This window comes from Cervus canadensis, chromosome X (genome assembly GCF_019320065.1).
Source record: "Cervus canadensis isolate Bull #8, Minnesota chromosome X, ASM1932006v1, whole genome shotgun sequence".
Lineage (NCBI taxonomy): Eukaryota > Metazoa > Chordata > Mammalia > Artiodactyla > Cervidae > Cervus > Cervus canadensis.
The window spans coordinates 77,602,600-77,858,138 of NC_057419.1; the positions used below are offsets into that span (position 1 = coordinate 77,602,600).

At 36.7% G+C, this 255,539-nt stretch overlaps 2 protein-coding genes and 1 pseudogene across 10 annotated transcripts; 2 read left to right on the plus strand and 1 right to left on the minus strand.

Moving 5' to 3' along the window:
- The first annotated feature begins 25,341 nt into the window (after positions 1-25,341).
- POF1B (POF1B actin binding protein) lies at positions 25,342-109,394 on the plus strand. 2 transcript variants are annotated; one of them, XM_043458941.1, is made up of 17 exons: positions 25,342-25,434; positions 25,558-25,878; positions 48,603-48,677; positions 50,998-51,078; positions 59,793-59,894; positions 64,885-65,067; positions 81,293-81,423; positions 86,610-86,637; positions 87,827-87,901; positions 95,470-95,562; positions 96,395-96,508; positions 97,322-97,474; positions 98,014-98,133; positions 99,513-99,641; positions 100,449-100,531; positions 107,461-107,575; positions 108,940-109,394. In XM_043458941.1, the coding sequence occupies exons 2-17, from the start codon at positions 25,597-25,599 to the stop codon at positions 108,943-108,945; spliced, it is 1,770 nt and encodes a 589-aa protein (XP_043314876.1). In that variant the 5' UTR covers positions 25,342-25,434; positions 25,558-25,596; the 3' UTR covers positions 108,946-109,394. The 2 variants fall into 2 exon arrangements, with proteins under 2 accessions (XP_043314876.1, XP_043314877.1); XM_043458942.1 differs by lacking the exon at positions 59,793-59,894.
- A 5,452-nt stretch (positions 109,395-114,846) lies between these two features.
- ZNF711 (zinc finger protein 711) lies at positions 114,847-143,424 on the minus strand. Of its 8 annotated transcripts, none has more exons than XM_043458935.1 (10): positions 143,213-143,384; positions 141,395-141,522; positions 140,295-140,551; positions 139,818-139,922; positions 133,609-134,151; positions 126,573-126,728; positions 125,588-125,725; positions 119,571-119,618; positions 118,113-118,256; positions 114,847-117,518 (listed from the first exon to the last, which is right to left on the minus strand). In XM_043458935.1, exons 4-10 carry the CDS (start codon positions 139,894-139,896, stop codon positions 116,341-116,343), a joined length of 2,286 nt encoding a protein of 761 aa, XP_043314870.1. In that variant the 5' UTR covers positions 139,897-139,922; positions 140,295-140,551; positions 141,395-141,522; positions 143,213-143,384; the 3' UTR covers positions 114,847-116,340. The 8 variants fall into 8 exon arrangements, with proteins under 8 accessions (XP_043314870.1, XP_043314872.1, XP_043314869.1 ...); XM_043458937.1 differs by having other exon boundaries at positions 140,290-140,551; XM_043458934.1 differs by lacking the exon at positions 140,295-140,551 and having other exon boundaries at positions 143,275-143,424.
- Positions 143,425-246,086: 102,662 nt separating this feature from the next.
- Positions 246,087-246,167, plus strand: LOC122436248 (annotated as a pseudogene).
- The last annotated feature ends 9,372 nt before the right edge of the window (positions 246,168-255,539 follow it).

The following is a 255,539-nucleotide window of genomic DNA, read 5'->3' on the forward strand; positions in this document are numbered from 1 at the left end:
CTGCAGTCCATGGGGTCACAAAGAGTTGGGCACGACTGAGTGACTGAACTGAACTGAACTGATATAGAAGTATATTTAAAACCACAAAGAAACAGCCTTTATATTGGATCTTCTGGTTTAGAGCAGGGACTTCCAGCAGAAGTCCCTAGATGAGAACAATGAAGCCTGACACCCCGGTTGCTACTGGCAAGTATCATATAAACATAGGAGGAAATTGCTCTAGGATGCTGTGAACAGATTCGAGAACCCCCGGCCCCTGCAAAATTAACAACATAAAGGACTGATGCTGAAGCTGAAACTCCAATACTTTGGCCACCTCACGCGAAGAGTTGACTCATTGGAAAAGACCCTGATACTGGGAGGGATTGGGGGCAGGAGGAGAAGGGGACAACAGAGAATGAGATGGCTGGATGGCATCATCGAGTCGATGGACATGAGTTTGAGTAAACTCCGGGAGTTGGTGATGGACAGGGAGGCCTGGCGTGCTGTGATTCATGGGGTCGCAAAGAGTCGGACACGACTGAGTGACTGAACTGAACTGAATGATATCTTAGAGCTGCTGAATCAACCATCTCTGAATCTCTTCCTATCTCTGAGATCTTTATTAAGATAAAAAAAATCTTTATTGTTTATGCCTCTTTGAGTCAAGTTTTCTACTACTTGTGGGTAAAATCATTTTGATATATTAATATCAGAGCAGTCTCTTGGTAGTGGTGGTGTTATAGAGGCTTTATTTCTTTTTTATAACTTGCTAGCTTTTCCAAATGTTTTACAGCAGAGATGAATTGCTGCCAGAATTAGGAAAGAAAAATAAAGGTTGCTTTAAAATAGTATTTCATGTTATAAAATAAGCACATAGGCATTGTACAAAATATGGGAAACAGTAAAACACAAAACAAATAAAAATTTTTATAAATACATTATTTCAAAATGTCATTTTGTTGTGTCCTTCTAGTCTTTTTTCTATTATGCATATTTTTTTACAAAAATGAAATCACCTCTTTCCTGACCTGCTTTTCCACTTGTTAATTTATTATTTATGAACATTATAAAAGTGAAGTCGCTCAATTGTGTCCAACTCTTTGCAACCCCATGGACTGCAGCCCACCAGGCTCCTGCATCCATGGGATTTTTCCAGGCAAGAATACTGGAGTGAGTTGCCATTTCCTTCTCCAGGAGATCTTCCTAACCCAGGGATTGAACCCAGGTCTCCTGCATTGTAGGCAGACGCTTTACCATCTGAGCCACCAGGAAGTCACATGAATACATGAAATTAAACCTATGTTGTAATATTAATGGCTGCATAATTAGTTCATATTATGGATAAAGCAATACATTCTTGGATATTTGGGTTAATCTTTACCCAAAAGTGGAATTGCTAGATCATATGGTAGATGAATTTTTAAAATTTTGAGGACTCTCTCTCTCTTTTTTTTTTTTTTTTTTTGGCTGTGCCACACAGCTTTCAGGTCCCCAACCAGGGATCAACATGCACCCCCTGCAGTAGAAGAGGGGAGTCTAACCCTCTTGGTCTAACTGGACCATCAGGGAAGTCCCTCTCTTGTCTTCTTTTTTTTAAAAAATGATTTTATTTATTTATTTTTGGCTATGCTAGGTATTCGCTGTGCAGGTTTTCTCTAGTTGTGGATAGCGGGGGCTATTCTCCAGTTGTGGTGCACAGGCTTCTCATTGCAGTGGTTTCTCTTGTTGCAAAGCACGGGTTCTAGGCTGCATGGGCTTCAGTCGTTGTGGTGTGTGGGCTCAGTAACTCCAGGGCTTTAGCGCACAAGCTCAATAATTGTGGTGCACAGGTTTAGTTGCTCCATGACATGTGTGATCTTCCTGGACCAGGGATCAAACGTATGTCCCCTGCATTTGCATGCAGATTCTTTAACACTGAGCAACCAGGGAAGCCCCCTTGTCTTATTGATGATAACCATTCTAACAGGTAAGAGGTGATATCTCATTGTGGTTTTGATTTGCATTACTCTGATGATTAGTGATGTTGAGAATCTTTTCATTCATTTGTTAGCCTTTTGAATATCATATTTGGAAAGATATCTATTTAGTTCATCTGTCAATTTTTAATTAGACTGTTAGTCGTTGTTGTTATTGAGTGTTATGAGTTCTTTTTTGAATATTAACCCCTTATTTGATATATGGTTTAGCAAATTTTTCTTCCATTCTGCAAATTGCCTTTTTATTTCATTGGCTGTTTCTTTTGCTATGCAGAAGCTTTTATGTTTGATGCAGTGCCACTGGTTGATTTTTCATGTTTGTGTTTTTGGTGTCGTATTCAAGAAATCATTGCCATGACCAATGTTGAGAAGGTTCCTTAGGTTTTCTTCTAGGAGTTTTATGGCATCATGTCTAATGTTCAAGTGTTTGACCCATTTCAAGTTTATTTTTCTGAGTGGTGTGAAATAAGACTCATTTTCATTGTTCAACATTTCTATCCATTGTAGCTGTGGAAATGAATAGAAATGAATCAGAGAAAACTAATAATCACCTATACTGCAGGAGTTGGCAATCTATAGTCAACACATTTTTTGTAAACAAAATCTTATTTTAACACAGCCACTTTCATTTTTTGTACATTATCTATGGCTGCTTTTGCAGTACAAAACAATTATGAGTAGTTGAGTAAGAAAGTCTATGGCCTGTAAATCCCAAATTATTTACTATCTGGATTTTCAGAGAAAATATCTCTTTTAGAAAAGAAAGCCATTTCTAAGGGAGTCACTTCAAATTTTATCTAATTTAAATGCAAATAAAACTGATAGAAGATTTTGGTGTTGCAAATGCCATGCTTAAAAAGAAAAGTGTTAGCCCACTTGGAATGTCTATTTGACTTTGATTTACAATAAAATAAACCTGTTTATTTTAGATTCTAACTAGTCTGCTTTATTTAACATTGCCAGAAATAGAAAGTGACTAATTACCATACTTACTGTTTAAATCATAAAAATTAGCAGGGCATACTACGGATGAACTGGAACACCTCTGATTCATATGTGTATTTATATTCTTTTTTAATCTTTTGCAGAATTACCTATACAGAAGCATATGAAAATTTTAATATTTTGGTTTTGTTTTTAAAAAGGAGAGGGAGAAGAAACTAGAAAGGTAGTCATGGTTAGTCTACTCACAAGTAATTAATTTCTACTAAAGAATAACATTGACAAATATCAACCTTTTTATATAGCTACACAAATGCACATTTGGTGGGTCTTGAACAAAGATCTGATAGGATAGAAAACCAGGGGAAATGCTCTCCCAGTGATTTCTCCCTATCATCAGAGTAAGAATGACTATTTGATAATAGATAACTATTTTCTTTGGATAAAACCTGTTAGTAGTTCATGGCATGACAGTTAATTCTAACCATCTCCTTCAAGAATGCCCCAAGAGTGTATTCACCAAGGAGACTGAAGGCTTCCTTTGGGATGCATATGACTGACCTGCCCATCAGGAATTCATAATACCAGTGCTAATGGTTATCTGGATTTTTTAAAAAAATTGTTCATCACTATTAATTTTAGTTCACATACATTAAAATTAAGTTTTCTATTGGTGAACTGGTCTATGAATTTTAATGATTGAATGAATTCTTGAAATCACCACCACTATAGGATAAAGGACAATTTCAACACCCTGAAGAATTCCCTCATGCTACCCACTTTGTATTCAGACCTTCTTCACAGTACTAGCCCCTGATACTCATTGTCTGTATAGACTTATCTTTTCCATAAATTCATAAACAGAATAATATATAATGTATCCTTTTGGGTCTGCATTATTTAACTTAGTAAAATGCACTGAAGCTTCATTCATATATATATATATACATATACACACACACACACACACATACACACACACATACACAATCCATTCCTTTTCACTGCTGAGTAGAATTTCATTGTATGGATGTACAATTGTTGAAAAACGTCTGGGATGTTTTCTGTTTGGGGCACTCATGAATAAAACTGTAATAAATATTTGTGTGTACTCTTCTCTGTAAACATAAGTTTTAATTCTCCAGGATAAATACCTCGAAATGAGATTGATGGATGTCATGGTAACTCTATATTCACTTTTGTAAGAAACTGCCAAACTGTTTGTTGAAGTGGCTGCACCTACTCTATTCTTCCACCAGCTGTGGTACAGTGTTTCAATTGTTCCTCATCCTTGTCAGCACTTGCTCTTGCTGCTCAGTCACTAAGTTGTGTCCAATTCTTTGTGATCACATTGACTGCAGCACTCCAGACTCCTCTGTCCTCCACTATCTCCCAGAGTTCGCTCAAATTCATGTCCATTGAGTTGGTGATGATATCTAATCATCTCATCTTCTGCCTCTTTTCCTTTTGCCTTCAATCTTTCCAAGCATCATGGTCTTTTCCAGTAAGTCAACTCTTTGCACGAGATAGCCAGTATTGGGGCTTCAGCATCAGTCATTCCAATGAATATTCAGGGTAGATTTCTTTTAGGATTGACTGGTTTCATCTCCTTGCAGTCCAAGGGATTCCCAAGAGTCTTCTCCAACACAACAGTTCAAAAGCATCAGCTCTTTGGTGTACAGCCTTTTTTATGGTCCAACTCTCACATCCATTCATGACTACTAGAAAAACCATTGCTTTGACTATATGGACTTTCATTGGCAGAGTAATGTCTCTGCTTTTTAATACACTCTCTAGGTTTGTCATAGCTTTTCTTCCAAGGAGAAAGCATCTTTTAATTTCATGGCTGCAGTCACCATCTGCAGTGAATTTTTAAACCAAGAAATTAAAATTTATTACTGTTTTCATTTTTTCCCCATCTATTTGCCATGAAGTGACGGGACTGGATGCTATGATCTTAGTTTCCTGAATGTTGAGTTTTAAGTCAGTTTTTTTCCCTCTCCTCTTTCACCTTCATCAAAAGGTTCTTTAGTTCCTCTTTGCTTTCTGCTATAAGGGTGGTGTTATCTGCATATATGAGGTTATTGCTATTTCTCCTAGCAGTCTTGATTCTGGCTTGTGCTTCATCCAGCCCGGCATTTTGCATGATGTACTTAACCTCGGACTGCAACCAGTCCATCCTAAAGGAAATCAGTCCTGAATATTCATTGGAAGGACTGATGCTGAAGCTGAAACTCCAATATTTCGGCCACCTGCTGTGAAGAATCCACTCATTGGAAAAGACCGTGACGCTGAGAAAGACTGAAGGTGGGAGGAGAAGGGGATGACAGAGGATGAGGTGGTTGGATGGCATCACCGTCTCGATGGACATGAATTTGAGTAGGCTCTGGGAGTTGGTGATGGACAGGAAGCCTGGTGTGCTGCAGTCCATGGGGCTGCAAAGAGTCGGACACGACTGAGCAACTGAACTGAACTGAATTGACTCCACCTGCATATTTGAGGTTGTTGGTATTTTCCTTAGCAATCTTGATTCCAGCTTGGGATTCATCCAGCCTGGCATTTTGTATGATGTACTCTGCATATAAGTTAAATAAGCAGGGTGAAAATAAACAGTCTTGACACTCCTTTCCCAATTTTGAACCAGTCGGTTTTTCCATGCAAGTTTCTAACTGTTGCTCCTTTTTTTTTTCCTTTTATTTATTTATTTATTTATTATTAGTTGGAGGCTAACTACTTCACAACATTTCAGTGGGTTTTGTCATACATTGACATGAATCAGCCATAACTGTTGCTCCTTGACATGCATACAGGTATCTCAGGAGACAGGTAGGGTGGTCTGGTATTCCTACCTTTTTAAGAATTTTTCACAATTTGTTGTGATCCACACATTCAAAGGCTTTTCATAGTCAATGAAGCAGAAGTTTGTGTTTTTTTGGAATTCCCTTGCTTTCTCTATGATCCAGCGGATGTTGACAACTTGATCTCTAGTTCCTCTGCCTTTTCTAAACCCAGCTTGTACATATGGAAGTTCATCACTGGTTCACACACTGCTGTAGCCTAGCTTGAAGGATTTTGAGTATAACCTTATTAGCGTGCAAAATGAGTGCAATTGTGTCATAGTTTAAACATTCTTTGGTGCTGCCCTTCTTTGGGATTGGAATGAAAACTGACTTTTTCTAGTCCTGTGGCCACTGCTGAGTTTTCCAAAATTGCTGTCATATTGATTGCAGCACCTTAACACTATCCAGTATTGTCTTTCAGAATTTTAAATAGCTCAGCTTGAATTCTATCACTTCCACTAGCTTTGTTTGTAGTAATGCTTCCTAAGGCCTACTTGACTTCACATTCCAGGATGTCTGGCTCTAGGTGATCAACCATATCATCATGATTATCCTGCTCATTAAGATCTTTTTTGTATAGTTCTTCTGTGTATTCTTACCACCCCTTCTTAATCTCTTCTGCTTCTTTTAGGTCCTTACCAGTTCTGTCCTTTTTTGTACCCATCCTTGCATGAAACGATCCCTTGATACTTCCATTTTACTTAAGAAGACCTCTAGTCTTTCCCATTGTATTGTTTTCCAGCACTTTCTAGTGTCAGTTTTTTATAACTGTTTATTTCCTATCTAATAAGTATTTAATGGTATCACATGGCTTTAATTTAAATTACCCTGATGACTTAAGATGCTGAGTGTATTTCAGTTCAGTTCAGTCACTCAGTCATGTCTGACTATTTGCAACCCCATGGACTGCAGCACACCAGGCTTCCCTGTCCATCACCAACTCCCGGAGCTTGCACGAACTCATGTCCATTGAGTAGGTGATGCCATCCAACCATCTCATCCTCTGCCATCCCCTTCTCCTGCTGCCCTCAATCTTTCCCATATCAGGGTCTTTTCCAATGAGTCAGTTCTTCACATCAGGTGGCCAAAGTATTGGAGCTTCAGTTTCAGCATCAGTCCTTGCATGAATATTCAGGACTGATTTCCTTTAGGATTGACTAGTTTCATTCATCTCCTTGCAGTCCAAAGAACTTGCAAGAGTCTTTACAACACCACAATTCAAAATCAACAATTCTTCGGCATTCAGCTTTCTTTATGGTCCAACTCTCACATCCATACATGAATCCTGGAAAAACGATAGCTTTGACTAGATGGACCTTTGTTGGCAATGTAATGTTTCTGCTTACTTATGGGAGAAATACCAATAACCTCAGATATGCAGATGACACCACCCTTATGGCAGAAAGCAAAGAGGAACTAAAGAGCCTCTTGATGAAAATGAGAGAGGAGAGTGAAAAAGGTGGCTTAAAACTCAACATTCCAAAAACTAAGATCATGGCATCTGGCCCCATCACTTCATGTAAAATAGATGGGGAAAAAATGGAAACAGTGAGAGACTTTCTTTTCTTTTTTGTTTTAAATTTATTTTAATTGGAGGGCAATTACTTTACAGTATTGTGGTGGTTTTGCCATACATTCACATGAATCAGTCATGGGTATACATGTGTTCCCCATCCTGACCCTCCTGCCAACCTCCCTCCCCATCCCATCTCTCAGGGTCATCCCAGTGCACGAGCCCTGAGCACCCTGCCTCATGCATCTAACCTGGACTGGCGATTTATTTCACATATATTACTATATATGTTTCAATGCTATTGCCTCAAATCATCCCATCCTCGCCTTCCCCCACAGATTCCAAAAGTCTGTTCCTTACATCTGTGCCTCTTTCGCTGTCTTGCATATAAGGTCATCATTAACATCTTTCTAAATTCCATATATATGCGTTAGTGTATTGTATTGGTGTTTTTCTTTCTGACTTACTTCACTCTGTATAATAAGCTCCAGTTTCATCCACCTCATTAGAACTGATTCAAATGCATTCTTTTAACAGCTGAGTAATATTCCATGTGTATATGGACCACACCTTTCTTATCCATTCGTCTGCTGATGGACATCTAGGTTGCTTCCATATCCTGGCTATTATAAACAGTGCTGCGATGAACATTGTGGTACACGTGTCTCTTTCAATTCCAATTTCCTCAGTGTGTATGCCCAGCAGTGGGATTTCTGGGTTGTATGGCAGTTCCATTTCTAGCTTTTTAAGAAACCTCCACACTGTTCTCCATAGTGGCTGTACTAGTTGCATTCCCACCAACAGTGTAAGAGGGTTCCCTTTTCTCCACACCCTCTCCAGCATTTATTGCTTATAGACTTTTGGATAGCAGCCACTCTGACTGGCATGAGATGGTACTTCAGTGTGGTTTTGATTTGCATTTCTCTGATAATGAGTGATGTTGAGCATCTTTTCATGTGTTTGTTAGCCATTTGTATGTCTTCTGTAAGAAATGTCTGTTTAGTTCTTTGGTCCATTTTTTGGATTGGATCTTATTTTTCTGTAATTTAGCTGGAAGAACTGCTTGTATATTTTTGAGATTAATTCTTTGTCAGTTGCTTCACTTGCTATTATTTTCTCCCATTCTGAAGGCTGTCTTTTCACCTTGCTTATAGTGTCCTTCGTTGTGCAAAAGCTTAAGTTTAATTAGGCCCCATTTGTTTATTTTTGCTTTTGTTTGCATTACTCTGGGAGGTGGGTCATAGAGGATCCTGCTGTGATTTATGTCAGAGAGTATTTTGCCTGTGTTTTCCTCTAGGAGTTTTATAGTTTCTGGTCTTACATTTAGATCTTTAACCCATTTTGAGTTTATTTTTGTGTATGGAGTTAGAAAGTGTCCTAGTTTCATTCTTTTAAAAGTGGTTGACCAGTTTCCAAGCACTTGTTAAAGAAATTATCTTTTCTCCATGGTATATTCTTGTCTCCTTTGTCAAAGATAAGGTGTCCATAGGTGTGTGGATTTATCTCTGGGCTTTCTATTTTGTTCCATTGATCTATGTTTATGTCTTTGTGCCAGTATCACACTGTCTTGATGACTGTTGCTATGTAGTATAGCCTGAAGTCAAGCAGCTGATTCCTCCAGTTCCATTCTTCTTTCTCAATATTACTTTGGCTATTCGAAGTTTTTTGTAACTCCATACAAATTGTGAAATTATTTGTTCTAGTTCTCTGAAAAATACCATTGGTAGCTTGATAGGGATTGTGTTGAATCTATAGATTGCTCTGGGTAGTATACTCATTTTCACTATATTGATTCTTCTGATCCATGAACATAGTATATTTCTCCATCTATGTGTGTCCCCTTTGATTTCTTTCATCAGTGTTTTATAGTTTTCCATATATAGGTTTTTTATTTCTTTAGGTAGATATATTCCTAAGTATTTTATTCTTTTCATTGCAATGGTGTATGGAATTGTTTCCTTAATTTCTCTTTCTGTTTTCTCATTGTTAGTGTATAGGAATGCAACGATTTCTGTGTGTTAATTTTATATCCTGCAACTTTACTGTATTCATTAATTAGCTCTAGTAATTTTTTGGTAGAGTATTTAGGGTTTTCTATGTAGAGGATCATGTCATCTGCAAACAGTGAGAGTTTTAATTCTTCTTTTCCAATCTGGATTCCTTTTATTTCCTTTTCTGCTTTGATTTCTGTGGCCAAAACTTCCAAAACTATGTTGAATAGTAGTGGTGATAGTGGGCACCCTTGTCTTGTTCCCGACTTTAGGGGAAATCCTTTCAGTGTTTCACCATTGAGGATAATGTTTGCTGGGGGTTTGTCATATATGGCTTTTATTATGTTGAGGTATGTTCCTTCTCTGCCTGCTTTCTGGAGGGTTTTTAATATAAATGGATGTTGAATATTGTCAAAGGGTTTCTCTGCATCTATTGAGATAATCATATGATTTTTATCTTTTAATTTGTTGCTGTGGTGTATCACATTGATTGATTTGCAAATATTGAAAAGTCCTTGCATCTCTGGAATAAAACCCACTTGGTCATGATGTATGATCTTTTTAAAATGTTGTTGGATTCTGTTTGCTAGAACTTTGTTAAGGATTTTTGCATCTATGTTCATCAGTGATATTGGCCTGGAGTTTTCTTTTTCTGTGGTATCTTTGTTTGGTTTTGTTATTAGGGTGATGGTGGCCTCATAGAATGAGTTTGGAAGTTTATCTTCTTCTGCAATTTTCTGGATGAGTTTGAGTAGGATAGGTGTTAGCTCTTCTCTAAATTTTTGGTAGAATTCAGCTCTGAAGCCATCTGGTCCTGGGCTTTTGTTTGCTGGAAGATTTCTGATTACAGTTTCTATTTCCGTACTTGTAATGGGTCTGTTAAGATTTTATATTTCTTCCTGGTTCAGTTCTGGAAGGTTATACTTTTCTAAGAATTCGGGCATTTCTTCCAAGTTGTCCATTTTATTGGCATATAATTTTTGATAGTAGTCTCTTATGGTCCTTTGTATTTCTGGGTTGTCTGTTTTGATGTCTCCATTTTCATTTCTAATTGTGTTGATTTGGTTCTTCTCCCTTTTTTCTTGATGAGTCTGGCTAATGATTTGTCTATTTTATTTATCCTCCTGAAGAACCAGCTTTTAGCTTTGTTGATTTTTTTTTATGATCTCTTTTGTTTCTTTTGCATTTATTTCTGCCCTAATTTTTGAGATTTCTCTCCTTCTACTAACCCTGAAATTCTTCACTTCTTCCTTTTCTAGTTGTTTTAGGTGTAGAGTTAGGTTATTTATTTGATTTCTCTCCTGTTTTTTGAGGTAAGCTTGTATTGCTATGAACCTTCCCCTTAGCACTGCTTTTACAAATCCCATAGGTTTTGGGTTGTTGTGTTTTCATTTTCATTCGTTTCTATGCATATTTTGATCTCTTCTTTGATTTCTTCTGTGATTTGTTGGTCATTCAGAAGTGTGTTGTTTAGCCTCCATATGTTTATATATTTCAGTTTTTTTTTTTTTTTTCCCTGTTGTTGTCATCTAATCTTACCGCATTGTGATCAGAAAAGATGCTTGAGAAGATTTCAATTTTTTTGAATTTACCAAGGCTAGATTTATGGCCCAGGATGTGATCTGTCCTGGAGAAGGTTCCGTGTGCACTTGATAAAAAGGTGAAAATCATTGTTTTAGGGTGAAATGTCCTATAGATACCAATTAGGTCTAACTTGTCCATTGTATCATTTAAAGTTTGTGTTTCCTTGCTAATTTTCTGTTTAGTTGACCTATCCATAGTTGTGAGTGGGGTATTAAAGTCTCCCACTCTTATTGTGTTACTGTTAAATTCCCATTTTATATTTGTTAGCATTTGCCTTACATATTGTGGTGCTCTTATGTTGGATGCATGTATATTTATAATTGTTATATCTTCTTTTTGGATTGATCCTTTGATCATTATATAATGTCCTCTTAGTCTCTTTTCATGGTCTTTTTTTCAAAGTCTATTTTATCTGATATGAGTATTGCTACTCCTGCTTTTTTTTTGGTCTCCACTTGCATGAAATATCTTTTTCCAGCCCTTCACTTTCAGTCTGTATATGTCCTAGGTTTGAGGTGGGTCTTTTGCAGACAGCATATATAAGGGTCTTGTTTTTGTATCCATTCACCCAGTCTTTGTCTTTTGGTTGGGGCATTCAACCCATTTACATTTGAGATAATTATTGATAAGTGTGATCCCATTGCCATTTACTTTGTTGCTTTGGGTTTGAGTTTATAAACTTTTTCTGTGTTTCCTGTCTAGAGAAGATCCTTTAGCACTTGTTGAAGAGCTGGTTTGGTGGTGCTGAATTCTCTCAGCTTCTGCTTGTCTGTAAAGCTTTTGATTTCTCCTTCATATTTGAATGAGATCCTTGTTGGGTACAACAATCTGGGTTGTAGGTTTTTCTCTCTCATCCCTTTAATTATGTCCTGCCATTCCCTTCTGGCTTAAGAATTTCTATTGAAAGATCAGCTGTTATCCTTATGGAGATCCCCTTGAGGGTTAATTTTTGTTTTTCCCTTGCTGCTTTTAATATTTGTTCTTTTTGTTTGATCTTCGTTCATTTGATTGATATGTGTTTTGGGGTGTTTCACCTTGGGTTTATCCTGTTTGGAACTCTCTGGGTTTCTTGGACTTGGGTGGCTATTTCCTTTCCATTTAAGGGACGTTTTCAACTATTATCTCCTCAAGTATTTTTTCATGGCCTTTCTTTTGTCTTCTTCTTCTGGGACTTCTATGATTCAAATGTTGGGGCGTTTGACATTGTCCCAGAGGTCTCTGAGGTTTCCTCATTTCTTTTAATTCTTTTTTTATTTTTTCCTCTTTGCTTCATTTATTTCCACTATTCTGTCTTTCACCTCACTTATCCTCTCTTCTGCCTCAGTTATTCTACTATTGTTTCCCTCCACAGTGTTTTTGATCTTAGCTATGACATTATTCATTATTGATTGATTCTTTTTATTTCTTCTAGGTCCTTGTTAAACTTTTCTTGCAGCTTCTCAATCCTTGTCTCCAGACTATTTATCTGTAACTCCATTTTGTTTTCAAGATTTTGAATCATTTTTACTCTCATTATTTTGAATTATTTTTCAGTTAGACTCCCTATCTCCTCCTCTGTTCTTTGGTTTGGTGGGCTTTTATCATGTTCCTTTACCTGCTGAATATTTCTCTGCCTTCTCATCTTGTTTAGTTGCTGTGTTTGGCGTGGCCTTTCTGTGTCCTGTAAGTTTGTGGTTCCTCTTTATTGTGGAGGTTCCTCCCTGTGGGTGGGGTTGGATGAGTGGCTTGTCAAGGTTTCCTTGTTAGGGAAGCTTGCATCGGTGTTCTGGTGGGTGGAGCTGGATCTCTTCTCTCTGGAGTGCAATGAAGGGTCCAGTAGTGAGTTTTGAGGTGTCTGTGAGTTTGGTGTGACTCTTGGCCGCCTGCAATTTTGTGCCCAGGGTTATGTTCCTGCTTTGTTGGGGAATTAGCTTGGTATGCCTTTCTCTGAAACTTGTTGGCTCTTGGGTGGAGTTTGGTTTCAGTGTAGGTATGGAGGCTTCTGGATGAGCTTTTGTCAATTAATGGTCCCTGGAGTCAGGAGATTTCTGGTTATCTCAAATTTTGGATTTAGGCCTCTTGCCTCTGGCTTTCAGTCTTATTCTTGTAGTAGCCTCAAGGCTTCTCCATCCATACAGCACCAATGATAAAACGTTTAGTTTAATGGTCAAAAGATTCTCCACAGTGAGGGACACCCAGAGAGGTTCACAGAATTGCATGAAGAAGAGAAGAGGGAGGAAGGATATAGAGGTGACCAGGAGGAGAAGAGGGGGAATCAAAAGGGGCAAGAGCAGTCTAGCCAGTAATCAATTCCCTATTTGCTCTCCACAGTCTTGAACACTCAGAGAGGTTCATGGAGTTCCATAGAGAAGAGAAAAGGGAGGAAGGAGATAGAGGTGACCAGGAGGAGGGGAGGGGGAGTCAAAAGGAGAGAGACCAATCTAGCCTGTGATCAGTTCCCTAAGTGTTCTCCACAGCCCAGAACATCCAAAGAGATTCACAAAGTAGAGAAGAGAAGGGGGAGGGAGGAGATAGAGGTGACCTGAAGAAGGAAAAAGAGAGTCAAAAGGGGAGAGAGCAGTCAAGCCAGTAATCACACTCCTAAGTAAAAATGGGTACTGAAGATTGGATTCTTAAAGGTACAAAATTGATAACAATTACCAAAAAGCAAAGATTACATTGATTGATTTGCAGATATTAAAGAATCCTTGCATTCCTTGGATAAAGCCCACTTGGTCATGATGTATGATTTTTTTAATATGTTGTTGGATTCTGTTGCTAGAATTTTGTTAAGGATTTTTGCATCTATGTTCATCAGTGATATTGGCCTGTAGTTTTCTTTCTTTCTTTCTTTTTATTTTTGTGACATCTTTGTCTGGTTTTGGAATTAGGGTGATGACAAAAGCCCAGGAAAAGCAAAGATTAAAAATCTAGAGTTGAGGTTAGACTCTCAGAACTCCAGTATTAAAAAAAAAAAAAGACAAAACTGCAAAAAAATATAATAAAAAATATGAAATTTGCTTTTAAAATAGGGTCTTTTTTTCCAAGGTAATAGGTTTTAAAAATGAAAATTAAAGGATTAATGAAAAAACTCAAAAATATAAAAAATAAAAAGAAATTTAAAATGATAATAGTAAAATATATCTAGGAAATTTTCTGGAGCTGTTGAGGGCAGTGTGTGGTCAGTTCAGTTTCAGATAGTTCCTTGTTCCACATTATACTTCTCAAAGTCTATAGGTTCCTTTAGATGCAGTCAGTGTTAACTACACGGTTTTTTGGGTTTTTGGTGTTTTTTTTTTTCTCAAAACCACAATGAGGTACCATTACACGCCAGTCAGGATGGCTGCTATCCAACAGTCTACAAGCAATAAATGCTGGAGAGGGTGTGGAGAATAGAGAACTACACGGTTTTAACCTGTTGCACCTGTCACTTCCAGAGCTGTTCCCTCTTCTTGGTTTATTTTGGCTTCCTCTGTTTTCAAGTCTCTTCAGTATCTAACTTCCGCTCTGACACAAGGGGGCAAAGGTGGTCATTTATTTAGGCTCACTTGTTCAATTGTGCTGCAGGGAGGGAGGAACATTGCAAATAAATATCACTGGTGGGTGTGCGGAGTGCTCACAGTGTCTGGGCCACACTGGGTTTGCCCCCGCTCACAGTGTGTGTGCTTTCCTGGTCTACACTGCTTAGGCCAGGTTGCTCTGCTGGGGAACTTTCTGGGGTGGGCCCTGGGTTGCATGCACTTCCCAGATCTATGCTGCTCAGGTTCAGGTTCTTGGGTACTCCACAAAAGCACAGACTCTGTTGGGCCTGCATTTTGTGCCCTTCCCAGGTCCGAGCAGCTCAGGTGACCGTGTGCTTGGCGAGCTCACACTCCTCAGGTGTGGTGCGTCTTATCACCTCCCCAGACCCAGCCGCTTGGTTTCCTGGATGTGCAGCTGCATCTCAGGTATGCCATGTGTCTCCTCTGGGGAGCTGATCTCTGGCTGCGACCCTTCTAATGGATGTCAACCACCCAGGATCCCAGGAAGACTTGGTTAGCAACTGAGAACCTGCTCACGATTTGGCAGGGGATGCCATCTCTGGGGCCGAGTTTGCCTCTTTCCTTCTGGCTCTGGCTGGCGCCTGCCTGCTCCCCTACTTCCAGCAGGGGATGGGCTGGTCTGCAGCCTGCTAGCTCTCCTCTGGTATTCGCTCAGTCCTTTGTTCTGTGAGTGGGCGGGCAGTGCCTTAAGTTACAGCTTTTCGAGGGAAAGTTCTCTCTCTCTCTCTCCTCCTTTTTTTTTTTTTTTTCCCTCTCTGGCTATCCCATGGTTTGGGTTGCTATCTCACGTTAGCTCCCTCAGATTGTTCTCAGGGCATTCAGGCCCGGTCTTTACCCTAAGCAGTGCAGCCAGCGCCTCCCTGTTCAGCCCCTGCTTGCTGGTGACTGACCCAAGCATTTGGGCGGCTTCTCTGCTGGGAGTTGCAGTTTGGCGCCTAATCTGTGGTTTTATTTATTTATCTTTTCCTCCCGGTTATGTTGCCCTCTGAGATTCCAAAACTCCCCACAGACCTGTGAGTGAGAGGGTCTCCTGGTGCTTGGAAACTTCTCTTTTAAGACACCCTCCCTGGGATGGGTCTCCATCCCTAACTCATTTTTCTCTCTTTTTATCTTTTATATTTTGTCCTACCTCCTTTCAAAGACAATGGGCTGCCTTTCTGGGTGCCTGATGTCCTTCTCCAGTGTTCAGAAGTTGCTTTGTGCTATTTGCTTAGAGTTCAAATGATCTTTTAGTGAATTTGTGGGGGAGAAAGTGGTCTCCCCGTCCTATTCCTCCACCATCTTAGGACTGCCCCTTGAGACTTTATTTTCTTGGGCTCCAAAATCACTGCAGATGGTGACTGCAGCCACGAAATTAAAAGACGCTTGCTCCTTGGAAGAAAAGCTATGATAAACCTAGACAGCCTATTGAAAAGCAGACACATTTCATATGCTTACTTGTCATCCATTTATCTTCTTTGGTGATGTGTTTGTCAAAATCTTTTATCCGTTTTTAGAAATTGGCTTGTCTCTTATTGTTGAGGTTTGGGAGTTTTAAAAATCTATTCTGGTTATAAGTCTTTTATCAGATAAAAGTGAAAGTGAAGTTGCTCAGTTATGTCAGACTCTTTGAAATCCCATGGACTGTAGCCTACCAGGCTCCTCCATCCATGAGATTTTCCAGGCAAGAGTACTGGAGTGGGTTGCCATTTCCTTCTCCAGGGTATCTTCCCAATCCAGGGATCGAATCCGAGCCTCCCACATTGCTGGCAGATGCTTTACCATCTGAGCCACCAGGGAAGGCCCTTTATCAGATAAGCAATTTGCAAACATTGTTTGCCAGAATGTAACTTGTCTTCTAATTTTATGGTGTCCTTACCAGAACAAAGTAATTAATTTTGGTGAAATACAGCTTAGTGAGATTTTTATGAATTTTGCTTTTGATGTCATCATTAAGAGGTCTTTATTCAATCCAAGGGTATGAAAATTTGTGCCTATGGGTTCTTCTACGAGTTTTATAGTATTAAATTTAGGTCTATGATCTATGAGATGGTTGGATGGCATCATCAATGCAATGGACATAAATTTGGGCAAACTCCAGGAGATGGTGAGGGACAGGGAGCCCTGGCATGCTGCAGTCCACAGGGTAGTGAAGAGTCGGACATCACTTGGCGATTGAACAACAACATCTATGCTCTATTATGGGCTCTTTTGCATATGGTGAAATGTTTAGGATTAAGTTCATCATTTTTTTTTTGCATGTGTATATTCAGTTTTTTCAGTACCATTTGTTGGAAAGACTTGCCTTTCTCCATTGAATTGTCTTTACATCTTTGTCAAAAGTTGGTTGACCATATTTGTGTGGTCTATATCTGGCTATATCTGGACTCTCTCTTCTGATTTCACTGATCTAAGTATCTATCTTTTCTCTAATACCTCATAGACTTGATTATTGTAGCTTTACAGTAGATCTTCATATTGAGTAGTGTGTGTCCTTCAACTTTGCTTTTTTTTTTCAAAATTAATATGACTATGGCTATTCTAGTACCCTTATCCTTCAATGTAATTATTAGAAACTACTTGTTTATATATACAAAAAATCTTGTTGGGATTTTTTTTATTGGTATTGCATTATATTCACAGACAAAGGTGGAGAGAATTGGAATTATCACTATATGGAAACTTCTAATCCATGAGTATGGAGTGTTTTCTGTTTTCTTAGGCCTTATTTGAGTTTCCCTGATGGCTTAAACAGTAAAGAATCTGCCTTATTTGATTTCTTTCATCAATGTTTTATAGTTTTTATCATACAGCTCATGTATTGTTTGATATATACTTTAATATTTCCCTGGGGTATATTGTGAAAGATATTGTTCATTATTATTTCAATTTCTATTTGTTCATTGGCATGTATAGAAATATTGTTGATTTTTTATATGTCCACCTTATAACCTGCAGCCATCCCAAACTCACTTATATTAGTTCCAGAGGCTTTTTGTAAACTACTTGGGATTGTGTAAATAGACAAACATGTCATTTGCAGATAGGAGTAGTTTTATTATTGTTTTCCTTTCAAATTTGGAATCCTTTTATTATGTTTTCTTCCCTTTTTCACTGTCAAGGTCTTCAAGAAGTGGTAAGAGCAGATATCTTGGCTAGTTTTTGATTGTGTGTGTGTGTAAGTCCCCTTAGTCATGTCTGACTCTTTGTGACCCTATGGACTGCCAGACTTCTCTGTCTATGGGATTCTCCAGGCAAGAATACTGGAGTGGGTTGCCATGCCCTCCTCCAGTGGATCTTTCCAACCCAGGGATAGAGCCCTTGTCTTCAGCCTTTCCTGCATTGGTAGGCAGGTTCTTTTCCATTAGTGCCACCTGGGAAACCCTAATTTCTGATTGTAGTGGAAAACAGTCCTTCACCATTGGCTGTAGTTTTTTTTTTTTTTCAGATGTTTGTCATCAGATTTATCATCAGGCATAAAAGTAGGATTCTGTTAACTGCTTTATCTCATCTACTGAAATGATTATACATATTTTTTTTCTTTTTTGATTTGTTGATATGGTGAATTATATTGATTGATTTTCAAATGTTGAAAAGTCTTGCATTCCTGAGACAAATTCCACTTGTTGATAATATATTATTGTTTTTATATATTGTTGGATTTGAATTGTTAATATTTCATTGAGGATTTTTGAGTTTATTCTCATGTTGGTTAATATTTTATAGTTTTCTTGTATTGTCTTTGCTTTTAATGCTGGTCTTAAAACACATTAGTTAAAGTAGTTAGCCTCCAACTAATAAAAATAAATGGAAAAAAACATTTTTTTAAATAAATAAAAAATAAATAAAACATATTAGTTAAGTGTTCCTTCCTCTTCTGTTTTCTGGAAGAGATTGTATAGAAAATGTATTGATTTTTCCCCCTAAATATTTGCTGAAACTCAGTATTTTTCTTTTTGGAAGGTTTAGTATTATGAATTTTGGTTCTTTTATAGATGTAGAATTGACCTAGTGTGCATTGTGGTAGCTTATGGTTTTCAAGGAACTGGTCCGTTTTATCTAAGTTGGAGGATGTACGTGAATGTTCATAAGGTATTACCCTATCAATGGCTGTAGAGTCAGTAGTGACATCTCCTCTTTAATTCATGATTTTGGTTATTTGTGCTTTCTTCCCCCTTCATTTGTTAGAAGATTATCAATTTTTATTGATTTTTTCAAAGAGCCATCTTTTGTGTGTGTGTTTTTTTTTAATTTTCTCTATTCTTTCTCTGTTTTCAATTTCATTGATTTCACTTCTTATTCGTCCCCTTCTTATATTTGCTTTGGATACTTTTGTAACTTATTTTTAGATAATTCGATTACATTAAAATTACTCCTTAAAACTTCTCTACATTACAACACAGATACCTAGAGCAGACACCATGGGACTTTATCTTTTAATAAGCTCTTCCATCCTAGCCAAGCTTTTAAAATTATAAGCAAAAGCCTTGCAATCAAGCTTCATTCTATCTTTCCTTTTTATTAATTTGATTGAGGCTTCTCTGTAACTGTGTCATCTGGCATTTCCCCACTTCTGATGTTTTCCCTTTTCTCAAGTCAGACCTGTTTCATATGATACTTTCTACTATAGGCAGATTTATATCTGCAAAGCCACGGCAAGCCCTTTCTTTATCCCAAGCCAAATCTAGAGCATAGTGTTAAGAACTCCCATTTATTGTGTAGCTACTAGGTACCAGACAGCATACTAAACACTTTACATGCATTTTATCTAATCTACACTACAAGCCAGTTGTTAGAGGCTATTATCCATTTCATTGAGAATCATAAAAGCTAAGAAAAGTAACATAATTTTCCAGGCCATGGAGCTAAAATGTAATGGAGTAAAAATTTAAGTCCAGGTCTGTCTGACTGCTAAGCTATGCTCATTGATACTATACCACTTAGCCTTCAATATTCTATTTTTATTAAAATGAAAATATTCTTAATATCAAGACATCTTAGCTATAATTAATGTACTACACTGTAGTTCATTCTCATCCTACCTTCTTCCTATATATAGAGCAATGTGACCCTTACCCAGGGTTGTAGCTCACCTCTATGTCACTCACTCCTAAGATGTTTATAATTTCTTATCCAATACATAGGAAGTCTCATCTCTCTGGCACTACCACATTCCTCTTTTGTCCAAGCCTGTCCCCAACACACTGATATAATTCAGGGATTTTCAAACTGTATTGTGCAACAAAATCACCAGAAAAAGTGAAAAAGTGAAAGTGAAAGTCACTCAGTAGTGTCCAACTCTTTGTGACCCCATGGACTGTAGCCTGATGCCAGACTTCTCTGTCCATGGAATTCTCCAGGCAAGAATACTGGATTGGGTAGTCATTCCCTTCTCCAAGGGATTTTCCCAACCCAGGGATCACACCTGGATCTCCAGAACTGTAGGCAGATTTTTTACCATCTGAGCCACCAGGGAAGACCAGAATCACCAGAAATTCTTGTTAAAGAGATTGTTGGGCCATACTCCTAGAGTCTCTGACTCAGTAGATATGGGGTGGGGTCAGTGTATGGCAAAAACCACTACAATATTGTAAAGCAATTAGCCTCCAATTAAAATAAATAAATTAAAAAAAAAAGAATTTCCATTTCTAAAAATTCTGCCAATGAAGTTGCTGCTTCTGGTTCAAATATCACTGATGTAGTTATATGACTGATCAAATGGTCTTTGTATGTTTTCATGATATTGTAGAATTATAAGCTAGTTATGAATTCCCACTTAATGAGCTTAGCTTGAAACATATGGAAGGAAAAAGTCTGAAGAGCACTGGTCACTAAAGTTATTCCACACAAAATGTATTTCATCACCAACAAAACTTGAAAATTTCTATGCATCATTGATCTGTTAAAAAGATTACAGTGTCCACTAGCTCATGAAAGGCTATAAGAATTATGTCAGTAAAGTGAAAGTGAAAGTCACTCAGTCATGTCAGACTCTTTGAGTCCCCTGTATACAATCCATGGAATTATCCAGACCAGAATACTGGAGTGGGTAGCAGTTCCCTTCTCCAGGGGATCTTCCCAACCCAGGGATTGAACCGAGGTTTCCCACACTGCAGGCGGATTCTTTACCAGCTGAGCTACAGGGAAGTCTGTGTCAGTAAAGCTACTTCTCAAATTATAGTTAACCAAGTGTATTATTGCTTTTCATCCTGTTCGTGACACTAATTGTCTCACTGTTCGCACTGTTTGCTGAACCCAGGGTAGGCAAAGCACGGGCTAAGAGGCTGGAAGGAAACTTGAGGAGCCATAGGAACTGCAGACACGTTTATTCTCTCCTGGTTGGCAGGGCAACCATTACACAGCCTCTCTTTTGGCTGACACAGCAGCCGTAGCAGCAGCCATAGGGTAACCATAATGAAGCCATAACATAACCTCATATAACATAATCATGATGTCGCTCCAATGTAGCCCCAATGGAGCAGTAGCCTGTGCTTTCATGGTGAAGATCATACAGGCATACCACACAAAACAGTTCGTGGTCAAGCGAGTACCTAGTAACATGCATGCACAGTTCTGTAAGTGATCTTAGCTGTTACATAAACATTATTTACAAAACGTGGGGCAAGAGCGGAAGGCTGTGGGGTGAGAGAGCCTGATTACGCTATCTTGGCTAATTTACTCTTTCCCTACATCAAGTATTTCTTAGACTTACTTTGTCATAAAACACTTTTTCAGATATAACACAGTAGACTAGTGTTATTTAGGACACAGTTTGAGAAATGCTGCTCTAAAGTAATCTTTTTTTACAGGAAAGGTCAGGTATCCCTGGGGATCTGCCAGAATCATAGAGGTTTGGTGCCTGTTCAGCAGCATTCAAATCATACAGAGGAGTTATTTACTCTGTCTTGAATCCAAGTCTGATTTTCTCCAGTGTGGCTCTTGGAATATTGGAATTAGTTAGTTCTGAGCAAAATTATGCACACTTAAAATTTACTTACAGACGGAGATTCAAATATCATAGTAGGAGATATTAAGGGACTTTCAAGGATTGACTATCTCTATTCTAAGTATGTACATCATCAGACACTTGATAATCTGATATAGATTTTTGAGTTGATATCAGACAAAATTGTTCAGCATTTAAACTTCACCATTCATTTTCTAAAAATCAAGAAAATTATTTTTAATATCTGATATTCTGAAATATTGCCTAAAGTTTTCCAACAGCAGTTAAGCAAGCTCTACTGTAAGTTCTGTCAAAGGGTGGAAAAGAGTTCTACTGAATCAAGTGACTTGGACCCATTTACTAAAACATAGGTGCTTTCCCACAATCATCTCACTACCTTGGCCTTTAGCTTCCTCTGACCATTGTTCATTGACCCTTTCTTTATGAACATACTTCTCCCTGATCATAGAGTAAGCAAAAGTAAAAAGACCTAAATAACTTTGCTTTTAACTCTATCTTTTGCCATTACAACATTAGCCTGAAGCAATGGGCCAGTGCCAAAAATAGATTTGAGCGCCAGCCCCATGAAACAGGAGTTTCAGGATTAGTTATACACATAAAAACTCCACTGCCGATGCTGACTAAACTCATTTGGTGTCAAATTTATAATTAATTTCATTATTTAATATTCTAAGATAGTTCTGTGCATCAATTTTGATAAATTACTGAACTATTTTACGTTAATGATTTTAGGTAGCTAAGCTTTAAAAAATCAGACCTATAACCTCTTGGGACATTCATACTTGCTTTTCCGTGACTACTATTTCACAAAAATCGCACCACATAGTCTGTGAATAATATATTTTAAAACTTTGTATCTGGGTAGCATATTACAGTTAGCAGGTATTTAAATCTAGTAACAATTTTATGCAGTAGGTAAAATCAGGAAATTTTCAAATGGTTGTCAAAACAGTTTAGTCAAGATGTAAATCACTTTCTTTATTACCGATAATACATAAGGTAGACATTCCCCATCCTTACTCTATCCCTTGCTCTTACCATCAATAAGAGAAGTTTCATTTTCTACTTTTTTACGTCTTTAGTCATTTTATTTTTTAAAGGATGAATATATTATTTTTTTATAATCAAAAAACACTAAATATTTTTAAAGGTCTGTTAGAACCAAATTAGCTTCTAAGGGGAAATCGAATCCATCATGATAAATGAAGTTTTTTCAGTACTAAATATAAAGCATCTATATTACCGAGTGAAACAAATAACTGCTAGAAATATACTTAAGTATTCTCTGAATAAGTCTGCAGCTGAGAATAAGAAATAAACTGTTACTATTTCATCCACTAATGTAAGAAGCATAGCACAATCATGAAGCTTGTTTATTTATTTCTTTTTTCATTTATTTTTATTAGTTGGAGGCTAATTACTTTACAATATTGTAGTGGGTTTTGTCATACATTGACATGAATCAGCCATGGAGTTACATGTATTCCCCATCCCGATCCCCCCTCCCACCTCCCTCTCCACCCGATTCCTCTGGGTCATGAAGCTTGTTTAAATGTCAATTCCTTGGGTTTTCCAGTAGAAAACAGAATAAGTACTGTTATTAAATGGTCAAATATATTTATATGCATTTATTAATCAAACATAGGTGAGTATTAACATTATCGTCATAAAGGAGAAATAAAACAATTGTAGAAGCAGATCAATGAAGGCACAATGACGTCTCAGAGAAGAAGCACAAACTTTGGTGAGAATGAATGACAAACCTCTCTGAGGTGAGCAAGGGTGGTCAACATTTGTTTCATACCTAGATGTGGTTTGTCTGCCAGACAGTGTCTAATATCCTTTCTTTGTATTAATACTATCCCTGAGCTTCAAGCTCTTTCTTCTTCATACACAAGCATGTAGAAAACTGATGGATGAGGCTCAGGAATTAAAAGAAGGTGTCAGTTTCACACATTAATTTTTACCAATTGCATTAAGGCGGTTGTCTCAAAATGCCATATATCCAAGAAATATGGAGGGCAGGTATGGATGAAGGAATTTTTATTTTTCATCTCAATCTCTTACTTTAGTTATTAGAATACAGATATTAGCAGCACTGGATGCAGACATTAATGGCACTGTGTATATGTGTTTGTGTGTATTTCAAATTCAGATTTCAACAATCAGAGCTGACTGGATGACCCCACGTAATATCCATTTCCCACTCACATATAAAGCTGGTTCAAAATGATATGTTAATGATATTAACAAGTTATTGATATGACATTTTGCCAGGCTGTTTGGCAAATTAAATTAAATTTTAAGCCTTGAGAAACAGCATTATAATGAACAAAGATTAGATTCGAAAGCTCTGCACACGGCATACAAATATAAATGTAAATATACAATAAATTATTTTAATTATTTTAAAGTTTTTAAGGTCCATTTTCAGCATTTTGCTTACCTCTCCCCCGTAAAAAACCAAAGATTATTTTTAAAATCACTTATGTACTAATGGTTCAAAACTATTATATTTTTCCACTTGGAAGCTGTATTGGATGTCCAGATACAGAACATAATTTAAAATTTTACTTAGCAGTATAATACAGTAGCTAAGAGCTTAAAGTTAGCTGTCTGCTCAAATCACAGACTCATTATTTACTAGTAGTTTAACTTTGGGAAGATTTTCAGCCTCTCTGTGTCTCTGCCTCAGTTCCTCCCCTCTAAGCCCTCATACATTTGAGAGGATGAAGATATTTCACGTAAAACTCCTCACATAGTCAGAGTGAATGACCAAGTAAATCACTGCCTTTTGTACACTCAGCAGATAAAAATCTGGCTAGCCAGCTTGACGATATTTTCTTCCTCTCCAGAATGGTGGTGGTGTCCTGGGTTCTATGGTATATATACACACTAGGAAGACATCATTTTCTGAAGACACCCTCAGTGAGAGTATTCTAGAATTCTGTAGTGCTGAAATATTTTGCAAGGCAAAATCTGGTGGATAAGTAGGCAATATGATTGTGATTTCAAGTAGTGATAAATATAAGTGCTGCTGCTACTAAGTCGCTTCAGTCGTGTCCAACTCTGTGTGACCCCATAGATGGTAGCCCACGAGGCTCCATCGTCCCTGGGATTCTCCAGGCAAGAACACTGGAGTGGGTTGCCATTTTCTTTTCCAATACATGAAAGTGAAAAGTGAAAGTGAAGTCGCTCAGTCTTGTCCGACTTGTAGCGACCCCATGGACTACAGCCCACCAGGCTCCTCTGTCCATGGGATTTTCCAGGCAAGAGTACTGGAGTGGGGTGCCATTGCCTTCTCCAATATAAGTGCTAAGGATATTTAAATCTCATTATATCAATTAAGGCACTTCTTAAGATTTGCAGCTCCCTTAAGAACTAGATATTTAAAAAGCATAAAGTCAGGATACAGTTCTTTGTAAAAATGCAAAACAATATATAAATGCTAAAATGCAAAGCATTTATGGACTGGTTAGATTTTTCTTGACAGATCTCATCATTTAGACAAATCTTCCTCAATTTAAATTAGAAAGTCACATGAGGCCTGGAGCAAATTAAACAGGTCCCCAAATTAGAGAGAGTTGCTAGAAGGAGACCCCGCAGCAATCCCCCTCAACTGCAATTACCAGCTGGGTTTTACAAAGAATGCAAATTTATCTGGGAAAACTAGTGTGGTCCCTATGCTAATATCCCTTATTTTGGTCTGAGACTCTGGAATGGTAATATTCATGCTTATAATTACCTTTCCTAAGGTTAAGAACCATGGGAAAGTCACCTTCATATGACTTTTGTGATTTTTTTTCTGTAGTAAATTTTGGCATGGGCATGTCTTTACCTATTTACAGTTCAAGTGAATTTCCAAGACAGTGGAATTTGGAAGCTCTGACTTTAGCCCTGAAATTCCACATTCCTGCTCTTCCTAGACTTCCTTAGCCTACTGAGCGGCCTGGTAGCTATCTCCGTAGCAAAGCAGGGCCTCTCCCGGCCGGTAAACCTGCCTGGTGATTCCGCCCCTCAGGGGCGTGGCGGTACTATTTCCTGGAGCAATCTCCCTGGGGTGGCTCCACTTTGCATTTGCACTCGACTACTTTGCTGCCTCCTCTGCAGCTGCCGGACCTGCTTCTGCTGCTGCTCAGGTAACTCTAGTCTCTTGTTGGCACCAGAATAGGCCGCGGTGGTTAATAAAAGGTTTCAACATGTGCCTGCCTGTCTGTTTTCCTGCTCTTTTCTTTCATGATCTCTCTCTGTTTGTTCCTTAGGGAGAGCATCTGGGGATTACCTTGCAGACCACTGAGAAGATGAGCTCAAGCTACTGGAGTGAGATGAGCAGCAGCAGCTGTGGGACTCAGCAGTCCCCAGAGGTGCTGCCATGCCAGCCCCAGCATTACCACTGCTACCGTCAGTCAAGCCAAGCCCAGCAGCCTCCAGAAAAAAATGTAGTGTACGAGCGAGTGAGGACTTACAGTGGGCCCATGAACAAGGTGGTTCAGGCTTTGGACCCTGTCGGCTCAGGAGAAGTGCTCTCCCCTCTCAAAACTTCCTCCTCCTACCAAAGCTTGGTTTGGAGCGACCATTCCCAGGTACCACAAAGGCAGCTATGTCAAAGAGGGGGAAATCTTGAACTCGTTTATTTTCTTCTTGCTTCTCTGGCTCTGTTCTACAGAACATTATCTCTTGGATTGCACTTTTATATGCAATATAAGGTGGCCCAAATTCCATCTCTTGGCTGTTCTTTTCTAGTGCTGTAGCCATTTGTTTATCAGTTTACTAATGCTTGTAGCCATTTGTTTATCAGTTCCAATGATTTTCACAATCTAACTAGAATATAAAATGGTTCATTTTTGTGGAATTAGATTGGAATATCTAATCTGAGGTATTCTTTTACTCCTACCATAAAGCAATCCTCAACTTTTTATAAAATAAGTTCTCACTGGTTCACTTCATATCAAAAGTATACAGCTTTTTAAAAAAATCAAATATGGTGGTGCAGGGAAAATGATATGTACGGAGTGACAAGCAGTTATTTGTGTTTGGCAAATAGTATACTGCTCCAGGATAAGTGACAGGCACAAATGTCTATTTGAATCGTTATATGTGTTTAGTCTTCTGAAAATGACACACTGGTTCTTGTATAGTCAAGGTGGATAATTTATGTCTTAGTAGAAAGAATATTGAAAGTGAATGTAGAATTGAGGAAGGCAAGATATAAGCAGTCGTTATATGAAAGTTAAAAATAATGGAAATCTAAGACACCCTTTAAAATGAAATAAATTTGTTTTTAAAGGGGTTAGTTTAGTATCTGTGCTAATAATCTTGCCAATGAATATGAAAGAACATTGCAAGACAATATAAAAATAACAGCTCTATGTTTTCATCTTTGACTGTCTTTACATTAAATTTGCATGTCTTTAAGCTTTCTGGAAACTTCTGTCTAAACTGAAATTATGCTTCAAGATACAAGCAGTACTGTGAGGAGCTCAAAAAGTAGCCATCGGAATGATATCCTATGTTGCATCGTTATGCTGATCTGGAATAATATGGACTATTTTCCCCAAAACAACAATTTTAAGTAGGATATGAAGCAACATTTATAAGGGATATGATAAAGCTGTTTTAAAAAGAATTTTTTAAAGATATCAGTAAATGAACAACTATAAGGGCCACAATTTTACTGTTTTACTTCACTCCTAGCTTAATTTGAGGGGAAAATTAAGATGAAAAACCCCAGCATTTACTGGCAGTAATTACCTATTTGAGAAAAACTCCACCTGCATTGAAGTCAAAGGGAAGAAAAATAAAAAGTCAAAACTACTAGTTTGTGATAATAATAATGCAAATGTGCATTCCAATATTAAGCATTAGGATGTTAATGAACAACATAGTAGCTGTCACCTATGTTCCTGAGTAGCCTCAAAACAATGCAAAAGTTGGAAACAGCAAGTTACCTTCATCATGGGTATGCTAAAATTACCCTCACATAATTATTAACCTCTTATCAACTTCCTAGTAAAAGAAAAATAAATAAGAAAAAAAATTAAAGCTGAAATTTGGCAAGTTATAAACATTGACCACAGAACAGCCTTTAGGGTCACACTTTATTGTATACTCCATAGTTCAACTTTCCTTTTAAATAAACCTGGACCACACTGGTTGAGCTTTTTGCAAAAATCACCTTCTTTATACCAGATATCTGCTAAGTGATCTTCACAGGACTAGCTCCATCCTGAAATGTAGTTCCCCAAAGGAATTTACAAAGAGCCTTAAGGACAGAAAGTATCACCACAGAAACTGGGAAAAGAGATTGGGATAGAGGGTGAAGTCCGAAGTTATTTATAATTGATAAGAAAGAAAAGGGCTGGGTGAGGAAGAGGAAGGTAAAATTTCAAACTGAGTTACATATCAAAGGGTATTCATAAATCTACTAAAAGATAATTTGGCAAGAAAGCTTTAAGATAGCTGTCACAAAGAATGTGACTAAGAAACTATTATTTTATTTACTTTCTCCCTGTTTAGTGGCAGGATGGCATTGTATAAGGTAAGACCTAAAATTGACCTGAAATTGCCTTCATGTTAATGAAATGCGTAAGATGTGGTAGCAGCTTTATTATATACCATACCTAGCACAAGCAAGAAATACACATTACTTAATATCTTTTTCATTTAGCTTTATTTTTTAAAATTCTCTCCTTAATATGCCATGTTTCAATGACATTTTGAGTTGGTATATAGCAATTATTCTGATGCTTGAGTTTGTGACCATGGCAGCTAGGAAAATGGGTTGGTTATCATGAATTCAATTAAACTTTTACTTTAATTGCTTTTAGCATTTTTGTGTTTGGATGATATTAAAAGAATTCATATGATTAAAAATATATATCATTGCCAGTAGTAAAATATGATCCCTTTGAGAAATTGAAATGATATTGTGCTGCTTTTCTTTTTTAGTTTGTGTAGTAGACATTTTAGATTTAAACAAATGCTTTGTGCAGCACTTTAGTATTTTCTATTTCTGGCTTTTTAGCACACGTCTTTTCCTTTATTGCTTTCTTATGAACTAAAATAGTATTTATAGATATTTTAAATTTCTCCAAATATAATGTTGCTCTGTTTCTTGTCTACAATTGATCAGATATATTTTATGATTCTCCCAGTTATTATTTTGTCTGACTGATAGAATGTTTCTCAGAGAAAATTGAATATAGAAACCAGTTGCGGGCGAAATTATCTAAATTGATGATAGAATTAAAGTTACTAAGTTTATTCATGTGAACTGGAAAAATCAGAAGCAGGTATAATCAAGGTCATAGGTGAATTTTAGAGCTGAATGTAGTCTTATAAATAAATGGAGTTCTAGAAACTACATGAAACTAAAGAGAACAAAAACCTTTTGGCTCAACATTTTAAAATGCTGGAACATTAAACATCCATCATTAATTCAAAATGAAATACTGCCTCAAATGAACAGCACTGATGTTAATACACGTTGGACATAAATATTTCTCTTCCATTAATTTTAGCTTTTTATGATGTTCAAGATATTTTCCATGCATACAGAGCAGTTCTGTTATGACAGAGAAATTGATCAAAATAAAATATTTTTAATACCCATCATTCATTGAGCACATATTTATTAAATGCCTGTTATGTAGTAAGCACCATGATTATCTAGATAAATACCCATTTGCTTATCTAGGGAGAGTCCATACTGAGGACAGAAAAACATGATCTGGGGACTTCCTAGGTGGTGCTAGTAGTAAAGAACCTGCTCCCAATGCAGGAGACATAACAGATGTGGGTTTGATCCCTGAGTCGGGAAGATCCCCTGGAAGAGGGCATGGCAACCCACTCCATTACTCTTGCCTGGAGAATCTCATCGACAAAGAAGCCTAGCCAGTTACAGTCCATAGGGTCACAAAGAGTTGAACAAGATGGAAGCAACTTAGCATGAATGCATGCATGCATACATGATCTAGTCTGTAGGTGTTCTGTATGTCTATATTTCATTTTAGAATATGATTTTGTGCTTTAGCCATCAATATTTTACTGAATAAAATGTTTTGATGCAAGAAGGGACCTCTTAGAGATTGTGTTATATGAATGACCATTCTTTTCAATTTTAAGCTTGCAACAAAATTTAACTCCAGAAAGCAACCTGGGGAAGAATATGAGTTTATGAATGATCTCTGCTCTCAAAATTATTCAGCTTGGGCTTTTCTTTGTTTACATGATTTTTTTTTCCTTTTCTTTGGTTACAAAGATTGTGGCTAGCTCCTTTACTATGCCAGGATTTCTATACACTATCAGAAAATTTTCCTGCTCTGTGGGGATGGGTGTGTTGTTTTGATAAATTGTTGTGCAAAGGCGTGGTCACTAAAGTGAATGATTGTTCAGGGAAGTAGGTTGCCTGGAAAAGGAATGAGGTCATAGGATAAAGAGCCCTGAGTGTTCAGTTTTGGTCATCCCTTTTGTGCTTATAATTAAATGAGGCTATAGAAATTGAGTGCAACTAATTGCTAGGTGAAAATGCCCTTGCCAATTGTCTCTTGTTTAAGGGAGGTCTGATAAATTGCTGGGCCTGTTTTCAGTCAATGGCTCTAACAAGCTATAATTGTGTGTGTGTGTGTGTGTGTGTGTGTGTGTGTGTGTGTGTGTGTGTGTGTGTGTGTGTGTGAAGGTGGTGGGGGAAGTGGGGAGGAAGGTGAACTTTTTTAACTGTTGTGATTCAATTTTTTTTTCTTGACAATTCTTGGTAAAATAACTGCAAGATTTGCCATACTCTTAAACCCTTTTTAAAAGTGAAAACCTTTCTAAACAAGTATATTTGAGCTAACATTTTCTTCACAACAGAAGCCATCCCAATAGCCATCCCTTTTTGACTTCCAATGGAACAGATACATTTCTAATTCTTAAAAACAAAAAACATGCACTGCAAAGTGACTGGATACCTAATTTTCTCTCCTAGTTTCTCCTTTAATAAAAGAAAAAGAATCCAAGATTGGGTTTCTTGGAGAGTTTCCTTGGAGGGAAGCGGTGAAGGGAAGGAGTTCCATTACTCTTACATTCTATAGCTTTCTTTACATGGGAACAGAATCACAAATTGTATCCTAAATTGAGGAAGTGTTTGTTTCATCTAAAGAGAGATCACTACAACTTAACCTGTTTCTTTCTGTACAAAGTTCAGAACAACATCTCAACAATAACCTAAGGCAGGTGTTTAAACTGCTTTAAAAGGTTCTAGGTAAAGCATCTCCCATACTATTCAGAAAATTTATTCAAATGACAGTTTGCCTTGGAAAATTCTGTCAGCATAAATGTCAGGTGGTTTTTAAACATACTACCTCTTTTGAAACTGTTCAGTCACCATTATTACAGTCAGTGATTCTCATAGTCATTAAAACTGACAGAAGCACCTATAAGGCTCCCATGGTTTTCTTTCTTGGAACAGTGTATTACTTATTAATTTTAAGTAAAGTTTTAAAATTTGAATTAGGCAACATGAGAGAGTTGTGTTCAACAAGTTTCCAAATATTTAGAGAACAAAGTCCTATACTATGTGTGTAATCTTTTTTATTATTTAATTCTCATCCCAACAGTCTTGCTGTCTCTCCTTTATGCATTGCACTAAAGTCTTGAACTATTTGATAGGACCTATCAATGGGAAAATGAAAGTCAGTAGTATTGACTAAAGTTGTTTATATTTTGTGGAGCCTAAAGATCAGTCACAGAGAACATTGTGTGGAGAAAATGCCTGTACAAGTGAATCTATGTGTAATGTCTCAGGGAGAGCTACAAATAGGTAGCTTCCCAACCCAGGGATCTTCCCAACTCAGGGATTGAACCCAGGTCTCCTGCATTGCAGACAGGCACTTTACCATCTGAGCCACCAGGGAATCAAGCCGAGTTGTAATGAGTATCAAATGAGATAACATGTGAAGGTGTCCAGCACAGAGTTAGCACTTTATAATTCTTTCCATTTGTATTATTGATTTATAAAAATATAGCCAACAAAAACCACTAGCTGCACAGATAAAATACAATAATAAATTAAATAATATATGAATAGTCTATCATGAATATGAGCTTCCCTGGTGGCCCAATGGTAAAGAATCTGCCTGCAATACAAGAGACCTGGGTTCGATCCCTAGGTCAGGAAGATCCTCTGGAGAAGAGAATGGCAACCCACTTCAATATTCTTGCCTGGATAATCCCATGGATGGAGGAGCCTGTTGGGCTACAGTCCATGGGATTGCAAAGAGTTGGACATGACTGAGTGACTGACATTTCATTTTCATTATATGAATAGACTATAAAGTAAGAGTTCCTCTGACACTGGAAAGATTAGGTAAACACATATGCTTGAAAGGCTTATTAGGGCTCTACCAGCTAGGAAAAACTAATGAGGAAAAGCATTAAAGTAGTTTTCTAAAACTCATGGTGTATGATCAAAAGATGAACAGCAGAAATATATTTATAATGTTTACTGACATAATTATCCTTTAGAAAGAGTAATTTGGAAGTTCCCATGCTCTTAGTATCTTTGAACATGAATCTTAATATTTGAAATGGAGTTTTTTTTGGTGCATGTTTTTTTTCTTCTTCCTTTTTAAAATGTAGTGATGCTGAATATTAAAGCTTGCTTGTAGTCTGCCTCTTACCTAATGCTTCTTCTAGAGCTATACTTCCAATAGGGCAAAGAGAAAGAAGAAAGTGTTAGTTGCTCAGTTGTGTCCCACTCTTTGTGACCTCATGAACTAGCCCGCCAGGCTCCTGTGTCCATGAAATTCTTCAGGCAAGAAGACTGGAGTGGGTTGCCATTTCCTTCTCCAGGGGAATTCCTTACCCAGGAATCGAACCAGGGTCTCCTGCATTATTGGCAGTCTATCATCTGAGCCACCTGGGATATGTGGTTATTTACATTTAAATTAATTAAAATTAAAACTAATTATTCAGTTCCTCATTCACAATAGCCATGTTTTAAGTGCTCAACAGCCACAGGTGGCTAATGACTACTATCTGTACAGCACAGATATAAGGTATTTCCACCACTGCAGAGAGTTCTACTGGACACTGCATATATATATATATATTCAAGCTACTCATTTAAATATATAAATATATCTAAGATCATCACATTCAAAGAAATTCATGGTGATGCAGATGTGCCATCAAGCTGCTGCCAATGTACCTGATCAGCTTTAATGGACACATAGGAATGAAACAGAATATGAAGCCACGAACTTTCAAAGCATATGTTTAGAAAGACTATTTCAGTAGAAGGAGAATTAAATTCATGAACCTTCTTTAAAAGGTGAAATGAAATATTTTTATTTATATATGTAGTAATCCTTTGTTATCCAAGGGGGATTGTTACCTGGATCCCTGCTCCAGATACCAAAATCCACAGATGCTCAAATATCTTATATAAAATGGCCTAGTATTTACATATAACTTATGCATAGCATTCCATGTATTTTAAGTCATCTTCAGATCTGTAAATACAATGTAAATGCTATATAAATAGTTGTCAGAACACATCAAATTCAAGTTTTGCTTTTTGAAGCTTTCCAGATTTTTATTTTTCTAATATTTTCAGTCCTCCATTGGTTGAAATTGCAGATGCAGAAGCCATGGATATGGAGGGCAGACTGTATCTATCTTTTATATAATTTCCCCAGAACCTTACTTTTTGAGAGAAAAAAATTTTTAATTATTTATTTATTCATTTTTTGGCTGTGCTGGGTCTTCACTGCTGTGCACAGGCTTTCTCTACTTGTGGTTTGTGGGATCTAGAGTGTGGGTTCAGTAGTCGTGGTGCACTGGCCTCATTGCTCCACAGCATGGCATGTGGAATCTTCCCAGACCAGGGACTGACCTGTGTCTTCTACATTGGCAGGCAGATTCCTATCCACTGAACCACCAGTGAAGTCCAGTAAATATTTAAGAAGAGGAAAAAAGATGAAAAAATAACTCCCCTCAATCAAAATGCATCTTCCTTTCTTCAGCACATGATCTGGGTTTCATAGCCTTTCTAACTTCCTATCTCCCTTAGCTTATTGAATTAATTTTAAACCTTAGTAAGTAAAGTAAACTAAGATCATGGCATCTGGTGCCATCACTTCATGCAAATAGATGGGGAAAAATAGAAACAGTGACAGACTTTATTTTCTTGGTCTCCAAAATCACTGTGGGTGGTGACTGCAGACACAAAATTAAAAGACACTTGCTCCTTGAAGAAAAGCTATGACAAACTTAGTGTAATAAAAAGCAGAGACATCATTTTGCCGACAAAGGTCCATATAGTCAAAGCGATGGTTTTTCCAGTAGTCATGTACGGATCTGAGAGTTGGACCATAAAGAAGGCTAAGCACAGAAGAATTGATACTTTCAGACTGTGGTGGAGAGGACTCTTGAGAGTCCCTTGAACTGCAAGAAGATCAAACCAGTCATTACTAAAGGAGGAATATTCATTGCAAGGACTGATCCTGAAGCTGAAGTTCCAATACTTTGGCAACCTGATGTGAAGAGCTGACTCATTGGAAAAGACTCTGATGCTGTGAAAGGTTGAAGGCAAAAGAAGGAGGCGACAAAGGATGAGATGGTTGGATGGCATCATTGACTCAATAGGCATGAGTTTGAGCAAACTCTGAGAGAAAGTGAAGGACAGAGGAGTCTGGTGTGCTGCATGCAGCTCAGTGGTTGCAGTCAGTGACTCTGCGACTTAGCAACTGAACAATAATGAGTAAAGTTCAAATATCATGTCCATTTTTACAGATGAGATAACCAAGGCACAGGGGTGCTATGTGACTTGCTCAAGTTCATACGGCTAGTATGTGGTAGAACTGGGGTTTGAATATTTTAAACAAATATTGAAGTATAATTGCTTTACAATGTTGTGTTACTTTCTACTGTACAGCACAGTGAATCAGCTATATGTATACATATATCCCCTCTTTTTTGGAATTTAAATCTAAAGAGTCTAATTTCCAGTCTATGCTTATAACCACCATGCTATACTGGATATTCCTGGTCTACACATTTGACTCTTATCTGTGTTATACTGTCTCTGATACCTGATTCCTGTATATGCTTCATGATCATTTTCCTGTACCTACTCCATTATGAACCACCCGAAATCTTTTGGGACACAATCCAGGACATAAATAAATAATGTCAATAAACATGTCAATGCTTTTAAAATATTATGTTATTTACCAAGAAAGCAGATGTATTTTGTTACTGTTCAGAATTCTTTTTTACATTTCTCTCATATAATTATATTGATTGTTTTGTATCAAAACATATAAAACTCCAGCACCAGGTAGTAAGTTGATTAATTTTTAGTTATTTACAGACTCATAAATACTTTAATAGAAGTATCAAGAACAAATAATGTTGACTTGTACCTTTTTGTGGAATGTATTAAATCAGCAATAAAATGTCATTTAATTTGCAATTAAGAATCTTTTAAAAAACTTTGATAATCGAGTTCCCAAGTTAGGTCAAACTCCTCAACTTTGATGTTATTCAAGAGCTTCCTTAGGACAGCCTCACTCTATTTTTGTAGTCTTATCTGTCACTACTAATTTCCTTATATCTTGTGTTCTAGATGCACTGCACTTCTGTCTGTTTCTTGAACGTTTTGCTTGCCTCTCACCCCTTCCTTTGTTCATTCCATTGAATGAAGCATCTACCCTTCTCTCACATTTCTGCTGGATTACTACCTATCCCTTAATATGCATCTGGAAAGTCTTCTTCCACCAAAACATCTTCAACCCTGGATCTTCTTAGTCTCTCCTCAATGTAGTACTCCACCCCAACCTCCATTCCAGGTGTGGTCTCCTTTTAAACCCAGTATCAGTTTTCATCATTTAGCTAAATTATTGTAAGATAGCATAATATTGAGTAGTATATTATTTCTGTAGTTCTTATTCCCCTCCACCATGGACTATACACTTGATGGTTGAGATTTTTTTTTTTTAATAAAAACTTAAAGTCAGTCAAAAAAAAAGTGTTTTGGGGAATAGAATGAAACTTCAAATCCTTCCTCTCCTCTCTCCCCTCTCTTTTTGTGATTATGGCTTGCAAAAATTCCTGAATGTGGCTGTCAGCAGTGGTTTTAATAAGATACATGACTGGCACTGTCTTGTAGATTTCACTCCTCTATGCCCTCTCTTTGAATTGAAACTGGAAAGTAGGACACAAATTGCCTCTTTAAAAACATGAACAACACAGAAATATAAGAAAGCTATTTAATAAGTCAATCAGTTTTCTATTTTAGTTCTTGGATCTTATTAAGCATCTGGATTTGACTTGTTTATATTTGGTTAAAACTTCTTTCCCTTTGGACAAATATTTATCATTATTTAATATGTCAAATGTTGTTGAAGGGCTTGTCATTCTGATTTGTCATGTAATTTCCCTGGAATATTGTTGTGATTCTTCCTTTAACGAAATTAACTTAGAGCTGTTAATTACACTGTTTATAGAAATATTCTTTCTACCTCTCCTGTATATTTAAGGGAAATGTTTTTATTTATTGAATCTTACTCAATGACCTTGTAATTGGTTTAGCATATCAGTTATGTGCCCTGAGATTGTTTCATAAAAACTACTACTACTGTTCAGTACTCACCCACATATGAAAATACATTTAGAACTCTCCAAGGAAATATTTTTATCTTCAAGCATAGTATTTACCCATTTCTCCTTAGCATAGATTTCAGCTTGGATGTATACATCTCTGAATAAAATTATTTTAAAATCTTCACAAACTCTATTGCACCTAAGAATATGTTAGTTACTTAAATTCTCTATGAACACCTCATATCACTCTACTGCTCAATAAAACTTCAATGACACTCAGTGTCTATGAATTTCTTAGTCTGACTTTCAAAGCCCTCCAATTATTTGGCTCCCAGGGACCTTACTTCCGGGAACTCCTCTTCTAGTGTTCTACGTTTCAGCCAAAATGTAAACTGTTGTTCTTTAAATATAGCCCCTCGTTTTCCACAACTATGTCTTTGTGCATGATACTCTTACAATTGAAATGTCCCTATTCTCTATTCTCACCAATCTAGATATGTTGAAATCATACTAATTTTTCAAGAAATTTTCCTGAAGTGTAACCTTGTGATGAAATCTTAAGTTGTTCCAGGCTGAAGTTACCTCCTAGCCCTGGAAACTCCCAGAGTAAGTTCCTTGTAGCTCTTATGATACTACACTTTATTGTTATTTACAATAATAGTTTTTACCCTTAACTGATTGTAACTTTGGTGAGGGCAGAAAGTGTTTTCTGTCTTTTCTGTCTCTTTCATTACCACTACATAACTAGTATTGAACAAATAACTTAGTTACATATGTTACCAATCTATTAAAAATAATGCCTCATATTAATAGATGCTATATTTTATTTTTCAAAAGTTTTATATACTGACTTACTATAACTCCAAAAAATAAATAGAAAAAGCTTTATTGCATCCATTGTGCAAATTGTACAGTATACATACATTGAGTATTATTTGTTGTACAAATAAAAAGATTGAAGTGCAAACAGCTCAAAATAACTTGTCCAAGTTAGAAAGGCTAGTTAATGAATGCCCTGAGTTTAAATATCTGTTCTTTATCAGCTATCTCCCTTAATTAACCTTAGTTAGATATTAAAGAATTTTTAGTTAAAACAAGTTAATATTTTTTAGTTCCAGCAGATCATTTCATAGTTACCATTACTGTATTTTTTTTCCATTCTAATGTTTTATCAGAGGGGAAGTATCAAAAATATATTAGAGGACAAAGTAGATTTTGTTCTGACTTTCAAGGCATTGCCCTGAAATAATCCTGGAATTCAGAGTATATTTTATGTTTTTAAGGTTTCCCTTATGTTGTTGTTCAGCTGTTAGGTCGTGAATGACTTTTGCCACCTCATGGACTGCATGTAGTATGCCAGGCTCCAATACTCTTAACTATGTCCCAGAGTTTGCTCAAACTCATGTCCGTTGAGTTGGTGATGCCATCCAACCATCTCATCCTCTGCCACCCCCTTCTCCTTTTGCCTTCAATCTTTCCCAGCATCAGAGTCTTTTTCAGTGAATCAGATCTTCTCATCAGGTGGCCAAAGTATTGGAGTTTCAGCTTCAGCATCAGCCTTTCCAATGAATATTCTGGGTTGATTTCCTTTAGATTGACTGGTTTCATCATCTTGCAGTCCAAGAGACTCAAGAATCTTCTTTAGCAACACAGTTCAAAAGCATCAGTTCTTCAGTGCTCAACCTTCTTTATGGTCCAACTCTCATATCCATACATGACTACTGGAGAAACCACAGTTTTCACTACATGGACCTTTGTTGGCAAGGTGATATCTCTGCTTTCTAATAAACTGTCTTGGTTTATCGTAGCTTTCCTTCCAAGGAATAAAGCTTTTTTAATTTCATGGCTGGAGTCACCGTCTGCAGTGATTTTGGAGCCCAAGAAAATAAAACATGTAAATGCTTCCACGTTTTCATTTTCTATTTGCAAGAAGTGATGGGACTAGATGCCATGATCTTAGTTTTTTTAATGTTGAGTTTTAAGCTGGCGTTTTCTGTCTCCTTCTTCACCCTCATCAAGAGGCTCTCTAGTTCCTCTTCACTTTCTGCCATTAGAGTGGTATCACCTGCATTTCTAAGGTTGTTGATATTTCTCTGGGCAATCTAAATTCCAGCTTGTGGTTCATCCAGCCTGGCATTTTGAATGATGTCTGTCAGTCAGTTAGTCAGTTCAGTCACTCAGTCGTGTCCAACTCTTTGCGACCCCCATGGACTGCAGCACACCAGGCTTCCCTGTCCATCACCGACTCCCAGAGCTTGCTCGAACTCATGTCCATCAAGTTGGTGATGCCATCCAACCATCTCATCCTCTTTCGTCCCTTTCTCCTCATGCCTTCAATCTTTCCCAGCATCAGGGTCTTTTCCAATGACTTAAGCAGGATGAAAATATACATCCTTGTCATACTCTTTTCCCAATTTGGAACCAGTCCGTTGTTCCATGTCCAGTTCTAACTGTTGCTTCATGCCCCCCATACAGGTTTCTCAGGAGACAGGTAAGATGGTCTGATGTTCCCATCTCTTTAAGAATTTTCCACAGTTTGTTGTGATCTCTACATTCAAAGGCTTCCACGTAGTTGATGAAGCCGAAGTAGATGTTTGTCTGGAATACCTTTGCTTTCTCTATGATCCAACAGATTTTGCCAATTTGATCTCTGGTTCCTCTGCCTCTTTGAGACCCAGCTTGTACATGTGGAAATTCTTGGTTCATGTACTGTTGAAGCCTAGCTTGAAGGATTTTGAGCACTATCATGCTAGTATGTGAAACGAGTCCAATTGTGCAGTAGTTTGAACATTCTTTGGCACTGCCTTTCTTTGGGATTGGAATGAAAACTAACCTTTTCCAGTCCTATGGTCACTGCTGATTTTTCCAAATTTGCAGCATCATCTTTTAGGATTTTAAATAGCTCAGCTGGGATTACATCATGTCCACTAGCGTTGCTTGTAGTAATGCTTAGGAAGCTAAGGCCCACTTGAGTTAACACTCCAGGATGTCTGGCTCTAGGTGAGTGATCACACCATTGTGATTATCTGGGTCTTTAAGACCTTTTTAATGTAGTTCTGTGTATTCTTGCCACCTCTTCTTAATCTCCTCAGCTTCTATTAGGTCTTTACTGTTTCTGTCCTTTTTTGTGCCCATTTTTGCATGATATGTTCTTTTGATATCTCTAATTTTCTTGAAGAAATATCTAGTCTTTCCCATTCTATTGTTTTCCTCTATCTCTTTGCATTGTTCATTTAAGAAGGCCTTCTTATCTCTCCTTGCTATACTATGGAACTCTGCATTCAGTTGAGTATATTTTTCCCTTTCTCCCTTGCCTTTCACTTTTCTTCTTTCCTCAGCTATTTGTAAAGCCTCTTCAGACAATCATTTTGACTTCTTGGATTTTTTTTCTTGGGGATGATTTTGGTCAATGACTCCTGTACAGTGTTAGAAACCTCTGTCTGTAGTCCTTCAGGCACTCTGCCTACCAGATCTAATCCCTTAAATCTGTTTGTCACCTCCACTCTATAATCATAAGGGATTTGATTTAGGTCATACCTGAATTACCTAGTGGTTTTCCCTGCTTTATCAATTTAAGCCTGAATTTTGCCATAAGGAACTTATGATCTGCACCACAGTGGCTCCAGGTTTTGTTTTTGCTGACTGTATAGAGCTTCTCCATCTTCGGCTGCAAAAATTATAATCGATCCGATTTCAGTATTGACCATCTGGTGATGTCCATGTGTAGAGTCATCTCTTGGGTTGTTGGAAGAGGGTGTTTGCTATGATCAGTTTTTTCTCTTGAGAAAACTCTGTTAGCCTTTGCCTTGCTTCATTTTGTACTCTAAGGCTAAACTTGCCTGTTACTCCAGGTATCTCTTGACTTCCTTCTACTTTTGCATTACAATCCCCTATGATGAAAAGGACATCTTTTTTTAATATTAGTTCTAGAAGATGTTTTGGTTCTTCACAGAACCAGTTAGCTTCAGCTTCTTTGGCTTTGGTAGTTGGAGCATAGACTTGGATTACTGTGATGTTGAATGGTTTGCCTTGGAAACAAACCAATCTCATTCTATCATTTTTGAGATTGCATCCAAGTACTACATTTCAGACTTTTGTTGACTCTGAGAGCTACTCCATTTCTTCTAATGGATTTTTGCTCACAGTAGTAGATATAATGGTCATATGAATTAAATTTGCCCATTCCCATCCATTTGGGGCTTCCCTCATAGCTCAGTTGGTAAAGAATCTGCCTGTAGTGTAGGAGACCCGGGTTCCATTCCTGGGTCAGGAAAATCCCCTGGAAAAGGAAATGGCAACCCACTCCAGTATTCTTGCCTAGAGAATCCCATGGACAGAGGAGCCTAGCAGGCTACAGTCCAGGGAGTTTGCAAGAGTCAGACATGACTTAGCAACTAAACCACCACCACCATCCATTTTAGTTTACTGACTTCTAAGATGTTGATGTTCACTCTTGCCATCTTCTGTTTGACCACTTCCAATTTATCTTGATTCATGGACCTAACATTCATCCCCAACTGATCATTGTTTCCACTTTGACTCAGATGCTTCATTCTTTCTGGAGCTGTTTGTAATTTCCCTCCACTCTTCCCCAGTAGCATTTTGAACACCTTCTGACCTTAGGTCTCATCTTCTGGTGTCCTATCTTTTTGCCTTTTCATACTGTTCATGGCGTTCTCATGGCAAGAATACTGGAGTGGTTTGCCATTCTCTCCTCCAGTGGACCACATTTTTCAGAACTCCTCACTAGGACCCATACATCTTGGATGGCCCTGCATGTCATGCCTCATAGCTTCATTGAGTTACTCAAGCCCCTTTGCCAAGACAAAGCAGTGTTGCATGAAGGGGAATTCAGAGTATGTCTTAAGATTTTATAGTTTCCCTTCTAACCTAAAGGAAAATAACACCTCTCCAGCTTCTGCTTTCCCTTTTTTCTCCACTGCATTGAACTATTCAGAAGCTATTTCACTGAGGTAAATAAGAAATTGACACTATTTGCATTTCATGTGATTTTTTAACTCTGAAGTAATAGCTATTTTAACATACAGAAATAAAATACATGTTTTGTGACTAGCAAATTCTCCCTAAGATGACTAGAGTTTCCCAGCTGTCATTAGGTATGAACAATTATCCAAGGATATAGAGAAATAATACCCCAAAAGCAGACTGATCTTTTTTTCAGATGCCAATAGCTTATTTTAACAATTTGCTGTCTTAGAGTACTACCTAAGAATATTGAATACTACATTTCTGGATGCTTTTAAATATTTCCTTTCTTATTTGAAATTTAATTTTCCTTTTAGAATTTTCTCCTGCTCTTTTTTTTGTCTTTTATTTTAAAAGTTTATTTATTTTAAATGAAACAAAGACGAATATTTTTAATGATAGAAGGTACAATTCACAAAGAAGATAGACATCATAAACCATTAAACACCTTAGCAACAAAAAACAAATATACATAGAGCAAAAATCAGAACAAGTATAAGGGAAAAGAAAAATATATAATCATAGTGAGATATATTAACATTTCTCTGAGAATATTTTATCAAATGAAGAAAAAATAAGAATAGGAGCATCTTGAATGATGTCACTAATAGTTTAAATATAATGCATTTATATTTAATTAATTTATGTTAATCATATCCTACACAAATACATTTAAAATTTTGTATCTCATACTTTGTTATTAGATGTCCATAAGGCTTATTTAACTTATATGCAGAGTACATCATGAGAAATGCTGGGCAGGATGAAGCACAAGCTGGAATCAAGATTGCCGGGAGAAATATCAATAACCTCAGATATGCAGATGACACCACCCTTATGGCAGAAAGTGAAGAGGAACAAAAAAGCCTCTTGATGAAACTGAAGGAGGAGAATGAAAAAGTTGGCTTAAAGCTCAACATTCAGAAAACTAAGATCATGGCATCTGGTCCCATCACCTCATGGGAGATAGATGGAGAGACAGTGGAAACAATGTCAGACTATTTTGGGGGGCTCCAAAATCACTGCAGATGGTGATTACAGCCATGAAATTAAAACATGCTTACTCCTTGGAAAGAAAGTTATGACCAACCTAGGCAGCATATTAAAAAGCAGAGACATTACTTTGCCAACAAAGGTCCATCTAGTTAAGGCGATGGTTTTTCCAGTAGTCATGTATGGATGTGAGAGTTGGACTATAAAGGAAGCTGAGTGCCAAAGAATTGATGCTTTTGAACTGTGGTGTTGGAGAAGGCTCTTGAGAGTCCCTTGGACTGCAAGGAGATCCAACCAGTCCATCCTAAAGGAAATCAGTCCTGGGTGTTCATTGGAAGGACTGATGTTGAAGCTGAAACTCCAATACTTTGGCCACCTGATGCAAAGAGCTGACTCATTTGAAAAGACCCTGATGCTGGGAAAGATTGTGGGCAGGAGGAGAAGGGGACGACAGAGGATGAGATGGTTGGATGGCATCACCGATTCACTGGGCATGAGTTTGGGTAGGCTCCGGCAGTTGGTGATGAACAGGGAGGCCTGGCGAGCTGCAGTTCATGTGGTCGCAAAGAGTTGGACAAGACTGAGCGACTGAACTGAATTGAACTGAAGGGCATTTAGAAAAACTAGCAAAAAGATAAACATTACTAAATTTCAAAAAGTAGAATTATTTGTGTGTGTGTGTGATTTAGTTATACATGTATACATATAATATTTTTGAAATTTTTATTATATATATATTTTTAAATTAGAAATGTAGCACTATTTTCATACTAAGTCAAACAAGTGGAATCAAATGTCACATCTTTTAGTTAGGCAAAAATTCATACTTTTTCTAAAATATATATGTTATACATATTATTTATATATTTGTACAAAAACTTTTCTACTATGGCTGATAAAGGTTTGAGAAAGAACATAAAAAAAGAGATGGAGAGATTGGAGAACATAAACTAAATGAAATGGGAGCACTGACTATGAAATAGAAAAAGTGAAACAAACTAGATGAAAGTAAAAGTTGCTCATGTAGTCCGGTTGTTTTTAAACATTGCTGCTCATTAGAAATATATCTGGAGTTCTGGCAAAGAAAAACAATACCTGGGCATTTGTATTTCTCAAAAAATTCCAAGATAATTCTGATATACCTATGAATTTTTAAAAGCTTTTTCTATTATGGATTTTTCTATTAAACGGCAGTTTTGGAGATATAGAATTCTATAATTTTTCTGTTGGCCAATCAGGATATGGTGGTATTAAGTGAGTAGCAGTTGCATATTCACAATAGTAAAAGATGTTTATCAGTTTTCACAATCAATAACTAGACAAAAAATAAAAGATAAATTACAATTGCAAGCCATAATGGGAGCACAATTAACCTAACAATATAAATTAATTACATACAATTTGAGGGGGTCAAGCAGGGTGATGTGATATGTGGAAATGCATACACGCAAATATTTTCTTCCATTCTGCTGGTCTGTGTTTTTGGTTGGTACATTTAATTATTTATATTTAAGGTAATTATCAATAAGTATGATCCTATTACCGTTTTCTCCATTGTTTAGGGTTTATTTTCTATAGGTAAGGCTTTTCCTTATTTTCTGCCTAGAAAAGTTCCTTTAGCATTTGCTGTAAAGGTGGTGTGATTGTGCTGAATTCTTTTAACCTTTGCTTGTCTGGAAAGCTCCAATAAAGCAGATTGATTTTAATCCACTCTGATCAAAAATTGGTAATGCCATGTGTACTTTATAACAGGAGGAGGAGAAGAAAGAGGGGAAGAGGCTGGAGTGAGGAAGAGAAGGGAAAGGAAAAGGGCAGGAAGGAGGAGGAAAGGGAAGAGCACTGCCACAGCTTTCCCAAAGTAGAAAATGAATTTAGACTTTGTGGGGGAAACAGTCTTGGCTTTCATATTAAGCCTGAACCTACTTACTTATAAACATAATTATTTTCCAACAAAACTCTACATAAAGGATGTTGCCAACAGGGTTATTCAGTTCAGTTCAGTTCAGTCGCTCAGTCATGTCCGACTCTTTGCGACACCAAGAATCGCAGCACGCCAGGCCTCCCTGTCCATCACAAACTCCCGGAGTTTACTCAGACTCATGCCCATCGAGTCGTTGATGCCATCCAGCCATCTCATCCTCTGTCGTCCCCTCCTCCTCTTGCCCCCAATCCCTCCAAGCATCAGTGTCTTTTCCAATGAGTCAAATCTTCCCATGAGGTGGCCAAAGTACTGGAGTTTCAGCTTCAGCATCAGTCCTTCCAATGAACACCCAGGACTGATTTCCTTTAGGATGGACTGGTTGGATCCCCTTGCAGTCCAAGGCACTCTCAAGAGTCTTCTCCAACACCACAGTTCAAAAGCATCAACTTTTCGGTGCTCAGCTTTCTTCACAGTCCAACTCTCACATCCCTACATGACCACTGGAGAAACCATAGTCTTGACCAGATGGACCTTTGGTGGCAAAGTAATGTCTCTGCTTTTTAATATGCTATTAATCAGGACTATTCTCACATGGTCGGTTGTGGGCACATTTCTTGTTTTCAGGCAACAAAAAATTGCCTTTGACAGTAAATAATAAAAAGAGACAAATATCTAACCTTCTTTTATAAAAACTAGCCAAATATAACAGTAGAATTATGTTCTACAACTTGAAAAACAAAATATAATGATGCAGGTGTGGCAAAGTATAGTAATTAAGAGCATAAGTTTTGGAGTAAGTGATTAAGTAGGATCATGCTACCTTAGTTGAAATCCCAACACATTAGTATTAGCTGTATGATGTGCAGCTAGTTACTTAAACATCTTTGTCTAACTTTCAGTTCAGTTCAGTTCAGTCACTCAGTCGAGTCCAACTGGTTGTGACCTCATGGACTGTAGCACGCCAGGTCTCCCTGTCCACCAACGCCCAGAGTTTACTCAAACTCAAGTCCATTGAGTTGGTGATACCATCCAACCATCTCATCCTCTGTTGTCCCCTTCTCCTCCCACCTTCAATCTTTCCCAGCATCAGGATCTTTTCAAATGAGTCAGTTCTTTGCATCAGGTGGCCAAAGTATTGGAGTTTCAGCTTCAGCATCAGTCCTTCCAATGAATATTCAGGACTGATTTCCTTTAGGATGGACTGGTTGGATCTCTTTGCAGTCCAAGGGACTCTCAAGAGTCTTCTCCAACACCAGTCCAAAAGCATCAATTCTTTGGCACTTAGCATTCTTTATAGTCCAACTCTCACATCTATACATGACTACTTTTTTCATATGTTAAATGGGGTTATAGTAGTAGCTTTCTGATGGCAGTTTTTCTGACTGTTAAATAAGATGATCTATGTAACATATTTGGCATAGAAAGTTCTCAAATAAGTGATGTCATTATCATTATCAAAGGAAAACAAGACAAGTTGAAAGGATTTGAAGTTGTTTTGTCTGTGTGGAAAAATAAACTGAGAGTGATCTCCTATATTCACAGAGTATCAGAAATATAAAGGAGCTTAAAGATCCTCTAATCCACACTTTCACATACACACAGCATGAGTTATTCATTATCACACAGCTAACTAGTGGTATAGTGTTATAATAGAAGTCTACTTGAGGAACAGGGTTTCTCAAGTCCAGAAAATGAAGTGAAGTTGCTCAGTCGTGTCCGACTTTTCGCGACCCTGGGACTGTAGCCTACCCGGCTCCTCCATCCATGGGATTCTCCAGGCAAGAATACTGGAGTGGGTTGCCATTTCCTTCTCCAGGGGATCTTCCCAACCCAGGGGTCGAACCTGGGTCTCCCGCATTGGAGGTAGACGCTTTAACCTCTGAGCCACCAGGGAAGCCCCAAGTCCAGGACTCTTTCAATATATTGTGATAGTCACCATCACTCCTTCCCCAGCTTTCAATTATTTTGTTATAAGGAACACGGGGCTATGGCATAGAGGGCATAAGCACTAAAGATGTAACTATTCATTGAATTTAATGATTCCAACATGAAGGGTTTATGTAAACTATATACAAATAAGTGACATTGAAAATTAAATATTAATGTAGGCTATCAAGAGAGATTTAGATTTCTATTTCTGAGATGCCTTTAAAATTGGCATCTTCATTCATTAATGTATAAACATTTTTGATCACTTCCTTTAGAATAGGCAATGACTATTTGTGGAATGACTTGCTGCAATTCTGCTTAGAGCTAGATGCCACTGAAAATACCTTTCATCATCAAGACAATGTTCATTTTGGACATTTACTCACACTACTTACCTAATTCTGTAGACTTTCAAGGGGAAAGGGTTCTCTTTAGCAAGTCTTTCTTTAATTAATAAACCTTATATTCAGATAGGCTTTTCCCCCTTATGACAATTTAATACTGCTGCAATTTAAATTCACGCTGATCACTACCATATGTCTTAATCTCTTTGACCCATACTAAGCTACCACCTTAATATTTTACTTTTTGTAGTTATTCCATTTTCCCTTTGTTTCCATAAAAGTTGTATGGAAAGCCATATTTGCCTATGTCAGTTCTAATAATGAAGGCTCAAAGCAACTAAATAAAGCATAATTTATGAAATTAATTTACCAGCCTTCCAAATATAATAAGACGGAATAATTTTTTTATGGTAGCACCAGACTAGTCTTTGTGCAAATACACCAATTTGCCTTTTGAATATCTACCATCTGGGCATCTGAATAAAGTAACTGCTTATATAACTATCAATAAGGGTCCTAAAGATGTAAGATATATGTGTGTATGTGTGTGTGTATATGTCTACTTGGGTGAATTTCAGCCAGTTTATAAAACTTCTCAGTACACTCTTTTATCTTAAAAGCTAGTCCATTTACCTAGTAAGAGTCATTCTGTTTCATCTGCTGATGTCATCAGACTTGAATAGGTAAAGGGAAGGGGAAAAAACTAGCCTATATACGGAACCAGGAACAAGACAGCGTGTGCTAAATGTATTCTCAAAATGATTCCGGTGTTAGTAGCTCCAGCCTACAAACACTAAAAGTTGGCATAAAAGCATCTTTCAGACAGTATATATTAAAATGAATAATGCACATACTCTGTGTCCTAGCAATCCCACTTTGTGGCATTCTAGAGAAATACTCACCATAGCACAAGGATGCTCTTTGAAGCACAGCGAAAACCTGGAAACAATTTTAAGAAGATGCATATGTAAACAAACTATCAAGCGAACATTATGGAACACTATAATAAATATATATATATATATTCATTAATTTAAAATAATGAATTAAGACAATCTAATTTATAAGATATATTGTTTGGCTTACATTGCAGAAAAATAAAAGCAGTAAATATTATTTATACATATGTATTTATATAAGCATACACCTGACAATAATTACATATGGGTAAGATATTTGAATGAAAGGAGGATGGTTAAGGAAAGATCTTTGACTTTATTTGTATAATTTTTACGTTGAAATGTCTTCATGTACTATTGTATAACTAAAAATCAGCTTTTTTTGTCTTTCTGAACCTGCTCCTGTTTGATCTGTGTGCCATATCCACCTGCACTTGGTTGTATTTGTAACCATTTTCCTAAAGTGAAGAACATGTACCTGTTTGGTCTACAACCTTTAATTCTCAGCATTTGTCTGAGCAATTATCCTCAGCTACCAGCAGGAAATCTGGGAACATATTCAAAGGCTGCCTTGAAGCATTAAGCTTGCAGTATTGCTGTTGATGTAACAGAGGGAGGAGGGATGAAAATGTTACAAGTTGAACCAAAAGAAAAACCATAGTGTGTAGAAAGTTTGGCTCTTTGAGTAAAGGCATCGTTTTGTTTTAAGAACAGCATGTTATGTATAACATAGTTTTGTTTTAAGAACAGCATATATTTATATATATATATTTTTTGTTTTAAGAACATTATGTTAAACATTATACATATATTATATTATATATATAATATATATATACACATTATAGCTATACTTTTGTATGAGTCTGCTAGTTTTCCCCTTGTAAGTCTGTGATTCTAATTTTTAATACCTCCTTGATCTGAAGAAAAAGTATTTTTAATCATTTTAGAAGTATATCCTGGAGTTGTATCAATTAGTTGAAATCGAGTAATGCTATCAATTCTTTGCACACTGATAAAGCTATGCAGTTTGTTGATTTGGGAAAAATGTAATGAATACCAGCATAATTGGTGGAGTGACCATTTTATCTAATCATTATTAAAAATCATACTCTCACTTTTATGGATCTTTTTTAACATCAGAACCTACTCTTTGAGATTAAACTAGAAGCAGATCACACAAAGCGTAATTTAAAATCAGCATGAAGTACTCTAACAGCAGTAGTCTTAGCTGAGTTTTCAAAGATAATTTCCTATATTGGTTTTTGGATTTTTTTACTTTTAATGTTTTTGATAAATTTTAAATGTTGTTAATTGCAGACATATAAAAACATCAATGGATGTATCAGCAGAGTTCTCAAAAAAGAAAAAAAAGGATGCAAACTGAAAGTGCAAGAAGTGTGTATTTTATGAAAGCATTCTAGAAATTATATTTCGTTAGGTTACTTGCAATGCTGAGAAAGGAATTCAGTAATGTGCTTTTGTAAAGATGGACATCATCTAAGTAAGCACTTAATAAAGTTCTTATGTCTGGCAAACTGGGTTATTGTAAAAATAAAGGAAATAATAATAATACTTTAAAAACCTAAGACATTTAAATGGCACTGCTCAGTAATGATTTTTGAACCCTCTTTTGTTTCTCTCAACAGGAACTTCATTCTCCAACTCTGAAAATATCTACTTGTGTCCCAGGCACTCTACGTATAACCCCAAATACTGAACAGGTAAAATAAATTATGGATTATGTTAGATTATTTTCTTTTTTCATAAACCCTGTTTGAATGTTTAATTGATCTTTAGGCCTCCACAAAGCTTTACACATTCACCAAAAATCAGGAGCATAAACTGGAAAGGAGAGTCACATATGAAAATCAGTTCAACCTATTTTAAAGGAATGTGAAACAAGTGCTAAAAAGTCTGTGAATTGAGATTTTTCAATTTTATTGTCTACTCAATCTGACTTCTTTTGGTTTGAGTGAAGTTTATTTTTAGCCAACAATATCCCACTGATTGAGTATATTTTAAGGATCCTTGGTTTGAGCAGAAATAAAGTACCTAGATCTTAGATTGATTGAGGGTGTGGCTTTGTGAATGATACTACTGTACTTTGACATCCAGAGAGAATAATTTACAGGATCAGAACTTGCCCTTCTCCAAGGTGCATGATTTGAAAGACACACAAGATCAAGTTCCCTTAATCTTTATGACTTAATAATCATACTTTTAAAGATTATTTTTGAATGTATATATTATATCTGCAAAAGGTATCTATAATAATAATTGAATACTGTATTAACAAATATGTGTTTAACGAGTGAGTCCCGTATATTAAAAAGTAAATTCTAAGTAAATAAACCATAAAAGATCCTAAGTTTGTTAGTGCATAGGAGGGGAATATAAAGCTTTCAGGATTTGGAGGATAGGAAGGAGAAAGATACTGTTCTAGAAAACATGCCTACCCAGCTTGAGGTATCACGATGTGAACGTGAATAGTGAAGGGACAAATGTACAAAAACTGGTCTCTAGGTCTGGGATACAGGATGGAAAAGGTGATATTATGCAGAACAAATAAGATTATTGAAGAAAAGTTTGCTTATCATGTCCCAATTTAGTCTAGCTTAGAGCTAGGTCAGTTAGAGTCATGCATTTATTCAGTGAACATTTGCTGAGTGCCAAATATGTACTAAATATTGCACAAAGATGAATTAGAACCAATCACTATTCTCAAAGAACTCACAGACTAGCATGAGTCACACACCTAACAAAACATACAGCAGTGGAATAAAGGTTACAGTTGAGTTAGAAGTTTAGCCCCACAGGACCACCAAGATAGGATTAGCTCATAAAACTAAGTCCACTTAAATCACACAGCTGTTTACTACACTCAAACCCAGTCATAAGATTGCATTTATTGTTATTTTTCATAATGAAAGACTTTAGAATTAGGTTTGCTGTTTGTTTTACTTCTGATAACAAAAATATGTTTATGGTAGAAAAATTAGGAAATACAAAAGCATATAAAGAAAAAATATAATTCACTTATGATTCTTTCCCCTACTCAGAGATACTACTCTCAGTATTTTTGCTGTGTTTCCTTCTGTTCAAATAAAAAATTAAGATCATACCTTATATGTAGTTTTATATCTTCATTCTCACTTAACTTTATATACCATGAGTTTTTAAATGTTAATTTGTATTATCAAGACAATTATTTTGATGGCTACATATTTCAGCTTGAGAATGATTATTTAATCTTTCCTGTTTCCTTAGGAAAATGCTCCTCTTACTGCACTCTCATCAGCATTATTTTTTAACATTTCCAGTTAAAATATGGTATTCTTTTGTTACGATTATTTGATTCCTAGTTTGTTTGAATATTATTTGTTATAGCTTGGAATATAGCTTGTTTTTGTTGTTTGTTAATCATTTGCTTTTTCTTCTTTTCTGTTTTCATACCATCTGCTCATTTTTCTAATAGTGTGAAGATTTTTTCCTCACCAAGATATAAAAACTTTCTTTATATGGATACCAACTCTTTTTCCTTCAAAAGCTTACAAATGACTTTGTTCTAGTGTTTTGTTTCCCTTTTAACTTTATTTGTGGCCCTCCCCTGTCACCACATTGAAGATTTACATGTTTCACAGTACACACAGTCAGGTTTTTCTTTGTGTTTCCTTTCATGCCCTTTCCAAACAGAAGATCTGATTAATAAATATTAAACTATATTTTATTTAATCATGTGGGGATATTTACAATGAAAAGAATATTTTAAGACTCTCATCAAACTATTAATAGTTTTGAAATGTGTGATGAATTACTATGCAATGAGTATAGCATAAATACCTAACATGTTGCTGAGCCCATAAACATTTGCTTTCATGTATGTTTTTGAGACCAAAATTAACCAAAATATAAATTCATATGTCATCATTCGTGTATATGATTTTAAAATTTTCACTCTGAAAATTGCTCTTTATTATTATTCATGACTCCAAGGTCACTAAATAACTCTGATTATATGCAGCTTTTATCTTTTCTTCACAGGAACTCCATTCTCCAACAGTCAAAGTTACTACATATCCTCAAACTACTATAAGACGATATATAGTGCAAAATCCTGAACAGGTAAGCTATATCATGCAAACTCTTATCCCAACCTATAATTCCTCAGAAGTTGATAACTTAAATAAGAAGGGTGAGTTAGTTACTAGATTCCTAAAATCAGATTGTTGGACTTTCTTTCAGTTATAAAGTTAATTTCTAATTATTATTATAAAAAATTCATCAATAGTTCCAGACAACCATTTGCCTCAGAGATGCAACAGTTCCAAGTAGCATGGAAATTCTTGGGTTATAAAGTTTTCTGCTTCTATATCATCATTCTTGTGCTACTAAGGGTTTTTGTGCACTTTGAACCAAAGTAAAAAGGGACGAAGTGGTTCACAGGCTTCATATAAAACTATCACCGGTTGCATCGGGGGTTGCAATATTTAGTCTAATTAGATTTGCCATTGAGATATTTGCTAGGAAGAAGAGAATGAAAATTCAAAAGTTCAAAAATACCTCCATGTGTTTGAGTTCTATGGTATATGAACTTTTGTGCCTAGCAATGAGGTTTTCTGAAAATTACACTATTATATTTTCTATAAAGATATATAACCTTATATTATACAAGCTAGGATATTATTTTCAGTCTCATTTTGAGGAGAAAATTAAGAAAAAAATTTTCCCCACAGTAATAAGCCTTGCTCAACACACACACAGACACACACACAGCCTTAATTTAGCTGCAACAGGAAACTCTACTATAGGTTTATAAGGACATAAGGTTCACATTTGAAACAGAGTGCCCTAGATAATACTGTAGGAATTTTTTGCTTTTCTCTTTATTTCCCCATTACTGCGGGAAATAATTTTTTCACAAAATAAAACTGATCATTTGCTTCAGCTGTGGAAAGCAAGAGGTTAAATCAAGGTAATATAATTGGTACTAGTCTAGTTGGGTGGGGAGGATGTACTATTCTTCTGCTTGTTTCTATGTTCTCTCTTCTTTATTCATTTAAAAATCATCTTCTCACGTCTCTTTAGCTAGAGAGGCTGTTAGTTGTACACGTGTGCTTGTGTGAGTTTACCAGCATACAGGCTTTGGAGGGGGTGACTGTTTTGGATATTTGCTTGAGTTTTCAAATATCTATGTAAATATCAAGAAAGAATGTGATTACAGTAAAGCATCTGCTTTCTCGTTCTGCAGAATCAAGTGTTTAAGCAATAAATCTGAAAACTATGTGTGGGGAAAGGGAGACATCAGGAGGGCCTGGGAGATTAGACTGTGCCTCTTTCTACAACTTGGCCAATCACTTTATGCTTTCCTCTTTTTCCTCTCACTCTATTTTCCTTTCACAAACAAACTGGGGAATATGCTTACTTGGATGCATATTACACTTGATATCCCTGGCTCTCAAAGAATTAGTTCTAGATAGCACTTTTTTTTTTCATGAAAATTGTGTTTGCCTAAAACATAGCCACAGAGTGGTTTTAAATATTGAATCGTTTGAATTCCAACCCTCTTTGCCAGCGATTCTTATGTGACTCTGAATGCATTCTTGTTCTTTAGTTAATGAATTAATATTTATTGGCTATACATTCCATGCTCTGCAATTTACATATTTTATCCCATTTGGTCATAAAAAAGTGAGAAAACAGAAGCAGAGAGGTTGACAGTTATTCAGTGAATTTTTATCAATTGCCTAGTATGTACCAACAATTGCCCCAAGCCCTGGAGATAGAGCAGTAAACAAAACAAGGTCTCGACCTTCTTGGAGCTAAAGTTCTTAACTGGCCCCAAACCATTGGTTAGAAAACAGCAGAGTTGCAACTGAAATTGAACAATGCAGATGTAGGAAAGAAACATTTGCAAATTAAAGACCATTGATGATGTAAGTGAATTGAGATTCAGAGACCCACCCATGTACCATCTCCCTCCCCCATCCTCCCCAGCTACAGTGTAATCAAAAAAGAAAAAAAAAAGCAGAGAAATTCAAAGAATATATGCAAGTGCATATTTGTAACAGGAAACCTGCCTCTCATTATAGTTGTGTTCAACTGTAAAGAAGTAAATAGTTGCTCAAGGAGAAGATACAGCAGCAGGTTAAAGAAAAATGATCATTTTAGCTTTAACATTTTAAGCTTTTAACTCTTTTCATTATTGAGAGATAAGATAAATTTTAATCCCCACACTTTGTAAACAAAAATAATCTAACTGGTTTTGCAGAGCAGCTTGAAAATCCTGTCTAGATATATTTTATTTATCTAAGTGTATGCTTTTTTGTTTGTTCTTTTAAATTCCCTCAGAAGAAGATTCTGGCTTAATTACAATATTTATAATGATCTGAGCCTCTTAAATGGCAACTTCATTCTCTTTCACCTTCCAGTTTGTCTAATCTTTACTTCTTCTCCCTGTAATTAAACTGATATCAATCGCTTGTCTCATGATTTCCTTTTAATTCTGTTCAGCCTTTTTATTCTTGATTGTACCTGATCTTTCTTATTTGCCATTTCTTGTCATTTTAGTCAAGTGATTTATCCATTCTGGTATATAACATGACTCAGAAATGGGGAAATATGTTTGTTCCATCAGTAGATAGAATCCAATTGATGTTAATCAATTTAATTAATTTTCCACTTGCAGAGCTCCTACTGTGGGAAAGGTTTATACAGACCTCAAATTGGAAAATACAAGGAAATAAAACATGGTTCCTGAAGCAAAGGAGCTTACATTTCCTCTCAGAAAGGGAATAAGATATGTCTATATACAACTTCATAAAATATATGGTGGGGTGTATGACAGATTCCATGAGAGAAATACAAATGATGTCTTACTGAAGTTCAGAGGTTGGAGGTAATATTTGGGGGGAATCAGAGAAGGATTTATTCTGGTATTTAAGGAATTATTACAATTAACATTATTATTAGTATCATTTTACTAGTATGGAAACAAAAGCTTAAGTAAATGTGACTTGCTTAGGTCTTCTGACTAAATATCTCTATCTTTTCTGATAGTTATCCTCAGGGTAGTTTTGACAAATTTTGATAACTGATATTGGATTTGGGATTAAAAGAAGAAAGTCAAATATGACAAGTTTTTCAGTTTGAGACACTGGGAACATCGTAGCCCAACTAAAAAGTAAGAAGTAGGGGAGAGGAGAAGCTGGTTTGGAAAAGGAGGAGATTGTCAGCTCTGTTTGGACCAGTAGCATTTGAGATGCATGCCAGGGAAGATGCCCACCAGGCAGTTAAAAAGTGACTTGAGAAAGGTCACATTTGTGATAGAGACATAGGAGTTAGTCCTCTTAAAGTTACCTTCATAGCCATGGGAATGAGTGAGATCGCTGAGGGGTAATAGAAAGGGTTGAGGTCAGAACCTAAAATGTCTACTCTAAAGGAATAGAAGGAAGGAGCCACTTTCACAGGCAGAGAAGCTGTCAGAGGAATGTGAACACTGAATTATTGAAGCAAATAGAGTAAAGGGGTGGTCAACCATCTCAAATGACCAAAGGACCGAGAAGGGTGAGGTTTGAAAATAGAGTTCGACCATTGAGAAAGTAATGGTGATGTTTGAGAGAGCAGTTTTGGTATATATATGGAAGCAAAGTCCAGATGCAAAACATTAATGGATTACTAAATCTGGAAATGGAGATAATAAGTGAGGTTACTTTCCTAAAAAGGATATTGGCCAAAGGAAGAGAGACAGGATGGTAGCTAAAGGAGTATATAGAATCTTGGAGACCCAAGAGATTTATAGACAGAAAGAAATAACTAATAGGAAGGAAAAGTAAAGATGCAACAGAGAAAGGGAAGAAAGGTGATATAATTCTGGAAGAGTCAAGAGTGGATAGGATTCCAGGTACAGATAGAGAAGTGACTTCCAGATAAAAGAGGCATATGTTATTACATAATGAGTGGAAGGAGCAGAAACTTAGATTTTGAAGTGGGGCAGAAAATGGAGTAATTTCACTGGATATGTTGCAGGAAGGGGGACTCCTTCCAGGGCCCAAAACTGGGCTCTTGTCTAACACTTGGAAATAAATTGTCGGAGGAGACACATGTGCTGACAAAGCAAGAGATTTTATTGGGAAAGGGCACCCAGGTGGAGAGCAGGAGAACCCAGGAGAACAGCTCTGCCATGTGACTCACAGTCTCGGGTTTTATGGTGATGAGATTAGTTTCCTGGTTGCTTTAGCCCATCATTCTAACTCAGAGTCCTTCCTGGTGGTGCAGCTAAGATGGATGCCAGTGAGAAGGATTCTGGGAGCTGGTCGGACATGTGTTGTCTCCTTTTGACCTTTCCCAAACTATTCCAGTTGGTGGTGGCTTATTAGTTACATGTTCCTTACCAGGATCTCCTGCCATAAAACAGCTCGTGCAAATGGTTACTATGGTGCCTGGCCAGGGTGGGCAGTTTCAGTCAGTGTGCTTCCCCTAACAGAGAGATTGTCTTGGTTTTCTCAGCGAGTATAAGGAGAATGAAGGAACATGAACATGGGGCACTAAGGAAAAGAAAATGATTTGCAACCATAGTTACAGAGAACTTAGTGAATAAAAGTATGACCATGAATGTTGGAGAGCCTTTTAAAATTGGGTAACTTTGTACTGAGCCACATCAGCAAATCTTTTTTTAAAATGTTCTCCAGCAAGGTTTCATGGCCTGGGAACAGTAAAGTAGATGCTGGAGATTATGTACTTTGTTAGATGTGAGAACTATTCTCAGAGGTTCTAAAAGTAACAATTAAATTATAAGATCAGCCATCTTTGAAAACACCTGTTAATTTTTCAGGTGGATTTGGCACCAATTCAAATGTACAGGTAGGAAAAAAAATAAGCTGCCAAAATAGTAAAACTATTAGCTCATCTGTTAGAAATCCAAGACTTTTGATTAATTTTGCTGACCTGTCTTATGCAAAGTGATTTATTCATATTAATATTTGGTTTTTCTGATAGATTGGGACTTCCCAGGTGGCTCAGTGGTAAAGAATCTATCTTCCTGCCAATGCAGGAGCCACAGGAGATGCAGATTAGATCCCAGGGTCAGGAAGATTCCCTGGAGGAGGAAATGGCAACCACTCCAGTATCACTGCCGGGATAAATCCCATGGTCAGAGGAGACTGGCAGGCTACAGTCCATGGGATCACAGAGTCGGAAATGACTGAGCACGCATGCACACACTCTGATTGATTTGGCGAAAATATAGTTTCGTAAATTTAGAAGTTTTTCTTTCAGTAGGTCATTTAAAATAAGTCCAACTCGCAGTTTAGGGAGACTCAACTCTGCTAGCACCCAAGTTAATAATGGCTCAGCTTTCAGAGTAAATTTTAGTTCACAGAGAAGAAAATTTATACTTTTGCTAAATATTCCCCCTTTTAGTAGATGCTTATATCCTTAAGATAGAAGTTCATATCATCCCGTTTCATCTAGTCATCTGTTCATTCACTATAGGGTATTCAAGATGGATAAAGTCCCTACCCTCAACAAGCTTACTTTTGTATATTTTTAAACTTGATATCCTAGAAAAGTTCTATCAAGATTCTCATAAATTATTTTAAAATTCAGTATTTTAAATATTACTGTATTAATCAAAACCAATGCTATTTGTACTTTGCAATGACAGATTAAAGGTAATTTAGCATACATGATTTTGTTTAGCATAAAGTACCCTGCATTACTATCCCTATGAAAAAGGGACTGAGCCTCAGAGAAGGTAACTGACTTACCTAAGTTTCCACAGCATGTAGGTAATAGAGGCAGAACTGAATACGTGTTTTATTAGTCCAGAATTTTTTCTATTATACTTTGAAAGTGAAAGTGTGAAAGTGTTAGTCACTTAGTCACGTCCAATTCTTTGCGAAAAGAGCCTGCCAGGCTTCTCTGTCCATGGAATTCTCCAGGCAAAAATACTGGAGTGGGTTGTCATTCCCTTCTCCAGGGGATCTTCCCAACCCAGGGATTGAACCCAGGTCTCCTGCATTGTAGGCAGATTCTTTACCGTCTGAGCTACCAGGGATATTTTCACTAATTTTAGTAATCAAATCCAATAGATTTGTTGTAGTTCAAATCCAAGCTACTTTGTAATTCTTACCTGTTGACCTCCCTGAAGCATTTATACTTTCACTCACCTTATTGCTTCTTGAAAATTTCTCTTGTTTTGACTATATGGCATTTTTCACTTATGATTCTCATACTCCTGAAGATTTGTCTAGTTCTGTCCTTGATATTCTTTTGCCTTCTCAGCAACTGCATGGTTTTAACCACCACTTCTATGCATATGACTCTGAAATCTAGAACAGTAGTCATGAAATCCCCACCCAGTTTCAGATGTGTGTTTTCAACTGTGTGCTGTAAAAAAGTCTTTTTACTAGTTATTTGCAGTAAGTTAACGTGTGTTTGGGCTTCCCCTGTGACTCAGAGGTAAAGAATTTGCCTACAGTGCAGGAAACACAGGTTTGATCCCTGAGTTGGGAAGATCCCCTGGAAGAGGGCATGCATGGCAACCCACTCCAGTATTCTTACCTGGAGAATTGGACACGACTGAAGTGGCTTAGCACGCACGCACGCATGAGGATACAAACGTGAATCAGACCTAGATTCTTACCTGGAGCACATAAAACTCCATGTGTCTCCACTTTTACTGGTGTTTTTTTTTGTTTTTTTGGTTTTTTTTGAGACTGTTGGCCATATAGTAGATTCCTCAGGTTCAAGATCTCGGAGTCATGGTTGAAAAGTACTGTACTTAATTATGTAGGATAATTTTTTAACTGGTTTCCTTACCTGTATTCTTTCCATTTACCAATTACTCTTTCTAAAGTGGGCTTATGTTCAAATCACAGCCCTGTTTAAAAGCATTCAAAGATATCTCACTGTTTGCAGAACCGTGATCCATCTGCCAAGTATATCCCCTACGTACAAATTTACACTTTTCAAACCTTGTTGTCTTGACTCACTTTATTGTCTTCATTTCAAATACCAATTTCTTTCATCTCCTTATATTCAAAGCTCACCTAAACCTTCTCTCAAATTCTACCTGACCCAGGTAGCCACCCTGAACACTACCAGATGCAACTTGATTTTTCTTCTCCTGAATTCCATCCCATATTATTTCTCTGTACTTTTTATTGTCACTTGTCTCTTTTTATCTTGTATTAAAAATATTTGTGTTCACATATTATCTAGACCAGGGATTAGCAAACTTTTCCTATAAAAGGCCATATAGTATGTATTCCAGGCTTTGTTGCCCATATAGAGTCTTGGTCTTCTTTCTTTTTATTCATAGTTGTTTAAAATAGAAATACCATTTTTAGCTTGCATGTATGCATTCTAAGTTGCTTCTGTTGTGTCTGACTCTTTGCACCTCCATGGACTGTAGCCTGCCAGGCTCCATGGGACTCTCTAGGCAAGAATGATGGAGTGGGTTGTCATTTTCTTCTCCAGGGGATATCCCCGACCCAGAGATCAAATCTGGGTCTCCTGCATTGCAGGCAGATTCTTTACCATCTGAGCCACCAGGGAAGCCCATTACAAATATAGGCTGCTGGCTATAGTTTGAACCCTGATCAATATTCAATGCTCCTAGTAATAATCTAACTTTGAGTCATTCCTTAGAATACTTAGCAAAGTATATTGTGCATAGTAAGCTCTGAAACATATGTTACATGAATGTAAACATGTGTTATGTGTATCACCAAAGAGGTATTTTTTTTTTTTTTTACAAAAACAAACACAAAATAGTTCCTAGGGGAATTTTAAAAAAAAATCCATTTTTAGATTTAATAATTCATTAATTAGCCAAAATGAACCACTTACATGTTTGTTTTACCAAAGTATCTCAGAAACATTTAGTTAGAGCACTCTTTATTCAAACTTGAATACAAGAAATATATATTTTGGGTTCAAGAGTACCTTGCCTTCTCAACAACCAGAACAACCAGTATTTTAGTTCAATTGTTCTAAAATTTTTTTAAATAGCCGACTAAAAAAATGCTATCATATTTTGTTGATTTTGAAATGGTCCTAAACACATTAACTGGTAATAGGTTTAGCCGATCCCCTTCTATACTGTTCCTCTGTATTACCAAAAAAAAAAAAAAATGAATGCAATTTTTGGTTTGTAACAAAATAACTCCCCCCCCCCATACAAGTGAAAAGTCATGAAAACCCAAAAGAAAAGAGAGGAGTACAGTACACATTACAATTATTTTGGACTCCTGGGCTGATTCTTATTAGCCCTTCCCTGGTTTCTTTCAGATCTTGGACATGTCACCAGCCTTTATTTCATTGCCTGACATATTGTAATCATAAGAAAGAATTGTACACTACACTTCATTTCAAAGGCACCTAGGTTGAATTCCAAAAAGAATCTTTAATATAGGCTCAGTGGTGCCAAATTATGTTTATTTTGCATTTCCCCAATGATAGTTTCACATCGAAAGAAACTTCCCAATAAACCCAGTTTAGATGTGGTTGACCTCATGCCTGTCTACCTCTATAGGAAACATTATATTTTGCCTTAGGAACAGAAAAAAATATTTCCCACCCCTTTCCAATTTCCCCCAAACACTGTTAGGCCTAGTAAAATGTAGTGGGAGATACAGATTATTCTGTTTGAGAAAATATATTATTTTTATGATTGCATCCTTATATTTCTCAGAACCTTATTGGGATGTCATTTCCTTTTCTCCTAACATCTGCCACTACCTCGGTGTTTATTGGAGAATGCATATTTGCTTAAGTTCAGTTTCTTCCAAAAAGCTAACTTGCAAAGCAAAATGCAACTTTTACTGTCTTTGTAGGAACCTCTGTCGCCATTCCTAAGAGGAGGCCATTTCTTTCCAGGAAATAATGTTATTTATGAAAAAACCATAAGAAAAGTAGAGAAGCTAAATATGGATCAGGTATGTGAAATTTGTTTTAAGGTTTATTTTATAAGTGTATACTTTTGAATTATAGATATTTTAATAGAGTTAAATGACATTCAATTTTCAAGTGCCAGGTGAGACCACTATGAGTCATAATAATACTTCTTTATATTTACAGCCCTTCCTATCATCCTTAACAATTTTATTTCCATTTCTTCATTTGAAGTATTGTTGTACCCATTTTACTGAAAGAGAAACTGAAATGAAGACATGCTCAGTCATGGAGAAAATTAATGATAGAATCTGAACTTAATATAGATAGCTCAGTGTTTTGTACATTTCTTTTAAGCTAGGCTCACAAAAATAATAATTTAAAACATTGTAATTTTTTCTTAATTAATATTAAATGAATTTCTAAATTAACACTATGAACAGATGGGCAAAATACTGTATGCTGTAAAAGATCTAGAAAATGAAAACTTGAAGTCAGGTTTTTGAAATCCCATTAAGCTTAACTGAGACCAAGTACAGAATACAAAACTACAGCAGGGTGATGGTAATTCCGTGGCATTTAGAACTCTGCCCTCCTCGTGTCCTTCCATCCTTCAAACAGAGTTGTTACTGAAACCAGTAGACGTTTCACATTGACCTGCTCAATGGGTACAAGCATGCTCAAGCCAGACAAAACCTGGGATTTATCTCTTGAACTAGGTTAGTGCAATAACTTCTTAGGCCTTCGGTAGCAAAGTACTACAATCTGAGTGACTTGAAACAACAGAAATTTATTGTCTCACAGTTCTGGAGGCCAGAACTATGAAATAACCATATTGGAAGGGCCATGCCTCCTCTAAAATCTCTATGGAAGGAACTCTTCCCTTCCTATCTCCTAGTTTCTGGTGGCCTCAGGCTTGTAAATGCATAATTTTAATTCTCCATTTTCACATAGCATCTTCCCTGTGTGTCTTCATGTGGTCTTCCCTCTGTGCATGTTTGTCTCTGTGTTCAAATTTACCCTTTTCATGAGGACACCAGTCATGCTTGGTTAGGACTTATTCTAATAATCTCATTTTAACTTGATTACCTCTGTAAAGACCCTGTTTCCAAGTAAGTTCACATTCTGAAGTACTGGGAGTACATAAACGATTAAGTTAGGACTTAAATGATTTTTTTGGGGGAGGCACAATTCAACCCATAACAGGTAGTTAAATATTATCAAACGAATTTTGATCACAAAATCATTTTTTTCTCATATACAAATGAAACATTAAAACATACTAAATTCTCCTTTTTCATTTTTCTTGGCATGAGAACATATCTTGTTTTTATTAGCATTTATGGGCAGCTGTTACCCAGTTCATTGGAACTAATATATTATTTACTCATTTGATACCCAGTAATAATGAAATAGAGTAAGCTCTCAGAATCATAAACATCCAAATCTTTAAGATCCTGGTCTGTGTCGAAAATTGGATATAGTCTGAAGGATTTAGAATAGTACATATTAAACACATATTTTCCAGTTTCTGTACATTATGATACAAAATAGAAAAATTTCATGAAATGTCAGTTTTTCAAAAGACACTTTCTTTTAAGCTACTTGGTTATAATATCTGTCCTTTATCTAACTGAACTCCCAAAACAGTAAGTCTGACAATTCTAAATTGTAAGGAATTTTTGAGATACATCATTGCACACTGCTTCCAACTTCTTGTTTCAAAGAGAATAAACAGCTTTTCTAAATCTTGGCCCTAGAAAAAATATTGAATATCCTGTACATTATTATTGCTACATATCTGGAACAACTAAAGATGTTTTCAGTGAACATTGCTGCTAATTACTATAATAGCAATAGTTAAATTACTATTAACTTGACTATTTACTTTTATATGTCCACTATTCTTATTAATGATTTAAATGATTTGGGAGTTTTGGAACTGCCATAGGAGACTGCCTAAGGTAAAATGAACCATGCATATGAAAATACAACTGCGCTGACCTAGCTTAGTTTCCTCAGTGACAGAAACATAATGGGATGAGCTGGATAAAGCTAGAGTCTGGATGAACCTGCTTAATGCCATCATGAAGTGAAGTGAAAGTCACTCAGTCATGTTCAACTCTTTGCCACCCCATGAACTATACAGTCCATGGAATTCTCCAGGCCAGAATACTGGAGTGGGTAGCCTTTCCCTTCTCCAGGAGATCTTCCCAACCCAGGGATCTAACACAGTTCTCCCACATTGCAGGCAGATTCTTTACCAGCTGAACCACAAGGGAAGCCCAAAAATACTGGAGTGGGTAGCCTATCCCTTCTCCAGCAGATCTTCCCGAGTCTTCTGCATTGCAGGCGATTCTTTACCAACTGAGCTCTCAGGGAAGCCAATGTCATCATGAGACTAATTAAAAAAAAATGTCATCATGAGACTAATTCAAATAAGACTAGCTTTTAGGAGATGGAACCTGTCCAAAAAAGAGGTCTTTATAGTAGAAGGATGGTAAAGTAATGCCAGTGGCAAGATAATTATTCAATTTATATGGCTCAAACCTGGGTCTCCTGCATTGCAGGCAGATTCTTTACCATCAGAGCCACAAGGGAAGTCTATAAATTGTCTGTGTATGTTTTTCTTAAGCAAAGATGAGAAATATATGGTAAGATATATGGTAAATCAGAAATGTTTGAACTTTTGTACATTAAAAACTTAGCATGTGGTATGTTGCAAAAGTATGAGAAATATGAATATCTTGCTTTGGAAAAATAATTTTAGCAGTCGGGTATGAGGACTGAAAACTGAAAACCTGCTAAGACTTCAGTGGTACCAGTTAGTGGTTCACAGGCCAAATAAGTTCAGGAAAACCGCAAGACATCTCCCATGGAGAGACTGTCAGCATTCCATTCAAGAGTCAACTGATAAATTAATAAGGAAAGATGGTTGAGAAATGGGTTTTGTTTTCTTTATTTTCATTTCAAAGTTTTTCCTCATCTGTTTTTTAAAGGACACATTTTTGTTTTTTTTTTCCCAGGAGGAATTTTATTTCAGTATGTACTAGCTCTTCACTAGGTGAAAGTTTTCTCCAACTATCACCCTGACTTTTCCTAATCTAGTGTATGAAGGTATTTTGTAACATAAAAGAACAAAATGTAAAAAAAAAAAAAAAAAAGAACAAAATGTTCATACCAAAAATTTGTACAAAAGCTAGATAATACAGTCAGACTTCTAAACTGTAGAGATCTTACTTAGTGCTAGTATATTTGTAAAGAAGATTCTATTTGAAAACAGCTTGGAGAAAATGATTCTATGAACTGATTCTGTGACCTTTATTTATGTTTAACAAGGCAGTTCCTACTTGTAAAATGTGTTTCTTAATACATATTTTTTTCCAAAATATTTTTATATACATGAAAAGGTATTTGTATACATGATAAAAATTTCAAAGCATAAAAATATAAAAGGTACAAAAAGAGTGCAAAAAGAGAAAATATATAAAGTGCAAAAAATCTTCTCTGCCCTGTTCCTTTTTCCCCTTAGTTCCTCTTCCCAGAAGTAGTCATTCTTAAAGTGTTTTTGTTCTATGCATGTATTTAAAAGCAGTTGTATATGTTTGTAAGTATACATGTATGTACATTAAAAATATTATACACAAGGAGTATACTATATTCATTCTTATGCATCTTGTTTCTTCAATTAATACAGTTTGAAAATTGTTTCATATAAAAATTTTAAAATTTGAAGTGCCTTGCTTCATTAACATAGGTCACCTTTCCACAGTCAAAAGGAAATAGAGCATTGAATTTATACTTTCAAAGTTAATTGTATGTGCATGAATGTAGCATTATGATTCAAGCAGAGTATTTTTTCTTTGGGTGAAAGTTTTTTGAAAACTGGATTTCAAGTATCTGTTTCCAAAATAGAATAGAACAAAATAATACAGAAAATTCAAACATATCTGAAATCTCCAAAACTGAAATAACCAGATATCTTTTCTTATTCTGTACTCAACACTTACCAGAAACAAAATCACAGTAAATAAGCAAACAGATAACAAAGATTTAACTTAAAAACAAGTTCCAAAATACTTTGAAGACAGTGCAAATTCAGTCTAATGGTCTAAACGAACTCTGAGCATGAAGTCATAAGTTCCAGACCCAATTTTGCCATTAATTATATCATCATAAGTAAATTATCCTACCTCTCTGGACCTCATGGTTATTTTTTTTTGCCTGCAAAATTAATGGGGTGGTTAATGATTAAGTTAATGATGATGATGATGAAGACAATGATAAAATTTGATAATGATAATAGTAAATGTTAATTCCCACGTACTTTATACTTGGCACTTTGCAAACATTAGTTAATTTACTCCTCACAGCAACCCAATGAGGTACATACTATCTCCCCTTTTACACATGAGGGAACTGAGGCTTATAAAATTGCATATATGGTTTCTCAAGATCACAGAGTTAATGGTAGAATCAGAGTTAGAATCTCTGTTTTCTGGATCTGAAGTTTTCAGTTACTGTTTTCCAATCTTTTTTCTTGATTTATGCTTGATTTTCATAAGCATAAGTACTTCATTTGCTCCCACTGTGATTCTATTATGCTTCTGACATTGAAAGTCACTACAATATATTATTTTCTAATTTATATCCATCAATATCTTCAATATTATAGTATTATGCAATTAGATCCTGAAGTGCCTATTGAATCATCAAAGAAATATCAATTGAAATTAATATTCATTATAGTTTTAGTGTTAAGTGTAACTGGAATATTAACTTAATCAGAACATGCAATTCCCTGACCAACTTAGGTAAGTATTTGGATTGTCACAGCCACCTGATCAAATGAAAATAGAGTTCAGTACAACTTTTTTCCAATGGAATAATTGGAAAACTAATATATCACTTATTAAAACTATAAATCCTAGGGCTTAAATGATCTTGTGAAAGAACACATTCAATTTTTTTAATGAATTTTCTTTTATTAATAATTTTTATTCTAAGTATTTTTGTCTTGTTTATGTATTTTAGGAATGCTATCCTCAGGTTCAGTGCCATCATCACATTGTTCAACAGCCCCAGATCATCCACTCTCCACACTGTGAACAATCCCATTCTAGTCAGAAAATCCAAACCATCACAGGAAGTGATTCAGTTTCTACAAACACTGGCATTGAACTGTGCCATGGTGGCTCAAACCATACACATGAGCAGGTAAGATTAATGAACTGATTCCTTGTAAAATTGAAATAATCTCTTAAACCCTTCTCACACTTCTGTATAGATACCCACATTAAATTTTCCTCAAAATACTGAGGGGTTATACCATGGGGATTTGTGTTTTATTATGGCATTTTTAAAATAAAATTTTCCGTCTCTTCTCAGAACACAAAATAATTCAGGTATATTAATACATTAAATCTATGAGGGAAGTTAGTAACTGATAAATGAATACCTAATTTCTAGCTGAATGGGCCCAACAGTTGTACAACATGAAATATTTCATTGAGATATGATATTTAAGTGAACAATGAATTAGAATTGATATTTCTAAGATGATTGTAATGGTCACATTTTACAAGTTGGTAACATGTTTTGTTTGCAAATTTGGTATATTAACTCAGGTTATAATAGGCATACATTTTATTGTGTGTTTCATCAACAAGACAGAAACTAAAACTTAGTTGCTAAGAAGAAATCTGTTGGCATGCAATCATCAGTGACTAATTTATGTTCTGAATACTTTGGAACCTTGTAAACATCTGTTATATGGGTGTTAAAGGAAAAAAAGATGGTCTTGAACCTTGGGAAAACTAGCAATAATAACTGGAACTATGGGGAATAAATCATCATTTGTATTTTTTCATATTTTTTCACAGTAAAAAATAACTTGTTCAACTGACCTCTCTCATAGGCAACTCATAGGCAACTGAAAGACAAAATAAAAAGAATAAGAAAAAATAAAGGACCCTGCCCATATAAGAATATGATTGTTTTATATTAAATATGCATGAGGTTATTTCTAAAGACTGAAACTTTGAGATATGCATTTTGGTAATATTGGTAAAAACAAAACAAAACAAAACAAAAAAACCAGGAAGGATTTAAAATATTTTTTTTCCAACTGATAAAGCCTAAAATTATCTTTTCCCTGAATATCATATCATGTATGGAAATACTGGCTTTAGAATTACTTTAACATGGTCCAGATGATGTTGAATTTCTTAAATGGGTTAGTAATGACAATTAGAAAGACTTTTTTTTAGGTTAAATTATTTGAAATTTTCATTTTTGTAGGTCAAAGTTCATTGGTTCAATATGTTACTTTGCTTTGCTTCTGTTTCCTCATCATAAATTCATCATCCATTTCTTACAGGGTTATTGTAAGAATAAATCATGTCTTATATGTTAGGCACTTAACCATTGTTGAGTGCTGACAGTAAGTACTTAAATGGTAATTACTAGTTTATAGTAATAATTATTATTTGTAAGCATTAAATCTTCACTCCAGGTACTATGAAAAATACAAACATCAGTAAGACATTGCCACATTTCTCTTAGGTGCTTATTGTCTAATAGGGGAAAGTGGCAAACACATATGATATACAAAGCAAAGTATGTCTGTTATAAAAGGAACATGCAATGAGCTTTGGGAATAGAAGAAATTAATTTCAGCTGGAAGATGTAGGAAAGCTTTGTTGAGGAGGAAGAGATTGACCTGAGTATTGAAGAGTGAATAGAATTTCCATATGTGGTATGGTGGTGTGTGGCATGGACATCCTAATAACAGGTAGTAACATGAAAAAAGTCATATATTTTGGAAAGTACATTTTGGGTTTCAGGAAGAGTTGTTTGGTTTGTATGACAGAGGAGACATGGGATGAAGAGAACTAGAGTGTAAGATTAAGATGATATATTAAGTCCAGATCATGAGGCCATTGCAGTGGCACAATCTTAGTTTCTTGACCAAGGATTGAACCTGGGCCTTCAGCTGTGAAAACATGGAATCATAATCACTGGACAACCAGAGAATTTCTGAAGGTTAAGTTTAAAATTTTGAACTTTATTTGGCAGGCAATGGAGAATGATTGAAGTTTATTAAGTAGGAAAATATTGATAGATATGATTAGATTAATTCTAGAAGCTTTGTGCAAGATAGATTGAAATATTGATTAGTTTTCTTTTCACAGTGATCAGAATGAAGAAGATATCATTATTGTCTTTATTGTTAAGAGAAGAAAACTGAGGTTCACAGAAGTTGTTACTTACAAAGGCTTTGCATAGCTAGCATGTGGTAGAGCCAGGATTCATACATAGTCAGCCTGACTCCAGAGCTTGCTGAGAATTCCTTCTGGAAGTTGAGTCAGCAGTGTGGAGAGTCTTTGGTCAATAATGTAAACATGAGTAGGCCAATGGATTAAGAGTCCGCCACTGGAGAGGCTTTGGTGTTATAACAGAAAGTGGACTAGCTTCAGGGTAGGAAGATCTGAGTTCAAGTCCCAGCTATGTCCTTTTCAAGCTGTGTGTTCTTAATAAATATTAAATCTCTCAGAAATATCCTCATCCATAAAATTCTGTTAGTAATGTCTACCTCACAGAGTTGATGTAAAGACTAAATGAAAATATGTTTGATGTGCTTCATAAACTATAAAGTCTACAACATGAAAAATACCACAGAGAAGGATTTGCAGAAGGATTATTAAAAGATATTTCAGCAAAGTGTAAAACTTGTTTTTGTTTTTAATTAACTTATTTATTTTAATTGAAGGATAATTGCTTTATGAATTATGATCTTTTGCCATACAAAGTGTAAAACTTAAGCTAAGATAACGACAGTAGGAATGAAGTGAGGGACAATTATCAGAGATGGGAACAATATCACAGGATTAAGCATCTTATCCAAAGGCAATGGTAATGCTATGATATACTTTTATTAGCTTAGTGCAAGTAATGATATATTTGACCAGAGCAGATATTGTCTGGTTAGAAAATGGGCAGAATTAGGTAACTAATATATTACTTTCTATTTTATTATTCATCCTTCAGTTTGAGATTTGGATTTAGCTCTGGTAAAGGCTGGAGGCTTTTTGTATACTATTTTTTTTTCTGGTTTTTCAGTATTTTATGTGGATAAAGTTGAAGTGCCACTGAAAACAGAATAGCCCTGGGAAGCTTAGAGCTGGTAATTTTCACCTATGTGGATTATATAGAATTGGCTCCATTTCTGGTCAAAGTGAGGATGGGGTAACCTGATTGTGCAGATCCCATGGGCAAAGCAGGGCAGAAAATGAGTTGTCTCACCTAGGCTCTTTGGTGTTTACACGTTAGTCTTTCACATGAGTGGAAGTCTTTGAAGAGTAATACAGCAGATGTCAGTTAGGCTTTTTTTTTATACTAAAGGTTGACCCATTTTTAGTTTGTGTTTAAATTGCAATTCAGAGGTCAAGGAACACAGACTTTAAGTACAATTATTTGAGTTTATAAAACCGGATTCTGCTGAGCTGCGTGATCTTAGGTAATTGACTTTAACTGGACTGAACATCAGTTTCCATATCTATAAACAGGGAGAATCACACTTAACGTGCAGTGTATCTACAATAGAATTAAATGAGATAAAATATGTAAAGTATCCAGCTTAGTGCCAAGCACATAGTAGATGCTCAAATGAATGTTTGAATCTTTACCCTTCCCTCCTCAAACTCAGGCCTCAAATCCTTCAAAGCATCAAAATAGGAAATTGGTTCCCATTGTAATAGTTTTCAGTACAGTTGTGTCTGACTCTTTGCAACCCCATGGACTGCAGCACGCCAGGCCTCCCTGTCCATCACCAACTCCCAGAGTTTACTCAAACTCATGTCCATTGAGTCGGTGATGCCATCCAACCATCTCATCTTCTGTCATTCCCTTCTCCTCCCATCTTCAGTCTTTCCCAGCATCAGGGTCTTTTCAAGTGAGTCAGCTCTTTGCATCAGGTGGCCATAATACTGGAGCTTCAGCTTCAGCATCAGCCCTTCCAATGAATGGATATTCAGGACTGATTTCCTTTAGGATGGATTGGCTGGATCTCTGGCTGGCTGTCCAAGGGACTCTCAAGAGTCTTCTCCAACATCACAGTTCAAAAGCATCAATTTTTGGCGCTCAGCTTTCTTTATAGTCCAACTCTCTCATCCATACATGACTACTGGAAAAGCCATAGTTTTAACTAAACGGACCTTTGTTGGCAAAGTAATGTTTCTGCTTTTTATTATACTGTCTAGGTTGGTCATACCTTTTCTTCCAAGGAGCAAGTGTCTTTTAATTTCATGGCTGCAGTCACTATCTGCAGTGATTTTGGAGCCCAAAAATATAAAGTCTGTCACTGTTTCCATTGTTTCTCCATCTATTTGCCATGACTAAATCCCCTTTAAAGTGTCTCCCAAGAAGCATTAAAATACTTATAAAAATCAGGTGTCCAAAAACATGGCTTCAAAATATTTCAAATAAAACTAATTTTTGTATGTTTTCCATGGTTCTCCTTAGAAACATCATATTTTGGTTTCAAATTCAGGACATCACTGATCACATTTCCTTTCTTGAGGACATTAAGAATAAGGTGCTGAGATAATTTTCCTGCCATTAGCAAGGAACAGATAATTCCACATATGTTAGCGACAGGATAAAGCTCAGCTGAACTCATTTTAGAAGTTGTCATACAGGTGATGTTTAAGGAAAGACTCAAATAATTATATATATATCGCACACACAACTCTTTTGCACTTGGCTTGGGACTTCCAAGGAAACTTTTAGAGTCATGGGAAGATGTAAAGGGAAGAGTCCTGCTCACTTAGATAGTGCTATTGCCAAAGGAAAATTCTCCAACCTCTGATGTCTTTCTTCCATCATTTAAAAATTTAATTTTTGTCAACATCAGGACTGCACAGATTTTGGCGTCAGGTACTTTCTTTTTAATTTATTTTTTAATTGGAGGAAAATTACTTAACAATGTTATGTTGGTTTCTGCCATAATTATATCCTCCCCCCTTGAGCCTCCCTCCCCTACCCCCATCCCACCCTTCTAGGTCATCACAGAGACGCCTGGCTGGGCTTCCTGTGTGAAACAGTAACTTCTTACCAGCTATCTGTTTTACACATGGTAGTGTATATATGTTTATGCTACTTTCTCAATTCATCCCACTCTCTCTCCTGGTTCTGACAAGTGTCCAGGAAGCTTGTTACAATATTTATTTAACATAAGTCATTCACTAATGATGGAAATTTAGGGCTGCTTAGCTCAATAACGGAGAAGGCAATGGCAACCCACTCCAGTACTCTTGCCTGGAAAATCCCATGGACGGAGGACCCTGGTAGGCTGCATTCCAAGGGGTTGCTAAGAGTCGGACACGACTGAGCGACTTCACTTTCACTTTTCACTTTCATGTATTGGAGAAGGCAATGGCAACCCACTCCAGTGTTCTTGCCTGGAGAATCCCAGGGATGGGGGAGCCTGGTGAGCTACCGTCTATAGGGTCGCGCAGAGTCAGACACGACTGAAGCGACTTAGCAGCAGCAACAGCAGCAGCTCAATAAACTCAGCAGTTCTACCTGTTCCCTCACTCAGTCACATGTGGTTCCAGTCCTTCTCCACCTTTATTGCCTTCTTCATCTCATTATTGAAAATGAGTGTCTTTTGTGCAAAATTCTCTTCACTGCTATCCTTTCCCCAAATCTAACTGGTGTCTGTTTTGGACTCATTTTTTTCTCCAACACCACCCTTGTCTGTCTCCTGTTACCTCTTGCTTTTGGGCCCTTTTGAACTCTTTGTTCTGTGACAAACAAAAAATGTTACTTTTTTACTCTTAAAAATGTTATTTTACTCTTAAAAATAGTTTTTTTTAAATTTTTATCAAAGCAATGCATATAGATAGCTTAAAAGTTCAAATAGTATTAAATGGCATAAAACAAACAGCAAATTTCCTGTCCCAACTCTTTCCATGCCTGCCTGATCCCCAGAGAACTATTTTCAACTCTTAGCTTTTTTTCTTCTGGTGTTTACCTTCGTATAGCTAAGTAGTATGAATATACCTATGCTGTTATTTTTTAATTTATCAGTATTGTATATTATCTGTTGGTAATTCTGATACATAAGGATTTAGTTCTATAAATCCCTCCTCTACCTGTTTATATCCCTTTCATCATCTCAATATAGTTAAATCCCCATTTGGGGGACTAAATCGTTATTCAATGTTTATATTATTCTATTATTGCTTATGAAAAAAATCACTTACTGCTGAGCCAATTTGTGTACTATTTTGCTGTTTTTATTAGTACAATTATTATTTGTTGGTGTTAATAATTCCCTAAGTTTTTTCATTTGTTTGGTTTTCTATGTATCTATTGCTAATTCTTTTCTCAGTACAATTCTATACAGCTAAGTGATTGACAGTTTCCTCTCTTTAAAACCCTGCAATTCATATACACCACTCCTCTTTGCTCATATTATCACTACTATTGATCTTCTAGTCACTCTTTCCATCCTTCAACAGTTTCACTGGCAGGCTTACAGGCTTCTTCCCACTTTTGCCTAACCTCTGCCTTGGAATCATCTGTGAGAACTTCACCACCATGAAAGATCACCATATGATCTTTCCCATGCTCTGCCTTCATGGTTCTTCATCACTGTTAATTTCTTCATTTCTACTACATCTTCAACTCTCATAGACTTTGGCCACTCCTTGAACCTCCTCATCACTTGAAACTGTTTCATCTGGAATTCTGAATGTCTCATCACTTTCTTGCATCTCCTACTCCCCAATTCTCATTGAACCTTACCCTTAGCACCCTGAGTTCCAAACCAGGCTGGTGTCCCTTGTCAGCTGATTCAACAATGCTCTTGCTAAAAAACCTTAAAATTGTTGTTGCCTTCTCTGATTAATCCTCACTTCACTGATCACTTACTTTGGATAAACTGCCATCCACTTTCTTTGCCCCTAGATTTTGACTGCTTCATTAGTTAAAGTTCACAAACTAAGACAATTTAATCTCATATATATTGTCTCTATCTTGCTGGACTCCTTCTGTTGCTAGGCAGTCCTTTTAGTTAATTCTAATTGTTTTGCCACCATGGTCCTCAATATCTAATCCTTACTTTTCCCACCCTCTTCATACTCCAGGTCCCACTGTTATTCTCTTACTCTCTGCAGGTGGCCTTGCTTTCTACTGAGAATGGGCAGTGGAAGTAAGATTTTATTGTGTACCAGAATCAGTTGGCAGGCCTGTTTAAATAAAGATTTGTGAGACCTGATAATTTGCATTTCCAAGTTCAATAGTTATCCAAAGTTTACTTGGTCCAGGTACCACGATTTGAGTTCACTATGTGAACTCCTTCAACACTCTACTTCATCGAAAAATTTCTCTTTACTTGGAGCAAACTTTTGATTCTTTGGATCTTTAAGAATTAAGAGTCTAACTTCGTCTTCAAGGTGACTCCCTTAGCAATCCTACCAATCTATTGATTTATGATCTCACTCTTTGTTCCCTTCATCTACAAAAACCCTGAAGCTGGAAGGCATACTCACTGCTGCCATTTCCTCATTACTCACACATTCCTTAACACTTTGCAAACCAGATTTTAGTTTCAGCATTCTCCTGAAACTGCTTTTATTGACCTCTAAGTTGCAAATTTCACTTTCTTTTTTGGTTTCATTTTCATCTTACTCCAATTTGATTATAAGTGATTCTGTTGATCCATTGTATTCTTGATATTCTTTCTTCTCATTATACTATACTGCTGCTTCTAATTCTCAGACTCTTCTTCCTTCTTTCATCAGATCTTCCCCAGAAACCCATCCTTGGCCTTCTTCTCCTTCCTCTACCTCCTCTCCCTTGACTATATGGTATAAAATCTTGACTTCTATGACTTCATGATCACCTTTACATGGACAACTCTCAAAATTTCCCTCCTAAGCTCTAATCCATAATTTCTTTATTTATTTGTTTTTGGCTGTGCTGGATCTTCATTGCTGTGCTTGGGCTTCCTCTAGTTGTGGCAAGAGAGGGCTACTCTAGTTGTGGTGTGCAGGCTTCTCATTGCAGCGGTTTCTTTTGTTGGGGAGCACAGGCTCTAGAGTATGTGAGCTTCAGTAGTTGTGCCACATGGACTCAGTAGTTGTAGCTTGTGGGCTTAGTTGCCCCAAAGCATATAGGATCTTCTCTGATTAGGGATCAGACTGGTGTCCCCTGCATTGCAAGGCAGATTCTTAATCACTGGACCACCAGGGAAGTTACTCTAATCCATTATTTTTACTAATTGATCTCTCTAATTGGCTGTCCCACAGTCATCTCCAATTAACCACATATAGCTTTTCATTTTACTCCCTCTATTAATGATATCTTCAGTGCTCTAATTACAAGACTTAAAATTTACTTTCCCTCTCCTTTGCCACCTCACACCTAATCAGTTGTCAAGATTCTTCCTACTTAAAATCACTCTTACATAGCTGAAGTTGTGTTTCCTTTGTATAACTCTTTTACCATTTGATCTGTTTTATAGCTCTTATCAACTGGTCAATCTATTATATACATTAAAGCTATTTCGATACATATCTTAGCTCTTCTAAAAGACCATAAGGACCTTGAGAGAGGAGGAGACAGTATCTTATGTCTTTTTTACAGTAGCACTTAAAACTGTACCCTAAAACAGTACTTAGTAAGTTCTCAATAAATGTGCACTGAATGAATGAAAGCATCATGCCACTGAGATCTTTTAAGTACTTCCTGTGTCTTGTGGGTATAGCTTTTAGCCTTTGGGTTAAGGAAGAAGTTTAGAATGTAAGATAAATTACATTGAAACAGTTACTTCATATGCGTAGTGAGTTCCTCCTCTGACTCTGCTTACAAAATAAAGAAGTGGTTCTATTCCTTGAATAAATTACATACTAAGGAATGGCAGAATAGAGAAATGACAGAGAGGTGGAGAAGAGAAAAAGTAGCAACAAAGATGGTTCCAGGAAGTTATGCATTAAAAATACATATTCATTTAAAATTAATTTCTTTGGAATATGTATCTCCCATTTCATTGCAAGAAGTATTTAGAGTGACTTAAAAGAACAAATAAGCTGTAATAGATCAGAAAAAGAAATATCAGGAACAGTATAAATATAATGAAACAATAACTCCAGAAAGAAAAGAGCACACAGACATGCAGGCCACAGAGTTCCATGCCATTAGTAAAAGTGGGCTAAAAACTTGGCTCTGAGATTTCTGGAAACTACAGGGAGGGAAAAAAAGAAAAACATGATTAGTGACAAAATCCCCATTGTTTACAAGAAAAAGTTTAATAAATTTTCAGTAGTCACTTATATCATAGGAAAATATATTTTATTTTACACTCAAAATAATTTAAGCTGTTACAAATGTTACAAATTCAATCACTGGTATTCATTATAAAATGACAATCCAAACCACCTACTTTATTTTAGTTGGTTAGGAGTAAAAGAATTATCTTATTTCATTAAAAAAAAAATGCCCAACCTATACATATACACTAAAAGGGGGGCAAGGACAACATTGACTTGATTTCAATAAAGTTATTTCCAGTTGCTTTGTTAAAGCACCTCTTTCAACTAGTGTTTTTCCATCTATTATAGTTAATATTTAGCCCCAATGGCATCTTTTATGACAACTTCCTCATGCAACAAATGTTTACTGAGCCTCTACTATGCTCAGTTGCTATGATAGGAGCTGGAATTAAAGATATTAAAACTGAGTCTCTACTCTCTGGTAGCTGAGAGTTTGTAGATAATTTATAACCATCTCCTGCTCCTTTTTTATAATCATTATTCAAATAGCCAATTGTCCATATGTGTTAGGTTAAATAAAGACATTATCTTTATGATGATTTTTATATGAGAGTTTAATAATTTACTCATCCCCCCTAAAGCAATACTTCCAGCAGTTTCACAAAATAGGTAGTAAATTGCCTGCATTTTACAGTTGAGGAAACTGAGGTTTAGAGACATTAAGCAATACACACACTTAACCTACAACTAAGAAATGGGAGCTCCACTTTTGGCTCAAATTTCCATTCTTTTTTCATTGCAGCACTTTGTTGCCTAGGGTTACTCGATAGAAAATTAAGTCTTTATTTCAAGTACAGGATTGTTGTTATGAGTCAAGACTTCATTTTAGAGTTGTGATTGTTGTACAGGACATTCAATTCAGTGACAGCATTTATTGAAAATCTTCTGTGTACCAGGTACTATAAATGCAACCATTCTTTACTAAAATATCTATGGAGATTAAAATAGCACTAAGGATTTTCAAGACCTAAAATCCTGACACTTTTTTCCTGCTAGGATTTCTTCTTGTGGTACAAAATAGGAAGACACCAATTACTGTTTTCTTTTTTGCCTTGTTAGCCATATGGCATTGTACATAAAATGAATTTCACTTCACAGTTTCAGTCTGACAACTATTAAATGTCTCAAATCAAAGCAAAATTAATGAAGTGGTAACGTTATTTATCTACAAGTGCCACCATATCATCATAAGGTTTGCAGGATAGTAATGTATACATTGTAAGCTTTTCTTAATAGTGATGTTTTCTGTTGTCACATAGCAAAAAGTTACTACAAAAGAGGGTCTAAGCACAGAAGACCTTGTTAACATATCAATGACCTTTTAGAGGGTTAGGCAATCATGTATAATTGTTTTTATATAATATGGCATTTTAAGAGCTTTTGAATCTGCTAAGCAACCATTCTAAATACCTGAATGATCTAGTGGTTTCCCCTACTTTCTTCAATTTAAGTCTGAATTGGGCAATAAGGAGTTCATGGTCTGTGCCACAGTCAGCTCCTGGTCTTGTTTTTGCTGACTATATAGAGCTTCTTCATCTTTGGCTGAAAAAATATAATCGATCTGATTTCAGTATTGACCATCTGGTCCATGTGTAGAGTCTTCTCTTGTGTTGTTGGAAGAGGGTGTTTGCTATGACTAGTGTGTTCTCTTGGCAAAACTGCTAGCCTTTGCCCTGCTTCATTCTGTACTCCAAGGCCAAATTTGCCTGTTACTCCAGGTATTTCTTGACTTCCTACTTTTGCATTCCAATTGACATTTTTTTGGGTGTTAGTTCTAGGTCTTGTAGGTCTTCATAGAACCGTTCAACTTCAGCTTCTTCAGCATTAGCGGTTGGGGCATAAACTTGAATTACTGTGACATTGAATGGTTTGCCTTGGAAATGAACAGAGATCATTCTGTCATTTTTGAGATAGCATCCAAGTACTGCATTTCGGACTCTTTTGTTGATTATGATGGCTACTGCATTTCTTCTAAAGGATTCTTGCCCACAGTAGTAGATATAATGGTCATCTGAGTTAAATTAATCCATTCTAGTCCATTTTAGTTCGCTGACTCTTAAAGTGTTGATGTTCACTCTTGCCATCTCCTGTTTGACCACTTCCAATTTGCCTTGATTCATGGACCTAACGTTCCAGGTTGTTATGCAGTATTGCTCTTTACAGCATTGGACTTTACTTCCAACATCAGTCACATCCATAGCTGGGTGTCATTTTTGCTTTGGTTCCATCTCTTCATTCTTTCTGGAATTATTTCTCCACTGATCTCCAGTAGCATACTGGGCACCTACCGACCTGGGGAGTTCATCTTTCAGTGTCCTATCTTTTTGCCTTTTCATACTATTCATGGGATTCTCAAGGCAAGAATGCTGAAGTGGTTTGCCATTCCCTTCTCCAGTGAACCACGTTTTGTCAGAACTCTCCACCATGACCCGTCCATCTTGGGTGGCCCTACATGGCATGGAAAGGCTGGCACTTGTGCTGTCTGGTCTGTACCGTTTCCTCTGGCAAATTATGGGGATTCTTCTCAGAACGCCAACATTTCCTGTCTTCCCTGCACTTAAAAACAAAGTGCGGGATGCTGCCTCTGAAGTTCGACCCATCTGGGCCATTAGTAGGGAGAGGTGTCTACTTTTCCTCATCACACCACTTCAAGGTTGGAATGGTATCCATTCCTTCCCTGCCTGAGGATGCCCTTTATGGGGGCCACTTCTGGTATAGTTCTGCCCTCTGCATGGTGTGGGAGTGACTGTGAGGAGATACCCCACATCCAAGGGCAGAGAAGCCCCAACAAGATGGTAGGTGCTAGAGCAGTGCCTCTTGTTGAAAGTGAAAGAGAAGAGTGAAAAAGTTGGCTTAAAACTCAAGATTAAGAAAACTAAGACCGTGGCATCTGGTCTCATTACTTCATGGCAAATAGATGGGGAAACAGTGGAAACAGTGACAGACTAGTTTTGGGGGCTCCAAAATCACTGCAGATGGTGACTGCAGCCATGAAGTTAAAAGATGCTTGGTACTTGGAAGAAAAGTTCTGAGCAACCTAGACAGCATATAAAAAGCAGAGACATTACTTTGCCAACAAAGGTCCATCTAGTCAAATCTATGATTTTTCCAGTGGTCATGTATGCATGTGAGTGTTGAACTATAAAGAAAGCTGAGTGCTGAAGAATTGATGCTTTTGAACTGTGGTGTTGGAGAAGACTCTTGAGAGTCCCTTGGACTGCAAGGAGATCCAACCAGTCCATCCTAAAGGAAACCAGTCCTGAATAGTTATTGGAAGTACTGATGCTGAAGCAGAAACTCCAATACTTTGGCCACCTGATGCAAAGTACTGACTCATTTGAAAAGACCCTGATGCTGGGAAAGATTGAAGGCAGGAGAAGAGGACGACAGAGGATGAGATGGTTGGATGGCATCACCGACTCAATGGACATGAGTTTGAGTAAACTCTGGGAGTTGGTGATGGACAGGGAGGCCTGGCATCCTGCAGTCCATGGGGTCCCAGAGAGTTGGACACAACTGAGGGACTGAACTGAATTGAACTGAACCATTCTTAATAGGTGAAAAATGCATACATTTAAGCCAGCTACTTAGTGGGGATAAATTTAATTAAGCCAATACCCTCTGCTACTAGATTACTACTGCACTATGATTTGTGCGTTGATCACAAACTCTCTCTAGTCCTGAACAGCATTCTCAAATATGTGTGCCACTAAGCTTGAAGGGGGCCAGGAAAGAAAATATAGATAGTTCAGCTGAAATTTGCAACTATTGTGTGTCTACTATCTGTAGGACTCTATAATTACTACCACTGAATATTGTAAATATGGTTGATCAAAAGAATCATCTTTGAATATCAAAGTTTATATAATGTAGATGCTAGCAGAAGAATTCCATTCCTGGAATCTCATAGACAACAAATAAAAGATAAAACCCCAGATTGGAAATAGGACAAGAATTTCCAAGGCAGTAGTGGGATGAAGCCTATGGTTTTCCTTTACAAGGTACTTCCTTTCTACATTTTTCCGAAAAATGACTACTAATTTGCCACTGGTTTCACACTTAAACATTATTGCCTTGCCTTGGGTTTGCAGCAGTAATTCTAATCAGAGGCTTTTACTAGCAATCAGAAACAAGGAGTTGGATGGCTTGTTCATTATTATGGCCAAATTGTGATCTGATTAAAGGTATTTGATGGATGCATGCTAAAGAATCTTTAATAATTTTTGTTTTTTGTGTGTGAAATATCACATTTTGTGTATCTGGGAATAACTATTCTTCAGCACAGTTTCTATTCCTCCCTTGTTTATATATGAAAATCTAAAGCTATTTTCTTAGATTGACATTCAAGATAGCTCTAATTCTTTAGGTAGAAGAGTTGATGTGAGGTACTTTTATCTCAAGTATCTTATCAACTCAGTATTGTCCCAGAGAGAAAACCTCCATCCATTAGAGTTACCATTATTCTGACTGAAAACATTCCTGTTTCATTGGGAGGCTCTCCATCGTGGCTTTTTCAAGCCAACAAAAACATAGTTATAAGCCAACTCTAAAAGAAATGGCAAAACAAGCAGTTCCAATAAAACTAACATCTACCAACCTGTGATTTAGTAATGAAAATATTGCTACCTGGTACATCATAGTTTTTGGTTGGGAAATTTCATTTTATTAAGCATAGTCCCATCAAAAACTTAACAGCAGATGAGAATATGCCTTCTGTCTATCCTCTCCTCCATACTTTTGAACCCAACTGGGTTTTGGTTTTTACTGTGTTACTTAAAAGTTATCATAATTTGTGTACTGTATAAAACTAAGGAAGAATATATACACAAAGGAGTAAAATTTTGATTCCTGCTTTTCTACCCTGACAAAAGAACCATTTTTGTTTTGTCAAAAGAACCATTCTACAATTTTAATGCTCTCACTTTTTCTCAAGCTGATTAAAATTTATTACCTGAACTTGAGTCATATTTTTTCATAGTTTCACAATAAGAAAATCATACTCTTGACTGTTTCAATAATTAGCCAAACTAACCTCCAGAATAATGCAATTAGGGACAGTGTAATTCCCAAGTTGCTGAGAACACAAGCACAAGAGGTCTTCTGGAGAGGCAATACTGTGTGGTGGTTACAAGAGAACATTACCTCATTTAATTTTATGTCAAGTTCATAGCACAATGCCTGGCACATAGTAAGACCTAAATAAATATTAGTTATTATTATCATTTCTGAAGATAAAATCACCTACTTTTGGCAACTTTTAACACTGCTTTTTAATCTATGAACACAGACATGATGTAAATCATTCTGTGTCCTGGACTCTGTGATTCTTTATTTGGGTGTCATACTGAAATCATATGAGCAAAAGTTTTAGTAATGGTACTAATTACTAATATGGGCAAAGAATTCCATACCAAACATGTTTACTAGTATACAAGGTAATGATAAGAGAATATTTGAGTAAAAATAAAAAGGAAATAAATACTTTAAGATAATTTGAAATATAAAATCACTGTTAAAATGGAAAGGAAAAAAAGCTCCAAGGTTTTCACAGCATTGTGAGGTCGTTATAGTTGGCTAAGAGAGAAAAAATAGGTAAAATACTAGGTGTATCAAATTAATTTGCAGATTTTAGCAAGGAGCTTAGTACTTGAATATTCTTGGCTAAAGAAATACCCTTTTCTACTTGGGAATGTTAACGGGTTTGGGAGGGACACAGAGAGGTAAGGCAGGAAGGTGTTATCTCACTAGCTAGTTATAGCAATGAAATAACCTGAGGATTAGTGGAATGACATTGACATGACAGCTAGATTTTCCTTTTATCCAGTTAACTTTGATCTTTAAAATCATATTTGAAATTGTGTTTTTAGGCCACTCCCAGTTTGATGAATATATAGATGATCCATAAGGGAGAAATGCATGAATAAAACATGAAATCAAAAGTTAACAATTATTCTCAATAAAAACTTGCCATAACTTTGACCCTTACTTCCTGAGAGGGGTCTGTCACTGAAGAGCTCACTGCCAAGATTTGGAAATCTAGGTAGACCTCAAAAGTCTGTCTCCAACTCTTACTACAAGTTCAATTTGGTTGCTGCGATTAGACTTACCTGAATTTAGGAAGAGGTTGTAAGGGATCACCATTATGTTCTTGAGGAAGTGCTACTTATGCTCTTTTAAGCTTTTTTAGCCATTCTTAGTTAGCTACTTTAAGATAGAAACCTGTAAAGAAAATTATTTTGAGGATCATTTGGCATTTGGGTCTCTTGTAACCAAGTGGATAACTTCTTTCATCTCAAAGATACTTACTGAACAACTATAGGATGTTCAATCAGCAATGTGCTAGATACTGTGGAATAACCAGAAAGTTTGATTCATTCTTTACTCTTAAGTTTATTTCTTTGGGTAGGAGAGGTTGCTGAGAAAACCAAACAATCTTATCTATGACCCTGTTGATAATAATTTGTGTTTAGGATTTCAAATCTCTCTGAGGTCTATGAATTTTCTACATTTGGCTGTGAGCTAGTTTTTCCCATGTCTGGTTGACTAGATATTCAGCTCAAATAATAAATGCAGTGAATCCAATAAGAAATAATAAAAACACATTGAATTGAGAAAGTTTATTTACTCTTTTAGCTGTGCTAGTAATCAAATAGATTTTTATTGACATATGCAAATTTGAATGAAATTAATTCATCAGTATAATTCAAATAAGTCACATTTTCTTTTCCAACAAGGGACAGATGAATAAGCCATGTGATAATAATGAGCCTTTCAGGGATTTTGATTTACTTGTTTTGCTTTTTATTTAAGCATCTATATTCAAGAATTTTCATGTAAACTATTCATACTGCATTCATTAGATCACTTAGACTTGACTGAAAAACTGAAAATGCCATTACGATGTTGTTTTTTCTTTAAATTCCTCCCATATTGAAAAATGTATATGATAGCTGCAAAGAAATTTTAGTGGCTTCATTTATGTGATGATTTTGTGATGTTACTTGTGTTAACAGGCTATTTCACTTTTTTCATTTCACATCAAAATATCTGTGAACTTAGAAACATTTAATATTGTTTATAATAGTAACTGATGTTTTCTTTAGGTGATAATTCAGGAAGACAGCCCTGAAAAATTGGATCCCAAATATTTTGGAGAATTGCTTGCTGATCTAAGCCGCAAAAATATGGATCTATATCACTGTTTATTAGAACATTTGCAGAGAATTGGAGGAAGGTACTATAAGCATATCATTTGCCTTTACGTTGTAGCTTTCAAAAACTTTACAATACCCTGGTATTTTTTAATAGATTTTATTTTTTAGAGCAACTTTACGTTCACAGCAAAACTTGAGTACTTTTAATGGTGAAACAAGATAATTATATGAGCAGTTCAGTCACTCAGTCGTGTCCGACTCTTTGAGACTCCATGGACTGCAGGGCGCCAGGCCACTCTGTCCATTACCAGCTCCCGGAGCTTGCTCAAACTCATGTCCATTGAGTCGGTGATGCCATCTAACCATCTCATCCTCTGTCGTCCCCTTCTCCTCCTGCCTTCAGTCTTTCCCAGCATCAGGGTCTTTTCTAATGAGTCAGTTCTTCACATTATGTGGCCAAAGTATTGGAGTTTCAGCTTCAGCATCAGTCCTTCCAATGAACATTCAGGACTGATTTCCTTTAAGATTGACTGGTTTGATCTCCTTGCAGTCTAAAGGACTCTCAAGAGTCTTCTCCACCATCACGGTTCAAAAGCGTCGATTCTTTGGCGCTCAGCTTTCTTTATATGAGCAGATATCAGGAAATACCTCATTTTAAGAGTTAATGGACTTTATGAAAATCATCGAAGAGATCATATCAGCTCTTTTAGGGTCAAAAGATAATTAAATGGACCTTCTTTTCTAATGTACTTTGATGTCAAATGCAATCACTTGGGCAAGGAGCTCAAAAAATGCATGGCATAGTATGATATTTTAAAATATTACACTGATGATATAAGATACAATCCAATTGTTAACACACTACTGTTTATCTTCCATTGATGTGTGCTCAACATATGAAGACCAGAGTTTAATATACATTTAGGATTATACATTCTTATACATATTACATATTATTTTAAAATTGTATATAAATATACAAATATTTATTTATAAATTTATATTATAACATGATATTATACAATAATACATATTTAGGTATATAAACATGAACAATTTATCAACTGTTCATGTGTAGATGAGAGCATATTATGTCATGAAATGAATTTCATGAACTATACTCCAAAAGTTGCCTTTACTACATAATCACATCGTATATGTGGTCATCTGTCAGGCAAAACTTAGGAAAGCTTCATAAATTCCAAAAAAACCTGGAGGATAAAATAAAGTCAGTAGAATTTTCTTCTAGTTCAGACTTCACCAACTTTAGATTCTTCTACTTCTTAGAAATCTTTAATCTCTTCTTTATCTCATTTCTTTCTACTTATTACAACTGTTTTATTAGCTTTCTCCTCCCCAACTTTTCTTGCTTTTGTATTCATGATTGCAACCATTCTCTTAACCCTCACCCTCAACTGCCTTGCCTCTTTATTGTATTGTCCCCCCCTCCCCACCCCCCACCTAGCAAAATTCCAACTCTGGATAGTCTAGTTCTCTGCCTTATCTATTGTTTTCTTTTTTCCTCCATTCAGTACTCATTGCCCACTACTCCTAGAATTCAGACACTACCTCATGAGGGGTGTTTTATTTACCCTTGTTTCCTTGGTGCTTAGTGTGATGACTGGTTTACTGTGGCACTTAATAAATATTTGTTGAATGAATAAATGAATGAATGCTTTCTTTATGCTACATCCATGTAGTTGAGCACAGTTAGAGACAAGAACAGCTATTTATTTAAATTGGGGTCATTATTGGTTTCCATCTTTAGCTAAGTTCAACAAGGTTTTATGCTAATAAATATCCTCTCCCTTTATCCAAACAATTATTTCACACATTCATTCATTTGCATAAGGCCACTACCTTAAAAACTTCCTCCTCATTCTGAATAGTCTATTGAGTGTTCACTGTTGTGCCAGACACTGTGCTAAGTGCTTTTTAAATATTATCTAGTTTGCACAGTAAGCACAGAAAGTTTAAAATTGAACTCCCAAAGAGAATAAGTTATTAAAATCACATGGCTACTAAGTGCCTGAGATGGATTCCAACATTTTTGAGTACTCTTATACCTATAAGCCATGACTTGCTTTTCTGCAAAGCCTTCCCTAGATACTGTTAGGTCTAGGTGTTCCTCTTCTGTGTATTAATCATGCCCTGTGAATATTTCTGTTAAAGTATCACATTGTGAAATCAACAGCAGATAGAGACATTCTTAAGTACCCTGATTGTAGATCTAGGGTTCGTATCCTGGTTTCATGTCCCAGCTTTTGTTACATACTAGATGTGTAGTATCAGGCAACTTGTTTAACCTCTCTGTACTTCAGTTTCTTCATATGTAAAATAGGGATTATAATAATAATAATACTCATTTCATAGATTTGTTATAAGCCATAAATGATTTATATAAGACATGTGCTTAGAAGCAACAAGAGCATCATGTGAGAACTTGGAAATTGACCTAACAGAATCAAAAACTCTGGGGTAAGGCCAAGTAACAAGCCCTCCAGAGGCTTCTGATACATACTCAGGTTTGAGAATCACTGATCTAAGGCTACAAAAGTGACAAAATCTGGGACAGACTAGAACATATGGGAGAACCTTTTTACCTTAGGCAAATCACTTTTATACTAGATATGTGTCTCTAAATTGTTAAATATATTGCAGACAGTTTAAAGAAATTATCAACTGTTTGAATCATCAAATTTGAAAAGATTCCAGGATTTAGACCAATTTTACACTGCTCAAATTTTGCATTAGATCAGTTTTGCTTTTTGTGAAGGATAGGACAAGTTAATATTTGTGTTTAGATTGTCCAAAACCCATTCAGGGGTCATGGCCTTGACAAAGTTGCTACTCAATAAAGGCTTATAGAATGAGAGATAAATAAATTCCAAATTTATTAGCCTCATACTAATTAGAAGTAGACAAAATAACTAAGCAAGCAAGTTAAATATTTTATAATGATCATCCAGCTAAAAGTATAATCTGGGGTTTTGAAACAACTTCCTCTCATTGAGGGTCTTGATAAATATACATGGGTGACCTAAATTCAAAACACTGAATTTAATTTCTAGAGTAGTTAAAATATCAAAAAGAAAATAGAAAGTTAGTGTCTCCACATTAGTAAACACCCCAGAGTAGAGAGGATTTCATAAAATTTGGGGGCTTAAGAGTGTCTGCTTGTCAGAAGGTTGTCAGTTTCTTTCTCTTCATTCCTTCCCCTCCTTTCATCCTCTTCTCTCCTTTGTTTTTTCTTTATTAGATTCCTTCCATCCTAGGAGATGAGATGACATACAATGAGCGCCACTTTTTTTTTTTTTTCTGCCCACTATAATTCTAGCCACTATTATCTTGTACTGAATGGAAATGTAATACACATTTGACCTTTCCACCTCCCAGCTCTGTTTGTTTCCACTCTCTCTCTCTCTCTCACCCCTTTGGTCTCCAATTTTCTTCTCTTTCTAAATTGCAATTCAGCAATGAATAAGCTGGAGGGTCAGGATAAAGAAAGGTTATCTTATGAAACCATTTTGGTTGCATTTGTAAATTTCAGTATTAATTGCTGTTGATTGTTCCTTGTTTTGTTTCTTTGTTTTGTTTCCTTATTTGTAGTAAGAAGTGACTAGAGACATGTATACTAAGTTGGCATTGGAATTATAGTTTTAAACGTAAAAGGTCTGTGATAATTCCAGTTAGCATTGTGATTCATATTTTAACTTGTTTAATCTTCCATATGCACGCAGCTGCTTTAGTAACACATTAAAAAAGTAGAAGGGCTTCCCTGAGAGCTCAGATGGTAAAGAATCTGTCTATAATACAGGAGACCTGGGTTCGATTCCTGGCTTGGGAAGACCCCCTGGAGAAGGGAATGGCTACTCACTCTAGTATTCTTGCCTCGAGAATCCCATGAACAGAGGAGCCTGACAGGCTACAGCCCATGGGGTCACAAAGATTCGGACACGACTGAGAGATTAACACAACACAACAACAACAAAAAAGTAGAAGATATTTCATTTTTTTCACTAGGGCCTCCCTACAATTTCTATTTTGGCCACCCAGGAAATACCACATACATATACATAGACAATTTTGTACATGTACAATCCATACATAGGCAGTCATGCCTTGGGAAATTAATCTTCAGTTCTCATTCTCCACATTAGCTTATGTATTTTTATAAATGCATGCAAGAGGCTTTGCACAGTGAATGATCCACTTAGCTTTGTAAGGAATACTCATAAACACTTACATAGAAGGTAAGGGTAGGAGCTAACATACTAGCTTATATCTCTAGAATACTTTTCTATTGTACTTGACAATATGGCAGTTGTATATCTATGATTTCCTAAGATTGCCTTATTTTAAAATGTTTTGTTTTGCTGTCAGAACGTGTATACTTGTCTGTTTGTTTGAGATGTATATTCACCATATGTATTTTGGGTCCAACTTTTCCACTAAGGGGAGAAGGAACAAGTAGGCAAGAATAAGGTCTTGTCTGTTGCCACTGACAATGCTAGAACTATATCCTTCCCAGCTTTCACCATTTCCCCAAGAAGCCAGTGTTAGACTGCTATAACCACTAATAATCATCTTATAGCATTTGTCTACCTCACATGGTTCCACAAAGGGCCTTCCAATACTCATGGACAAACCCTCATTTTGATAATGAAAATTCTATTATCTCACTAAAATTTTGGTCATGTTGCTTAAGGCTATGTCCCTATACAAGCATTTGAATATCCTTTAAGCTTTGTCACTGATATATATATATACACACTGTAGTATAGATTGAATGAGTTAGTCTTGCAAGTTTTGGTTTTGCTTAAAATGGTATGAATAGCTTAAAGACACTGTAGGGAAAAGCTGAAATCAGCATTGAAAGGGAGAAATACAAGGAGAAAAAGAGTTGGAAATAGAGAATGACTATTATTGTTATTGTTCACTCAGATGTTACTTGTTGCCAAACACTGAAGACTTCTACATCTAGTCACAAATAGACTTGTTTAATGGATGGTACTAATTAATTCTGCATATTCTATTGGGTTGTTATTGTTTATATTTAATAGATTAGCTAATTCCATGAAAGTTATCTTTATTTTTGTCAAGTACCATTTTAGTTAGTTTTAAATTTTTCATTTGGATTATAAATTTCATTTGGATATATTATGACATATCAAAAAGTAAGATAAAATATTTAGAACACTAACATTTATATATGATCAATGTATATATTTTCCTAAGATTGTCTGTTTTTTATTAATTCTTGCAGCAAACAGGACTTTGAGTCTATAGATGAGGTAAGTGCTAAAAGAGTTGAAAATCAAATACAGTTGATAACAAAGCAGATTCTGATATTTGCACTAAAAATATTGTTTTAATTTGGTATCTTTGTTAGACTGGACACACAGGTTAGTGAAAGATACAACGATCCTTTTGCCTTTGAAATGATACAAACATTTATATCTTTGTCATGGCTGTAAAGATGATAATTGTTAAAAATAATAATCATTCACACACAAAAAATGTTTTATCAGCTGTCACCTTATGATTTAATTTGTCTTTCCTTATGAAAACATTTAAAAATTCATTGACTACATACTCCCTGTTTTAGAAAATTGAAATCTACATTAACTAAATTTTAATTTTAGTAAAAAACTAAACTTTTTTAACGAAAAATTTACTTCAAGTCACTGACTACTCTTGCCAAATAGCCAGCGACTTGAAGTAATTTTTTCAAGTATCAATTCTATTATATACATACATCTAGTTAATAATTACTTTTAATGAAATAAGTCATCAAATAAAGAACTAATTTCAATGTAATGAAAAGCACAATGGCTACTTTTGTGTTAATTTTCATCCTTATTTCCAGTGTATTGATAAACTGCACTTGTTATAATAATTCAGTAGCCCTAAATTGCTTTTATGAAGTACTGACTTCAATTTAGCCTCTCACTTAAAATTTGTTGAAGCTTCTTAATGTTGTTATGTTGTTATCATAACTTTTCAAAAAATTATGCAAAATTCATGTAATTTGCAAATTCTCAATAAACCTTTGATTTTATTTCCCAAATTTTTATTATTTAAAAAAATCCACCTCTAAAATGTTATACCACCCAAAAAAACTTCTAGTTGTTGAAACATACACTGGAATAAAGTGTTAATGGTATTTAAGTGACCACACTTTTGTTTTTAAGTTACTCTTTTAAAATATAGAAATGGAACATCTGATTGATTGCCCCAAACTTTCCTCTAAAATCCCTGAAATGCAGAGTTCTTTCCATGGTGTATGTAGTACCATCAATTTTTTATAAGTAAGAACTGATAAGGCTACTAAAGTTTGTAGGAACTATTGCCTAAAAAGTGAAAGAATCTTTTCATGTCTCTAAAAATAGGTCCCTCTCAATGAAAGTCTGTGGATTGCTGATCCTATAATTAAAACACTAATGTGTATCTGTTAAAGGATAAGTCTCTCTTTTCTTACAGTCAGAAGACATTGAATCATTGATTCCAAAAGGATTGTCAGAATTTACAAAACAGCAAATTCGCTATATTCTGCAGGTGAGATGGGATGAAGAGTGGCTGTGAATTCACAACTAAAACACCCCTAGCCTAGGATGTTTCCTTTAATTAGTAACAGAAATATTTAAATAAAAATCCTGTTTCATAAGAGTTGATTACATTTTGATTAAACAGGGGCTGAATTATAGTTTGATCAAACTATCAAAGACTAGTATTGAGTGACTAACATTCAGGAAATTGTTATCGAAATATTATTCCCATGGAATGCCCTTATTCTTTCCTCGCTGCTGTAGCACAACCTGACTCTAATTTACAGACTTTGCCCTCCTCTTCTCCATTCTACTTTCTATACCTCCCTACCCTACCCCTGGCAGGTGGAAAGGTCATTGCATTGATTTTCCTGAATTGTGGAAAGTTAGAGACCACTGCAGCAATAAATTCCCCTACACTAAAAGGGAGAGACAGATCAAGATAAATCAAAATAGGTGCTAAAGAAATACAGCTAAAAAGAAGAGTGCATGTGTTTGCAAGAAAGGATTCTAAAGATAATTTAGTTTTGTCCAGTGAGGCAAATTTCTAAGTTTGATATTTGATCTCAAGCCTTTATTGATCATTTAGATATTGGACCTGGCATCTTATCTGTGCAACTTAAGTGAAATACAAGTGTGTATTATAAACAGACAGTGGTATAGGGAATGCATATGCTAAGCAGAATCTGAATCTTAGCTATATCCTTGATATTATTTCTGGTGGCACGAGGTCCATCTAAAGTGTAATGAAGACCTGTTTCCTTGAAAAACTGAGAATGTTCGCATCTAAGTTCCTCAGAGACATTAGTCTGTAGTGTTTTTTTTTTTTTTTTTTTTTTTTTGTATTCTCTTTGATTTTGCTGTCAGGATAATCTAGCTTCATGAAATGAATTGGGAAATATCTCTTCCTTTTCTATTTTCTGGAAGAAACTGTATAAGGAGTGGTTTTAATTATTCTTGAAATATTTGGCATAATCCTTCAGTGAAAATATCTGGGCATGGATGACATGGATGTATGTTTTTTTAGTTTAAAAAATTCTAAATTCAATTCCTTAGTAGTTATAGGTCTATTCAAATGATCTGTTTCATATTGGGTGAGTTGTGACAGCCCGTGTTTCTCAAGGAGGTAGTCCATTTCATTTAAATTGTCAAATTTTTATGTGTATAATTATTCATAGTATTTCCTGACTATCCTTTTGACATCTGCAGGGTCTGTTTTACTCTCCCCTATTTAATTTCTGATACTAGTGATTTGTGTCTTCTGTTTTTGTTGTCAGTTTTGTTGGAGGTTTATCAATTTCATTGATTTTTTTCAAAGAACTATATTTTAGTTTTATTGATCTCTATTTTTTCTGTTTACATTTCCATTGATTTTTTTTTTGCTCTTATCTGTATTATTTCCTTCCTTTGCTTGCTTTTGTTTATTTTGCTTTTCTTTGTCTAGTGTCTTGATATTGGAATTTAAATGATTGATTTCACACCTTTTCTATTTTCTAATGCAAGCATTTAGTGCTATAAATATCCTCTCAGCATGGCTTTAGTGTGTCTCACAAGTTATGATATGTATTTTCATTTTCATTCAGTTGTATATATTTTTTAACTCCCTTTGACATCTGTGTTGAATGGTGGATTATTAATGTTTAGAAGCATATTGTTTTAGTTTCCAACTGTGTAGAGATTTTCTTATTGTCATTCTGTTATTCATTTCTAATTTGATTCCACAATGGTCAGAAAATATACTTGATATGAGATCAATTTTCCTGAAATGGTTAAGTTTAGTTTTATAGTCAAGAATACAGTCTATTTTGGTACATGTTCCATGAGAACATGAAAGGAACATGTATCTGTTGTTGGATAAAGTATTCTGTAAATGCTGATTACATCCTTTGGTTGATGATATTGTTGAATTATTATATACTCTTGCTCATTTTCTGCTAAGTAGTTCTATCAGACTGAGAAAGGAGTGTAAAAGTGTTTAGTTATAGCTGTGGATTTGTCTGTTTCTCCTTTCAGTTCTATCAGTTTTCGTTTGATACGTTTTGTAGCTCTGTTGCCTGGTGCATAGACATTTAGGATTGCTATGTCTTCTTGGTGGATTGACTCTTATTCTGTAATGTCCCTCTGTATACCTGGTGATTTTCTTTGCTCTAAAAGCATTTTTATCTAATGTCAATATAGCCCTCCTGCTTTCTTTTAAGGCTTGCATGGTATATCTTTTACTTTCATTATATATATTTTAATTTTCATTATCTTTGAAATGAGTTTCTTGTAGAAAACACATAGTTAGGTTATGTTTTTTCTTATCACTCTGTCAAGTCAATATCTGTCTTGTAACTGGTATATTTAGATCAAGTTGTAATTATTGGTATGTTAGGGCTAGACCTGCCATTGTGTTTTCGGTTCATTCTGTCTTTTGTTTCTTTGTTTTCTTTGTCTTGCTTTCATGTGGATTACTTAAATGTATTTTAGAATTCCATTTTGATTGATCTCTAGTGCTTTGAGTGTGTCATTTTGTATAACTTTTTTAGTGGTCACTATAACAACACAAGAGGAAACTACACATGGACATCACCAGATGGTCAAAACTGAAATCAGACTGATTATATTCTTTGCAGCCAAAGATGGAGAAGCTCTATACAGTCAGCAAAAATAAGACCAGGAGCTGACTGTGGCTCAGATCATGAACTCCTTATTGGCAAATTCAGATTTAAATTGAAGAAAGTAGGGAAAACCACTAGGCCATTCAGGTATGACCTAAATCAAATCCCTTATGACTATACAGTGGAAGTGAGAAATAGATTTAAGGGACTAGATCTGATAGACAGAGTGCCTGATGAACTATGGACGGAGGTTCATGACATTGTACAGGAGACAGGGATCAAGACCATCACCATGGAAAAGGAATGCAAAAAGGCAAAATGGTTGTCTGAGGAGGCCTTACAAATAGCTGTGAAAAGAAGAGAAGTGAAAAGCAAAGGAGAAAGGGAAAGGTATTCCCATTTGAATGCAGAGTTCCAAAGAATAGCAAGGAGAGATAAGAAAGCCTTCCTCAACAATCAATGCAAAGAAATAGAGGAAAGCAACAGAGTGGGAAAGACGAGAGATCTCTTCAAGAAATTAGAGATACAAAGGGAACATTTCATGCAAAGATGAGTTCGATAAAGGATGGAAATGGTACGGACCTAACAGAAGCAGAAGATATTAAGAAGAGGTGGCAAGAATACACAGAAGAACTGTACAAAAAAGATCTTCACAACCCAAATAATCATGACGGTGTGATCACTCACCTAGAGCCAGACATCCTGGAATGTGAAGGCAAGTGGACCTTAGAAAGCATCACAATGAACAAAGCTAGTGGATGTGATGGAATTCCAGTTGAGCTATTTCAAATCCTGAAAGATGATGCTGTGAAAGTGCTACACTCAATATGCCAGCAAATTTGGAAAACTCAGCAGTGGCCACAGGACTGGAAAAGGTCAGTTTTCTTTCCAATCCAAAAGAAAGGCAGTGCCAAAGAATGCTTAAACTACTGCACAATTGCACTCATCTCACACGCTAGTAAAGTAATGCTCAAAATTCTCCAAGCCAGGCTTCAGCAATACGTGAACCGTGAACTTCCAGATGTTCAAGCTGGTTTTTAGAAAAGGCAGAGGAACCAGAGATCAAATTGCCAACATCCACTGGATAATCAAAAAAGCAAGAGAGTTCCAGAAAAACATCTATTTCTGCTTTACTGACTATGCCAAAGCCTTTGACTGTGTGGATCACAATAAACTGTGGAAAATTCTGAAAGAGATGGGAATACCAGACCACCTGACCTGCCTCTTGAGAAACCTGTATGCAGGTCAGGAAGCAACAGTTAGAACTGGACATGGAACAACAGACTGGTTCCAAATAGGAAAAGGAGTACGTCAAGGCTGTATATTGTCACCCTGCTTATTCAACTTATATGCAGAGTACATCATGAGAAACACTGGGCTGGAGAAAACACAAGCTGGAATCAAGATTGCCGGGAGAAATATCAATAACCTCAGATATGCAGATGACACCACCCTTATGGCTGAGAGTGAAGAGGAACTAAAAAGCCTCTTGATGAAAGTGAAAGAGGAGAGTGAAAAAGTTGGCTTAAAGCTCAACATTCATCATGGCATCTGGTCCCATCACTTCATGGGAAATAGATGGGGAAACAGTGGGAACAGTGGCTGACTTTATTTTTTTGGGGCTCCAAAATCACTGCAGATGGTGATTGCAGCCATGAAATTAAAAGACGCTTACTCCTTGGAAGGAAAGTTATGACCAACCTAGACAGCATATTAAAAAGCAGACATTACTTTGCCAACAAAGGTCCATCTAGTCAAGGCTATGGTTTTTCCAGTGGTCATGTATGGATGTGAGAGTTGGACTGTGAAGAAAGCTGAGTGCCAAAAAATTGATGCTTTTGAACTGTGGTGTTGGAGAAGACTCTTGAGAGTCCCTTGGACTGCAAGGAGATCCAACCAGTCCATCCCAAAGGAGATCAATCCTGGGTGTTCATTGGAAGGACTGATGCTGAAACTGAAACTCCAATACTTTGGTCACCTGATGCGAAGAGTTGACTCATTGGAAAAGACCCTGATGCTGGGAGGGATTGGGGGCAGGAGGAGAAGGGGACAACAGAAGATGAGATGGCTGGATGGCTTCACTGACTCGATGGACATGAGTTTGAGTGGACTCGGGAGTTGGTGATGGACAGGGAGGCCTGGCGTGCTGTGATTCATGGGGTCGCAAATAGTCGGACATGACTGAGCGTCTGAACTGAACTGATACTGTATATCCATAACTTATTCCCATGTATTATTGTCAACATTTTATTGGTATCAGTTAACTACAGAAAATTTTTCTTCTTTCATCCCTCTTTTAGCCTCCATGTTTATGACCTTTTAAATATTTCCTCTAAGTACATTGAAATGTTGTACTTAGAAATGTCTGACGTCAGACAACATTATAATTTTTATGGCTTGAATCATCAAATTTAATTTAGAAAATGCAAAAAGAGAAGGAAAACCTACTGTATTTACCTATATTTTTGATTACTGTGTTACTTCTTCCTTCTTCATAGTCCAAGTGAATGAAAGTTACTCAGTCGCGTCTGACTCTTTGCAACCCCATGGACTGTAGCCTGCCAGGTTCCTCAGTCCATGGAATTCTCCAGGCCAGAATACTCGAGTGCGTAGCTGTTCCCTTCTCCAGGGGATCTTTCCAACCCAGGGATTGAACCCAGGTCTCCTGCATTGCAGGTGGATTCTTTGCCTTCTGAGCCACCAGGTTTCAAATTCCTTCTATCTTTTCCTTTCTCTTCAGAAAACTTCCTTCAGTCATTCTTTTAGTGTAGGTCTGCTAGTGGAAAATTCTTTTTCTTTTCATCTAAAACTGTGATTTCCCCCTCATTCCTAAAGGTTTTTTTTTTTTTTTTTTTCAATTGGATACAGAATTTGTAGTTGACAATTCTCTTGTTTCATCACTTAAAATATATTCTGGCTTCTATGGTTTCTCTTGAGAAATCGACTGTCATTGGAATTGCTGTTCCCAATAGTTAAGGTTTCTTTTGCTGCTTTTAAGATTTTAAATTTATCTTCAGTTTTAAAAAGTTTGACTGATATGTCCAGGCATGGATTTCTTTGGATTTATCCTGCTTGAGGTTTTCTCAACTTCTTGAATGTGTATGTTTGTTTTTCTGCTAATTTGGAGGCGTTTTCAGCCATTATTTTTTCATATACTTTTTCAGCTCCACCTTCTTTCTTTTACGATTCTGATGACATGAATGTCAGATATATGTTACATTCCCAATGGACACTGAGGCTCTGCCAATCTTCTTCTAATCTATTCTCTCTCTGATGTTCAGAATTATGTATCTTTTTGTTGTTCTATCTTCAAGTTCACTTATTCTTTGCTCTATCCTTTCCATTCTGCTTTTTAGTCCATCCATTGAGCTTTCTTTCTTTTTTTTTAAGTTATTGCCCTTTTAGGTTCTAAAATTTCCATTTAGTTATTCTTTGTTTTCTCAAATTTTCATTTCTGTTGCTGAGAATTTCTATTTTTTGCTATAAATATTTGCAATTTCTTATTGAAACATTTTTAAAGTGGCTATTTTAAAATCCTTGTCGGATAATTCAAACATTTTTGGTATCTTGATGTTGGCATGTATTAACTCTTTTTTATCAAGTTGAGATTTTCCTGTTCTAAGAATAAGTGGTTTTTTATTGAAACCTGGACATTTTGAGTATTATGTTATGACTTTTTATTTTGCTCAAATCTTCTTTTGTAGCAGGCCTCCTCTGATACTGAGCAACAGAGGAAGTGGGGCGACTGCTTATTACTGCCAGGTGGGGATGAAAGTCCAGGTTCCCTACTCTGCTTTTGTTGACAGTGCTTGGGGGAGTATCTCATTGCTCTTCCTGGGCGGGGGTAAGGAATTGTAGATCCCTACTGATAACATCCTGGTTTGGATGGGAAAGAGTGTTGTGGTAATGTTCCCCTCTTGGCTTCTACAGAAGCTTCACTTTGTTGGACAATGATGAAAGTCTTGACTCTTCACTAAGAATTCACTAATTCCAATTAGGTGACTAAGCAGAGAGACTGAAGGAGAGAGTCTAATTTCCCTTCTTGGCTTTTGATGGTTTGGGTAGAGTAGAATATAGCTGCATTTTTTTCTATGATGTTTGGCTGGAGTAGAGTGGTTATTATCTAAATGCTATCTGCCTTGCTAGGCTGCCCTTTTTATGGCCCTTTGGCTAGAGAGAGCAGGCTTTCCTAGGGACTTTTGTTGTCCATATCTTTGGTGTTTCTGGGTTACTGATTTCCCCAACATCACTCTGATAAGCAAAAAAAAAAAAAAGCCTAGGAAATCACTTCTGTATTTTTCCTTAGCTCCCAATGTTCTAAACCAGACTTCATTATTTTTTTCACCTTTCAGAGTCTTTTTATGTATGGTTTATACATAAATTCCAGGGCTTTCAGTTATACTTAGCAAGAAGAATAGAAAAGTATTTCTGCTCCATCTATTCAGAAACAGAAGTTGCCTGTTGTAAAATCATTTTTTCTTTGAAGAAATGAGTTTAACCTAGTGAAAGGATTTTTCTCCCTCTTTAAAATTTGAGATATTTTTATACTTCAAGCTTAAACTTAATTTGTATTATATTGTTCTCAACTCAGCCAAAACCCATACATTTGTCAGCACACTTAGGGAGATGCAATTTATTATTTGAAGATTGATTGTCTCATCTTTTCTAATCTTTAGAGAAAAAAAGTAAATTTGAGAATTTGCTGATATATTTCTATCATGAAAAAGGTGATACTTTATCATGGGAAAAAAGAGGCCCTTTTTCAAATAACATAGCTATGATCTCTTCAGGAATATTCCTTGGATTACTTATGCATGTTATTGACCAAATGTCCAGCATCACTATTCTAATATTGCCATATTAAAAATGAAGTTGTGAATAAGTTTGATTGTAGAGCAGAAAAATTAGATCACTATTACTTACATTGCCTGTTTTAAATGCTAGTAAAAATAAACCATCAATCGTTTTCTTCCCCCAGATGAGGAATATGTCTGATAAATCTCTCCGACTAGTGCTCTCCACATTCAGCAACATACGGGAAGAGCTTGGACATCTTCAGAATGACTTGACAGTAACATTTATTTTGATTTTTCTTTCCAAAGATTTTCTAGTTCTTAGCTTCCTAACATACAAATCAAAGCACTCAGTCTGCCTTTTAAAAATTTAATACAATAATATTGTGCTCACCCAGATATAGTTATTTTCTTGCAACAGTTAATTGGGGTTGGAGGAGAGAAGTAAAGAGCTGTCCAGTGTGAAAATGAAAGAAACTTGGGTGCACACTTATTATTTAGTTTACCACTAAGGTAATTTAACACTTAAAGCCAGGGAGTAGTTTGTAAAATTAGAATAATCTGACTCATTGATTAGGAACTTCCCCTTTTCTGTACTAATAAAGCATACTTTGAATTTTTTTGAATGCTTGAAAACTTCTATCTCTAAGAACTAACAGTTTCTGATTTCTATTTTAATTGGTGTTCTTCATGACATTAGCTAGATACATTCAGAAGACTTTCCATACAGTGAACTACTCCTTGAGAACTTTGGAGTGGGTTTTTTTATTTCTGGGTTCTGATGAATTCATTCAGACTCTTAATTTGAAAATTCACATCCTGCTGGGATTAACAAGGAGTCTTTGTGGATGTAAGAAAAAATGTTAAATAATTCAGAAGGTTCTGCTTTATTGCACTTAGACTTCATCAAAATGTCTATCATGCAGGTTTTTAAAGTTTCAATCATTTTGTATCCCATATTTTGATCAACTTTTAGGATTCTGTTTTATTAAACAATTGCAAATGAAATAAGTGCTTATTTAAACATTTCAATGTAAATAGACCTTTGTATTATGTAACTGTTGACAAGTTTCTATAATTCTGAGTCATAACAAATAATTTTGGTTCTAGTCACTGGAAAATGATAAGATAAGACTTGAGAAAGACTTGGCATTCAAAGAAACTCAAATTAAAGAGTATGAAGAACTCTTGGCATCAGTGAGAGCTGATAATCGCCAACAGCAGGTAAATTGATATTTTCATTGATAATAAATTAAATTGATAGTTTTTCATATGCACAGTTAGAACATTGGAGTTATGAGATACAATCCAGACAATTAAAATATGATGGACTAATTTGTTCATATGGGAATTGAGAGGCCTTGGGTATCTCCAGTTACTGAAGCCCTCTCAAAAAAATATATGGATTTATATATATATATATCTTAAGTATTTTAGATATGAAGTATAAACAATTCATAATTTTCTATTTTGTTGGGTGACAAAAATTATATAAATATTGAATATTTAAGTTCACTCACTCATTTGGTCTACTAGTGTGTTGCTAAAAAGGTTTTTGTAGATCTTAACACATGTTTGTGCAATGAGTAATTGAATGAATGAACTCTAAAAGTTTTCTACAGACATCTGAGCGGAGATGATTCTTAGGAAATCATAATAAATCTCTGAGGTTGATCCATTCCTAAAATTTGCTCCTGTGACAATCCCAAATTTTGGTTGAGTTTCCAGTTGTTACATAATCAGGCATAGGGTTATTTTGGTGCCTACCAGAAGGTAGGTTATCATATTGCCAAGGAGTAGCAAGAGTTTGCTAAATTGGTACGCTGAAAACTCATTTAGTCTTGATTCCTTCTCACTCAAGAAGGTAAGTGAGAGTACTATCTTTCATAGCTGACTTAATTTACCATTTAAGGATAAATATATAAGCAAACTGGGCATGGACAAATATTTCTTTTGTTTCATTGAATTAATCAACTAAAAGTACTCTCTCCTAAAAAGTAGAATCCATTTGTCTTATTTACTATGCATTCTTTACAGCAAGGACGTCAAGACTCAACCTCAAAATGCCAAGCATTGGAAGAAGACAATCTCTCTCTTCGGCATACGCTATCAGACTTAGAATATAGACTAAAAGAACTGGAATACTGTAAGCGTAATTTAGAGCAAGAGAATAAAAATCTTAGAATGCAGGTACTCAAATTTTGTTTTAAGCATGTGCTATTGCCTTAATTATATCATTGGTTATATATACATCTATGTGCTCTGTTAAGTTGCTACAGTCGTGTCTGACTCTTTGCGACCCTATAGACCATAGCCCCCCAGGCTCTTCTGTCCATGGGATTCTCCAGGCAAGAATACTGGAGTGGATTGCCATGCCCTCCTCCAGGGGATCCTCCTGACCCAGGGATCGAAACTGTGTCTTTTAGTCTGCACTGGCAGGCAGGTTCTTTACTACTAGTGCCACCTGGGAAGCCCATATGTGTGTGTGTGTGTCTGTGTGTGTATCCAATTCAATGCGAGAAAATACATAGACTGCTTTCCCATGATTTTACATGAAGTTAAGTCTTAACTCACTGCCATTTCAGTTGTATAATGAACTTCCAAAAAATCCCTCTGATTATTTCAGTGTTTTGTTTAATTATGTGTTTTTCATCTATTAATGTTTTGTAATATAATATGTATTTCCTTCATAACAGTCTAATTACAGAAAATGATTTTGCCTTGTGTAGGTTTCTGAGACTTGCACAGGTCCGATGCTGCAGGCTAAAATGGATGAGATTGGCAACCATTACACGGAGATGGTAAAAAACTTAAGAATGGAGAAAGATAGAGAGATCTGCAAACTAAGGGTATGTAGATCCTACACTGCATAAATATACAGGTCTGCAAACTAAATTAAGGGAATGTAGATCCTACATTGCATAAATGTACAGGTCAGCACAGACTTTCTAATAAGATAATGTTATTTTCAAGTTTAACACTAAAGAAAAATCAACTGAAGGTAGAGTAATAGGAGTCTGTTGTAGAACTTTTTGTTAAATACATATCATTGTGTAAAGAATATTGTTAAATTGTTTTGTAATTTAGCTTCATCTTTTCTAGGAAAGAAAAAAAAAAGAAATTAAGTTGGGGTTGTTGGTTTTTTAATTTTTATTTATTTATTTGGTGATGGGGGAGGGGGAACACTTTATGATCCCACCTGAAGCTTGCTCTATGCAGGCAAGAACAACTTTCAAGATTGTCCAGTGAAGCCACATTTGAATTCACAAAAATCTTTTTTTGACTTTGAGGGGTGATACATAGCAAGAGCTTTGTCAAGTGCAAGGATAAAACTGTTGAATTATGTACCTGTAATTGGCATCAAAATCCATCAAGGTGATATTTGTGAGAATAATTGTACATTGCCATATTTTGTCATTCTAGGTCAAATTGACTAACCTTTAAATTACTGATACTTAATTGTAGTTATATAACTCAAATATTTTAATATAAAAACTGACCACAGAGTTTTTTTTCCAAATATAATGTACAGTCTTTACCAAAAATCAAAATGAAACAAAATAGAATTTGCTCAAAGGGAAATCAACTTGCAGATTTCCTCCACTGGTTTCTTTTCCATCAGAATGTTACTAATAACACTTTAACCTAACAGTCATCTGTGCATACATAATGCAGTAAAGAAGGAAATGAACAGGATTTGGAGTCAGAAGACCTGTCATGGAGTTGCAGCTGTGTTGCTTATTAGCTGTTGCTCCTTTGTATCATTTAACATCTCTGGATCTCATTTACCTGTTTTGTTAATAGGTTTATAATAACACTTATCTCAGAGGGTTGCTGTGAGGATTGAGAGAAGTTATGCAGGAGGAATATGTTGTTAAGTGCAAATCATGATATAATATTAGTTACTGAGTTTTCCTTAATTAGTATTTGAAAGAATATAAACTGCCTGTTTTCTTAGCTTTATTTTAATTCTGTTGCCTAGGATTTTTACTTACATAATGCCTAAGCCTAAATTCTAAAGTCACCTTTAAAAAGTGAGAAATTCCTAATTGGTATTTCAATTCATATTCAACATTCATAAAACTCCAAATGCTTATAACTATTGGTATTTTACTCTTAATTTCATAACAAGCTGTATAACTTTATGTCACTTAACCTCTTTGGAACTCAGTTATCCATTTTGTTAAATGAGAATTATAATAGTTCTAACTTCTTTTTAAATCCTTAGACTCAATTAAATCAGTACCAAAAAGATGTTTCAAGAAGAGAAGGAAGCTGCAGTGACTTCCAATTCAAGATTCATGAACTGACAAGTTTGCTGGAAGAGAAGGATTCCCTTATAAAGCGTCAGTCAGAGGTAACAGAGAAGGGGTCAAGGTGGAGAGGAACCATACAACTCAGCCATGTGGGACAAACACTTCCCACAAACTGAGAAAAGACATATTTCCAAGACTTAACTTTATTTATAAAGAAGAATGCGAATGACTATAAGAAGTAGAAGGCTCCATTTCAGGAGAAATTATTCAAAGGACAGACAGAATTAAAGCAAAAAAGTTATGCCTTTAATATTTTTAAAATGTTGATTTTCTACCTCATTAGCAATGAAACTTCCAAAAAGACTGAGTTGCTTCAGTAAGGGACTGTGTTATATTCCTTTCTATGACTATAGCATATGGCCCAAGATCTGTTATAATATAGGTACTGAAGGAAGAAAGTATCCAAAATTGTGGTTAATATCGTATTGCTGTTATTGAACAAATGGAACTTGTAGTTATGTTCAGTAATAGATTATCTTTTAGGAAACAATATCTGTTTCCATATTGCAGTTTCAATACTTTTCTGCTATAGTTATACTTTTTAATCTTTTTCAACAGAAATTTTCACATATTCACCTTGAGAATCATGCCCATTCTATCTCATGTTATCCCTTAAGTATAGAAATCCTATACCAGTTAGTGGATTCTTGCAGAGACTTATAATATAACTTATTAGGTATCATGAAGCAAGACTATATGGAATTCAACAAGTAGGATTGGAATATTCTTACCTCAAGGCTTAAAAGGCAGGGAAAAATTATTCTTAGAATCTTGTAAAATGATCAGAAATACCTCTTACCTCATGTTTGTACTGTTTTCAAATGGTTATATTGTCTTTTATTTGTAAGGAACTCTCGAAGTTGAGACAAGAAATATATTCATCTCATAACCAACCCTCCAGCAGTGGAAGGACAACTATTACAACTAGAAAGTAATGTATTTTTAATGAAATTTGGACATGATTTTGGTTATGATATAATCCAAGTTATAGCATGTTTACTTGATATATACACCCCTAGACAGAGTTTGGTGTTTTCTGCTGGCCAGTAATTCTACTGAGGAATGAATGTTCACAAAAAGACGATAAAATTCAATAGCACACTTTCACTGTATTTATAATACATTAAATACAATGAAAGTAAAAAGCAAATAATTCATTGTTTAACCAACCATATTAGTCAGGACTCTTTCAGTTGCACATGCCAGAAACCCAGCTTAAACTGGGAATCAGTTAATCCACTTAACTGGGATTGCTTGTTGTCCAAATGAATTTGTGTGATCAAAATATGTCTACAGAAATCTGTCTTTATCTTTGGGCTCTGTTCTTTCCTGCATAGACATCATTCTTAGGCAGCATCTCTTCTTATGTAATCAATATAACCATAACTTACATCACAGCAATTTAGCAAAATCAAATAGAAAGTGACTCTTTATGAATGCATTCAGCAAAAATCAAGTTTGGCTATTTCATATAAATGGAATAATGCAAAATGTAATCTTTGGAAACCAAAATCTTTCACTTCACATGTTTTCAAGATTCATCTGTGGTTTAGCATATGTCAGTACTTCATTGATTTTTGTTACTAAATCGTATTCCATTTTATGGATGTATATAACATTTTATTTATACATTCATCAATTGATGGAAATTTGGGCTGTTTTCAGTTTTGAACAATGCTACTGTAAATAGCTGTGTACAAATTTGTGTATAAATATGTTCATTTCTTTTAAGTATATACCAAGGAGTAGAGTTGCTGAGCACATAGTAACTCTGTTTAACTTTTTGGAGAACTAAACTTTTCCAAAGCAGCTGCACCATTTTATAGCTGTTAGCATTTGCCTTATATATTGTATTGCTTCTATATTGCATGCATAAATATATACAATTGTTATGTCTTCTTGGATTGATCCCTTGATCACTTTGTAGTGTCCTTCCTTTGTAGTGTCCTTCCTTGTCTCTTGTGACAGTCTTTATTTTAAAGTCTATTGTCTGATATGAGTGTTGCTACTCCAGCTTTCTTTTGATTTCCATTTACATGGACCATCTTTTTCTACTCCCTCACTTTCAGTCTGTATGTGTCCCTAGGTATGAGGTGAGTCTCTTATAGATCGTATATATATGGGTCTTGTTTTTGTATCCATTCAGTCAGTCTATGTCTTTTGGTTGGAGCATTTAATCCATTTACATCTAAGGTGATTATCAACTTTTATGTTCCTATTGACATTTTATAAATCATTTTGGGTTTGTTTTGTAGGTATTTTCCCCCTTCCTTTCCTTTTTTGTTCTCTTCTCTTGTGTTTCTTGCCTAGAAAGTTTCCTTTAGCATTTATTGCAAAGTTGGTTTGGTGGTGCTGAATTCTTTTAGCTTTTGTTTGTCTGTGAAGCTTTTGATTTCTCTGTTGAGTCTGAATCAGAGCCTTTCTGGGTAGAGTATTCTTGGTTGTAGGTTTTTTTCCCCCTTTCATTACTTTAAATATATCCTGCCACTCCCTTCTGGCCTGCAGAGTTTCTGCTGAAATATCTGCTGATAACCTTATGGGGATTCCCTTGTATGTCATTTGTTACTTTCACCTTGTTTATTTGAATATTTTTTCTTTGTATTTAATTTGTGTTTCTTTGATTAATATGTGTCTCGGTTTGTTCTTCCTTGGGTTCATCCCATATGTGACTCTGCACTTCCTGGGCTTGGGTGACTATGTCCTTTCCCATGTTAGGGAAGTTTTCAACTATAATCTCTTCAAATATTTTCTCAGGCCCTTTCTCTTTTTCTTCCAGGACCCTTTTAATTCAAATGTCAGTGCATTTAATGTTGTCCCAAAAGTCTCTGAGACTGTCCTAATTTCTTTTAATTCTTTTTTCTTTCCTTTGTGGCAGAGATTTCCACCATTCTGTCTTCCAGGTCACTTATCTGCTTTTATTCCTCAGTTACTCTGCTATTTTTTTCCTTCTAGTGTATTTATTTCAGTTCTTGTCTTGTTCATCTCTGTTTATTTGTTCTTTAGTTCTTCTAGGTCTTTGGTAAACATTTTTTACATCTTCTTGATCTCTGCCCCACCCATTCTTTTTCCAAGATCTTGGAACATCTTTACCATCATTATTACTCCAAATTCTATTTTAGATAGATTGCTTGTCTCCTCTTCATTTAGTTGTTTTTGTAGAAGTTTATCTTGCTTCTTCATCTGTAACATATTTCTTTGTCATCTCATTTTGTCACTTACTATGTTTATGGTCTCCTTCCCACAGTCTGCATGATCATGGTTCCTCTTGCTTCTGGTGTCTGCCTCCTTGTGGGTGAGGTTGGTCCAGAGGCTTGTTCCATTATCCCCTTGATAGGGTGATCAGAGCTTGCCCTACATGTTGCGTGCCCTAGATATTGCTATTTGGTTGTCACTGCCCTGTCAGGGGTGGGGTCTGTTCCCTAGCTGTCAGAGTGGAGACCCTCAGATTTGTTTCTTAGCTGTGTTTCTGATCTGTGGTATGAGATAGGTAAGATTGAAGCACTCCCACTGGGAGAGAAGCCACTGAGTATTCCTCCTCTGGAGGTGTTTACCTGTCAATGTGCTCTGTTGTGTCCCCCTTTGCCTGTTAATGAACTTACAAAGTACAATGTTGTTGGTGCTGTTCTTGGTCCCACCTTAACTGTGGGTATGCCAGCAATTGGCCCTGGTGACTCCCAAGCATTGTTTTCATCAGGCCATTGGCTCAGATCCACTGAAGTCAGGTCCTAGGACTGCATCAGCTATGCACCTGGACCTGCTTATATTCTGGTCTGCCCCAACCTTCACATGTACATGCCCACAAAGCCCACAGCTGCTAAAGTTAGACCACTCCCAGCTACAAGAACACTTGTGTCCTTTCAGATGTTTCACATGTACTGAATTTAGGAAGCCATCAGTGGAGGTGTAAGTGAAGTTTTCACAGCTGAGAAGAGAGATTTCACCACTTCTTCCTTAGTCACACATCCCCTAGTTTCAGCCCATTTGGACAGATTTCCTAGTAGGGAGAGCTATCCTTGTCCTCCTAGGACAGCATGGGCAGGTCCTGACTCCCACTGATGGATTTTCTAGACGAGCAAGTTTACCTACATGCTCCCAGGACAATGGGACAGCTCCTGGAACTCACTGGTGGATTTCCTAGTAGCTAGAGCTATCCGTGCTCTCCTGGGACAGCAGGGCAGTTCCAGCATCTGCCTGCAGGTCTGGAAGAGGTGGCCAGTGTCTGCCTCTGGAGCCCAAGATGGCGATGGTGACCCATGCCAGTCCCCAGGCCTCCAGTAGGCAGTGTCCTGTGCCTAGGAGCACTCACAGGGAAAGAAGCTCTTATGGTGGTCCCACCCCTCTCCTCATGTGGCTCCCAATAATGGTGCCTTCTTTCTCTGGTGGGCTCAGGCTTCTTCCTGGTACACCTAGACCTAGTTAGGTATAGTTTCCACACCTAACCCTGGTCCTCTCCCTGGGATTGAGCTCTGGAATCTGAACTTCAGCACCCAAGCCCCACTCTCACTGACAGAAGAATGTCTCAGGTTGGGGGAACACAGATTGGCAGTGCCGACCCTCTGTGCAGGTTACTGTCTGTTTTGCCTTCCACAAGCCTGTTGCTGCTCTCTCCCTCTTAGACTCCAAAAGTCTCCCTCTGTCCAGTATGATCTCTCCACTGGTGAGGAGACTTCTCAAGGTGTGGGAAACTTTCTTCCTTCACAGCTCCTTCCCAAGGGTGCAGGCCTCTTCTTTTTCTTTTTCCTTTAGTCTTACCCAATTATGCAGAGGGGTTTTTTAAAGTCTTTTTTGGGGATGTCTGAGGTCTTCTGTGACTGCTCTTTTGTCATCATACTCCTTTTTATGTTTTCAAGTCAAAAGATTTATCTTTAAATTTTTAAAAATTGTGATATAATTAACATATAACATTATTTTAGTTTTGGATATACAACACAGTGGTTCACTATGTGCATATTTCTAAGTGATCACCACAATAAGTCTAGTTAATCCTCATTACCATCCATAGTTACAATTTTTTTGTGATAAGAACTTTTAAAGATTTAATCTTTTAGCAACTTTCAAATATACAATACAGTATTATTAACTATAATTACCATACTGCTCATTACATCCCAATGTATTTATTTTGTAACTGGAAGTTTGTACCTTTTGACCACTTTCACCCATTTGGCCCACTCCCAACTCCTCCACCTCTGGCAACCAGCAATATGTTCTCTTTTCCTATGAGTTTGGCTTTTTTTAGATCCCATGTACAAGTGAGATAATATGGTATCTGTCTGTCTCTGTCTGGTTTATTTCATTTTGCATAATGTCCTCAAGGTAAATCCATTCTGTTGTAAATGGTAGGATTTCCTTTATTTTTTGGCTGAATAATATTCCAGTGTGTGTGTATGTGTGTGTACTGAATATATAATACATAATATTTTATTTATCCATTCCAACATTGATGGACACTTACACTGATTTTATGTCTTGACTGTTGGTAAATAATGTCACAATCAACATTAGAGTGAAGATACCTCTTAGTGTTTTCATTTCCTTCTGTTAAATACCCAGAAGTTAAATTGCTAGATCATATGATAGTTCTATTATTAATTTTTTGAGGCACCTCTATACTGTTTTCTATAGTAGCTGCACCAGTTTGCATTCCTACCAACAGTGCAAAAGTTTCCTTTTTTTCCACACCCTTGCCAACACCTGCTATTTCTTATCTTTTTGATAATAGCCATTCTAAGACAGGTATGAGGTGATATCTTTCTTGATATCTTTAAATTGTGTGCTTTCTTTCTTTGCTAACCGATCTAGTTAGAACTATATCAATTTTAGTGATATTCTTGAAGTTATTTTCATTATTGTATTTTATCTGTTTTATTGGTTTATTAGATATATTTCTTTTTTTATGATTGATGTAAGTTTTAAAGTATTCCTTTTTATATTATCACAGTCTGTCCTCAAATAATGTATCTCATCACATGTAGCATAGAAATTTTATGGTAGTATACTTCTATTTTCCCTTCGTGATCTTTTTGCTATTTCTGTTATCTATATTTACTGTTACATATATTATAAACCCTCAAATACAGTATTTTATTGCTCTCAATAGTAAAATTATTTTTAAAATATTAAAACAAGAAAAACAATGTTTTATATTTACTCACATATTTATCATTTCTAGTGCTATTCATTCTTTTGCTTAGATCCAAAATTACTATCTGATAATCATTTTTCTTCTGTCTTAGATACTTCCTTTAATATTTCTTGCCATACTGCTCTGCTGGTGAAGACTTTTCTTGGCTTTTTATGTCTGAAAACAGTTGTGATTTTGCCTTTATTATCCAGTTATTTTTTCTGTGTGTAGAATAGTAACTGGAGAGATTTTTTCTTCCAGTACTTTAAAGCTGTCATTCCACTGTCTTCTGACTTTCATTATGTCTAATATGAAGTTTGATGTTAATTTTATGATTATTTCTCTGAGTAATGCACTTTTTTCTGTTTATGAGATTCTTTATCACTGGTTTTCAGCAATTTGATAATGATGTGCCTCTGTGTTTTTCTTCATCGTTATTTTTCTTGTTGTTCATTGAGCTTCTTGGATCTCTGTGTTTAGTTTCTATCAAATTTGGAAAGAATTAGGTTGTCATTTCTTCAATTATTTTTTTGTCTCCTGCTAATCCTATAATCCAGGATATATAATCCTATATCCTGTAATCCTTCGATTAGCATATATGAGGGCACCTGATATTTTACATGGCTAACTCATACTCTGTATATCTTTTTCAGTCTTTTTTTCTCTTGTGTTTGAGTTTGTATAATTTATCCTGATGTCTTCAAATTTAGTAGTATTTTCCTCTGCAGTGCCTAATCTGTTGTTAATCCCACACAACATTAATTTCATCTTTATAAATCTGATGTATATCATGTCTATCTTGTATATCACAGATTCTCACTGTGTTCATGCTTTCCTCCAACTTACTGATTATATACATTATATATTTATTTATACTTCTAGTAGATGAAACCTTGTTTATTTGTCATTTCTTGGTTTGTTTCTACTAATTCACTTTTTTCTTTACCATGACTCATATATTCCTGCTTCATTCCATGCCTACTAATTTCTTATTGAATGCCATATGTTATGATTTTACATACTTGAGTTCTGGATATTTTTTATCACACTAAGAATTTAGGAGGTTAGGTTATTTGGAAACAGTGTAATAATTTCAAGTTTTGTTTTTAAACTCTCAGAACAACTTGCAGTCTAGGACCAAGTCATCCCACTACTAAGGCAGTAGTAGTGTTTTGTTATATTTGCCTGATGCCTTCTAGTATTAGGAAGTCTTTTCACTCTGGTTAGTGGAACACAGACTGGAGTTCCCTTCACCAAGCGAATTCCAGGAATTTTAAGACTATTCCTTTTCAGTGGTTCTTACCCCAGCCTCAGTAGCTGTTTCACATGCCTATACTGATCAGTACTCACCCAAAGACTTGTAGGGGAATTCTCTACAGATCCCTTCACCTCTCTCCAACTGTATAGCTCTCTCCTGTCTGGTATTCTGTTCTACAAATTCTGACTCCAGGCAGTGTGCTAGGCACTTGTAGGGCTCATGTCATCTGCTTCCCTTCTTTGGGATCACTGTCTTGTGCTGCCAGTGGTCCATCATTGCCATGAGCAGAAATACTTCCCTCTTATTCTCTTGAAAATAATAGTTTTAAATCTGTGTACACTAAGAGATTTTCTTTTTAGAAAAAGTTAAAAGGCATTCAGAGACAAATTAAATAAGGAAAGTCAAAGTAGGAGTGACTAAAAAGTAATGAAATTATTTTCTTGTCCAGCCTGTAAACTAACTTTTTTTTCCTATATAGGTACAGGACACAGTATCCAATCCTAGGCCTCTTGTATGATGACTATGAATATATACCACCAGGTAGTGATACACAAACTATTGTTATTGAGAAAACAGAAGACAAATGGACTTGTGTAAGTTCATGGGATATTTCTAGAGTATATAATTAGGGAGAAAAAATCCTAAGGCCATTGCGTTTTGTTAGCAGAGTTTCTCAGCCTCAGCACTATTAATATTTGGGGCTGGATAATTTGATGTGAGGGACTGCTCTGCACATTGTAGGACATTGTAAAACTATATAGAATCTGATTTTTAACACTATGATAATGACAGCCTTTTTCTTATGTTAAAGTCTTCCTGAGTACTGAAAGCAGGTAAGACTAATCTATGGTTTTTAAAGTCAGGAAGTGGTTGGTTATGTTTGAGGGCTGGCACCCGATTGGAAGGAAACATAAGGAAGACTACTGGGGTACTAATAATATGCTCTTTCTTGATCTGAGTAATGGTTGCATATATGTGTTGAGTTTAGGAAAATTCATTTAGTTGTACACCTATGTGTATACTACTTCTAAGTTTATTATATTTCAATAAAAGTCTTAAAATGCCTAAGTATATCATGATAAGCAACAGATAAATATATGTCAATCAACTATTCTGTAGAACCCTTTGAGGAAATTTTAAATGTAGATTTATAGTTAATAAAATACTGCAGGTGTATAATTAATAAATTACTGCAGATATAATTAATAAAATTAAATATCTGTTAACTCACTTTAAACAATTATCTTTTGGTTGAACAAGCTCAAATATTTGAATAAATTAAAAAAAATTCAGAAAGCTGTTAGCTCTGAAGCCCTTCTCTAACTGTGGTCAAATCATTAATCTTGTATATATGGTTATCTATCATCAGTGGAAGCAACCAACATTCAATAGCCCTAAAATAAAAATAATTTGAACTTTGAAATATATTTTAATATATTGCATTTCTTAGGTCACTAATTAGTTGAGAATTACTTATTACTATTATTCCCCAGAGGTGGCATAAATGTGAGGACCTGACAAATAAAGGGTCTATAGAATAATAGTCGTTACTTTTACCTTCATTAATAGCATACAGCAATGAACAGCAAACTTGATATCTGAAGGTACTAGATACTATTAGCAAGTTCAAAATGTATTTAAGTTCACAGATGATAAATGTGTATTTATCAGCAGAGACTTTTGGATATATTTAATCTCTAAATATGACACCAAGGAGTAAATCTACTTAAATCTTCCTCCCCTGTGCTTCAAGTCATTTGAAAATTATACCTTGACTAAAGTCAGATAAACCATTGTGTCATTGACTATACATATAAAAAAGTGCCAAAACAGCACCATGCATTTCCTTTGGTATTATTCGTATCAATGTACGTAGTGTTTATAACTTTGGCCATATAATTATAATGTCTTAAATTAATTATAAGCCAGTTCTAAACTATTTTTTTTTCTTTTCTAGCCATGAATGAATCCCCAGCTCAAAGGAATTTTTTGTGTCTTCATTAGTACTTTATTTTTTCATAACTAAAGCCAATCAATATTTTAAACCATGCTACAACCCTGCAAGTCTAATGGAATTAATTATACAGATGACAGTTTCTCCAGCCATTTATAAGGCCTGAATCCTATCACATTCTTTTATTCAATATAGCAACATACTAATTTTTAAAACTCAATTACAAACTGTAGGACTTAATCCACTCTTTTTCAATAGGGTGCTTCCTAGACAGAGTTAATTTTGTTGGGGTAGACATTTTACAAGTTATCTCACTAGAAGTTTTCCTATGATATAGAGACTTCCCTGGTGGTTCAGACGGTAAAGCGTCTGTCTACAATGCAGGAGACCTGGGTTCAATCCCTGGGTTGGGAAGATCTCCTGGAGAAGGAAATGGCAACCCACTCCAGTATTCTTGCCTGGAAAATCCCATGGACGGAGGAGCTTGGTAGGCTACAGTCCATGGGGTCGCAAAGAGTCAGACACGACTGAGCGACTTCACTTTCACTTTAGCTGCAGGAGTAAATACTATTTTTTAATGACAACAACAAAAAGCGATATTATTGAATTAAAAAAAAAGTTTAGTGCATGGTATATACAGAATATATTTGCTTTTCTCATATTAAATCTTGTGATTAAAATAGATGATTTATTACATGTACAAAGGAGTTACATTTATACTTCTTTGAGATAAAACTAAATCAAAGGTGATGGTTAATTTCATTTATTAGGGAAATGGGATAATATTTTTTAAAATACTTAAATCTACCAGATTGTACATTATGGTATTATGGTTCTAAGTACTTGTCAGTGGCTTAGCAAATCTGTTCTTTTGAAGCATATCATGCCCAAATGAGTACACCCACTTTCTTAAAAACAAATAACACTTTATTGCAGTAGAGAGTGGAAGGAAGGTGGGCTTTTTTTTAAACTAGTGGTAGACAAAACAACATTGAAATACTGTGTAAAAGTGAAACACTTGATATCTGTATTCTACTTGGGAGAAAGAGATCTTATCATAAAATATTTAATGTATTTTGAAGTTGGTTGATTAACTGGGTTCTAATGACCTTATAAAGTGAACTAAAGTATTTTCTAAATATATTAGTAGATATGAATGAACTTTTAAAATTTCAACCCCTTTGTTTAAAGTTAAGAATTAGCAAAAATTAAAATGTTTAGCATTGAAACAAGTATACTATCAAGGGTGAAACAGACCACCAGCCCAGGTTGGATGCATGAGATGGGTGCTCAGGGCTGGTGCACTGGGAAGACCCAGAGGGATGGGATGGGGAGGGAGGCGGGAGGGGGGATCCGGATGGGGAACACATGTAAATCCATGGCTGATTCATGTCAATGTATGGCAAAAACCACTACAATATTGTAAAGTAATTAGCCTCCAACTAATAAAAATAAATGAAGAAAAATTAAAATGTTTGTATTTGACAAAGTATAGATTAAGGTAACAAATAAATTTGGATTTATATGTGAATGAGGTTTTGCACTGAAATGTCTTTGCAAATATCTATATATAATTCTGTCATTCTTTATATTCTAATAATTATCCATTATACTAAGAAACTGTTAAGATAGGAACATATGAGGCACTATACTGAATCAAACCACAAATGAAAAGAAAAATGTTTTTAATATTTATACAAATATTCAAGTTAGTCTTGATATGAAGCAAAAAGTCTTATTTTCTTAATACTCTGACTAAAATGTTAAGCTCTGTAATGTGGGTTGGTACAATTCTAATCTTATTAGTGTTCTGTAACAGAATGAGCTATATAGTCCTTACCTTTTTTCCCTTAGTATAGGAACAACAGGGAAATTTCTCCTCTGCTAACTACTCATATATGTAACTGTAACAAAATTGTTATCTCCCCATTATACATTATGTAAGTGGAGGTTTTTAGTAGCCTGATAGAAAAGTGCTACCATAGCTGTTTTAAAATTAGAATGTGATTTTCCTAAAATATTCATATTAAAATAACAGTGCCCAAAATTTGGGCTCACTTGATCCATGCATAGCAAGAGAATGGGGGTTATAACAAGGTAATTATTATACTTAACAAAGTTATATGTATATATTTCTTTTCAAATTTTTTATTAAGTTCAATAGAAACATGTGATTGTTTTCCTCTCCTAAGTTTCACACAGCTTATCTCTGAAAACTGCAGATATTGTCAGGTGAGGAATGCCTGTTTATCTAATTTCTGTTCCAGCATATTTTACTTTAGATGTTGAATAAAATGGAGACTGTGCAATGACATGCAAAGTTAATTTAAGTGTATAAATAAAATATGTATCTATGTGGTTTTTGTGGAAGTCCTAGTAGGAAAAATGCAGTATGGATGTTTAGCTTAGCTGTACATTTTGGTCAGAAAGTTACTATTCACATGAATACTTATGTTAGAGCTAACAAGCACCATAATAGAAAACTCTGATGTGGATTACTAGAGACAACACTTTAACATAGCTGGACCTCTCATTGATGCAGGTTTCTGCTTAAAATGAGAATTTCCTCACTTACAAACCTAGTCCTCTAAATTCCATAATTCAGTAAGTTCATAACTAGATGCCATAAAACATTCTTCCCATTTTTGTAATGTTTTAACTGTAATACTTTGTCTTTACAGAAACAGTACAAAAGGAACAAAATAAAGCTCAAAAAATTGCATGCTACCACTCAATTTAGATCACTTTAACAAAAAGCCATTCTCACTTCTCATTATTATAATCCACAAAGATAACATCGTGTAGGCATAATACCCATGAAAGTAAATAATAAGCTGTGAAAAGACTTACCTGCAAGGTCTCTCTCCCCCACCAGACACCATTACTAAATTTATTGGATTTCCATGGTACTTGTCCAGTAAAAAATGCAAAAGTACTTTTTTATCCATCTTAGGATAAATAAAATATATTTAAAAAATAACAGAATAAACCACATTTGTCTTATAAAACCATTAATCTTTAGTGACAAAACAAGACATACCACCTTTGAGCCTACAGAGGAACACTGGAATAGTAATATGACATAATTACATGATAGCCAGGCAGTCTTGGTAGTCTTGGATCAGTCTCTTGTATATGAAATATTAAGTCCAGAGTCTTTATGTTTGGCTTCCTTCCCATTTTTTTACTATTAAAGTTTATGTTCCAGACATTTTTTATGTCAAGGGATAGACTTTATGACACATTAATAGCTGGTTTGCTAACACAATCAGTATTGAATACTCCTTCCCCAAGTGTGCCAAAATATAATAAATCAGACCAATTTCTTAAAATGGGAGAATATATAAGCTTTTTGAAGTAGTTTCCTAAAGGGGTCTGATGTGCCAGTTATGTTATGATGGGGAGGCTGGGATCTAGACGGGTAGCTGGGAGTTACATTATGGGTTAAATAGTTCCAATACTGCCAATTGGTCCAAATTTTAAAATGGAGATTTCCCTTTGGAATAGTTACTTGGGTAATGCTCAAAGAGAGAGTCCTAGCAACTGGAACAAGTCAGGTGAGAACATTTTTGAGACACCTAGTGCTAGAGCCTTGACCCTACAAAATCTAGAAGTTCTTTTATAGGGCCTCTAGATTGCCAATAACAATAGGCAGTTCCTATCTAAGAGGTTCTAAGGTTCTAAGACAACTTTGTTAACCAGTATCATATTTACAGGCCAATTCTTTTAGTAAGACAGGGTGGAATTATCTTGTGATATTATAGGGTTCTAATCTAGCTCTGCGTTTTCTCTAAATGAAATCTTATGAGTCCTTAGTTTTGATAGAATTCCAGTTCTAGCCAATTCTCATAATAAAGGGAACTAGAAAGAACTGACCAAGAGGATTGTTTAGTTCCCCTGCCTTCATGTGAGATGTCTTTTTTTTCTGGAAGTAAGCATATTTGGAACTGTGTGATATCTTCCTTTAAAACTATGCCTGGTATGACAAAACCCACTGCAATGCTGTGAAGTAATTAGCCTCCAACTAATAAAAATAATTGAAAAACAAACAAACAAACAAACAAAAAAGTATGCCTGGGATTTACCTCAAAATAAGCCAGTGAGACAATAGGGAATAAAAGTAAACCAATGAGGTGTAGGTGGGTTAAAGCAGGAGTAAGGAAAAGTAGAAATGAATCAAAATTGACCATGTAAGTAATGATTGCTGCAGTTGGGTAATGGCTATATAGGGGTTCATTATATTGTATATGGTTGAAAGTTTTTTTGCAATAAAAGTTGTCATAGGTTTCTTTAAGGGAAGGTCAAGGTTCAAACTGGTGGTTTTCCTGTATGAGACATGAATTGAATTTGAGAGCTCTACCTGAATAATTCTTAATATTTTCCTATCATGGTATAGGCCACTTGGAAGTAACAATCAGACAAATCCATTTCCACATAATGACCCTGAACTGTTCTAGAAAAGTGCCTATTCTTTTAGTAATTCCAAAATGATTCCTCCTTCTTGTGAAGGTACTTTGACTTCATTTTTTTGTCATATAAAATAGGCCTGTCCGGGTAAAATCTGCATTTTTAAAGGCAATCTCTTGTTTGTAACATGGGCTGAATTCTTACCTGTTCTATCTTGGCTGAGGTTTTCTAGATCCAATTAATAAGTGAATCCATTTGCTTTTCTTCAGCCCCACTGTAGCCATGAATGAATGGAATAACCTCTTCACATGGCTCCCTGCTTCCCTTGGCTTCTCTACAATACATTCTTCGCACAGCTTCCAAAATGATCTTCAAAATGTAAATCACATCACTCCTTTCCTTAAAACCCTCTGACTTATTTCAAATTCTCACAGGTCTCATCCATTATCAGTTCCTTTCACCATGATGCAGCCAAAGCTTGTACCATCTCAGGTTGTCTGTATTTGCATGTTTCTCTGCCTTGAATGCACTTGCACAAGATCTTCACATGACTGGTTTCTTCTTGGCACTCAAGTCTCAGCTCAAATGCCAAGTCCTCAGTATGGATTTCCTCATTATACTCACTTGAAATTGTTTAAGCAAAGCTGCCAAAGTGTACCAGAATTACATGGAGGGCTTTGTCTAACACCTCACTATTTCTATTGGTGGTTAACACATTGGCAGCTTGATAGAAATGCAGAATAGTAGACCCCAGCTCACACCTATTGAGTTAGAATATGTATTTTAACACTATCCCTAGACAAACTATAGACATTAAAGCTTAAAACACTGGTCTAACATGTAATGGCTTTTTCTCTTAGTGATCATTAAAGAATAATTAACCCAACTGACAGAGTCTTAAGCAACAGTGCTATATATCTAGGTACATGAATTCTACTGAACACTGACTACTATGCTCATTTGCAGAATCTTTCTCAAAGCCTTGACTTAATGAATGTATATTCGTCTATGGGAACATAATTAGATTCATTTTTTAGGATCATGTTACTTAAGCAGGCTAAGAATTTTTAGTTTTCCCTATAATACTAAGTCTCAAGTCTTAAGATGAGCAACTTTAAAGCATTCCATCATGGTTTTAACAAAAAATTTTGAGGAATAATCATGCTATAGCCATCATAACTGTTTAAATTCCTAGCTCATGTTGTTAATGCACAAAATTCTATAAAACATTAAACTGCAGACAAAAAATGCCTAAGAGTAATTTTAAGTAAAAAGTCTTTTTACTTAAGTAAAAAGTCTTGAAAGCAAGAATAGACATTATAACACAACTTTAAATAAACTCATAAAGCCTTTATGCACAAAATTCTATAAAACATTAAACTGCAGACAAAAAATGCCTAAGAGCAATTTTAAGTAAAAAGTAAAAAGTCTTTTTACTCAAGTAAAAAGTCTTGAAAGCAAGAATGGACATTATAACACAACTTTAAATAAACTCATAAAGCCTTTAAGTGCAATAAATGCTTTTTATTGTATGCTCATTTCAATGAGTAACATTTAGAAATAATAATCCCACATTAACAGTGACAATCTTATCTTACAGCGTGTACATCATTTACAACCACATGACACACAACTTTAGATTTTCCAAATTTAATATTCTGAATTAAGAAAGATAAAAAATTTATTCTCAAGGAACTGATTCTTACCTGGTGCAAAAACAGAAAGGTGAACATTATTTAAAACACAAAGCCACAATATAGCATGGAGTAAAATTACATTTTAATTATACTGAACAGCTGAGTGTAAACATGAAGCAACTAAAACTTAAAAGTACACATCATATGCATTACATTTATGAACAGGATTTTCATTAAATTTCCCTAAACCAGCTTTTTATATTAAGCGCCATGTTGATTTGCAGCATGCTAACATAAAGTGTTGTTAAAAGGATGCATATTTTATACAATGTAAACTGAATATCCACCTTCAAGCTCTATTGGCAGCATAGTGTTTTGTTAAATACTGCATAAATACTGCCTCACATTGAAAATGTATGTTAATAATATGGTATATAGATTTTAAAAATCAAAATTTTCAATAATGGCATAAAATTGCACCTTTAAACATTAGAGCAAGTAAGACTGGAACAATCATACTTGCTATGACTGTCCTAAAAAAACTAAATATTTAAGAAAACTGTGTTCTCTCAATTTAATCTTAATATCATTAAGAAATATAGTGCTAGCTTTGTTTGCAACATTACTGTTGCGTCCATTTTAGAAAGCCACATTTGACTCAAATATACTTTTGTCATATATGCCATACTGAACATCAATCAACTTGAACATCAGAAAAAAGGGGAATTTTAATCTTTAGACTTCAGTACAGAATGCTGTATTTTAAACATCCTATCCTGTAATAAAACCTTAGTAGCTTTGAAATCCTTCTAAATAGTATTGAATTAATCTAACCTGTTTTTCAGTGAAATTTCTTTTAATGAATACACAAAACTTTTGCCATTTCTGGAATTCAATTTCCAGGTACCATATAAAGATGCAGTGACTAAGTGACTGATGGATGACTGCATTTTATTTTTCCATCCCATTTCTAAAACTGCATAAAAGTGAGACTTGTTTGCCAAAGCAAAGCATCACTCCTTAATTAGATATGATCTTTTCAGAAAGATTTGTCTCTAGTATGATCAGCCAAATAAAGTGGTTGTCTTTGCTCTTCCCCTCTGTAGTTGAATTATGTTTATACCATTAAATAGACAATAAGGTTTTCTGCAACCATTCTATGGTGCTCCTTAAATTCTTTAAGTAATTTCAAAGGGCTATGAGATCCCCTCTCAATTCAAATACATTAAGATCTTTAATAAAAAGAATGTAAATTTATAATTTAATATCAAGCTATGTAACCAGGTGAAACAGTTTGTGAAATTATCTTCCCATGTAGCATGTCATATTTTCTAAATAGCTTTTCTTTATATTGATCTTATTATATAAGAGCCTCCTTGTGGTGCCTCATAATATGCTGATTTTTTTCTGATGGTCGTCGGAATCCCTTCTTGCAGAATTCACACCTGTGTGGATAGTCTTTTGTATGTATTGATATCACATGTCGTTTAAAGCCAGATGCATCTGTAGTGCTGTATTCACAATACTCACATTGGTAAATCTTCCTTCCAGTGTGAGTCTTCATATGCTTTTTGAGCTCATTTTGTTGTCTGAACCCTCTTTTGCATCTTTTACACTTCAATGACTGATCCTTAGTATGAACTGAAAGGATATGACCACTAAGAATAAATGGATCTGATGTTTTAAAGTCACAGTGCCTACACTGATGAATCTTCCTACCCTTATGGATATCACTATGCTTTTTGAGCTCAGAAGGGCGATGGAAACCTTTATCACAGACCTCACATTTGTGAGGAAAATCCTTAGTGTGGACAGATATGATGTGCCGCTTAAGGTCACTTGAGTTGGTGCTCTTATGGTCACAATGAGGACACTGGTGTGTCTTATGTCCTTGAAACAAATCCAGATGGCGTTGAAGTTCTCTCTCATCACCAAATGCTTGGGGACAATGCTCACATTTATATGGTAAATTGTTACCATGTTTAGACTTAATATGAGTTTTCAAATTTGATTGATCTGCACACCTGAAAACACAATACTGACACTGATATGGCTTCTCACCAGTATGGGTTCTCATATGTTTCTTGAGTTCAGAAGGATGTCGAAAGCCCTTCCCACACTCAACACAAACATGAGGAAAATTCTTGCTGTGAACAGCCAGTAAATGTCGGTTTAACAGTCCTTGTTCTGCAGTTTCATAGTCACAGTATTTGCACTTGTGCATCTTCGGCTCCTTGTCTCTTAATATAAGTTTATTTGAACTCAATGGACTAGCTTCTCTGTATCTTCGTGTGTATTCTGTAAATTCATGGGTTTTGTCAACTTTGTTTATAAGCTTATGGCTTTCTAAATGGTTATGGAAACTCACTTTCTTGTTAGTTGTAAAGTCACAATCTGTACACTGATACTTTTTTCTCATCAAATGATCAGGATGATTCTTCATGTGTCTTTTCAAGAATCCTCTGGATTTAAACTTTTTTGTGCAAATATGGCAAGGATACACTGTCAGGGGTTGTCCATCAGGGCCTATTATAACAGCTAGATTAAAACAAACAAACAAACAAACAAAAAAAACAAAAACGGAAGTTGGAACATTTGGCCAGACTGTTTTAAAAGGGTTTTACAACAAAGATAGCAAAATTAGCTGACATTCACAATGTGAGAACTATACTAGTAGAATAAAACCCTGTAAGACAAGATGTAGATTAAACGCAACTTATAATAAAGTAAAGCTCCAGGAGTTAGTGATGGACAGAGAAGCCTGGTGTGCTGAAGTCCATGGTGTCGCAAAGTCAGACATGACTAAGAGAATGAACTGAGCACGCTAAAACATAATGAGCAGCACTCTACTATAGACCATTTATCTGCCAAAATGCTGTATCACATGCATTTTGTAACAACCTGAAAATTCTCTTTTAAAAAACATCACCTGGATAAAAAGCAAACAAGCACAGATTTGCTAAGTAACAGTAAAACATTTTTTAAAAAAAACAACTATTTAGATAAAACACAAGTATATGAGAGTAGGACTAACTACACTACAAACAACTGACTTATATTCTCAGGTTACAAAAAATACTACTGCATTTCAAGTAATTATAATATTCATAAAGCAATGTATTAGTATTTTACCTGTTTGCCACTGCCTTGTTTCTCCCCTTCTCCTCTTCTTGGTTTTTTGTTTAAGTACTTTATTTGTATTAATACTATCACAGATTTGAAGGTATTGTGCTGCTGTACTACTTCTGTTTTCTAATGTTGAGTCTAAAGTATTTCCTGAAAAAAATCAATACACCATTAAACTATATATATTTATACTCTTTTCATTTTGATTAGATGAATTACTAGAGAAAACTTGGCATTCAATTGCCATTGAAGTGCTAAATTTCACAAAGTACACTCATCTCTCAAGTGAATATGCAAAAATATGATACCATGTGAAATTAACTTTAAAATATCCCAGTTTATTCATCCTAAAGGAACAAACTGATCAGGTAAATGAAACGTAAGAAACTGAATTTTATGACCATGAACAAAATCTTTACATCAGCTCAATTTTCTCACTAATGAAGGCTGATGAAATTAAAGAGATTTAGCAAAGAATTAATTTATACATGTCAGACAACCAATACAATCATGGTAACTGTATAATACATGACAAACAACAACTTCTTGTATTTATGCTTCAAAATGGTTTACTTAATGTTTAAAAGTAGTAAGATTGATTTTTTAAGAGTTAAGATAAATGTGACAGGCAATTTACCAAAATTTCAATGGAATCAGTGTATACAAAATACTTAATAAAATATCAGTTCTCACAATCTCTTGTGTTATGCAATTTAGTTTAAAAATGTAGCCCAAGATACTGTTTAGCTTAAATGCTATGATATGTATGTCTCTCATTAATTCACCTGAAATCTATATTTAAATTTAGAGAGTGAAAAACCTCCTAAGGTTAGAAACAAGATAGTCAGATACTTTATTCCCCCTGTGTAAGAAAATAAAAATAACTATCAAGCATGGAATAAAAAACACTATATGAAGTACATTAAAACTAAAAAATACTTAAGCTGACACATGAGTTTTATGTAACATCTATATAAATCTACTGGCTGCACAGAAATTAAGAAAATAGTTCCATCCTAAGGAGAACATTAACAAATGGCTGATATCATGGGCAATTTTTATTTTCAAGTCAGAAAAATTTCTATAATTTTTTTCATAGTAACCTTTTATGGCCCATGCAGTAAGTGGCCTGACATTTGTACCTTGAAAAAGAAATTTTTTATTTTTACTTTCTGGCAACATCGTGTGGCATGTGAGATCTCAGTTCCCCAATCAGGAATCAAATCTGCACCTCCTGCAGTGGGCACATGGAGTCTTAACCAGTGGACCTCAAGGGAAATCCTGAGGTAAATCTAAAATGAACTGCGTTCACAGAATTACATACATTACGTCTCTAAATAAAATTCCTTGACTAGGCAAATAAGAGTCTAATGGGTCTGTACACACAAACTAGTAACTCTTTATCTACCAAGAATATACAAAACCAGCTACTTAACTTACATCTCACATATAATGCTCTCTCACCTGATGACTGACAATCTTCATACCTTCGAGAAACTCTTCTTTCATCTCCTTAAAAAAAAAGACAAATTAAAAACTGATAGACTGAGTATAACAATTATCAATGGATCACATCTACAAAATCTTACATCAATCACCATTCCTTGGATTAAACTTTTTGTTGTTGAGTTCTTCCACTCCCATAGATTAGATAATTTCACACACTGAAAGTAAGGGCTGCTGTGAACATCCTTGGAACTACTAATTTATAGGAAAACCTTACTTTCTATATCAAACCTGAGTAGATATTCTATGAGGCCATCATCACCCTGACACCAAAACCAGACAAAGATACCACAAAAAAAGAAAATCATAGGCCAGTATCACTGATGATGGGCTTCCCTGGTAGCTCAGCTGGTAAAAAATCCACCTGCAATGCAGGAGACCCCAGTTTGATTCCTGGGCTGGGAAGATCCCCTGGAGAAGGGATAGGCTACCCACTCCAGTGTTCTTGGGCTTCCCTGGTGGCTTAGATAGTAAAGAATCTGCCTGCAATGTGGGAGACTTCAGTTCAATCCCTGGGTAGGGAAGATCCCCTGGAAGAGGGCATGGCAACCCACTCCAGTATTCTTGCCTGGAGAATCCCCATGGCAGAGGAGCCTGGCGGGTACAGTCCAAGGGTTTGCAAGGAGTTGGACACAACTGAGTGACTAAGCACGTCACTGATGAACATAGATACAAAAATCCTCAACAAAATTCTAGCAAACAGAATCCAGCAACATTTTAAAAGGATCGTGCATCACGATCAAGTGGGCTTGATCCCAGGGATGCAAGGATTCTTCAATATACCCAAATCAATGTGATATATATTATTAATAAATTGAAAGATAAAATCATATAATCATCTCAATATATGCAGAGAAAGCTTTTCACAAAGCTTTTCACAAAAATCATTACCCATTTATGATAAAAACTCTCTAGAAAGTAGGCAAAGATGGATCAATACCTCAACATAATAAAGGCCATACATGACAAACCCACAGCAAACATTAATCTCAGTGGTGAAAAACTGAAAGCACTTCCTCTAAGACCAGGAACAAGACAAGGGTGCCCACTCTCACCACTACAATTCAACATCGTTTTGGACGACCTAGCCACAGCAATCAGAGAAGAAAAAGAAATAAAAGGAATACAGATTGGAAAAGAAGCAAAACTCTCACTGCTTGCTGATGACATGATATTATACATAGAAAACCCTAAAGATGTCACCAGAAAATTACTAGAGCTAAGCAATGAATGTAATAAAGTTGCAGGATATAAAATTAGTACACAAAAATTGCTTGTATTCCTATGTACTAACAATGAAAAATCAGGAGAAATTAATCAAAGAAGCCCATTCACCACTACAACAAAAAGAATAAAATACCTAGGAATAGACCTGCCTAAAGAGACAAAAGACCTATATGCAGAAAACTATGAATCAAAGATGACATAAACAGATGGAGAGATACAATATGAAAATGATTATATTACCCAAAGTAATCTACAGATTCAATGTAATCCCTATCAAACTACAAATATATTTTTCACAAAACCAGAACAAACAATTTCACAATTTGTGCAGAAGCACAAAAGACCCTGTGGAAGCACAAAAGATCCCAAATAGCCAAAGCAATCTTGAAAAAGAAAAACAGAGCTGGAGGAATCAACCTTCCTGACTTCAGACTATACTACAAACCTACAGTCATGAAGACAGTATGGTACTGGCACAAAAACAGAAATATAGACCAATGGAACAAGATAGAAAGTCCAGAGATAAACCCATGCACCTATAGGCACTTTGTCTTTGACAAAGAAGGCAAGCATATTCAATGGAGAAAGGATAGTTTCTTTAATAAGTGGTGCTGGGAAAACTGGACAGCTACTTGGAAAGAAACTACAATATTTCCTAACACCACAAACAAAAATAAACTCAAAATGGATTAAAGACTTAATAGGTAAAGCCAGAAACTATAAAGCTCTTAGAGGAAAACATAGGAAGTACACTCTTGAATAAAAATCACAGCAAGATCCTCTTTGATCTACCTCTGAGAATAATGGAAATAAAAACAAAAGTAAACAAATGGGACCTAATTAAACTGAAAAGCTCTTGCACTACAAATGAAACAATAAACAAGATGAAAAGACAACCCTCAGAATAAGAGAAAATAATTTTAAATGAAACAACTGACAAAGGATTAATCTCTAAAGTTTACACACTTTAGCAGCACATACAGCTCAATACTAGATCAATCAAAAAATGGGCAACAGATCACTTCTCCAAAGAAGACATATAGATGGCCAACAAATGGATGAAAAGATGTTCAACATCACTATTAGAGAAATTCAAATCAAAATTACAGTAAGTGTATCACCGCATACCAGTCAGAGTGGGAATCATCAAAAAATCCACAAACAAATGCTGGAGAGAATGTGGGGAAAAGGGAACCCTCTTGCACTGTTGGTGGGAATGTAAGTTGATACAGCCACTATGGAGAACAGTATGGAGATTCCTTAAAAAACTAGGAATAAAACTACCATATGACCCAGCAATCCCACAGTTCAGAAAGACACATGTACCCTCAATGTTTACAACAGCACTATGTACAATCGCTAGGACATGGAAGCAACCTAGATGCCCATTGACAAATGAATTGATAAAGAAGATGTGGTACATATATACAATGGAATATCACTCAGCCTTAAAAAGAAATGATCTGAGTCAGTTCTAGTGTGATGGATGAACCTAGAGCCTGTTACACAAAGTGAAGTAAGTCAGAAAGAGAAAAATAAACACAGTATATTCAGGCATATATATGGAATCTAGAAAAATGGTATTGATGAACCTATTAACAGGGAAGGAATGGAAACACGGACATAGAAAATGGACTTGTGGACACAGTGGGAGAAGAGAAGAGTGGGATGAACAGAGAAAGTAGCCTCGACAAATATACACTGCCATGTGTAAAAGAGACAGCTGGTGAGAAGTTGCTGTATAACACAGGGAACCCAGCCTGGTACTCTGTGATGACCTAGAGGAGTGGGGCTGGGGGACAGGAGGGAGAAGAGGGAGGCAATATACGTATAATTATGACTGATTCGCTTTGTTGTATGGCAGAAACCAACACAATATTGTATAGCAATTTTCTTCCAAATAAAAAGTAAATTAAAAGATTGGAAATGGGAGCTGTTCTTACTATGCAAATGAAAACAAGACTCCTTGATTTACAATTAAATTATAGTTTTTAATTTAAAAAAAAGAGTAGATATTTCTGCAGAATACCCTCAAAATTGAAAATGCTCAACAAATGACTGCTGAATGAATGAAACTTTGAAAAATAAAGATAAATTAATGCATTTGAACAACAAAATTTTTCAAAATAAAGAATATACCTGGACCATCCTGAAAATTAAGTAGGAATGAGATCAAATAGAAAGGGAAAAAATAACTAGATTAATTTACCTTTCATTATATACTTCCTAGAAGAGCACACCTAGATTTCTGTTCCTTTTCAAAGCCCAATATCTTATTGTTTATGGTGTTAGTACAAAAGAGGAAGGACCAATTTTCAAAGCACATTCCTATTTAAGAAAAATTAAACTTTCATGCTGCTCACTTATACAGGTAGGATATAAAATAAACCCTACTGAAAAAAAATGCATTAAGCAAAGTTCATTTTAAATAACAGATATGTGGTATAAAAATCATGTAAGTAACTTGAGATGAATCAGTCCACAGCAAAACATTTTATAGTATTAGCCAACTCATGGGGGTGATTAGCATAGCATATTTAATGACCTAAAGGCTGATCAAATGTTATGTACTTGTCAGGTTAAAAAATAACAGTTAAAAATATACCACAGCCCAGACAATAGGGACAATTGTTTTATTAACATCAAAGTGCTCAAGTTGAGTCTCAGGGAAAGTTCCTTCCTCTTCCCCTACAATGACTTCCATGTATACTTCATCTGCTATTTCAGCACAACCTAAATTTTAGAAATAATTGTTTGTTTATAACCCCAAATATTTACTAAATGGGTAAAAATTTCCAAATAATTATCTTTCAAGATTTCAATTTGGTAAATTTAAAAATTATATTAGGCATTTGGGAGGCTAGTGCCACTAGGAGACAATAATTTATCAAAATTCTTACCCTCCTCTTAGAACCTAATCCTATGAAAATGACTTTCAATTTATATAAAACATGTATGCTTAAAATATACTGACTGATTTTATAGTCCATTGGGCATTACATATTTATAAGAAGAATTGTATTCCATAATTCTGGTTGATAATTCTTTGGAACTCAGAAGCATTTCCCATAGAATCAATTATTAGAAAGTGGTCCATGCTATCCTACTTAATGTAGTAACTTAAATGCAGTACTGTACATGCAATTAAAAAATTGTCAAAAATACTAGTAACTGAAGAAGAATTAAAAATTAAAGCAAGAAAACCATATATATACATGGTTATAATATAAAATGCTGGTGCTCAAGGCTATGTGGACACCTGTTAAGAGGCAGGATTTTCAGAGACCTTACTGAAGACAAAAACATTAAGCTAGATATTTTAAAAAATACAGTGTTAGTATAAAAAAATTTAAACCTAGAGGGTCAATAAGTTTATTTTATGTGAAATAATCCACTTAGATTTAATCTGTTAAACAGAAAACTGGCTTGAATCCATGCTTTTCCTTTAATTCACACAGTGGTATTTTCTACTCACTTGAAAAATGTGGAAAAAATATGGGAGAAAAGTATCCCTCTCCTAGGTTCCTTTCTTTCAATTAACCAGAAGGAGACACTGGTCTAAATTTTGTACATCCCCATGGAATTCTGGCATCAGCTAACCTAAGCTTAAGTCTCCCATCTTCCATTGTTCCCCTTCTTACTGACCAATGAATAAAAAAGAAGTAAAGAATTTAGAGATCAAGTAGAAATTCTTTTTCTAATAAAGTCCCCTAGACTCATTTGTTTTTGACATTTTCAGCTGTGGTATATTATTCATGTTTGGGATTGGAATTCAGCTCCCTATGAATGCTAGGGAAGGAAATCTGAGGAGTGGGGATCATAGTGTAGTACAGGTAAAGTTAAGTATTGTCAAGGTAATGCACTCAAGGGGAGGCTCTTGCTCTTCCAGGGCAAATCAAAGTAGTTTTTGTTTCAGCATGACAAGAAGACAGAAAAAGCCTTAGGGAAGGGCTGCATTCCTATACTGAGGTGAGGAGAAAGTAGGAAGAAAGCAAAATGTCTTTATAAGGAAATGTGTACTATGGCAGGAAAGGAAATGTCAGGAGCTTTTTTCACCCTGTGTGGTACTCAGTTCCAAGAAACCTTAAGCAGCAACTACTTAGAGATCATCAACAGCATAATAAGTAAAAATCCTGGTGGCTTGACTTGGAAGAATACTTACTCAGCCAATGCCTCAGCAGCAGAAGGAAACAACCAGTTAGCCCTTCCACTGCTAAACTCAGAGAGAGGTCAACAGTGCTCACTGCCATGTGCAAAGAACCCTGGCAGCAGTTAGGCAGTCATGAATTTAAATCCTATCTTCCTCATTTAATATTAGATGACCATGGGCAACTGCTTAACTTCTTTGAGCATTTTCTGCTTCCATTAAACAGGGATAATACCACCTACCTCAGAAATGAGTTATAAGAATTAAATGAGATAATATATGCAACACATGCAACACACACACAAAGTAGATTCTCAGTAATTACCTACGTATTTGTGAGCTCTAGTAAAGTCAGGAACCGTATGTTGCTGATCTCTGTATCCCAAGTATCTGAGATACAATATCTTTATGTTTGCTCACTTGAACAATACACATATGCATGAATAGTCAAAAGGACCCTTCCCTTTTAATTATAGCAAAGGGTCAGACTTATTTTATTGATATTTTCTACTATGTAGTGCTTAAATCTGAGATTGCTTTTTTCAGAAAAGAATGCATGATGGCTATGGATGAGTCACTACAGTGCCATTTTTTTTCTTACTGATATCATCTTCTTCTTGAGAAGAATCTTTAACTGCCATGTAAACCATCTTCTCCCGCTGCATTCGGCTCTGGTCAAGCACTCCAGCTACAGAATGTCCATTGGTGTACTCACTCTCTGTGACAATCTCTGTTCCACCTTAAAAGTTAAAACATGTATCAAAATCAGTAAGCATCATGGAATAATTTCCTCCCAGGTGGACCCAGGTTCGATCCCTGGATTTGGAAGATCCCCTAGAGAAGGAAATGGCAACCTACTCAAGTATTCTTGCCTGGAAAATCCCATGGACAGAGGAGCCTGGTGGGCTATAGTCCCTGGGGTCACAAAGAGTTGGACATGACTGAGCACACTTTATATTATAATAAGTAAGATATATTAAAATATTTTCCTTTAGAAAAATACTCCCCCCACATATTCTAAGTGTCAAGAGAATTAATTATCATATAAAGTTCACTTTAAATTATCAGTCATTAAAAAAAATATCAGTCATTACTAAGAAATAACAATGTATGTGCAAAGCACTTCGTCTTTTACATGTATTTATCCATTTAATCCTTGCAATAATATCATAAGGTAGTTACTACCATTATGACCATTTTATGGATGAGGAAACTGACATAGAAGGAGGTTAAGTAATTCACCAAAGGCCAGCTAAATGGTAGAACTACGATTAAAATCCAAGCAGCCTGCCTCTAGACTACCCTTAAATACTCACAATTTCCTATTCTAAACCAAACTCCCTCCACTCATGTTTTGAAATCTCAACTGGAATCTTCTACACGTTTGAAAGAACCTAAGAGTGATTTGTTCTGTACCATATTTATATATTTATATACAATTTTACATTTATATATATAATTTAAAAATATTCCATCCCCAAAGAAACCTATTAAAAAGTTGCACTTTGAAGGCAGTATAAGAATAGTTTCCAGAAAAGGTAAGTTCTAATTCCTAACCATTATAGCAATAAATTTAGTATTTATACCTATTTCAACATCATCTTCGGCCTCGGCTTTAAATATATACACTTTTATTACTTCTGAACCAAATCCATCTTCTTTAACATCTTCTTGTGAACCATCACTGCTGATTTTTAATGGTGTATTCCCCATATGCTCTAATTTTTCCCCAACATCATCTACTGTAAAATATAAAGAGGAAACTATTTCAGCCAAAAAGTACCAGTAGCATTTAGTGGGTGTTAAGCATTAATATTAGTGCAATGTGAAATAATGTGTTAACCACTTACCCACTGTATTCAATTAATAACCTATTATGCAACCATTAAAAGTGGTATAGTTCATGAAAAAAGAATTCAAGACAGATACACTACATGATCATAATTATATAAAAATCTAGTCACAGATTTCAATTTATATATATGTAAAACTCATATTTCAGGTTTAAAGTGATTTGTGAAAAAAATTAAATAATCTTCCATCATGTTCAAGATTTTAAGCTAACTCCTAACAGCAAAATTAATAACAAAAATTAGAACATAAAATATATAGTATTCATAAAATAAATTGCCATAAACAACAGTTTCCAAATTAAGTGTCAGCCTATCTAAACCAATTAGTATACGAAATCTAGTATCTAAAAAAGAGAAAACACCTGAATTATCTTATAAAAAGGGCATTTTAGAAATCATAAAAATAAAACCTTAGTAAATACTTTTAACTCCTGTTGAGTCAATGGAAGACAACATCAAATCATAAACTGTATCTTCTTCTAGACTTAACCATTGTATGCTTTGCTTCAAAATCATCATGAAAGTATAGCAACAATAATTACTCACACTTAAATTATACTTAAAATTTTTGATTCTTTAAGAATAGTGTTTAGTTTCAAGTGAATATTGTGCACGAACAATGCAATGAATATATTATATTCATAGAGTTTGTTCTTTGGACATAAATATTAAACAATATATTCCCCAAAATATTAACACCATATGCCTACCATTTTTTATTTCAATGCTTGTTCTGTCCTTATAAAAACTGAAATGTAATCTAAGGTGAGAATCTGCTCCTCCTTATTATATGTATCATAGTATCACATATGAAACAAAAAATCATGAAGTCTTGACTACATCTAAACAATTCCAGAACTACTGAAAACAGTTACATTTAAAAGTTTTTAACTCAATACCCTTAAAAATATGTATTTCAGTTAAGATCTATATGGGTCAAAGTCTAGCCTTTACCTCAGTTTCAAATTTGATATGCACAAATTCAAAACTATTCTTTTGGTCTTTCACAATGGTGAAAAACAACACATTTCAGAAATTCTTCCTACAATGTAAAGCTACTTTAACTTTGTGACTAAATATAAATGATTCCAAAACATTTAAGAGTTCAGATAGTTTACTGGCTATGAAAGAGAACACCTAAAAGATCAAAATAAATAGAAAAAATTTTTTTCATTTCATCATAGACCCTGATTCTATTATCACTTTTTTGGTAAACATTTTTTTTGACAATGGGGCAGATTAAGATGAAAGAAAAAAGATGAAGAATCTGATATTATTGGTTTAACAATCTCTCTTTTAAAATATGTTGGATAAAACAATGAGATCTTTAAAAAAATTACAAGAGTCAAGTAATAAGTCTTGAGAAAAAAAGTACTTTCTCATTCTTAGAAATAAAGATATAGAATATTAAAAATTTTAAAAGTGTCCAAAATATGAATTTTAGGTTGGAATAATTTACAGTAAATTAATGAAAAAAATACTCTCATATGATAAATACTATTTTATACACTTCAGTGGTTTAAAGTGACCACAGTTCCTCCTACGATCAACTGAATTAGAATTGTAATTCACAAAATTAAAGCTCATGAAATGAAATAAGACATTTGTCTGGTCACTTCTCAATAGATCTGTACCATAATTTCACTTTAAGTATTGAAATTACTGTTGCTATTCTGATTCCATTCATACCTTTTCTTAACGTCCACAGTTTAATGTGTACCTTATTTTCTACTTAGATTCCTCAGAATGAACAATTTTGAAATATACTGAATAAACTTGTTCTGTATTTTAAGTTCATAGAATATGATGAAGTTATTAGATACGCTAGTGTACAGTTTTAGAGATAAATTACCAACTTCAAGATTTATTCTATATTCTTTGTTACAGAAAGTACAAAGTTAACAAAGACTTTAAACAGGCCATCTGCACAACAAAGGAAACTGTAAGCAAGGTGAAAAGACAGCCTTCAAAATGGGAGAAAATAGCAAACGAAGCAACGGACAAAGAATTAATCTCAAAAATATACAAGCAACTCCTGCAGCTCAATTCCAGAAAAATAAAAGACCCAGTCAAAAAGTGGGCCAAAGAACTAAACAGACATTTCTCCAAAGACATACAGATGGCTAACAAACACATGAAAAGATGCTCAACATCACTCATTATCAGAGAAATGCAAATCAAAACCACAATGAGTTACCACTTCACGCCAGTCAGAATGGCTGCTATCAAAAAGTCTACAAAGAATAAATGATGGAGAGGGTGTGGAGAAAAGGGAACCCTCTTACACTGTTGGTGGGAATGCAAACTAGTACAGCCACTATGGAGAACAGTGTGGAGATTCCTTAATAAACTGGAAATAGAAATGCCATATGACCCAGCAATCCCACTGCTGGGCATACACACTGAGGAAACCAGAACTGAAAGAGACATGTGCACCCCAATGTTCATCACAGCACTATTTACAATAGCCAGGACATGGAAACAATCTAGATGTCCATCAGCAGACGAATCAATAAGAAAGCTGTGGTACATATACACCATGGAATATTACTCAGCCATTAAAAAGAAGACATTTGAATCAGTTCTAATTAGGTGGATGAAATTGGAGCCTATTATACAGAGTGAAGTAAGCCAGAAGGAAAAACACCAATACAGTATACTAACACATACATATGGAATTTAGAAAGATGGTAACGATAACCCTGCATGCAAGACAGCAAAAGAGACACAGATGTATTTAACAGTCTTTTGGACTCTGTGGGAGAGGGCGAGGGCGGGATGATATGGGAGAATGGCACTGAAACATGTAAATTATCATATGTGAAACAAATCGCCAGTCCAGGTTCGATGCATGAGACAGGGTGCTCAGGGCTGGTGCACTGGGATGACCCAGAGGGATGGGAATTGGGCGGGGGGGGAGGTGGGAGAGGGGATCAGGATGGGGAACACATGTACACCCATGGAAGATTCAAGTCAATGTATGGCAAAACCAACACAATATTGTAAAGTAAAATAATAAATAAATTACTTAAAAGAAAAAACAGGTAATCAACAGGCTTTAAAGATAGATTCTAAGTCTTTTCTTAATGCAGATGATACTCAAAATACCTAAAATTCAACCTTAACTTTTTTGTTTGTTATAAGGCTTACAACATTCAAGTTCCACAGTGTTATTTCTCAATCTACATGTCATCCCAGCTAGTAATAAGTAGGTAATATCATATACAACACAGAATTCTACTGGTGCTAAATATAACATTAAAATAGTAAGGTGCATTATTTGCCAGCCCCACAAAGTGTGGTATCATTCAACATTCTTCTATAGCCCATTGGTACAATTTGATTAAAATTTCATTTTAGTAAAATGTACGATATAATATTCCTTTAAAAAACTAAGTAGGCTTTTTACTGCACCCCTTTTTTGTTACATCTATCAAAAAATTAATATGGTGAATATGATGTTATCAGTACAGAGTACAGCTGACTCTTGAACAATGCAGGGCTTAGGGGCACTGACTCTATACACAGTCGAAATTTATGTATACCTTTAGAGTTGGCCCTCCATATCTGTAGTTCTGCATTTGCAGACTCAATCAACCTCAAATTATGTAATACTATAGTATATATTTATTGAAAAGAATCCTTGTATTAGTGGACCCACACAGTTCAAACCTGTGTTGTTCAAGGGTCAACTATATACTGATGTGCCACAGGGATGGGATAAGGCAATGTATAATGGATCCCTATTACATAATGATGAAACAAACAAAAATGAATAATATTTAAATTACAAAGGTGTTCTACTCCTAGGTGTATATATCCAAGAGATCTAAAATCTATGAGCACAAAATCTTGTACATGAATGTTCAGGGCAGCATTATTCACAAAAGCACAAAAGTGGAAACAACTCAAATGTCTATTAACCAATGAACTGATAAAATTTATATCCATATAATGAAATATATGGATATATTCATCAATATATAGGAATGAAGGACTGACACATGCTACAACATAGATGATCCTTGAAAGCATTATACTAAGTAAAAGAAGTCACACACAAAAGGCCATATATTATACCATTATATTTACATAAAATGTTGAAAACAGCAAATCTATAGAGACAGAAACTGGATTTTGCCTGACGGGTTAGTGGACTAACAGAGTGACTGCTCAAGGGCATGAGGATGTCTTTTTGGGGTAAGAAAAAATTCTAAAATTGATTATGGTGATACAATTCTGTGAATATATGAAAAATCACTGAATTGAACACCTTAAATGAGTGAATTGTATGGCATGTGACTATCTCAATAAAGTTGTTATATTAAAAAATACAAAGGTGGTTAACTTTTCCCGTTTATCCCTGAAATTGGTGAGGTTTCATGATATCTCCCATAATGACCCTACCAATATATTTTTCTTTACACAAGAATATTTTCCTGAAAGAAATAACAACTGATTTTATAGGTAAAAAAACAACTTTGAATGCACTATATTGGTTAATTATTTAAAGGACTCTCCTTTCTCCAATGAAGTTTTTCATAAAGGAAATCATCACCCACAAGTGTCTTATGGGTGTTAGGTATTTTTAAATAAAAGAACACCTGGGACAACTTTAGACAGATAGTTATCCTATATTAATTTCCAAGTTACTTAGCACAAGTGGAAAAGCCTAACTATCTGTTAAGATAAAGAAATTGTGACATTTGGACTGAAAGTGGAAAAAACTTAAGATATACCTCAGAGACTGAGAGAAGACAAACTCCCTACCAATAAAACCCAGCTGCTGAGATTTCCTTATAGGGATTCAGGAACAAGATAAAAGTCTGTTTTAAGTTCTCAATTTTATCTCTTAGAGTAGTTGAAGATATCTTGGGAAAAAACCAGAGAACTTTTAAAATTAACATTGAGGCCTCTCAAGGCAATTTATTCTTGAACTTCTGAAGATTTAATGGTCAACAAAAACCAGAGGTAAAAACATGAATTAAAGATTAAGAGATGAAGAAAAAAAAGGAAAAACTAAATCAAACTAGAGTAAAATAAAATAAATGAAAATGGTAAGATAGAGTAATTAGTCCCAATTTGAATATTCTACCATTACAAAAAGTCAAGGATCTGGGTGGTGAGAAAATAAATGATATAAAATATTTCATATTTGTATACCCTATATCCTACAATAAAAAATTATTTAAGTTTAAAAAAAGGTATTTATTTAAAAATTGTTACAGTTTCTTTACTAATGATTAAGGAGGTAATTAATCCCCAGTCTGAATTCCCCTAAAATGACCCCACAGCAGTTCCAGTATTATTTGAATAACACAATGTTCTTTATAGTTTTCAGTCTAATTCTATTAGACTAGAAGGACAGAAGTCTTTTGCACTTGACACATATGGTAACATCAAGATAAACATTTTAAATTAAAATATTCTAGAAACTTAAAAAAAACTTTTACAGAATCAAATCACAGAAGATATGTTGAGATATGACTATTCACAATACATATAATGTCTAAATTTTAGACCACTTTAATACCAGAGAGTTTAATTTGACAAGTATCCTTTTAAAGGCATACTGAATTTGTTTTGGTCCAGAAAGACCTTTGACTTTTGCCATACCATTTTAGAAAACCATAATCACAGTTTTGCTTTTTTTAAAAAAAATGTCAGATTAAGATGTAAATATGGAGCTGCTTTAGTAATCCACATCAATTTAAAAAGAATAATAACATTTGCACAGTCTTTTAGTGGCTTAAATTATTCACTTCAAAACAATGTAAATATTCACTTTGAAGTGCTTATAGAGGAAAAAAGCTAACACATCAGACTTCAGAATCATTATTTACAAATTAAATATAATTTGTTTTTAGTTTTAAATTCACTGATACACATACATAACAATCACTTTATATACACATACACATATTCTACCTGTTAATTCACTTCTCAATCAACCATTTTTTATTTTAAAAAAGAAAAGAACAAAAATCCTCCCTTGAAAAGTGAAATCTTCATTTAATCTTTACTTCTTCTAGCATGATGACTTCAAATTTTATAAGGAATAGATCCACTTCTTCCTCAAGCTCCACCAATAACTTATCATAAGATTTTTATTATTGCTGCTATTCAGGCAAACCTACCACTTGAAATGAGAACAAGATACTTCTATCTTCTTCATTCAGATAACATGTCTTAAGAACATCATAAAGTCAGTCTGATATAAATTTAAGTATTTTTGCATAGACTATACACACACTTGAACAGACAACAGAAAATAAACACAGGCAGAATTGTAGAATACAATCTGAGTTGATTATTTACTTTTCAACTATTTAATTAGAAAAACTAATCACATTTCTTAACACGTTATGCTTAAATTCCTAAGCAAAACTGAAATGACAACTCCACTATCTGTCAAATTAAAGAGAAAGTGGTGGTTGCATACAATTACCCATTTTGGAATACATATATTTGCCATTAAAATTTTGTGTCATTTAATGTTCTTTTTGAACCTTCCAAATTCATATTTTTATTCTAAGATATTAATAAATTGCATTAGTTTACTCCATTGTAGGTATGAATTTTCAGAGTAAATTAAAAACATAAGCAAATTCAAAAAGCCATCTCAACAACACAGCTTTGAAAAAAATTACTTTTCAAAAAGATTACCCACATGACCTTTATTGAACAGATCCCCCATCCCAGAAAACCTGTCCATGTTAAACATTAATCAACTTCTACCAAGTAATTATGGAACTTAAATGTCACTTACAAGATATCATTAAGTAGTCTTCAGAAGTGCTCTTGACATCATCATCATCATCATCTTCAGTTTTAATAGTAACTGTAGAACCAGGAACACCACCAGCTGCTTGAATCACAGTTTCTGTATCTGAATTAGTTACAAGAACCTCCTCTGACACCATTGTGGGAGAGTCAACTCCTGAAACACAATCTTGGACCACATGTTCCAAGTGTCCATCAGGACCAGTAACAAGATCAGCCACAAAAACCTGCTCAGGTACTCTAACGGTTTCTGTAATTAGCTCAGACGTCAAGATGTGATCACCATCATCTTCCTCTAAATCTTCTTCAATAGCAACATCAGCCTCAAGTACAGCTTCAGGAACAATTACACCTTCTGTTACTACATCAGTCTCGGTAATGATATCAGGCCCATGAACAACTTCAGCTGCAAGGCCATGATCAAGAGTTATCCCACCATCTGTGACAACATCAGAAACTAATACAGCCTCAGGAACTGAAACAACAATATGGTCTCCATCGATATGCGCAGTACCAGTCATTCCAGCAACTACAATACAAATTATCCAAAGAAAGTAATCTTATTAATTAAAAGTATTTATATATCAGATGACATAAAATAGTTTTAAAATTAGAAATAGTCCTGGGAAAATTAGGATTTTAAAGAACCACTGACAATTAAACTGCAATAAAAACCCCCACCAACCAGGAACCGAGGGGGAAGTGAAAGAGAACAATGTTAGTAAAATCTAAGTTAAAACCTTAAAAATAATATACTTTATTTTGAAGTAAAACAAAAAAGCCACAGTGAGATAATGAACAGCTTAAAAAAAAGAAATAAATACCACCACAGGTCAGTGAGGATGCAGAGAAACTGAATCTCTCATATGCAATGGTAGCAGCCACTCGAAAATCATTTGGCAGTTTCTTACAAAAAACATGTACTTACCAATACAACCTAACAATTGCACTCTGCAGCATTTCTCTGATAGTTACGAAAATATGTTTACACAACAAATTTACATGACTATCCATAACAATGCATAGTAATTATTTCTAGTAGCAAAAGAAAAATAAAACTCAAATGTTTACAGCATGCAAATGATTGGTTAAGCCATCTTTGGCACATCCTCACTATGGAATACTACTTAGCAATAAAAAAGGGACGAGCTATTGATACATTAACAACCTGAATCAATTGCCAGAAAATTGTGCTGAGTGAAAAAATTCAATTACAACATACAATATACTGCATAATGTATAAATGGAATCATTTATATAACATTCTCAAAATTCTAAAAGCATAGAGATGGAGAGCAGATAGCAGTTGCCAAGGATGGGGGTGTATATGAATATTTTGGCACAGCACATACACAGTGATGAGCACCATAAATACATGCTCACTGTGTATCTTCACTGTGGTGGTGTCTATATCTATATATGGAACAAAACTGCACAGACCTATATACACTCACATACACACAAATGGTAAAAACTGAATGAGGTCTGTAGTCTAGATAACAGTAATGCACCAATGTTAATTTCCTGTTTTTAATATTGTACTAAGATGTCACCATTGCAGAAGCATAAGTAAAGGGTTTATGGGACCCTATACACTATTTTTTCTACTTCCTGTGAATCTAGCATTTCAAAAAGTTAAAGTTAAAATAAAAAGGACACAAAAACACAAAAGGGTGCTAATATGTTAAACTGAGTTAATAAAATGACAGCTTAATACATTAGACAATATGTATTATAAACATGAAAGTCTCTGAACTTCTTTAATTTTATAAGAATTATTATATTCAAAAATGGGAAGCATCTTTTCACATCTGATTTGGGGAGAAGAAAACAACTCATTTTAGATAAAGATTTGGTTTATTTAAAAAAACACACATATAGACTCTGAATTGTATTAAATTCTAAATTAGTAAAATTGTAGGAATAAAGCTTTAAATAACATTTATCTTGAGCAGCATGGTAAACGCCAACTCCTACCCTCTTGTAAATATAATTATAAGAGTGTAAAATTCCTTCACGAGTAATTCTGTTACATTCTGCCTCTCTGAAGTGATGCAATAAACAAATTAATAGAGTTTATGGACCAAGTTAAAAGAAAATTACCTACATGAATCCAGTATAAAGCCTTTTCTACATAATGATCACTTTCTATACAGTAATAATCCAAAAGAGTGCAATTTGTTACATGGTTCACTATTATTAACCAATTCATTATGGAAGTTTGCTGGTAAATTAGGATGGAGACCAGTGAACACATTAAAAAATAAGGTGAGAAGGGAAAGTTACCTTTCAACCCTTCTGAAGCTTTCTCACTATTCTCAAATTCTCACCAAAACCACCATATTACCCAAAAGGACACAGCCTCAACCTTGAAAATCAGTAGACAAAGGGAGTGTGTATAGAATAAGAACTTTCTATTCACTTTTTACTCCACTGGTCATTTTTGTAGACAGGGAGATGGTGAGGGTTCAAATTTAGTATTCAACCAGACTGAAAATGCAGTTTTTAGCAAGGAAAAACTAAATTCTAAGCCTATAAAATTCACAGTATTGAAATTCTATGTATATGAATAATAACTAAAACTATATAAATTTTTTTCATAAATTAGACTTAAAGTGTGGGAAATTTCATTTATTTAAGAACACAGCTAGAAGATAGTTTGTTTTCTAAAGGTAGACACTAAAGAAGGATGGAAGGACAGAATAATGCTAGTGCTGGCTTGGGTTCAGATTAACCTGTTTGGGAGGATTCTAATAAGATGGAATAAGTGCTTTTCAGTTTACCTAGTTTTCACTCTAGCAGGAACATACAGGTCAAAATAAATCAGATCTAAACCAAAAAAATCCAAACATGCTTGTTTACCCTGAACTAAATAATTTAAGAATCTTAGACCAAGAATTGATGAGTTCCCACAGGGTACTGGCAGAAACTCAGACCATGATCCAAAATGCTTTTCATTAAATTCTGCTCTTTCCTCTTCTCAACTCATTTATTAAGATTCCACTGAATTTCTAGACAAAGTTATTTTAGCTACACACTAGCTATATTTATTATTGAATACTATGCACCAAGCAACCTAGTATTTTACATATAATATCTCATTTAAGCCTCAGAACTGTGAAATAAGGGGACTGTTATTATCTCCACTTTAAACACGAACAAACGACAGTTTAGAGAGATTAAATAAGCTTGCTCAAGGTTCAAGCTGGGAACTGAATGCATTTTTTTTTACTCTAGCCTGGCTTTTTTTAACTTGCCTAAATGAGGAGAACAGAATTTACTTACTCTAGAGACTGATTTTTGAGAAATTTATAGGGCTAATCAAGTGAATCACTACTAAAGGAATAGATTGAAAGAGAAAGAATAAAAAGACCTACCATAGAGTGACTTATTTAAAATTTAAGGCATTTAGTAAGCAGCATTAAAAGGCATTAAAAATTTATCTTGCTAGGTAGCAAACTATAAACAAATATGAAAAAAATTCTTTTAAAAGTGTGAAATCAATTGATGACCAGATAAGAGTAAGAAACAAGTCATTATTCCAAGCATTTCCCTTCTTACTAAAGTTGCTTAAATTAAATGTGAAAAGCTGAATTTCACCAGAAAGCATAATATTTGGTATTTGGGGGGTTTGTTTTGGGCCACCATATACTGCTATTTTGCTACTAAGTCTCAAAGCAATATGGGCATCCCAGGTGGCTCAGTGATAATGAATCCACATTTGATCCCTTGGTCGGGAAGATTACCTCAAGAAGGAAATGGCAACCTACTCCGGTATTTTTGCCTGGTAAGTCCCATGGACAGAGGAGCCTGATGGGCTACAGTCCATTAGGTCACAAAGTTGGACACAACTTAGCAACTGAATACACATGCACACGCAGGCCCAAAGCAGTATGGACTTTTTTTAGCAATAAAATCTTAAACAATTAGATTCAACAGCACAGATTCCAAGGACAACTATTATACTGAGACATGCACAAGTTATCACATAAAGCATACTATTGTAAAATTTAAAGTATCCTTGAAAAGAAACTGTTCTGATAAATTTCTGAATTAAATAGTTCAGACTCTTAATATAGTAGCCATTTCATACCAACCAAAAACGTAGAGAATTTAGAGATCCTATACCACATAGTGTGTTTACTTAGCTAGCTCTATCTATGTATGCTACACTCATGTTTCACAAATATCATTAATTTCTAGGTTTGTAGATATCTAAGTTTTTAAGCTAGCAAAAATTTAAAGAGAATGTATCTAATTTCTAATCAAATTTTAGAATCTGTAAACCTTAGTATTATATATAAGGGCTTAATTAAGCCTCAAGACAGCGAGGAGGAACAATGGAAAGAAAGGTAAGAGGAACACCAAGTAAAAATTCACCAGCACCAGACATTTTTTCAATCTTTGAAAGGTATCAAACTTTGCTTGCTAATGGGCAACTTCTTCAGGAGTGGGGATAGGAGGGGTTTCTGGCACTTTATCAGATGCCACAGGGTAAGTAATATTTTGTATAAGATGGACAAAATACTGCATTTCTTCCATAAAAAATCTTATTTTGCATCATTTATTTTCAGATTCCAGATATGAAAGATGTCATATAATATTTTTCCTTCTCTGACTTCACTCACAGAGACTTACACACTTAAGAGAATGAACTTATGGCTGCTGGGGGAGAATGATGGGGGCAAGGCATAGTTGGGGAGTTTGGAATGGACATATAAACACTGCTGCATTTAAAATGGATAACCAACAAGGACCTACTGTAAAGCACATGGAACTATGCTCATCTGGCAGCCTGGATGGGAGGGGAGTTTGGGGGAGAATGGAAACATGTATATGTATGGCTGATTCTCTTTGCTGTTCACCTGAAACTATCACAACACTGTTAATCGGCTATAACCCAAAACAGAAAGTTTAAAAAAATCTTATTTTTAAAAGGTAAAACGTTAAGCTTATTATAGTGAACATTATTATAAACTTATACTGAATTTCAAGTGTTCCATAATTCAAAAAACTTATCTCTTGCAAGGAATTCACAAAATTCTTTTTAAAATCTCTTACACGTCAGCCTTTTGCCTTCTTTTAGAGTTTATTCCCATACTTTTTCCACCTAAAATCACTTCTAGGTCATCTATAATCAAACAACTCACTTCTGACTCTTTAAGCAGAGTAAATCCATGATTCCTTTTTGTGTCATCAATTAACAACAACTCCCAACACATTAAATCTGGAGAGGACATTAAATGTTATCTAGTCCAACCCACTCATAAAAGTGAATTAAGTAATTTGCCTAAGTTTACATAGGCAATTAATAGGACTGCCAAGACTAGAATCTAGTTCTGAGTCTCATTACAGTGGGCTTTACAACATGAGACAAAATAACATATTCAACCATATTATCTAAAAATAGTGTAGCCTTTTCTTAATTGAGCAAAGTATCACTCTTTGTAGTCTCCCATTTCTAATTGTATCTTTCACGTTCCACAATATCTCATGTTTCTGTTTACTTTTTCTCCCAATTTACCATTTGTCTCTTCTACTCTCTGATCTTTTCTGTAATTCTTACCACCCTATCACTGCCACTTATACTTCAGATACCTCTCTCTTCTATCATTCAGACTGACTTTGCCCAAATTCAGATTATTTGCTGTTAAGGGAGTCTTATCATTGTCAAAATGACTGTTGTTAAGAGGCTACTGAAAAATCTGATCACAAAAATAGGGAATTTTTTTTTTCAAGAAAATAAAAAGGTAATGCTATTAGTGAGAACTTTCTAAGTATATGGATCAGAATATAACTAATCACCTAGTGCAAGATATTCCTCTATCACTATATAAGCATCTAACTTCTTTGAAATGACAAAAGTACTTCCATTTCCAGCTTTAACAATGCAACTTAAAATGTATTTTATATTTTAACATTTTCTAACATGAAAACTGCTGTAAATATTTATGTAAATTGTTTTTCATGTCCAATGACATATTACCACTATATTCCAAGTTTCCTTACTTCAATCTACCCACAAAATTATAAGAATGATTTTAACTAGATTATTGACACATAGATTTACTTAAATAAGCCCTACAAATGTATTTTCTTGGCAAAGGAACAATTTTTCATTGTAATTCTCCCCTTCCCCAATAGAGTTTTGATGTTTAGTTACAAAGAAAAAATACAACAAAGAAAATGCTTTACCAAAATCCTGCATAATCATGGTATGGGCCATTCTAGAGTCTGATGTGTGCAATCCAAGACTTCCACCACCTGGATCCATACTTAGTAAAGTTCATTCACAAATCTCTGTAAAAGAAGTGTTTTTTAAAATAGTTTAAATGCATTTAGGTCAAAGTCAATTGTTTTGAGAAAAATGCAACTGAAAATGTGCCTCTCAACCAGGTGTGCAAATCTCATTACAAAGGAAAACAAAGCAAACAAACAAAAGAAACCTTGTTTTATGCTTTATGTGACAACCATAAATAAAAGAAGGGTCAGTGGAAGTAAACCAAAGATAATGGAGAAGAAGCACAAAGGGGATGAGCCACAGGGAAGTGATAGACGCAAGCAAAAGAACAAAACTGTAGTATTGATGTTCCAGTTAAAATATAGGTTATTAAATAGGAAGAAAAAAGAACAAGATGACAACAGACAATAGTTGGGGTATTTATACATTACTAGAGGACTCAGGTGTCTAGTATTAGTGCATTTCATCCAGTGGCTCTCATCCATTTCTTCCAGACCCAGCTCAGCCCTGCAGCGTAGCTCTGCAGATAAACTTGTGTTTCACCTCTGGCTCCCGGGGTTCTACTTATAATGAAAAATGTTCTATCCCAGTTTCCCTGGAGTTCTTTGAGCCAGTAAGGACTTCTTGCCTTACTCTACTACAATCTCTTGGCTCACAGTTTTGAGGACTCATGAAACATGACTGCTTCCTAAATGTAGCAGAGATAAGATCAATCACATACAAACATTTAGCAAATTGGTTCTTTCAGAATAGCTTTTACTTGTAACTGTAACTTGTAAGTTTTTTCATTAATAATTAATAAAGCCATGCTAGCCTCATGCTAGTTTTGAAAGCAAGGGCTCAACCTATTTCATTTCAAATGACTTATACTATATTTAAGATCACCAGATAGTATGGAACCTAAAATTAGATTCTGTAACTTAATGCTATTTCTTAAAACTACATGTATACTTTACTCTCAGATACAAGCTTCTAAGCAAATCGACCAAAAAAATCTGTCAATTTTATAGAACATTTCCTTATTTTTAGTTAGAAATGTTTAATAAATTTGGCTTAATCTATTCTTAAGTACAGGAGATCACTAAGATTTTTTCTCCTTGCCTCAAAGTTCTATAGGTATACTGAAGGCAGGAAAGTCTCACAGAGTAATCTTTATCAACACTTGAGTCATATATCTCAAAATCCTACAGCAGTAGGTGACATCTCTGTATATCACAATGATTCAAACAAAATTACTTTATATGTGAGCACACTCTGAGCTGTATTTTTGTTATCTTTTTTAAACACCACATTGTTTTCTGCCTTCAAAATGAAGTCAAGAGAGTTCACAACTACCTGGGTCTTCGGAGAGATAAATTAAAATGCCATAATGACTTATTTCCAACATTTAGAACAGTGTACTATTTTAAATTTAATCAGAATAACTGCTTTATCACATGACCAAGAGAACAATTACAAATGCCTTTAAAATGTTTTAAACAGTTAATTTTGCCTAATTATTAAACAAAACATGAAGTAATTTGTTAATCACCTTAATATGAGTATCCTGAAGAAACTGTAGATTTTCTTACATATTGTAAAATAAAATCTGCAGCACTTTGTTTTTGTTATTTTTCCTTCTGAACTACGTTATTTTCTTTGGAAGAACGTTCTTTTTACCTATTGCAAAAATACATTCACAATTAGATATCTTAAAACATTTTGAACCAAATCTCTGACACAACTTAAGAATTTTCTTTACACTTTAATGTACAGGGTGAGATTGGGAAGGGTTCATATGCTCAAAACTGTTAACCTAAAAAGCAACCAAAAGGATTCCAACAGAAATACCTACCTACAACGTTACTTCACTTAGAATCCGACCATCTGATTAAACCAAAATCTTTCCTAAAGCATATTTTAAAAATCGCTAGCAACATTTTATTTTGGAAAGTAAAAGAGAACCAACCAAGGGCAAGCTTTATTCTTGCCAAATCCATAGAAAAAAAATCTGCACTAGTGCTCAATGAAGTGTAAAGATTTTAACACATAGTGCAACTCTTACAGGAATTATCACACTGTAAGAATATCAAATAAACTGGAGCACCTTTTTTCCCCATATAGAAAGTTTCAATAAGATCAATAACGAATGGGGTATGAGAACAGCAGTGTGTTAAGGATTCAGTAGCCAATATAGCTAGGCTTCTCAGTATGCTGAAGAGTATATTTCACATCCTTATTGAGTGGAGATAACCACATCAAGTACTCTTCAAGAAAACATCTTTCCCTCAGTGTATGTGGAGCAGAAATCACAAAACAAAAATCAAAGCAAGACAAAAAACAAACAAGCAACACCCCCCCCCCCCAACACACACACACATTTTACTCTCACTCGTCTCCTCTAAACAGATTACTCAGGGCCTAGCTTCCCGATGATGTAAATAGGGTGAGGGGCAGGAGAAAAATCCTAAGGCGGTAGAACAAGAGAATGTGAAAGTAGTATAAGCAGAGATAGGAGACAAAGGAGCCCTGGCAAGTAGCTGTATTGCAGCTTTGGACGCAACCCTCTTCCCGCAGAAGTCTCCCTTTCCCACGATCACGCCAAGTTTCAATCATTCTGAGCAGAACGCACACACGTGCCCTCCCATACATTACCCGTCTCCCTGGATCTTCAACCAAATGAGAACCTTCGCAGTGGAAAAGCAGAAAGCGAAGAGACAAGAATACCCTTTCCCCTCCTCCCTCACTTGGTGCAGCAGTCGCCACCGATACTACCCACGCCGTGCTGCCCAACCCCTCACCATCTTGCTCCCTCTGCCCCGCTACACGGGAGACGGCGGCAGGGAACCAAAATGGTGGTGTTTTAGCGAAGGCGACAGTTGCCGCACACGGCCCCCACCCCCACCGCAGGCTCTGAAGGCTCCCTAGCCCCTAAAATGCCCGATTCGGTGCCACCCTCTCACAAACGCCGTCATCCCTCGCGCTTTCCAAGGTTACCAACCGCGGCTGGCGGGGACGGGGGCGGGAGCGAGATGGGGGAAGTGCAGCTGAGAGGAATGGGGGGGGGGTAGTGTCGCCGAGAGAAAATGCCAGGGGGCCGCCGCATTCTTCACCGTTTTGTTTTCCGCCATTTTCCCGTCACCCTAAAGCACCGACGGCCTCCACGACGGCTCTCGCTCCCGGGAGCTGTGGCCTCGGGGAAAAACAGGGCAGCCGAAGGAGAACTAATTCTCTCAATTCCCCCAGCCACCCGCTGCTGAGGAGAAACACTGTCTGCCCGAGGGGAGGGAACGCTTAGGGACTAGACGCCACTTCCATTGTTCCCGTCGCCCTACACTACGCGCTGGGTGTGAGCCTCTCCTCTACTCACCCGAGCGACACTGAGAGCAGCGGATCCAAGTCCCTGTACTCTCTCCTTAGGAGTCTCCTTACCTGCCGCCGCCGCCGCCGCCACTAGGATTCTGACCGCGCTCCGGATTTCTGCGGGGGGCGGCAGCTGTGGATCAGCGAGCTCCTCACATTCGGGTTTCCGAGGTTCCGCAGCTCGAGCCAATCACAAGCTACTCTGCGTCTGGGAGGCGCGCCGCCTAGCCCTCTTTTATACCGCGCCTGACTTGCTGAGGTTGCATTACGTCACGCTCCCCTTGCTGCAGGGTAGGGGGCCGCGGGGGGAGCGCGCACGCGCGCGCGGTCGATCGAGAAGCCCGCGCTGGGTTTCTGCCCGGAGACCCCGCGGACTAGCGAGTCGAGGCTGCGGCGCCGGGCGAGTCTCAGTGCGCAAGCCTGGATCTTGGCGCGACCCTGAGGTGTTTCCGCGGGGAGATGTTCTGTTTTCCAGGGTTTCTAAAGGAGAGGAAGAGGGGGAGGTGGGGAAATCAATATCCGAATGGCCATCCACTGAACCTCGCGTAGATGTTGAATAACGTTTAAAAAACAAACACACAGTCCTACACTCGAGGATTTGACCAGTTAGGCTGACCTGAGTGATAAGAGGTATGCTTCCCCGAAATGAAACCCTTATGTATTTTGCAGTTTCCCTCCTTCATTCTTTTTTATATTTCCTAGTGGTAGACAATTCGATCTAGAAAGTAAAGGGAAGAAAAGCATAGAAAGGAAGGGTAGACAAGGGACCAAAAGGAAGTGAATACCAAATATCTCTTGATTGTGTCACTTTCAGCTTGTGTCTGAACAAAATGGGAGAACAGTGAGAAATTAAGTGGTAACGGGTGGGTAAAAGAGTGATGCGATGTGACTAAAAGACTGCATTTGCAAAGGGCCTTATGTTCTGAAAATTTAGCTTTGGTGCTTTGAGCATTTGGAGTGAGTAACAGTGTTTAAGGCGGGAAAGGATACGATCCTTTAAAAAGAGAGAAAGGTAGCAATACATTTGCCTAAATAATTTGAATATTTTTACAAACAAAGCATGTTCTTTTTCTCAGTCAGCTAGATAATTTCTCCAGGTTTCTATAACCTAATATACAAATACAAGTTTTGAGAAACGTAAAGGAGACACAGTATGAAAGCCCTGGCATAGTATCTGGGCTATAGAAGACGGGGAGTCTACAAACTGTATACTTGCAGAGCCAAGTAATAAGTATTTTAGACTTTGAGGATTATAAGGTCTCTGTCAACTATTCAAGTCTGCAACTGTAGCCCCAAAACAGCCATAGACAGTATGTACACAAATGAGCATGGCTGTGTTCCCATTGAACTTTATTTATGGGCACTGACATTTGAATTTGGTCATTTTAAAGTGTCTTGAAAAATTATTATTCTTTGAATTTTTAAAAACTATTTAAAAATGTAAAAAACATTCTTAATCTAAATCCACTAAAAATACAGGCAGCCATCCAGATTTGCCCTGTGCACGGTAGTTTGCTGACCCCATAGGTGTTACTTGTTTACTTTTATTTTCCCTCCTAGATAAAGAAAGTTTGGTTTTTTCTTTTTTTATGAGTATATTCCTGTAGGTGACGTGTTTCTATATTGGGTTCCCCGGTAAATACTGTTTGAAAGGTCTTCTCCCAGTGACAATTCTAATAAGACATGGAAGAATCTGAGAAAGATGTGGGGGTTTTTACATCAACCTTTGTGAACAGTAACTTGTAGTAGATAATTTTTAAAACCTGAAGATCATTCTTGCACCTTCTTCTTTCTCCAAGTATCTCTTCCATCAAAATGTCCTGCGACTTCTACTTCCTTAATATCTGTGTAGTTCATCCTGTTTTTTTTTTTTTTTTTCCATTCCTAATCTCGTTACCTTGTTCAGGTTCACATCCCTTCTTACCTGGATTACTGTAACACCTTCTTAACTTGTTCATCTTTTCCATTTGCTCATCAAATCCTGAAATCAGGAATAACCAAATAAAAAAAAAATGCTTGAGATCAAGCCTCCCAACTCCATTTTTCACTTCAGTTGAGACCCTCAACAAATAGAACTCTGCAATAGCCTCCTAACTCATTTCAGAGATCGGCTACAAGTCTTGGCTAAAAGTCATATCTTTTACTATGTAGAATCTACATCACCACAGAGGTCACTTGCATAACAAAACAAACAAAACTGATATCTCGCTCCCCTGCTTAAACATTGCTGTAAAGTTCCCACTAGAAGTCAAGGATGCCATTCAAGCAAGGAGAGAAGGAAACCTGTAGGACTGCCAGCTGGGCAACAATGTGGAAGACCATCCAAGCTACGTCTTTTAGCTTTTTGGTCAATATTTATTTGAAGGGTAAATTAAATGCTATATTACAGATGGCTGTTTGTGCTATTATTTTAAATAAGTGCTGCTTTTATATTCATGCTTCAGCTTTTTGCTTTCACATTAACCAATAATATTTGTTAGGTACTATAAACACTTTGTAGCTTACTTTGTTTTATAACTTGCTCACTTCACTCCCTCTACTTTCTTTGGTAGCCATGACCAACTAATAGTGTTTTGCCATGGTACATTTAGAAACCACGCGTTGCTGTCTCTTCTTTCTCATGTGCTTCTGGAGTCACAGTTTGTCATCAGATATATTCCCTTTAACCTCAACTTGTTCTATGAAAACTCTTAGCCTTCTTGCTTTAACTGGCACCTGACCATCTCCCAAGGAAATAATCTAAAATAAATTAACATAAGCATATTCAGGATCATCTAGAAGACCACTTTGTAAATGAGCACTGTCATGCATCATCAACACTCACACTTGTATTTACAAGCACATCAATGCCAGACAGTATCACTTTAGTTGTTTCGGGTTGATATACAATGAACAAGTCAGACCTTGTAAACTATGTGGTCAGGTCCTATACCAGGTCCTGTATTATGTGGTACATAATACAATTTCTTGGTAGTCAGAATAAAGTGCTAGGGGAAGTGAGTCATCCCATAGCATACAATAAAATAAACTATGCTCCATATGCCATTGCAGAGTCATATTCATGTTATGAAATGTAATTTAGTTTCAGCAAAACAATCTAATGCATAACATTAAATTAATGCTGTTAATTTATTAGTTTTGTTGTTTATCATTTTGGTTTTATAATTGTATCAGCACTGTTAGCTTCAGAAATTTATTTATACAGAGCTCTACTATTATTTATGTTTAAGTAACATTATAATGGGGCTTCTCTGGTGGCTCAGTGGTAAAGGATCCACCTGCAATGCAGGAAACGAAGATTCAATCCCTGGGTCAGGAAGATCCCCTGGAGAAGGGAATGATAACCCACTCCAGTATTCTTGCCTGGGAAATCCCATGGAAAGAGGAGCCTGACAGGCCACAGTCCATCAGGTCAGTCAGTCCAAAAGAGTCAAACATGGCTTAGCGACTAAACAAAAACATTATAATAAAACCAGGTTAAATCAACGTTGACTACAAATATTTTCCTTTAGTCTATGATAAAAATTGCAAAGAGTCAGACACTACTGAGCACACGTGATAAAAATATACAAAATGATGCACAAAATCTCTAAATACTATGCTACAGAAAAAGTATCAAGACTTCTTGAGGGTAATAGCTAACTCCAGATTTGAGAGGAAATAAATAAGATGAAACTGTGTTATACTGTTGTGTCAGTGAGCAAGAAAGCCATCAAATACCAATGGGATCATGTCAAAAATACATGAGCATCAAATAATGATAGTAACTACATGATTGCTAAGTGATTTAAACACGTAGAATATGTAAAAACTCATGAGTTTATTAAGGATACTGAAAGAGAAATAGAGAGATCTCCCTCCCAACCCCCATCAAAGAAAACATCTCATTCGATACCATTTGAAGTAAATAAAACATCAACCCCTTACTCTGACAGTTAACAAAAGAAAGGAACTCAGTATTTGATTCTGCTTTTCCTATACAGACTATTTCAGTACAACCAAATAAGTCTAGGTTGATGAGGGAAAGTTCTTTTTCACAAGAAATATAACAGATATAGAATAAACATAGAAATAAATGTAGAAAATCACCATTTGACAACCTTTAGTGAAGTCACAGATCCAGGCAGTAATCATCAGTGGGTGAAATATTAGATGAAAGACTGGATGAAAAACTATAAATTAGTTCAGGTTGTCATCACCTGAACCCTCTAATCAGTTTCTCCCCATCCTGTTTGGCATTTGGTATTATCACTGTTTTTTTTAAAATAATTTTTATTTATTTATTTTTGGTTGTGCTGGGTCTTTGTTGCCGCGTGGGCTTTTCTTTAGTTGCCATGTGCAGGCTTCTCATTGTGGTGGCTTCTCTTGTTGTGGAGTATGTGCTCTGGAGCATGCAGCCTTCAGTAGTTGCAGCTCCTGGGCTCTATCTAGAGCACAGGCTCAATAGTTACGGCACACGGGCTTAACTGTGGTGCACGGACTTAGTTACTCCACAGCATGTGGGATCTTCCATAATCAGGGATCGAACCCATGTCTCCTGTATTGGCAGGTGGATTCTTTATCACTGAGCCACCAGGAAAGTCCATCATTGTTTTTTATTTCAGCTAGTCTAATAGATATGTAGTGATATCTCATTGCAGTGTTAATTTGCATTTGTCTGATAGCTAACATTGCTAAATATCTTTCATATGCTCATTTGCCATAATCTCTATGGTGAAGTGTCTTTTCAAGTTCTTTACCCATCTTTTCATGTGGTTGAGTTTCATATTTTTCAAAATATATATATTTGTGGATACAAGTCCTTTAACAGATATGTGATTTGCAGATATTTTCTATCCATTGTCACCTGGTCTTTTCTTTTTCTTTCCATGTCTTTGGCAGAGCAAAAATTTTTTAATTTGATAAAGTCCAATTTATCAATATTTTCTTGTATAGATTGTGCTTTAGTTTGGATTCTAAGAATTCTTTGCCTCGTTTCAGCTCACAAACATTTTCTCCTATGTTTTTTCCCAGAAGTTTCATTGTTTTGGACTTTACATTTATATCTATGATCTATTTTGGGTTAGTCTTTGGATAAAGTTTGAGATGTAAGTTGTTCATTTTTATGCATATTGACAACCAAAGAGTCCAACAACATTTGTTAAAAAGTCTATCCTTTCTTCAAAGAGATTTTGCACATTTGTAAAAATCAAATGGCCATATTTATGTAGGTTTATATTTGTCCTATTTATTAGGTGCCATAGATCTGTATCTTTTGCTTTACCAATACCATACTGATCTGATTACTTTGGCTTTTTTTAACATTTCCTAAAATTGGGTAGTGTAATTTTCCCAACTTTGGTTTTCTTTTTCAACACGGTATTAGCTAGTCTCCTTTCTTTTATTTTTTTATTTTCCTCCATTATTTTAACATTAACTTGTCTATATCTATAAAAAATTCTTCTGGGATTTTGATTGGTATTTTGTGAATATATAGGTCTCTGAGGGAAACCAACATCTTTATTGCATCGATTCTGCTAATTCATATAACTCAGTATGTTCATTTATTTACATCTTCTTGGGTTATTTCATCAGCATTTTGTATTTTTCAGAATTCAGCTTCTGTACATGTCTTGTTAGATATATACCCTATTAGATGTATACCTAAGTCCTTTGGAGGAACTGTTGTGTCTTTTTAAATTTGATTTCCAATTGTTCTTTGTATTTAACTCTAAACACTTTGATTATAATGTGACCAGACTTGGATTTTGGGGTTTTTTCCCGTTTGGGGTCCACTCAGCTTCTTTTTATTTGTATATTTATGTCAGATAATTGGTCACATTTGGAACATTTTCAGTCATTATTTCTTTGAATACTCTTTCAGCACCATCATTTTTTGTTGTCCTTTTGAGACTTTGATTATATAAAGTTGAGACACTTTGTGCTGTCCTACAGGTCCCTAAGGCTTCATTCATTTTTTTTCAATCTTTTTTCTTTTTGTTAAAATTGGATAATTTCTATTAGTCTAACTTCAAGTTCACTAACTCCTTCCTCTGTCATCTCTATTCTACTATTAAATCCAGAAACTGAAATTTTGTGGGTTTGTAATTGTTTTGGTTATCGTATTTTTCAGTTCAGTTCAGTTTTTCCATTCAAAAATTACCATTTGGTTCTTCTTTGTATATTATATTTCTTTGAGAGTGAAAGTATTAGTTGCTCAGTCATGTTAGACTCTTTGCAATCCCATGGACTATAGCCCACCAGTCTCCTCTGTCTATGGAATTATCCAGACAAAGATACTGGATTGGGTAGCCATTCCCTTCTCCAGGAGATCTTCCTGACCCAAGGATCAAACTCAGGTCTCCTGCATTGAAGGCAGATTCTTTACAGTCTGAGCCACCAGGGAAGCCCCATTCTATTTGTTTGCTGATGCTTTGTTTTAATATTTGATTCAGGAGTGTTATGATTGCTTATTTGAAAATTTTTGTTAAAGATCCTTCAAATACTAGATGATTCCAACATCTTCTTCATCTTATCAGTAGCACATGTTGATTTCCCGTGCAAATTGAGATATTCATGGATCTTCATATCCTGAATAATTTATGTCCTGTACATTTGAGTAATACTCCATTGATATTCTGTGTCTTATTTATATCCTATAGAATATTGACATTTTTGTTTTAACAAAGACTTGACTTGCTTAGATCAATGAAGAATGAAGAAAATGAGAGAAAGAAGAAAACAAATGGTGTTTTACCTTACTCTCTTTGAGCTTTAGGAATTCTCTTTCTCTCTCTCCAGCTAGAACTGGTGGATTTCTCATGGCTCTCTATCTCTGCATCCCCAGGTCTCACTTTTGAGTTTCAGGTTATAGCAACTGCAGGCCAGGGAATATGGGAGAGGGTAAAAATGAGTAAATTAATCACTGATTCACTGGTACTTTGAATTCTGATTTTCTTCCCTGGTCCTTCTGCTGTTGTTTACTTTTCAAAGTTTTCAAACAGCTTTCTGTGCAGTGTGTCCATATTTTGTATTTTAATACAGTAGGGGGTAAATGGAAAAATGTGTTGACTCCATCTTACCTGGAAGCAGAAGTTTGAAAAAAAAAGTTTAAATTGTTTGAAATTTGTTTAAAAAATCATTTTTAAAAAATTACAAAAAATGCATGGAATGCTTAACTGTGTTAATATCAAATGCTTTTGACAGACACTTTGACTATGATAATAGCTAGTAAGTGATGATTGGATTTAGCAGTATGAAAGTTATTGGTGGTCTTGACCAATCATATTTTGTGAGAGTGGTTAGGACCAAAGCCTGGTTAGAATGGGTTCAAGACAGAATTAGATGAAAAAAAGTAAATATAATGACTAGGGACAACTATTGGATTACTAAGTTAAGGCTTTAGCAACCTAAGGCATAGAAGCTTAGTATTAGTCATTCATTCAGTCAAGCAGTTATTTACACATTCATTCACCTATTTATTCAATAAAGATTTTGTACTAGGCACCTCCAGACACTGGCAATAGAGATATGTATAAGACAGCTTCTGCCCTCATGGAGCTTCCATGTTTATAAAGAACTAATATTTAAACCTAAGGAGGACTAACTCATATGGACCACTTACCATTTTAGAGACTAAGGGCAAAATTTTTAAACTCTGTGCCCCAGATTCCTCATTTGTAAAATGTAGATTTAAATAGTATTTTACCTCACAGAGTTGTGGAAATTGATGTGAAAACTGAAAGAGAGAATCCTTATAAATTGCAGTCCAATGCTTGATACACAGTTAGAACTCAATAAATATTAGCTATTTTTATTAATCTTATTAACATCTTACTAATAGAACAATTTGAATATGCCCTTACCCTACGTTCTCTGGGAATCAGAAATGACTTATTCAAAGCTAAATATCTGTGAATGGCCATACACTTGCTTAAACTTTATGCTTTACCAACAGTGTTCTAGTAAACGGTCTGGGGGAAGATAGAAACCTTGATTTATAGTATTACCTGATTTCCATGGTGTAAATACTCCTACCATGGGTAATTTTAAACTACCAATGTGACCTTATTGAATGCAGCTTTGAAAGAAATGTACTAAAGATGGCCTTAGTGAGTCAGTACATATAGCTCTAGCACACCATTGAAATTTTCCTGTCATATCTTGAATCCCTATATAGGAATCCATTTCACTTCAGACCAGATAAAATTTAGGCAACTTGTGATCATCAGTACCTATGGCTGATTCATGTTGAGGTTTGACAGAAAACAACACAGTTCTGTATAGCAATTATCCTTAAAATAAAAAATAAATAAATTAAAAAAATAAATAAAAATAAAATACTGTTTTCCATAATGTGACAACCACTTTGGAAAATACTTTGTCACTATCTACTAAAGCTGAACATATGAATACCCTGATAACTAGCAATTCTTCTCCTATGTATATACCCATCAGAAATGCATACCTAAGCACAACAATAACAGCAACAAAAGTATATCCAAGAACATTTATAGCAGCATTATTCAAAATAGCCCCAAACTGGAAACAAACCAAATGTCATCATCATTCATTCATTCATTTATTCATTCATATTCTTTGAGTGCCTACTATGTGCTTGATATCTTTTGGAGCTTACATTCTACTTGAGAGATACAGATAATAAACAAAACAAACTAACAAGCAAATACATACAATTTGTTGAAACTGCTAGGAAGGAAAAGGAGTGAGTGTTCAGGTAAATAAAGCCTCTCCAAGAAAGTGATATTTAGGCTGAGACTTAAAATTTGAGAAAATTTTAGTCAGAAGAAGAGTTGGGGAAAGAGCATCCCAGAGAGAACAAACATATGTGAAGGCCCTGAGACCAGAAAAATCTTTATACACCTAAAAAATTGAAACAAGGCCAATGTGGCTGGATCGTTGTAGGTGAGGGGGAGAGCAGTGGAAGATGAAATTGGAAGCATGCATATCTTAGATTGTTCAGGGCCCTATAATGAGTTCATATTTTATTTTATTCATAATGAGTAGTCATTGAAAGATTCTATTGATTGAGTTTTCTAAGTAATTTTGGTATTCTCCATCCATATTCCAGGCTATCATTCATCTCTCACTTGGATTACTGCAATAATTTCCTGACAGGTCTGCCCTCTTCCTTTGGTTTATCCTTTTCATGTTCACGAAAGAGATCTTTTTAAGATGCAAATCTAAGCATTCTGCTGTCCTATTAAAATCTTTCAATGTTTCCCCTTTTTTCTACAAGATGAGGTTCAACTCCTTAACCAGGCCTATAAAACCTAGTGCAAAACAACATCATGACTTTCATGAGCCTTAGGCACTTCTTCCTTCCTCCATAAAAATGTACTAAAACTTACATTTTCTGACTGAGTTGTTAGAAAGACTAATATAATTCAGGCTGGAATCATTATCATATATTCATTATTATTTCTCTTTTCTTCTGATTTTAAAATACAGGTAAAACATTTTCATGACCATTATAGGTATCATGGGCCCTAGGCGTGGTACCTGTTTTACTTAATGAGTATGTCACCCCTTTTCATATGATATAGCTCCAGGATAACTCTATAGTCATGCGGTGATTAATTTGAAAAGTATTTATTGAGTACCTACTATATGTCGGACATTGTTCTAGAAACTGGGAGTACATCAGTGAGAAAAATAAAAAGACAAAAAGCCATGACTTCATATTGCTTTCATTCTGTTGAGGAGGGAGAGGGACAAAAGGTAAACAAATGATTAAATAAAATGAGTAGTGTGATAGGCACTGTGATAGGCAGTGATGAAACAGGGAAGAAGGATGATAGTTTCAGGGATGATTTGCAATTTAAAATAGAATATTCAAGGAAAACCTTACTGATAATATTTATGCAAACACCTGAAAGAGATGAAGGAGTGAACTAGGTGGATATCTGAGAGAAAAATATTCCAAATAGAGGGAACAGTAAATGTAAAGATCCTGAGATAGGAATTTGGCTAGTGTATCACTAAACGCCAAGCCAGTGTCCTTGGAGTAAGAGAGATAAAGTAGATCAAATCATGGGCATTTTATCATTATAATAACTTTCACTTTTTCTCTGAGGGAAATGGGAACCTTAATGGAAGGTTCCAACTATGGAAGTGACGATTTAGCATATGGTTTATTGTCCTTGCTGCTGTGTTGAGAGTAGACTATAGCAGTGCAAAGGATGAAGCAAGGAAACCTTTTAGGAAGTAATTATAACAATTCAGATGAGAGATAATGATAACTTTGACCATGGTGGTAACAGCGGCTGATGAGAAATTGTCAGATTCTAGATATATTTTTGAAGTAGACCTAATATATTTCACTGATAGATTGAGCAGGGACTAAGACAAAGAGAGAAGTTGAGAATGATTGCAAAGCTTTCAGACTGAATAACTGGAAGGATGGAGTTGCTACAACTGAAACGGAGAAATCTATAGAAGGGAAGAATGTTTTTAGTGAGTTGAGTTGTGGACCAATTAGGTTTGTGATGCTTGTTAAATATCCAAATGTAGTGTGGATTTCAAGGGAAAAGTCCAGGGTAGAAATATAAAATTTAGAGATAACCAGGGAAGAGTATAGATACAAAAGAAAAGGAGTCAAATCTAGACAAGTGAGTTGTTTAAAAACCAGAAAAGTAAACAACAACAACAAAAAAAAGAAGCAGCAGCAAAGGAGACTGAGGAGAGAATACGAAGGAAGGAAGAAAACCAGTAGAGTATGTTGTTTTGGGTGCCAGGTGAAGAAAGTGTTTTGAGAAGGGAGTGATAAACTGCACCAAATGCTACTGATAGTTCAAGTAAGGCGGGGACTGAGAACTGACCACTGCATTTAACAACATCAGGGTTTTATTGGTGACTTTAACAAAAGAAGTTCCAGTGGAGTGGTAGGAGCAAAAGCCTAGTTGGAATGGACTCTAGAGAGAATGGAATGATTCTAGAGAGAATGAAATGGGAAGAGTTGGAAACTATGAATGTGTGAAACTCTTTCAAGGGGTTTTACTCTAAATGGGGCAGAAAAGTGGCAATAGCTGGAAGGGGAACATGGAGTGTCTGAAGAGGACATTTTTCTTTAACGTGAGAAATTATACCATGCTTAAATTCTGATTGGGGCTGATTCAGTAAGGAAGTGGAAAATTAATAATGCAGGTGTGATGAAGGAGAAATACTAAAATGAATCTTTGAATAGGTGAGAGGGATGGGTCAGTTCAGTTCAGTTCAGTCCTCAGTCGTGTCTGACTCTTTGCAGCCCCATGGACTGCATCACGCCAGGCTTCTCTGTCCATCACCAACTCCCAGAGCTTACTCAAACTCATGTCCATTGAGTCCGTGATGCCATCCAACTATCTCATCCTCTGTCGTCCCCTTCCCCTTCCACCTTCACTCTTTCCCAGCATCACAGTCTTTTCTAATGAGTCAGTTCCTCCCATCAGGTGGCCAAAGTATTGGAGTTTCAGCTTCAACATTGAGTTTCAGTTTCAACATTTCAGTTTCAACATTGGAGTTTCAGCTTCAACATTGATTATTCAGGACTGATTTCCTGTAGGATGGACTGGTTGGATCTTCTTGCAGTCCAAGGGACTTTGAGGTCTTCTCCAATACCACAGTTCAAAAGCATCAATTCAGCTTTTTTTATACTCCAACTCTCACATCCATACATGACTACTGGAAAAGCCATAGCTTTGACTAGACAGAAATTTGTTGGCAGAGTGATGTCTCTGCTTTTTAATATGCTGTCTAGGTTGGTCAGAATTTTTCTTCCAAGGAGCAAGCGTCTTTTAATTTCATGGCTGCAGTCACCATCTGCAATGATTTTTGGAGCCCCCCAAAATAAAGTGTGCCAATATTTCCACTCTTTCCCCATCTATTTGCCATGAAGTGATGGGACCAGATGCCATGATCTTAGTTTTTTGAATGTTGAGTTTTGAGCCAACTTTTTCACTCTCTTTCACTTTCATCAAGAGGCACTTTAGTTCCTTTGCACTTTCTGCCGTAAGAGTGGTGTCATCTGCATATCTGAGGTTAGTGATATTCCTCCCAGAAATCTTGATTCCAGCTTGTGCTTCTTCCAGTCCAGCATTTCTCATGATGTATTCTGCATATAAGTTAAATAAGCAGGGTGACAATATACAGCCTTGACACACTCCTTTCTCACTTTGGAACCAGTCTGTTGATCCATGTCCAGTTCTAACTGTTGCTTCCTGACCTGCATACAGGTTTCTCAGGAGGCAGGTCAGGTGGTCTGGCATTCCCATCTCTTTAAGAATTTTGTATAGTTTGTTCTGATCCACACAGTCAAAGGCTTTGGCATAGTCAATAAAGCAGAAGTAGATGGTTTTCTGGAACTGTCTTGCTTTTTTGATGATCCAACAGTTGTTGGCAATTTGATCTCTGGTTCCTCTCCCTTTTCTAAAATCAGCTTGAACATCTGTAAGTTCACAGTTCATATAATGTTGAAGCCTGGCTTGGAGAATTTTGAGCATTACTTTGCTAGCATGTGAGATGAGCGCAATTGTGTGGTAGTTTGAGCATTCTTTGGCATTGCCTTTCTTTGGGATTGGAATGAAAACTGACCTTTTCCAGTCCTGTGGCCACCGCTGAGTTTTCCAAACTTGCTTGCATATTGGGTGCAGCACTTTCACAGCATCATCTTTTAGAGTTTGAAATAGTTCAAGTGGAATTTCATCCCCTCCATTAGCTTTTTTCATAGTGATTCTTCCTAAGGCCCACTTGACTTCACATTCCAGGATGTCTGGCTCTAGTTGAGTGTGAGTGATAATACCATTGTGATTATCTGGGTTGTGAAGATCTTTTTTGTGCAGTTCTTCTGTGTATTCTTTCCACCTCTTCTTAATATCTTCTGCTTCTGTTAGGTCCATACTATTTCTATCCTTTATTGAGCCCATCTTTGCATGAAACGTTCCCTTGGTATCTCTAATTTTCTTGAAGAGATCTCTAGTCTTTTCCATTCTATTGTTTTCCTCTATTTCTTTGCACTGATCACTGAGGAAGGCTTTCTTATCTCTCCTTGCTATTCTTTGGAACTTTGCATTCAGATGGGTATATCTTTCCTTTTCTCCTTTGCTTACCTACTGGAGTAGGTAGCCATTCCCTTCTCCAGGGGATCTTCCCAATCCAGGGACTGAACCTGGGTCTCCTGCATTGCAGGCAGATTCTTTATGTCTGAGCCATCAGACACAATTTGTACCATATGAACTATAAATATTTATGATTTATGAACCATAACTATTTCACTATAAGTTTCTCTACAAGATGGATCTTTTAAAAATATATCCACATTACCCTAATTAAAAGCTTAATAATAATTCCTTAGTAGCATTAAGTATGGACTTCCCCGGTGGCTCAGTGGTAACAAAAAATCCGCCTACAATGCAAGAGACGTGAGTTCAGTTCCTCGGTTTGGAAGATCCCCAGGAGGAGGGCAGAGTAACCCACTCCAGTGTTCTTGCTGGGAAAATCCCATGGACAGAGAAGCCTGGCAAACTATAGTCCATCAGGTTGCAAAGAGCACACAACTGAGCAACCGAACAAACACACACATGTGCATTAAGTATCCAGTCAGTATCCAAAATTCCCCATTTGCCCTTTAGCAGTGTTTGCTTGAAACAAGATACAAAGAAGGACCATGAAATGCAACTGATCAATGTGTCTTAAGTCCCTTTAATATATAGAATCTCTTTCCATCTGTTTTCCCTAATTTGTTGATCAACTGAATTATTTGTCTTATAGAGTCCCCCACAGTCTAGATTTTCTGTTTGTATCCTCTTAGTGACTTTTAACATGTTCCCCTGTTCTCTGTAACTTGCATTCTAGAGGCTTAATGAGATATGGTTTCAAGTTTTTGCAAGAATATTTCATAGATGGCATTGTGTACTACCATCTGGAGGCACATAATGTCTAGATGTCTCTCTTGTTAAGATGTTAGCAGCAATTGATGAATTTTGCTTAGATCTATGAATTCATTAAGGCTTTCTAGAATTAGCAATGCATCTAAAATAAAAAGCTTCCCCTCATTCCTGATAAAATTACACTAATATACAGTTGGAAGTTTTGATTGCTTTAGTTTTCTCAGGGAAATAGGAAGGAATGTTATCAGCTAGTGTGAGGAGAGAGAAGAGATATTTGGAGATTTGAGGAGGAGAAGGTATTAAGTAGACATCTAGGAAAATGTCTACTAAGGACTAATTGGACTAAGGAAATTATACTAAGAGCACAGATGAGGTTCATGATCAGGAATTTGATATAAGACTAATAGGGGTGGTTGTGTGCTTTTGCTCAAGCAACCTGAAGCTGCATGGATTCATGTATAAATAGATAAAGAACTGAATTTATCCAGGATTGAGTTTTGGAATATGAGTACTAGCAAGAAAAGGACAAGAATATTGAGGGTATATACAAGGGAATGATTATGATAATAAACAGTGGAATTTGAATTAGGTAAAGGGGAAAGTGAGGGAAGGAGAATGATGAGGATTAATGAAAAGCTGATAGGATCAAAGGACTGTACATTCTATAACAGTTGAATTTAAAGAAGTCAAGGAGCTAAAAAGAAGAGTGTGCAAGAGGGATAGGAAGTTTTGATCAGATAATGGAAAGCTAAAAATTGAGATTATGAAGAGAGTAATGAATGACCCTGGCTAGGGAAAGACTATGGGAGTAAGTGGCTGAGGTGGAGCAAGGGACACAATCCCTGGAAGAGAGGAGGTCAAGGGGAAAGAGGCCAAAGGATTGGAAAATTCATTTATATATATATATATAGGCATCATTAAGTATAGTGACAGTTAGTGGGCCAGAAGCTAAACTCCTCAAAGAAGGAGTGGTATAACTCAAATAAGGAGAGGTAGTAAAAAATAAACTCCATATGGGCAAGGATTTTTGTCTATATTTTTTACCATTGTATCCTCAGGTCTTAGGATAATACTGGGAACATAGTAGGGTGCTCAATAATTTAATATTGTATGAATTAATAAGCAAATGAATGAATGACTTGAAATTCAAAGCTGAGGAGCTTTTAGGGAAGAGAGAGTAAATGTGTTGTAAGTAGAACATCTCACCCACTTCTAGGAACAGTGATTTGGGGGATATGGAAAAGGAAACAGCTGCCACTTGATAGGACTTTAGGCAAAGCAGTGTCTTCATCAGAGAACTAGAGTTCCTAGATCAAGAAAGTGAAAGGAGTAAGGCAGATGCTAATAAGTATGAAAGGGGAAATTAACAGTAACACAATAATAGTGGGAGACGTTAATACCCCACTCATACCTATGGATAGGTCAACCAAACAGAAAATTAGCAAAGAAGCACAAACTTTAAATGATAAAATGGACAGGTTAGACCTAATTGATATCTATATGACATTTCACCCCAAAACAATGAATTTCACCTTTTTCTCAAGTGCACACGGAACATTCTCTAGGATAGATCACATCCTGGGCCATAAATCTAGCTGTGGTAAATTTTTAAAAAATTGAAATCATTTCAAGCATCTTTTCTGATCACAATGCAGTAAGATTAGATGTCAACTACAGGAAAAAAAAAAACTATTAAAAATACAAACATATGGAGGCTAAACAACACACTTCTGAATAACCAACAAATCACAGAAGAAATCAAAATATGCATAAAAACAAGTGAAAATGAAAACACAACAATCCAAAACCTATGAGATTCAGTAAAAGCAGTGCTAAGGGGAAGGTTCATAGCAATACAAGATTACCTCAAGAAACAAGAGAAAAGTCAAATAAATAATCTAACTTTACACCTAAAGGAACTAGAAAAGGAAGAAATGAAGAACCCCAGGGTTAGTGGAAGGAAAGAAATCATAAAAATTAAGGCAGAAATAAATGAAAAAGAAACATAGGCGACTATAGCAAAAATCAATAAAACTAAAAGCTGGTTCTTTGAGAAGATAAATAGACAAACCATTAGCCAGACTCATCAAGAAAAAAAGGGAGAAAAATCAAATCAACAAAATTAGAACTGAAAATGGAGAAATCACACCATACAACACAGAAATATACAGGATCAAAAGAGACTACTCTCAGCAGCTCTATGCAAATAAAATGGACAACTTGGAAGAAATGGACAAATTCTTAGAAAAGTATAACCTTCCAAACTAAAGCAGGAAGAAATAGAAAATCTTAACAGACCCATCACAAGCATGGAAATTGAAACTGTAATCAGAAATCTTCCAACAAACAAAAGCCCAAGATCAGATGGCTGAACAGCTGAATTCTACCAAAAGTTTAGAGAAGAGCTAACACTTATCCTACACAAACTCTTCCAGAAAATTGCAGAGGAAGATGAACTGCCAAACTCATTCTATGAGGCCACCATCACCCTAATACCGAAAGCAGACAAAGATGCCACACACACACACAAAAAAAACTACAGGCCAATCATCACTGATGAACATAGATGCAAAAATCCTCAACAAAATTCTAACAAACAGAATCCAAAAACATATTAAAAAGATCATAAATCATGACCAAGTGGGCTTTTCCCAAGGGATGCAAGGATTCTTTAATATTTGCAAATCAATGAATGTGATACACTACATTAACAAAATTGAAAGATAAAATCCATATGATTATCTCAGTAGGTGCAGAGAAGGCCTTTGACAAAATTCAACATTCATTTATGATAAAAAGCCCTCCAGAAAGCAGACATAGAAGGAACATACTTTAACATGATAAAAGCCATATATGATAAACCCACAGCAAACATTATCCTCAATGGTGAAACATTGAAAGCATTTCCTCTAAAGTCAGGAACAAGACAAGGATGCCCACTCTCACCACTACAATTCAACATAGTTTTGGAAATTTTAGTCACAGCAATCAAAGAAGAAAGAGAAATAAAATGAATCCAGATTGGAAAAGATGTAAAACTCTCACTGTTTGCAGATGGCATGATCCTCTACATAGAAAATCCTGAAGACACCACCAAAAAATTACTAGAGCTAATTAATGAATATAATAAATTTGCAGGCTATAAAATTAATACACAGAAATTCCTTGCATTCCTATACACTAACAATGAGAAAACAGAAAGAGAAATTAAGGAAACAATTACATTCACCATTGCAACGAAAAGAATAAAATACTTAGGAATATATCTACCTAAAGAAACAAAAGACCTATATATAGAATACTATAGAACACTGATGAAAGAAATCTAAGATAATGTAAATAGATGGAGAAGTATGCCATGTTCATGGATCAGAAGAATCAATATAGTGAAAGTGAGTATACTACCCAAAGCAATCTATAGATTCAGTGCAATCCCTATCAAGCTATCAACGGTATTTTTCACAGAACTAGAACAATTTCACAGTTTGTATGGAAATACAAAAACCCTAGAATAGCCAAAGCAATCTTGAGAAAGAAGAATGGAGGAATCAACCTGCCGGACTTCAGACTATGCTACAAAGTTACTGTCATCAAGACAGTATAGTCCTGGCACAAAGACAGAAATATAGATCAATGGAACAAAATAGAAAGCCCAGAGACAAATCCATGCACCTTATCTTTGACAAAGGAGGCAAGAATATACTATGGAGAAAAGACAATCTCTTTCACAAGTGGTTCTGGGAAAACTGGTCAACCACTTGTAAAAGGATGAAACTAGAACACTTTCTAACACCATACACAAAAGTAAACTCAAAATGGATTAAAGCTCTAAATGCAAGGCCAGAAACTATAAAACTCCTAGAGGAAAACATAGACAAAACACTGACATAAATCACAGCAGGATCCTCTATGACCCACCTCCCAGAGTAATGGAAATAAAGCAAAGATAAACAAATGGGATGTAATTAAACTTGAAAGCTTTTGCACAATGAAGGAAACTATAAGCAAAGTGAAAATACTGCCTTCAGAATAGGAGAAAATAAAGCAACTGACAAAGAGTGAATCTCAAAAATATATAAGAAACACATGCAGCTCAATTCCAGAAAAATAAACAACTCAGTCAAAAAATGGGCCAAAGAACTAAACAGACATTTCTCCAAAGAAGACATACAGATGGCTAACAAACACATGAAAAGATGCTCAACATCACTCATTATCAGAGAAATGCAAATCAAAACCACAATGAGGTACCACTACACGCCAGTCAGGACGGCTGCTATCCAAAAGTCCACAAGCAATAAATGCTGGAGATGGTGTGGAGAAAAGGGAACCCTCTTACACTGTTGGTGGGAATGCAAACTAGTACAGCCACTATGGAGAACAGTGTGGAGATTCCTTAAAAAATTGGAGATAGAACTGCCATATGACCTAGCAATCCCACTGCTGGTCATACACAGAATTGAAAGAGACACATGTACCTCAGTGTTCATCGCAGCACTGTTTACAATAGCTAGGACATGGAAGCAATTTAGATGTCCATTGGCAGACGAATGGATAAGAAAGCTGTGGTACACATACAGAATGGAATATTACTCAGCTATTAAAAGGATTGTATTTGAATCTGTTCTAAAGAGGTGGATGAAACTGGAGCCTATTATACAGAGTGAATTAAGTCAGAAAGAAAAACACCAATACAGTATATTAATGCACATATATGGAATTTTAAAAGATGGTAATGATGACCCTATATGCGAGACTGCAGAAGAGACACAGAGATAAAGAACGGTCTTTTGGACTCTGTGGGAGAAGGTGAGGGTGGAATGATTTGAGAGAATAGCATTGAAACATGTGTATTACAATTTGTGAAATAGATTGCCAGTCCAGGTTCGATGCATGAGACATGGCACTCAGGGCTAGTGCACTGGGACGACCCTGAGGGATGGGATGGGGAGGGAGGTGGGAGGGGAGTTCAGGATGGGGGGCACATGTACACCCATGACTGATTCATGTCAATGTATGGCAAAAGCCACAACAATATTGTAAAGGAATTAGCCTCCAATTAAAATATATAAATTATTTTTTAAAAGAAATCTATACAGTAAAAATACCTATAACCATATGAAGGTGAGAAAAATTAATTTACCTATGTCAAAAGGGCAAAAAAGCTTGCAGAAAATTTAATAGAATATAGAAATAAATTATTAGAATTTATAAATTCATATAAAGATTGGTGTTTAAAAATAAGTTTAAAATTCAAGTGCATCCTCTAAAAATAAATGCAGCTAATGTAATTTAAATGAATAACTTTTAGAATTAAAAAAATAATAGACCCATAGGAAGAATCTGATAAAAATTGTGTGGCTAATACTGATGATTATTTAATGAAATGTTGAACACCAGTTTCAACATTTTAAGATCTAGAGTTATATGCCTAAGGACCTGGACACATATGCTAGCTTAGAGATAGAAATATTTAATATCAAGAGTGAAAAATATCTCCAAATTTTTTGGGGCATTGAAATAAAATTTCCAACTTGGTTGTATCACCAGGCACTCTGATTATAAAATTCATTTAGAGTAGGGTGTCTCAACTTTGGTACTATTGACATTTGAAGCCAGTTTAGCCTTTATTGTGGTGTGCCATTCTGTGCATTGTTAGATATTTAGCAGCATCTCTGGTGTGTGTCCTCAAGTTGTCTTTCATGTCAATCAAACTTGTCTAGAGACATCAACAAACATACCACTGTGAGCAAAATCACCTCTAACTTAGAATCATTGACCTAGGGGGATGAAAATAGCTAAGATTGTTTTGAAAAAATATAGAGGGCTTTCTCTACCAGATTTTAGGTTATAATGTTAAACTTTAGAGGTTAAGAATGTGTATTAAAAAAAAAGAAGAAGTAAAATGAATGCTCAGAAAAGAAGTTGAGAATATAGACAATTTTTCTTGTGATGGATTGTAAGCTTCAGTAGACAATGTAGAAGAAGTTCAGGAGGTTGTAAGGGGTGGGGAAAGGGAGTCAAAAGATAATTTGCAAAGTTATATGTAGATTAGAGATGTGGGATTTCTGGATTTCTTTAGGTGACTGAAGTAAACAGAGATAAAGGGTATAAAGCGATGATCCTAATGATATAAAAGCAGATAATGATTGTGAGGTTGTGAGTGTTGGGGGTGAGGAAGAGATGGGAATCCTTCAAAGAACACAGAGAGCTATGGGGCAAATTTTTTATTTATATAGTAGAAATATGGAGACCAGGGTAGGGGGTATGGCTCCCTCCTAACTCCTGGAGAACAAGGAATGCTAGGATTCTCTTTCAGTTCTTATGTATCATAGTGTTGAATTCCAGGGATCCCTTTTGACTACTTCCAAAAGGAAAAGTGATATTTCTTGCATATGCTCTTTATGCTTCAGCCATACTTCCTTTACTTGCTGCTCCTCAGTCTGGTATGCTTTTTCAGAGTTCATTGCCTTCTACAGAAGTCTCTATTCCTGGAGTATTCTCTAAATTTTCCCCACCTAACTGGAGTGCTTCTACTCAATTTTCAAGACTCAGTTTAGACATCTATTTTAATACTAAGTCTTCCCTTATCCCTTGCAGTTAAGGCAGATTTAAGTACTTCTTCCCATTGTGTTCCTTAGCATTCTATAAATATACCATCATAACATTAAATTTTTATTTATATTTTATTAGGATGGTGTAGATTCACTAGTAGTTGTAAGACATAACACAGAAGCTTTCCCCAATGGTAACATCCTGCAAAATTATAATACAGTATAGCAACCAGGATGTTGTCATTAGTATAGATCATCTATCTTTTTCAGATTTCCCCAGTTTTATCTGTATTTGTGTGTGTGTATTTAGTTCTGTGCAATATTATCATATGTGTAGGTTCTTGTATCCACCACTACAGTCAAGATACAGAATAATTCCTTTACCACAAGGTAAAGGATCCCTCTTGTTGCTCTTTTATAGCCACAGCAAACTCTATTCTACCTTCTGCAACCCAACTCCTGACAACCACGGATATGTTATCTATTTCTAAAATGTTGTCATTTCAAAATTGTTATTAAAATGGAATCATACAGTTTGGGACATTTTGGGATTCACATTTTCAAACATAATTCTTTGGAGATCCATCCAGGTTGTTACATGTTTCAGTAGCTCATTCCTTTTTATTGTGGCACATGGGCTTCTCTCTAGTCATGGTACGGGCTCCAGAGTACATGCACTCTGTAGTTAATGGTGCCCAGCCATAGTTGCCCTGCAGCAGTTGGGATCCCTGACCAGGTATCCAACCCACTTCCCCTGCATTGGAAGGTGGATTTTTTAGCTAAGAATTGGACCTCCAGGGAAGCCCCAAGAATATATTATTTTACTCTCAGCCTGAATACATAGTTTTCCAGGGTTGACAGGGAAAATATCACAAGGTTAATGTAGTGACAGATCTGATTATCTGTTCAGTTAAGGCTCTGAGCATTGAAATACTAGTTTACAAATACTGCAGCTACCAAGGGAGCTCCTCAATATCAGTAATGAGTTCACCAATGAGAATTAGTATTGTTTCAAGGAGCCTTATGCAAGAAGGTAATTTAATATATAGTATAATTTTTGTTGTTTAGTCATTAAATTGTGTCTGACTCTTTGCGACCCCATGGACTGCAGCCCACTAGGCTCCTCTGTCTATGAGATTTCCCAGGCAAGAATACAGGAATGGGTTGTCATTTCCTTCTCCAGGGGATCTTCCCAACCCTGGGATTGAACCTGCATCTCCTGAATTGGCAGGTGAATTCTTTACCACTGAGCCACCAGGGAAGCCCCATATAGTATCATACTTCATTTTAATTATATGATTCAAAAGCAGATAATATACATGTATTATAGCTGATGTCAAATGGATGTACCTAATCAGATACTAAACTATTAAAATTTGGAGTTCCTATCAGAAATCTTAACATATTCTCCAGTCCTGTGTTTGGAAAGTAAACAAGCTATTGCCAGATGTCAGCTTTCTTAAAAGGAAAACAATTCTTCTGACTAACACAGATTTTGACTCTCATCTGAGGACTGTAATTGGACCTTTGTCTTATTTAACACAGAAGGGAAATCCTGGTAAGTTTATCTGAACTTCAGGGTTTCAGAGAACTTTTTGAAAAGACAAAATATGCTCTTATTTCTTTACTAATGTTGAAAGTTCCAGTCTTTTCAAATCCATTAATAATGGCCTACCACAAGATTGGATGCATCTTTAAAAACATGAAAATACAGAGCATCTTGTAATATATTTCAATAGAATGTTATTGCTAAATGAAAGGAAATTGTTTTCTTACTAGAAATAAGATAATTTTGCAGGATTTAATTTTTAAGTAGGAATTTTCCTTTGAACTCATCCCCAATCCCTGACAAAGATATTTGCCATGATGCCCTTTATCTGGAATTATCCTTTCCCCTGCTCCTCTAGGCCATTACTTCAGACAATCACTCCTACTTTTGTGTCTATAGATTCAAGTCTGCACATATGTTGCAAACTGTTCTGAGTGACCCTGGGCAGGAGCTATGTAGGAAATTCCTCTTGAAAATGTGTTCAGCTCAGTATCAAGTGTCCCTTTTGTTACTGACGCCCTGTGTATATCACTCAGATCCCTTAAATAGATAGCAGCTTTTTGTGGCCCTGATATTTTTGGCCTAGGATTTTTGTTCCCTAGTCAGCAAGCCTGGGTTTCTGATCTCTGCTAATTGTTCTCCTAGATCTGATCCACTTTCTGGACCTTATTTTGGTTCATCCTGCAGGATTTGGATGATGCAACTTAATGTCTGGAGGTGAACTGAGACCATCTAGTCTAACTTCATTTTATAGAGGGGTAAACTAAATACTCAACTTCTTTTATTTTATTTTTCTCTCTGCCCCTGTCATATCTGTCTTTTTCTCTTGGGTTTAGATGACCTCCTTGAAATTCTCTTCTGCCTTACTCAAAATATTATCCCTCTTAAAGTCTAATAAAATTCCCAGCCAGGCACTCTCCCAATCCTATCAAGTCTCCGAATTACAAGTATCATAACACAAACTTTGTGGGCAGGGACATGAGATAATTCTTAAGATAAAATATTTTTATTGTGATAATATCTCAACCACATGATATGAAGGTACAAACCTTGAATGTGTACTACCTAGACCAATCATAACTAATTATACAATGTATTCAAAACATCTACTAAGATAGGAGCTTAAAAGTAGAGGAAAATTTAAAAAAATTCCTCTGTTAAAAATCCCAAAGGGATGAATATTCCTTTAGAAAACAGAATGAAAAATTTTGTATACAAGGTCATAAAGTTGTAGACATTTCAAGGATAGCTAAAACAAGAGCTATTGTGTATAACTTAAAAATAATCTTTGCTAGAAACTTTTAGTTAGAAAAGTAATGTAAAATGAGCTCTTTTATTCCACAAGAATTCAGTAAAAAATATTCTGTCCTAACTGAGGAGAACCTATTCGTGGGGGTACTTAACTTTCTTACATTGCTATTTGTGTTATTTTTTTTGTCTCTTTTAGTCATGAGAAGCAAAGGATATAAGGACTTTTAATTGTTGCTTGAGTGTCAGAAAGGCAAACCAAAATCATCCTTGTGCCTAGCAGGGAGCAATTAAAGAACAAATTGTTTTTGTCACTGTGATGTAGGAGTCAAAAAACAGACCTGAATATAATTTTATAATTCAGGCAATCCCGGTGGTATATACCAAGGGACTAAACAGAATTGGAAAGAGTAAAGTTTATATATGTGTGTGTATGTTTGTATAAAAAGTTTGGAAAAGTCAGCTAAGGAAGGTATAATCTAGGACATACCGAAATTTGAAATGTGATATTTTTTCTTTAAAGTGCCAAGAGCATAAAAGACAAGTCATTAGTTCAATGTCCCATAACCAATAAGTGGAGAGTCTAAGATTTTAATGCAGAGGCTGACTGCAAAGTTGTCTAGGCTGCTAACCACTGTGCTATATTATCTCTAATATATAAACCATGCCTTTAACTATCCTGGGTCTTTTCCTGCTCTGACTCTAGCACTTGCAATAGAAGCTTCTGACAATTTGGGAATGTGTCAGTGCATACAGACAAAATCTCTAACTTCTCAGATGGCGTTTTTATGCCTGACTTTTCATGAAGTGATCAGTGCTCAACATTGAATATATATTTTTGCTGAGAACTATAGCAGTCAGCTAAAATCTACTTTTACGTGGTATTAAGCACCTACAGGGTATACTCCTACACACTTTCAGGTTGACTAAAGAAGGTTTTCAATAATCTGAAGCCTATTGCTACTCAGGACTATTTGGTATACGATACAAAACATTCAACCTCTCAGAAACTCTTTCAGGACCAGCCTCTAAACTAGGCTGTGGCCACATCTTCCACAGAAGAAGTGTCTGTGTGCCAGGGACTTACTACTGATTAGGTTATCAAGGTAGAGGAAACTACATGTTTTGTTCTGTTTCTGTTCTTAGTCACTCAGTCGTGTCTGACACTTTGAGACCCCACGGACTGTAGCCCACCAACTATATGTTTGAAGGCCCTCAAAGAGAACCCGAAAGTCAATGAGATCAAAGCAGAGAGTCTTCTGGAATGTGGTGTGGGAAGAATATAAGTCAGTTGGTACAGACTTTGGAGTCAGCTTGGTTGTGTTTGAATCCCAGCTCTGATACTAACGATGTGGTCTTGGGCAAATTACTAAACTACTTGAAAAGAGTTGGTGATGGACAGGGAAGCTTGGCATGCTACAGTCCATGGGGTTGCAAAGAGTCAGACACGACTGAGCGACTGAACTGACTGACTTGAAGCCTCAACTTCCTTATTTGTAAAATGGGAAAGATAAGATCACGTACCTCATAGGGACTTTATGAGGACTCCATAAAATAATGCATATAAAGTAGTTTTCACTTGCATAATAAGTATTCTATAAATATTAAACACTAACATGTACTTTATAGATACAGATGTAGATAGATAGATAGGTAGACAGAAAGATAGAGAGACAGAGACCCCAGATCTTAGAGTCTTGGAGGGCCTTGTAAACTAGGTAAGAATTTGAATACTCTTTGTTCTAGGGTATTTGAAAGATATTGAAGGTTTTTAAGAAGAGAAGTAACAACATTAATTTGTATTTTTTATTGGAATATAGATGAAGTAAAGTATGTTGATTTTAGGTGTATTACATAATGGCTTCATGTTTGCATACATTATGAAGTGATCACCATGATAAGTCTAATAATCATCTGTCTACATACAAAGTTTTTACAATGCTTTTGACAGTATTCCTTATGCTGCATATTATATCCTGGTGACTTATTTATTATATAACTGGAGATTTGTATCTCTTAATCCTCTTCAACTATTTCACCTACCTCCATCCCCCACCCTTCTGGCAACCACCCATTTGTTCTGTGTATCTATTAGTCTATTTTCACTTTATTTGTTTTGGTTTTTAAATTCCACATATCCATTGGATCATGGAGTATTTGTCTTTTTCTGTCTGACTTATCTCACTTAGCATAATACCCTCTAGATCCATCCATATTGTTGCAATTGGCAAGATTTCATTTTATATTTGGTTGAGTAATATTCCACTGTGTATTGCAATATGTATACACACAGACATAATCACATTTCTCTATTCATTTCTCCATCGATGAATACTTAGGTTGATTCCAACCTTTTCTATTATGAATAGTGGATAATGCTGCAATGAATATTGGGGTGCATATATCTTTGCAAAATGTTTTTTTTTGTCATGAATATCCAGAAGTGAAATTGCTTAATCATATAGCAGTTCTATTTTTATTTTTTTGAGGAATATCCATACAGTTTTCCATGATGGCTGCACTGATTTTCAATTCCACCAACAGTGTATGAATGTTCCCTTTCTTCATAGTATTGCCAACATTTGTTATTTGCTGTCTTTTGAATGACAGGCATTCTGAAAGATATGAGGTGGTATCTCATTATATGAGTTTCCATTTGCATTTCTCTAATATTAATTTTTTCTGGTAGTTCATTGTTAGTGTACAGAATTGCAACAAATTTCTCTACATTAATTTTGTGTCCTGTAACTACTGAATTCATTTATTAATTCTAGTATTTTTATGGTATTTTTAGGATTTTCTATATATGATATCATGTCATCTATAGATAGTGACAGTTTTTCTTCTTCCTTTCTGATTTGGATTCTTTTTATTTATTTATTTATTTTGTTTGGTTACTATGGCTAGGATTACCAATGCAATGTTGAGTAAAAGTGGCAAGAGTGGGCATCCTTGCTTCGTTTCTGATGTTAGAGGAAATGCTTTCACCTTTTTACCCTTGAGTATGTTAGCTGTGGGTTTTTCATATATGACATTTATTATATTGAGGTATGTGCCCTCTAGACTCACTTCGTTGAGATTTTCTTTTTCTTTTCTTTTTTTTTTTTATTAGTTGGAGGCTAATTACTTCACAACATTTCAGTGGGTTTTGTCATACATTGATATGAATCAGCCATAGGTTTACACGTATTCCCCATCCCGATCCCCCCTCCCACCTCCCTCTCCACCCGATTCCTCTGGGGCTTCCCAGTGCACCAGGCCCGAGCACTTGTCTCATGCATCCCACCTGGGCTGGTGACCTGTTTCACCATAGATAATATACATGCTGTTCTTTTGCAACATCCCACCCTAATTCTCCCCATCAGATTCAAAAGCTGTTCTGTATTTCTGTGTCCTCTTTTCTCTGTTTTTGCATATAGGGTTATCGTTCCATCTTCTAAATTCCATATATATTGTTAGTAATGCTGTAATGTTCTTTATCTTTCTGGCTTACTTCACTCTGTATAAGGGGCTCCAGTTTCATCCATCTCATTAGGACTGATTCAAATGAATTCTTTTTAACGGCTGAGTAATATTCCATGGTGTATATGTACCACAGCTTCCTTATCCATTCATCTGCTGATGGGCATCTAGGTGCTTTGTTCTGCATCTAAATATCATATGATTTTTAATCTTCAATTGTTAAAGTCGTGTATCACATTGCTTTATTTGCAGATATTGAACCATCCTTGTATTCCCGGGATAAATACCACTTGATCATAATATGTGATCTTTTTAAAGTATTGTTGAATTTGGTTTGCTAATATTTTGTTGAAGATGTTCACATCTATGTTCATAAGTGATATTGGACTATAATTTTCTTTTTTTTTTTAGTATCTTTACAATATATCTCAGATTCATGGGGGGGAGCAATTGCACCCTTATATAATATTAGTTTTGGTGGAGAAATTGATTTTAGGTACTCTAAAGAAGAACTTGCTTCACTGCAACTGCAACTGGAAGACCTTTACATTTTCTTCCTCCCCACTGCATCTACAGGACTTGAGCTGATTCTACATTCAACACTAGAAATCATGGAATTTGCTAAACTCTCCCAAATTTGGAATAATCATATGAATCTCTTCTCTCCAGTTTTTGAATAACAGTTTAGCTGGAGAAACAGTTAAGCCAATCCCTCGTCTACCCATCCAAATCTGCCTTTCTGTAAGAGAAAAAGAGCACTGTGTTAAAATTACATTTGGAAAGTCTGACAGACACTTTGGGTGCCATTCCAATACCAATTTTCTCCTTTCCATTTGCCAACAAAACCTTCATTTTTATCAAAGCAATGTGATCAAAGTCTTGAATAATGGAATAATGCCCTTCCTCCAAAGATATCCATATCATAATCCATGGAACTTGTGAATGTTACCTTAAATAGTAAATGGGAATTAAAGTTACAGATGTAATAAAGGTTGCTAATCATCTAATGTAAAGATAGGGAAGCTGCTCTGGATTTATCTGGGTAGGTCCAATTTATTTTATTTTATTTTTTTTAAAGTGGAAAAGGAGGGCAGAAAAGGTATTTGGAGTGATTCAGTGTAAGAAGGACTCAACCCACCAATGCTGGCTTTGACAGAGACCATAAGCAGAGGGATGTGAGTATCTTAGAAGCTGGAAAAGTAGAGGAAACTTATTTTCCCCTAGAGCAGGAGAAATCCAGCCATGTCCATATTTTGATTTTAGCTCAGTGAGAATAATGTTCAGACTCTGACCTACAGAATTTTAAGAGAATAAATTAGTGTTATAAACCAACTAAGTTCCTGGTGATTTGTCACAGTGGCCATAGGAAACTAAGATAGAACCTGATAGATGAGCTCACTTTTACAAATATTGAGTTTTCAATGCTTTTGCAATATCCACATGAAGATGCCCAGTAGGCAGATGACCACATGGAAAAGTCAGGAAGATGTCTCAACTACAGATGCAGAATTAGGAGTTACTACAGATGATAATTAGAACAATGGGAGCAAATAAAATTGCTTATGGAGAATGAATAAGTTTAGAAGAAGAAAGGACTTAACTCCAGTAGTTAGTGAATTGAGTAGGAGAAGAAGCCAGCAAGGAGGCTGAGAAGGAGCAGAGTTAGGCATGATAAAATGAGATCAAGCCTCACAAAACCAAAGGAAGAGAATGTTTCAAGGAGGGTCATTGGTAATCAATACTGATGATTATACTAGCAAAATACAGACTAGAAGTCATATATTAGATTTTGTGACAGAAGTAATTGATTATACTAGTAAGAGCATTTTGGGTGAAATAGTAGGTGTACTGGTATTGAAGCTAAATTGATATGAACTGAGGGATGAGCAAGGAGAGAGAAATGAAGGCAGGGAGTAATGACAACTCATTCCAGAAACTTGACAGTGAAGGAAAGAACTGAGAAGTTGCAGGGGAAAATGTTATTAAGGGAGTGTGTTTAAGTAGGCCCTCCCAGAAGCAAACATCAAGATGGGATTAGACTGTGCAAGTTTTTTTTGTTGTTTGTTTAATTAGAGGAAATACTTGAGAGAAAATGAGGAGAAATATGTAAAAGGCTGAGAAAGTATGACCCTGAGTGAAGGAGAGAGGGAAGGACAGTTGGGAGAAAATTTCTAGACTGCTGTGTAGTCTAAGGAAGGGTTCAACAAAGCCATTAGGGAGTCCTCAAGCCAAAGTCAGTCATCAGAGTAGTCCCATGACTTTCAGAAATGAACTCACATCAGCATTCTTCTTTGTCTCTGGCATAAGCTGGGGTAGTGTGGGGGAAGCATAGTCTCCAGGCAAAATGCAGGAATGGATTTCAGAACACAGTAGTATGGACCCTTGGTTAGAGGTCTATGAGACACATTTTTCATGGCTTTCACAGATGGGTTTTCATGGCTTTTTAAAAAGTTTAGTGTATATTTAAGCTCATTAGATGGAGCCATTAGAGAGAGAGAGAGAGAGACAGAGAGACAGAGAGAGAGAGAGAGAGAGAGAGAGAGAGAGAGAGAGAGAGAGAGAGAGAGAGAGAGAGGGAGGGAGAGAGAGGGAGAGAGGTTGAAGATACCCAGGATAAAAGGAAGATAATTGATGCAGCAAGGTCCAAGTAAAGGCTGGGGAGGATAGGATCTGTCAGAGAAAAAGTTACTGCCCTTAGATGAGATGTGAGATGCTTTGAAAGAAGAGGGGGGATGTAGGAGCATTTGTTGGTTTGGGAGTTCCAATCTCATGGTTTCCATTTACTCTTTAAATTACAACATTGTTTATCGGCTATACCCCAATACAAAAAAGAAAAAAAAAAGTTTAAAGTTTGGGAAAAAGATTACAAGTTAAGGTCATTTCCTGAGAATGGGAGTATGAGTGTGGGGGTGGGTCAGAGTTCAAGGAAAGGCATAAAATAATCACTGTGGGGAGTTGGAGAGTGACCTGTCTTGTGGTCAAAAGGCTGGACAGTGTTAATGTGCCCAGTTGAGTCTGGTCCTGTAAACCAGTGGCATTAACCTGCCCCTATCCTCCCAGCTCTTTCATTATCTTACCCCTCACCCATTCTGCTCATTGGTCTGTTAATCTGTTAACAACCTACCTCCGTGAATACTGCCAATATCTTTTCAAACATAATAACTTATTCCTTCCATCTGTGACATCTCATGAGCCTCCAGGTCCTGTCAGTTTACTTCTTAGAATTTGCTTCAAACTGCCTTTCCCCTCAATCTTTTTCTCTCACTGCTCGAGTGATAGGATTTCTCATCTCTACCTTCTAACTGGTTATTTTGCCTCTCATCTTGTCTCCTTTAAATCCATCTTGCACATAACCATCAGAGTGATCAATCTAAACATTAAATCTGATTTAGATTATTTAAGGGCTTCCCTTGTGGCTTAGCTAGTAAAGAATTTGCCTGCAATGCAGGAGACCTGGGTTCAATCCCTGGGTTGGGAAGATCCCCTGGAGAAAAGGAAGGCTACTCACTCCAGTATTCTGGCCTAGAGAATTTCATGAACTGTATAGTCCATGGGGTCACAAAGAGTCGGATATGACTGAGCAACTTTCACTCACGCTTATTTTAAATCCTTCAATAAAATAACCAATAAAATTTAGTCTAAACTCCTTAACAAGGCATATGAAAGCCTCTGTGACATAATTTTTGGCTACCTCCCCAGCCTCATCTCTTATCTTATGCCCTTGCTCACTTTTACACACCAGCAGTACTTGGAAGTTTCCTGCATACTCCATGTTATTTTTCATTTCTCCACTTTTTGCTTTCCCTCTGTCTCAAAAACTCTCTCCCAAGCTCACTTTATAAAGCTAACTCCCACTCACGTTTTATGAGAGCTTTGCCATCACCTTCTTTTATGGCCTTCTTCCTTCACCAGTATTATCACACTTCTCCCTAGTGGTTTATTGGTTAATTGTTCTTTGGGTTCCTACTTTCTTGTATAAATTTTTATCATTGTACTGATCACGTTGGATAAAAATAAGTGGCTTTTGTCTCTGTCTTTTGTATTAGTAGTCTGAGCTCCAGGGACTATCCCAGATTCATCTTTGTATCTTTGCAACTAATCAGTGCTTGACACACAACTGGTGTGAAATAAGTGCCTTTTAAATAAAGGAGGGTAGACATTGAGATGGCCAATAAACACATGGAAAGATGCTTGACATCATTAATTATTAGAGAAATGCAAATTAAAACTACAATGAGGTATCACCTGACACCAGTCAGAATGGCTATCATTTAAAAAAATCTACAAACATTACATGCTGGAGAAGGTGTGGAGAAAAGGGAACCCTCTTGCACTGTTGATGGGAATGTAAACTGATACAGCAACTATAGAGAACATTATAGGGGTTCCTTAGAAAACTAAAAATAGACTACTGTACGACACAGTAATCCCACTACTGGGCACATACACAGAGAAAAACATAATTCAAAAAGACACATACAGGACCTTTCTGGTGGTCCAGTGGTTAAGAATTTGCCTGCCAGTGCAGGCGACACAGGTTCTATCCCTGGTCCAGGATGGGATAACTAAGCCTCTGAATTGCAAGTACTGAAGGTCATGTGAATAGATCCCATGCTCCACAGCAAGAGCCTCTGCAATGAGAAGCCCCACACACTGCAACTAAATTGTAGCCCTGACTTGCCAAAATTAGAGAAAGCCCACATTCAGCAACAAAGATCCAACACAGTCAAAAAAGAAAATAAATAATTTAAAAAAAATAAAAAAATATACATGCACCTCTATGTTCATTGCAGCACTATTTACAATAGCCAGGACATGGAAGCAACCTAAATATCCATCAACAGAGGAATGGATAAAGAAGATGTGGTACATATATACAATGGAATATTACTCAGCCATAAAAAGGAATGAAATTGGGTCATTTGTAAAGACATAGATGGATTTACAGACGGTCATACAGAGTGAAGTAAGTCAGAAAGAGAAAAACAAATATCATACATTAAGACATATATGTGGAATCTAGAGAAAAGATTTTGATGATCTTATTTGCAAAGCAGAAATAGAGATACCGACACAGAGAACAAATGTGTGGATACCAAGCAGGGATGGGGAGAGGTGTGCTGGATTGGGAGATTGGGATTGACAGTTATACACTACTATATATAACAGATAACTAATGAGAACCTACTGTATAGCACAGGAAAATACTCAATGCTCTGCGGTGACTTAAGTGGGAAGGAAATCCAAAAAAGAGGGGCTGTATTGTATGAGTAAGGCTGATTCACTTGGCTGCACAGCAGAAGCTAACACAACATTGTAAAGCAACTATACTCTAATAAGGGCTTCCCTGGTGGCTCAGTAGTAAAGAATACCCCTGCCAATGCAGGAAACGTGGGTTGATCCCTGGGTCAGGAAGTTGCCTTGGAGAAGGAAATGACAACCACTCCCGTTTTCTTGCCTGAAAAATTCCATGGGCAGAGGAGTTCAGAGGGCTACAGTCCATGGGGTTGTAAAGAGTTGGATATGGCTGAACAGCTAAGCAAGATACTCCAATAAAAATTCTTAAAAACATAAATGAAGGAGGGATAAAGGAAGAGAAGTAGGAATAATGGAAGAAAGGAAAAGGGTAAGGAAGAACCCAGATCTTGGAATCATTCCACAACGCCACTCAGTTACAGAAATTATTTAGTAATTCTTAGTTTATTTTAAGAGACTACTTTATAATCAAGCCACATATTTCAAATAAAATTCGTTTTTATGTGTGGATGCTTTGATGAAATCCTATATGTTTATCTAGTAACTAAAATGTATTCAATGTTCTCTGTAAGCAATTTGCAACCAACTTTCTGTGCATTTCACTGAGCATGTCATAAAGATATATGCCATAGATCAATAAGCAAATGTTAATGCTAAATTTTGGAGATAACAAGTATTTGCTATCCCTGGTGAATTAATGAAGTTGGTAATTGAAAATGAAAGCTTTGCTCTGTGGTCATAGAGAGGGGCAGGGGGAAGGAAAAGTTAAAAATTTTAGAAATAAGAATTGATAGCATTAAAAGAGAAAGAAAGGTAAAGGATAATTTATAGCATAGGAAACTCATACCCATAGCTTTATAAAAATATTCCAAGTATGCTTTGAAGTTGATCAGATGATTTTATATTTTATTTTTTTCTGCAGGAAACTTAATAGTTGGGTTTCATCTACATGCGTCCTATCCTATAAGGGACTTCTGGCTCCTCAGAACTTGGATGTACAATTTGTTGTCTCTCCCTTTGAATATAGCTTGATTTTGGATCTCCTGGGGTGGACAAACTCTGCAAGGAAGTTAAAAATATCAAACATAATTAAATGATATTTAATGAAATCTCTATTCTTGTTTAGATATACTCATGTATTAGAAAATTGGACATACAATATCTGAATCATTTTAAGAATTTGTTTAATCACCATTATAAATGTTAGTTATTTAAAACAACACACACAAAATTTTTTAGCAAATGAATTGTTGGCTGCCTTTATATAATGATTAAATACTGTACTTTTAGTAGTTTTCCTAGACAAGTTTAGACACAGTGCAATCCAGAATCTCCATAGTAAAGTAAGAATTTAATATTACAGGAGCAAATTTACATAAAAAAAACAGACACTTCTTTTTTTTCCTGAAATCACAGTATCAAAGTCCACACTCTAATCTTGCAGGGATGAATGTTAGTACTATACCACTGTAAGTTAAATTTGTCACTTTTATGAAGTATCTCACTTTTCTTTTGTTGTATAATCATATTGACAAACATTAATCTACATCACTAGTGTTTCCAAATCATATGTTATTATTAATATAACAACACTGTTTATGTCATAGTAACCCAGACTTTTGTCAGTGATCCAAATTTCTTTATGATAGGGGTCATACTGAAACCTCACTTTCTTAGCGTAACACGTTACTTTTTAACAATTATAAGTCTCTACTTACAGATGCCCTTTTCTATTGCAGGGACCCTGAGAAACATGTTCATGAGCATTTAGAAATACTATTTTAAAACAGATCTGAGAAAGGAATGAATGCTGTAGGCCTTTATTTTAAGAGTTCTCTATTTTTATTGGAAAACATTATATTAATCACCTTCCCCATTTGTAAGAGAATGGTTCAAAGATAAACACACACACATGCACACATGTTGACCATCACTCTGTAGCAGGCATTCTGCTTGGCACTCAGAATACAATCATGAATAAGTGGTGATTGTTGATCTGGATGAATTAAAAATCAAGTGGAAGACACATATACTATAGACAGGCAGACAAATATGTATAACATGATACCTTAGTATAAGAATGAAGACAGTAATAGTACTGTTGGGAGGGCAGAGAATAGAACACTACCTCTGCTTAAAGATTTGGGAAAGGCTTCATGAATGTGATACCTAAAGTATATACTAGGATGAGTAGGAGTTTTGCAGACATAGAACCATAATTGCTTGGGAACCATGTACTTGGGAAGCCATACATTTGGTATGGCTGGAACATAGAGTGGAAGCCTGAGATCAGCAAGAGATGGAGGTAGAGAGTTGGAGAGATGAGGGGGGCTAAAATCCTTCATATTATGCTTACTTGAGGAACATTGACGTATTTGTATGAGGATAAGCATGCTCTTTTAAGCTAGAGTACAATCAGATCATATTTGGTTTTAAGATGATAACTTAGGCAGCAGTGTGACAGGTAAACCTGAAATAGAGACAGAGGTGGCAAAGGAATTAGTTGGCCATAATTTAGAAGAGGCGGCTCAGTGGTAAAGAATCTGCCTGCCAAGCAGGAGATGTAGGTTTGATCCCTGAGTCAGGAAGATCCCCTGGAGTATTCTGGCTTGGGAAGTCCCATGGAGAGAGGAGCCTGGTGGGCTACAGTCCATGGGGTCACAAGAGCTGGACATAGTAACTAAACCACCACCACCAATTTAGAAGAGACATGCTGAAGACCTGAAGTAAGTCAGTGACAGAGGGAATGAGTTGTCCCAGAACTGAAGGGGTTCCTGGAAATGTGGGCCTTTCACTTTTAAAACCAAGACTGTCCCAAGCAAATTGTGGTGAGTTGGTCACCCTAGATTTAAGGGAAAAAAGAACAACACACGACTTCATGCATGATTAGACTTAAAGGGAGCAGTAAAGGAGAGAAAAGAGCTTCTTTATGCTCACAGACTCCAGGCTTAGATGATTGGGTCAGTGGCACCATTCACTATAATACAAAATATAGGAGAGGAGTAGGATGGAGTGGAGATAATATCATAGGTCATTAAGGAGTCTGCTAGAAATATAAGTGTACAAATCTCCTATAGAGTATTAGAATCACTGGTCTAGATCTAGAGAGACTTTTATGAGTTGAAATTAGATTTGAAATTTACCAGCAAGATGGAACCTTGAACAAACAGTACTATTTAAGTTGTAGACAGAGTTGGAAGTTCTTGGAGTTTGCTCGACTCATGTCCATTGAGCCAGTGATGCCATCCAACCATTTCATGTTTTGCTGCCCTGTTCTCCTCTTTCCCTCAATCTTTCCCATCATCAGGGTCTTTTCCAATGAGTCAGCTCTTCGCATCAGGTGGCCAAAGTATTAAGGTCTTATAACAACTACAACACTTGGACATGTCTATACATATGCTTCGGATATATGCTATATGACATGGGCAAAGCTGCCCTGTCTTCCCCAAGATAGCCTTGCACTCACCAAAGTTAATGGTAGAAAAAAGTCAAGCAAGACTTAAGAAACCTGGAATTTTCCTCCTAGGCTAATAATTAAATACTGGAGAGCCTTATTCCTCCTAGAACTTTAGGCTTCTCACTATAAAATGAGAGAGTTAGACTAGATGACCTGCAGGGTACTTTTCAGCTCTAGCTTTCTCTGATATCTAGGTGTGCTCCTGTGGAGCAGCCTTTCCACAGAACAACACCTCCCTCTGGCTGCAGGCCTGACCTCCATCCATCCATCCATCCACAAAAGCAGTTTTCCTAATTCCATTTAGTTGTCTATATTGTGTTCTTTTATTTTGCTAGATTTCCTTAAGAGGATTGTTCTCCATTCTTTGTGTGACAATTTGCAGATTTCCATTTTGTTAGGGTCAGTTCTTGGAGCTTTTATTAGTTTCCTTTGTTGATGTTATATTTACTTGGTTTTTGTTATCCTTGATTTCTTACATTGGTATCTGCACATTTTAGTGTGCACATTTAGGCAGAGGCAGATCTTCACCAATCAACTCAGTTTGTGTTTCTAGGCATATCTGTTGGTAATGTCCTTAGGCAAGTGGGGTCTGCTATTATGATGAGGGTGAAGGGAGGCAACTACTCAAGCTCTGAGTCTGGGGATGGGGAGGTGTGCCACTGACTGAGAACATGTGGATAGCACTGCTAGCTTGGTTCTCTACACAAGTAAGCCTGTTAGATGGTGCTGTACTTTCCTGGATTCTCTGGTCAGGCTTACTAGATGATTGAGACTGGGTATTATGTTCTGTAGTAGATGGACCTATGAATTAATTTCCCTCCCTGGTAGGATATCAAGCGCCTGTATGGCTTTATTGTTTGGGACCCCAAATCAGGCAATAGTGTGCACTGAATTCTTTGGTCAGGTGAGAACATCAGTTTTTTTTTTTTTTCCTGAAAATAGGGAAAGATATGGGTTGTGCTCTCTGTTCAAGTGCAACTCTAATCAGGGGTGTCAGATGGCCTATGCAGCTTCCTGTGTGCTCTGGTTAGGTTCCCTGCTCAGGCAAGATAGAGGCTGCATTCAGCAACGAGCAGGGCCATGAATTAGTTTCCCTGCTTGGGTGCAGTGACAGATGCAGCCCTAAAGCTAGTAAAGCTCTTTGTTGTCTTAAGCCAACCCGTACTCCAAGTTCTCTGGCCAAACATGTTCATTGGCTCTGCTGTGCAAACTATCAGCTCTGCCTGCCTGCTTCTTGCCTTGAGTGTTGCTGGGCTGCACAGCTTCCAGATATTCTTGCTAGCCTTTCTGACCAGATGAGGTGGGAAATACTCTTCACAGTGGGTGGGGATATGTCTCAGTTCCCTTGACTGGGCAAGCCCACCTCTTGGTCCAAGCATTGCTGATTACACAGTTTCTAGGTGTTGCCAGCTTTTCTGGTCAGATGGAGCTCTGGATCCATAGTAGGTGGGGCTATGTTTCAGGTCACTTGCCCGAGTGGGACAGTGAAGGTTCACGGTAGGCAATGCCCATTTTTTCCAAGCAGGCTTTCTGGTCTGGAGGGGCTGGGAGTTACCCTCAGCCCTGGCTATGAGTTAATCTCCCAGCCTGGGCTTAGCAAGGGAACCCTCCAATCCCACTGGCTTTACTCTGGGAGCAATATCTCCCAGCCTGGGCTTAGCAAGGGAACCCTCCAATCCCACTGGCTTTACTCTGGGAGCAATCAGCTCTAGATGTCTCTCAGCTGGAGTGTTGCTAGGCTACACAGCTTCCAGGTGCTCGCACCAGCCTCTCTGATCACATGGTGTTGGGAGACACTCTCCCCAGTGGATGGATCCCAGTGGGCTCAGCTTCTTGCCTCAGACTCCTTGGCCCAGGCTCTATGACCAGAAAAACTCCTCATCTGAGTACCCAAATAAGTCATATCCACATCCTGATGAGAACTACTAAGCAGTTCACTTAAGTAAGCCTGGTCAAAATGCACCACTGACTCGGTTCTGCAAATAAACAAAGCCATTTAATTAGGATTACTACTTGGGCACTGCAGCTATGAATTTGGTCTGCCATGATCCTTGTTGAAAGCCCCTTCCTTCTGCTCCATAACAGTCAGATTCCCGGTGGTTGAACCCTGCAAGTTCACCTGAAATCCCCATGTGGTGAGACCAGAGTAGGGGCTCTCACAAAGCAACCCATGAAGCTTAGGAGGTTGGTTGACCCACTGGGCTCTCCTTTCCCACTGGAGGAAACAGAGACCTTTCTGAGTGGTGCTATACTGGCAATAGGAGGGACAATGCAGTCAATGTGGAGCGGCTCCTCTTATCCTTCTAATGCGGTATCTCTTGGTCTCTGTGGGGCAGGGGATGCTTTAATCTCACCCCTATTTCTAGAATTCTCTCAGTTGTGCCATGCACTTGAATAGATGTTAGCTCTTCTTCTGAGGAGGAGTGAAGTCAAGAATGACATATGTTGCCATCTTGGTGATACTCTCCCCACTGTGGGTTTTTTTGGGGAGGTCATTTTGTCGTGGCCACTCAACTAAAAATGACCCTCCCCCCACAAAATGCAACACTTCAATATGTCAACAAACATCAGATATTCATTTCTGGTGGATTAGTTTCAGTTTTATATGATTCATTACATTTGTCAAGAACATTCATAAAGATAACTTTCAGGTGTTTCACCTTTTTTGATTTCTGGTTTTAAACACATACAAAGAAACAGCTTACACCTCATATTAGTTGGTAACATGTAACCAGAGATCAGCAGTTAGCCAGTATTCAGCATTAGCTTGAGCAATGTGCTATTTAACGTATTATGTACACTAAAACACAAATAGTAGTTGTCTTGTTAAAATATGATAATTTAATAATGATCATAATATCAGTCTGACCCCTGAGTTAGTCTTATGAAATTTAACCAGTCTTCCTTTGATCTCAAATCCTCTTTCTAAATATTGCAAATTTAAGTTATATATATATAGCATATTAATTCATATGAAGTCTTACATATACTATACCTTGGACTCATATTTCCTAATCCCATTTTACAAAATGAAATAGTGGTGATAGTCTTATAAGCTAAACCTTCTGTATCTTTATCTTAACTGGTTCTGTCATATAATTTTGCTATAGCAAAGCCTTAGTATTCATTATAATACTTTTATATGAATTGTGATAATAATTATATACAGAAATTGACATACATGATACACACAAAAAGTGGCTTCATGCGCATTGCCAAAGAGTACTTGTCCCCATAGTTTGCTTCAGGTTTAGATGTTCCCAGGAAGTCATCCCAGTTAAAAGACGGGCAGATACAAGGATCGTCCTCTTTGGGTTCATGAGTCATAATGCTATTTAAATGAAAAAATAAACATGGAATATTTTAGGATATTTAAAAAAAAATCAAACACACCTAGACTGTTATCATATATTCTCTAGGAAGCAAATAAATGAAATCATCCAGAAAGCACATTAGATAGCAGATATACTACTATAATGGCATCTTTCAGAAAACAAAAAAATCATTCTTCTTTTATTCTATTCCTCACTAAAACTAAAGTTTTTGTTATGGACTATTTACTGTGTCTAAGAGTATCTAAGAAATCACTAGGCTACTTAGATAAATGAAGGAAATACAATTTTAAAAATCTTACAGATTAATTAAGGTCAATGCTTTTTTCCTCTGGAAATATATTAGAGTTGTCTTCTGGCATAAACAAAATTATGTATATATTCATAGTTAGAAACATTGTTGTCTCTGACAATGCCCCTCCCTCTCTGCAACCCCATCTCCTACTGAGAAATAAATACAAAAAACTTTCTATTAAAATTATTTCCAAGTAAGATTCTGCTTTCTTCCCCTCCCCCGCCCCCTCCCCCCCCCCCCAGTATTTACAAGCTTTAATTTTCCTTTTAAGGGACTGCTTACTTGTAATTTCTTCCAGAGAGCTGTTTTGGTAGAGATATAGGACTTCTAGGAAAGACACTTTGAAGGGATGAGCTCCAGGGATGCTGCACATAGATTTTTTTTTAAGGACAAGAGGAAAGGTTTAGTCATGATTTTAAGGAGATTGGAAATACAATGACCCGTATTGATTGTTGTTGTTTAGTCGCTAAGTTGTGTCTGACTCTTTTTTGACCCCCGTGGACGGTAGCCTGGCAGGCTCCTCTGTCCATGGAATTCTCCAGGCAAGAAGACTGGCGTGGGCTGCCATTTCCTTCTCCAGGGGATCTTCCCTACCCAGGGATCGAATCCGCGTCTCCTGCTTGGCAGGCAGATTCTTTACGGATGAGCCACCAGGGAAGGTGGCTCATATTGATACCACATGCTAAATATGTAAATATCAAGATATCTCTAGGCCTGTCCCTAAAAGATGACAAAGAAACATATATTATTGAAAGGCAAATGTTTGGGTATTATGGTAGTAACTTAGCATGTCTTTGTATCTATCTGTCATCTATTTATATTTATCTATCTTTCTATGATATAGAATGGCTTATAGAAGGGGAAATGCAAATGGAAGATTCATTTCAGCTGTTACTGTAAGAAGTGAGTGAACCTTCCAGCCAAAAGAATTAAATATAAACCCCCCTTCCCATTGTTATAGTGTGAAAAATGTTTATCCCCAGAGAAAACAATGTTGACAAAAAGTAACTTAGAGAATACTGAGGCTGAATATAGAGAGTTGCAGCATTAAACAGATACACTATACAACAGAGTTTTGGAGGGAGGCTAATACATATAAACCTTAACTGATAAAAACTTTGTTCTTAAAGACCATACTTTCAGTAAGTAAGTGCATAAGCAAAGAGTAAATTCTAGTAATAACAGACTTTGAAATTGGCCTTATAACATAGACATGAGGCATATAAGTGGGTCCAGACCAGATCTACACAGAATCTATTCTTATAGTCAGGCTAGTTATGAGTGGGTTCATAACATTGTGACATAGCCATTCTGATGAGCCATACTAAAATCAAGAATATTTTAACATAGCTACTTTGACAGAGATATTCTGATATGGGCAAATTTGATATAGACTGTAAAATAATGCACTGTACTTTCTGATTAACAAAAGATTAAGTTGGATGTGAAATATATACCAAAACTCATCCCCAAGTTTCAGTTCATGTCCATCCACAACCACCCTGGAGAAGAGGGAACCCTGGTTTGATAATAATATTAGACATGAGATAAAGGTAAGGCATCATCTGGAAAGAGAAACTGATATAAACAGGAAGAATGATACAGACCCAGTATTTTCCCTCCATTGTTTAAATATTTTTCTTCTGTCTTTGGGCTTGCCTCTTCTGCTTTTTTTTTTCAATCTTCTTTAAAATGAAATAAAAGGCCACCGCAAAACACAAAAAGAAAACCATAACTCTTGAAAATATTTCAGTGAAGCTTGGCAAGAAAGTTTCTCTTTTCTCTATAGCCAGTCCTTCTTGTCTTTGCTGCCTGATGTCATAGTAGACAGAATCACAGGCTCCTGACTATTCTGTGCATCATTTCTTAAAGGGGCTACGTTTTCCATCCATGGACTTAATTACATTGATCCAGGACTTTTTCTCGAGCAGGCAAGAGAAACTAGCATGTCTGACGCAATGGAATGAGACCTATCTAGATTTCGGATTTGGGGGCCACAAACCAGATTTTCTAGCTTTAGCAATGTAGATATATTTGGGGAAAAGAATCCCATAGGAAGCAGTAGGTGAGTCTCCACACATAGAGGGATGTTCTATACTTCTCACTTGTCCATTTTTGGCCTAATTTAAACTCATTGAGCCAGACTTGGGCCCTGGTTCAACTAGATAGATGTAGAAAAGTGCTTCAAGCAGAATCTAAGGAATAGAGAACTTTTGAAATGTGGTGTTGGAGAAGACTTTTGAAAGTCCCTTAGACTGCAAGGAGATCAAACCAGTCCATCCTAGAGGAAGTCAGTCCTGAGTGTTCATTGGAAGGACTGATGCTGAAGCTGAAACTCCAATACTTTGGCCACCTGATGTGAAGGACTGACTCATTTGAAAAGACCCTGATGCTGGTAAAGATTGCAGGCAGGAGGAGAAGGGGATGACAGAGGATGAGATGGTTGGATGGCATCACCGACTCAGTCGGCATGAGTTTGAGTAAACTCCAGGAGTTGCTGATGGGCAGGGAGGCCTGGCGTGCTGCAGTCCATGGAGTCTCAAAGAGTCAGACATGACTGAGTGACTGAACTGAACTGGACTGACTAGAAGGTGAGGTCAGATTGACATGGTGACTTTTTTTAAAGATCAGATCCTTCAGGTAGTGGTGATGGTTATGTGATTGCAGTGTGACACTCTACTCTTATGAGCCCATGGGGGTCCAGAAGGAAGAATAGCAGCTAGCTATGAAGACATTTGGGGCTTCCCTTGTGACTCAGCTGGTAAAGAATCTGCCTGCAATACAGGAGACCTGGGTTCAATCCCTGGGTTGGGAAGATCCCCTGGAGAAGGGAAAGGCTACCCACTCCAGTATTCTGGCCTGGAGAATTCCATGGACAGTCCATGGGGTCACAAAAAGTCGGACATTACTGAGCCACGTGCAGACTGTGAGGGACCGGGCAGAAGCGTGGCCAAGAGGACCCGCCCCTCCCCCAAGGTCAAGGGCGGCATCTGAGAGCCAGGCTGCGATGGCGCAGGAGTGGCCGAGAGGAGCTACCCCACGTCCGAGGTCAGGGGTGGTGGCCAAGACAAGCTATCCCATGGTCGAGGTCTGGGGTGGTGGCCGAGAGGAGCTACCACAACCTGAGGTCTGGGGCAGCGGCCGAGAGGAGCAAGCCCCGTCCAAGGAGCGGTGGCTCCACGGTTGCAGGAGGGCCGAGAGGAGCTACCTCATGTTCAAGGTCAGCAGGGGCAACTGTGAGGAGATACCCCTCGTCCAAGGTAAGGAGGAGTAGCTGCATTTTGCTGGAACAGTTGTTAAGAAATACCCCACGTCCAAGGCAAGAGAAACCCAAGTAAGAGGGCATCAGAGAGCAGACACACTGAAAGCATAATCACAGAAAACTAGCCAATTTGATCACACGGACCGTGGTCTCATCTAACTCAATGAAACTAAGCCATGCCGTGTGGGGCCACCCAAGACAGATGAGTCGTGGTGGAGAGGTCTGACAGAATGTGGTCCACTGGAGAAGGGAATGGCAAACCACTTCAGTATTCTTGCCTTGAGAACCCCATGAACAGTATGAGAAGGAAAAATGATAGGATACTGAAAGAGGAACTCCCCAGGTCGGTAGGTGCCCAATATGCTACTGGAGATCAGTGGAGAAATAACTCCAGAAAGAATGAAGGGATGGAGCCAATGCAAAAACAATACCCATTTGTAGATGTAATTGGTGATAGAAGTAAGGTCCGATGATGTAAAGAGCAATATTGCACAGGAACCTGGAAAGTTAGGTCCATGAATCAAGGCAAATTGGAAGTGGTCAAACAGGAGATGGTAAGAGTAAACATCGACATCTAGGAATCAGCAAATTAAAATCGGCAGGAATGGGTGAATTTAAATCAGATGACCATCACATCTACTACTGTGGGCAGGGATCCCTTAGAAGAAATGGAGTAGCCATCATGGTCAACAAAAGAGTCCGAAATGCAGTACTTGGATGCAATCTCAGAAACGACAGAATGATCTCTGTTCGTTTCCAAGGCAAAGCATTCAATATCAGAGTAATCCAAGCCTATGCCCCAACCAGTAACGCTGACGAAGCTGAAGTTGAACAGTTCTATGAAGACCTCCAAGACCTTTTAGAACTAACACCCATAAAGGATGTCCTTTTCATTATAGGGGACTGGAATGCAAAAGTAAGAAGTCAAGAAACACCTGGAGTAACAAGCAAATTTGGCCTTGGAGGAGGGAACGAAGCAGGGCAAATGCTAATAGAATTTTGCCAAGAAAACGCACTGGTCATAGCAAACACCCTCTTCCACCAACACAAGAGAAGACTCTACACATGGACATCAGCAGATGGTCAACACTGAAATCAGATTGATTATATTCTTTGCAGCCAAAGATCGAGAAGCTCTATACAGTCAGCAAAAACAAGACCGGGAGCTGACTGTGGCTCAGATCATGAACTCCTTATTGCTAAATTCAGACTGAAATTGAAAAAAGTAGAGAGAACCACTAGACCATTCAGGTATGACCTAAGTCAAATCCCTTATGATTATAGAGTGGAAGTGACAAATACATTTAAGGGACTAAGTCTGATAGAAAGAGTGCCTGATGAACTATGGATGGAGGTTTGTGACACTGTACAGGAGACAGGGGTTAAGACCATCTCCATGGAAAATAAATGCAAAAAAGCAAAACGGCTGTGTGAGGAGGCCTTACAAATAGCTGTGAAAAGAAGAGAAGTGGGAAAAAAAAATGAGAAAAGGAAAGATACCCCCATTTGAACGCAGAGTTCCTAAGAATAGCAAGGAGAGATAAGAAAGCTTTCCTCAGAGATCAGTGCAAAGAAATAGAGGAAAACGACAGAATGGGAAAGACTAGAGATCTCTTCAAGAAAATTAGAGATACCAAGGGAATATTTCATGCAAAGATGGGCTCGATAAAGGACAGAAATGGTATGGACCAAACAGAAGCAGAAGATATTAAGAAAAGGTGGAAAGAATACACAGAAGAACTGCACAAAAAAGATCTTCATGACCCAGATAATCACGATGGTGTGATCACTCACCTAGAGCCAGACATCCTGGAATGTGAAGTTAAGTGGGCCTTAGAAAGAATCACTACACACAAAGCTAGTGGACGTGATGGAATTCCAGTTGAGCTATTTCAAATCCTGAAAGATGATGCTGTGAAAGTGCTGCACTCAATATGCCAGCAAATTTGAACAACTCAGCAGTGGCCACAGGACTGGAAAAGGTCAGTTTTCATTCCAATCCCAAAGAAAGGCAATGCCAAAGAATGCTCAAACTACTGCACAATTGCCCTCATCTCACATGCTAGTAAAGTAATGCTCAAAATTCTCCAAGCAAGGCTTCAGCAATACATAAACAGTGAAATTGCAGATGTTCAAGCTGGTTTTAGAAAAGGCAGAGGAACCAGAGATCAATTTGCCAACATCCGCTGGATCATTGAAAAAGCAAGAGAGTTCCAGAAAAACATCTATTTCTGCTTTATTGACTGTGCCAAATCCTTTGACTTTGTGGATCACAATAAACTGTGGAAAATTCTGAAGGAGATGGGAATACCAGACCACCTGACCTGCCTCTTGAGAAACCTATAGGCACATCAGGATGCAACAGTTAGAACTGGACATGGAAAAACAGACTGGTTCCAAATAGGAAAAGGAGTACGTAAAGGCTGTATATTGTCACCCTGCTTATTCAACTTATATGCAGAGTACATCATGAGAAACACTGGGCTGGAGGAAGCACAAGCTGGAATCAAGATTGCCGGGAGAAATATCAATAACCTCACATAGGCAGATGACACCACCCTTATGGCAGAAAGTGAAGAGGAACGAAAAAGCCTCTTGATGAAAGTGAAAGAGGAGAGTGAAAATGTTGGCTTAAAGCTCAACCTTCAGAAAACTAAGATCATGGCATCCGGTCCCATCACTTCATGGGAAATAGATGGGAAACAGTGGAAACAGAGGCTGAGTTTATTTTTCTGGGCTCCAAAATCACTGCAGATGGTGATTGCAGCCATGAAATTAAAAGATGCTTACTCGTTGGAAGGAAAGTTATGACCAACCTAGAGAGCATGCTAAAAAGCAGAGACATTACTTTGCCAACAAAGGTCCATCTAGTCAAGGCTATGGTTTTTCCAGTGGTCATGTATGGATGTGAGAGTTGGACTATAAGGAAAGCTGAGCAGCAAAGAATTGATGCTTTTAAATTGTGGTGTTGAAGAAGACTCTTGAGAGTCCCTTGCACTGCAAAGAGATCCAACCAGTCCATCCTAAAGGAGATGAGTCCTGGGTATTCATTGGAAGGACTGATGCTGAAGCTGAAACTCCAATACTTAGGCCACCTGATGCAAAGAGTTGACTCATTGGAGAACAGCCTGATTCTGGGAGGGATTGGGGGCAGGAGGAGAAGGGGACGACAGAGGATGAGATGGCTGGATGGCATCACCGAGTCAATGGACATGAATTTGAGCAAACTCCGGGAGTTGGTGACGGATAGGGAGGCCTGACGTGCTGCAATTCATGGGGTCACAAAGAGTTGGACACGACTGAGTGACTGAAGTGAACTGATGAAGACATTTTTCTCTAGAATCAGTGACTGTATCAGCCTCTTGAGGTAGACTGACTAATTTATTGCCCAAACCAAAACACTTAGAAACGAGAATGACAGGGGTAACCATGTTTATATTGGAACAAGCAACAGAAAGTGAGACTAACCTCAGCACCCTACCTTGAAGTCACAAATTGTTGGAACGAGAAGCTGAGCCTCCACCTGTTTTTCAGAAATACAGTCAATACAGCTTCCATTTTATATATCAAAAGAAATTCTTCTTCCATATCTTGCTTTGGAAAACCTTGAAATACCCTGTTTGGTAGTACATAGGCACAATCATTGATTCTGTTTCTCAGCACCCACAATGAGGTTGAACTTGTGAGAGTGTGCTACTCATATATTCCAAATTAAGCCCTTGTGGAACCAAAGCATTAAGCCATGGTCCACCTTTACGACTTCAAAAGACAAAGAAAAAGCCATGTGGAGGGCTTTTTTTTTTCTACATTAGTATATGTAGAAAAGTGAGCAGATTCTCATTTTTTTCCATTTATTTTTATTAGTTGGAGGCTAATTACTGTACAATATTGTAGTGGTTTTTGTCATACATTGACATGAATCAGCCATGGATTTACATGCACTGTTTATAATAGCCAGGACATGGAAGCAACCTAGATGCCCATCAGCAGACAAATGGATAAGGAAGCTGTGGTACATATACACCATGGAATATTACTCAGCCATTAAAAAGAATTCATTTGAATCATTTCTAATGAGCTGGATGAAACTGGAGCCCATTATACAGAGTGAAGTAAGCCAGAAAGATAAACACCAATACAGTATACTAACACATATATGTGGAATTTAGAAAGATGGTAACGATAATCCTATATGCAAAAGATTCTCATTTTTCCCTTTTATTTTTATCTGTTGGAGGCTAATTACAATATTGTAGTGGTTTTTGCCATATATTGACATGAATCAGCTTTGGCTTTACATGTGTTCCCCATCCCGATCCCCCCTCCCGCCTCCCTCCCCATCCCATCCCTCTGGGTCTTCCCAGTGCACCAGCCCTGAGCACTTGTCTCATGTATCCAACCTGAGCTGGTGATCTGTTTCACCCTTGGTAGTATACTTGTTTCATTGCTATTCTCTCAGAATATCCCACCCTCGCATTCTCCCACAGAGTCCCAAAGTCTGTTCTGTACATCTGTGTCTCTTTTCTGTTTTGCACCACTTGTTAAAGAGGTTGTCTTTTTTCCATTGTATATTCTTGCCTCCTTTGTCGAAGATAAGGTGTCCATAGGTTCGTGGATTTATCTCTGGGCTTTCTATTCTGTTCCATTGATCTATATTTCTGTCTTTGTGCCAGTACCATACTGTCTTGATGACTGTGGCTTTGTAGTAGAGTCTGAAGTCAGGCAGGTTGATTCCTCCAGATCCCTTCTTCTTTCTCAAGATTGCTTTGGCTATTCGAGGTTTTTTGTATTTCCATACAAATTGTGAAATTCTTTAGTCTAGTTCTGTGAAGAATACCATTGGTAATTTGATAGGGATTGCATTGAATCTATAGATTGCTTTGGGTAGTATACTCATTTTGACAATATTGATTCTTCCAATCCATGAACACAGATTATTTCTCCATCTATTTGTGTCTTCTTTGATTTCTTTCATCAGTGTTTTATAGTTTTCTATGTATAGATCTTTTGTTTCTTTTGGTAGATATACTCTTAAGTGTTTTATTCTTCTTGTTGCAATGGTGAATGGTATTGTTTCCTTAATTTCTCTTTCTGTTTTCTCACTGTCAGTGTATAGGAATGCAAGGGATTTCTGTATGTTAGTTTTATATCCTGCTCTTTACTATAGTCATAGATTTGCTCTAGCAATTTTCTGGTAGAGTCTTTAGGGTTTTCTCTGTAGAGGATCATGTCATCTGCAAACAGTGAGAGTTTCACTTCTTCTTTTCCTATCTGGATTCCTTTTATTTCTTTTTCTGCTCTAATTTCTGTGGCCAAAACTTCCAAACCTATGTTGAATAGTAGTGGTGAGAGTAGGTACCCTTGTCTTGTTCCTGACTTTAGGGAAGATATTTTCAGTTTTTCACCGTTGAGGATAATGTTCGCTGTGGGTTTGTCATATATAGCTTTTTTTAATGTTGAGGTATGTTCCTTCTATGCCTGCTTTCTGGAGAGTTTTTATCATTTATGCATGTTGAATTTTGTCAAAGTCTTTTTCTGCATCTATTGAGATAATCATATGTTTTTTATCTTTCAATTTGTTAATGTGGTGTATTATATTGATTGATTTGCAAATATTAAAGAATCCTTGCATTCCTGGGATAAAGGCCACTTGGTCATGATGTATGATCTTTTTAACATGTTGTTGGATTCAGTTTGCTAGAATTTTGTTAAGGATTTTTGTGTCTGTGTTCCTCAGTGATATTAGCCTGTAGTTTCTTTTATTGTGGCATCTTTGTCTGGTTTTGGAATTAGGGTGATGTTGGCCTCATAGAATGAGTTTGGAAGTTTACCTTCTTCTGCAATATTCTGGAAGAGTTTGAGTAAGATAGGTGTTAGCTCTTCTCTAAATTTTTGGTAGAATTTAGCTGTGAAGCCATCTGGTCCTGGGTTTTTGTTTGCTGGAAGATTTCTGATTACAGTTTTGATTTCCTTGCTTGTGATGGGTCTGTTAAAATCTTCTATTTCTTCCTGGTTCAATTTTGGAAAGTTATGGTTTTCTAAGAATTTGTCCATTTCTTCCAAGTTGTCCATTTTATTGGCATATAGCTGATGGTAGTAGTCTCTTACAATCCTTTGTATTTCAATGTTGTCTGTTGTGATCTCTCCATTTTCATTTCTAATTTTGTTGATTTGGTTCTTCTCCCTTTGTTTCTTAATGAGTCTGTCTAACGGTTTGTCAATTTTGTTTATCTTTTTAAAAAACCAGCTTTTAGCTTTGTTGATTTTTGCTATGGTCTCTTTTCTTTCTTTTGCATTTATTTCTGCCCTAATTTTTAAGATTTCTTTCCTTCTACTAACCCTGGGGTTCTTCATTTCTTCCTTCTCTAGTTGCTTTAGATGTAGAGTTAGGTTATTTATTTGACTTTTTTTCTTGTTTCTTGAGGTAAGCCTGTATTGCTATGAACCTTCCCCTTAGCACTGCTTTTACAGTGTCCCACAGATTTTGGGTTGTTGTGTTTTCATTTTCATTCGTTTCTATGCATATTTGGTTTCTTTTTTTTTATTTCTTCTATGATTTGTTTGTTATTCAGAAGCATGTTATTTAGCCTCCATATGTTTGAATTTTTAATAGTATTTTTTTTCCTGTAATTGAGATCTAACCTTACTGCATTGTGGTCAGAAAAGATGACTGGAATGATTTCAGTTTTTTTGAATTTTCCAAGGCTAGATTTATGGCCCAGGATGTGATCTATTCTGGAGAAGGTTCCGTGTGCACTTGAGAAAAAGGTGAAATTAATTGTTTTGGGGTGACATGTCCTATAGATACCAATTAGGTCTAGCTGGTCCATTGTGTCATTTAAAGTTTGTGTTTCCCTGTTAATTTTCTGTTTAGTTGATTATCCATAGTTGTGAGTGGGGTATTAAAGTCTCCCACTATTATTGTGTTATTATTAATTTCCCCTTTCTTACTCATTAGCATTTTCCTTACATATTGTGGTGCTCCTATGTTGGGTGCATATGTATTTATAATTGTTATATCTTCTTCTTGGTTTGATCCTTTGATCATTACGTAGTGTCTTTCTTTGTCTTTTTTCACAGCGTTCATTTGAAAGTCTATTTTACCTGATATGAGTATTGCAACTCTTGCTTTCTTTTGGTCAACGTTTGCATGAAATATTTTTTTCCAGCCCTTCGCTTTCAGTCAGTATGTGTCCTTTGTTTTGAGGTGGGTCTCTTCTAGACAGCATATATAGGGGTCTTGCTTTTGTATCCATTCAGCCAGTCTTTGTCTCTGGTTTGGGGCATTAAGCTCATTTACATTTAAGGTAATTATTGATAAGTATGGTCCCGTTGCCATTTACTTTGTTGTTTTGGGTTCGCGTTTATACAACCTTTCTGTTTTTCCTGTCTAGAGAAGATCCTTTAGCATTTGTTGAAGAGCTGGTTTGGTGGTGCTGAATTCTCTCAGCTTTTGCTTGTCTGTGAAGCTTTTGAATTATCCTGCATATCTGAATGAGATCCTTACTGGGTACAGTAATCTGGGTTGTAGGTTGTTCTCTTTCATTACTTTAAATATGTCCTGCCATTCTCTTCTGGCCTGAGAAGTTTCGATTGAAAGATCAGCTGTTATCCTTATGGGAATCCCCTTGTGTGTTATTCATTGTTTCTCCCTTGCTGCTTTTAATATTTGTTATTTGTGTTTGATCTTTTTAATTTGATTTAATATGTGTCTTGGAGTGTCTCACCTGGGTTTATCCTTCTTGGGACTCTCTGGGTTTCTTGAGCATGTGTAACTATTTCCTTCCCCATTTTGGGGAATGTTTCAGCTATTATGTCCTTGAGTATTTTCTCATGGCCTTTCTTTTTGTCTTCTTCTTCTAGGACTCCTATGATTCGAATGTTGGGGCATTTCACATTGTCCCAGAGGTCCCTGAGGTTGTCCTCATTTCTTTTGATTCTTTTTTCTTTTTTCCTCTGTGCTTCATTTATTTCCATTTTATCTTCTACCTCACTTATCCTATCTTCTGCCTCCATTATTCTACTTTTGGTTCCCTCCAGAGTGTTTTTGATCTCATTTATTGCATTATTCATTATATATTGACTCTTTTTTAGTTCTTCTAGGTCCTTGTTAAACATTTCTTGCATCTTCTCAGTCCTTGTCTCCAGGCTATTTATCTGTAACTCCATTTTGTTTTCAAGATTTTGGATCATTTTTATTATCATTATTCTAAATTCTTTTCCAGGTAGATTCCCTATCTCCTCCTCTTTTGTTTGGCTTGTTGGGCATTTTTCATGTTCCTTTACCTGCTGGGTATTTTTCTGCCTTTTCATCTTGTTTATATTGCTCTGTTTGGGGTGGTCTTTCTGAATTCTGGTGGTCTGTGGTTCCTTTTTATTGTGGAGTTTTCTCCCAATGGGTGGGGTTGGATGCTTGGCTTGTCAAGGTTTCCGGGTTAGGGAAGCTTGCTTCGGTGTTCTGTTGGGTGTAGCTGGATTTCTTCTCTCTGGAGTGCAATGGAGTGTCCAGTTGTGAGTTTTGAGGTGGGTCTGTGGGTTTGGTGTGACTTTTGGTGGCCTGTATGTTGATGCTCAGGGCTATGTTCCTACATTGCTAGAGAATTTGCGTGGTATGTCTTGCTCTGGAACTTATTGACTCTTGGGTGGTGGTTTCTTTCAGTGTAGGTATGGAGGCTTTTGGATGATCTCTTATTACTTAATGTTCCTTGTAGTCAGGAGTTCTCTGGTATTCTCAGTTTATGGGCTAAGTCTCCTGCCTCTAGATTTCAGTCATATTCTTCCAGTAGGCTCAAGACTTCTCCATCCATACAGCACAGATAATAAAATTTGTAGGTTAATGGTGAAAAGATTCTCCACAGTGAGGGACACACAGAGAGATTCACAGAGTTACATGAAGAGGAGAGGGAGGAAGGAGATAGAGGTTAGCAGGAGGATAAAAGGGGGGACTCAAGAGGAGAGAGACAGATCTAGGAAATATTCTGTTCCCTAAGTGTTCTCCACAGCCCAGAATACCCACAGAGATTCACAGAATTGGATTGAGAAGAGAAGGGGGAGGGAGGAAATAGAGGTGATCTGGGGGGAAAAAAGGAGAGTCAAAAGGGGAAGAGAGTAATTATCACACTCTTGAGTAAAAAGGGTACTGAAGATTGGATTCATAGATGTCCAAAATTGATATCAAATACTGAAAAACAAAGATTAAAAATATAGTGTAGAGGTTAGACTCTTAAAAATACAATATTAAAAAAAAAACACCAAAAATTTAAGAAATAAACATGAAGTTCACTTTAAAAATACGATTTTTTTTTTTGGCAAGGTTATAGTGGGTTATGAAAATGAAAATTAAGGAGTAATAGAGGAGTAACAGTTCAGTTTATTCACTCAGTCGTGGCCAACTCTTCATGACCCCATGAATCGCAGCATGCCAGGCCTCCCTGTCCATCACAAACTCCTGGAGATTACTCAAACTCATTCCCATCAAGTCAGTGATGCCATCCAGCCATCTCATCCTCTGTCGTCCCCTTCTCCTCCTGCCCCCAATCCCTCCCAGAATCAGGAAATTTTCCAATGAGTCAATTCTTCACATGACGTGGCCGAAGTATTGGAGTTTCAGCTTCAGCATCAGTCCTTCCAACGAACACCCAAGACTTATCTCCTTCAGGTTGGACTGGTTGGATCTCCTTGCAGTCCAAGGGACTCTCAAGAGTCTTCTCCAACACCACAGTTCAAAAGCATCAATTTTTCAGCACTCAGCTTTCTTCACAGCCCAACTCTCACATCCATACATGACCACTGGAAAAACCATAGCCTTGACTAGATTGACCTTTGTTGGCAAAGTAATGTCTCTGCTTTTTAATATGCTATCTAGGTTGGTCATAACTTTCCTTCCAAGGAGTAAGTGGCTTTTAACTTTCATGGCTACAGTCACCATCTGCAGTGATTCTGGAGCCCAAAAAAATAAAGTCTGACACTGTTTCCACTGTCTCCCCATCTATTTCCCATGAAGTGATGGGATCAGATGCCATGATCTTAGTTTTCTGAATGTTAAGCTTTAAGCCAACTTTTTCACTCTCCTCTTTCACTTTCATCAAGAGGCTTTTTCGTTCCTCTTCACTTTCTGCCATAAGGGTGGTGTCATCTGCATATTTGAGGTTGATTCCAGCTTGTGCTTCTTCCAGCCCAGAGTTTCTCATGATGTACTCTGCATATAAGTTAAATAAGCAGGGTGACAATATACAGCCTTGACATACCCCTTTTCCTATTTGGAACAAGTCTGTTGCTCCTTGTCTAGTTCTAACTGTTGCTTCCTGACCTGCATAGAGGTTTTTCAAGAGGCAGGTGAGGTCCCATCTCCTTCAGAATTTTCCGCAGTTTATTGTGATCCACACAGTCAAAGGCTTTGGCATAGTCAATAAAGCAGAAATAGATATTTTTCTGGAACTCTCTTGCTTTTTTGATGATCCAGGAGATATTGACAATTTGACCTCTGGTTCCTCTGCCTTTTCTAAAACCAGCTTGAACATCTGGAAGTTTTCAGTTCACGTATTGATGAAGACTGGCTTGGAGAATTTTGAGCATTACCTTACTCGCGTGTGAGATGAGTGCAATTGTGTGGTAGTTTGAGCATTCTTTGGCATTGCCTTTCTTAGTGATTGGAATGAAAACTGACCTTTTCCAGTCCTGTGGCCACTGCTGAGTTGTCCAAATTTGCTGGCATATTGCGTGTAGCACTTTCACAGCATCATCTTTCAGGATTTGAAATAGCTCAACTGGAATTCCATCACGTCCACTAGCTTTGTGTGTAGTGATTCTTTCTAAGGCCCACTTGACTTCACATTCAAGGATGCCTGGCTCTAGGTGAGTGATCATACCATTGTAATTATCTGGGTCGTGAAAATCTTTTTTGTACTGTTATTCTGTGCATTCTTGCCACCTCTTCTTAATATCTTCTGCTTCTGTTAGGCCCATACCATTTCTGTCCTTTTTTGTACCCACTTTTCCATGAAATATTCCCTTGTTATCTCTAATTTTCTTGAAGAAATCTCTAGTCTTTCCCATTCTGTTGTTTCCCTCTATTTCTTTGCATTGATCACTGAGGAAGGCTTTCTTATCTCTCCTGGCTATTCTTTGGAACTCTGCATTCAAATGGGAATATCTTTCCTTTTCTCCTTTGCTTTTCACTTCTCTTCATTTTACAGCTATTTTGAGGCCTCCTCAGACAACCATTTTGCCATTTTGCATTTCTTTTCCATGCAGATGGTCTTGATCCCTGTCTCCTGTACAGTGTCACGAACCTCTGTCCATAGTTCCTCAGGTTCTCTGTCTATCAGATCTAGACCCTTAAATATATTTCTCACTTCCACTGTATAATCATAAGGGATTTGCTTTAGGTCATACCTGAATGGTCTAGTGGTTTTTCCTACTTTCTTCAGTTTGAGTCTGAATTTGGCAATAAGGAGTTCATGATCCGAGCCACAGTCAGCTCCTTGTCTTGTTTAAAGTTTCTCCATCTTTGACTGCAAAGAATATAATCAATCTGATGATATCCATGTGTATAGTCTTCTCTTGTGTTGTTGGAAGAGGGTGTTTGCTATGACCAGTGCGTTCTCTTGGCAAAACTCCATTAGCCTTTGCCCTGCTTCATTCTGTACTCCAAGGCCAAATTTGCCTGTTACTCCAGGTGTTTCTTGATTTCCTACTTTTGCATTCTAGTCCCCTATAATGAAAAGGACATATTTTTTGGGTGTTAGTTCTAAACGGTCTTGTAGGTCTTCATAGAACCGTTCAACTTAAGCTTCTTCAGCATTAGTGGTTGGGGCATAGGCTTGGATTACCATGACATTGAAAGGTTTGCCTTGGAAACAGAGATCATTCTGTCGTTTTTGAGACTGCATCCAAGTACTGCTTTTTGGACTCTTTTGTTGACTATGATGGCTACTCCAATTCTTCTAAGGGATTCCTGCCCACAGTAGTATTTATAATGGTTATCTGAGTTAAATTCACCCGTTCCAGTACATTTAGTTTGCTGATTCCTAGAATGTCAATGTTTACTCTTGCCATCTCCTGTTTGACCACTTCCAATGTGCCTTGATTCATGGACCTAACATCCCAGGAGCCTATGCAATATTGCTCTTTACAGCATCAGACCTTGTTTCTATCACCAGTGCCATCCACAACTGGGTATTGTTTTGACTTTGGCTCCATCCCTTCATTCTTTCTGGAGTTATTTCTCCACTGATATCCAGTAGCATATTGGGCACCTACCGACCTGGGGAGTTCCTCTTTCAGTATCCTATCATTTTGCCTCCTCATACTGTTCATGGGGGTTCTCAAGGCAAGAATACTGAAGTGGTTTGCCATTCCCTTCTCCAGTGGACCACATTCTGTCAGACCTCTTCACCATGACCCGATCATCTTGGGTGGCCCCACATGGCATGGCTTAGTTTCACTGAGTTAGACAAGACTGTGGTCCTGTGATCTGACTGGCTAGTTTTCTGTGATTATGGTTTTAATGTGTCTGCCCTCTGATGCCCTCTCGCAACACCTACCGTCTTACTTGGGTTTCTCTTACCTTGGATGTGGGGTATCTCTTCATGGAGTAACAGATAGTGAGAACTCACACAAACGAAACCAATTGAATACAAGACCCAGCATCATACCACCATAAGTAACATCTTGTGCTGGCTGCCTCATGTAAACATCAAACAAAACAAAAATATAAGTCAAATAATCAGCAGACAGGATTATCACCTCAGCCTTGCCCGTCAGAGGAAAAGCAAGCAAACAAACAAACAAAAACAACAGCAAAAATCTCAGCACAAACTCACCCAATACAAAGTTTACACAAACAACTGGATCAAACTTAGGAGGGCAGAAACCAAAAGGAAGAAATAATTCAACCTTGAAGCTGGGGGAAAAGAGACCCCAAACACAATAAGTTTAAAAAAAAGTAATGAAAATGTAGAGAAACACTACCCAAATGAAGGAACAAACTAGAAAGACAGAAGTCCAAATAAATGAAGAGGAAATAGGCAAAATACCTGAAAAGGAATTCAGAATAACGATAGTAAAATGTTGAAAACAAATTGGAGAAAATGCAAGAATCAACTAACAAAAACCTATAAGTATTAAAGAATAAACATACAGAGACAAATGACACAATTAATGAAGTTAAAAATACACTAGAAGGAATCAATAGCAGAATATCTGAAGCTGAAGAATGAATCAGTGAGCTGGAAGATAAAATGGTGGAAATAACTTCTGAAGAGTAGAATAAAGTAAAAAGAGTGAAAAGGACTGAGGAAAGTCTCAGAGACCGTTGGGACCATATCAAATTCACCAACATTTGAATTATAGGGGTCCCAGAAGATGAAGAGAAAAAGAAAGGGTATGAGAAAATTTTTGAAGAGATTATAGTTGAAAATTTCCTCAACATGGAAAAGGAAATAGTCAATCAAGTCCAAGAGGCACAAAGAGTCCCATACAAGATGAACCCAAGGAGAAACATGTCAAGACACATATCAGTCAAACTAACAAAGACTAAAAACAAAGATAGAATATTAAAAGCAGCAAAGGAAAAGCAACAAGTTACATACAAGGGAAACCCCATAGGTTTAAAGGCTGATCTTTCAGCCAAAACTTTACAGGCCAGAAGGGAATGGCAGGATATATATATATATTAAAGTGCTGAAAGGGAAAAATCTACAACCAAGATTACTGTACCCAACACGGATCTCATTCAAGATTGATGGAGAAATAAAAAGCTTTTCAGACAAGCAAAAGTTAAGAGAATTCAGTACCACGAAAGTAGCTTTACAACATATGCTAAAGGGACCTATATAGTCAAGAAATATAAGAGAATAAAAAAGATCTACAAAATCAAATCCAAACAATTAAGAAAATGGCAATAGAAACATATATATCAATAATTATTTTAAATGTAAATGGATTAAATGCTCCAACTAAAAGACAAAGACTGGCTAAATGGGGACAAAAAAAAAGACCCATATATATGTTGTCTACAAGAAACCCACTTCAGACCTAAAGACACACATAGACTGAAAGTGAGAAGATGGAAAAATACATTCATGCAAATGGGAAGCAAAAGAAAGCTGGAGTAGCAATCCTCATATCAGACAAAATAAACCTTAAAGAATATCGTAAGAGGTAAGGCATACACTACATAATGATCAAGGGATGAATCCAAGAGGAATACATCACAATTTTAAGTATCTATGCACCCAACATGGGAGCACCTCAATACACAAGACAAACACAGACATAAAAGGAGAAGTTAACACTAACACAATAGTAGTAGGACACTTTAACACCCTACTCACACCAATGGAGAGATCATTAAAATGGAAAATTAATAAGGAAACACAAGTCTTAAATGATACATTAGATGAAATGAATCTCATTGATATCTTCAGGACATTCCATCCAAATGCAAAAGAATACATCTTCTTCTCAAGTGCACATGGAACATTCTCCAGGATAGACCACATCTTGGGTCACAAAACAAACCTCAGTAAATTTAAGAAAATGGAAATCATATGAGGCATATTCTCTGACCTCAATGCTATGAGACTATTGTTTTATTTTGTTTTTTAATTTATTTTAGTTGGAGGCTAATTACTTTACAATATTTTAGTGACTTTTGCCATACATTGATATGAATCAGCCATGGGTGTACATGTGTTCCTCATCCTGAATCCCCCCTCCCCATCCCATCCCTCTGGGTCATCCCAGTGCACTAGCCCTGAGCACCCTGTTTCATGCATCCAACCTGGACTGGAGATCTATTTCACATATGATAATGTACATGTTTCAGTGCCATTCTCTCAGATCATCCCACCCTCACCTTCTCCCATAGAGTCCAAAAAACTATTCTATACATCTGTGTCTCTTTTGCTGTCTCACATATAGGGTTATCATTACCATCTTTCTAAATTCCATATATATGCGTTAGTATACTGTATTGGTGTTTTTCTTTCTGGCTTATTTCACTCTGTATAACAGGCTCCAGTTTCATCCACCTCATTAGAACTGATTCAAATGTATTCTTTTTAATGGCTGAGTAATATTCTATTATGTATATGTACCACAGCTTTCTTATCCATTCGTCTGATGATGGACATCTAGGTTGCTTCCATGTCCTGGCTATCATAAACAGTGCTGCAATGAACATTGGGGTACACGTGTATTTTTCAATTCTGGTTTCCTCAGTGTGTATGCCCAGCAGTGGGATTATATGCTGGGCCTGTAATGGGCAGTGGGATTATACTGCTGGGTCATATGGCAGTTCTATTTCCAGTTTTTTAAGGAATCTCCACACTGTTCTCCATAGTGGCTGTACTATTTTGACAACGCTATGAGACTAGATGTTAATTACAAGAAAAAAAAATGTAAGAAACACAAACACAGGGAGGTTAAACTGTATGTTTCTAAATAGCCAAGAGGTTACTGAAGTACTCTAAAGGGAAATAAAAGAAATTATGAAAACAAATGACAATGAAAACATGACAACTCAAAACCTTTGGGATGCAGCAAAAGCAGTTCTAAGAGGGAAACTTGTAGAAATGCAATCATACCTCAAGAAAAAGGAAAACATTGAATAGAAACCACAATTTAACACCTAAAACAACTGGAGAGAGAAGAACAAAACCCCAAAATTAGTAGAAGGAAAAAAATCATAAAGATCCAAGTAGAAATAAATGAAACAGAAATGAAAGAAACAATAGTAAAGATCAATAAAACTAATAGCTGGTTCTTTGAGAAGGTAAACAATATTGACAAACTTTTATCCAGACTCATTGAGAGAAAAAGAGAGAAGAATCAAATCAACACAATTAGAAATGAAAAAGGAGAGATTACAACAGACAATGCCAAAATGCAAAGGATTATAAGAGACTATTATGAACTACTATATGGCAATACAATGGATAACCTGGAAGAAATGAACAGATTCTTAGAAAAGTTCAATCTTTCAAGACTGAACCAGGAAGAAATAGAAATTATGAACAACCCAATAGCAAGCACTGAAATTGAAGCTGTGATAAAAACTCTCCCAAAAAACAAAAGCCCAGGACCAGAGGGCTTCACGGGAGTATTCTATCAAACATTTAGAGAAGAGGTAATGTCTATCCTTCTAAAATTCTTTGAAAAAATGGCAAGAGGAAGGAACCCTTCCAAACTCATTCTACAAGGTCACCACCACTCTGATACCAAAACCAGACAAAGACAACACACAAAAAAGAAAACTACAGGCCAATATCACTGAGGAACATAGATGCAAAAATATCAACAAAATTTTAGAGAACAGAATTCAGCCACACATCAAAAAGCTCACCATGATCCAGTTGGGTTTATTCCAGGAATGCAAGGATTCTTCAATATATGCAAATCAATCAATGTGATGCACCATATTAACAAGTTGCAAGATCAAAACCACATGATAATTTCAATAGATGCAGAAAAAGACTTTGACAAGATTCAGCACCCATTTATGATTAAAACTCTTCAAAACATGGGCATAGGAGGAACCTACCTCAACATAATAAAGGCCATATATGATAAGCCTTCAGCAAACAATATTCTCAATGGTGAAAAACTGAAAGCATTCCCCCTAATATCAGGAACAAGACAAGGGTTTCCATTGTCACCACTATTATTTAACATAGTTCTTGAAGTCCTTGTTACAGCAATCGGAGAAGAAAAAGAAATAAAAGGAATCTAGATAAGAAAAGAAGAAGTAAAGTTCTCACTGTTTGCAGATGACATGATACTGTACATAGAAAACCCTGAAGATATTATGAGAAAATGACTACAGCTAATCAGTGAATTTAGCAAAGTTGCAGGATACACAATCGATACACAGAAATCACTTGCATTTCTATATAGTAACAATGAAAAATCAGAAAGAGAAATGAAGGAATCAATCTCATTCACCATTGCAAGAAAAAGAATGAAATATCTAGGAATAAACTTACCTAAGGAGACAAAAGAACTGTGCACAGAAAACTATGACACTGATGAAGGAAATCAAAGAAGACATAAATAGATGGAGAGATAGTCCATGTTCCTGGATAGGAAGAATCAGTATTGTGAAAATGACTATATTATGAAACACAATCTACAGATTCAAAGCGATCCCTATCAAACTACCAATGTCATTTTTCAAAGAACTAGAGCAACAAATTTCACAGTTCAAATGGAAACACAAAAGACCCTGAATAGCCAAAGAAGTCTTGAGAAAGAAGAATGGAACTGGAGAACTTCCTGACTGCAGAATATACTTCAAAACTACATTCATCAAGACAGCATGGTACTGGCACAAAAACAAAAATATAGACCAATGGAACAAGACAGAAAGTCCAGAAATAAATCCTTTCACCTATGGGTACCTTATTTTTGACAAAGGAGGCAAAAATATACAATGGTGCAAAGACAGCCTCTTCAGTAAATGGTACTGGGTAAACTGGACAACTACATGTAAAAGCATGAAATTAGAACACTTCCTAACACCACACACAAAGAAAAACTCAAAATGTATTAAAAACATAAATGTAAGGCCAGAAACTATAAAACTCTTAGAGGAAAATATAGGCAGAACACTCTATGACATAAATCAAAGCAAAATCCTCTATGATCCATCTCCTAGAGTAATGGAAATAAAAACAGAAGTAAACAAGTGGGACCTGATTAAACTTAAAAGCTTTTGCAAAGCAAAGGAAACTATAAGCAAGGTGAAAAGACATCCCTCAGAATGGGAGAAAATAATAGCAAATGAAACAACAGGCAAAGGATTAATTTCCAAAATATACAAGCAGCTCATACCACTCAATACCAGAAAAACTAAGAGCCCAATCAAAAAGTGGGGAAAAGGCCTAAACAGACATTTCTCCAAAGAAGACAACAGATGGATCACAAACACATGAAAAGATGTTCAACACTGCTCACTATTAGAGAAACGCAAATCAAAACCACAATGAGATATCACCTCACACCAGTCAGAATGGCCATCATCAGAAAATCTACAAAGAATAAATGCTGGAGGCGGTGTGGAGAAAAGGGAACACTCTTGCACTGTTGGTGGGAATGTAAATTGATACAGCCACTATGGAAGACGGTATGGGGATTCCTTAAAAAACTAAGAATAAAACCACCATATGACCCAGCAATCCCACTCATAGGCATATACCCTGAGGAAACCAAAATTGAAGAAGACACTTGTATCCCATTGTTAATTGCAACACTATTTACAATAACTAGGACATGGAAGCAACCTAGATGCCCATCAACAGATGAATGGATCAAGAAATTGTGGTAAATATACTCAATGAAATATTACTCAGCCATATAAAAGAATGCGTTTGAGTCAGTTCTAATGAGGCGGATGAACCTAGAACCTATTTTATAGAGTGAAGTAAGTCAGAAAGAGAAAGATACATATCATATTTTAACACATATATATGGAATCTAGAAAAATGGTACTTTATTTACAGGGCAGCAATGGAGAAACAGACATAGAGAATAGAATTAAGGCCATGGGGAGAGGGGAGGAGAGGGTGATATGGATACTTATATTACCACATGTAAAATAGGTAGCCAATCAGGAAATTCAAACAGGGGCTTGTATCAATCTAGAGGGATGGGATAGGGAGGGAGATGGGAGGGTGGCTCAAGAGGGAGGGGATATATGTATACCTATGGCTGATTCATGTTGAGGTTTGACAGAAAACAACAAAGTTCTGTAAAGCAATTATCTATCTATCTATCTAAACTAGAAAAAAATGAGAATAAATCCTAAAAAAGAAAAGAAAGAAGAAGATATAAGGCTCACGAAATAAGCAGTCTAACATAACCAATAAAAGTGCGAATTTCTAGCATAATGCCAAAAAGAACTTTCAAACTGATGACTGAGCAATGAACCCAGAGAAAAGACAGTCCAGATTGAGCTGGGAAGACAGTGACCTCTAGAAGATAGCATTCCCAGGAATACTGGAAATGGTCTATTGCTCAATGTATTTTACTACTTGGAAAATACTAATGTGTAACAGACCTGACAGAACATGAAGAAATAATTAACAATAGATACACAGATCCACTCCAGTACTCTCGCCTAGAAAATCCCATGGACAGAGGAGCCTGGTAGGCTGCATGCAGTCCATGGGGTCGCTAAGTCGGACATGATTGAGCAACGTCACTTTCACTTTTCACTTCCATGCATTGGAGAAGGAAATAGAAACCCACTCCAATATTCTTGCCTGGAGAATCCCAGGAATGGCGGAGCCTGGTAGGCTGCCGTCTATGGGGTTGCACAGAGTCGGACACGACTGACGCGGCTTAGCGGCAGCAGCACACAGATCAAGAACAGTTGAAAAAATGTTTGGCAATTACTGTCTCTAGAAGGAGATTATAAAAGACAGAAAACATAATCATGGTATATTACATATCTCCACAGATAATGCTTGTATAGTCATAATAATGTAAGGACTGGTTATTGGTTTTTGAAATACAACCCAGCTATATTGGGAGGATGAGAGCAAGAGAATTATGTGTATGTGTGTTGAAAGAGAGCTAAATCTCATCAACCATATTCAGACATCAATTTAAGTGAAAGTTTAGGTAGTATATTATCTAGAAAGATGAAGTTATAACCCACAAAAACACCTAAAATAGTTGAAAATTGTTGCCTTAAGGATTAATAATTTGGGCAGTAGCCTTTTTATTATAAATAATTTAACAATTATTATGAATATATTTTAGGTTGAAATTCAAATTGACCTTAAAAGAAAAGTGACTGTTGTAGGTAGAATGATGCCTACATCCTAATCCCCCAAAGCCATGAATATATTATGCTAAGTGGTAAAGAGGAATTATGGTTGTAGATGGAATTAAGGTTGTTAATCAGCTGACCTTAAAATAAGGAGATTATTCTAGACTATCTGGGCAAACACATCATAATCACAAAGTTCCTTAAAAGTCGAACTGGAGAGCAGGAGAGAGGTCAGAGTAATGTGAGGATGTGAGAAGAACTTAATTATTATTCTTGACTTTTAAGACAGAAGAAGGGGCCACTAGTGAAGAAATGCAGTGGCCTTTGCAAGCTATAAAAGTCAAAGACATGGAGTCATTCCTAGAGCCTCCAGATGAGAACACAACCCTGACAACATCTTGATCTTAGGAGTGAGACCCATGTCAGATAGATTTATAGAACTGTAAGACAATTATTTTGTATTGGTTTAAGTCACTACGTTTGTGACAATTTTTTTGCAGGATCAATAGAAAATTAACATAGTGACTAGGTAAAATAAAAAAAAAAACCAGAACAATTATCAGCATATTTATGTGTATATTTTCTCTTTTATATTAAGTGATCTTGTTTTTTCTTGTGTGTCTAAGATTATCTCCCAAAGAGTATAATACACAAATGCCATTAATAAGAACAATGCTGACCAAAGCTATTAAGACAGTCATATCTGTTTCATAATGACAATGATATTCTACTCCATAGAAGTAATCAACTATAGCATAAAATTATTGAAAATAGATTCACAGGCAACATTATCCATAATAAATAAATAAATAAATTTACACACACATAAACTAGTATAATAATTCACTAGTGGTTAAGCCATTATACCATTATATATGGCTATAAGTGGTTATACCATTATAATGGATTTATTAATATTATGAAAGAAATTAATTCTACATAATTAGCAAATAAATGTGTTATGATCACTTTTTTGCATTAAGGTTTAGTGCAGTGTCACCAACATATTATTTAAGAAGGTAATTAAAGACTTTTCAGCACTTCAGTATCACAAATAACTAAAGGAATCATGTTTATATAAGAAACTCCATAAGGAAGCTTCCATAAGCCTCTTAACCTTTTTCATCAGAGGGTAGACAGAATGAAAACCACGATCACAGAAAACTAATCAAAGTGATCATATGGACCACAGCCTTATCTAACTCAATGAAACAATGAGCCATGCCGTGTAGGACCACCCAAGAGAGACGGGTCATGGTGGAGAGTTATGACAAAACGTGGTCCATTGGAGAAGGGAATGGCAAACCACTTCAGTATTCTTGCCTTGAGAACCCCATGAACAGTATGAGAAAGCAAAATGATATGACACTGAAAGATGAATTCCCCAGGTTGGTAGGTGCCCAATATGCTACTAGAGAAGAGTGGAGAAACAACTCCAGAAAGAATGAAGAGATGGAGCCAAAGCGAAAACAACACCCAGTTGTGGATGTGACTGGTGATGGAAGTAAAGTTTGATGCTGTAAAGAACAATATTGCATAGGAACCTGGAATGTTAGTTCCATGAATCAAGGTAAATTGGAAGTGGTCAAACAGGAGGTGGCAAGAGTGAATATAGACATTTTTGGCATCAGTGAACTAAAATGGACTGGAATGGGTGAATTTAATTCAGATGACCATTATATCTACTATTGTGGGCAAGAATCTCTTATAAGAAATGGAGTACCTCTCATAGTCAAAAAAAGAGTCTGAAATGCAGTACTTGGGTGCAGTCTCAAAAATGACAGAATGATGTTTGTTCGTTTCCATTCAATATCACAGAAATCCAAGTCTATGCCCCAACCACTAATGCCAAAGAAGCTGAATGACTCTATGAAGACTTACCAAACCTTCTAGAACTAACACCAAAAAAAAAAAAAAAAAAAAGATGTCCTTTTCATCACAGGGGACTGGAATGCAGAAGTAGGAAGTCAAGAGATACCTGGAGTAACAGACAAGTTTGGCCATGGTGTACAAAATAAAGTATCGCAAAAGCTAACAGAGTTTTGCCAGGGGAACCCACTGGTCATAGCAAACAGCCTCTTCCAACAACACAAGGGACTACGCTACACCTGGACATCACCAGATGGTCAATATCAAAATCAGATTGATTATATTCTTTGTAGCCAAAGATGGAGAAGCTCTATACAGTCAGCAAAAACAAGACCAGGAACTGACTGTGGCTCAGATCGTGAACTCCTTATTGCAAAATTCAGACTTAAATTGAAGAAAGTAGGGAAAACCATTAGACCATTCAGGTATGACCTAAATTAAATTCTTACAAATTATACAGTGGAAGTGACAAATAGAGTCAAGGGTATAGATCTGATAGACAGGGTGCTTGAAGAACTATGGATGGAGGTTCATGACATTGTACAGGAGGCAGTCATCAAGACCATACCCAAGAAAAAGAAATGCAAAAGACAAAATGGTTGTCTGAGGAGGCCTTACAAATAGCTGAAAAAACAAGAGAAGCTAAAGGCAAAGGAGAAAAGGAAAGATATACTCATCTAAATGCAGAGATCCAAAGAATAGCAAGGAGAGATAACAAAGCTTTCCTCAATGATCAATGCAAAGAAACGGGAAAACAATAGAATGGGCAAGACTAGAGATCTCTTCAAGAAAATTAGAGATACCAAGGGAACATTCCATGGAGAGATGGGCACAATAAAGGACAGAAATGGTATGGACCTCACAGAAGCAGAAGACATTAAGAAAAGGTGGCAAGAATACACAGAACTCTACAGAAAAGATCTTCATAACCCAGATAATCACGATGGTGTGATCACTCACCTAGAGCCAAATATCCTGGACTGTGAAGTCAAGTGGACCTTAGGAAGCATCACAGTGATCAAAGCTAGTGGAGGTGATGGAATTCCAGTTGAGCTATTTCAAATCCTAAAAGTTGATGCTGTAAAAGTGCTGCACTCAATATGCTAGCAAATTTGGAAAGCTTGGCAGTGGCCACAGGACTGGAAATGGTCAGTTTTCTTTCCAATCCCAAAGAAGGGCAGTGCCAAAGAATGTTCAAACTACCAGACTATTGCACTCATCTCACACGCTAGCAAAGTTATGCTCAAGATTCTCTAAGCAAGGCTTCAACAGTACGTGAACTGAGAACTTCCAGATGTTCAAGCTGGATTTAGAAAAGGCAGAGGAACTAGAGAGCAAATTGCCAACATTCGTTGCATCATGGAAAAAGCAAGAGAGTTCCAGAAACATCTACTTCTACTTCATTGACTACACCGAAGCTTTTGACTGTGTGGATCACTACAAACTGTGGAAAATTCTTCAAGAGATTGGAATACCAGACCACCTGACCTGCGTCCTGAGAAATCTGTATGCAGGTCAAGAAGCAATAGTTAGAACTGGATATGGAACAACAGACTGTTTCCAAATTGGGAAAGGAGTATGTCAAGGCTGTATATTGTCACCCTGCTTATTTAACTTACATGCAGAATACATCATTCAAAATACTGGAGTGGATGAAGCACCAGCTGGAATCAAGATTACCAGGAGAACTATCAATAACCTCAGATATGCAGATGACACCACCCTTATGGCAGAAAGTGAAGAGGAACTAAAGAGCCTCGTGATGAAAGCGAAAGAGGAGAGTGATAAAGCTTGCTTAAGATTCAACATTCAGAAAACAAAGATCATGGCATCCGGCCCCATCACTTCATGGCAAACAGATGGGGAAACAGTTGAAACAGTGACAGACTTTATTTTCTTTGGCTCCAAAATCACTGCAGATGGTGACTGCAGCCATGAATTTAAGATGCTTGCTTCTTAAAAGAATAGCTATGACCCACCTAGACAGCATATTAAAAAACAGAGACATTATTTTTTCAACAAAGGTCCATCTAGTCAAAGCTATGGTTTTCCCGTAGTCATGTATGGATGTGAGGGAAAAAAAAGAAAGCTGAGCACCAAAGAATTGATGCTTTTGAACTGTGGTGTTGGAGAAGACTCTTGAGTGTCCCTTGGTCTGCCAGGAGATCCAACCAGTCAATCGTAAAGGAAATGAGTCCTGGGTATTCATTGGAAGGACTGATGCTAAAGTTGAAGCTCCAATACTTTTGCCACCTGATGTGAAGAACTGACTCATTGGAAAACACTCATTGGGAAAGTTTGAAGGCAGGAGGAGAAAGGGACAACAGAGAATGAGATAGTTGGATGGCACCACTGACTCGATGGACCTGAGTTTGAGCAAGTTCTGGGAGTTAGTGATGGACAAGGAAGCCTGGCGTGCTGTAGTCCATGGGGTTGCAAAGAGTCAGACACGACTGAACGACTGAACTCAACTGAACTGTACTACTGAGAACATATTGTTAGATAAGAAGAGATATTCAGCTAGTTTAAAATAAAGCCACATAGCTCTAATCCTTGTCCTGTTTCCCATATCTCCTGGCCCTCTTTTAGTGGCTTCCTTTTCCCCCTTGATTTGCATTTTAAATTGCCTGAAGTCTGCCTTTCACATGTTTTAACTTGATTTTACCTGGAAAAAAATGATGAAGAAAACGTAATTTGCCCTAGGCCCGGCCTGTATTCTACCAATAAATAACTTGCCATTGAGTATCTCATATTTGTACTATTTGGTCTTTGATCACACTTCATTTTATTGTCTCTGACTATTTCTTTAGTCTTCCAAACTTCTTTTTGTTTCTCCAAGGCATTTCTTTCTTCTGTAAACTTAGTTTATCTTACCAGTGAATTTCAGTGTTTACCTGGTCTTAATCAAGTTGAAAGGTCTCATAGCAGTGTCAAAAGCCTGTGGAGAGTAATTACTTTACAATATTGTAGTGGGTTTTGTCATACAAAAAAAAAAAAAAACCTGTGGAGAATTATGCCAATGTTGAAGTCTTGATAAACTCCTCTCTTCTTTGGCATACTAAGTTTTAAAAATACATATGTATATGTATGTGTGTGTGTGTGTGTGTGTGTGTGTATAGTTAGTTAGTTAGGATAGAGATGTTGCTTAGTTATAAATTACATTTTAAAATAAACTCATTTTTTCTACTACACAGAATGAATGTTCCCATTTTATAACTCTGTTAAATGTACCCGAGGGAATGAAATAACACTGGCTATAATTGTTGAGTATTTACCATGCTCAAAGTGTTTTACTTTGCATTATCTGATTTTCCCCAACATTTTATCATGAAAATTTTCAAATGCACAGCAAAATTGAATTTTACATTGAATGCCCATGTATCAATACCACCTCATTTAATCATTAATATTTTACTATACTTGCTTTTGCATGTATCTACCATCCTTCTATCCATCTATTAATCCATTATATTTTTGATAAAATTGAAAATAAATTTCACACATCAGTTTACTTCACAAAAATTACATTATCTTATTTGAATATCTGCAAAAAGCTTGCAAGACAGGTATTAACTCCGTTTCACAGGTAACAAACCTGAGGCTGAGAAATTTTAAGGAAATTCCCCAAGCCACATGATCAGTGATTTATAAGGCAGTGACTTGAGCCCCACTCTGTCTTTCTCCTATACATGCTTTTTCCACTACAACTTAAAGAATATTCCAGAATATATATAGAATCATTTAGCCAATTCACGATTGAGGGAGTGGCGGATTGGTTAAAAAAAAGAAGCTCAAACTAAATTGCATTTTTTGGAGAAAAATAAGGCAAATTAATTCTTTACCCAAAAAACCTATAAATTGGCCTAAATGCTTATTAACACTACTGCTATTTTAATTTATAATTAAGCCTTTTGTTTAGTTTTTACTTCTCAATGCAGTTTTCCATTAATTATTTCACTTAATTCTCACAACTATGGAAGAGTATGTATTACCCAACTCTTCATTTATAAATGAAAAAACAGAAGCTAAATGATCCACTTAAAGTCATAGACAATCAGTAGAAGAGAGATGACTGAAATACAAATCCAGTGTTCTAGAAAATTTTGGAGTAGGAAAACTATGGAGAATGCTTAAAAGCATTTGCTTACAGGTATGATTTCTAATTAAAATGATTCTTTAAAATCTCAGGAGGTTTCCAACCAAGTGGTATATGAAATTCTCTACATTAATATCAATTTACAAAATTAATGCTAATTAACACTGATTTTATTCATAAATACCTGTGTACCACGTGGTACTTTGAAGTGTATAGAATGATGATGCAAACAGAGATTAGAACTTTAAAACCACTAAAAGGCTGAAGAGTTTATCTCATGATCTCAGAGACAAATATCTATGACTGTTCAAGTTGCTGATTTTATTGCAATTTGCAAGTCTGTTTTCAGAAGTGTGAGGCTGACAGTTCCAGTCACTTCCAATTTTAAAGTAGTATTTCAAACTATCCTCATACTACATAGTGAAGTCACTCAGTCGCGTCCGACTCTTTGTGACCCCGTGGACTGTAGCCCACCAGGCTCCTTGGCCCATGGGATTTTCCAGTCATGAATACTGGAGTGGGTTGCCATTTCCTTCTCCAGGGGATCTTCCCAACCCAGGGATCGAACCTGGGTCTCCCGCATTGTAGACAGATGCTTTACCATCTGAGCTACCAGGGAAGCCCATACTACATAGAAGACAACATTATCTTGTCACTGGAGAATGATACTTCAAGGTAGGTATGAATTTGAATTAACTGATAAAAATTGATGAGATTTTACCCTACTGGTATTCATATTTCTATCATTTACAGGCAGCACAAACTATGAAGGGTACTAGGCTTTTAAAATTTTTTTTAATTAAAAATACTTTATTGCTAAAAATGTTAACCATCATCTTATCTTTCAGTAAGTAATACTATTTTTGCTAGTTGAGGGCTTTGCCTCAATGTTGAAGGCTGCTGATTGATCAGAGTGATGGCTACTGAAGGTTGGGGTGGCTGTGGCCATTTATTAACATAAGGCAGCAATGAAGCTTGATTCTTCCTTTCACAAACTATTTCTCTGTAGCCTGCAATGATTTTTGATAGCATTTTACCCACAGTATCACTTTTTTCAAAATTGGAGTCAATCCTCTTAAACCCTGCTACTGCTTCATCAGTGAAGTTTATTTAGAAATCCTTTTTTGTCATTTCAACAGTCTCCACAGCATCTTCACCAGGAGTAGCTTCTGTCTCAAAAACCCACTTTCTATGCTCATCCATAAGAAGCTGGTCTTCATCCCTCAAATTTTTATCATGAGATTGCAGCAGTTATATCACATCCTCTGGAACTTGAGGATGTGACTGAACTGCCATTTGCTTTTAAACAAAGAAATTAAAAAAAAATGCAACAGAGCTTTACAGCTTTCAAAACACTGTTTTATCTCATTAGATTCCATTAGCATAGTGTGGAGATTAAGAATTTAGGCCTGGAAGTCAGGTTGCCTGGATATGGACTTAACCTGGTAACTCCAGCCAAATTATTGATCTCTCTGTGTCTCAGTAATCTCATCTGTACTTTGCAGGGTGCTTGTGAAGATTACATGAGTCAATAGGTATGAAATACTTATAATTTACCCTGATACATATAATAAACTGTGAATGGTTGTTGTTTTCAGTGTCAATCTCATCATCTCTGTGGGGTGGGTAGGTCAGATTATAGCAGTCTCTATAGTTGAGAAAATTGAAGCCCAGTGAAGTGAAGAGATTTGCCCAAGACAGAGTCAAATTACAGTTAAGCCTATTGGATCCCTCTTTCCAATTCTCTGACATTGCTGCTGGGGGTTGATGGGTTGCTGAAGCAGGACAATTTTTTTAGTGAATTGGGTCACTTGGGTTTTATCTGAGGAAGGGGTTTCCAGCTTTTGCTGCATCCAAATCCCGAACAAAATGTGTTTGGTTATCCTGAGTTTTGTTTGAATTTAATTAAATGTCAATGAATATGGAAGAGAGCATACCCAGCTCTATGCATGATAAATGATATCCATTATTTCTTGAATCATTTGCTGATCTCACAAGAGATTTCCCATTATTCTCAGAGGTATTTAGAAATTTCTTATTGGTGATCATTTGTATTCTTTGATTTCTTTTTATAGTAGTGGATAGTCTGGATTGCTGCACCAACTAGTACAGCCAGTCCTATTCTAGATAATGCTGCTACTAAAATCAGGTCCAGAGTATTCCAGAGTTTGTCACATTTGGCTCCCATATACCAATAATTTCCCCACCAACCTCTGAAATTTAGACATCTATATAGAGATAATAAAAATAGAAAAATCTCACAAATTTGAGAAACAAAAACAAAATGTTTTCAATGAAAGGAATCCAATCTTCCTTTTTACTAAACCATGAGGTTTCCCTTTAAGGCCCTCAAGAAATTTCTGTTGTCCTTTTTTCCACTTGAGTGTGTGTGCATGCTCAGTTGTGTCTGACTCTTTGTGACTCCATGAACTGTAGCCTATAAGGCTCCTCTGTCCACCGAATTTTCCAGGCAAGACACTGGAGTGGGTTGTCATTTCCTTTTCCAGGGGGTTCTTCCAGACCCAAGGATTCAACCCCATCTCCTGCATTACAGGCAGCTTCTTTACCACTGAGCCACCAAACATGCTGAAATGTACAGGTTTGGATACATTGAGTCAGCATGCAGAAGGCAGTCAGGATTTCCCAACCACTGACTAATTAAAATGGGGCATTTAGTTAGAAATGGAAAAAAAAAAAAAAACGTCTCACACAGAATGGCTGTCTCAAGACTGCTTTTAAAACTCTCTATATTTTGCCCATTGCTCACACCTTTATTCACTCTGACTACTTCAGTTCTATAAGTGTTATGAAAAGAGTTTGAAGCAGTCTAATCTACTAGTTCTGTAACTGCAGCTGGGTGTTCCCTTCACCAGCTCTTACAGTGATGACTGAGGTTAACAACCTAACTATGCCACTTGACAGCAAATATAAAACTAAACATGCAAAGGTGAGAATAAACTGTCAGTCAAATCTGCCTACCTCCATCTTTCCCATGATTCCAGATCCTTCTCTATTTTAAAGAAATAAATGACATATATAAACTTATCATGTTTTTATAAAGCTTGACATTTTACCAGATAATCTGAATGTGATTCTCTAGTGTCTAGATTTATAGCATACACCCACATAGAAATGCCTTTGGATTTGTGGATAGGAATAATATGACTTCTCATTATCCTCCTCTGGAGGGACTAATGATGAGGTTAGTTCTTGTAGTGTGTTTAGAAATTGCTTCACTATCTCTTGTAGAATTGATAAAGGATTACTCATTTAAACAGTGAATATCAAATCATAAGTCAACTACTCCTCGTTTTTATTGTTTCAATATATTAAGGAGTACTGTCACGGATGACATGAAGGGATTGATTAGATGATTACTATAATCTTTTATAGATCTGATATCCTAGGATACCATAATAAAATGTATCTACTGGCTTCAAATAGGTAGTAATGTACTCAATGGAACATGGATTCTAAAATACAATGTCATTCACTCAAGAAAATATGTTTGAAAAATACATCTTATAAACTCTCATGGATTTCTTCCTAAAAAAAAGACTTTTGAGAGTGCATTTATGGTTTAGCTTAAGATTAAATCACAAATGAATTATACATTAAACAGTAACAGTTCATTTATTCAACAACATTTATTGGGCTTCCCTGGTGACTTAGACGGTAAAGAATCTGCCTGCAATGTGGGAGATCTGGGTTCAATTCTTGGGTTAGAAAGACGCCCCTAGAGAAGGGACGGCAACTTACTCCAGTATTCTTGCCTGGAGAAGTCCATGGACAGAGGAGCCTTGCAGACTACAGTCCATGGGCTCCCAAACAGTAGGACATGACTGAATGACTAACACGACCACGTGCCTAGTACTGTGCCAGGCATTTGAGATAAACCAGGAAATAAAACAAAGATTCATGTCTTCAAGCAGCTTAAAATGTAGGAGAAGAAGATAGCATTATTAGTAAATTATCTAGAATGTTTAAAGGTGATAAGTGCTAAAGAAAAATGGAAAAAGTAGAGCATGGTAAAGGGGATTAGCAATTATGGGGGACAGGATAGTGGGACAGACTGCAGTGATATAATAGGCTAGTAAAGGGCAGAACTTATTGAGAAGGTAATATTTGAAGAAAGACTGAAGTAGGTGAAGGAGATAGTCACAGGTCACTTTGGGAGAAGAGGCTTCCAAGCAGCAGGAACAGCAAGTCAAAGGTCCTAAAGCAGGATGGAATATGCCCATGTGTCTGAGCAACACAAGATAATCAGTATGGCTGAAGTAAAGTAAGGGAGTATGGTAGAAGATAAGGCCAAAGAAGTATGGAGACAAGGTCACAGAAGACCTTACAAGGTCATTGTAAGGACTTCATCTTTTACACTGAGTGAAATGAGGAATAGTTATAGGATTTTGAGAAGAGGAATGACATGATCCAGGTTGTTTTACAAGGATCACTCTGTTTTCTACTGCATTGAAAAAACGGCCATAGGGGACAAAGGTAAAAGCAGGGAGAAAAGTGACAAAGCTATTCAGAATAGTTTAGGAAAGAATGATAACAGTAAGTGTGAGGGTAAAGGGCAGTTGATTTCTGCTTATCTTTGTAAAGGCAGAACCAACAAGATTTCCTGATGGACAAGAAAGAGAGTGTGTAAGAAAAAGAGGACTGAAGGATGACTTTAGGTTTTTGTCCTAAGCAAACGAAAGGATAGAATTGCCATTGTCAACTACAAATTGGCACTTACCAAGAGCATTGCCAGTGACTGAACAACAAGGCATTTGCCATCTGCATCTACTGAGATTGAACCCCATGCTTCTATAGTTAGTGACCTTCAACAACTCCTGAGGGAGTTCAGAGTGGAGTGAGGCACTCTGTGCTCCAGGAAATCTGGTGGAACAGGTCTTTAGATAGTTGGATATTTTTAGGAACAGATTTTATGATCTCAATTCTTGCATCTCCTCATATCTAGAGAAGCACTAAATCCCTTCATGGTGACATCACACCCTCATGACTAACAACAAACCCCTTGTAAATTGAGTGTTTCATGGTATTGAACCCCCCCTTCACCAAAAACTTATATATTGACTTTCCCCCACTGCTGCTTTGGAGTAGTCTGTCAGAGCTATCTGAGATGGCACCTCCCAGTCTGCAGTCCTCAGTTTGTGCCAAATAAAACTTAACTCAAAGCTCTTAAGTTTTACATTTTTTTTAGTTGACAGTTATGGCGACCGACGAAGAGACCCAGAGTGGACTTCCTTCCTTCAACCAGACTCCACGAGGAACAAGAGCTTTGGTACCAGCAGTGGCCCCTTGTGCCCACCTGCCTCCTTGGAGAGTGCAGAAGAATTTGGGTAAGTCTCTCCTGGTTCTTGAATCTCCCATATTGGTTGAGATTCTGAGTTTTATTTGGTGGTGGAGCAGGTTACCAAAAGATACTAGGAGGGGCCCAGGTGAAGCATCCAGGGCATACCCACTCATGGTCTAGACACTGAGTGGGGTCGGTTGAAAGATACTGAGAAATTCCCACCCAGTCAAAAGATTCTGGGTGGGGAGCTGGCTGAAAGATGCCAGGAGAATTGCCCATCCAGTGGAAAGGTACTGGGAATCGAGGAATACCCAGGGCTCGGCTGAAAGACACTGAGGTCACTCCCTTGTAGGGAACTGAATGGTCTTGGCTGAGTAGTTAAGCAAGAGGCTGATCTGAGATTTTTCCTCAATTTGACTGCCATTATAGAATTTGTTGGCAGAAGCTTGGCGGCTGCAACGGACCATGCATAAGCGCGGCCTAGAGGAGCTACCCTACTCCTGAGGTCAGGGGCGGCAGAAGCGAGGAGCTACCCCACATCCAAGGAGCGGTGGCTGCGCGAGGGCAGGAGGGCCGAAAGGAGCTACTCCATGTTCAAGGTCAGCAGGGGCAGCTATAAGGAGATACCCCTCGTCCAAAGGAGCGGTGGCTGTGCTTTGCTGGAGCAGCTGTGAAGAAATGCCCCACGTCCAAAGTAAGAGAAACCCAAGTAAGATGGTAGGTGTTGTGAGAGGGCATCAGAAGGCAGACACACTGAAACCATAATCACAGAAAACTAGCCAATCTGATTGCATGGACCACGGCCTTGTGTAACTTAATGAAACTAAGCCACGCTGTGTAGGCCCACCCAAGACGGATGGGTCATGGTGGAGAGGTCTGACAGAATGTGGTCCACTGGAGAAGGGAATGGCAAATCACTTCAGTATTCTTGCCTTGAGAACCCCATGAACAGTATGAAAAGGCAAAATAGGACACTGAAAGATGAACTCCCCAGGACAGCAGGTGCCCAATATGCTCCTGGAGATAAGTGGAGAAATAACTCCAGAAAGGATAAAGGGATGGAGCCAAAGCAAAAACAATACCCAGTTGTGGATGTGACTGGTGATAGAAGCAAGCTCTGATGCTGTAAAGAGCACTATTGCATAGGAACCTGGAACACCTGGAGTAACAGGCAAATTTGGCCTTGGAGTACAGAATGAAGCAGGGCAAAGGCTAGTAGAGTTTTGCCAAGAGAACGCACTGGTCATAGCAAACACCCTCTTCCAACAACACAAGAGAAGACTCTACACATGGACATCAGCAGATGGTCAACACCGAAATCAGATTGATTATATTCTTTGCAGCCAAAGATGGAGAAGCTCTATATAGTCAGCAAAAACAAGACCAGGAGCTGACGGTGGCTCAGATCATGAACTCCTTATTGCCAAATTCAGACTGAAATTGAAGAAAGTGGAGAAAACCACTAAACCATTCAGGTATGACCTAAATCAAATCCCTTATGACTATACAGTGGAAGTGAGAAATAGATTTAAGGGACTAGATCTGATAGACAGAGTGCCTGATGAACTATGCATGGGAGTTCATGACACTGTACAGGAGACAGGGATTAAGACCATCCCCATGGAAAATAAATCCAAAAAAGCAAAATGGTTGTCTGAGGAGGCCTTACAAATAGCTGTGAAAATAAGGGAAGCAAAAAGCAAAGGAGAAAAGGAAAGGTATTCCCATCTGAATGCAGAGTTCCAAAGAAAAACAAGAAGAGATAAAAATAGCCTTCCTCAGCAATTAATGCAAAGAAATAGAGGAAAACAACAGAATGGGAAAGACTAGAGATCTCTTCAAGAAAATTAGAGATACCAAGGGAACATTTCATGCAAAGATGGACTCGATAAAGGACAGAAATGGTACAGACCTAACAGAAGCAGAAGACATTAGGAAGAAGTGGCAAGAATGCACAGAAGAACTGAACAAAAAAGAGCTTCACAACCCAGATAATCACGATGGTGTGATCACTCACCTAGAGCCAGACATCTTGGAATGTGAAGTCAGGTGGGCCTTAGAAAGCATCACTATGAACAAAGCTAGTGGAGGTGATGGAATTCCAGTTGAGCTGTTTCAAATCCTGAAAGATGATACTGTGAAAGTGCTGCACTCAATATGCCAGCAAATTTGGACAACTCAGCAGTGGCCACAGGACTGGAAAAGGTCAGTTTTCATTCCAATCACTAAGAAAGGCAATGCCAAAGACTGCTCGAACTACCACACAATTGCACTCATCTCACACGCTAGTATAGTAATGCTCAAAATTCTCCAAGCAAGGCTTCAGCAATACGTGAACCATGAACTTCCAGATGTTCAAGCTGGTTTTAGAAAAGGCAGAGGAATCAGAGATCAAATTGTCAACATCTGCTGGATCATCAAAAAAGCAAGAGAGTTCCAGAAAAAACATCTATTTCTGCTTTATTGATTATGCCAAAGCCTTTGACTGTGTGGATCACAATAAACTGTGGAAAATTCTGAAAGAGATGGGAATACCAGACCATCTGACCTGTTTCTTGAGAAACCTATATGGAGGTCAGGAAGCAGCAGTTAGAACTGGACATGGAACAACAGACTGGTTCCAAATAGGAAAAGGAGCATGTCAAGGCTGTATATTGTCACCCTGCTTATTTAACTTATTTGCAGAGTACATCATGAGAAATGCAGGGCTGGAAGAAGAACAAGCTGGAATCTAGATTGCTGGGAGAAATATCAATAACCTCAGATATGCAGATGACACCACCCTTATGGCAGAAAGTGAAGAGGAACTAAAAAGCCTGTTGATGAAAGTGAAAGAGGAGAGTGAAAAAGTTGGCTTAAAGCTCAACATTCAGAAAACTAAGATCATGGCATCTGGTCTCATCACCTCATGGGAAATAGATGGGGAGACAGTGGAAACAATGTCAGACTATTTTTGGGGGCTCCAAAATCACTGCAGATGGTGATTACAGCCATTAAATTCCTTGGAAGGAAAATTATGACCAACCTAGATAGCATATTTAAAATTAGAGACATTACTTTCCCAAGAAATGTCCGTCTAGTCAAGGCCCTGGTTTTTCCAGTAGTCATGTATGGATGTGAGAATTGGATGGTGAAGAAAGCTGAGCACTGAAGAACTGATGCTTGAGAACTGTGGTGTTGGAGAAGACTCTTGAGAGTCCCTTGGACTGCAAGGAGATCCAACCAGTCCATGCTAAAGGATATCATTCCTGAGTGTTCATTGGAAGGACTGATGTTGAAGGTGAAACTCCAATACTTTGGCCACCTCAAGTGAAGATTTGAGTTATTGGAAAAGACCCTAATGCTGGGAAGGATTGGGGGCAAGAGGAGAACGGGACAACGGAGGATGAGATGGCTGGATGGCATCACCGACTTGATGGACATGGGTTTGGGTAGACTCAGGGAGTTGGTGATGGACAGGGAGTCCTGGCGTGCTGTGATTCATGGGGTCGCAAGGAGTCGGACAGGACTGAGCGACTAAATAGAACTGATAGAATTTGTCAGGATAAAAGTGAGGAAAATACATGAGAGCTTTGCCCTGAAGAAAAGGAACAAGACTCCTCCTGGCCAGTTTCGGTTTTCTCAGGTGACTGAGAAATTTACGGGACTGGTGGAGCTCTAGTCCTCATGCCGTGCAGTGGTCCCATAGGGAAACCCACTCATTAATTAAAACACTTGCTCATCCAGGGGTCGCACATAAGAACTGGCCAAGTGACCTGAGCAGCCATGGTGGTCTTAGATTGCTGGAGGCAGAATCCGAGACATGTAAGATGAGCTGAAACGACTCCGGAGTGACCCCTGGAGGAGTTAAGCTTGCAAGTAGCACATGGGCCCACTACACAAGTTCACTAGTGAATTTTAACCCTGACAAATTCAGCTTAAAATGGAAAACAGAATCTCTCAACAGACACAAAGGGGTATCAGACATCCAGCCCCTGACTAATACTCTAGCCAGATTCATGGACAATATATATGGAGCTCATACTTGCAAGTACTAGTTAATTGGAGAAATTACACTAAAAGAGATCTCAACCTAAAATGGCCAAATTTGGGTTCTTTTGATATTCTAAAATTGATATTTTTGCGTGTACAATTCGAAAAGGCTGGCCGTGCTTTGATTGGTATCTAGAAGCTTGTAAAACAGAAAATGATAGAGTAACTTCTTCTCAGAAAATCAACAAGAAATTGCTTGAAACTATATCAAAACTAAAACAAGGCTGCTAGCACTGACTTTGCCAGGTCGCAGGTCTAATTGAACTGGGAAGTCATGTTTGGCATTTATGCCTTTTGGCTTTTGATTTTTAGGCATCACTTTACCATCTTTTGGGGGCACTCTTGCCATTTGGCTTTTGATTTCTAGGCATCTCTTTACCTTTTGTTTCATTTGGAGTGTGACTCCTGGCTGGTGAAGTTCTGGTTCAGTTTGGTTTGTTGGTTTGGTTTGAGTGCACAGACATCTGGTACAAACTGTTCAAGCTAATATGTGAATTTCTCACTCTAAGTTTCCACACTCCACCTGGGAATCCCTTGGTAAAATTTTTTAAATAATTGGTCAATCTATAGCTATGATCCAATGACAAGAAAAATGGCCTAAAACTGTTAGATCTTTATTGACATAGGATAGGAAAATGAACTGAAGTTCCCTTTTGTCCAGGACTTCCTCCTGTAATCAACAGCCTGGGGCTGATCAAACTAAGACCCCTACTTCCTCAGAGGGACAATCCCTGCTAGGACCAATCTACCCTTGCTTTCAGGGCCAAGTTGAGTACTACCTGGTCTAAATTTTGGCTATAAAACTATGGTCACAAAAAAAAAATACAATTTTTGACAATGTGGTCATAATATTTTTAAACTCCAGAGGAAACTTGAAGAAAAAATTATCTTTTTAAGAATTCTGCCCTGAGGAAATAACTCCTTCTATATCTTTAGACCAGATCTTCCTGGATCTAGACCATTTCTAATTCCTGAAACCAAAAGGAACAAAAAGGGGGAACAAAGCCTTTTAAACTCTTACTCCAACCATTTTTTATTCACAAGTAAGTTTGGAAAACAAAGCTATAGGATCTCTTGTGTCTATTTGGATGTATGTATGTCTCAGTGTGTGTCTTTGTTTCTTTTGATAATATTGCTGATTGCTGAGATCAGTTTGTAAATGAGCTCTAATCTAATTGGCCTTAAAAAAAAAGTAAGCGCTTACAAATCAAATAATTCTAAATACAAGAGAAATTAACCTAAGTGAATTTCAGGTTCATGTGAATTGGAAAATATTCAGTGTTAAACACTTGATATTAATGCTTATTTGTTGATCTGAATAATGTAGACATTAATGTTAAGCAGAATATTTTCATTGTACCTAGGTTTCAGTTCAGTTCAGTTCAGTCGCTCAGTCATGTCCGACTCTTTGCGACCCCATGAATCGCAGTACGCTAGGCCTCCCTGTCCATCACTAACTCCCGGAGTTTAATATAAGCTAAATATTATATCTGTTCCAAGTATGTCAGCAAGGAAATTACCTTGCTGATCGAAGAAACTTCTAAAAAACTGTAAATGAGATATGAGCTTTTAGATAAACTCTATTAAGAAAAATATGCTTTAGGAATGTCTGTCTAAAGTAGTCTTTCCATATTGGGGTAACTTAAACTTCTAAAGGTTGTGCTAAACTAGGTGTTGGAAGCCTATTGAATAGCTAAGTCATTTCCAAATAAAATAAATAAAAAGATTTTGAAACATTAACTACTAAACACTCCCTCTTACAGAGAAACTAAAGAGATTTGTGATTAAAAAGAAATGTTTGGTGCCATCCTAAAATGTTATCTCTAAGAAAAAAAAGGTTTTAGAAATTATTACTGGTATTTATGCTCACCAATCTATAAAATGCTAATATAAAAGTCAGTTCTTGGTTGCTTAAGGGAAGTAGGAAATGTCTTTTTAGTAAAGAAGGTATGAGGAATGGAATTACATTTTTGTTAAGGGAAAAGGAAGTAAGCCTGACTTACAGGTGGCTTTTTAGGATGGAAGAACACAGTAATGGGTACAGAAAGTGATAAGGTTTGTGAAAAGTGAACCATGAGGTAAGAGTTTTGTATATGGTTAAGACTAAGTTTAAAATAAAGTTAATTAAGTTTACCTTTTAAGTAAAGTAAGCTGGTGCAAAAACTTGAATTTACCTTTTCTCTCTGTTAAAAGGACACCTTTTCTTCAGATATTGAACTGCCTTTGATAATATATTTAAGTTTCTTTATCTCTTAAATGATCTGTTCTGAAATTCTTTATTGTGACTTTGGCTACGTGAACAGCTATTGTTTCACAATGACCTATAGTCCTATCTGACTGAGTGTTCTAAACCTTTTTGATATTTGTTGACAAAGTTTCCTAAATCATTCTAATGAAAATTTCTAGCTAACTTTGGGATGCTTCAGAGGGCCCCTGAAACATCCCAAAGAGACATATTACACTAATTAGGTTCATTTTGTATACAGAATTACATGGGGGATATTGTCAAGTGAGTAATAAGTCTCGGCTTATATTGTATGGTAAATGTTACTAATATAGATATCCTAGAAACTGTATGGAGTTCCTAAAATTTTGATATGTTTGGGTAAAATGTTATCAGGCATAATTCTAGTTACTATCTCAAAATATTGTCATAGCACTAACCAAGTTTTGAAAAAATGCTTCCTCTTCAATATTTATAAAAAGGACTTTTGGATAAATACCAGTTTCTGAACTGGGTAAAGATTCTAATGAAAAACCTGATGATGTCACAAAAGTTAACAAAAGGACTGAATGAACTGCTTATAACTGAATATGCTTATTACTTTTATGGTTTCTAGTTTTCCAGGTTTAAGAAAAACCTTCCCCTCAAACTAATTATGATGGTAATTTAGTAAAATTATATTTTATAAACAAATTGAAACATTTATCTTTTCTATATGAACCCTCCAGAGATTGGAAACTCTTATTAGTTTCCAGTAACTTTATCAGATAAGTTAGGAAGGTTATCTCACTAAGAGGTACAGAAATCTGAAAGAACTTAAAGGAATCTGAGACCTTGAGAAAGGAGGAATTTACTTAGATCTGTTAGACAAAATCTGTGATAAACTTTTGACATGACTTTTCTTGCCCTGAAAGGTTTTATTTTAAAAGTTCAGTCTGAGACTTTTATAGTCTCAGCAAAGCAAAAAAGTCTATGATCAATTATGGTTATATAAATCAAGCCAAGTTTATTGCGACCAGACCTATATTACAAACAAGTCTTAATTTGTTATATTTGGTAAAAATGATGTTAAATACCAGTTTTTTAATGGAGGTCTGTATCTACCAAGACTCATTTCCTGGATGGTTCTTTGCCGTTAGGGTATATTAATGTAAAATTTAATTGAATTATTAAAGGACACTCTAGGGTTGTTTCTGAAGCTCATCTCAGTAATCTGTCTTTGGATGAAGATCAGATGCCTCACACATGACCTTCAATCAAGGCTGGAATAAGACATAATTTAAGGAACTATCTCTAAACTGTATGCAAGGACCTTTCTATCAGGTACCCTTAACTAGCTCATGCCCAGTGAAATTGAAGGGAAATTGACTCTTGGTTAACTCCCACTTCTAAAGGCCCCTAAGCTGGACTGGTCCATAGAGAGGCCTGCTGACCTCAAACTCACCTTAAAACAATGCTCAAGCAGAGGAAACTAAACTACACTAGGAAGAGAAGAAGATGACATCAGAAGTAGACAGCTTGCTCAAGATGCTGATCTGACTTTTATGATCATTTATAATGTTTCCTTGATTCCTTGGACCCATGTCTATCAATCACATGTTTTTAAAACTCAATCCAATTGTTGGGTTGTGGCCAATTACCTGTGCCTAGTACTTCTGGGTTACCTATTCTCTAGGTAGATTTCTGTTCTCTAGGGCTCTGATTGGATACCCCCTAGGAAATTTATTTTAGATGAGTGTTCAGTCCTGTTCTATTTATGATATTACTAGATGGGATCCTCCCACCTGGCCAATTAGTAATACCTGCTCTGATGCTGACCATAGATTTAAGTTTTTTCTTAGGGTCTTTTAAACTCAGTCAGAGTGATGAAATAAGTCTCAATAAAAAATTAACTTCTCATCTATTAAAAGGAAGACTCCCATAATTATGGGGTGGCTCTACATGGTTAACACCAGGCTATGGTCATTTAAGTTTAAAAGATCCTCTATGACCCACCTCCCAGAATATTGGAAATAAAAGCAAAACTAAACAAATGGGACCTAATGAAACTTAAAAGCTTTTGCACTACAAAGGAAACTATAAGTAAGGTGAAAAGACAGCCCTCAGATTGGGAGAAAATAATAGCAAATGAAGAAACGGACAAAGGATTAATCTCAAAAATATACAAGCAACTCCTGCAGCTCAATTCCAGAAAAATAAATGACCCAATCAAAAAATGGGCCAAAGAACTAAACAGACATTTCTCCAAAGAAGACATACAGATGGCTAACAAACACATGAAAAGATGCTCAACATCACTCTCATTATCAGAAAAATGCAAATCAAAACCTCAATGAGGTACCATTACACGCCAGTCAGGATGGCTGCTATCCAAAAGTCTACATGCAATAAATGCTGGAGAGGGTGTGGAGAAAAGGGAACCCTCTTACACTGTTGGTGGGAATGCAAACTAGTACAGCCCCTATGGAAAACAGTGTGGAGATTTCTTAAAAAACTGGAAATAGAACTGCCATATGACCCAGCAATCCCACTTCTGGGCATACACACTGAGGAAACCAGATCTGAAAGAGACACATGCACCCCAATGTTCATCACAGCACTGTTTATAATAGCCAGGACATGGAAGCAACCTAGATGCCCATCAGCAGATGAATGGATAAGGAAGCTGTGGTACATATACACCATGGAATATTACTCAGCCATTAAAAAGAATTCATTTGAACCAGTCCTAATGAGATGGATGAAACTGGAGCCCCTTATACAGAGTGAAGTAAGCCAGAAAGATAAAGAATATTACAGCATACTAACACATATATATGGAATTTAGAAAGATGGTAATGATAACCCTATATGCAAAACAGAAAAAAGAGACACAGAAATACAGAACGAGACTTTTTGAAACTCTGTGGGAGAATGTGAGGGTGGGATATTTCAAAAGAACAGCATGTATAACTATCTATGGTGAAAACAGATCACCAGCCCAGGTGGGATGCATGAGACAAGTGCTCGGGCCTGGTACACTGGGAAGACCCAGAGGAATCGGGTGGAGAGGGAGATGGGAGGGGGGATCGGGATGGGGAATACGTGTAAATCTATGGCTGATTCATATCAATGTATGACAAAAAAATAAATAAATAAATAAATTTAAAAAAATAAAGTAAAAAAAAAATAAATAAAAAAAAATAAAAGCTCCTCTACGTTGGGAAGGGTTAAATCATACTAAAAATGATCAACCTGGTAATTATGAAACAAGGCTGGGTTCTTTATGAACTATGTCTATTATTTCCCTTAGAGAGAGTGATTGGTATGGAATTCAGTGGATTTGTGACACTAATTTGTGGCCTTCACACCTACAGGGATGGATATGAACGTGTAGCCTGGAATTCCCATGAATTTAAGTTCATACATGTTAACAAATTAGAGGTAACCCTAACCAATCTACCATTGGTATGATCCCAATGGGTCAAAGATCTGTATTCTACTGGTTTGACCATTTAGCAGCGTGTGTGTGTGTGTGTGTGTGTGCGCACGCGCACGCGCATGCACCTTCAATGGGATTGGAGGATGTAATTGACTATATCTATGCCTTAACAACTTTCATAAGCTTTAAATGATAGTAATCAGGTATTAGCCTATTGAATTCTGAGATCTCTATGATGAGAAAGGCAGTGCTACAAAACTGCAAGGCTTTCGACACCTTACAGCATCTCAGGGCGGAAAAGGCAATGGCAACCCACTCCAGTAATCTTGTCTGGGAAATCCCATGGACGGAGGAGCCTGGTAGGCTACAGTCCATGGGGTCGCAAAGAGTCGGGTACGACTGAGTGACTTCACTTTCACTTTTCACTTTCATGCACTGGAGAAGGAAATGGCAACCCACTCCAGTATTCTTGCCTGGAGAATCCAAGGGACGGGGGAACCTGGTGGGCTGCCGTCTATGGGGTCACACAGAGTGTGACGTGACTTAGCAGCAGTAGCAGCAGCATCTCAGGGAGATATCTGTGCTATAATTCAAACTGAATGCTATATTTTCATACTTAGTAAATCCTTTAATGTAACACATTTGAACCACATGAAAAATCAGATTTCTGCTTTAAGTGACTCATTCCCTAGTCTTGAGGATCTTTAAAAAAAAAAAAAAAAACTGGTGGTGTGGGAGGCTCATGGCTAAAATATTTACATTTAATCCCACTAATGTTATTAACTATACCATTTGTATTTTGCTTGTTTCACAAGATTATTATTTCTTGTATTACCAAGTGTATGACTGAGCCTCCGAAGAAAATGATGACTAGACTTGAAGCAATTGATTAAATATATAGCTCGATATATGATCAATGATTGTAATAGTGTAATTCTAGGTATGAAAAGATGCAATACGAAGGAATACTTTCTTGGACCATAACTAGAAGACAGGTGTCCAGAGATCTTTTGACTATTAAGACCTAGTCCAGTAATAGCACATTGAGTGTCTTATCAACAAAAACCTTCTTCAGAACTGGGAACGAGCCTTCCCAGCAATGCGGGACAAAATGGTCATGAAATGCCCCCCAAAGTATGGTTGAATTTATAACCATAAGGGGGCCATGCCAACTACAAATTGGCACTTACCAAGAGCATTGCCAATGACTGAACAACAAGGTGTTTGCCATCTGCATCTACTGAGATTGAACCCCGTGCTGCTATAGCTGGTGACCTTCAACAACCCCTGAGGGAGTTCAGAGTGGAGTGAGGCACTCTGTGCTCCAGGAAATCTGGTGGAACAGGTCTTTAGATAGTTGGATGTTTTTAGGAACAGATTTTATGATCTCAATTCTTGCATCTCCTCATATCTAGAGAAGCACTAAATCCCTTCATGGTGACATCAGACTCTCATGACTAACAAAACCCCCTTGTAAATTGAGTGTTTCATGGTATTGAACTCCCCATTCACCAAAACCTTATATATTGACTTTTCCCCACTGCCGCTTTGGAGCAGTCTGACAGACTCTGTCAGCACTCTGACAGAGCTATCTGAGATGCTGCCTCCTGGGATGCAGTTCTCATTTTGCCCCAAATAAAACTTGCCCCAAATAACTCACAACTCTCAAGTTGTACATCTTTTTTAGTCGAAACCATCAACTGAGATGGGAAAGACTGTGTAGAAAGAACATTTTGGGGTGGAAGTGATGGGAGCTGAAGAGTTCAGTGCCATACTTGCTGATTTTGAAATGGGTATTAGATATCCAAGTAGAGATCTTGAGTAGGCAGTTATATCTCTAAGTCTGGAGGCATGAATTTTCCCAGTTGGATGGTATTTAAAGACATGAGGTTAGATGTTATCACCAAAGGAGGTACGAGGATGAAGGACTAAGTTCTGGACACTCCAGCATTAAGTAAGTGGGGATAAGACAAGAGACTAACAACAGTAATTGAGAAGCGAGCGGTGAAGCAGAAGAAAAAAGATAAAAACAGGAGAGAGGGATATCCTGGAAGCTAAGTGGAGATTCAAGAAGGAGAGAGTTACCAACTGTGTTAATTGCTACTGATGGATTAAGTAAGATGAAAACTCAGAATTGAACATTGGGTTTAATATCATAGTGGTTAGGGAGAAGAAATGAACTGAATTTTGGGGAGCAGCTTTCTGAACCGGTTACTACATGAGGGATTGTAAATATTTTAAAATACTTAATTCTCATAGCAATCCTGGGAGACATGTCATTTTTTCTATCATAAATGGAAAATAAAATTTTTATATAAAAATACATTTAAAATGTAGTTTAGATTTTTTTTTCTCAGAAACTAGTAAGTATGTGAGAAATGTGAACATTGGTTGAGAGATACATAGCTATTCCACATAAAAATAGTCAACCTCATAGAAGTAGAGAATAGAATGGTGGTTTTGGGGGATTGGGGGAGGGTTAAATAGGGAATTGTTTCTCAATGGGTATGAAGTTTCAGTTATGTATGATGAACAACTTAATAGAGATCTGTTGTACAACATAGTACCTGTAGTTAATAATACAGATTTGCACACTTTAAAATATATTAGGAGGATAGGGGATTGGAGACAAGACAATGGAGAAGGGCCTTGACCTCACCCCTTCTCATGAACACACCAAAATTACAACTAACTGCTGAGCAACCATTGATAAAAAATATTGGGACCTACCAAGAATGATATTCTACATCCAAATACATAAAGAAGAAACTACAATGACCTGATAGGAGAGGCACACTAGTTATATAATCAAATCCCATACAACCTTGTTGGGTGACACACAAACTGGAAAATAACTATGTTGCAGAAGTTCTTCCACGGAAATGAGGCTCCCACATCAGCTTAGGGGTATTGTATCAAGAGAAGGAGCCCCCGGAGCATTTGGCTTTGAAGGCTAGTGGGGCTTCACTGCAGGAGCTCCACAAGACTGGGGGAAACAGAGACTCCACTGTTGGAGGGCACACACAAAGTCTATCACACACTGGGACCCAGGGAGAAGCAGTAACTTCATAGGAGCCTGAGTCTGACCTACCTGCTGGTCTTGGAGGATCTCCTGAAGAGGTGGGGGCTGGTGGTGGGTCTCTCTGGGGTCATAAAAGGTGGTGAACATATCGAGGAATGTTCATCTATGTGAACTCTTGCTGGAGGCTGACAGCAAGACCCTTGCTTGAGTCATTAGCAATAAGACCTGGCCTCACCCAAACAGCCTGTAGACTCCAGTGCTGGGACACCTCAGGCCAAACAATCAACAGGATGGGAACACTGCTCTGCCCATTAGCAGAGAGACAGCCTAAAGACTTCATGAGCCCACAGCCACCTCTAGACTCTCCCCTTGACATGGCCTTGCCCACCAGAGGGTCAAGACCCAGATCCACTCACGAGGGGGCAGAAACCAGAAGCAAGAAAATTGTGATATCAGAACCTGTGGAACTGAATCTGCAAATATGGGTCAGGACCAGCTGGTCCCTGGCCTTTGGGTGAGAAGAGTATACTGCTGGGACACATAGGACATCCCCTACAGAGGGCCACTTCTCCAAGGTTGAGAAACATAACTAACCTACCACATACATAAAAACATAAATAGAATTTAAACAAAATGAGACAACAAAGGAATATGTTCCAGATGAAGGAACAAAATAAAACCCCAGAAGAACAAGTAAGTGACATGGAAATAGACAATGTACCCAAGAAAGAGTTCAGAGTAATGATTATAAAGATGATTCAAGAACTTGGGAAAAGAATAGATGCACAGAATAAGAAGTTACAAGCAGTTTTTAACAAGGAGTTAAAATATTTTAAGGGGATAGATTTCGTTGTTATTAAAAAAAAAAAAAAAGCAAGTGAGTAAGCAAGCAAAGATACCATAAAAGAATGTAAGAAAATTTTGGAGATGATGGGTATGTTTAGTGCCTTGGTTGTGGTGGTGGTATTACCGGTGTATGCATATGCTCAAGTTTATTCAGATATAAACATTAAATGTGTGAAAATTTTGTATATAAATTATATCTCAATAAAATAGCAACACCAAAAAGAGATTTGCATCTTGTTTAAATGTACCGAGGTATTCTCATTTTGATGAATGATGGATGTAGGAGGTCAGAGTTAATCGAATTTTTTAAATGTGTTTATTTTAAATTGTAGAATTATTGGTTTCTTAAACTTTATTCTATTTATAACAAGGTAGAATGTAGTTCTTTTAAATAAAATATAACTGAAACATTTAAAAAGTATATATCAGGTATGTGTCCTTAGTTTGGCCTATTGTCTATATTTAAATAAATATTTTATTTATCAAATATTTATTTAAATATTAATTATTAATAATATTTAAATATTATTAAAATATCAAATATTTTATTTATCAAATAAATTGTCTATATTTAAATATATTTTAAATTTGACTTTTTTGGTTCATTTTTTGAATAAAATATTTGGAACATCTGTGGATGTACGCATGTGTGTGAGAGAGAGATCTGCCTATAGGGGTGTAGGTAGTGGTCTGTGTATCCTAAAACAGTTTCAGCAATGCCATTAAAATGTTTTAAGAACTTAAAAATAATGATGATATCATTTAATTAGATATGTTCAATTATAATTTGTTAGTGCCTAACTATGATTAACAATGTCAAAATAACTCACTCAGACTGTGTGGTGCTAATATATTTAATAATAAAATGGTCCATTGCCATCAGATAGATATTCAAAGAACCTGACATATATGCACAGGCACACCAAGTCCAGAGCAGTTACGTTCCACGTTGAGATCTACCAGTAAAGTAAGTTGAAATAATTTGTTTGAATCAACTTGGTGGAGAAAAACTTTAAAATAGGCATAATGTCAATGTGACGTAGCAGTTAACAATTGTAAAGACTTGTAAAAGAAATGAGGCACATAATTATAATAAGGATTAAGAAGATAGATAAAAGGTAATTTGCTTTTAGCCATTTTGATTACATGCCTCCAGAATTTCTCCAACTAAGAGTTTACAAATAACGTTAAAATTGCCAGGTAACATATATGTTTCTTCATTGCTGTATTACATTTACTTCCCACTCCTTGGATGTAATTTTGCCATCTGGTTTGTATTCTCATCTCAGTCTTGGAATATTCTCAAAGATTATCACCAACAACTCCTAAATGCTAAATCAAATGGCTCTTTTTTTTTCACTTTTCATCTTCTTCAATATTTTTCCAGCATTTTGCCCTATCGAATGACTAATTCATTCAACAAATCCTTGCAGAACATCTTCTATATAACAGGCATTGCGCTAGGTGCTGGAGATAAATAAGACTAAATTTTTGTCTTTGTGGTGCTTTCAAAAAGAATACATATACCCTACATTCAAAGAAATTGTAGTAGAGTGGTTTAAGTGCTATGTTAGCAATATGATGGAGCTTAGTCTTAAAGGTTAAATAGAAATCCACCAGGGGAAGAAGAGCTGTGATGAGAGAAGGGAGGGTGAATTAACAGTAAGTTGTAGTATCCATCAACACCCAAAGGTGAGAGAGAAAATAGTGCACTTGAGGAACTGCAAATACTGTCATTCAGTGTATCCATGAGCTTGGTGTGCAAACTAGTCACGTTTCTCCAAACGTCAAAATTCTCTCAAACTTCAGTATCTTTGCCCATACTGGTCCTTTTGCCTACCTCCAGTTTTCTTACTATCAGTTTAAGAGGCAGGGATTCAGGAGCCTTTCGCTATTGCCCCATCCCCACCTATCTTCTTTTTCTCTCACATATGAATGATTTGTTATTCTTGTGTTTTTTTCTTGCCTAGGTCTCCTCCCACTTTTTTACCCAAATACTTTCATTTTTAATGGTTAGAATAAAGTATTAACAGAGACTCTGCCTAAGTTTTATATATATGACTCAATGCACACATTTATAGAAAGCAAACCTGGAAACAAAGAGAGGGAACCACAGTGCATTTAAAATATTTCCTGATTTATAAACGACTTTGTCAGGATTTTTGCTATTACATAACATGATGCACACCTTAAAATTTTCATCTTTAGAACAACATAATGGTTTATTAATGAGTATATATAAATTATCTATAAAAAGCCTGAGGAAAACAGTTTGAATGATACTAGTCTCTTAAAGTTAATATAAATTGTCTCAGTTAATTGTTTTAAATTTTATTATATTGTTTTTAAAATAGTAGATTAAACTATTTTAGGGAATCTCTAGTAACTATGCTATATGTGTTGAAGCTATTTCTGATTAAAATAATATTTTAAAGCAAGTGTTGAATCATTGAATATAGCAAACAAAAACAAAGTAAATTATTGGTTACAGCACCTACTTGCAAAAAGGCTCTCCATCTTTGATCCACAAACACTATTTTCTGTGCTGAAATCTGTTTTATTCCCTGGACAATCATCAAAGTCAGTCACAGATGTACAATTGGCTGTAAATAACATTCAAAAATCCCTCAACAATCTAGAATAAGTATATCAAACTTAGCTAATACACATGTGAAAATTTCTAAATGTTAGAAAAACTATATGTTAAAGAATCTTAAAATATAAAAATGAAAACAACTTTGTGGTACTTTGAAAATGTTCAGATATCATATTTTCAAGTACCAGTCTCTAAAAATCAAGATGAATAACACAAATCATTTTGTTCTGTTATTTTGTACCTGATGATTTTTACAACATGGCTTTAAAAACAGTCACTAAGCAACATTATAGCTCAAAGACTATTTAGTATTTGAAACAAAGTTCTTTTGGACTACATTTGAGCATCATCTCTGGCTAAGGGAAGACAAAACAATCAGCATATATCCTGGTTTGCCAGGGCAGATCCAGTTTATGCCTGTTGTCTTAGAATAAGTATTAATACTACTCTCTTCACTTTCAAAGTGCTCTGGTTGAGACAGGTAGATTAGGCTACCTGTTACTCTATTCGTAGGCCACTGGGGGTGGCAGGCACTTCAACCCCAATCCATGATGACTTTTTTTATATTTCTTAGGCTACCCTGGAGAGTCATTCTGTAAACGATATGGTTGCAGTATCCTTTCCAGCAATCTGTACTGAAGAAAATTTTCCTAGCGTCTGAAAATCAGTGAGTAGGAAAACTTATTTCAAGTCACAGGATCTATAAATATGCACAGAAACTAATTTCAAGAAAGGGGGAACTATTTTGGCCCTCCATTGGCCTAAACCCAAAGATGACATTCTATAAGCATGAGATTTCAGATTGCACAAGTCCCAGGTTAGACATGGCAGGCAAGAAGAGAAAATAGCTCCAATAAGATCAGGCCTAGAAGATCCAAAGGAAACTGTTTGCCCTTTGGAAAACATGTTTTTTCCTAATGCAAAATATGGCACGCTGATTTTGCTACATAAACAAATTTTTATTTTATTTTATTTTTTTCCCATTTACTTTTATTAGTTGGAGGCTAATTACTTTACAATATTGTAGTGTTTTTGTCATACATTGACATGAATCAGGCATGGATTTACATATATTCCCCATCCCGATCCACCTTCCCACCTCCCTCTCCACCCGATTCCTCTGGGTCTTCCCAGTGCACCAGGCCCGAGCACTTGTCTCATGCATCCAGCCTGGGCTGGTGATCTGTTTCACCCTAGAAAATATACATGTTTTGATGCTGTTCTCTCAAAACATCCCACTCTCGCCTTCTCCCACAGAGTTTAAAAGTCTGTTCAGTACATCTGTGTCTCTTTTTCTGTTTTGCATATAGGGTTATCGTTACCATCTTTCTAAATTCCATATATATGTGTTAGTATACTGTATTGGTCTTTATCTTTCTGGCTTACTTCACTCTGTATAATGGGCTCCAGTTTCATCCATCTCATTAGAACTGGTTCAAATGAATTCTTTTTAATGGGCTGAGTAATATTCCATGGTGTATATGTACCACAGCTTCCTTATCCATTTGTCTGCTGATGGACATCTAGGTTGTTTCCATGTCCTGGCTATTATAAATAGTGCTGCGATGAACATTGGGGTGCACGTGTCTCTTTCAGATCTGGTTTCTTCCGTGTGTATGCCCGGAAGTGAGATTGCTGGGTCATATGGCAGTTCTAATTTCAGATTTTTAAGAAATCTACACACTGTTCCCCATAGCGGCTGTACTAGTTTGCATTCCCACCAACAGAGTAAGAGGGTTCCCTTTTCTCCACACCCTCTCCAGCATTTATTGCATGTAGACTTTTGGATAGCAGCCATCCTGACTGGCGTGTAATGGTACCTCATTGTGGTTTTGATTTGCATTTCTCTGATAATGAGTGATGTTGAGCATCTTTTCATGTGTTTGTTAGCCATCTGTATGTCTTCTTTGGAGAAATGTCTGTTTAGTTCTTTGGCCCATTTTTTGATTGGGTCATTTATTTTTCTGGAATTGAGCTGCAGGAGTTGCTTGTATATTTTTGAGATTAATCCTTTGTCTGTTGCTTCGTTTGCTATTATTTTCTCCCAATCTGAGGGCTGTCTTTTCACCTTGCTTATAGTTTCCTTTGTTGTGCAAAAGCTTTTAAGTTTCATTAGGTCCCATTTGTTTAGTTTTGCTTTTATTTCCAATATTCTGGGAGGTGGGTCATAGAGGATCTTGCTGTGATTTATGTCGGAGAGTGTTTTGCCTATGTTCTCCTCTAGGAGTTTTATAGTTTCTGGTCTTACATTTAGATCTTTAATCCATTTTGAGTTTATTTTTGTGTATGGTGTTAGAAAGTGTTCTAGTTTCATTCTTTTACAAGTGGTTGACCAGTTTTCCCAGCACCACTTGTTAAAGAGGTTGTCTTTTTTCCATTGTATATCCTTGCCTCCTTTGTCAAAGATAAGGTGTCCATAGGTTCGTGGATTTATCTCTGGGCTTTCTATTCTGTTCCATTGATCTATATTTCTGTCTTTGTGCCAGTACCATACTGTCTTGATGACTGTGGCTTTGTAGTATAGTCTGAAGTCAGGCAGGTTGATTCCTCCAGTTCCCTTCTTCTTTCTCAAGATTACTTTGGCTATTCAAGGTTTTTTGTATTTCCATACAAATTGTGAAGTTATTTGTTCTAGTTCTGTGAAGAATACCGTTGGTAGCTTGATAGGGATTGCATTGAATCTATAGATTGGTTTGGGTAGTATAGCCATTTTGACAATATTGATTCTTCCAATCCATGAACATGGTATATTTCTCCATCTGTTTGTGTCCTCTTTGAATTTTTTCATCAGTGATAAATAAATTTTTAAATAAATGAAAGGGTGACATAAGAAAAATACAGTACTTTAAAATAGTTTCTTTGAATCTGAAAACCATTTCAGTTGACCAAAATGTACCATTAACCATCTAACAACTAGTATTGGAAAAGTCCCTCACCAGAGTTAGTGTGTCAAATGGTACTGCTTAGAGAAACTTTAGTCACATCTCCTTTTAACAAGCAACATTTTGAAAAAGAATTGTACTTCTTGGCTTGGCAAAGATGATAGGCTATTTTATAGACAAACATGATTATATAATTTATATCTTTGGGTTTTTCTTTACTTTTACATGGATTCACATGATTTTTATTATAAGTGAGTACATGTTTGTATTGGACATATCGCAGAGCAATCTTTTTCTGAAAAATAAAGTATGATCATATATTATAAGAAATAAAGTGTTAAATATAAGTAACTTAAAATAATCACTAATATTGACATAAGTAAAATTTTTAGTTGACAGTCCATAGAATATTTATATTTACCTTAGATATCAGAGACAAACATGTTAGCTTCAAGAAAAAACAATTATTTTCTCTTGTAAAAAATAGACATATTTAAAAAGAATCAAATACTTTCAGATTTGTGAATTTTAGTAATGGAACCTCTGCTTAGAGTTCTGTCTAGTCCCTTAGGCTACCTATTGCACCCTTGATTCCTTCTATGATTAATATCTAATGAATTCTTTACATCTTGAACCTATGGAAATAAAGCAATTAAAAAATGTCTTACATTGTGCACAATGTATGGTCAGAAAACAGCAGGAGATAAACAGAATTCAATTCAATAAAAACATGTAGTTCACCATCATGAGAGTAAGGAAGAAACACCAGTGGTCCTTACAGCAGCACCTAAAGACTACTGCAATTATGAGAGAAGATCAGTGAACAGAGACTGTGAGTGGTTATTAAAGGGGAGAAGTGAGAATGGATTTGGAACTTTCTTCTCCAGCCTCTGTAAATTACTAGGTAACTTTCTGGTCATGCACTTGTTGGTTCCTCATATCTATAGTTCCTATATATAGGACATACACGACTTGTTTGTGAGTTGTATACTGCTTGAGTTTAGTCACAGGTATTTGTTAGTTACAAAAACTATTTGCTCATCTTTGTACTAGGTTTCATCATGTTTTATTGTTTTCCACCCCCACACCTCATGCATGAAATATACTTCCATGAATACAGCTTTCAACCCTGTACAAATCAGAAATCTCTGACCTTATAGCCACCAGACTGCTAAACAGTAATTTGAGGACATCATTGAGTATCATTGGCAAGGAGAAGAGATGAAGAAAGGGTAAGAAAAAAGGAAGTGGAAAGAGGCAGAAAGAAAAACAGGAGTAAGGAGAGTTGTCAGGTAAAGAAAATACGGAGGAGACAGGGAAGGAAATATCAGGCAAAGCAATAGACATAGATGTAATCCAACTAGAACACCAGGCTTTCATTAGGATTCCCTCTCTCTCTACCCTCAAGTTCACATTTATCATCATGTCACTTCACATTCTGCTAATATTCCATTATATGTTTTCCATTAAGCTCATTTTGATAAGTTTTTAACCTTCTGCCCACTGTATATCTCAAAATCTACTACTTCCCTTACCTACTGGCAAATGTATTTTTTGTACTATTTCCTGCTTGGAATGTATCCATTATTGTACTTTATTCTCCACTCCTTCTTCCTTGAAACCAATAAAATTTCATGAGAGTTCCAGAGTGAGTCATGCCACCTGTTAACACAAATAATTTTTTATCTACCTGGCCCTTGTTGACCTAGTATAATTAATTTAATTCCAATAATTATATTTCATTTAAAAATAATCTCCTTGTTTTAGAACATTTATATCAGTAAAATAGGTATTTCATGGTATTAGGACACTATTATGAGAATATATATTGATTGTTTAGTCACTGAATCTTGTCCAACTCTTTTGCAACCCCATGGGCTATAGTCCACCAGGCTCCTCTGTCCATGGAATTTCCCAGGCAAGAATACTGGTTGCCATTTCCTTCTCCAGGGGATCTTCCCGACACTGGGATTGAACCCATGTCTTCTGCATTGGCAGGTGGATCTTTACCACTGAGCCAGAAGGGAAGCTGAGAATATATATATCCACTTTTGAAAATGGGAATTTTAAATTTTTTTCAATTACCATGAGAGCTAATTTCTTATTTAAGTGTTTAGTAAGAAATAAGATATGAAGGGTTATGAATCACAGAGAGTAGTAGTTCAACTTTATGTAACCTCTGTATGACTCTCCTTTACAAAATTACACTTGCCTTTGAGATGAATCCAAGCTTTTCTTGGCTCAAAATTTATAGGTTACTATTGTCACTAAAGTGCTCTGCTTAAACATTCTGATGACAGGTAACTCAGACCCTCAGGAAGCAGCCAGCTCTGTCAGAAGTATTCTTTCTTCTATTAAACCAAAATCTACTCTCCTGCAACGTCCAGCCAATAGGGAGCAAATTTACCTTGGACCACTGGAAGACCTACCATATGGTGAGACCTTATCTCATTGACTATGAGTGTAGTTAATGTCCCCCTTCTTCATCTCTATTCTTTCTAAGACAGTAAGTTTTTTTGAACTGAAAGGGATAAAAATAATGAGTAACAACAACATTTTAATGATAATAACAACTCATATGTTGGCTCTTATCTTCTCTTGCCAACTTAAGGACTCTGCTCTGCAATGCTTCCTTCTCTCCTCTGCAACAGAATTTTTGGTTCTCCATTAGATCATTCCCATCAATAAACTTGCTCTTAATAATCTCAAAGACAAACAAAAATATCTTGACAGATTTTTCAAAATCTCTTGAAGATTCCTCCAGCTCTTTTCCTTACTCTCATTAACAGCGAAACTCCTCAAAAGAGATATCTAGACTTGTTACTTCCAAGTTTTCTTCTACATTGTCTTGAATCCACTTCAGTCAAACTTTCTTCTCTCTATTTCACTAAAACTGCTCCTTACTATGCTCACCATTAATTACCATGATGCTAAATCCAAAGGCCAATTCCCAGGCTTCATGTTACATGACTTATTTTCATGACCATGTGTCAGTTTACCCACAACAGTCATGGTTTTGGTCAGTTCTCCCCACATGGTTATTAACACTGTTATCTTTCACTTTCATAAGTGTCCCATTTTGAACAAGTTACATGATCAGCTCACCCTACCTATCTGACACAGTGGTTCATTCTCTATTTCTTGAAAAACTTTCTTCACTTGGATTCTAGGACATCCCTCTCTTTTGCTTTTTCTCTTAGTTTACTGGACATTCCTTCAGAGTTGTCTCTGTTGCCTTCTTAATTTCTAAACCATGGAGTACCCTGGTCTAAAGCTAAACCTCTTCTCTTTTCTATCTCACTTCATAGGAGATACCATCTCATCCCAGGCAACTGACCCCAGCATTTCTATCCCCACTCCAAAGTGCTCAAACTGCAGACTCATACATCTAACAATGTACATGAAATTTCCACCTGGTTGTATAATAGGTGTCTCAAACTTATTTTCAAAAACCCCTTCCAATCTTTCCCCCTAAATAAACTCCTTGAAGTCTTAGATTCTACATATTCTAACCATATATCCTTTTAATTGCTTCCTTGTTTACTAAACTTCAAACCACTGCACTGGCTTCCTTACTGTTATTCCAAAATGTTAGCACCCTCCTTCTTGGCCTGAAATGCTCCAACTCTAAATAACCAAGTTTCACTCTTTGCTTCAGGTTTCTGTTAAATGCCAACTTGTGAGGCATTCCTTGGCCACCCTACTTTAATTTTGCATCACCTCCACAACCCCAGATCTTCCAAATCTCCTTCCCTGCTTTATTTTGCTTCATAACAGTTATGATCATCTGGCACTCTATACATTTTGTTAGTCGATTATTTCTGTCTCTTTCTATTAGAAGGTAAGATTCATGAAGGCAGATGATATTTAAGCAGAGACATAAAGGAATTGATGGAGGAGTCTCATGGTTTTCTAGCTGAAGGACTTCTGGGAAAAGGGAATAGAGTGACATTGTATTACTGAATCAAACTTGGGTCCACTTGCGTTCAGTAAAGCCAATCTACTGACATCAGGTTGTGGTGAAGAGAAGTACAGCATTTATTGCAGGGCAACAAGCAAGGAGTCTAAGGCAGTAGTGCTTAAAAGACTTGAACTCCCAGAAGGCTTTCAGGGAAAGGTTTATGAAGACAGGTGATGTTGCCGGATTGTGAGGAGTGTGATCATCTTCTGGACATTCTTCTGATGGATTTGTGGTGAGGTAATTGGGAGCCTCAGACGGTAAAGCATCTTCCTGCAATTCAGGAGAGCTGGGTTCGACTCCTGGGTTGGGAAGATCCCCTGGAGAAGGAAATGGCAATCCACTCCAGCCTGGAAAATTCCATGGATGGAGGAGCCTGGTTGGCTACAGTTCATGGGATCACAAAGAGTTGGACACGACTGAGCAACTTCACTAATTGGGAGTCAACATCATTAACCTTCTGGTTCCACCTGGCCTGGGGTCTACTTGCTTGTGGGCAGCACATAGTTAACATCTCCCACGTGGCAGGGATTTCAGTATCTGTAAAACGACTCAAAGGACATGGCTCAGAATATTATCTATAGCTGTTAAGGAGGAGATAAAGGTCCCTGACTTTGTTTAATGGATAAGCTATTATTATTTTTTCTTGCTTGAATGTTTTCCTTTCTTTCTGCATTTACTTACTTTTCTGATTAAATATATGCTTTGGAACTTGGGGAAGCTTAGGAGGCTACAGTTTTTCTACAGACAAGAGGTAAGTGGAAGACATGGGGGGAGGGACTATTCTGGGAAGGCCTCATAGGGTCCTGCTCAGTTGCAATTATGTGAATTAATCTGAAAGCATCACATTGGCCACTGAGAAAATACTTCAAGAGGAAAGGATAGAAGCAGTGGGAATAGTAGAAAGCTATCACAGCCTTCTGGCTTCAGCTTCCACATATGAATAGCTTGTAAGTTCATCACTCCTATCCTTACAGCAAGGAAAAGGTTGAACAAACTGAAGATCAGTGATTTTCTTAGACCCATCAGAGAATTAAGGCCACAGACCAAGTCATTGCCCCCCAAAACTAGAGTGACAGGTAAACATGGAAATAGAAGTCCAGATCATCTTATTTGGAATAGAAGCCACTGGAGACAGTAACTGGTAGAAACACTTAAATGCTAATTGAAGAGTTGCTGGAGACCGAACATGGACCAGCTGGATAGTTAAAAAACTCCTGGGGCTCAGTCTGAGAGGGGGCACATTTTCATTAATTTTAACTCCAGGAGCCCCACCAGATTTTTAAGGTGAATATCAGAGGAAAATCCATCATACTTTAGGTAGGCAGAGGGAAAAAGCAACCATATTGAAATATGACCAAAGAAAAGTAACCACTTTGAAATGTCCAGAGTGTTCTGTTCTCTGTAACAAAGGCCTGACCTCAGAAAGTACTTTACCAGAGCCTTATCTAAATTAAGGGGAGGGCATCTAGGCAACTCCAGGCCTTTCTAGTTTTCCTTTTTCAGATACAAGAGGTGGAAAAAAGAACAAATGTCTCTGAAAGTCACAGTTCAAGGACTCAGGCCCACTAACAAAATGAGATCTAATCACAAGATTGAACAAGTCGCAGATCTCTGGAATCTTTGCTTTTGTTATCTCCAGACTTTCATAAAGCCTTCTTTTAGCACCTAGAATATACTCCACTCTCCTTTAATATGAATAATCCCCATTTCTCACTTATAACTTAACTTAGATGGCCATTTCCTCCAAAAGGCTCTACTTGACCCTTTAGTTTGAAACAGATGCTCTTTTTGTCTGCTCCTTTGGCAGCCTCTGCATATCTGTAGCATGGCTCTCAAACTGACTTGTTTATTTATCATCTCTCTCTCCAATAATACTGAAACCTTTGAGAGCAGAGATTTATTCATCTTTCTCTCCTCAAAGTCTGAGCAATATCTGTCTTACACATAGTAGATGAACAGTAAATGTTTTACAAATAAATGCTTAACTGAATGAATACATTTTCCTTTTCTTCAATCTAATCTTCAAATTTCTACATTCTCTTTCACTCATTTCGTTCCTTTCTCATGAGTCAAACATTTCTCTTTTTTTGTTTAATGTGTCTTTAAAGACTTCTGTTTTGAAGTTTTCCACTGGCAGAAAACTTTGTGTATGTGTGTGTGTGTGTATACATATACATATATATTTGAGGAACTTTTATGTTATTATTACTGATTTAGAATACTCAAAACTTGGAAGTAATACAGTTTTGGAGTTACTGGCGACCTCCTCAAAGAGGGCTTATGCCACATGCTGTGTGACCCAGGTCTCCTGCACCCAGAGCTCCTGCCCATGTGGCAGGCCACTGCCAATCCATACCTCCACAGGAGATACTCAAACACTCAAAGGCAGGCCTGGCTCAGTCTCTGAGGGGTCTCTGGGTCCTGGTGCACACAAGGTTTTGTTTGAACCCTCTGAGCGTCTCTGGTGGGTATGGGGTTTGATTCTAAATGTGATTTTGCCCCTCCCACCAATTTGCTGGGGCTTCTCCTTTGCTGTTGGATGTAGGGTAACTTTTATTTGGTGGGATCCAACATTTTCCTGTCGATAGCTGTTCAGCATCAAGTTGTAATTTTGGAGTTCTCTCCGGAGAAGATGAGTACACATCCTTCTACTCCACCATCTTGTGTTTTGTTCTTTACCAACTGAGCTACCAGGGAAGCTTGAAAGCTGTGCTGATGGGCACTTAATATTCAGAAGGCCCATGGGGTTGTGAGTAAATAACACCTGCCTTCAAGGAATGTTCTAGGAGTGTTCATCAAAGCACAGGACAGACGTCCAAGAGTCAATTGCAAGATGTTTCACTCATACCCCTACGAACTCTGGGAGTTGGTGATGGATAGGGAAGCCTGTCATGCTGCAGTCCATGGGGTTGCAAAGATTCAGACAAAACTGATTGACTCAACTGAACTGACGCTACAAATGAAATTGTGCCTATTGGCTCCAGAAGTTTGTTGTTTCCTTGTCTTAACTGCCAAGCGCTGGGGGCAGCCGGTTATACTTCAAGGAATCTTGAAGGAAAGAGCCTCAAGACAGCAAATTTTTTGAGCTATTTCAAATCCGAAAAGATGATGCTGTGAAAGTGCTGCACTCAATATGCCAGCACTTATTTGGAAATAAATTTGGAAAGCAAATTTGGAAAACTCAGCAGTGGCCACAGGACTGGAAAAGGTCAGTTTTCATTTCAATTCCAAAGAAGGATAGTGCCTGATGCTAGGAAAGATTGAAAGCAGGAGGAGAAGGGGATGATGGAGGATGAGATGGTTGGATGGTATCACCGACTCGATGGACATGAATTTGAGTTATCTCCGGAGTTCGTGACATACAGGGAAGCCTGGCATGCTGGAATACAGTTCAGTTCAGTCGTGTCTGACTCTTTGCAACCCCATGGACTGCAGCACACCAGGCTTCCCTGTCCATCACCAACTCCTGAAGCTGGCTCAAACTCATGTCCATCGAGTTACTGATGCCATCCAACCATTTCAACTTCCGTCGTCCCCTTCTCCTGCCTTCAATCTTTTCCAGCATCTGGGTATTTTCCAACGAGTCAGTTCTTCACATCAGGTGGCAAAAGTATTGGAGCTTCAGCTTCAGCATCAGTCCTTCCAATGAATATTCAGGACTTATTTCCTTTAGGATTGACTGGTTGGATCTCCTGGCAGTCCAAGGGACTCTCATGAGTCTTCTCTAACACCACAATTCAAAACCATCAGTTCTTTGGTGCTCAGCTTTCTTTATAGTCCAACTCTCACATCCATACATGTCTATTGGGAAAAAACAAAACAAAATAAAACATAGCTTTGGCGAGACAGACCTTTGTTGGCAAAGTAATGTCTCTGCTTTTTAATATGCTGTCCAGGTTGGTACAGCTTTTCTTCCAAGGAGCAAGAGTCTTTTAATTTCATAGCTGCAGCCACCATCTGCAGTGATTTTGGAGCCCAAGAAAGTAGTCTCTCACTGTTTCCATTGTCTCTGCAACTATTTGCCATGGAGTGATGGAACCGAATGCCATGATCTTAGTTTTTTTTTCTTTTTCTTTTTTTTGAAGTTGCGTTTTAAGCCAACTTTTTTACTCTCCTCTTTCACTTTCATCAAGAGGCTCTTTAGTTCCTCTTCACTTTCTGCCATAAGGGTGGTGTCATCTGCATATCTGAGGTTATTGATATTTCTCCCAGCAATCTTGATTCCAGTTTGTGCTTCATCCAGCCTGACACTTTGTATGATGTACTCTGCATATAAGTTAAATAAGCAAGGTGACAATATACAGCCTTTCCCAATTTGGAACCAGTCTGTTTTTCCATGTTCGGTTCTAACTGTTGCTTCTTGACCTGCATACAGATTTCTCAGTGAGAGGGTAACAGGCAGGAAGGCCAAGCGTCTCCAAACGGAGGAAATAGGCTGCAAGTGTCAGACATTTTTATCTCTCTTAAGCAGCAGGAGGAAACAAACTAGTGAGATATATACATATATATTTTTTCCCCTCTTCCCTTCTCTATACAAATTTAAAAAGGTTTCTCTTAATATACTGTGTTGCCATAATGACACCTGGTTTCACCTGAAGTTAACTATTCTCAAACCTTGAGTTAACCAATGCATTTTTCTTATGGAAATGTTTGTCTTAAGCTATGTTAATGTACTATGCATTTACCCGACTCTCTCTTCAAGTCGGTTCAATCTAGTGGCTCAGAAGCTACTTGAAAAATCATTATGTTATACTCAGACATTGTACCCCTAATCTATGTAAACAAAACTATTTGTATGATAATTTGCTCTTCTACAAGATTCAAGTCAATCGTTTTATGGCCCGGGATGGCTCGTCTGGTGCCAAGATTATCCCAAAATACACCTTATGGATGAGGGGCCTGGGGCCATTCTGAATTTTAAGACATACCTTTCTTTCATTAACAGACTGCTAGTGACAATATAACATCAAGCTGAAGACTAGCAGAGGGGTACTCTTTCTGCCCCCTTCTGATGCCTGTGTCAGAAGCTTTCTCTATCTCCTTTATACTTTAATAAAACTTTATTACACAAAAGCTCTGAGCGATCAAGCCTCATCTCTGGCCCCAGATTGAATTCTTCTCCTCTGGAGGCCAAGAATCCTGATGTATTTTCATGGTTCAGCAACAACCTTTCATCAGGAGATAGGTAAAGTGGTCTTGTATTCCCACCTCTTGAAGAATTTTCCATAGTTTGTCATGGTCTACACAGTCGAAGGCTTTGGCATAATCAATAAAGCAGAAGTAGATGTTTTTCTGGGACTCTCTTGCTTTTTCAATGATCCAAAGGATGTTGGCAATTTGAACTCTTGTTACTCTGCCTTTTCTAAATCAAACTTGAACATCTGGAAGTTTGTGGTTCATGCACTGTTGAAGCCTGACTTGGAGAATTTTGAGCATCACTTTGCTAGTGTGTGAAATGAGTGCAATCGTGCATTGCTTTGAACATTCTTTTGCATTGTCCTTCTTTGGGGTAGAATGAAAACTGATCTTTTCCAGTCCTGTGGCCTCAGCTGAGACTTCCAGATTTGCTGGCATATTGAGTGCAGCACTTTCACAGCATCATCTTTTAGGATTTGAAATAGCTCAACTGGAAATTCATCACCCTCACTAGCTTTGTTCGTTGTGATGCTTCCTATAAAGCACATTTGACTTTGCATTCCAGGATGTCTGGCTCTAGGTGAGTGATCACACCATTGTGGTTATCTGGGTCATGAAGATCTTTTTTGTATAGTTCTTCTTCCCCCTCTTTTTAATATCTTCTGCTTCTGTTAGGTTCATGCCATTTCTGTCCTTTATTGTGGCCATCTTTTCATGAAATGTTCCCTTGGTATCTCTGATATTCTTGAAGAGGTCTCTAGTCTTTCCCATTCTATTGTTTTCCTCTGTTTCTTTGCACTGATCACTGAGGAAGGCTTTTTATCTCTCCTTGCTATTCTTTCAAACTCTGCATTCAAATGTGTATATATTTCCTTACCTGTGCTGCAGTCCATGGGGTTGCAAAGAGTCAGACATGACTGAGCAACTGAACTGACTGACTGACACTTTTGGCGTTTTAATTCTGAGTACAGAAGAAATATTTGGTCCTGATACAAACTTATTTTATTTACTGTAAGACTTCCCTAAAATATGTATTTCTTTCAGTTTATTTTTGTGTAATGCAAAGAATAATTTACTATTTTCCATATGAGGTAATACACATAGAACATTTGCTTTATCATCATTTATAATTATAGAAAACAGGAATAATGAAATAATGCATTCATGCAAAAGAGCTATGTTACTACTAAATGGCAATACAAAGCAATGATATAAGGTAACTTGCATCATGGCATGGGCTGAAAAAATTCAGTGACAATTCAGTTCTTTCTTTTTTTTAACTATCAGTTTTTCTGATATTTGCCAAGAGGATATGGAGGAAATTAAGGTCATTAGATCACACAATGTTAAAACTATAAGATGCTTTGTTTACAAATGGTGAAAATGAGTTTTCAGATAAGTTAATGCCTTCACTCAAATCACATAGTTTAGATTGGGGTTATTGCTTCTTGGCCTTTTGGCTAAGATCAAGTGTAGATTGGGATTAATGTGAAATAATATTACTTTGTTTTCATACCTGATAGTATGAATAATAATAATAATAATAAAACCTACATTTGCATAGTGCTGTAAATTTTAAAAAGTACTTTCAGATGCATTATCCTCTTTGATTCTCAAAACCATCTTCAAGGCAAGGCAAATATTATCTTCAGTTTATAGATGAAAAAGCAGGTGGTGGTGGAGGGAGGGCTCAAAGAGATTATATAACCTCTAAATTTACATAATTGGTAAAGATGTAGAACTGGGACTAGTCTTTTGGCTCTAAATCACACAATAAATCACAATAAAATGTATAGGAATCTGAATCAGCAAGTTAGTAACAAAAATTCACTCACTTTTAGATTTATTTTTATCCTCTCAAATGTCTCACTAAAGAATTATAAATGGTAGACTTTGAGGAAGTTCAGTTGATAAAATACTCCGACATAGTTCAGTTGATAAAATACTCTCAGAGTCAGTTTTCCAATGTTTCAAAGTAATTTTGAACTTTAACTACAATGAATAAGTTTCCTATAATGGTATATATCAGCTTAACAAAAACAGCAGAGTGAAATCTGTAATAAGCTGGATAAAGGCTCACTGGATATTTATCCATCATTAGATATTTCAACTTCTGGAGATTTGCTCAAGTCTTGGGCAACTTATGAGGTACCTAGCCCTGTACTAGGCGTTCTAAGGTCTTCAGAACTCAAATAAGACATGGTTGCTGCTCCTTGAGAATTCAACACCCTGATTGAGCTGTCCAAATCAGTAAGTATAAGACAATTATATGAAAAGCAAGTACAAAGGTGGTGCATTTTATAAGTGCTAAAGGAATTCACAGAAAAGGTCAGTAAGGCCAGAGTAGCAGAAAGATGTCTCGTTATGCTGAGAGTAGTAGTATTGAATAGAGGTTATAAGCATACATTTTGGGAATAAGTTGCCTAAATTTAAATCCCGGTTTTACCGTTACTAACTGGGAGGCCTTGGACAAGTTACTTAACCTCTCTGGTGCCTCAGAATCTTCACTTGTAAAACAGGGATAATGATATTACCTATGTCATAGGATTATTGGGAATATCAAATGACTTATTTTTTATAATGTTCAGAACAATTCCAGATACCAAATATATGTGAATAAGACATAAAATAATGAGTAATCTGGATACATGGTAGGGTAGACTAGAGGGTAAAGCTTGAAGCTAAGTAGACCAGATGAGAAGCTCCTTCATTAATCCAGTCTGAAATGATGCAGGATGGGAAGGATGTGACAGAAAATTCAGAGGGATGATGGGCATCTTTGGTGATGAATTGGAGATAATGAAGGGGAAGGAGAGCCTGAAATATATAATGGTCATGAATTGACCCTTAGGTTAACACTTGGGAAGCCAGGTTAATACTGGGACCTTTGAAATCATTTATAGCTTCCTCGATCTGTGTGTGTGTGTGTGTGTGTGTGTGCACGCTAAGTCATTTCAGTCATGTCTTTGCAAACCCATGGACCCGCCAGGCTCCTCTGTTCGTGGCATTCTCCAGGCAAGAATATTGGAGTGGATTGTCCTGCCCTCCTCCAGGGAATCATCCCATCCTAGGGATCGAACCCAGGTCTCTTATGTCTCCTGCATTGGCAGGTGGGTTCTTTACCACTAGCGCCACCTGGGAAGCCATATATATATATGCCCTGAAGAGATTTCTTAGACCAGGAGCGACATGGGATTACAATGAGTGAAGCATACTTAAATCTCCTGAACTACATCCTGGGTCAAGCAATTCTTTCCCTTCAGAGTTCACTAAGAACCTCGAATAGGCAGTTCACAATTTTTGAAAAAATCACATATTTAGATTTAAGGCATTGCTTAGCAATGGTGAGGTCTTCAATGAAATGATTCAAGAATGAATTGACTGGACTGTGGAAGGACAGTTTTATTATTGCAAGTTTCATGACATGGATGGATACATTGTAAAGAAAACTTACAGTTGGCTACTAAAAAGATTTTAAAAGTACTTGAACATTCAAACAAGGTTTTGGGTTTTGTTTTTTTTTTTTTTTTCCTACGAGATATATACACACACTTACGGTTTTTCATCTGAAATCTGTACACTGAATGTTACATTACTATAAATGGTTAAGCAAATTCCTCTGGCTCATTACAGATTGACTTTGACATAAGTTCTCAAGTGTGCAGATTTCAAGTGTGCAGATTTCAGAAGTGTTTATCTACCATTTATATAAATCAGTGAGCACTTCTCCATTCTTTTTTTTTCTCTGCTCTACATGCACACATACAAACTTTTCTGTTTTTCTACCTTTAAATGGAAGGAAGGAAACTCATGCTTCAGATTAAAGCAATGCAGGGTTCTTTTGGCTTTGCCTTTACTTTTTTGCCTGGACAACACTTACTCAGTTTCTTTCCAAGGAAGACACCTACTTTTCCACATTAAAAGAAAACCCAACAAATTATTTGGTTACCCTGTGCTGCTCTCTCATAGTACCCTTTGCTTCTTCTTCACAGCATGTATCACACCTTTTCCTCTAGACAGATAGATATAATTTAATGTTTGTCTCCCCCAGTGACCATGTTGTCTTTGTGCACCAGTGTATTCCTAGTACACAAAGTGATGTCTGGCAGACAGGTGCTCAGTACCTATTTGTTTAATGAACAAAGTGGAGAAGAAATCTGGCATCTATTTAACACTTAGCCTCATGCTAGACACATTCACACAAATTCACATTTATACTTTATAACAGTTTTGTGAGGGAGGAATTATTAGCACATTTTTAAGAGGATGAAAGTTGGAAAGACTATATAACTCTCCTAACATCACAGCATTATTAGCTAGCAGTGCCAGGATTCAAACTGAGGATCCTTTGAATTCAAAGCTAGTGCTCTCACTGTACCACATTGCTTCTTCTTTTATTGTAAATTGAGATATAATTGATAAACAACATTGTGTAAATTATATATATATATATATATACATACATATATATATATATATATATATATATAACACAATATGATCACTACGGGAGCATTAGCTAACACCTCTCTCATGTCACATAATTATTTCTTCTTTGTATTGAGAACAGTTAAGATCTAGTCTCTTAGGAACTTTAAATCATATAACAGTTTTGTTGTCTATAATCACTATGTTCTGCCTTAGATTTCCAGAATTTATTTATTTACTACTTGCAAATTTTTACCCTTAAACAACATCTCCCCAGGTCCTCCAGCCCCCAACCCTTTACTGCATTACTTCAATATCTGTTTACTGTGACTTCTCTATTGACTCAGTGATGTAAAGGATGTACCAGAGAGCCATATTTAAAAGAAACAGAAGGAAGGAATAAGACAAATATTTGAAGCTAAATACTTTCACTTCAATTCCAAATATCTAAATATAACAGAGAAAGTTGGATTACAAACAACTATACAAATGCATTTTTGTAAAGTAACATATTAATAAATTGGGGTGTCAATAGCACACCCCCAGAATTTTTAAAACATTTTATTTTGGGTATTTTAAAATTTAATAGGTAATATATATAAAAATAGTAAATCCTGAAGATAGTATAGGAAAAATGGAACCCTCCTACAACATTGGTGGGAATGCAAACTGTTGCAGCCACTATGGAGAACAGTATGGAGGTTCCTTAAAAAAGTGAGAAAAAAGAGCTACCATATGACCCAGCAATCCCACTCCTGGGCTTATATTCAGAGAAAACCATAATTCAAAAAGATACATGCACCCCAATGTTCATAGCAGTGCTATTTATAATAACCAAGACATGGAAGCAACTTAAGTTTCCATCAACAGATGAATGGGTAAAGAAGATGTGGTACATATATACAATGGAATATTACTTAGCCATAAAAATCATGAAATAATTCCATTTGCAGCATCATGGATGGGCCTAGGGATTGTCATACTAAGTGAAGTATACCAGACAAAGAAATACAAGTATATGATATCACTAAATATGTGGAATCTATAAAATACAAATGAACTTATTTAAAAAACAGAAACAGACTCACATAGACATAGAAACAAACTTATGGTTACCAAAGTGGAGGAGAGATGAATTAGGCATAGGGATTAACAGATATGTGCTACTATATATAAACCAGGTAAAAACAAGGATTTACTGTATAGTACAGGGAACTCTATTCAGTATATTGTAATAACCTATAATGGAAAAGAATATGAGAAAGAATATGTATATATATTTACAACTGAATCACTTTGCTGTATACCTGAAACTAACACAATATTGTAAGTCAACAATGTGCTGTGCTCAGATCACTCAGTCGTGTCTGACTCTTTGTGACCTTTTGGACTGTAGCCCACCAGGCTCCTCTATCCATGGGATTTTTCAGGAAAGAATACTGGAGTAGGTTGTTATTTCCTCCTCCATGGGATCTTCCTGGTCCAGGGATCGAACCAATGTCTCCTGTGTCTCCTGCATTGCAGGCAGATTCTTTACCACTGAGCCATCAGTGAAAAGGTAATGTATACTCCTAATTAAAAAAAACAAAACAATACAGAAGTATATAAAGTAAAGCCCCAAATCACCTTAACCTCCCTCCTAATCCCACTCTCAGGCAGTAACCAGATTTAATAATTTGATGTGTTGTGAGCATGCCTTTTGATTTCTGAAAAATTATCTACAATTTCCATTAAAAGACTGTTATGAAACTCACAATTGGCAGTTATTATGACAGTGAATCCAGGTGTTGGTAAATGTTTTGCATTTAGTGTGTTTTTTTCTCAGAGCATGTCTTTGTAATAATTTACATGCAGAGTTCAAAGGGCCATACAGATTTCATATGGTTCTTCCTACTTGAGGAAGCCTTTTCTTTTCCTTTTTCTTCCTTTCATATAGTCACTCACATTTATTTGTTCCAATATGTATTGAGTGCCTACAATATATCTGGCACTAGGAATATAATCATGAACAAGACAGACACAGTCCCTGGTCTCCTTACAGGTTAAAGGTAAGAACCCCAAAGGGAAGAGACAAATACACAGTTTTAACTCAAGGTATGACAGAGTAGTATGACAGAATGTGCCTCTTAAAATTAAGTCTTGTGATTCTGGCCAAATTGCAGTCTGGTCCTACACCAGACCCACTAAATCTGGAGAGTGGATGCTAGGCATTTGGATTTTAATAGGCTCCCAGGTGGCTCCAATGGGAGTATTTTATTTTGGTGACATATAGAGGCAGAGGAGAACAATAGGGAGTATGTATGTGGGAGTAAGTTTGTTTAAAGGGAGTCAAGGAAGACTTCTGCAAACAGTATGTCTATATTGAGACCTGAATAATGAGTCAGGACTAACTAGGCAATTGGAATTTTGGGGTGGGGAGGTGGGTAAGTGCAAAAGAAGAGAGACTTGCCTGAATCTGAGAGGGAGAGGGCCTACACTCAGGAAATGAAAGAAGTTCAATATGGCTAAAGAGTACAGTTTGAGGTGGGTAAGTAAATGGCAGGTGAATAAGAACCCCTTTGGAAAGAGTAGTTTGAGGTGACAACCAAGGCTAGTACCACAGGAATTGTTAACATTTAGGGGAAGTGAGGAGGAGGTCAAGAAGACTAACAAGGGCCATTCAACAATTTTCTGTCATGTCCTTGTCATATAGTTTTTCCCACTTATATATATATATCATTTTTTTCTCTAAACATAAAAATAACCCCTTACATTTTTACTCTCATACGTTTTTTTTCTTTCAAATGGACTGTCACAACAAATCTATGAGATATGTTGGGCAGATATTAGTATTTCCATTTTACTAATGAGAAAATTATGGCTCATAGAAGTTAAATTTCTTAAAGCCTCAAAGTTACTAAGAAGCATAAAATTGATCCTTGACTTAGATTTTTTTATGTTTGTTATGATTTGTTTTGGGGTATGTTGTTCAATGTTCTTATACTCCCTATTCCCCTATTTGAGGGTTTTTAAAATTCTGACTTTATCCTCCAAAATTCTATACGTTCGAGCCAAATGAAAGCCATTACACTGTTGAAAATATCATCACCAATGTAGTGATGATGGCACAGGGCACAGCAACTTAAGTAAGACCTACTTTTTTTCACCCCTCTCTATGATGGGTAACTTTAAAGTGTTTCTTTCTTTTTTTTTTTAACAAGCTTGTAGAAGAAAAGGAATGTGTTGACATTATAGTACATGTTGCAAAATCAGCAGCACTTTGTGAGTACTTATTAACTAAGTACAATATTCATAGTAATAGCCTTTTCTATAACAGCCCAAGATACTATAAAAGATAATTTATTGCTATGATTTTCAAAGTTCAAATGAAGCAGAATGCTTTCATAAAACATCATTGACATAAACTCAGTTTCTGGAAATGTGCTTCCTTTAACTTTGAAACTGTTAGTCACTCAGTCATGTCTGACTCTTTGCAATCCCATGGACTGTAGCCTCCTCTGTCCATGGAATTCTCCAGGCAAGAATACTGGAGCAGGTTGCCATTTCCTTCTCCAGGGGATCTTCCTCGCCCAGGGATTGAACCCAGGTCTCCCATATTGCAGGTGGATTCTTTACCACTTGAACCACCAAGGAAGTCCTTTAACTTTGCTTCCTTCTATTTGCATATTTCTTACTAACTCCAAAGAGAACTGAATTCTCAGGTTCATCAATTTTGTTATTTTCTTTGGTCTGCTTTCATTTAAGAGTTATGTTCTTAAGAGCTTCTAACTTTACTTTTCATTTTCTCCAAGAATACTACTTCTTCATTAGAGCTGGAGAAAGATTGTTGTTATTTCTCTTTTGGAGTTGGGATTCCTTTTAAACTGGGGACATTTCAGGAAGACAATAACTAAGTGGTTAAAGGTTAATAAGATTAGTGTTCCCTATAATTAATGGGGAAAGAATTTAAAATTTCTCTGGGGCCACAGCTGTAGTATCAGTCCCTTGCCTCTCCCGTACTCTGGAGGGAGAAACTTTCCCAGAGAGCTAGTGCAGGAATAGGGAAAATTGAAAAGACTAGAAAAGTAAAATTATAATAATATTTAGTTGGGTTATTAGGTAGTTTAAAATGAGGACTCTTTGAAGGGGAGAAAGCAAGATTTAAATTACATTAAATTAATGTGGGGATGGGGGGGGGCGGTCCTAAGATGGCAGAGGAATAGGATGGAGAGACCATTTTCTCTCCCACAAATTCAGTGAAAGGTCATTTGAACACTGAGTAAATTCCACAAAACAACTTCTGAACACTGGCAGAGGACACCAGGCACCCAGAAAGGCAGCTCATTGTCTTCGGAAGGAGGTAGGACAAAATATAAAAGATAAAAAGAGAGACAAAAGAGTTAGGGATGGAGACCTGTCCCAGGGAGGGAGTCATAAAAGAGGGGAAGTTTCCAAACACCAGGAAACCCTCGCACTGACAGGTCTGTGGGGAGTTTTGGAATCTCAGAGAGCAACATAACTGGGAGGAAAAATAAATAAATAAATAAAACCCACAGATTATGTGCCTAATGGCAACTCCCAGCAGAGAAGTAACCCAGACTCTTGCATCCACCACAAGCAAGTGGGGGCTGAACATAGAGGCACGGGCTGCATTGCTTAGGGTAGGGACTGGGCCTGAATACCCTGAGGACAATCTGAGGGAATTAACGTGAGATAGCAACCCAAACTGTGGGATAGCAAGAGAGAGAGGGAAAAAAGAGAGAGAGAGAGAGAAAAAAAACTCTCCCATGAAAAGCTGTAACCTAAGGCACTGTTGGGCCCGCTCACAGAACAAAGGAGTGAGCAAATACCAGAGGAGAGCTAGCCAGCTGAGGACTGGCCCATCCCCCGCCGGAGGCAGGGAGGCAGGCAGGTGACAGCCAGAGCTGGAAAAAGACATCATCTACCAAACTGCAAGCAGGCTCTCCTTTTCTAACCAACTCTTTCTGTCCTGGACGATTGACATGCGCCGGGAGGGTCACAGCCAGAGATCAGCTCCCCAGAGGAGACACACTGGACACCTGAGATGGCGCTCCCAATGCTCACCTAGGAAACCAAGCGGCTAGGACCGGGGAGGTGATAAGATGCACCACCCCACCTGAGGAGAGTGTGCTTGCCAAACACCTGGTCGCCTGAGCAGCTCAGACCTGGGAAGGGCACAAAATGCAGGCCCAACCAAGTGTGCACCTTCATGGAGTACCCGAGAACCTGAACCTGAGCAGCTTAGACCTGGGAAGTGCACGCAACCCAGGATGTGCTTTAGACAGTTCCCTTGCAGAGCAACCTGGAGCCTGAGCAGTGTAGACTGGGAAAGCACATAGGCCGTGAGCGGGGGCAAACCCAGTGTGGCCTAGACACTGTGAGCACTCCCCACACATGCCAGTGATATTGGTTTGCAGTGTTCTTCCCTCCCCACAGCACAACTGAACAAGTGAGGCTAAAAAAGTTGACAACCTTTGCCCCTTTGTGTCAGGGCAGCAATTAGACACTGAAGAGACTTGCAAACAGAAGAAGCCAAAATAAACAGAGAGAACTGCTTTGGAAGTGACAGGTGTAACAGATTAAAACCCTGTAGTTAGCACCAACTACATTGGAAGGGGCCTATAGACGTTGAGAAGTATAAGCTGGAACAAGGAACTATCTGAAACTGAACTGACCCCACACTGCCCACAAAAGCTCCAGAGAAATTCCTAGATATATTTTTATTATTATCATTTTTTTTAATTTTTAAAATTAAAAAAAAAGTCCTTTATTACTTCTTTAATTTTCATTTTTATAACCTACAAATACCTTGCAAAAAAAAGGACCCTATTTTTAAAGAAAATTTCATGAATATTTTTTATAATTTTTGTGATTTTGTTTTGTTTTTTTTAATTTTTTTTTTTTTTGAGTCTAACCTCTAGATTTTTAATCTTTGCTTTTTGGTATTTGTTATCAATTTTTTACCTTTAAAAACCCAATCTTCAGTACCCATTTTTACTTGGGAGCGAGATTACTGGCTTGATTGCCCTCTCCTCCTTTTGACTCTCCTTTTTATCCCCTAGGTCACCTCTATCTCCTCCCTCCCCCTTCTCATCTCTAGCCAACTCTGTGAATCTCTTTGGGTATTCCAGGCTGTGGAGAACACTTAGGGAACTGATTACTGGCTAGATGTCTCTCTCCTTTTGACTCCTCCTCTTTTCCTCCTGGTCACCTCTGTCTCCTTCCTCCCTCTTCTCTTCTCTATGTAACTCTGTGAAACTCTCTGAGTGTTCCAGTGTGGAGAGAACATAGGGATTTGATTACTGGCTAGATTGCTCTCTCCCCTTTTGACTCCCCCTCTTCTCCACCTGGTAATCTCTATCTCCCTTGTCCCTCTTCTCTTCTCCATGTAACTCAGTGAACCTTTCTGGGTGGAGAATCTTTTCTCTATTAACCTAGATGTTTTATCATTGGTGCTGTATGGAT

Excerpts from the sequence above, each read along its gene's own strand:
- POF1B (XM_043458941.1), top strand. The coding sequence starts at position 25,597 with ATGAGCTCAAGCTACTGGAGTGAGATGAGCAGCAGCAGCTGTGGGACT. Across the intron at positions 51,079-59,792 it reads TAGTGCAAAATCCTGAACAG|GAACCTCTGTCGCCATTCCT; the intron begins GTAAGCTATATC and ends CTGTCTTTGTAG. Across the intron at positions 86,638-87,826 it reads ACTTTGAGTCTATAGATGAG|TCAGAAGACATTGAATCATT; the intron begins GTAAGTGCTAAA and ends CTTTTCTTACAG.
- ZNF711 (XM_043458940.1), bottom strand. The coding sequence starts at position 139,896 with ATGGATCCAGGTGGTGGAAGTCTTGGATTGCACACATCAGACTCTAGA. Across the intron at positions 134,152-139,817 it reads CATGATTATGCAGGATTTTG|TTGCTGGAATGACTGGTACT; the intron begins GTAAAGCATTTT and ends TTTGTATTGTAG. Across the intron at positions 123,573-125,587 it reads TCAAGAAGAAGATGATATCA|GTTGTGCTGAAATAGCAGAT; the intron begins GTAAGAAAAAAA and ends TCTAAAATTTAG.